General features: G+C 44.1%; 3 protein-coding genes across 6 annotated transcripts; 1 reads left to right on the forward strand and 2 right to left on the reverse strand.

Annotated features, from left to right (window-relative positions):
* The first annotated feature begins 74,507 nt into the window (after nt 1-74,507).
* FOXJ2 (forkhead box J2) lies at nt 74,508-95,549 on the forward strand. Of its 2 annotated transcripts, none has more exons than XM_088456040.1 (11): nt 74,508-74,698; nt 77,796-78,114; nt 86,500-86,574; nt 87,808-87,888; nt 88,290-88,421; nt 88,647-88,782; nt 89,650-89,859; nt 89,943-90,044; nt 90,304-90,522; nt 91,163-91,273; nt 91,715-95,549. In XM_088456040.1, the coding sequence occupies exons 1-11, from the start codon at nt 74,508-74,510 to the stop codon at nt 91,819-91,821; spliced, it is 1,683 nt and encodes a 560-aa protein (XP_088312166.1). In that variant the 3' UTR covers nt 91,822-95,549. The 2 variants fall into 2 exon arrangements, with proteins under 2 accessions (XP_088312166.1, XP_088312167.1); XM_088456041.1 differs by having other exon boundaries at nt 74,615-74,698; nt 88,647-88,773.
* Nucleotides 95,550-95,625: 76 nt separating this feature from the next.
* On the reverse strand, nt 95,626-206,163 carry LOC148477867 (uncharacterized). Of its 3 annotated transcripts, none has more exons than XM_088456037.1 (18): nt 206,076-206,163; nt 163,332-163,478; nt 162,982-163,038; nt 161,685-161,743; nt 161,409-161,574; nt 158,779-158,885; nt 151,520-152,812; nt 149,545-149,689; nt 148,922-149,068; nt 146,779-147,003; nt 142,279-142,421; nt 141,929-142,056; nt 141,719-141,822; nt 135,028-140,562; nt 132,179-132,328; nt 131,993-132,094; nt 131,644-131,709; nt 95,626-98,231 (listed from the first exon to the last, which is right to left on the reverse strand). In XM_088456037.1, the coding sequence occupies exons 2-18, from the start codon at nt 163,443-163,445 to the stop codon at nt 98,013-98,015; spliced, it is 8,760 nt and encodes a 2,919-aa protein (XP_088312163.1). In that variant the 5' UTR covers nt 163,446-163,478; nt 206,076-206,163; the 3' UTR covers nt 95,626-98,012. The 3 variants fall into 3 exon arrangements, with proteins under 3 accessions (XP_088312163.1, XP_088312162.1, XP_088312164.1); XM_088456036.1 differs by having other exon boundaries at nt 141,719-141,846; XM_088456038.1 differs by lacking the exons at nt 162,982-163,038; nt 163,332-163,478; nt 206,076-206,163 and adding an exon at nt 162,866-162,944 and having other exon boundaries at nt 141,719-141,846.
* Nucleotides 206,164-213,018: 6,855 nt separating this feature from the next.
* Nucleotides 213,019-214,005, reverse strand: LOC148477868 (C3a anaphylatoxin chemotactic receptor-like). Its single transcript, XM_088456081.1, has one exon. The coding sequence runs from the start codon at nt 214,003-214,005 to the stop codon at nt 213,019-213,021; it is 987 nt and encodes a 328-aa protein (XP_088312207.1).
* Nucleotides 214,006-288,358: the final 74,353 nt, after the last annotated feature.

Raw genomic sequence — 288,358 nt, forward strand, 5'->3', positions numbered from 1 at the left:
ATCTGGATCACGTCTTACAGCCTATGGTACAGAAGACACTCTCCTACCTAAAGGATACAGTTTCCATTATTAAAGAACTTACTGATGTAGAATTGAAAACAGGATATGTATTAGTTACTGCGGACGTTACGTCCTTATATACCATTATCAGTCATCAATTAGGTATAGAGGCAATTAAATTCTTTTTAAATAAGGAGGAGGTGTCAGAAGATCATAAGAACTTCATTACAGAGGGCGTTGAGATGATTCTTTATAATAACTTTTTTTGGTACGACCATACGTTCTATTTACAACTGGAGGGCACAGCCATGGGCACCAGGCTGGCGCCGAGCTATGCCAATTTATTTATGGCATGGTGGGAGACACACTCTGTATGGAGTGGGCACCCATTCGGAGCCAGCCTGGTGACCTGGCGACGGTATATAGATGACATTTTCTTTATTTGGATTGGAGATCAGGCATCTTTAGACTCTTTCTGTTTATATCTCAATAATAATGAATGCAACATTAAATTAATATTTAACAGCAGTCTAGAGAGGGTGGATTTCTTAGATCTTACAATATATGTCGATGGGGAACAACTTAAAACTATGAATTTTGTCAAACCCACTGACTGTAATTAATTTATTAAGTCTGATAGTAACCATCATTACAATTGGTTAAAGAGCATCCCCAACAGCCAATTTCAACATATAAGATGTAACTGTATGGATATGGAAGTGTATAAACAACAATCTGAGACACTTAAAGGACACTTTGTATCCAAAGGTTATAATGCTGAAATGGTTGATTTAGCAAGGAAAAAGGGTGAGGATCTTGATAGAAAGGAAGCCATTTTTAGAACCAAACCATACAAGAAAATTACTAAAAAGATGGGTATTCCCTTTATAACTAAATATAATAATCAGTATAAAGAGTTAGAAACCATCATTAGTAGACATTGGAAAATCCTCACCAACGATCCTTTGTTAGAGAAACATATTGAAACACGACCAAGCTTTGTGTATAGAAAGGCTCGTAACATAAGAGATAATGTAGTAAGAAGTGCCATAAATACCCCAATGAATATGTATAATGTTAAATCAAAGGGTTTTTATAGGTGTGGGGTGTGCAGCATATGTAAAGTATGCAAAAGCAATGTGAATAAGATTACTCATTATAAATCAACTCAAACGAACAAGACGTTTATTATAGATGACTTTATAACTTGTAATTCCAAATACTGTGTATATCTTTTAGAATGCTCTTGCGGGAGTCAATATGTGGGTAAAACCACCAGAACAATAAAGGAGAGACTTGCGGAGCATGTGAGGAATATCAAAAAGGGATTAGAAACACATAATGTCTCCCTTCATTTTAAAAATAAACATGCATGCAAATTAACTGAGTTAGTCTCTTTTTGTGGTATTAAATTAATTAAACCCAACTGGAGGATGAATGATAGAGACATTAGGTTGGCTAAAGTTGAGATGCAAATGATATATACACTTAAAACATTGGTACCTAGAGGCCTCAATGCCGATTTTGAAAGCAAGTGGTTTCTATGATTTTTATTCATTTACTATGACTTTTACTATATTTATTGTCCATATTTATTGTCCATATTCATTGCCCATTTTAATTTTATTTATGGATTCCATTTACTGACTGATTATTTTATTATATTTTTTATGTACTTACCACTGGGGACTGAGCGGTTATAACATATGGTAACAGACATACCCAAAATGGCCGCTACTCAACCGCTAGAGGCCGATCATGAAGTAATGAAATGAACTTACCCAAAATGGCCGCCGAGGATCACTAGAGGTCCAACCGATACTGGCACCACATCGTAACCGGAAGCGGATGTCACATGATGTACGATGTGCGTTCCAGCGGCACACATGATGGGAGATTGCGGCGAGCCACCTGGTATGCAGCGCTAATTACGATGGGAGGAATCCTAACCACTATGTGTGGTATTTATTAAAATCTGGACTGGAATACGGATGTACAAATATTATTATGTATTGTGTGTTGTTTGTTTTTTATGATAAGGTGATTACTTATGAGTGTAACACCGGCAGGCATTGATGATTATTTATAAATAGTCTGTTCATAGCTTCTTAATATTAGGAGCTATGTTTTATTAGATGCATGTTTTTCCACATTTTACTATGTGCTTTATACCTAATCTCACCCTTATGGTGTGGATAGGGTATAAATACTAATCCATGGAGTGTACCCCTTACATCCTGAGGAAGGACCCAAGAGGTCTGAAACGCGTTGGTGCTAGAAAGGGGGACACTGCAAGATCTGGAGATGGCTTTTTCTACTTTTGAACCAGTCTTTTTTTGCTACTTATTCCGGGTGAGATGCAATATTTGTGACTGAGAGCATATCTCCATATGGTGTACTGTTGTTTGGAGTAATACTCATCTGCTGTTTTTGGATTACTCGTAAATCCTTTTTAAAAAAATTTTGTCTTTTGGAATAAAATACATGGAGAATATCTACTTGCATGGTGAATTTTTCCTGGACTGAAGTCCAAAGACACCTTTTGAGGAACGCCTATATTTCTATGCAGGTGAGCGTGGTCCTAATAGGGCAGCTATCTATATTGATATTAAAAGATACCTTTCAAGGAACATATCTCTCTGTGTCTAGGTGAGCAGACAGGATTGTTTCCACCTATTCATGATCTAATACAGACTATGTGTCACTAATAGTCTCTTTCTTTATGGGGTTGGTGTAATTCGAGCCACATCCAGATGGAATCCCCACAAAAGGACAGCGCCTTTGGAATCACTCCTATTTTTGTTTCTGTAATTTTGATGGTGTGGTGCTCCAGAGTGTGAACTGGGCTGCAGTCCGGGAGCGCAGGAGACTCAAATAATTTCTATTGTTTGGTATTTCTGTATGCACTTGGTTCTTGTTTCCAGCTGCTCCATAATATGTTTACTTATAGAAATCAAAGGAAAACATACATTAATGAAGTTTTTAGAGATAATAATGAAGAAAATATTATTGATTATGACATAGAAAATTTATTGTTTAGACTTGAAAAAGCCCTTTTGCGGGAAAGTAAAATATGGTGGGAGCTTGTTTCCCTAGAGAAATATTGTTCCGAAAAAATGATACCCAGGGGCCTTAGAATAGAAAAAATCCCCTCTTTTAATTGTGAATCATTGGAATTTAGGGATGAATGGTTCAGGATCTTGGATTCCTGCTCATTTTCCCTAATGGAATTAATTATGAGTGAAAAGAAGAGGGAATTGAAAATATTAGGAGATGATATAGATATGTATAAAACTCTGATTAATCCGTTTTCAGAATCTAAAAATTATAAAGAATTGGAAGAAAAAATTATATGGAGGTTAGAGAAAAATGAAAGAGATCTAAAGATAAAGAAAAAAAGAAGTATATAAGGGATAAAAATGATTATAAAATGGGGAAACAACATTTGATCACAAAAAAGGAGATACGCTTTGGGAGAGAAACTAATATTACTGATAACAGAGAAATTTTAAATAAGATCATGATAACTATGGAACCCCCATCACTAAATATACAGGTAATATTAAAAATAATATCAAAAATCATAATAAAGATCATCAAGAGAGACCCAGGGGAGTTCCTATAACAAATAGGGTATATAGAGAGAGAGAAATACCCATGCAGGAGAAAAAAAGAAGGGAGGAATTTTGGCCTAATGGTGATTATAATCAAAGGAACTCCACTAGGAATACATTGAAAAGAGGCTTTAGAGGTGAATTTAGGTCCAATGACCGGTATAATCAGAGGAATCTCAGTGGAAATAAAAATAAAATGATATATCATAAGGATGAATGGAGGGATAAACATAGATATGGTGTCTTGGAACATGAAGACCGTTTTTTAGGACTGAGCCCAGAACCCCAATATCGACAATAACTAAGAAAAAGCAGGGAAAGAGGGGAGGGACTAAAATACCATCTAAGAAGAGGAAGAAAGTAAAAACCGGCAAACGGAAAAGTAATAGGGATCTTAATGATAATGAAAATGATCGCAAAACTAAAGATATGGATGATAAAGGTATAACTAAAATCTATAATTTGAGCCAATATCAACTAAACGAGCATGAACAAAAAATCCTAGAGAGGGGCCTTAAGTTTGCTCCATCTAGTCGCGTCAATGATTTTGAGGTGTATGTGGATTTAAATAAATTTATAAGAAAACTGACCCTAAAAAGATTTTTTAGTGATCGTTCAGAAAACGACCCAACCACTATGGAGAATAATAATTTTTCAATATATAAGAAAAAATCCACTTTTTTTCCCACCCACAAAAAGGGTTGTTTTATCAAATCATTCGAACATCTAGTAAAAGAAGACCTTGAGAAAGCCAATTTTAAACCGATTAGGAACATGAATATTACAAAGGAAGAGAGAAATGCTATAAAAACCCTTAGAGAAAATAAACAGATCATTATCAAACCCACCGATAAAGGGGGAACTGTAGTGATTTTAGATATAGAGGAGTATAATGCTGAGATTATCAGACAGTTGTCTGATAACTCTGGGCCTGATTCAGAGCTGTTCGCTATTTGCAGTCGTTCGTTCAAAAACAAGGGGTGGCTATTCAAATGATCCGTTCGCAAATTGCAGTCTGTTCACACCTCTAAGTCTGAACGAGCGAGCAAAACATACGCTCGTTTATTTGTTAAAAACGCCCCCTGGCCGCTCGCACCATACGTCATGTCCGCTATTTATTAGATTAATCGAGTACATCGACCAGCGTATGAACTGCTCGCTATTCTTGTGGTTGGTTTTTGCTACCACAATCTTGCGAGCAGTTCTGGCTATAAAATAACCCAGTGACGTGGTCAATGACGCTGCTGTATTAATTATGCACACCCATAAAACGCCCGTTTTGACCTTTAAGCACGCCTGCGTTCGGATCTCCACTCCCCATTTTCAAGCACCTTCCCCTGTTACCACCCACATACGCCTCATTCTGTCACTCAAAATAGCAGGCATTCGCTATATTGCGAGCACATGAATTTCGGCCGCACTGACTGGTTCGCGCATGCGTATAACGATCCGTACGCATGCGCAGATGTGCGAACATCGCTCAGAACGAGCGTACTGCCGCTAGCGAGTGGCTCTGAATGAGGGCCTCTGTCTATAAAAAATTAAGAGGAAATCCCACTAATACCATTACTACTAAATTAGAGGTGTTTTTAAAACTCTATACTTCTAAAAACATTATCACAGAGGCTGTCCAGGAATATATTTGGATAGACACACCTTCTATACCGGTGCTGTACATCCTACCAAAAATACATAAGGATAGAAAAAAACCTCCAGGACGACCTATTGCAGCAGGAACAAATTCAATTTTGTCAAACCTGTCCCACTATCTGGATCACGTCTTACAGCCTATGGTACAGAAGACACTCTCCTACCTAAAGGATACAGTTTCCATTATTAAAGAACTTACTGATGTAGAATTGAAAACAGGATATGTATTAGTTACTGCGGACGTTACGTCCTTATATACCATTATCAGTCATCAATTAGGTATAGAGGCAATTAAATTCTTTTTAAATAAGGAGGAGGTGTCAGAAGATCATAAGAACTTCATTACAGAGGGCGTTGAGATGATTCTTTATAATAACTTTTTTTGGTACGACCATACGTTCTATTTACAACTGGAGGGCACAGCCATGGGCACCAGGCTGGCGCCGAGCTATGCCAATTTATTTATGGCATGGTGGGAGACACACTCTGTATGGAGTGGGCACCCATTCGGAGCCAGCCTGGTGACCTGGCGACGGTATATAGATGACATTTTCTTTATTTGGATTGGAGATCAGGCATCTTTAGACTCTTTCTGTTTATATCTCAATAATAATGAATGCAACATTAAATTAATATTTAACAGCAGTCTAGAGAGGGTGGATTTCTTAGATCTTACAATATATGTCGATGGGGAACAACTTAAAACTATGAATTTTGTCAAACCCACTGACTGTAATTAATTTATTAAGTCTGATAGTAACCATCATTACAATTGGTTAAAGAGCATCCCCAACAGCCAATTTCAACATATAAGATGTAACTGTATGGATATGGAAGTGTATAAACAACAATCTGAGACACTTAAAGGACACTTTGTATCCAAAGGTTATAATGCTGAAATGGTTGATTTAGCAAGGAAAAAGGGTGAGGATCTTGATAGAAAGGAAGCCATTTTTAGAACCAAACCATACAAGAAAATTACTAAAAAGATGGGTATTCCCTTTATAACTAAATATAATAATCAGTATAAAGAGTTAGAAACCATCATTAGTAGACATTGGAAAATCCTCACCAACGATCCTTTGTTAGAGAAACATATTGAAACACGACCAAGCTTTGTGTATAGAAAGGCTCGTAACATAAGAGATAATGTAGTAAGAAGTGCCATAAATACCCCAATGAATATGTATAATGTTAAATCAAAGGGTTTTTATAGGTGTGGGGTGTGCAGCATATGTAAAGTATGCAAAAGCAATGTGAATAAGATTACTCATTATAAATCAACTCAAACGAACAAGACGTTTATTATAGATGACTTTATAACTTGTAATTCCAAATACTGTGTATATCTTTTAGAATGCTCTTGCGGGAGTCAATATGTGGGTAAAACCACCAGAACAATAAAGGAGAGACTTGCGGAGCATGTGAGGAATATCAAAAAGGGATTAGAAACACATAATGTCTCCCTTCATTTTAAAAATAAACATGCATGCAAATTAACTGAGTTAGTCTCTTTTTGTGGTATTAAATTAATTAAACCCAACTGGAGGATGAATGATAGAGACATTAGGTTGGCTAAAGTTGAGATGCAAATGATATATACACTTAAAACATTGGTACCTAGAGGCCTCAATGCCGATTTTGAAAGCAAGTGGTTTCTATGATTTTTATTCATTTACTATGACTTTTACTATATTTATTGTCCATATTTATTGTCCATATTCATTGCCCATTTTAATTTTATTTATGGATTCCATTTACTGACTGATTATTTTATTATATTTTTTATGTACTTACCACTGGGGACTGAGCGGTTATAACATATGGTAACAGACATACCCAAAATGGCCGCTACTCAACCGCTAGAGGCCGATCATGAAGTAATGAAATGAACTTACCCAAAATGGCCGCCGAGGATCACTAGAGGTCCAACCGATACTGGCACCACATCGTAACCGGAAGCGGATGTCACATGATGTACGATGTGCGTTCCAGCGGCACACATGATGGGAGATTGTGGCGAGCCACCTGGTATGCAGCGCTAATTACGATGGGAGGAATACTAACCACTATGTGTGGTATTTATTAAAATCTGGACTGGAATACGGATGTACAAATATTATTATGTATTGTGTGTTGTTTGTTTTTTATGATAAGGTGATTACTTATGAGTGTAACACCGGCAGGCATTGATGATTATTTATAAATAGTCTGTTCATAGCTTCTTAATATTAGGAGCTATGTTTTATTAGATGCATGTTTTTCCACATTTTACTATGTGCTTTATACCTAATCTCACCCTTATGGTGTGGATAGGGTATAAATACTAATCCATGGAGTGTACCCCTTACATCCTGAGGAAGGACCCAAGAGGTCTGAAACGCGTTGGTGCTAGAAAGGGGGACACTGCAAGATCTGGAGATGGCTTTTTCTACTTTTGAACCAGTCTTTTTTTGCTACTTATTCCGGGTGAGATGCAATATTTGTGACTGAGAGCATATCTCCATATGGTGTACTGTTGTTTGGAGTAATACTCATCTGCTGTTTTTGGATTACTCGTAAATCCTTTTTAAAAAAATTTTGTCTTTTGGAATAAAATACATGGAGAATATCTACTTGCATGGTGAATTTTTCCTGGACTGAAGTCCAAAGACACCTTTTGAGGAACGCCTATATTTCTATGCAGGTGAGCGTGGTCCTAATAGGGCAGCTATCTATATTGATATTAAAAGATACCTTTCAAGGAACATATCTCTCTGTGTCTAGGTGAGCAGACAGGATTGTTTCCACCTATTCATGATCTAATACAGACTATGTGTCACTAATAGTCTCTTTCTTTATGGGGTTGGTGTAATTCGAGCCACATCCAGATGGAATCCCCACAAAAGGACAGCGCCTTTGGAATCACTCCTATTTTTGTTTCTGTAATTTTGATGGTGTGGTGCTCCAGAGTGTGAACTGGGCTGCAGTCCGGGAGCGCAGGAGACTCAAATAATTTCTATTGTTTGGTATTTCTGTATGCACTTGGTTCTTGTTTCCAGCTGCTCCATAATATGTTTACTTATAGAAATCAAAGGAAAACATACATTAATGAAGTTTTTAGAGATAATAATGAAGAAAATATTATTGATTATGACATAGAAAATTTATTGTTTAGACTTGAAAAAGCCCTTTTGCGGGAAAGTAAAATATGGTGGGAGCTTGTTTCCCTAGAGAAATATTGTTCCGAAAAAATGATACCCAGGGGCCTTAGAATAGAAAAAATCCCCTCTTTTAATTGTGAATCATTGGAATTTAGGGATGAATGGTTCAGGATCTTGGATTCCTGCTCATTTTCCCTAATGGAATTAATTATGAGTGAAAAGAAGAGGGAATTGAAAATATTAGGAGATGATATAGATATGTATAAAACTCTGATTAATCCGTTTTCAGAATCTAAAAATTATAAAGAATTGGAAGAAAAAATGATATGGAGGTTAGAGAAAAATGAAAGAGATCTAAAGATAAAGAAAAAAAGAAGTATATAAGGGATAAAAATGATTATAAAATGGGGAAACAACATTTGATCACAAAAAAGGAGATACGCTTTGGGAGAGAAACTAATATTACTGATAACAGAGAAATTTTAAATAAAGATCATGATAACTATGGAACCCCCATCACTAAATATACAGGTAATATTAAAAATAATATCAAAAATCATAATAAAGATCATCAAGAGAGACCCAGGGGAGTTCCTATAACAAATAGGGTATATAGAGAGAGAGAAATACCCATGCAGGAGAAAAAAAGAAGGGAGGAATTTTGGCCTAATGGTGATTATAATCAAAGGAACTCCACTAGGAATACATTGAATAGAGGCTTTAGAGGTGAATTTAGGTCCAATGACCGGTATAATCAGAGGAATCTCAGTGGAAATAAAAATAAAATGATATATCATAAGGATGAATGGAGGGATAAACATAGATATGGTGTCTTGGAACATGAAGACCGTTTTTTAGGACTGAGCCCAGAACCCCAATATCGACAATAACTAAGAAAAAGCGGGGAAAGAGGGGAGGGACTAAAATACCATCTAAGAAGAGGAAGAAAGTAAAAACCGGCAAACGGAAAAGTAATAGGGATCTTAATGATAATGAAAATGATCGCAAAACTAAAGATATGGATGATAAAGGTATAACTAAAATCTATAATTTGAGCCAATATCAACTAAACGAACATGAACAAAAAATCCTAGAGAGGGGCCTTAAGTTTGCTCCATCTAGTCGCGTCAATGATTTTGAGGTGTATGTGGATTTAAATAAATTTATAAGAAGACTGACCCTAAAAAGATTTTTTAGTGATCGTTCAGAAAACGACCCAACCACTATGGAGAATAATAATTTTTCAATATTTAAGAACAAATCCACTTTTTTTCCCACCCACAAAAAGGGTTGTTTTATCAAATCATTCGAACATCTAGTAAAAGAAGACCTTGAGAAAGCCAATTTTAAACCGATTAGGAACATGAATATTACAAAGGAAGAGAGAAATGCTATAAAAACCCTTAGAGAAAATAAACAGATCATTATCAAACCCGCCGATAAAGGGGGAACTGTAGTGATTTTAGATATAGAGGAGTATAATGCTGAGATTATCAGACAGTTGTCTGATAACTCTGGGCCTGATTCAGAGCCGTTCGCTATTTGCAGTCGTTCGTTCAAAAACAAGGGGTGGCTATTCAAATGATCCGTTCGCAAATTGCAGTCTGTTCACACCTCTAAGTCTGAACGAGCGAGCAAAACATACGCTCGTTTATTTGTTAAAAACGCCCCCTGGCCGCTCGCACCATACGTCATGTCCGCTATTTATTAGATTAATCGAGTACATCGACCAGCGTATGAACTGCTCGCTATTCTTGTGGTTGGTTTTTGCTACCACAATCTTGCGAGCAGTTCTGGCTATAAAATAACCCAGTGACGTGGTCAATGACGCTGCTGTATTAATTATGCACACCCATAAAACGCCCGTTTTGACCTTTAAGCACGCCTGCGTTCGGATCTCCACTCCCCATTTTCAAGCACCTTCCCCTGTTACCACCCACATACGCCTCATTCTGTCACTCAAAATAGCAGGCATTCGCTATATTGCGAGCACATGAATTTCGGCCGCACTGACTGGTTCGCGCATGCGTATAACGATCCATACGCATGCGCAGATGTGCGTACATCGCTCGGAACGAGCGTACTGCCGCTAGCGAGTGGCTCTGAATGAGGGCCTCTGTCTATAAAAAATTAAGAGGAAATCCCACTAATACCATTACTACTAAATTAGAGGTGTTTTTAAAACTCTATACTTCTAAAAACATTATCACAGAGGCTGTCCAGGAATATATTTGGATAGACACACCTTCTATACCGGTGCTGTACATCCTACCAAAAATACATAAGGATAGAAAAAAACCTCCAGGACGACCTATTGCAGCAGGAACAAATTCAATTTTGTCAAACCTGTCCCACTATCTGGATCACGTCTTACAGCCTATGGTACAGAAGACACTCTCCTACCTAAAGGATACAGTTTCCATTATTAAAGAACTTACTGATGTAGAATGGAAAACAGGATATGTATTAGTTACTGCGGACGTTACGTCCTTATATACCATTATCAGTCATCAATTAGGTATAGAGGCAATTAAATTCTTTTTAAATAAGGAGGAGGTGTCAGAAGATCATAAGAACTTCATTACAGAGGGCGTTGAGATGATTCTTTATAATAACTTTTTTTGGTACGACCATACGTTCTATTTACAACTGGAGGGCACAGCCATGGGCACCAGGCTGGCGCCGAGCTATGCCAATTTATTTATGGTATGGTGGGAGACACACTCTGTATGGAGTGGGCACCCATTCGGAGCCAGCCTGGTGACCTGGCGACGGTATATAGATGACATTTTCTTTATTTGGATTGGAGATCAGGCATCTTTAGACTCTTTCTGTTTATATCTCAATAATAATGAATGCAACATTAAATTAATATTCAACAGCAGTCTAGAGAGGGTGGATTTCTTAGATCTTACAATATATGTCGATGGGGAACAACTTAAAACTATGAATTTTGTCAAACCCACTGACTGTAATTAATTTATTAAGTCTGATAGTAACCATCATTACAATTGGTTAAAGAGCATCCCCAACAGCCAATTTCAACATATAAGACATAACTGTATGGATATGGAAGTGTATAAACAACAATCTGAGACACTTAAAGGACACTTTGTATCCAAAGGTTATAATGCTGAAATGGTTGATTTAGCAAGGAAAAAGGGTGAGGATCTTGATAGAAAGGAAGCCATTTTTAGAACCAAACCATACAAGAAAATTACTAAAAAGATGGGTATTCCCTTTATAACTAAATATAATAATCAGTATAAAGAGTTAGAAACCATCATTAGTAGACATTGGAAAATCCTCACCAATGATCCTTTGTTAGAGAAACATATTGAAACACGACCAAGCTTTGTGTATAGAAAGGCTCGTAACATAAGAGATAATGTAGTAAGAAGTGCCATAAATACCCCAATGAATATGTATAATGTTAAATCAAAGGGTTTTTATAGGTGTGGGGTGTGCAGCATATGTAAAGTATGCAAAAGCAATGTGAATAAGATTACTCATTATAAATCAACTCAAACGAACAAGACGTTTATTATAGATGACTTTATAACTTGTAATTCCAAATACTGTGTATATCTTTTAGAATGCTCTTGCGGGAGTCAATATGTGGGTAAAACCACCAGAACAATAAAGGAGAGACTTGCGGAGCATGTGAGGAATATCAAAAAGGGATTAGAAACACATAATGTCTCCCTTCATTTTAAAAATAAACATGCATGCAAATTAACTGAGTTAGTCTCTTTTTGTGGTATTAAATTAATTAAACCCAACTGGAGGATGAATGATAGAGACATTAGGTTGGCTAAAGTTGAGATGCAAATGATATATACACTTAAAACATTGGTACCTAGAGGCCTCAATGCCGATTTTGAAAGCAAGTGGTTTCTATGATTTTTATTCATTTACTATGACTTTTACTATATTTATTGTCCATATTTATTGTCCATATTCATTGCCCATTTTAATTTTATTTATGGATTCCATTTACTGACTGATTATTTTATTATATTTTTTATGTACTTACCACTGGGGACTGAGCGGTTATAACATATGGTAACAGACATACCCAAAATGGCCGCTACTCAACCGCTAGAGGCCGATCATGAAGTAATGAAATGAACTTACCCAAAATGGCCGCCGAGGATCACTAGAGGTCCAACCGATACTGGCACCACATCGTAACCGGAAGCGGATGTCACATGATGTACGATGTGCGTTCCAGCGGCACACATGATGGGAGATTGCGGCGAGCCACCTGGTATGCAGCGCTAATTACGATGGGAGGAATCCTAACCACTATGTGTGGTATTTATTAAAATCTGGACTGGAATACGGATGTACAAATATTATTATGTATTGTGTGTTGTTTGTTTTTTATGATAAGGTGATTACTTATGAGTGTAACACCGGCAGGCATTGATGATTATTTATAAATAGTCTGTTCATAGCTTCTTAATATTAGGAGCTATGTTTTATTAGATGCATGTTTTTCCACATTTTACTATGTGCTTTATACCTAATCTCACCCTTATGGTGTGGATAGGGTATAAATACTAATCCATGGAGTGTACCCCTTACATCCTGAGGAAGGACCCAAGAGGTCTGAAACGCGTTGGTGCTAGAAAGGGGGACACTGCAAGATCTGGAGATGGCTTTTTCTACTTTTGAACCAGTCTTTTTTTGCTACTTATTCCGGGTGAGATGCAATATTTGTGACTGAGAGCATATCTCCATATGGTGTACTGTTGTTTGGAGTAATACTCATCTGCTGTTTTTGGATTACTCGTAAATCCTTTTTAAAAAAAATTTGTCTTTTGGAATAAAATACATGGAGAATATCTACTTGCATGGTGAATTTTTCCTGGACTGAAGTCCAAAGACACCTTTTGAGGAACGCCTATATTTCTATTCAGGTGAGCGTGGTCCTAATAGGGCAGCTATCTATATTGATATTAAAAGATACCTTTCAAGGAACATATCTCTCTGTGTCTAGGTGAGCAGACAGGATTGTTTCCACCTATTCATGATCTAATACAGACTATGTGTCACTAATAGTCTCTTTCTTTATGGGGTTGGTGTAATTCGAGCCACATCCAGATGGAATCCCCACAAAAGGACAGCGCCTTTGGAATCACTCCTATTTTTGTTTCTGTAATTTTGATGGTGTGGTGCTCCAGAGTGTGAACTGGGCTGCAGTCCGGGAGCGCAGGAGACTCAAATAATTTCTATTGTTTGGTATTTCTGTATGCACTTGGTTCTTGTTTCCAGCTGCTCCATAATATGTTTACTTATAGAAATCAAAGGAAAACATACATTAATGAAGTTTTTAGAGATAATAATGAAGAAAATATTATTGATTATGACATAGAAAATTTATTGTTTAGACTTGAAAAAGCCCTTTTGCGGGAAAGTAAAATATGGTGGGAGCTTGTTTCCCTAGAGAAATATTGTTCCGAAAAAATGATACCCAGGGGCCTTAGAATAGAAAAAATCCCCTCTTTTAATTGTGAATCATTGGAATTTAGGGATGAATGGTTCAGGATCTTGGATTCCTGCTCATTTTCCCTAATGGAATTAATTATGAGTGAAAAGAAGAGGGAATTGAAAATCTTAGGAGATGATATAGATATGTATAAAACTCTGATTAATCCGTTTTCAGAATCTAAAAATTATAAAGAATTGGAAGAAAAAATTATATGGAGGTTAGAGAAAAATGAAAGAGATCTAAAGATAAAGAAAAAAAGAAGTATATAAGGGATAAAAATGATTATAAAATGGGGAAACAACATTTGATCACAAAAAAGGAGATACGCTTTGGGAGAGAAACTAATATTACTGATAACAGAGAAATTTTAAATAAAGATCATGATAACTGTGGAACCCCCATCACTAAATATACAGGTAATATTAAAAATAATATCAAAAATCATAATAAAGATCATCAAGAGAGACCCAGGGGATTTCCTATAACAAATAGGGTATATAGAGAGAGAGAAATACCCATGCAGGAGAAAAAAAGAAGGGAGGAATTTTGGCCTAATGGTGATTATAATCAAAGGAACTCCACTAGGAATACATTGAAAAGAGGCTTTAGAGGTGAATTTAGGTCCAATGACCGGTATAATCAGAGGAATCTCAGTGGAAATAAAAATAAAATGATATATCATAAGGATGAATGGAGGGATAAACATAGATATGGTGTCTTGGAACATGAAGACCGTTTTTTAGGACTGAGCCCAGAACCCCAATATCGACAATAACTAAGAAAAAGCGGGGAAAGAGGGGAGGGACTAAAATACCATCTAAGAAGAGGAAGAAAGTAAAAACCGGCAAACGGAAAAGTAATAGGGATCTTAATGATAATGAAAATGATCGCAAAACTAAAGATATGGATGATAAAGGTATAACTAAAATCTATAATTTGAGCCAATATCAACTAAACGAGCATGAACAAAAAATCCTAGAGAGGGGCCTTAAGTTTGCTCCATCTAGTCGCGTCAATGATTTTGAGGTGTATGTGGATTTAAATAAATTTATAAGAAGACTGACCCTAAAAAGATTTTTTAGTGATCGTTCAGAAAACGACCCAACCACTATGGAGAATAATAATTTTTCAATATTTAAGAAAAAATCCACTTTTTTTCCCACCCACAAAAAGGGTTGTTTTATCGAATCATTCGAACATCTAGTAAAAGAAGACCTTGAGAAAGCCAATTTTAAACCGATTAGGAACATGAATATTACAAAGGAAGAGAGAAATGCTATAAAAACCCTTAGAGAAAATAAACAGATCATTATCAAACCCGCCGATAAAGGGGGAACTGTAGTGATTTTAGATATAGAGGAGTATAATGCTGAGATTATCAGACAGTTGTCTGATAACTCTGGGCCTGATTCAGAGCCGTTCGCTATTTGCAGTCGTTCGTTCAAAAACAAGGGGTGGCTATTCAAATGATCCGTTCGCAAATTGCAGTCTGTTCACACCTCTAAGTCTGAACGAGCGAGCAAAACATACGCTCGTTTATTTGTTAAAAACGCCCCCTGGCCGCTCGCACCATACGTCATGTCCGCTATTTATTAGATTAATCGAGTACATCGACCGGCGTATGAACTGCTCGCTATTCTTGTGGTTGGTTTTTGCTACCACAATCTTGCGAGCAGTTCTGGCTATAAAATAACCCAGTGACGTGGTCAATGACGCTGCTGTATTAATTATGCACACCCATAAAACGCCCGTTTTGACCTTTAAGCACGCCTGCGTTCGGATCTCCACTCCCCATTTTCAAGCACCTTCCCCTGTTACCACCCACATACGCCTCATTCTGTCACTCAAAATAGCAGGCATTCGCTATATTGCGAGCACATGAATTTCGGCCGCACTGACTGGTTCGCGCATGCGTATAACGATCCGTACGCATGCGCAGATGTGCGAACATCGCTCGGAACGAGCGTACTGCCGCTAGCGAGTGGCTCTGAATGAGGGCCTCTGTCTATAAAAAATTAAGAGGAAATCCCACTAATACCATTACTACTAAATTAGAGGTGTTTTTAAAACTCTATACTTCTAAAAACATTATCACAGAGGCTGTCCAGGAATATATTTGGATAGACACACCTTCTATACCGGTGCTGTACATCCTACCAAAAATACATAAGGGTAGAAAAAAACCTCCAGGACGACCTATTGCAGCAGGAACAAATTCAATTTTGTCAAACCTGTCCCACTATCTGGATCACGTCTTACAGCCTATGGTACAGAAGACACTCTCCTACCTAAAGGATACAGTTTCCATTATTAAAGAACTTACTGATGTAGAATGGAAAACAGGATATGTATTAGTTACTGCGGACGTTACGTCCTTATATACCATTATCAGTCATCAATTAGGTATAGAGGCAATTAAATTCTTTTTAAATAAGGAGGAGGTGTCAGAAGATCATAAGAACTTCATTACAGAGGGCGTTGAGATGATTCTTTATAATAACTTTTTTTGGTACGACCATACGTTCTATTTACAACTGGAGGGCACAGCCATGGGCACCAGGCTGGCGCCGAGCTATGCCAATTTATTTATGGCATGGTGGGAGACACACTCTGTATGGAGTGGGCACCCATTCGGAGCCAGCCTGGTGACCTGGCGATGGTATATAGATGACATTTTCTTTATTTGGATTGGAGATCAGGCATCTTTAGACTCTTTCTGTTTATATCTCAATAATAATGAATGCAACATTAAATTAATATTTAACAGCAGTCTAGAGAGGGTGGATTTCTTAGATCTTACAATATATGTTGATGGGGAACAACTTAAAACTATGAATTTTGTCAAACCCACTGACTGTAATTCATTTATTAAGTCTGATAGTAACCATCATTACAATTGGTTAAAGAGCATCCCCAACAGCCAATTTCAACATATAAGACATAACTGTATGGATATGGAAGTGTATAAACAACAATCTGAGACACTTAAAGGACACTTTGTATCCAAAGGTTATAATGCTGAAATGGTTGATTTAGCAAGGAAAAAGGGTGAGGATCTTGATAGAAAGGAAGCCATTTTTAGAACCAAACCATACAAGAAAATTACTAAAAAGATGGGTATTCCCTTTATAACTAAATATAATAATCAGTATAAAGAGTTAGAAACCATCATTAGTAGACATTGGAAAATCCTCACCAATGATCCTTTGTTAGAGAAACATATTGAAACACGACCAAGCTTTGTGTATAGAAAGGCTCGTAACATAAGAGATAATGTAGTAAGAAGTGCCATAAATACCCCAATGAATATGTATAATGTTAAATCAAAGGGTTTTTATAGGTGTGGGGTGTGCAGCATATGTAAAGTATGCAAAAGCAATGTGAATAAGATTACTCATTATAAATCAACTCAAACGAACAAGACGTTTATTATAGATGACTTTATAACTTGTAATTCCAAATACTGTGTATATCTTTTAGAATGCTCTTGCGGGAGTCAATATGTGGGTAAAACCACCAGAACAATAAAGGAGAGACATGCGGAGCATGTGAGGAATATCAAAAAGGGATTAGAAACACATAATGTCTCCCTTCATTTTAAAAATAAACATGCATGCAAATTAACTGAGTTAGTCTCTTTTTGTGGTATTAAATTAATTAAACCCAACTGGAGGATGAATGATAGAGACATTAGGTTGGCTAAAGTTGAGATGCAAATGATATATACACTTAAAACATTGGTACCTAGAGGCCTCAATGCCGATTTTGAAAGCAAGTGGTTTCTATGATTTTTATTCATTTACTATGACTTTTACTATATTTATTGTCCATATTTATTGTCCATATTCATTGCCCATTTTAATTTTATTTATGGATTCCATTTACTGACTGATTATTTTATTATATTTTTTATGTACTTACCACTGGGGACTGAGCGGTTATAACATATGGTAACAGACATACCAAAAATGGCCGCTACTCAACCGCTAGAGGCCGATCATGAAGTAATGAAATGAACTTACCCAAAATGGCCGCCGAGGATCACTAGAGGTCCAACCGATACTGGCACCACATCGTAACCGGAAGCGGATGTCACATGATGTACGATGTGCGTTCCAGCGGCACACATGATGGGAGATTGCGGCGAGCCACCTGGTATGCAGCGCTAATTACGATGGGAGGAATCCTAACCACTATGTGTGGTATTTATTAAAATCTGGACTGGAATACGGATGTACAAATATTATTATGTATTGTGTGTTGTTTGTTTTTTATGATAAGGTGATTACTTATGAGTGTAACACCGGCAGGCATTGATGATTATTTATAAATAGTCTGTTCATAGCTTCTTAATATTAGGAGCTATGTTTTATTAGATGCATGTTTTTCCACATTTTACTATGTGCTTTATACCTAATCTCACCCTTATGGTGTGGATAGGGTATAAATACTAATCCATGGAGTGTACCCCTTACATCCTGAGGAAGGACCCAAGAGGTCTGAAACGCATTGGTGCTAGAAAGAGGGACACTGCAAGATCTGGAGATGGCTTTTTCTACTTTTGAACCAGTCTTTTTTTGCTACTTATTCCGGGTGAGATGCAATATTTGTGACTGAGAGCATATCTCCATATGGTGTACTGTTGTTTGGAGTAATACTCATCTGCTGTTTTTGGATTACTCGTAAATCCTTTTTAAAAAAATTTTGTCTTTTGGAATAAAATACATGGAGAATATCTACTTGCATGGTGAATTTTTCCTGGACTGAAGTCCAAAGACACCTTTTGAGGAACGCCTATATTTCTATTCAGGTGAGCGTGGTCCTAATAGGGCAGCTATCTATATTGATATTAAAAGATACCTTTCAAGGAACATATCTCTCTGTGTCTAGGTGAGCAGACAGGATTGTTTCCACCTATTCATGATCTAATACAGACTATGTGTCACTAATAGTCTCTTTCTTTATGGGGTTGGTGTAATTCGAGCCACATCCAGATGGAATCCCCACAAAAGGACAGCGCCTTTGGAATCACTCCTATTTTTGTTTCTGTAATTTTGATGGTGTGGTGCTCCAGAGTGTGAACTGGGCTGCAGTCCGGGAGCGCAGGAGACTCAAATAATTTCTATTGTTTGGTATTTCTGTATGCACTTGGTTCTTGTTTCCAGCTGCTCCATAATATGTTTACTTATAGAAATCAAAGGAAAACATACATTAATGAAGTTTTTAGAGATAATAATGAAGAAAATATTATTGATTATGACATAGAAAATTTATTGTTTAGACTTGAAAAAGCCCTTTTGCGGGAAAGTAAAATATGGTGGGAGCTTGTTTCCCTAGAGAAATATTGTTCCGAAAAAATGATACCCAGGGGCCTTAGAATAGAAAAAATCCCCTCTTTTAATTGTGAATCATTGGAATTTAGGGATGAATGGTTCAGGATCTTGGATTCCTGCTCATTTTCCCTAATGGAATTAATTATGAGTGAAAAGAAGAGGGAATTGAAAATCTTAGGAGATGATATAGATATGTATAAAACTCTGATTAATCCGTTTTCAGAATCTAAAAATTATAAAGAATTGGAAGAAAAAATTATATGGAGGTTAGAGAAAAATGAAAGAGATCTAAAGATAAAGAAAAAAAGAAGTATATAAGGGATAAAAATGATTATAAAATGGGGAAACAACATTTGATCACAAAAAAGGAGATACGCTTTGGGAGAGAAACTAATATTACTGATAACAGAGAAATTTTAAATAAAGATCATGATAACTGTGGAACCCCCATCACTAAATATACAGGTAATATTAAAAATCATATCAAAAATCATAATAAAGATCATCAAGAGAGACCCAGGGGAGTTCCTATAACAAATAGGGTATATAGAGAGAGAGAAATACCCATGCAGGAGAAAAAAAGAAGGGAGGAATTTTGGCCTAATGGTGATTATAATCAAAGGAACTCCACTAGGAATACATTGAAAAGAGGCTTTAGAGGTGAATTTAGGTCCAATGACCGGTATAATCAGAGGAATCTCAGTGGAAATAAAAATAAAATGATATATCATAAGGATGAATGGAGGGATAAACATAGATATGGTGTCTTGGAACATGAAGACCGTTTTTTAGGACTGAGCCCAGAACCCCAATATCGACAATAACTAAGAAAAAGCGGGGAAAGAGGGGAGGGACTAAAATACCATCTAAGAAGAGGAAGAAAGTAAAAACCGGCAAACGGAAAAGTAATAGGGATCTTAATGATAATGAAAATGATCGCAAAACTAAAGATATGGATGATAAAGGTATAACTAAAATCTATAATTTGAGCCAATATCAACTAAACGAGCATGAACAAAAAATCCTAGAGAGGGGCCTTAAGTTTGCTCCATCTAGTCGCGTCAATGATTTTGAGGTGTATGTGGATTTAAATAAATTTATAAGAAGACTGACCCTAAAAAGATTTTTTAGTGATCGTTCAGAAAACGACCCAACCACTATGGAGAATAATAATTTTTCAATATTTAAGAAAAAATCCACTTTTTTTCCCACCCACAAAAAGGGTTGTTTTATCGAATCATTCGAACATCTAGTAAAAGAAGACCTTGAGAAAGCCAATTTTAAACCGATTAGGAACATGAATATTACAAAGGAAGAGAGAAATGCTATAAAAACCCTTAGAGAAAATAAACAGATCATTATCAAACCCGCCGATAAAGGGGGAACTGTAGTGATTTTAGATATAGAGGAGTATAATGCTGAGATTATCAGACAGTTGTCTGATAACTCTGGGCCTGATTCAGAGCCGTTCGCTATTTGCAGTCGTTCGTTCAAAAACAAGGGGTGGCTATTCAAATGATCCGTTCGCAAATTGCAGTCTGTTCACACCTCTAAGTCTGAACGAGCGAGCAAAACATACGCTCGTTTATTTGTTAAAAACGCCCCCTGGCCGCTCGCACCATACGTCATGTCCGCTATTTATTAGATTAATCGAGTACATCGACCGGCGTATGAACTGCTCGCTATTCTTGTGGTTGGTTTTTGCTACCACAATCTTGCGAGCAGTTCTGGCTATAAAATAACCCAGTGACGTGGTCAATGACGCTGCTGTATTAATTATGCACACCCATAAAACGCCCGTTTTGACCTTTAAGCACGCCTGCGTTCGGATCTCCACTCCCCATTTTCAAGCACCTTCCCCTGTTACCACCCACATACGCCTCATTCTGTCACTCAAAATAGCAGGCATTCGCTATATTGCGAGCACATGAATTTCGGCCGCACTGACTGGTTCGCGCATGCGTATAACGATCCGTACGCATGCGCAGATGTGCGAACATCGCTCGGAACGAGCGTACTGCCGCTAGCGAGTGGCTCTGAATGAGGGCCTCTGTCTATAAAAAATTAAGAGGAAATCCCACTAATACCATTACTACTAAATTAGAGGTGTTTTTAAAACTCTATACTTCTAAAAACATTATCACAGAGGCTGTCCAGGAATATATTTGGATAGACACACCTTCTATACCGGTGCTGTACATCCTACCAAAAATACATAAGGATAGAAAAAAACCTCCAGGACGACCTATTGCAGCAGGAACAAATTCAATTTTGTCAAACCTGTCCCACTATCTGGATCACGTCTTACAGCCTATGGTACAGAAGACACTCTCCTACCTAAAGGATACAGTTTCCATTATTAAAGAACTTACTGATGTAGAATGGAAAACAGGATATGTATTAGTTACTGCGGACGTTACGTCCTTATATACCATTATCAGTCATCAATTAGGTATAGAGGCAATTAAATTCTTTTTAAATAAGGAGGAGGTGTCAGAAGATCATAAGAACTTCATTACAGAGGGCGTTGAGATGATTCTTTATAATAACTTTTTTTGGTACGACCATACGTTCTATTTACAACTGGAGGGCACAGCCATGGGCACCAGGCTGGCGCCGAGCTATGCCAATTTATTTATGGCATGGTGGGAGACACACTCTGTATGGAGTGGGCACCCATTCGGAGCCAGCCTGGTGACCTGGCGATGGTATATAGATGACATTTTCTTTATTTGGATTGGAGATCAGGCATCTTTAGACTCTTTCTGTTTATATCTCAATAATAATGAATGCAACATTAAATTAATATTTAACAGCAGTCTAGAGAGGGTGGATTTCTTAGATCTTACAATATATGTCGATGGGGAACAACTTAAAACTATGAATTTTGTCAAACCCACTGACTGTAATTCATTTATTAAGTCTGATAGTAACCATCATTACAATTGGTTAAAGAGCATCCCCAACAGCCAATTTCAACATATAAGACGTAACTGTATGGATATGGAAGTGTATAAACAACAATCTGAGACACTTAAAGGACACTTTGTATCCAAAGGTTATAATGCTGAAATGGTTGATTTAGCAAGGAAAAAGGGTGAGGATCTTGATAGAAAGGAAGCCATTTTTAGAACCAAACCATACAAGAAAATTACTAAAAAGATGGGTATTCCCTTTATAACTAAATATAATAATCAGTATAAAGAGTTAGAAACCATCATTAGTAGACATTGGAAAATCCTCACCAATGATCCTTTGTTAGAGAAACATATTGAAACACGACCAAGCTTTGTGTATAGAAAGGCTCGTAACATAAGAGATAATGTAGTAAGAAGTGCCATAAATACCCCAATGAATATGTATAATGTTAAATCAAAGGGTTTTTATAGGTGTGGGGTGTGCAGCATATGTAAAGTATGCAAAAGCAATGTGAATAAGATTACTCATTATAAATCAACTCAAACGAACAAGACGTTTATTATAGATGACTTTATAACTTGTAATTCCAAATACTGTGTATATCTTTTAGAATGCTCTTGCGGGAGTCAATATGTGGGTAAAACCACCAGAACAATAAAGGAGAGACTTGCGGAGCATGTGAGGAATATCAAAAAGGGATTAGAAACACATAATGTCTCCCTTCATTTTAAAAATAAACATGCATGCAAATTAACTGAGTTAGTCTCTTTTTGTGGTATTAAATTAATTAAACCCAACTGGAGGATGAATGATAGAGACATTAGGTTGGCTAAAGTTGAGATGCAAATGATATATACACTTAAAACATTGGTACCTAGAGGCCTCAATGCCGATTTTGAAAGCAAGTGGTTTCTATGATTTTTATTCATTTACTATGACTTTTACTATATTTATTGTCCATATTTATTGTCCATATTCATTGCCCATTTTAATTTTATTTATGGATTCCATTTACTGACTGATTATTTTATTATATTTTTTATGTACTTACCACTGGGGACTGAGCGGTTATAACATATGGTAACAGACATACCCAAAATGGCTGCTACTCAACCGCTAGAGGCCGATCATGAAGTAATGAAATGGACTTACCCAAAATGGCCGCCGAGGATCACTAGAGGTCCAACCGATACTGGCACCACATCGTAACCGGAAGCGGATGTCACATGATGTACGATGTGCGTTCCAGCGGCACACATGATGGGAGATTGCAGCGAGCCACCTGGTATGCAGCGCTAATTCCGATGGGAGGAATCCTAACCACTATGTGTGGTATTTATTAAAATCTGGACTGGAATACGGATGTACAAATATTATTATGTATTGTGTGTTGTTTGTTTTTTATGATAAGGTGATTACTTATGAGTGTAACACCGGCAGGCATTGATGATTATTTATAAATAGTCTGTTCATAGCTTCTTAATATTAGGAGCTATGTTTTATTAGATGCATGTTTTTCCACATTTTACTATGTGCTTTATACCTAATCTCACCCTTATGGTGTGGATAGGGTATAAATACTAATCCATGGAGTGTACCCCTTACATCCTGAGGAAGGACCCAAGAGGTCTGAAACACGTTGGTGCTAGAAAGGGGGACACTGCAAGATCTGGAGATGGCTTTTTCTACTTTTGAACCAGTCTTTTTTTGCTACTTATTCCGGGTGAGATGCAATATTTGTGACTGAGAGCATATCTCCATATGGTGTACTGTTGTTTGGAGTAATACTCATCTGCTGTTTTTGGATTACTCGTAAATCCTTTTTAAAAAAATGTTGTCTTTTGGAATAAAATACATGGAGAATATCTACTTGCATGGTGAATTTTTCCTGGACTGAAGTCCAAAGACACCTTTTGAGGAACGCCTATATTTCTATTCAGGTGAGCGTGGTCCTAATAGGGCAGCTATCTATATTGATATTAAAAGATACCTTTCAAGGAACATATCTCTCTGTGTCTAGGTGAGCAGACAGGATTGTTTCCACCTATTCATGATCTAATACAGACTATGTGTCACTAATAGTCTCTTTCTTTATGGGGTTGGTGTAATTCGAGCCACATCCAGATGGAATCCCCACAAAAGGACAGCGCCTTTGGAATCACTCCTATTTTTGTTTCTGTAATTTTGATGGTGTGGTGCTCCAGAGTGTGAACTGGGCTGCAGTCCGGGAGCGCAGGAGACTCAAATAATTTCTATTGTTTGGTATTTCTGTATGCACTTGGTTCTTGTTTCCAGCTGCTCCATAATATGTTTACTTATAGAAATCAAAGGAAAACATACATTAATGAAGTTTTTAGAGATAATAATGAAGAAAATATTATTGATTATGACATAGAAAATTTATTGTTTAGACTTGAAAAAGCCCTTTTGCGGGAAAGTAAAATATGGTGGGAGCTTGTTTCCCTAGAGAAATATTGTTCCGAAAAAATGATACCCAGGGGCCTTAGAATAGAAAAAATCCCCTCTTTTAATTGTGAATCATTGGAATTTAGGGATGAATGGTTCAGGATCTTGGATTCCTGCTCATTTTCCCTAATGGAATTAATTATGAGTGAAAAGAAGAGGGAATTGAAAATCTTAGGAGATGATATAGATATGTATAAAACTCTGATTAATCCGTTTTCAGAATCTAAAAATTATAAAGAATTGGAAGAAAAAATTATATGGAGGTTAGAGAAAAATGAAAGAGATCTAAAGATAAAGAAAAAAAGAAGTATATAAGGGATAAAAATGATTATAAAATGGGGAAACAACATTTGATCACAAAAAAGGAGATACGCTTTGGGAGAGAAACTAATATTACTGATAACAGAGAAATTTTAAATAAAGATCATGATAACTATGGAACCCCCATCACTAAATATACAGGTAATATTAAAAATAATATCAAAAATCATAATAAAGATCATCAAGAGAGACCCAGGGGAGTTCCTATAACAAATAGGGTATATAGAGAGAGAGAAATACCCATGCAGGAGAAAAAAAGAAGGGAGGAATTTTGGCCTAATGGTGATTATAATCAAAGGAACTCCACTAGGAATACATTGAAAAGAGGCTTTAGAGGTGAATTTAGGTCCAATGACCGGTATAATCAGAGGAATCTCAGTGGAAATAAAAATAAAATGATATATCATAAGGATGAATGGAGGGATAAACATAGATATGGTGTCTTGGAACATGAAGACCGTTTTTTAGGACTGAGCCCAGAACCCCAATATCGACAATAACTAAGAAAAAGCGGGGAAAGAGGGGAGGGACTAAAATACCATCTAAGAAGAGGAAGAAAGTAAAAACCGGCAAACGGAAAAGTAATAGGGATCTTAATGATAATGAAAATGATCGCAAAACTAAAGATATGGATGATAAAGGTATAACTAAAATCTATAATTTGAGCCAATATCAACTAAACGAGCATGAACAAAAAATCCTAGAGAGGGGCCTTAAGTTTGCTCCATCTAGTCGCGTCAATGATTTTGAGGTGTATGTGGATTTAAATAAATTTATAAGAAGACTGACCCTAAAAAGATTTTTTAGTGATCGTTCAGAAAACGACCCAACCACTATGGAGAATAATAATTTTTCAATATTTAAGAAAAAATCCACTTTTTTTCCCACCCACAAAAAGGGTTGTTTTATCGAATCATTCGAACATCTAGTAAAAGAAGACCTTGAGAAAGCCAATTTTAAACCGATTAGGAACATGAATATTACAAAGGAAGAGAGAAATGCTATAAAAACCCTTAGAGAAAATAAACAGATCATTATCAAACCCGCCGATAAAGGGGGAACTGTAGTGATTTTAGATATAGAGGAGTATAATGCTGAGATTATCAGACAGTTGTCTGATAACTCTGGGCCTGATTCAGAGCCGTTCGCTATTTGCAGTCGTTCGTTCAAAAACAAGGGGTGGCTATTCAAATGATCCGTTCGCAAATTGCAGTCTGTTCACACCTCTAAGTCTGAACGAGCGAGCAAAACATACGCTCGTTTATTTGTTAAAAACGCCCCCTGGCCGCTCGCACCATACGTCATGTCCGCTATTTATTAGATTAATCGAGTACATCGACCAGCGTATGAACTGCTCGCTATTCTTGTGGTTGGTTTTTGCTACCACAATCTTGCGAGCAGTTCTGGCTATAAAATAACCCAGTGACGTGGTCAATGACGCTGCTGTATTAATTATGCACACCCATAAAACGCCCGTTTTGACCTTTAAGCACGCCTGCGTTCGGATCTCCACTCCCCATTTTCAAGCACCTTCCCCTGTTACCACCCACATACGCCTCATTCTGTCACTCAAAATAGCAGGCATTCGCTATATTGCGAGCACATGAATTTCGGCCGCACTGACTGGTTCGCGCATGCGTATAACGATCCGTACGCATGCGCAGATGTGCGAACATCGCTCGGAACGAGCGTACTGCCGCTAGCGAGTGGCTCTGAATGAGGGCCTCTGTCTATAAAAAATTAAGAGGAAATCCCACTAATACCATTACTACTAAATTAGAGGTGTTTTTAAAACTCTATACTTCTAAAAACATTATCACAGAGGCCGTCCAGGAATATATTTGGATAGACACACCTTCTATACCGGTGCTGTACATCCTACCAAAAATACATAAGGATAGAAAAAAACCTCCAGGACGACCTATTGCAGCAGGAACAAATTCAATTTTGTCAAACCTGTCCCACTATCTGGATCACGTCTTACAGCCTATGGTACAGAAGACACTCTCCTACCTAAAGGATACAGTTTCCATTATTAAAGAACTTACTGATGTAGAATGGAAAACAGGATATGTATTAGTTACTGCGGACGTTACGTCCTTATATACCATTATCAGTCATCAATTAGGTATAGAGGCAATTAAATTCTTTTTAAATAAGGAGGAGGTGTCAGAAGATCATAAGAACTTCATTACAGAGGGCGTTGAGATGATTCTTTATAATAACTTTTTTTGGTACGACCATACGTTCTATTTACAACTGGAGGGCACAGCCATGGGCACCAGGCTGGCGCCGAGCTATGCCAATTTATTTATGGCATGGTGGGAGACACACTCTGTATGGAGTGGGCACCCATTCGGAGCCAGCCTGGTGACCTGGCGACGGTATATAGATGACATTTTCTTTATTTGGATTGGAGATGAGGCATCTTTAGACTCTTTCTGTTTATATCTCAATAATAATGAATGCAACATTAAATTAATATTTAACAGCAGTCTAGAGAGGGTGGATTTCTTAGATCTTACAATATATGTCGATGGGGAACAACTTAAAACTATGAATTTTGTCAAACCCACTGACTGTAATTCATTTATTAAGTCCGATAGTAACCATCATTACAATTGGTTAAAGAGCATCCCCAACAGCCAATTTCAACATATAAGACGTAACTGTATGGATATGGAAGTGTATAAACAACAATCTGAGACACTTAAAGGACACTTTGTATCCAAAGGTTATAATGCTGAAATGGTTGATTTAGCAAGGAAAAAGGGTGAGGATCTTGATAGAAAGGAAGCCATTTTTAGAACCAAACCATACAAGAAAATTACTAAAAAGATGGGTATTCCCTTTATAACTAAATATAATAATCAGTATAAAGAGTTAGAAACCATCATTAGTAGACATTGGAAAATCCTCACCAATGATCCTTTGTTAGAGAAACATATTGAAACACGACCAAGCTTTGTGTATAGAAAGGCTCATAACATAAGAGATAATGTAGTAAGAAGTGCCATAAATACCCCAATGAATATGTATAATTTTAAATCAAAGGGTTTTTATAGGTGTGGGGTGTGCAGCATATGTAAAGTATGCAAAAGCAATGTGAATAAGATTACTCATTATAAATCAACTCAAACGAACAAGACGTTTATTATAGATGACTTTATAACTTGTAATTCCAAATACTGTGTATATCTTTTAGAATGCTCTTGCGGGAGTCAATATGTGGGTAAAACCACCAGAACAATAAAGGAGAGACTTGCGGAGCATGTGAGGAATATCAAAAAGGGATTAGAAACACATAATGTCTCCCTTCATTTTAAAAATAAACATGCATGCAAATTAACTGAGTTAGTCTCTTTTTGTGGTATTAAATTAATTAAACCCAACTGGAGGATGAATGATAGAGACATTAGGTTGGCTAAAGTTGAGATGCAAATGATATATACACTTAAAACATTGGTACCTAGAGGCCTCAATGCCGATTTTGAAAGCAAGTGGTTTCTATGATTTTTATTCATTTACTATGACTTTTACTATATTTATTGTCCATATTTATTGTCCATATTCATTGCCCATTTTAATTTTATTTATGGATTCCATTTACTGACTGATTATTTTATTATATTTTTTATGTACTTACCACTGGGGACTGAGCGGTTATAACATATGGTAACAGACATACCCAAAATGGCCACTACTCAACCGCTAGAGGCCGATCATGAAGTAATGAAATGAACTTACCCAAAATGGCTGCCGAGGATCACTAGAGGTCCAACTGATACTGGCACCACATCGTAACCGGAAGCGGATGTCACATGATGTACGATGTGCGTTCCAGCGGCACACATGATGGGAGATTGCAGCGAGCCACCTGGTATGCAGCGCTAATTCCGATGGGAGGAATCCTAACCACTATGTGTGGTATTTATTAAAATCTGGACTGGAATACGGATGTACAAATATTATTATGTATTGTGTGTTGTTTGTTTTTTATGATAAGGTGATTACTTATGAGTGTAACAACGGCAGGCATTGATGATTATTTATAAATAGTCTGTTCATAGCTTCTTAATATTAGGAGCTATGTTTTATTAGATGCATGTTTTTCCACATTTTACTATGTGCTTTATACCTAATCTCACCCTTATGGTGTGGATAGGGTATAAATACTAATCCATGGAGTGTACCCCTTACATCCTGAGGAAGGACCCAAGAGGTCTGAAACGCGTTGGTGCTAGAAAGGGGGACACTGCAAGATCTGGAGATTGCTTTTTCTACTTTTGAACCAGTCTTTTTTTGCTACTTATTCCGGGTGAGATGCAATATTTGTGACTGAGAGCATATCTCCATATGGTGTACTGTTGTTTGGAGTAATACTCATCTGCTGTTTTTGGATTACTCGTAAATCCTTTTTAAAAAAATGTTGTCTTTTGGAATAAAATACATGGAGAATATCTACTTGCATGGTGAATTTTTCCTGGACTGAAGTCCAAAGACACCTTTTGAGGAACGCCTATATTTCTATTCAGGTGAGCATGGTCCTAATAGGGCAGCTATCTATATTGATATTAAAAGATACCTTTCAAGGAACGTATCTCTCTGTGTCTAGGTGAGCAGACAGGATTGTTTCCACCTATTCATGATCTAATACAGACTATGTGTCACTAATAGTCTCTTTAATATGACAGGCACTGTGCAGTCCTGACCAGCTGTGATGGAGGGGGAAAATGTAAATTCAAAACCCCAAATAAACACACCAAGGTGGGTCCAGGAGAATCAGGGTGCAAGCCAGGGATTTCACAGTGCAGGAGAAAGAAGCAGGGAAGGCAGGAGAAGCGCCTGGCCAATTCCAAGATGGCGTCCGCTGGCAATGATGCAGCAGTGAGCACCTCAGATCTGGCAGAATCTGAGAGGTGGGGAGCCGGATAAGCCTCCCTCTTGCCCACCAGTATCTCCAGTGACTGCGGATGGCGGAGCAGGTCACGGCTCTTGATGCTGGCAGTGGTGAGAAGCACCATATGCAAGGGGGAGCGGAGAGCTCACTAAAACGAGGCCGTCAGCAAGGTCTGCCCACCGGAAGTCCTTCCACTCTTTTATTAATTAAGTGATCGCTCTCTCTTCATATCTCTCTTAGTTATTACAGGAATCTAATTTATTTTTGAAGGTGTCTATTTCTTTTTCTAATTCTCCCACTTTAGCAGTACTAAATTTCACTAGAAGGCCCATCACTTTCAAAGAGTAATCGTCTAGAGGTTTGTTCCATTCTTCCAAAAGAATGGGATCGTTTACAAAAATGGTTGGTTGGATAATCTCGGGCCTCTTTGTAACATATTATTGTCAACATATTTTTGGAGATTGATGTCGTCTAGCCAATGTCGCATTTCTGCTTTCAGCAAATCTTCCAAACGCAAAAAATCCTTTACGAGATCTAGAGGTTGTACATATGGGACAGAGAAAAAACCCTTCACAGGACATATATAATTCAAATAAATGTAAATCAACAATTTCTTATATATGTTTTAATCAATTTCCTGCATGTTGGTGGTGTTCCCCAAGGTAAACAACTGTAGTCAAGATCACAGAGGGGTTCCCGCAAGAGAGCAGAAAGAAAGAAAAAAACTTTTTTTGGGCCCTCTTCTACATTTTATTTTAAGATATTAAAATCTAACTTTTATTAGAAACACGTTAAAAAGGTCAATATTACGGAGCAAATACTAGAGGGTATGTCTCCTAAATTGACCAGGGTATGTCCTTTTTTATATAAATAAAACATTTAATATATATGTAATTAATCGTGAGCTCCAACGCATTTCAGCTGGGATGGCCTTCTTCTGGGAGTATTGTCAACACAATTAAACGCGTTGGCGCACACAATTAATCACATTCCACAACACCCTGGAGGCTGTATGTGCAGCTAGAATGAGCAACAACTACACATCCCGCTGTTGAGCCAAGTCATGGTCCCATGACACAGAGCCGGAAGTTCCAGAGAAGGAGGATGTGAACGTCCAATGACAAGCCAGCAAGGGGCAAGAGCAGACAGCTATTGGGACCTACAAGGGTACGTCTCTGTATTGGAGGGGGTGTCTGGTGGTTGGTTTCCAGGAGCCATAGCTGATACATCCCCTCCCCAGACAGTGGCCAACTTCTCTGGGGTGCAGGTCCCAATGGGCATCTGGATACACACGCACCGCTAAGCATCTGGTCCTGGAGAGGGGGCCAAGTCCAGAGTCCCCCTTTGTGCCTACCAGCAGCTCAGCCCCTGACCCAGAGTAGACCACCCCGGGCAACGACGATGACAGGATCGGGTAATTACCATCTACCACCTACAGACTGCTCAATAGCAAGACTAGTGGGACGCCACAGTCTGCTTATATAGTGAACACTTTCTACAGAACTCTTATGTGCACGAACAAACCATTTGTAGTGCACTCAGCATCACAATAGAATGATATTTAGAAACACTGGGCCTTGTACATGATAGATTTGGACAGTATCATTGCAATATGTAACAAATTGATAATAGTGCATTGTGGTGTACAAGTTTTTGTATAACATTGTTTTTATTGTGACAATTATTAAAAGTTAATTACATAATATATTGAGTATGCACATCTTTTACACTTCATCACATAATTAGAGTGAACAACACAACTAAGGCTGATCGCGAGACTATCCCCACTTTTTATGTTGTTGTGTAGATTTTTCATGAATTCAATGTCTTATATAATATGTATTATTACACAACTTTGTTTTTAAAAGTGTCTTATTAAATTCTATTTTTAAATTATTCACAAAAAGAGGAACAGACTTATAATGAGGAGGAATTAATCGAGGTATTTTTAACCTGTCTAAATATCACTTCTTAGCAAGGACCTAATATTTTCTCCAACTGCTGATGCTAATTTATTTGTGGAACCTCACTAGAACGCTCTGTTGCAAAAAAATATTTTGCAAATAAAAATATCAAAATATCTATAAAAATAAAGAAGTTGCCATGGCGAATTGTGTTAGATCAACAGGCCTCGCACACCCTAAACAATCTTAATGACCTTTTAGAAGTATCCAAACATTTGCATACTTTCCACAAAACAATCAATACCCATATATGATACTAATAAAAGTAAGAAATTCAGATACAAATCAGAATTATTTCCAATGTTTGCTAAAACAAATGGCATAAAACATTTCTACAAGGCAACAATGGAAGGCTTCAAAACAATCCACCAAAGAGACATCAAAATAAAATCTAAACAAAAGAGAAAAGAAAGCTATAAAAATATAACCAAAGATAGCTCCATTGTAATAAACGAAGCAGATAACTGTGGAGGCCTTAAAATATTAAACAGAACAGATTATATCAAAGAATCTTGAAGACAACTACAAGATAAGAACTTTTACATTGAATTGCCCTCATCCAAATAGGGACTATCTAGACATACTTCTTAAAATTCTAGATCTGGCAATTGAAAAAATGGGTCATATCTAAAGAAAATTCTAATTTAATTCTTATCCGACGATTCCTATTTTTATTATTTAACGAAACTGCACAAATCCCTCACTACACCCCCTGGTCGCACTATAATTTCAAGAGTAAATTCACTTTCTTCAATTATTTATTTTTATGTTGTTCATTTCCTACAGTCTCGTGTCTCTTATATCAATTCTTGTATCAAAGATACCACTCACTTCCTTAGTAAGATCCAAGATATAATTTTGATAGATTCATATGCATTTCTCACTTTAGGGGATAAATTTACTAAAGTGAGAGTTTTTAGAAATGAGTTTTAGAAGAGATGTTGCTATAGAAACCAATCAGATTCTAGTTATCAATTAACTAGCACATTCCAGAAGATAATAGCTAGAATCTGATTGGTTGCTATGGGCTATAGTAAATTTACCCCTGGATGTTTCTGCACTGGATACAAATATTCCTCACAATTTAGGTGTGTCCATTATAAGATCAAAACTTGACAGTGATGGTGATCTCTCCATTCCACATAGAAATTGTATTGTGCATTGTATACAATTTATCCTAAAACACAATTATTATTTATTTGAGAACACCTATTACTTATAGATTATGGTTACGGTGGTGGGCAACAGGTTTGCCTCAAATTACACCATCCTCTACATGGGAGACTTTGAGTCCTGCCCTGTGGAGGAGGAGCCAATCGCGGCGAACCTGGGCCCTCATTCAGAGCCGTACGCTCTGAGCAGAGCGCACGCTCTGAATGAGGGCCGGCCTCCATGAAAATGGAGCGTCCTCCTGGACGCTCGTATAGCTGTGGGTCACCACCCACAGGCTATACGAGCGTGCATTTTGATGGCCGCGATGGTCACGACCATCGAAACTGCGAGCCAGAGCCTGCGGTTGAGGTTTTCAACCGCAAGCTCCGGAGTGATTTTGGCTCTATCAGAGCCAAAATCACTCCCACTGACATCACTAGTGATGTCAGTGGGCCGGCTTCTGATGGGAGGCGTTCCCGTGGGAACGCCCCCATCAGGGAGGCACGCCCCTGGCACACCTACCAAAGGGGGCGTGCTGTCAATCAAAATCGACAGCACGCCCCCTTTGATCAGACACAACGAGCGAAGGACTTTCCTTCGCTCGTCGCGTCTGGCGCATGCGCACGATGGAGCTCCCTCCGTCGTGCGCACGCTCAGTCCAGAACATCGACCCACTTGCGAGCGGACAGCCGCTCGCGAGTGGGTCTGAATCAGGCCCCTGGTGCGCTATGGTCGATACATCAACAATTTATTTATTATCTGGCATGGAGCCCCTGAAACTGCACTTTCTTTTGTTCACTATTTAAACCTTAATTCTTATCATCACACATTCACCCAAACCTCCAATCACGTCATATAGAAGACAATAAAAGTTACTTAAAATTTTTGTGATCCAGTAGATTCAAACAATTCTCTACATTTCCATAGTGGACACCACAAACCATAGAAAACGAATATACCAAAAGGTCAGTAACGTAGGGTAAGAAAGAATTGTTCTACATTAGAGTTTTTTACAAACAAGCAGAAACAAATTATAGCTAATTTCAAAGATAGTTACTATCCAGAACCACTCCCGAAGAAAGCGTGGGAAGACACTAGGAAACTAAGTCAAAAAGATCTCATCACCAAGGAAGTCAGGAGAGATCCTGGTTGTGCATTCCTGGATGAAGATCCAGTCATTTCTATTTCTAAGTTCAATAAATGTTCAAACCATATTAAAAAGATTATCCGTCCAATTATTCTACTTTAATTCATAATCCTCATCTTAGAGGTCATATTCCAACCCAACCAAAAATTGTATTTAAAAAGAATAAAAATCTTAAAAACATTCAGGGGTCTATGTACTAAGCAGTGATAAGAGACAGAGTGAAAAGTGATAAGTCTGTGATAAGTGGCAGCCAATCAGCTCCCAACTGTCATCTCACAGGATGTGTTTGAAAAATGACAGTTGGGAGCTGATTGGCTGGCACCTTATCACTGACATCACTTTTCACTCTGTTTCTTATCACTGCTTAGTACATAAACCCCATAAGCTCCTAGTTATCTTAAACCTATTCCTCAGAATGAATCTACCAGTACAGCTTGGTTACTCTCACGCCCACTAGGTTTTTTATAAAGTCAGTATAAAACAATGTACTATGCATGAATATAAAATAAAAAAAAAAGCCAAATCCTTTTCTTTAATTAAACCACAACTAATTACAGATATCAAAAAATTCATTAACTTTGATACTTGATATGTGGTCTAAGGGCTTCATTCAGAGCCGCTCGTAAGCGGCCGCTCGCTCGTTCTGACCGATGTTCGCTCATCTGCGCATGCGTACGGTTTGTAATACGCATGCGCGAACCAGTCAGTGCGGCCAAAAAACGTTTGTTCGCTATATAGCGAATGCCTGCTATTTTGAGTGACAGGAGGAGGCGTATGTGGGTGGTAACAGGGGAAGGTGCTTGAAAACGGGGAGTGGAATTCAGAACGCAGGCGTGCTTAAAGGTCAAAACGGGCGTTTTAAGGGTGTGCATAATTAAAACAGCAGCGTCATTGACCACGTCACCTGGTTGTTTTATAGTCAGAACTGCTCGCAATATAGTGGTAGGAAAAACCAACCACAAGAATAGCGAGCAGTTCATACGCTGTTCGATGTACTCGATTAATCTAATAGCGGACATGACGTATGATGCGAGCGACCAGGGGGCGTTTTTATCAAAATTTCGACCGCAAGTTTTACTCGCTCGTTCAGACTTAGAGGCATGAACAGACCGCAAAGAGCGAACGGTTCATTTGAATAGCCACCCCTTTTTTTTAAATGAACGACCGCAAATAGCGAGTGGCTCTGAATCAGGCCCTAAGTTCTTTTCTGTTCTTGTCTTTGTTATTACGTAATTAGTAAGATAACTAACCATAGTGTGCCAAAGCACTTTTTAGAGCATCATGCAGGCAGATTAAACATATCCCTTCTACCATTAAGGGGGGAAGGGGGGTGACAGAAATCAAAAACTTTGTCAACAATAAATTTACTAAATGTACAAACTTAACAAGATCACTCCAGATGGCCTGAATTAACTTAATTAATTTTGTGATGTGTCTGGTGCCCTCCATGGGGATTTTAGTGGTTGTCCGGTCACATCATCTACATTTAGGTAACCACACACATCCCAATATGCTCATCTCTTCACTTTTATTTTTGTACCCCCTATATCTCCAAAAAAACATATTTATATTTATATATGTCCTTTCATTCTCTATATGGCCTCATCTTTATACATTTATTCCAACTATATAATACGCTTCACTTGGTTATATGTTGTGTTATTTATCATTTGTTATTTTGTATTATTTTTCTTCATTATTTTATATATAATTTTGATTTGATTTAATTTAATTTTATTATTTTTATTATGTGACACCTAAGATGGTTAATGCATATGTGACTTATGCATATGTTAAAAAATGTACACATTCACATTTATGTCATTATCCGAGTATTTACATTTCATATACGCAAATTCATATCTCTCCAATGAGAATTTGCGTTACTGGTAATATACCATTGAGAAGTAGACTATGTTATTATAACCCCTAACTCATAATGCTAACACCTCTATAACTTACCTTTATGTTTGAAACTTAAGACTGTCTAAATCTATTTTTATACTTCTGTATAAATATATTTCATCAAACTATAACTACTAACCTAATTACCGATCTCTTTTGAAAGAGTATGAAGATATGTTAAATTATCGACAATAGAGACCAAACCACTATTCCCCTGATGTACTATATGTCCCCCACGCCAAGGGTTGCCTAGACTACCACACTCACTACGTCATGAATAGGAGATATCTTAGATGGTGTTTGCGATAACATGACCGTGGCATCTACAATTACTCTGCGTGGTATCGTTGCAACCTTGTATCCGCGTCAATAACAATGGGATGCAATCTTATAGCCCCCATTCCCACTCACGTGACCTTATTCATCAGGGGCCCACGGCATTAAATATATCACTATGTTTTTTTTAAATAATCAAGGCATTTCTAATAAATCTATTTATAGGCTAATCTTCAATTGTCTCCAACTATATTTTACATGTTGATTCACAATCACCTATCCCAGGTGAAATGTTTTATCCTAATGAGGACTGGTATACTGGGATCGGTATGAATGACCGATGCCGGAAGACCAGCAGCAGTGAAGATCCCGACAGCTAAAAAAGGTAAGTATAACTAACTCTCTCCCCCCTAACCCTCCCTTTGGAGTGCCTAACCCTAACCTCCCCCCTAGTGCCTAACCCTCCCCGTAAGTGCCTAAACCTAATCTCCCCCATCCCCACAGCCTAAACCTAAGTCTCCCGGGGAGGGTGCCTAACCCTAACCCCCCCCCCCCTCCTTCCCCTAGCCTATCCCTCCCAGGGGGGTGCCTAACCCTAAGTCCCCCCCGGGAGCCCCTAACCTAACCCTCCCCCCCCAGCTGTTCGCGCCCGCCGCCCAGTTCACCTTGGTTAGGTATGCCGGGCATTGGGCGCATCCTGTATGCTTATTAAGTGACATCTTACCAGCTACAGAGCTTCATATTTTTAAAGCATTTTTTTCTGGTGGACTAATTTACCCCACATACAAGTGGTATATTATCACCCCTGATTTATAATGCATTCAATGCCTTACAAGACTGCGGTTTAATATATGATATTACCTAATTGTTATTCAGTCAACTTTATACTATTTAGCTTATACCACTCTGAGGTGACTCTGGACAGTGCCACCACTCCTGTTGCAATCTCTATTTATTTTACAGGTCTTTTCCTTTTCCATATCTATTTTCAAAAAGTACATACTCTCATTTCTTGTCCAGTGTCCAAGACAAACAATAAAATGTAGAAATCAGGCACCTGAGAAGTGGATCTTTTCCAAATTTACTTGAGGAGTACCTTTTCTGATTTATGTTGCTCTCTTACTGTTACTGTGTGAGGGATCAGTATGCATAGCCGCGTTTCAAATCCCGACAGCGGAAGCCCGGCAGTGAAGATCCCGACAGGTAAGTATTTTTTTCTATTTACTAACCTAACCTCCCTCCCCTAACCCTCCCATAGGGTTGCCTAACCCTAACCCCCCCCCAAGTGCCTAACCCCCCTTTAAGTGCCTAAACCTAACCCCCCCTTCCCCGCAGCCTAACCCTAAGTCTCCCGGGGGGTTCCTAACCCTAACCTCCCCCCAAAGTGCCTAACCCTAACCCCCCTCTAAGTGCCTAAACCTAACCCCCTCTTCCCCGCAGCCTATCTCTAAGTCTCCCCGGGGGTGCCTAACCCCCCCTCCTTCTAGCCTAACCCTAACCCCCCCTCCTTCTAGCCTAACCCTAAGTCCCCCTCGGGTGCCCTTAACCTAACCTTACCCACCCCCCCCCACGGCCGTCCGCGCCCGGCACCCGGCTTCACTTTCGATCGGTAAGCCAGGTTCGGGCTCCCGGCGTAGGTCTAATGACAGGCGTCGGGATTTCGACGCCTGTCACTAGACACTTGCCGGGATTAGACAGTCGGGATGCCGACGGTCGGCATTTAGACTGTTGGCATCCCGACTGCATACCCTGTGTGATAGATTTTTTTGGAATGTTACCACCAACAATTTATAATATTAAGAGGTTTAAATGTAGTCTAATGCATGTTTAGATATAATTAGCAATTGCTTATTATTGCTGTTTTATTGCTGATATTTCGCTACCTGCTGGATTGATTGCAATTTTCTGACTAATGTATTATTAATGATATTTCGCCACCTGCTGGATTAGTTATATCTAAAATATTTCACTATCCAGGAATAGCAAGGAAGTAACCGAAATATATAAGACTTGATATTTGAACTTGCTACCTGGACTTATTGATGTCACAAATAATGTGACATGGAATTATTTGACACATATATGTACAGATGTATGTGGACAGATGTGTCCACATACATCTAGCCTCTTTGCGTGTTAATTAACCTTTCTAGTTGCACCATGCTGTGGTGTGACTTGGTAGCGTCTTTTTACCTTCCAGTGCGTCTTTTCGAATGGCGCTACAAAATGGACACACAGGCAGCTTCTGCTGATTAAAATGATATGCAGCATGTATATATTCTGTGTTCAACTGCAGGCAGGGGCGTCTTTAGAGAGGAGGAGGGCTGTGGTCATCCCTTGTCACGGGCCCCCTCCTCTCACCCCGGTGGCCAGCAGCCGACTGACACGGCTGGCCGACCACTGCAGAATCAATAGACTCTGGGCACTAGAGTGTGCCCAGGGTCTATTGTGCATGCGCAGATTGCTGGGGAAATGGAGCGGCTGCCATTTTCCCAACGATCTCCTCGCAGCACATGCGCAAAACACCGGAAAAAGGGCCGTAGCGGCCGTTTTCGGGCATTTGAACAGCGCTGGGAAACCCGACGCGGGACTTCGGAGAGGTAAGTAACACCCTGCACCCATTACAGATACGCCCCTGACTGCGGGTGTATCTGCATTCAAAACGCCACGTTACAATGTCACAGCAGCTGACACTGTAGGCATGCCGCATGTCATTTTAGTCAGCAGAAGCTGATGCGAATTAGATGCACTGGAAGGTAAAAAGTCGCATGAAATGAGGCTCGGCGTTACCGTTTCACAGGAAGCTCCCTTTTTATGTGTCACGCAACTTGTAGCACACGGAGGATAGATGTATGTGGTCATCATCTGTATATGTGTTGTTTTAGTGTTTGTGGGGCAAGTTTTAGCTACTATTGAGTAAAAGTTAAGTTTTAAGCTACAGACAAGTGCCCCCACAAAGGAAGTTTATATTTCTGTCCCTTTGTCGCTAATTTCAAACTCTAGGGGAGCACCTCCAGGGAATAAAATATCTCTACCCCATACTGAGGGTCATCTACTCATAGTGTTAGTATGTTTGTATAAACCCTGGTTACATTTATCATTTTTAGCCTGTGCAGGGAAACATCTATACTTCGACGTAATTAGAAAAGGCTCTGCGCAAACAAAAAAAAGGGGTTGCTGACACTAAGTGGCAACTCCTCACTTCACCAACTCATAAATCTAGAGACCCCAACCTAATGACAGAGGGAAGCTTAAATCTCCACCCTTCCCAGACTCCAGCCAAAGGGGACTTTAGTAATCAGCAGCAGGTCTATAAAATATAGGAATAGATAAAAAAAAACACACAGCGTTCTCACTCTTCGACGCTCCTACTCCCCAGGCTTGACTTACTTTCTTTGATCCTCGATAAGCTGTAAAAGTATCCTGGGCGTGGGCAGTGGCTTTTCTCCTTGTCACACTCCCACCTCGTACTCTCCACTGGGATCTCCTGGTCTCCAGCAGGGCACACTCTGGGTCCTCAGTAGGGGTTCCTCTCCGGGTCCACCAGCTCCCCAGATCCTCTGATCTACAGCCTGCGGGTCCCTGTTCTCTGGCAGCGAAGCTCCTCAGGTTCTTTGACATTCCAGCAGTAGCAGCACTTGATCCATGGACAGCCCACATGCAGCTTGGTTCCTGACGGAGTCTTCTCTGGGTCCATTGGCTGCAGGTGAGAGCCACAAGTGTTTTTTCATGAGTGAGAGTCACAAGTACGTCAGGGTGAGTGCTGGAAGAAGCGGGCAAGTCTCGGGTGAGAGCCGAGTCCTAGAAGACATTTACCGCCCAGAAGAAATACCATCCTGGTATTACCAGGTGTCATAGGATTTCCTCTGTGAACACACACTTACCATTACAGACGAAGCTACAAACTGTTGGGTGACTACAGGTCCGGTAAGCCACCCCTTTTTTTCGTGTATAGACTTAACATCATTGGATGGCATAAAAGTGTTCTTGAGAAGATCGATATTTTAAAGGATATTTTTTAAATTTTTTGCTTTATTTAAAATTTGTTTTTATTGAAGATCATCATTTTTAGACTCTCATTGGTCTACTGCAAATATCAATACCAGACATGTCTGGTGTCTACTGTATAGACATTTTTTGGGGCCACTATCCAGTGTTCTGTCTGCAGAGTATAGACTTATTTCGCTCAGGAGGACTATTATTTTATACACTGAAGTTGCATTGTCTTTGAACAGTACAATCACAGCGCTGCAAGATCTGACACGGTGTCTATACACTATTTTTTCCTATTTTCTTATTTAAAGCATCTGGCTGTTAGGTGCAGGTGTCGGGTGCAGCAGCAGTGAGGAGCGCTCTGTAAGAAACCTACTACGTAGAAAGTGTGGACTCCACTGATCGGTGCCATCAATAGTGATAGTGGCACAAGCCATCAATGATTGTAAACTATGCTATGTGGTACCATCGGTTTTAACCATCAATGGTTCGCACATGCGCAGGAGAGACTTGGCTCGCGTTTCCTTTGCACATGCATGATAGCTGGCGCTGCCAATGCCGCTTCATTTGTTTTTGTTCAAGTTCAGTGGGTACAAGTCTGAGACTCAGCAGCCGCGCCTAGACTAGAGTGCCACAGTATCGTCACTTCTATACTCCAGCCCTGCTGCTATTGGCTGCCCTTCAGTGCTGCTTGCCCATGGTTGGTTGAGCTGATTGGTGGTCTGTTCCCCTTCCACAAGCAGCAGAGCAGCCCGGCCACAGCATAATAAAACTGTATGTCTCTGTAGGAGCTGGGGGCAGGGCTTGGTCTGTGAAGTCAGTGAGGCGGGTCATCCCAGGTGAGGTGCAGGGCTGCTGGCTGGCTGGCAGCCTAGTAGCTCTGCACATCAGTGCACTCAAATGGTGCGTACACACTGGGCGATAAAGTGGACGACTGAACGATAACGATATCGTTATCGTTCAGTCGTCCACTTTATCGTCCATTTTTAACCCCAAAACGATGAACGATAACGACGACGCGCGTTCCCGCGGGTCGTTCGTCATCATCGTTCATCGGGCTGACATGCAGGCCAACCTGACGATCTCGTCAGGTTGCTGCATGTTGGGGAATGGGGGAAAGAGCCCGGCGCTGAACAATATCGTTAATGATATCGTTCAGCGGCTGTGCTCAATGTCATGAACGACATTGAGCACAGCCTGCCGGGGACACACTACACAATATCGCTCAGGAAGCATATCGTGTAGTGTGTACGCACCAAAAGAGTGAGAATAGAAACCCATAAGTACTACGGCTGCCATCAATGGTAGAAAACTATTTGATTACCCACCATCGATGGCAAAACTACTTGACATCAGGGGGGTGACCATCGATTATTTCAAATCAGTGATAGTCAATGGCCATCACTAGTCTCAACACCGGGATCCTTGCAATTCCAGTGCTGCATACGTCCTCTGCCACGGGTCCCGCAGTGCTCCGCTTTGGCAGCAGCCATATGCCTGTAGATCCTCTCCAACTGCGGCAGCAGTTCCAGCGACAATTCCATGGTGACTTCTTTAAACAGCGGAGGCTCCAACGTAGTGATCCCCAACCGGATCCCTTCCGCGGCTCTATGCAGGGATCCACTGGCAATCTTCCTTCATGGACTACACATACACCAGCTCCCAGGGTCCTTCTCATGCGCATATTCGTAGCATGTGACACCCCTCCGCCGCTCTCCCTGCAGATACTCAAAATCTTCCTGACTGATATGGTGACTCCGTTCTTTCCTATCAGAGGGCCTGATTCAGATTCAGATAGAGTGGTATGGAGTAGAATGTCTTATAGGTGGTCCGGTGAATGCGGCGTGCTATGATACCACTCTATCATAAAAAGCGCTATAAACAGCGAGTGTGTATAGGAGGTTTATTTATGATTTTTATTTGAATCGTGGTTTATTTAATTTATTTCTGTATACACAGTACATATTCAAGCGCTCTTTTTTAACATAATTTATGGTACTAGAATTTAATTAATTCCATCCTGCAAAATGAAATCCCATGACACTCCCATGACACACCCACAACACTCCCATGACACACCTATGACACGCCCACAACACTCCCATGACACGCCCACAACATCCCTATGACACACCCATAACCCTCCCATGACACACCCACAACCCTCCCATGACACACCCACAACCCTCCCATGACACACCTATGACACACCCACGACACTCCCACAAGAGGGACAGTTCAGTGCGATCACATTGTTGCCACCTAGTTTCTGCCTCACAATGCCCATTTCACGCAAAGCCAGGTCCAGCTAAGATCCGCCTGGCTCAGAATCGGACGAAGATACACAAATATGCGTAAAATCGCTTCTGAACATGCGCTATAGGCTAAAACTATTTGTGTTCTTGCAAAAAGATCCATCTGACAGAATTATCCCCAATGTTATCAACTGGCAGGAGCAAACCACTAAATCCCTGCAGATGCCATCTTGCCCCACAATTCCATGCCCTTCTCCGAAACACCAGCAGCAATCACTTAAAATTAGGCTTGACTTATAAAAGAGCATTTGCACTGCGGTTTTGTACTATCGGGGTTTGTAAGTGACACTGATAAATATCACATGCTGCCACCATTACTGATTGCAAAATCACATTTTAGGCTACACCTAGATTAGCCAAAATCACAGTCCTTTCTGACCACGTCACACCGCTTTCAGGGGCCAGATCTCTGGATTGTCCCATATTAGCCAGGATCATTGTCAGGGTCTGAATTATAATCACTTTTATCGGTGCAATATAGCTGCAAGAAGATAAAGAAAAAAAATTGCAAAAGATTTATAAAACTATCACATGGTTCCACAAGTTGCAGGAAACATGCAGGCGGCCGTCACCCGTTCTCCCACTGTAAAAACAATGGTTAAAACACCACAAAACACACAGGGCCTGATTCAGACCTGCTCGTAAACGGCCGCTTGTTCGCACGTCTGCGCATGGGTTGTAATACGCATGCGCGAACCAGTCAGTGCGGTCGGAAATCGTGTGCTCGCAAAATAGCGAGAGCCTGCTAAGTTGAGTGACAGAATGAGGCGTTTGTGGGTGGTAACAGGGGAAGGTGCTTGAAAACGGGGAGTGGAGATCAGAACGCAGGCGTGCCAAACGGTCAAAACGGGCGTTTTAAGGGTGTGTATAATTAACAAAGCAGCGTCATCGACCACGTCACTTGGTTGTCTTTTAGCCTGAACTGCTCGCATGATTGCGGTAGGAAAATGCTACCACCAGAATAGCGAGCAGTTCATACGCCGTTCGATGTACTCGATTAATCTAATAAATAGCGGAGATGACGTATGATGCGAACGTCCAGGGGGCGTTTTTTACAAAATAGCGAGCGCATGTTTCATTCGCTCATTCAGACATAGAGGCGTCAACAGACCGCAAAGAGCGAACGGTCAATTTAAATAGCGTCCGGCTCTGAATCAGACCCACACAACATAGTAAATAAAGTTTTATTTCACACCTAAGGCCCTCATTCAGAGCAGAGCGCTCGCTCTGAATGAGGGCCGCCCTCCATAATTCTGGAGCGTCCTCCTGGACGCTCGTATAGCTGTGGGTCACCACCCACAGCCTATACGAGCGTGCAGTTTGATGGCCGCGATGGTCACGACCATCGAAACTGCGAGCCGGAGCCTGCGGTTGAGGTTTTCAACCGCAAGGCCCGGAGTGATTTTGGCTCTATCAGTGATTTTGGGCCGGCTTCTGACGGTAGGCGTTCCCTTGGGAACGCCCCCGTCAGGGAGGCACTCCCCCGGCACACCCACCAAAGGGGGCGTGCTGTCAATCAACATCGACAGCACGCCCCCTTTGATCAGACACAACGAGCGAAGGACTTTCCTTCGCTCGTCGCGTCTGGCGCATGCGCACGACGGAGCTCCCGCCGTCGTGCGCATGCGCAGTGCACAACATCGACCCACTTGCGAGCGGACAGCCGCTTGCGAGTGGGTCTGAATCAGGGCCTAAGTACTTACCACACTCACACATACTTACCTGCTGCCCGACGATCGGTCCCCTTCTCAAAGTAGAAATCCACTGAGATACCTGTGAAAAAAGATCCTATACTCCCCTCCGTCCTGGCGCTGGTCTCTGTAGCATCCCCGGGTCTTGGCAAAATAACAACCGGATTGTAGTGATGCGTGTCTGACCACATGGATCGCTACCCATCTAATGACGGGGGAGGCCCCTCGTGGCGTCTGTCATTAGCTACAATTAGCGGCCGCTGATTGGCTGGCAGGTCCAGCTTCTGACAATTCACACGTGGGGGTCTCCAGTCACTAGCCGGACTAGCCGGGTAGCGATGCATGTGGTCCGATTGTTATTTTGACAAGACCCGGGATGCTACGGAAAAGCATCAAATCACTGGAGTTTCGGCGATGCAAAGCGAGTTTAAAAAACAAACAAACTCGATCAGACTCGATTCTTAGTGAATTTACCCCTTAGTATCAGAAAACCCAGTCGTCAACGATTCCCAGGCAATGTAGAGTCCCACAGCATGACTTCACAGCTTTTAAAAGCGGTATTATCGAAAGTTAATCTATTTGATTTTTTAGAAGCATATTTATTATAAATCGCAAAAAAGGCATGTGCACTAAAATCGCCGCGTTTCATGATGAAATCGCTAAATACTTTGTCGGGATGTAGCAAAGCTAGTGAGCCGGGACAGCTCCTCCGATAACCAGCTATCCGAGCGATAACAGGGCCTAATACAGAAATGTACGTAAACCAATCACCACATCACCAATGCCGTTAGCCGCAGTGCACATGTGCAGATCTGGGGCTGCGATGTCGCCTGCAGTGCCCCAATAGTTACAGCATGAGTGACACGTTGCTGGCATTTGGGGGGCGGCAACATGGAGCATTACAGAAAACAGGGGCATGTCAGCACCGTTTGCTGATCATGCCGAAGCCCGTGGCTGTCTCCTTGGACACAGCTTCACCCAGCAATGTGGTTTTACCAGACATCCAGAGTAGCCTGAGGGTTCCACAGATGTCCGATGGTCACGCCAGTGATCCGATGCTGCATCTTCAGACGCAAAGTGGGATCAGAGAAGCCGGAAGTGGGGGCTTACAATAATATACAATAAATAGAACGTGCACAAGACAGGTAAATAAATAAATTTGCATGTCCTGAAAGGGGCTATAAATAAAAGTGAGGTGAATAAAAATGGAGCCAAAAAAAGATGGCTGATATGTGGACAAAGGAAAGATGCATCACTGTTGCTGGGTTGTGCTAATGCCATCCAAGGACGGTGGGCTAATGTGTACCCAGCTGTTATGCAAAAAATGTGGCATCTGCCGGGAAATGTATGTATGGAGACGCCCACCTGCGGCTTTGCAAACCCAAGCATCTGGTACATACAGCATCGGATGCAGATCATTCCATTGTTGAAGTCCTTAGTGAGTCGATGGTCCCGCAGAATGGCCGTGGGAATCGAGACGCCAGAGCCGTATTCCTTGCATACGGGATTGAAGTTGCGAGTTCTGACATGACCCCGAAACGGTCACAATGCGCCATTACTTCCTCCAAATGCTTCCTGACTGTCAATCACACTGCGAATAGTCGCTGCGAGGACTACAGTAATGGTTCTTGATGCATGAGCATTGCGACTTAAATGCATGCGCGATCTACTGATAATTGCTCAAATCCGTAAACATCGGAATAGAGCACGACTTTTGAATCAGGCCTGGTGTTAGCCAATGACAACCTGCAAAGATAACCTTTTTCAGAGCCGGATATATTTTACAAAATCACAGCTCCCATAGAGGGCATGGAAATGGTGATTGTGTTATGAAAAGTTCCAACCCATGCACCTGTTTACTGATTTAGGGCCTGATTCAGAGCCGCTCGTAAGCGGCCGTTCGTTCGCTCCGAGCAATGTTTGCCCAACTGCGCATGCGTACGGATCGTTATACGCATGCGCGAACCAGTCAGTGCGGTCGAAATTCATGTGCTCGCAAAATAGCGAATGCCTGATAATTTGAGTGACAGGAGTAGGCGTATGTGGGTGGTAACGGGGGAAGGTGCTTGAAAACGGGGAGTGGAGATCCGAACGCAGGCGTGCTTAAAGGTCAAAACGGGCGTTTTATGGGTATGCATAATTAAAACAGCAGCATCATTGACCACGTCACTGGGTTATTTTATAGCCAGAACTGCTCGCAAAAGGTAGCAAAAACCAACCCCAAGAATAGCGAGCAGTTCATACCCTGGTCGATGTACTCGATTAATCTAATAAATAGCGGACATGTCGTAGGATGCGAGCGGCCAGGGGGCGTATTTTTTAAAAAAACGACCGCAAGTTTTGTTCGCTCGTTCAGACCTAGAGGCGTGAACAAACCGCAAAGAGCGAACAGTTGCTTTGAATAGCCACACCTATTTTCTGGACGAGTGAGCGCTAATTGCGTCCGGCTCTGAATCAGGCCCTTAATTCATAGACAAATGCAGAATACAACTGTCCAGAAACACCTCCGTCACCACCAAGCTATACTATAGCTTAAGATCTAGTTGCACACAGGAAGTCTCGCTATGTCTACGGGAGAGTCAGGTCAACCCACTGTTGTGTGTATGGGTCCGATGGTTCTCGATGTTACCAATCTTTCCGCTGTCTTGCCAGGTATAGAGGACGCAAGTAAAGGGAAGTGGGTGGTATTATGTAGTGCTGGGCGTCTGCTTATTCTACTGCGATTGCCGTGCGTATGCATTCATTAGCATATTCTCGCAGCGGCCGGGTGCGTGCGTCTGCATCCGTGTGTTCCTTGCTGAATCAGGGTGCTCGCTCTGAATCAGGGCCCTCCTACCTAAAAATGGAGCGGCCTCTTGGACGCTCGCATAGCTGTGGGTTACCACCCACAGCTTATGCGAGCGTCCATGATGATGGTCGTGATGGTCAAGACCATCGCGACCATCGGGCTTGCGACGAGACCCTTTGGTAGGGTCTCGTGCCCGCAAGCCCTGGAGTGATTTTGGCTCTAAGAGCCAAAATCGCTCCCACTGACATCACTAGTGATGTCAGTGGGGCCGGACCCAGACGGTAGGCGTTCCCATGGGAATGCCTCCGTCTGGCAGCCACGCCCCGGCACGCCCACCAGAGGGGGCGTGCTGTCAGTCACCATCGACAGCACGCCCCCTTTGGTGCGAGACCCGAAGCGACAGCTTGGCTGTCGCTATGCGGGTCTCGCGCATGCGCACGACGGAGCTCCCTCCGTCGTGTGCATGCGCATTAGGGCACCATCGACCTGCTTGCGAGCGTCCTACGCTCGCGAGCGGGTCTGAATTAGGCCCTCAGGCCCCAAGTCCGATATCTCACAGTCATCAGTTACCTATCTAGTGCTAGCCCATGTGACCCAGTCAGGGGGCCGCGACTGGCCTGTCGGGCACAGCCGAGCCCAAATTCCCTTGCGTTATTCCCTGGTGAAGACCACCGGCTGGATAAAACTCCGCGCCCCTGATCTGGGTCTTCACCAACACCTTGGTGCTAGTTTTTGTTCCCCATTGTATCCTCTCATCATTCTCCTCCATGCTCCTCCTCTAGCTTAGGCGAAGAAACTACATTATTCCATCCTGCTTCTCACACACCTCCAGTCCAAAACCATACGACCCAAGACACAACCACAGCAAATCCTGACAATGACATAACATGATGGTCTTGGTAATGGCTCCTTCTCACACTCTTCTAGTCCAATCCCACATGACCCACCCACTGGGTTGAAGACACAATCACATCAAATCCTGACACACATGTCCCTGCGAATCCCCTCCGCAGTCTTCTCACGTATTTTTCTCAAAAAATCCAGTGAGGTGTACGGGCATATGCCGCTGACTCGCCAACATCTAAGGGAGGCCTGACACCGTGCACTCTGGATCTGATTCAGACCCGCTCGCTAAGTTGCGCTCGCTCGCTGTGAGCGATTTTCGCCCATATGTGCATACGTATAATTCGCAGTACGCGTTCACAAACCAGTCTTTGCGATCTGATTTTGGTTGCTCGTAAGCCACTATCAGGTCGCTGCTTTGAGTGACAGATAGCGCCGTTTGTAGGTGGTAACAGGGGAAGGTGCATGTGAACGGGGAAGTGGTGTTGCGAACGCAGGCGTATCAGGCCAACAAAACGCCATTTAAAGGGCGTGCATAATTAGCAAAGTAGCGTCATTGTACACGTCACCTGCATGTATTTCAGCCCGCACTGATCGCAGTGCTTGCGGCGGGGAAAGGCAACCTGAAGGGCTGCGAGCAGCTCCGATGGCTCTCGATGTTACCGAATAATCCTACATTTCCCAGAGATGACGTGTGTTGCGAGTGGCAAGGGGGCGTCTTTATACACTAGGGAGCGCTCATTGCCGTAGCTTGCTAAGACATAGAGAGCGTCCTTGTGCGAGCGCTTACTTTAAATATCCGGCCCCTTTTTACCAGCGAGCGATCGCATCTTGCGAGCGGGTCTGAATGAGCTCCTCTATGTGTAGTATCTAACTGCTAAACTAACTATAAAAATGGTGGTTAAATCAAATCTTCTATACCCTTAAAACGCCCCATAAGCCCACTCAGGGTAACTAAGGGCCTGATTCAGACCCGCTCGCTAGATGCGGCCGCTCGCTCCCAGCGTATGGAAATTTTGCAAAGTGACGTCAAGGCAGCCGCTGGCACGGCAAGGCATAAGCACGCCCACTATGTCTTGGCGAGCAATCACTTTGTGTTTACAGATGCCCACCAGCCTGTCTTTAGCCGCCCACTAGCGTACGTCATCTCCAGGAAGTATATTCAACCATCAGTACATCGGGTTACATCGGATGTGACCGCAGCACTTGCGGTTGACTGTACCCTACCGCAAGCACTGCGAGCACTTCAGTGTATTTTTCAACCAGGTGACGTGTAATATGGCACTGCCTGTTAATCATGCACAACCCAGTAACGGCGTGGAAACATTCTGTCACACCTGCGTCCACAACTCCACTCCCCCGTTACTACTGCCCTGCCCCTGTAACCACCCACAAATGGCCTCTCCTGTCACTCATTCCACTGGGCTGTCTTTGCAGGGCGAGCGAGCAAAGGGGGTCATTCAGACCCACTCGCGAGAGGCAGTACGCTCGCAAGTGGGTCGATGTTCCCCACTGCGCATGCGCACGACGGAGGGAGCTCCGTTGTGCGCATGCGCGAGACCCGGGGAGCGACGGGCTTTCCAACGCTCCGGGTCTCGCACCAAAGGGGGCGTGCTGTCGATGTTGATTGACAGCACGCCCCCTTTGGTGGGCGTGCCGGGGGCGTGCCTGCCAGACGGAGGCGTTCCCATGGGAACGCCTACCGTCTGAAGCCGCCCCACTGACATCACTAGTGATGTCAGTGGGAGTGATTTGGGCTCTGATAGAGCCAAAATCACTCCAGGGCTTGCGGCAGGGAGACCCTACCGCAGGGTCTCCGTCGCAAGTCCGATGGTCACGATGGTCAAGACCATCGCGACCATCTTTTTGGCCGCTCGCATATGCTGTGGGTGGTCACCCACAGCTATACGAGCAGCCAGGAGGCCGCTCCATTTTTATGGAGGAGGGCCCTGATTCAGAGCGAGCGCTCTGGTCAGAGCGTCCGGCTCTGAATCAGGCCCAAAATCCGATCGCTCGCACTGGTTTGCGCACGCGCACTGAGAATTACACGCATGCGCACATTAGCGAACATCGTCTGCAACGAGCGGCCGCTTGCTAGCGAGCGGGTCTGAATCAGGTCCTAAGCCCCAAAAGGCATGGGATGTGTAAAGCCCTTGAAACTCCTTCATAAACTTTTACATTGATGGGACACTCAAGGAAGAAGTGGTCCATCGTCTCCACCTCCCCAATAAACTCCTTACGTGGACAGCCACGATCATCGGTACTTCAACACTTGAGAGTATCCCGCATGTAAAGCTTCCCACGAAAGGAGAGCAAGGCAATATCTCTAAACTTAAGTGGGATCCTCTGAGAATTAATCAGAGACAACCCATCTGAGCAGACACTGCCAGGGCAGTCCTTTCGTGACAGCTGAACAAAGAACTGGGTCTGCAAAATTCTCCTCTCCAACTCCCTTCTGGAGAAGTTTTTTACTTCATCCATATCCAGACACCAAAGCCTTGTCATCTTCAAGCACAAGATGATGTAGATCGGGAGGTCATGCCAGACCTGAAAGCTTTTCACTTGGCCACCATCTAACCAGAGCCCAAGGAAGGGAAGCAATCAGGCCCTAAAGCCCTCTACCCATCAAGGGAGAGTTTCTAAAAGCAAACTCCCAAGGTTGAGTTTTATAAAGGTGGTAGCAAAAAACACCACAGGGCTAACCAAACTCAGGCCACCCTGCTCCCTCGACATGTAGGTGATCTCCCTCTTGACAGGTTTCATTCTATTTCCTCATAATAATATGAAGAATAAAGAATTCATCCTGGTCCACAAATATTGTTGGCAAAAAGCACACATAGCTGACAAAGAAAAACTGGGATCAGATAGGTTTTGCACAAGTCAACCCTCTGCCTGTAAAAGAACTGCCAATTTATCCAGGGCTGTACCTTCTTGGTAGCATCTTCCAGTTTTCTCTCACAATTTCGAGTGACATAATCACCACAGCCAAATATAATACCTAGAATTTGAATCTCTGGGTTGGTGCTGTCTGGAAGTCTACCTCCCACATCCAGAAAGCTTCACGCTTGTCCTGGTTTACTCTGGAGTAAGAAGTTTCAGAATATTCGCAGATAAGATGTTCCACACAATGTGCCTTTGCCATGGATGACAGAACAATAGTAATGTCATATGCACAGGCCACCACCCTCAAAGGAGACTCTGGGCCTCATTCAGAGGCGGTCGTTAGATGCAAGCGGTCGCTCTGAATCAGGGCGGCCGCTTGCATCCTGAACGTCTGCCTCCTTGTCAACCGTTAAGCTGTGGGTTAACACCCACAGCTCTAACGACCGACATGGGTGATGGTCGCGATGGTGAAGACCATCGCGACCATCGGGGCTTACGACCAGACCCTAGGGTCTGGGCACTCGTAAGCCCCAGGGAGCTTCCTGCTCTGTTTGAGCAGGAAGTTCCCCACTGACATCAGCAATGATGTCAGTGGGGCCGCCCCCAAATGGCAAGCGTTCCGACTGGAACACCTCCATTTGGCCGGGCATGCCCCCAGCCCGCCCTGCAAACGGGGCGAGCTGTCACTCAACATCGACAGCTCGCCCCGACTGCTACGATACCCCTAACGACGGAGCGGCCGTCGTTAGCCGGGTCTCGCACATGCGCACGACGGAGCTGGCTCCATCGTGCGCATATGCTGTGGGGCAACATTGAGTCGGTTGTGAGCTCCTCAGTTCTCAGCTGCACCCACCCCCCACAGTATTGCTCTCAATCCTCCTCAGTTGCAAATATGTATAGGAGGGGGCTTCCCTGATGGACACATGAGTCAACCGTGAAAGCAGGACCTACCCAGCCATTAACCAATGGGAAGCTCTCTGCCTGATTGTAAATGACATGCAGCCAATCTACCACCCGCTCTAGAAGACCATACCTTTCTAGCACAGCCCACAAGTGCTGATGATTCTTCCAGTCAAAAGCTTTGGACTAATCCAATGCAAGCAAATACTTCCCCCATTTTTTAGCAAATCGTTCCAAAGCCTCCCAGACACCAAGGACAATACTAAAGGTGCTGCGGCCCTTTACGGTGCAATGCTGAGATGAATAAAGTAACAGCCCAGAAACTTCCATCAGCCGATTAAAGAGTACTTTTGCAGAGTCTTTCTGTCCATATTGAGAAGAGCGATGGGGCGCCAGTTCCCAATGCGGGCTGGGTCCTTACCTTTTGTCACACGCCGGCCTGGAGACCCCAGAATCAGACCCCGTCGCTTACCTGTGCGGGCGCTGACCCGCGCTGTCTTCCGGCTCCCGCGCTGTACGCTCCTTCCTCTTCTCCCAAGGCAGTCTCCTCTGTTGTCCTCTGGAGGGTCCCGCTGCTGTGCTGCTCCCACGCCGGCTCCTGCTGACTGCTGGTCCCCGCTGACTACCTCCAGGAAGCGCTGTCCTCCGGTCCATGGGCGCGGCCATCTTGGATTGCCCATGTGACCCCACTACCACCAATGAGGAGCCTTCTCCTTCTCTCTCAGCCTGTCAGCTCCCAGTGTCCACTATAAAAGGATCCCCAATGCTCACACAAGTTGCCAGTGCAACTAGTTTCTTAGTTTAGCTAAGCAAGCCTTCCCACTGCGCTCCAGCCGCTCCACGTAGCCACTCAGCTACCAACGTCTACCCATGGCTATCCAGCCGCTCCACGTTGCCACTCAGCTACCAACGTCTACCCACGGCTAACCAGCCGCTCCACGTAGCCACTCAGCTACCAAAGTCTACCCACGGCTAACCAGCCACTCCACGTAGCCACTCAGCTACCAACGTCTACCCACGGCTAACCAGCCACTCCACGTAGCCACTCAGCTACCAACGTCTACCCACGGCTATCCAGCCGCTCCACGTAGCCACTCAGCTACCAACGTCTACCCACGGCTAACCAGCCGCTCCACGTAGCCGCTTAGCTACCAATGTCTACCCACGGCTAACCAGCCACTCCACGTAGCCACTCAGCTACCAACGTCTACCCACGGCTATCCAGCCGCTCCACGTAGCCGCTCAGCTACCAACGTCTACCCACGGCTATCCAGCCGCTCCACGTAGCCACTCAGCTACCAACGTCTACCCTCGGCTATCCAGCCGCTCCATGTAGCTTCCTAGCTACCTCGTTACTGCCGCATTCCTCAAACTCCTGTCAGTTCGCTGCACCCTCTCATGCGGAGAAACTTCATTAAGCCAAGTCTCCTCCAGCGAGCATCTGCGCCAAGTAATACAGATCCAAGGCCCAGTCCGGGAACACAGCTCCTAAATTCCACGCTTGTGACAGTTTGCACTGGCCAGATGGACTCGGCAAGTGGTCAAGGATCTGGGATAGAAGCCTCGCAGGATGTACTATCCCGTCTGGAAAGACAGGAGACCTCTCAGGCTCAGCTGATCCAATTTATCCAAGATATGTCGTCACGCCTGGACAACATTCAGTCCTTACTGGCTCATCCCGCTCCCGCTGGCTCCCAAGCCGCCTCTCCTCCTGTGGTGTCACCTGCTCCTCCGGTTCTACCTCCAGCTCGTCTTCAGCTCTCCCCTCCGAGCAAGTTCGATGGCAACCCCAAATTATGCAGGGGTTTTTTAAACCAATGCGAAATCCAATTCGAGCTACAATCCGCCAACTTTCCGATGGCCAGAACCAGGGTGGCATATATCATCTCCCTACTCTCTGGCCAAGCACTCGATTGGGTCTCGCCCCTTTGGGAGAAGTCGGATCCCCTGCTCTCCAACTACCCCGAATTTGTTGCTACATTTCGCAAAATCTTTGATGAACCCGGAAGAACCACTTCCGCATCAGCTGATATTCTACGCCTCCGTCAGGGCAGCAGGACCGTCGGCCAATACGTAGTCCAGTTCCAGACTCTGGCTTCAGAACTCAATTGGAACGAGGATGCCCTCATCGCTGCCTTCTGGAGTGGCCTTTCTGAAAGGCTCAAAGACGACCTAGCTTCCCGTGATCTTCCAACCAGTTTGGATGGGTTAATCTCTCTCTGCAACAAGGTGGATCTCCGTCACAGGGAGCGTGCCTTGGAAAGAGGCAGATTTGATCGTGGAAGGCCACGTCCAGTTTCCCGCTTACCCTCTCCTCCTCTGGGCGAAGAACCCATGCAGGTCAACCGCTCTCATTTATCGGCTGAGGAGCGGCAGAAAAGGCAGAGGCAGAACCTCTGTATGTACTGCGGATCTCCTCAACATTTAGTTAAAACTTGTCCCATTCGTCTGGGAAACGCCTCCTCCTAACTTATGAAAGAGAGGTTAAGTTAGGAGTTGCCATTGAATCACAAAGGAAGTCTGATTCCACCATCCAGGCTCATTTAAAGTGTCCTCGAGGTTCCAAAGCTGTATTAGCTCTCCTGGATTCCGGAGCGGCAGAGAACTTTGTCACTACTGAATTTGTCCAGAAGCATCAAATCCCCATGGAAGCGTTGCCTCGAGTCATCACTTTAACCGCCATCGATGGTAGTCGCATTTCTAGTGGAACCATCACCCATCGTACAACACCACTTAAACTTACCATTGGGGTGCTCCATTCCGAACAACTATCCTTCCTAGTGATTCCCAAAGCCTCTCATTCTTTAGTCCTCGGATTACCCTGGCTACAGAGACATTCACCTCAAATCGATTGGACCACCATGCAAATAATTTCCTGGGGTTCCAATTGCTTCAAAGGCTGCCTTCAGCGGTAATACCTATCAGATCTTCCGTTGTACGGGATTCTACAGACCTGCCCAAAGCCTACGATGGGTTTCAGGATGTCTTTAGCAAACAGAGCGCAGACCTGTTACCTCCCCATCGTGATTGGGACTGTCCCATAGATCTGATTCCCGGGAAGAATCCTCCTAGAGGCCGAACCTACCCTCTATCTCTCCCTGAGACTCAGGCCATGTCGGAGTACATTACGGAAAACTTAAATAAAGGCTTCATTCGACCTTCCACGTCTCCAGCAGGGGCTGGATTTTTCTTCGTAAAAAAGAAAGATGGTGGCTTGCGCCCGTGTATTGACTACCGGGGTCTTAATGAAATAACTATTAAGAATCGCTAACCTCTTCCTCTCATTACAGAGTTATTTGATAGAGTCAAGGGAGCCACAGTTTTTTCCAAACTCGACCTAAGAGGAGCCTATAATTTAATTCGTATCCGTCCAGGCGATGAATGGAAAACGGCCTTCAACACCAGGGATGGGCACTATGAGTATCTCATTATGCCCTTCAGCCTCTGTAATGCTCCGGCCGTCTTCCAGTTTTTCGTCAATGAAATCTTCCGGGACCTCTTGTACAAGTGTGTGGTCATTTACTTAGACGACATTTTGATTTTTTCTCAAGACCTCCAAACTCATCGAGACCAGGTCAAACAAGTCCTTCTGAGGTTGCGGTCCAATCAACTGTTTTGCAAATTAGAGAAGTGTCTGTTTGAGGTCTCAAGTGTACCATTCCTGGGATACATTATCTCCGGAACAGGCCTTCAAATGGATTCGTCAAAACTACAAGCCATTCTTGATTGGTCTCTTCCTTCTTCCTTAAAATCTATACAAAGATTCCTAGGATTTGCCAACTACTATCGCAAGTTTGTAAAAGGTTTCTCGACTCTGGTAGCTCCGATTACAGCCATCACCCGCAAGGGAGCAGATCCAACTATATGGCCCGTCGAAGCTACCTCTGCATTTCAACTTCTTAAGCAAGCCTTCATCTCCGCTCCCATCTTAAAGCAACCAGACTCCACCCGGCCCTTTATCCTGGAGGTGGACGCATCCTCTGAAGGTGTCGGTGCAGTGCTCTCCCAGCGATTTAAAGATGAAAAACTTCATCCCTGTGGTTTCTTTTCCCGGAAGTTTTTGCCTGCAGAGAAGAACTACACCATTGGAGATCAAGAGTTACTCGCCATGAAACTAGCCCTCGAAGAATGGCGATATCTTCTAGAAGGAGCTCATTACCCCATTACCATTTTTACTGACCATAAGAACCTCCTTTATCTTAAATCTGCAAATTGCTTGAACCCTCGTCAAGCCCGGTGGGCAATGTTTTTCTCCAGATTTAACTTCAAAGTCTCCTATCGACCCGGTTCACAAAACCTCAAAGCCGACGCACTCTCCCGTTCCATGACGAGCAACCCTGATCTACCCATGGAACAGCCCCAACCAATCTTGAATTCAGCTTTCTTCGCCTCTACCCAATTATCTTCTATACCCCCGGTTGGGAAGACTTTCGTCGCTCCGGAACTCCGCAAGAGGTTACTGCATTGGGCTCATGCTTCCCGGTTCTCTGGTCACCTGGGTATGGATAAAACCCTAGAATTTATCCAGCGGTCCTATTGGTGGTCTTCGATGAAAAAGGACGTCAGGTCTTATGTGTCTTCATGCATCAAATGTGCCCAACACAAGATACCTCGGCGGGTTCCACACGGTCAACTCCAACCTCTTGCAATTCCATCTAAGCCATGGACTCACCTATCTATGGATTTCATCTCTGATCTTCCTCCATCTCGGGCCACAACACAATTTGGGTTATCGTGGATCGTTTTTCTAAAATGGCTCATTTCGTACCACTTACTGGGCTTCCGTCTGCACCTCTACTCGCCCAGAGCTTTATAAAAGAGATCTTCAAGCTCCACGACCTTCCTCAAGAGATCATCTCCGACAGGGGAGTACAGTTCGTAGCGAAGTTCTGGAGGTCACTCTGCTCAGCCCTTCAGGTAAAACTCAAATTTTCTACCGCTTATCATCCCCAGACCAACGGTCAGACCAAAAGGGTCAATCAAGACCTGGAACAGTTCCTGCGCACTTTTGTCTCCTCCTCCCAAGATGACTGGATTGAACTTCTTCCTTGGGCCGAATTTGCCCACAATAATCATTATCACACGTCCACCAGCTCAACTCCTTTTTTTACAGTTTTTGGTCAACATCCTCGAGTGCCAGAGTTCCCTCTTCTTCCCACATTAGATGTGCCTGCGGCCAAAATGTCCCTTCAACGGTTCTCCAACATCTGGGAAAAGGTTCGTTCCTCTCTGACTAAAACGTCAGCCCGGTACAAGAGATTTGCTGACCGCCAAAGACGAGCAGTTCCAAATTTCCGACCTGGGGATATGGTCTGGCTCTCTACCCGAAACCTAAGACTCCGAGTACCCTCGATGAAATTTGCTCCGCGATTCATTGGTCCATTCCCAATCATCAAAGTCTTGAATCCTGTGGCTTACAAGTTAAAGCTTCCTCCATTTCTTCGCATTCCAAGTTCTTTCCATATTTCTCTTTTAAAACCACTAGTCTTAAAACGATTTCAGAAGGTCCTGCCTAAAGCTTCTAGTGTTCAAACACAGCAGGGAGAGGAGTTCGAAGTTGACAGAATCTTAGATTCCTGTTGTCGATACAACCGTCTTCAATACCTCATCGACTGGAAGAATTATGGTCCGGAGGAACGAATCTGGATAAATGCCTCCGATGTCCATGCACCCCGTCTGGTCAAAGCGTTCCATGTGAAATTTCCTCATAAACCAAGGAAGTGTCCGGTGGCCACTCTTGAAGAAGGGGGTACTGTCACACGCCGGCCTGGAGACCCCAAAATCAGACCCCGTCGCTTACCTGTGCGGGCGCTGACCCGCGCTGTCTTCCGGCTCCCGCGCTGTACGCTCCTTCCTCTTCTCCCAAGGCAGTCTCCTCTGTTGTCCTCTGGAGGGTCCTGCTGCTGTGCTGCTCCCACGCCGGCTCCTGCTGACCGCTGGTCCCCGCTGACTACCTCCAGGAAGCGCTGTCCTCCGGTCCATGGGCGCAGCCATCTTGGATTGCCCATGTGACCCCACTACCACCAATGAGGAGCCTTCTCCTTCTCTCTCAGCCTGTCAGCTCCCAGTGTCCACTATAAAAGGATCCCCAATGCTCACACAAGTTGCCAGTGCAACTAGTTTCTTAGTTTAGCTAAGCAAGCCTTCCCACTGCGCTCCAGCCGCTCCACGTAGCCACTCAGCTACCAACGTCTACCCACGGCTATCCAGCCACTCCATGTAGCCACTCAGCTACCAACGTCTACCCACGGCTATCCAGCCGCTCCACGTAGCCACTCAGCTACCAACGTCTACCCACGGCTAACCAGCCGCTCCACGTAGCCACTCAGCTACCAACATCTACCCACGGCTAACCAGCCGCTCCACGTAGCCACTCAGCTACCAACGTCTACCCACGGCTATCCAGCCGCTCCACGTAGCCACTCAGCTACCAATGTCTACCCACGGCTAACCAGCCGCTCCACGTAGCCGCTCAGCTACCAACGTCTACCCACGGCTAACCAGCCGCTCCACGTAGCCACTCAGCTACCAACATCTACCCACGGCTATCCAGCCGCTCCACGTAGCCGCTCAGCTACCAACATCTACCCACGGCTATCCAGCCGCTCCACGTAGCCACTCAGCTACCAACGTCTACCCACGGCTATCCAGCCGCTCCACGTAGCCGCTCAGCTACCAACGTCTACCCACGGCTATCCAGCCGCTCCACGTAGCCACTCAGCTACCAACGTCTACCCACGGCTATCCAGCCGCTCCACGTAGCCACTCAGCTACCAAGGTCTACCCTCGGCTATCCAGCCGCTCCACGTAGCTTCCTAGCTACCTCGTTACTGCCACATTCCTCAAACTCCTGTCAGTTCGCTGCACCCTCTCATGCGGAGAAACTTCATTAAGCCAAGTCTCCTCCAGCGAGCATCTGCGCCAAGTAATACAGATCCAAGGCCCAGTCCGGGAACACAGCTCCTAAATTCCACGCTTGTGACACCTTTAGACAATAATATAAGGGCAGGGGTTCTCATAGAGGGAGGGAGCGACCTCTCACCCAGGCTTTCATTAAATACCTCTACGAGATGACGAGCCAAGATGTCAGAGAAAGCTTTAAAAAACTCAGATGTTAACCCATCTGGGCCTGAGACTTTCAGAGACAAGTTGTCTATGACTTGCTTGACTTCCTCCATCACATCAACCCCCAAAGCATGAATGGAGGGATCAAGCCCTTCAGGCCCAGGTGTATCCCTTAGAAAAAGTTCCATCTTCTCTCTAATGAGTGGCTGCTCAGACAAAAGGTTGGTGTAGTAAGACTCAATGACTCCCAAAATACCCTCCCTATCCTCACGAAGAGTACCCTGGTCATCATACAGGTCCCGGACCTTATTCAAATCAACAGATCTCCTGCAATTCTGGTGAGGATCAGGTGAGTGGTACTTCCCATAATCCCTCATGGAATAGGCCCGCCCCCTATTGACAGAGCTTTTATGAGAGACTTTTTATATATTCAATTATATTGGTTATGTTTATAGCCTCATGTTTCCTGTGTACAGGAAGCTTTTATAGATGATAGGACTCACTTGAGTCCCTATTCCACTTGCAATAAAGCAGTTTAATTCAGACTAGAGTCTGTAGTTGTTTATAGCATGAGCCAGTGTACAGCAGCAATTCCTACCCACCATATCCCCTCATAAACATCCACACAAGCACCGGGACAAGGAGAACCAGCAGGAGCAAGACAGCATGTGGGGTAAGTACGATTCATTCTTACCTACCTGCAATATAGCGTTTACCAAGATCCCTGATACTGTGCTACTGTATTATGTTTGAGATGGAGAGGAGGTAAAGGCGATTCTAATACCTTGAAGCATACTGTAAGAACACCCATCCTACAGATATCACAACATTTTAATCGCTGGGACTATCTAAGGACATTCCTCTATGAGAGACAGTAGTATTTTCTGACATACCCAATCCCGGTCAGGGACAAGCATCGTACACCATCCAGCCAGTTATTTAACAACGTTTTTTTAAGAACACCCTGCCTACAGTTTGACAGTTTCACAGCTTTAAAGTCGGGACTTTGGAATTTATTTGCGGGACACTGCAATTTAATTACCAGCATAGTGGCACTTTCATTCAGTTATATCCGCATATCTATTATTGCCCCAGAGTGCACTACTAAAATTTATTAAATGTAGGACTGCATTACAACCCTGAACTAGAAGGTTCCAGCATATGATGTATAAGATTTACACATGTATGAAATGTGTTATTAAAATGTGATTTTAAAACATCTTAAATAATGTAAGTCCCTATTCCCCTTCAAGACTTCTTTTATAGGATTGGTGCATCCCCACATCTTTCCCATGATCTACCAAGGTCCGCGGTGTGCGTATAAGGATAGTTTTATGTCGCTCCCTAGAGCCACATTATTAACGGTTTAAGGACCACCCTGTGCCATCCCATAATATAACATTAAATAATATGTTATAATGTAAGCCTAAATTAAATTAATTGTAAAATCAGAGTGTGATAGCATGTTGTTTGCTATCAAAGGGTGGACTGTCGAAGCTGGATAATTGGCTGAGACAGAATCTGTTTAAAATTAAATCTGCACGACGCCATATTGCGAATGGCAAAAAGACGCCATTTTGCGACTGGCCGACCAGCGCCATTTTAGCGAATCTCACACATTATAAGTACATACGGCGATGCTATTATTTAGCGTCGTGTGATTCCCACGCAATAGAAAGATGTTAAAAGTCCCCATTTTATAAATACTGACAGTTACTAAAACATATAATATGATCAACCCTGCAAAACACGTACCATGGTGTACTTCACAAACGTAGCCGCACAACGCTAACTAGCGTCTTTTCTCAATACCCCAATACTTACACACTGCACACTTACATAAAAAGGTTCCCTAGTATAAAGGTTTATATTTAAGGTTTTATTCATTATTAGCAAGGTTGTGGAATACATGTTATTTGATATCTGAGGTTTAGTACATAATAAGCAGTGTTTGGTGTCATTCTAAACCACTGTGTCTTTGCAGATTTCCGGTTTCATCGTGAGGAGATCGCAACATGTGTCTGCAAGTTATGGAACTTAGAGAGTTAGGGATTGAAATGTTTCCTGTAATCTAGTCAGTCTAATGTATTATGCAGTGGGAAAATGGACACAAAGGGCTGTTGGAGGCTGGAATGTGACCATACGAATTGACCTATGAACTGTACTGTAACAGAAGAACCATGAAGAAGAACCAATGGAATCATGCCAAACTGTTCTTTTGTATTGCCTATCTCTGCTAGAGTATATATGTGGGCTCTCTAAACCTGGATGCCAGTCTTCTTGCTTTGCTGTTGATGGAGGTTTCATCTTTGATGCAGGGATCTGGGTCCAGAGCGCCTGCGTATGTAACAACTGTACCTTGTGTGTCTGTATAATTTGTTTGCGCTAATTGTATTTAGATCACAGCGTGTAACTATCTGCATTTATGGTGAATAATAACTTTTTGTGCTTTGGAACCACAATCAAAGTCTGAAAGCAATTATTTCTTGTGCGACTCATAACGCTAAATAGCGAAAATTTTAGAAGGTATAGATAGGTAGGAATCTATATCACCCACCCTGGTCTCCTGCGAAAATAAAAAAATCAACATAAACTGTTTTGAAGAAATCCAGAAAAGGGCCAGAAAATAAACATGGATGCCGCATTAATGGTGGCAATCATATGGGCTGGGGATCCATGGTTCTTGGATTATAGAGGTAGGACCCATTTCACTTTTTCTTTGCTTGCTTCTCACAGTCCTCATCAGAGGACCCTAACCTTCATACGCCGTCCGATGTACTCGATTAATCTAATAAATAGCGGACATGACGTATGATGCGAGCGGCCAGGGGGCGTTTTTTTCAAAATGACGTTCGCATGTTTTGTTCGCTCGTTCAGACATAGAGGCGTGAACAGACCGCAAAGAGCGAACGGTTAATTTAAATAGCCAGCCCCTTTTTCTGGACGAGCGAGCGCAAATAGCGTCCGGCTCTGAATCAAGCCCTGAGTTTGAGAACCTGTGGTCTGCAGTATAGAGAGGAAGACTTCATCTTAAAAGCTATAAACAATCATTTTTGTATGTCACTTTTATTTTCGTTTCTTGTTTCTCATATTACCTTGGTGTTTACCACAATACTCTGATATTTTCACATATGTTTGTTTTATATTTTTCATTATTTAATTTCAACAAATAGTAGCGCTCTTATCATTTTATTCAGTTTTTATCTCTCACAGAGCTGCTTTTTATTTAGCGCGATTACACCATAACTTGTTTTTATTTTCTGAAAAGTACTGATACTGTTGTTTTCATCAACATGTAGATATTACTGACTGCTTTGGGGGTCATTTACATTTGGATGTAAAATGAGAGTAATGGTAAAACTTACCTTTGTTAACTCTCTTTCTTCAAAGTCCATAGGGTCCACAGGGAGACATTGGGGGTGAAGCTGGGACCTGAAGGACCGGACACCAACAGCAAAGCTTTTCAATCCCAGGATGCTCCGGTCCTTCCCCCTATACCCCATCCACAGGCTGAGGGCAACTCAGTTTTGTTAACAAGCCCAAGGCAGGAACAAGACAGGAGAGAAGGAAGCCTGGTACACTGAAGCATCACACTCTCACACAGAGATGGAAATAAGTGACCAAGAGAAGAAACCCATAGAAGCCAGGTGCGTCAGGGCGGGTGTCCTGTGGACCCTATGGACTTCGAAGAAAGAGGGTTAACAAAGGTAAGTTTTACCATAACTCTCATTTTCTTCTTCAGGGTCCATAGGGCTCCACAGGGAGACAATGTGGATGTCTCAAAGCAGTTGTTCAAGGGCATGAACGCTCCTGAGCTGATAGGAGAACCCTACGCCCGAAGGAAGCATCCTGAGAGGCAAATGTATCAAAGACATAAAACCTAAGAAAGGTGTGGACAGAAGACAAGGTGGTCGCATTGCATAGGTGTTCAGCTACGCAGGGCTGCCCACGAGGGACCCACAGAGCGAGTAGAATAAGCAGAGACTGTAGTCGGCACAGGAAGGCCAGTCTGCGTGTAAGCATGTGAGATAGTTATGCGAATCCATCTGGCCAGAATCTGTTTGTTAGCTGGCCATCCCTTCTTGTGGAATCCATATAGGACAAAGAGGGAGTCCGATTTTCTGATGGAAGTAGTACAGTCCACGTAGATCTTTAGAGCACGGTCCACATCAAAAGAGGCCTCACCTGCCGAGAGGTCTGGTGAATTAATGGCCGGAACTACAATTTCTGCAATCAGGTGGAAGTGAGAAACTACCTTAGGAAGGAAGCCTGGGCGAGTTCGAAGAACAGCCCTATCCTGATGAAATATGAAAAAGGGGGAGTGGCATGAAAGCGCCCCTAAATCTGATACCCTACGGGCAGATGCTATAGCCAGAAGAAACAATCTTCGTAGTGAGCCATTTGATATCCACCGGTTCCAGAGGTTCAAATGGAGGTTCCTGAAGTGCTTTGAGCACCACTGACAAATTCCATGGAGCCACAGGAGGGACAAAGGGAGTTTGTATTAGTAGAACACCTTGCATGAGGTGTGAACATCCAGTGTAGAAGCAATTTTGTGTTGAAACCAGATAGACAAAGCAGAAACTTGCACTTTGAGAGATACTAGGCGGAGGCCGAGATCCAGTCCAGCCTGAAGAAAGGCAAGAATTCGAGAAACTCTAAAGACCTGAGGGTCATAGTTTTGAGTAGCACACCAATGGAAATATGAATGCCAAATTCTATAGTAAATCCTAGCTGATGCTGGTTTACGTGCTCTAAGCATGGTCTGGACAACAGAGCTAGAAAATCCCTTAGCCGTTAGGAGGGAAGTCTCAAGAGCCAAGCCGTTAAAGACAGACGGGCTAGGTCCAGATGTAGACAGGGATCCTGAGACCACAGGTCTACTTGTAGAGGAAGTTGAAGAGGAACGTCTATGTAGAGTCTTAGAAGATCCGAGTACCAATGACATGCCGGAGCTATTAACAGGACTGTGCCTCCTTCCTGTCTGAATTTCCAAAGCACTCGAGGAAGTAGGGAAATTGGAGGGAAGAGATATGCCAACTGGAAAGTCCATGTCACCGACAAGGCTTCTATGAAGGCCGTGTCGGAATCTTTTGTCCTTGCCCTGTAAACTGAAAGTTTGTTGTTGTGTCTTGAGGCCATGAGATCCACTTTTGGAAGACCCCATTTGTCCATCAAAAGCTGAAAGACTTCTGGTTGTAGAGATTATTCTCTTGCCTGCACGTGTTGACGGCTGAGGAAATACGCTTCCAAATTGAGAATCCCCAGGATGAACACTGCAGAGATGGCTGGGAGATTGCATTCGGCCCATGTGAGAATGCGGGACACCTCCGTCATTGCTGATTAACTTTGAGTGTCCCCTTGGTGATTGAGGTAGGCCACAGCCGTGGCGTTCATGGACTGTACTTGTACTGGCCTGTTTTTCAGAATATTCTGAGCCAGAGTGAGAGCTCTGTATATGGGTTGACGTTCCAAGATGTTGATTGACAACATTGCATCGATTGGGGACCATTGGCCCTGGAAGTAGTGTTGGCCGGTTACTGCCCCCCCACCCTCGGAGGCTTGTGTTCGTGGTGAGGAGAGCCCAATCTGGGATCCAAAAGGGACGACCCTGGTTCAAATGGGGACCACCAGGCTAGGGTCAGGCAAACCTCTGGGGGGAGGCTCATCGTCTGGGATCTGAGCAGATGAGGTAGTCCATTCCACCTGGAGAGGATCAGGTGTTGCATTGGCCTGGAGAGAAACTGGGCGAACTCCACCATGTCGAAGGTGGATACCATTGATCCCAAGGCCTGCATTGCAGAGTGAATGTTTGTACTGTCGCACTGAAATCTTGTCTGCCGTCAGGAAGATTCTCTGAACTCGAGAGTCCAGGAGGTCTCCCAAATGTACCATCCTTTGAGAAGGTGTCAGGGAAGACTTCTTCCAGTTGACCAGCCAACCGTGCATGTGAAGAAAGGTAATAGTTACCTGCAGATGGTGTTGAACAGTCTCTGGGGAGCTTGCCAACAGCAAAAGATCATCCAAGTATGGGAGCAGTCTGATCCCTTGACGATGAAGTGAGGCCACCATGACTATCATGATCTTGGTAAAAACCTGAAGGGCCATTGAGAGGCCAAATGGTAGAGCCTGAAATTGGTCATGTTGCTGTACAGCCATGGCCAAAGTTTTGAAAATGACACAAGTATTGGTTTTCACAAAGTATGCTGCTTCAGTTTTTATAATGGCAATTTGCATATACTCCAGAATGTCATGAAGAGTGATCAGATGCATTGCAATTAATTGCAAAGTCCCTCTTTGCCATGACAATGAACTTAGGGCCTGATTTAGACCCGTTCGCTAGATGCGTTCGCTCGCTCCCAGCGTATGCAAATTTGGCTAAGTGACGTCAAGGCAGGCAATCGCGCGGCAAGGCATGAGCACGCCCACTATGTCTTGGCATGCGATCGCGGTGTGTATGCAGATGCCCACCAGCCTGTCTTAAGACGCCCACTAGCGCATGTCATCTACAGGAAGTGTATGCAACCATCGGTACATCGGGTTCCATCGGAAGTGAATGCAGCGCTATACACTACCGCAAGCACTGCGAGCACTTCAGTGTATAATTAAACCAGGTGACGTGTACTGTGACGCTGCCTGTTAATTATGCACGCCTCTGAAACAGCGTTAAGATTCTCAGGCATGCCTACATTCGCACCTCCACTCCTCCGTTTCCAGTGGCCTGCCCCTGTTACCACACACAAACGGCTTGACCTGTCACTCATTCAGCTGGGCTGTCTATGCTGGGCGAGCGAGTGCTTCCAGATTGCTCGGACTAGTTCGCGCACTGCGATGCATACGCATGCGCACATTGCTCGCTCCGAGCGATCGCTTGCTAGCGAACAGGTCTGAATCAGGCCCTTAATCCCAAAAACAATATTTCCACTGCATTTCAGCCCTGCCACAAAAGGACCAGCTAACATCATGTCAGTGATTCTCTCGTTAACACAGGTGAGAGTGTTGACAAGGCTGGAGATCACTCTGTCATGCTGATTGAATTAGACTAACAGACTGGAAGCTTTAAAAGGAGGGTGGAGCTTGAAATCATTGTTCTTCTTCTGTTAACTATGGTTACCTGCAAGGAAACACGTGCAGTCATCACTGCTTTGCACAAAAAGGGCTTCACAGGTAAGGATATTGCTGCTAGTAAGATTGCACCTAAATCGACAATTTATCGGATCATGAAGAATGTCAAGGAGAGAGGTTCAATAGTTCTGAAGAAGGCTTCAGGGCATCCAAGAACATCCAGCAAGCACCAGGACCGTCTCCTAAAGTTAATTCAGCTGCGGGATCGGGGCACCACCAGTGCAGAGCTTGGTCAGGAATGGCAGCAGCAGGTGTGAGTGCATCTTCACGCACAGTGAGGCGAAGACTTTTGGTGGCTGGCCTGGTGTCAAGAAGGGCAGCAAAGAAGCCACTTCTCTCCAGGAAAAAACATCAGGGACAGACTGATATTCTGCTAAAAGTACAGGGATTGGACTGCTGAGGACAGGGGTCAAATTATTTTCTCTTATGAATCCCCTTTCAGATTGTTTGGGGCATCTGGAAAAACGCTTGTCCGGAGAAGGAAAGGTGAGTGCTACCATCAGTCCTGTGTCATGCCAACAGTAAAGCACCCTGAGACTATTCATGTGTGGGGTTGCTTCTCAACCAAGGGAGTGGGCTCACTCACAGCCATGAATAAAGAATGGTACCAAAACATCCTCCAAGAGCAACTTCTCCCAACCATCCAAGAACAGTTTGGTGATGAACAATGCCTTTTCCAGCATGATGGAGCACCTTGCCATAAGGCAAAAGTGATAACTAAGTGGTTCGAGGAACAAAATATCAAAATTTTGGGTCCATGGCCAGGAAACTCCCCCAGACCTTAATCCCATTGAGAACTTGTGGTCAATCCTCAAGAGGCGGGTGGACAAATAAAAACCCACAAATTCTGAAAAACTCCAAGCATTTATTAGGCAAGAATGGGCGGCCATCAGTCAGTATGTGGCCCAGAAGTTGATTGACAGCATGCCAGGGCGAATTGCAGAGATCTTGAAAAAGAAGGGTCAACATTGCAAATATAGACTCTTTGCATAAACTTAATGTAATTGTCAATAAAAGCCTTTGACACTTATGAAATGCTTGTAATTTTACTTCAGTATACCATAGTAACATCTGACAAAAATGTCTAAAAACACTGAAGCAGCAAACTTTGTGAAAACCAATAGTTGTGTCATTCTCAAAACTTTTGGCCATGGCTGTAGTATAGCAAACCGGAGATATTGTTGATGAGAAGGCGCTATAGGTACATGTTGGTAGCTCCATAGCTAGGATAATAGAACGGAGAGTTTCCATACATAACTTGGGTACCCTGATAAACATGTTCAGAGATTTGAGGTTGAGGATAGGCCGATGAGACCCATTGGGCTTCTGAACTAAGAAAAGGGTAGAATAATAGCCCTTGCCCCGTTGTGAGGAGGTGTTCCGAATTATTACTCCTGAATTCAGTAAGGACTGAATGGCTTTGTGGAGCAGCAGGGCCTTGGTTGAGTCCGATGGAGGTCCTGTGCAAAAGAACTGTTGGAGGGGTCACCTCAGGAAGGAGAGGGCGTATCCATGGGAGACCACTTCTCTTACCCAGGCATCTGACGTGGTCTGATGCCAAACCTGGGCGAATCAAAGAAGTCGGCCTCCCACCCTGGGAGACCCCAGGGAGAGGCCTGCCCCGTCAGGCTGCAGGCTTGTCCGTAGACTTAGCTGGTGGAGGTCTAGTAGCCAAGGTCTGTTTGGCCCTTGGCTTGGAGGCCTTGGCTGACATCTGGCTTTTCCTTGAGGGCGAAAGGACCAAAAGTATGATGTCTGAGGCCTTGTATTATATGCAGAGGGCAGGAACGCCATCTTGCTAGCCGCCAAGGTAGTCACAATTTTATCTAGCTCTGGACCAAATAGGATGTCCCCCGAATAGGGAAGAGACTCCACAGCCTGTTTTGAATCTGAATCTGCTTTCCAGGAACGGAGCCAAACGATACGATGGGCCACTACCGAAGTGATAGATATCCTGGAGGCCAGGAGAGCCGTATCCATACCTGCCTCACCTAAGTAGGATGCTGCATTCCTAATGTGAGATACATAGGAGAGTTGTTCCCGTGAAACATCAGAGTTAAGTGTTTCTTCTAGGGCTTCTACCCAACTCTCAATGGCTTTCGCCACCCAGGCTGTAGCCCCAGCAGGACGAGTAATAGTTCCTGTAAGAGAGTAAATAGATTTATGACAAGCATCTATACATCTATCTGTAGTCTCCTTCAAGGAGGTAGCAGTGTGGATGGGTAAAGTGGCATTATTAACCAAACAGGTTACACGAGAATCCACAAATAACAAACAATAGTCTTGCGCAGCTAGAAATAGTAATCAAAATATTTAATAATTATAAAAATAATAGATATAAAATACACAGATAGGCTTGCATATATAATGAAGCTAAGATATCGATATCATTATACTAAAAAACATATATAAAATGCAATAGCATAAAAGTTGGATATCTAATCCAAATAAAGTGTGATGAATAAAACTGAAACAATGTAGCACCTCATGTGACAATCAATATCTTTGTATCAAGAAAAGAAATGCAAAATCTTTATTTTGGGGTGCAAACGTGGGGAAACGACTCAGAACCCTTGGGACAGCCCCCCAAAGGACAAATCTGCAAAAAAAAAACAAAAAAAAACCTAAGAACACCCCAAAAAAGACATGTCATTTTTGGGGATAAACATAAAAAGTAGCGAAATAGACTTCTTGGGGGTCCCCAAGTATGGGTCAGGTGTTTTTGGGATTGCAGGTGCATGCCGCAGGTGGATTTTTCATGTTTTTAAAAAGTTCACTTTAGAGACATAATAATATGCTTACACCCATTTTCAAGTACCCCAAATTTGCCAGGAATACTTATTTTCACCAAAAAATACAGCTTTGTGCCATTCTTCACTTTTACAAAGATGCTAATAGCATCCAATTTACACAACTTAAGTACCCCAAATAGTCTTATTAGGGCTATTAGTACACATCTATAGTGATTCCCTATGTTATTAGGGCTATTAGTACACATCTATAGTGATTCCCTATGTTATTAGGGCTATTAGTACACATCTATAGTGATTCCCTATGTTATTAGGGCTATTAGTACACACCTATAGTGATTCCCTATGTTATTAGGGCTATTAGTACACACCTATAGTGATTCCCTATGTTATTAGGGCTATTAGTGCACATCTATATTGATTCCCTATGTTATCAGGGCTATTAGTACACATCTATATTGATTCCCTATGTTATCAGGGCTATTAGTACACATCTATATTGATTCCCTATGTTATCAGGGCTATTAGTACACATCTATAGTGATTCCCTATGTTATCAGGGCTATTAGTACACATCTATAGTGATTCCCTATGTTATTAGGGCTATTAGTACACATCTATAGTGATTCCCTATGTTATTAGGGCTATTAGTACACATCTATATTGATTCCCTATGTTATTAGGGCTATTAGTACACATCTATAGTGATTCCCTATGTTATTAGGGCTATTAGTACACATCTATATTGATTCCCTACGTTATTAGGGCTATTAGTACACATCTATAGTGATTCCCTATGTTATTAGGGCTATTAGTACACATCTATAGTGATTCCCTATGTTATTAGGGCTATTAGTACACATCTATAGTGATTCCCTATGTTATCAGGGCTATTAGTACACATCTATAGTGATTCCCTATGTTATCAGGGCTATTAGTACACATCTATAGTGATTCCCTATGTTATTAGGGCTATTAGTACACATCTATAGTGATTCCCTATGTTATTAGGGCTATTAGTACACATCTACAGTGATTCCCTATGTTATTAGGGCTATTAGTACAGGTCTATAGTGATTCCCTATGTTAATATATCTTTTTCTGGGGTACAGACTGATTTCCCCAATTCTTTCAGTACTTTTCCCTGTTCCGCATTCGCCTATTTCCGTTTCCGCCTGTTTTGCAATTGAATTAGGTGAAAAGCGGGGATGAGCACGGAATGAATTCGCCTCTGAAACAGGCAAATGAAGCGAAAAGTCGGACAGGCGAAAACTTCGCCTCTAATTGAATTCCCCTCTTTGTCTTAGGAGCAGGTTCATCCTCTTCAATTGTAAAATGGATTTTACAGCTCTAACAAGAGCAGGTATATCTAGCTTAGAGGCAGCTCTTCATCTCTGGAGACGGAGTCAGAAGTGAGAGAGGTCTGCGTCTTCCGCCTCCCCAGATGTTAGGTCAGAATCAGATAACTGAGTGGACTGGGAGGATAACAGAGCCCGTTTAGTGGGTTTTGTAGGTAAAGGCTTTCCCTTGTGTAGCATTTGCTGCAAGGCTGCAGAGGTATTAGCCAAACTGTGTACTGAGGTAGACAGCAAAGGATTTGCAGGGAGTACCTGCTGTGGCTATACCACAGGAACCATTAGATGGTCCGCAATTTGTTCCAGCACCTGTGAAAAGGCAGCCCAGGGAGGGTCCTGAGGGAGAGACCACCGGGACTGAGGGACCAGGGGCTGTGGCTGAGGGACCAGGGGCCGTGTAGCAATTAGTGTAAAGCCCATACAGAGTAAAGTCCCCTGGGGCCAAACCCGCTGAGCAGGGTTTACAGGACAACAGAATAGGGGCAGGATCCTGAGACTGTTTATTATTCTTTCCTCTGCCCGCCATAGTAATGATACAATGTAGTAAACAGGCTGCCGTATGTGAAATATGGCACAATGTAGTGTGCAAACACGCTATATATGACCCAATATCATATTAAACAGTGCTATCTATGGCACCATGTAGTATGCAACAGCGTTAAAAATTACAGCATGTAGTGTGCAACAACGCTATATATGGCACAAGGTAATGTGCAACAGCGCAATATATGTATATAAAGGTAGCACAATATAGTGTGCAACTGCACTGCTGGTAGCCCCCCTGGAGTGACTGCGCTTTATAAGGCACAAGTTATAGTTGCAAAAGCGCTACATATGATACCAGGGAGCGTGCAACCATGTAGTGTGCAACGCGGTGTCAAGTATGTGATAGCCCTCACAAATGTGAGGTACAATGATACCTCAGTATGACAGGGTACAGTAGAAGAAAGGGATAGTTATAACTGACAGTATAGAAAAGGAGAAGTCAGCGCTAGCACAAGTCACATACAAATCAGAAAGAAAAATCACATTTTCTGCAATGGACACTAATATCAACTCCACAGGCCACAGTGGCTGGTAAAAAATGCCCTGACCCTTGGGAGAGTTATACAGGGAGACTGGACCCAGCGATTCCCGGAGACTGCTCATCTAAAATGGTTGCCGTGTGTTCTCTGAGGGGGCAGAGGGTGAAGGAGGAGCAGTCCAGAGAACACCAGGAATGCAGTGGAACGGCACCCTGAGCTGGGGGGGGTATGCAGGGAGAGCGCCTTTTTTCCCTGGCTGAAGTTAACCACTGGCTCCCCTGGCCTTAATATATGCCTCTGCGCCAGTATGTTATTGCCCCGTGGACTAGTGGAGTAGTGGGCTGCCTCCCCAGTGTCCACATCAGCGCCTCCGCTCTGTCTCCGGAGACCGGAGGCAAGACTGCACTATTATGAGGGTCCCCACGAATGGGGTTCCGCCTTACCTGTCCCCTGGATTCCGTGCTGCAGTGTGGGGGCCGCAGAGCTTGTTAGCTAGCCCCCCTCGGATCTCCGCCGGGAGTACCTAGCACAGGCTTGTTGTCAAGGCCCCGCAGAGGGGTGATGGGGTGGCAGCACAGACAGTCTGGTGCTGCTCACCCTTCTGGTAGAAATAAATATTTTATAAATGAATATAAAAGCTTGGGCTGCATAAGGCAGCCCCCTGTTATAATGGTGGTCCAGCTCCTTGCCAGACACAAACGAAACTGAAGTGCCCTCAGGCTATGGGCGGGATATTGGGGGAAGGACCGGAGCATCCTGGGATTGAAAAGCTTTGCTGTTGATATCCGGTCCCACCTACACCCCAATGTCTCCCTGTGGAGCCCTATGGACCCTGAAGAAGAAATCAATGTTTTGACACGCCTCTCAGATGTACCGCCACGCTCATAGGTGCTGCATTCACAATCTCCCTAAAATGCTTTTTTAAAAATAGGCAAGTGTGCTATTGCGAGATTAGCAGCGAGTGCGGCTGCATAGCCAACCATCTCTGAATGAGGCCCAGTTACACACATGCACATATACAGTACAAGCAACAGGAAAGGCTTTCACATAAACACAGCACAGGTTTAACCACAACCCATCACAATATTTATTATGTTCAGTAACAATTTCACTCTGGGAGGTGACCAGGTTAATTTTTCTAGTCAGAAATAATTTCACTTGACTTGTAGTTCATGTAAATGGTCACAAGATGGTGCTGTTGAATAAGTTTTGCCACATGAAGCTATTTTTGTCATTCTGAGTCATAGAATCACATTCTACAGCAGGGGTATCCCACATACGGCATTTCCAGCTGTTGTAGAACTGCACGTCTCAGCATACCCTGCCTCAGTTTTAGCATGCACTAATAGCAAACTGTGGCAGGGCATGCTGGGATGTGTAGTTCCACAGCATCTGGAGAGCCGCATATTGAATACCCCTGTTCTACGGCCTCACCTATAACGGGTTCAATGTGTGACGGGCAATACGAGCTGGCAAGATTTTGTACACAGTGGTTATCATTCCTGCCTCACAGTGGGTTAGTATTAAACCCGGACTTTCTGTGTGGAGTTTGTATGTTCTCCTCATGTCCCCTGGGTGCTTTATTTTCCTCCCACACTCTACAGACAGACTAGCAGCTTAACTGGCTTCTAACTAACCCTAATGTGTGTGCTCACGTGGTAGGAAAAAAGATTGTAAGCTCCCCTGGCGGTAGGGAATGATGTGAATGATTAAATATTCTCTGTAATATGTATATAATGGTTACTAAATAATAATCTCCAATAAAGCGCATGTCAAACGTGCATTTCTTCCTTCCCCAATGTTATGATGTAAATACAAAAAACAGATACAAGGGGGTTTATTTACTAAAGTGAGACTTTTTAGAAGTGGATATGTTGCCCATAGCAACCAATCAGATTCTAGCTATTATCTTCTAGAACAGGCCTGGCCAACCTGTGGCTCTCCAGCTGCTGTGAAACTACAAGTCCCAGCATGCCTTGCCTTGCAACAGTTTTAGCATTCCCTAATAGCAAAACGGTAGCAGGGCATGCTGGGACTTGTAGTTTCACAACAGCTGGAGAGCCACAGGTTGGCCAGGCCTGTTCTAGAATGTGCTAGATAAATGATAAGTAGAATCTGATTAGTTGCTATGGGCAACAACTCCACTTCTATAAACTCTCACTTTAGTAAATATACTCCAAGGTATGTTTCCGAAAAGTCCAATGCAAGTAAAATGCCAATGGGAAGGGCAACAATCATTTTTACTGTTATACCCACTTCTGTGTGTTTTCTATATGGCAAAAGCACATGAATAAGTTATGTAAAACCCGCCAGTGGGTATTAGCCCTGACTACTAGCAGAGCTGGTAGCTCATGCACCAAATTGCAGGGAAAATATAATGAATTATTACCCGGTCAGCTATATGGGGATGATGTGGTCGGACTTGAGCCATCCGACAGTGCTCTGCTTTTCCCACTTACTATCTGCCAGAGAAGTGAGTGGGGAGGGGCACTGTCACACCCCCAGGTGTCCCGGACTCCACCTAGTTTCCCTGGATCACCTGTCACAATCTGGGGGAGATGTATCAAGCCTTGGAGATAGATAAAGTACCAACCAATCAGCTCCTGCCACTTTATAAATACAGTCTTGTAACATGACAGTTAGGAGCTGATTGGATGGTACTTCGGGCTATAGTTGAAACCAAAATACCAGCGGCATATTTCGTTGAGCATCACAGTGATACTAACAAATAAGTAACCGGTATTCCTCATTACTTATTCCTCCAGCGAGGTCCAGCCACGATCCCCCTCCTCAGCGCCGTCTTCTCTCGTGTTGCTGGCAGCAGATCGCTGCCAGCGACGGGCTTCTATGTCTCGCACATGCGTGACGGGCGGTCTGCACACGTGCGGGATTGTTTCACCCGGCGGGGACCCGGCAGTGCCTGGAAGACTTCACTGAAGCCGCAAAGGCTGCTGCCGGGTCCCCATTGCCGGCAATGGGGACCACATCGTTCTCGGGATCTAAAGATGGTGATAGTGATACAGTGACAAACAGCGGTACTCCCTCAGTGCTAGAGGGGTTATCTATCGTTGATAAATTTCGGCCCTTTATCGCTCACCACGGCTTAGTACATCTCCTTTATGGCAGCTCACAGAGTAAAGCACAGGAACCAGCAGCAGAGGGAAATGTCCTGATCAGAATCCTATTGGGAATAAAGCTGTGCGGGGGGCAGATGGCGGGGACCTATAGACTGTAAGCTTGTAAGCAGGGCCCTCTTACCTCTGTGTCTGTCTGTTATTACCCTGTTTTGTTCTATAAATGTTTCCAATTGTAAAGCGCAGCGGAATATGCTGCGCCATATAAGAAACTGTTAATAAATAAAATAAATGCCCCCCTATGGCTGCGGCCTCAGCTGATGTGTAGGAAGAACAGGCTGCTGCACTTTACTCTCTCTTCCTGCAATGTCTCCCTCCCCCTCATCCCCCTCTCTCCCCCTCCCCTCAGACTTATGGCCCGGAAGAAAACCCAACCCAGCAGGAAGCAGAAGGTCCTCCTCTGTCTGTCTGAGTCCCCCACCCCCCTCCAGAAGAGATCTGTCTTCCCCCCTCCCCAGCCTGTGCCGTGGAGAGGGGGCGACCCCCCGAGAAGAGAGCAGGAGAGGAGGTGCAGAGTGTCAGAGACACCGGGAGGGGAGCCAGGGTGAGGAGGAGACAGACACATACACATGACGATCATTATACACACACATATATATATACACACACACACAGGCCAGACAGGTATACAGTCTGACACATATACACACAGGTCTGACACACACACATATATATATATATACACACAGGCCAGACAGGTCTGACACACACACACACATATATATATATATATATATATATATATATACATATATATATACACACACACACAGGCCAGACAGGTATACAGTCTGACACATATACACACAGGTCTGACACACACACACACACATATATATACATATACACACACATACACAGGCAAGACAGGTATACAGTCTGACACATATACACACTGGCAGGTACATACAGTCTGACACACATACATACAGGCAGGTATACAGTCTGACACACATACACACAGGCAGGTACATACAGTCTGACACATATACACACTGGCAGGTACATACAGTCTGACACATATACACACTGGCAGGTACATACAGTCTGACACATATACACACTGGCAGGTACATACAGTCTGACACATATACACACTGGCAGGTACATACAGTCTGACACATATACACACTGGCAGGTACATACAGTCTGACACATATACACACTGGCAGGTACATACAGTCTGACACATATACACACTGGCAGGTACATACAGTCTGACACATATACACACTGGCAGGTACATACAGTCTGACACATATACACACTGGCAGGTACATACAGTCTGACACATATACACACTGGCAGGTACATACAGTCTGACACATATACATACAGGCAGGTACATACAGTCTGACACATATACACACAGGCAGGTATACAGTCTGACACATATACACACAGGCAGGTATACAGTCTGACACATATACACACTGGCAGGTACAGTCTGACACATATACACACAGGCAGGTATACAGTCTGACATATATACATACAGGCAGGTATACATATACACACAGGCAGGTACATACAGTCTGACACATATACACACAGGCAGATATACTGTCTGACACACATACACACATAGGCAGGTACACACAGTCTGACACATATACACACTGGCAGGTACATACAGTCTGACACATATACATACAGGCAGGTATACAGTCTGACACATATACACACTGGCAGGTACATACAGTCTGACACATATACATACAGGCAGGTATACAGTCTGACACATATACACACAGGCAGGTACATACAGTCTGACACATATACACACTGGCAGGTACAGTCTGACACATATACACACTGGCAGGTACATACAGTCTGACACATATACACACTGGCAGGTACATACAGTCCGACACATATACACACTGGCAGGTACATACAGTCTGACACATATACACACTGGCAGGTACATACAGTCTGACACATATACACACTGGCAGGTACATACAGTCTGACACATATACACACTGGCAGGTATACAGTCTGACACATATACACACTGGCAGGTACATACAGTCTGACACATATACATACAGGCAGGTATACAGTCTGACACATATACACACAGGCAGGTACATACAGTCTGACACATATACACACTGGCAGGTACAGTCTGACACATATACACACTGGCAGGTACATACAGTCTGACACATATACACACTGGCAGGTACATACAGTCCGACACATATACACACTGGCAGGTACATACAGTCCGACACATATACACACTGGCAGGTACATACAGTCTGACACATATACACACTGGCAGGTACATACAGTCTGACACATATACACACTGGCAGGTACATACAGTCTGACACATATACACACTGGCAGGTACATACAGTCTGACACATATACACACTGGCAGGTACATACAGTCTGACACATATACACACTGGCAGGTACATACAGTCTGACACATATACACACTGGCAGGTACATACAGTCTGACACATATACACACAGGCAGATATACTGTCTGACACACATACACACATAGGCAGGTACACACAGTCTGACACACATACACACAGGTAGGTATACAGTCTGACACATATACACACAGGCAGGTATACAGTCTGACACATACACAAAGGCAGCTATACAGCTTGACACATATACACACAGGCAGGTACATACAGTCTGACACATATACACCCAGGGATGTATACAGTCTGACACATACACACAGGGAGGTATACAGTCTGACACATACACACAGGGAGGTATACAGACTGACACATATACACAGGGAGGTATACAGACTGACACATATACACAGAGTCAGGTATACTGTCTGAAACATATACACACATGTAAGGTATACAGTCTTGACAAATATAGACACACTGGCAGGTATACAGTCTGACGCACATATACAGTACACAGGGAGGTATACAGTCTGACACATACACACAGGGAGGTATACAGACTGACACATATACACAGGGAGGTATACAGACTGACACATATACACAGAGTCAGGTATACTGTCTGAAACATATACACACATGTAAGGTATACAGTCTTGACAAATATAGACACACTGGCAGGTATACAGTCTGACGCACATATACAGTACACAGGGAGGTATACAGTTTGGGGCCTTGTAGTATTATTAAATACATTTAGTATTTTTATGTTTTATACAATACAAGAGTAATGTTGCATAAAGTAGCGCACAAATATCTGCAAATTTGTCGTGATTTTGGGGGTACTGTACTTGGCAAATATACACGCACCCCTGTATTGCACCCACTAATTGAACTGACCCCATAGATAGAATGTGACACATCCACGGAAACAGTTTGATATTACAAGTACACCTATAACTGTTAGACAATGGCTATTTTACTTTTTTTTTTTTTATAAATATATCAATGGTAAAAAATGTATTAAACAAGTACAAAGGCAAAATCTGCGTTGCCTATAGCAACCAATCAACACCTCTATGTTTTTGTAGTTTAGAAAGCGAATATCAGATGGCAGATATAATACTACCTTTTTGATTTGCACCAGTTTTCGTAAATGCCCATTCAGAGATAGGACACCAGCAACATTGTAGCCCAGTTTTGTGTTCAGTTATGGATTTTTACAGCCGCAATTTCCTTACTCAGCCCCAAGATGGCGTCAGACCTGGGCAGCAGCCTGACCTCCATAGACTGGCTCCCGCAACTGACCATTCAGGCTGCTATGAAGGGGTCTCAAGGGGGCACTGGAGGCCGAAAAGGACCCGGATCTCCGACTGACCCCAACGCCATGCTAACCAAGGAAGAGGCAGCTGCCCACCGAGATGGGAAACCCCCTTACAGCTATGCCAATCTCATCCAGTACGCCATAAACTCCGCACCTGCCAGACGCATGACCCTGAGTGAGATCTACCGCTGGATCTGCGACAACTTCCCGTATTACCGCAACGCCGGTGTGGGATGGAAGGTAACGTGATCACGGGCATATTTCTTCTGTAGACCAAAGCGTTTCTAAATGATGAGATATTTAGACAAGTAACTGACAGCTAATAGCAGTAGCACTCAATGACCCAGTGCCATGGGAGGGCGGACAGATAGGATGGGGCAGGGTGAGTTCCAAGAAGGCTGAGGGTCCTGCCTGTGAGAACTCACAATCTAAGGGAGAGAATAGGCATAATGGGGAGGTGAATTAGGAAGAGATGAGGAGGGAGGACAGAGGACCTGATTCAGAGCCGCTCGTAAGTGGCCGCTCGCTCGCTCCGAGCGATGTACGCACATCTGCGCATGCGTATGGGTTGTAATGCGCATGCGCCAACCAGTCAGTGTGGTCGGAAATCGTGTGCTCGCAAAATAGCGAATGCCTGCTAATTTGAGTGACAGAATGAGGCGTGGTGGGTGGTAACAGGGGAAGGTGCTTGAAAACGGGGAGTGGAGATCCGAACGCAGGCGTGCCAAACGGTGAAAACGGGCGTTGTAAGGGTGTGCATAATTAACAAAGCAGCGTCATCGACCACGTCACTTGGTTGTCTTTTAGCCTGAACTGCTCACATGATTGCAGTAGGAAAATGCTACCACAAGAATAGCGAGCAGTTCATACGCCTTTCGATGTACTCGATTAATCAAATAAATAGCTGAGATGACGTATGATGCGAGCGGCCAAGGGGAGTCTTTACAAAATAGCGAGCGCATTTTTCGTTCGCTCGCTCAGACATAGAGGCGTCAACACACCGCAGAGCGAGCGCTCAATTTAAATAGCCAGCCCCTTTTTCTGAACGAGCATCCGCAAATAGCGTCCGGCTCTGAATCACGCCCAGAGGGTGTGGAGTGAAGAGTGTGCTGAGGGCTGATGGGCTTTGATGAACAAGTGGAGGAAGAGATGAATGGGCTTATTAACACAACATTTCTCCATGTTCATGCCCAATATTTAAAAGGACAGTGCTTTTACTAGCCGTGTCTTGCTAGTAAAAGCACTGCCCTTTAAATATTATATATATTATAATATAAATCCCCAAGTCAGAGATGATGGCGAAGTATCCTTAGTACCCCAGCTTTCCGCAAAGTGTTCAATTCATCGGCTCAATAGATCTCTCTCAGGGCCTCATTATATCATTCACGAGTGATAAAACTCCTTGCGTATGATAATGGTGCTAAAGCCAATCAGCTCCCAACTGTCACCTATTTGAGAAGTGACAGTTGGGAGCTGATTGGCTGGAGCACCATTTATTATACGCAATAAGTTTTTTCTCACTCGTGAATGATAAAACTCATTGATACCCGAGGCCCCAAAGGAGTAGAGAGAATAAGGTGGTATACGGTAGGTCTCTGGAAGTAGGTAAAATAACACCCTGCTAGCAATCAGACAGAAAAGGGGACCACAGAAGCTCTGCACTCACCATATATATATATATATATATATATATATATATATATAGTAGACCCTCCAAGCAATATTCTGTATACTTTATAAACCGAATGTTAGTTTCAATCGTTAAGCTGACCGACCATGCCAAAGTCTTCCCCATCATGAGTGACAGAGTAGGACTGACCACATGACAGAAGACCATACTTGACCACCCTCCCGGGAAGAGTGGGCAAGTTTCCCAGCTGACACCACCTGCCCGCAGCCCCCCCCCCCTTACGGTTTCCCCCTTTGTATAAGTGGCTGGTCTGGGGGGAACTGATGGCTCGATTCGGCTGCACAATGCTGGTAATCTTGCTGTTGAGTAGCGGGGCCGCAATGATGTGATTACGCAGAGGTGGCACCCAGATTGTTGGCAAGTTTGCAGAAGACTTTGGCACAGTCGGTCAACTTAACAAATGTTGCAGCAATTGAAAACTACCATTCACTGTTTATAAAGGATGTACTAGTTGTAGCTTTAGGGTTCTTTGTGATTCCTCCGAGCATTATCTGGTCCGATCTTTGGGCACATTTGCTGGGTCACCTACTTCTGGGAAGATCTGTAACTGTCTTCAGTGTTTTCCATATGTCCATATTCTGTCTTTGCCGTAGATGGGTTTTTTTTATTAGTATTTGGAAAAGGATTTATAACTCTTTCCAGATGGATGAGCAAAAACAATTGCTCCTCTGTGACCATTGCAGATGTAGTTACTCCTCTGCATAATGCAAACACAGACCTGACTGCTACAGACCGGGCTGCCGGGGGTCCTGCTGTTATATAGAGGTGGCAGCACTTTCCAATGATCAGACAATGATGTGTAATTCATTAGCAGTGATTGGTTCCCAGTACCGTCTACATTTATGTGGAAGCAGTAAAGCTGCATACACACACAACAATTTTGTTGCCAACGATTCTATGAACGATTTTCTGTCAGATTTTTTAAAGTGTAATGAACGATTTTTTTGAACTACAAACGATTTTTGCATATTCCCTTAATGAAAATCGTTCAATTGACAAGTCTGACTGAACTACAAACTACAAACGTGAACGCACATGAACGATAATCGTTCATTGTTTGACTCAGAAAGTAAACGATTTTTTCAAACGATTATCGTTAAACGATAATCGTTCAAAAAATCGTTGTGTGTGTATGCAGCTTAAGAGTGGACTTCTGGGATATTAAACATGCGGGCCCACCAGCTGCTGTGGAACTGTACATCCCAGCATGCCCTGACACAATTTTGATATTCTGGCATGCTAAAACTGTGACAGCGCATGCTGGGATTTGTAGTTCCACAGCAGCTAGAGGGCAGCATGTTACATACCCCTGGTATTTGCTTTCTTACACATGGCTTCTTCACGTTGGCTTATTTTATTGATGTGTAGATAATGGAATAATAATGTAACATCTATCAATGGTTGTTTGTGGCCTGGGGTTAGATTTACCAAATTGTAGGACTTTGTAAGGACTAGATGCATGGGCATAGCCATAGTGGGTGCAGGGGGTGCAATAGCTATGGGGCCTAGAGGATTAGGGGGCCCCGGACTCAGGTTACTAATTGCATACCAATTTCCCAAATTTGCCTGCTAAGTAACTGGGCCCAACCTGAATGGGCTGATATTTCATTTTCAGTGAGTCTAGTGGATGTAATAATTGTAAAGGGGCACTGTAATGCGGCATAATCTTAACTGTATGGCCCTGTAATGTAGCATAATCTGACATGCACATTGTTATGTGGTATAATATGAACTGGAGGGCACTGTAATGTAGCATAATCTGAACTGGAGGGCACTGTAATATAGCATAATCTGACATGCACATTGTTATGTGGTATAATATGAACTGGAGGGCACTGTAATGTTACATAATATGAACTGTATGGCCCTATAATGTGACATGCACATTGTTATGTGGTATAATATGAACTGGAGGGCACTGTAGTGTTACATAATATGAACTGGAGGGCACTGTAATGTAGCATAATCTGACATGCACATTGTTATGTGGTATATGAACTGGAGGGCACTGTAATGTTACATAATATGAACTGGAGGGCACTGTAATGTTACATAATATGAACTGGAGGGCACTGTAGTGTTACATAATATGAATTGGAGGGCACCGTAATGTAGCATAATCTGACATGCACATTGTTATGTGGTATAATATGAACTGGAGGGCACTGTAATGTTACATAATATGAACTGAGGCACTGTGATGTTACATAATATGAACTGGAGGGAACTGTAATGTTACATAATATGAACTAGAGGGACCTGTAATTATTTATTACCAGTTATTTATATAGCGCACACATATTCCGCAGCGCTTTTACAGAGAATATTCACCCATTCACATCCGTCCCTGCCCCATTGGAGCTTACACTCTATATTCCCTACCACATGCACACACACATACACACTAGGGGTAATTTTTGTTAGGAGCCAATTAACCTACCAGTATATTTTTGGAGTGTGGGAGGAAACCGGAGCACCCGGAGGAAACCCACACAAGCACAGGGAAAATATACAAACTCCACACAGTTAGGGCCGTAGTGGGTGTCGAACCAACGACCTCAGTGCTGTGAGGCAGTAATGCTAACTATTACACCGTCTGTAATGTTACATAATATGAACTGGGACACTGCAGTGTGGCACAATATGAAGTGAAGGCACTATAGTGTGGTACAATATATACTGGGGCACTGAAATGTGGCATGATTTGACCTGGAGAGCACTATAATGTGGCACATATGAACTAGAGGAACTATAGTGTGGCATAATAAAAACCAGCCAGGCTAGTGATAGCAGATGCCCTACAGCAGCACTCTGCTGAGATCTGCTGCAAAATTGGACAGGTGTGTAGGCATATATTGGGTGCTGAATCTGCCTTCAGGTCTCCAGTAAGATTGTCTCTACAGTCTGGTCTGGAGTTTGATTTCCTGGAGTATTGGACAAGTGTGTACCCATCCTGAGTCATGCAGCGTCATATCAGATGAATAATTAGCTTTATACATTGTTTCTAAATTAAAAACTGCAGATACAATGGAGGGAGGTGCCTGAAGGGGTCAGGGTGACAGGCCAAAAACTTGTTATATAGTCCTTACCTGAAGATGTTATTCAGATCCTTTTTCCCGAAGAGGTTACTGTTCAGGACCTTATTAGAAGATGTCATCCAAAGTCCTTATCAGTAGTCATTATCCAAAGTTGCTTAAATAAAGCAGGAACTACACAAAGAGCATCAATGTAGGACATAATGTCACCACAAAATGGCTGCCAGTAGCTGGGTATCCTTTATATAGGGCTGTGACCTGCACTGTGACATCACAATGCATGCAGGCAGCAGCTAGAGATGGCTATAGCCACAAAATGGCTGTCAGTAGCTGGGCCTCCTTTATATAGGGCTGTGACCTGCACTGTGACATCACAATGCATGCAGGCAGCAGCTAGAGATGGCTGTAGCCACAAAATGGCTGCCAGTAGCTGGGCATCCTTTATATAGGGCTGTGACCTGCATAGTGACATCACAATACATGCAGGCAGCAGCTAGAGATGGCTATAGCCACAAAATGGCTGTCAGTAGCTGGGCATGCTTTATATAGGGCTGTGACCTGCACTGTGACATTACAATGCATGCAGGCAGCAGCTAGAGATGGCTGTAGCCACAAAATGGCTGCCAGTAGCTGGGCATCCTTTATATAGGGCTGTGACCTGCATAGTGACATCACAATACATGCAGGCAGCAGCTAGAGATGGCTATAGCCACAAAATGGCTGTCAGTAGCTGGGCATGCTTTATATAGGGCTGTGACCTGCACTGTGACATTACAATGCATGCAGGCAGCAGCTAGAGATGGCTGTAGCCACAAAATGGCTGCCAGTAGCTGGGCATCCTTTATATAGGGCTGTGACCTGCATAGTGACATCACAATACATGCAGGCAGCAGCTAGTGATGGCTATAGCCACAAAATGGCTGCCAGTAGCTTGGCATCCTTTATATAGGGCTGTGACCTGCACTGCGACATTACAATGCATGCAGGTAGCAGCTAGAGATGGCTGTAGCTTGGATCAGCTCTGGGCCCAGATGCCCTGCAGCAGCTCTCTGGTGAGAATAGAAAAGCCGGGTCTCAGGAGGTGGCAGTGAAACTTTGTGTGGCTTAAAATGACAGAGGTGCCTCTCTATAAGCATTGGGACAGGCGGTCCCTCTAAAATGTTGCTATGGGGCCCACCAAGTTCTGGCTACGCCCCTGACTAGATGATTAAGAGGTCTATTTACTAAGCAGTGTTACGAGACCGAGTGAAAAGTGCTAAGAAAGTGATAAGGTACCAGCCAATCAGCTCCCAACTGTCATCTCACAGGCTGTGTTTGAAAAATGACAGTTAGGAGCTGATTGGCTGGCACCTTATCACTTTTCACTCTGTCTCCTAACACTGCTTAGTAAATAGACCCCTAAGTATGTAAAAGCTGACATTTCATACATATTAGATATACACACTCTAAGTTGTACAAACAAATGTGTCACAGCTCCTCAAGCACACAACAATGTCCTTCTAACTTGCCTCCCCCCCCCCCGACTCATGTAAAGACAATCTCATCTACAGTGCACTTGCCGAAAGTAATCCCAATTACTTCCCGGCAATCATCGGTCTCAGGAATAGCAGTATGCTGTAAATTATGCTGTGTTATTACAGCGGTCAGAGGAGCAGACAGATATGTCCTCATACACATATGCTTTTTACGCCATAGGGCTTTTGACACACGGCGAGACTTTAGACGCTCAGCCAGTTAGCGCTTTCTGAACCTTCGTCCTTTTTCCCGAATTTAGAGTCGTCTTTGCATTGTAGCAGCATAATGAATTGGGCACTTAGGATTGGTATTTATGCTGCAAAGGAATTGTTATAAGGTCGCGGATTAACCATAACAATAGGCCTGATTCAGAGTCTACACTATGGCTGCAGCAGCTGTGATTTACATAGCTGTGTATGTGAGGAAATATGCACATGCAACATCGGTGGGTACTGAGTCATCACAGCTGTGTGCTACTGTGTACACATACGCAACATCGGACGCAGATCAGGCAAACCGACTCCTTGAGAGAGTTTATGGTCACACAGAATGGCCACCGCAACCGAGACGCCGGAGGAGCCATGTGTCCTGCGTACGGGATCTCGGATGCAGGATGTGACACGTCCCCGTAATGGTCGAGTCACGGCTGCGTTTTTGGCTGACACTCCCCATTACCTCCCCCAAACGCTCCCTGCCTGTCACTCACACTGCGAATAAGGACTTGCAGCGCAAGACTACGGTAATGTACCTTGACGCATGCCCAGTGCCGCTCAGATACACCAGATGCATGCGCAAAAACATTGGCATATCGTACGACCCTGAATGAGGCTTAATGTACGGGGCGAGGTATGGTTCGGCTCATATCGGCCCCGAGGCCTTCACATTCTTACCTGGGTTAGCATCTGGGTCTCACTGCAAATAAGATGCATCTTTTGTGAAAAACTGCGTGGTGGGACGCATGTCGCAGCTTAATCGCAAAGTACGCGGCACATCGGTGTACCAGAAATGACCTCTGTAATAACACGGCACTTGCCCGGTCTGATCACTGGTGATGGTCCCCGATAGATATACTGCAGAGGCGGGGGGACATTTACAGGCCACCGGCAGCTACATACAGTAGAAGTGCGTATATCCCAGTTACCTGTTAAGCTGCGCGCGCGCACACAACGATTTCATGAACGATCTGTCAGATTTTTCACAGTGTAATAAACGATTTTTTTGGAACTACAAACGATTTTTGCATATTCCCTTAATGAAAATTATTCAGTTGGTCAGTCTGACTGAACTGCAAACGTGAACGCGCCTGAACGATAATCGCTCATCGTTTTAGCTCAGAAAGTGAACGATTTTTTCAACGGTTGAACGATAAACGATAGTGTTTTCGATAATCGTTCAAAAAATCGTTGTGTGTATATGCACCACACTGTGCGCACAGACGCATTCCGGCGCTGCTGCACAGCTCACCTTGGCAGGTACATTTCTCAGTCTTCCACTTCAATTCATTAAACCCTACAGAACAGAATTGTCAGACACATTGCACATAGGGTCTCATTCGGACCCGGTTGCAAGCGCCGATGCCCTCGCAAGCGGGTCGATGGTCCCCACAGAGCATGCGCGCGACGGAGCCAGCTCCGTCGTGCGCATGCGCGAGACCCGGCTAGCGACGGGTACTCCGTCGCTAGGGGTTTCGTTGCAGATGGGGCGAGCTGTCGATGTTGAGTGACAGCTCGCCCCGTTTGCAGGGCAGGCCGGGGGCGTGCCCGGCCAAACGGAGGCGTTCCAGTCGGAACGCTTGCCGTTTGGGGGCGGCCCCACTGACATCATTGATGATGTCAGTGGGGAACTTCCTGCTCAAACAGAGCAGGAAGTTCCCTGGGGCTTACGAGAGCCCAGAGCCCAGGTCGTTAGCCCCGATGGTCGCGATGGTGATGACCATCGCGACCATCACCCTGTGATGAGTGGCCGCCCTCATTCAGAGCGATCGCTTGCAGCAAGTGATCGACTCTGAATGAGGTCCATAGGCCATTAGCAGCCATTTAAACAGACCATTGCGCAGATTCTACTACCAAACCACAATCCATGACCCCAAACGCCGCTGCACAATTACCATTGCCAGCCACATATCCCAGTATATAAGGGCGAGTGAGCTCATTTTCTGAATAATGCATTTATTTTAGAAGACGATGTGATTGGTGAAGGATCAGATTGTTTGCCATGTAATTGTTCTGTGATAGAACTGGTCACCAATTTACCCATCAAATATAAGATCTGGGAGAAAGAGATCTCCGCACCACCTCGGGACTTTGGGACCATTCCTCTGTCCTTGGAATCATTATATTCCGCTCTTCTTACACAAACTTACTGATCTCTATTTGTGTTTTCCAGAACTCGATCCGCCACAACCTGTCGCTAAACAAATGTTTCCGGAAAGTGCCGCGTCCCAGAGACGACCCTGGAAAGGTCAGCATGGGTGGGGGGTGTGTGTGTTTATTTTACAACTATAGTAAAGAAGGGAGAGACCCGGAAAACATGAGTCATGTGAAGAGTAAAAAACATCGTCAGGTCCTTTGAAGTTATTTTATTTGTGGACCGGCCCTGCGCCAATCTTATTTCTTCCTCCGACCATTAAACACTACCTGTTGGCATGAGAGTAATCCGGCAACACGCCACTCATTACTATATTACTAGCATTAGTACAGTCGCCAGCGAGCCTCGGAAGGAACATGTTGGTTGAGACTTAAGCTGGGCATCCACTATACAATTATCTGTCAGATATCTGTCCAATCTGGCTGGTTGGAATGAAAACCTGGTAATGTATGGGAGCCGATGACAATTGTCCATTTGCTCACAAACACTGGAAAATAGCCAAAAATGGTCGTTCAGACAAATTGGTTAAAACGCACAAATGTAACCAATTTGAACAATTCTTTTTGTCCTTTTTTCAGTGTTTAAAACCATATGATCGACTGTCATTGGCTCCCATACATTACCAGGTTTTCGTTCCAACCAGCCAGATTGGACAGATATCTGACAGATAATTATATAGTGTATGCCCAGCTTTACAGTTTCCTAGTTCGGGTTTGAAACCACAGAAAACGTCCCCGCACGGGGAAAAAAATTGCTAATAGCAGAAAAATATATATTTATGTCCGGTATCAGAGACTTCCACGCCAATAGCGTTTCACCCAAGCACGGTCCTCTATAAAGGCACGGAGGTGGTTACTGTATGTGTCTGTCTAAAGTGATAGTGCGCGGAAGACGGTTCTGCAGGTAACGTCTGTGCTCCTTGTAGCAGTTAAGCTGGGTACACACTGGAGCGATGTCGGGCCGATTTGCCGTTTCGTGCCGACAACTCGCCTACATGGCTCAGTGTGTACGTGCGTTTGCACGCTCCCGCGGTCGCTTAGTTTGATGTGCTGCACATCAAACCTAGCGCTATCGCTAGCGATCTGTGGTATGTTAACGAAAGACGGCATTTAAACATTACGTAGAGCTAAGTGACATTTAATGTAAGATCGGGATAGGATGTGATCATATGAAGCAATGCTCAACCCTTAAGGAGACCTGACGAGACGTAGGGCAGGGATGGGAGTGTCGGGAGAAAGCAGAAAGGTGGAGATAGAAAGATAGAATAACTGAGTGATCACTAAGAAATACTGCAGCTCATTTCGGTTCTGGCAATGTGATTTCCAGGGATCTTACTGGATGATTGACAGCTGCCCAAAAGAAGATGTCACCCTGCCCCGCAGGAAGAGGCCGCACCCCGACGATGAGGTAACTGGACCCCAATCTCACTAGCATCAATCATTAAGTTAGAGATGTACCAAACCTTCTAAAAAAAAAAAAAACAGGACATGTGGAGAAGTTTCCCATAGCAACCATAGCTTCTAGTTTCATGTATCAAGTACAAACTCTAAAATGATAGCTAGATGCTGATTGGTTGATATAGGAAACTTCTCCAACTGTCATCTAATGAAGTTTTGCTATATCTCCCCCTATGATCTTCACACACCTGCTATTATTTATAATATTCAGTTACATTTCCCAGTCATCAAACAAATCATCCACACACTTCACATGAAGAGACAAAAAGTAACAATATTGAACACGTGTATTTAGGGTTCAGCTTAGGGGGCTGTGGGAACCTGCCATAACATAATGGTTTCCACTCACAGCTCTCCCAGGACTCCACGGAGCAGGAGCTCAATAAGAGCCCACTGAGTTCCACCAGTGAGGTGTCCTTACCTACAGACAATACACAAGGACATCCAATGGAGAACAACTCCCCTCTCCCCAGCTACAGCCAGGTGAGTGACTTGGGTCTATGTGGTGGACTGCGCTCCAGTTTCTGTTGCAATATTGGGAGGGATTGGACACGCCATGTTCCCTGATCTGTACTAGCTAAAAGGTCTCTCTCCCCGAGTGTATGGATCTAGCTGTCCTCATCAGTGGTCCTGGTTGGACTTGACCTTGTTGGGGAGTTCCTGGTCCATATCGTCCTAGTAACGACTGCACTTTCTTGTGTCCCGTAGGCAGCCCCAACTCACATGGCGCCAGACTCCAGAGCTTCTTCATACAACAATGACTGCTACAAATTTTCCTTCTCGGAGATCCCAGACCTTAGCTGTTCCTTCCGCAGTCTGTACCGTACATTGCAGGGTAAACAGGGTGAGAATGGGGATGGGGTAGTGTAGGTGACCGAGGAGAGACTGCAAAAGAACCTACAATAGATTGCAGATACACTTCTCCTAGGTGAGAAGGACCAACACCCTCTATATATCTCAGCAGCCCTCCCGGCACCTGTTTTAAACAGAGGATCCCCCAACCAACTAAGGCCACAATGTCGATCGTTCTGCTGGAGGTCTCAATCTGTCCAGTCTTCTTTGTAATTTCGATCCATAGAGAGAGGACTGGACAACCTGAGATTCCCTAGTACGAGTTGCTGCAATTGCTTTCCAGTAATGGGAGAGGGTTTGGTTATTAAGAGGTGGTGGATGATTTAAAATTAGACCAATTCCTTGGGAGTAAAATCTTATAGGACTGCCCTGCGGTTTGCGAAAGTTTGATAGACTTTATAATTGTATCACGACAGAGCCCTAGACACGTATACACATATTCAATGGTACCTGATAGGGTCATCAGTTTAGATCAAGGGGTATTCAACATACAGCCTTCCAGTGGAACTGCACAGCTGGTGGGCCGCATGTTGACCACCGCTAAGTTTAGATGGTTTGTGTGTTCAAAAGACAATTTCAAATTTTGTGAAAATGGGCTTAGTGGGACTTGGCCATTTCCCCTTAACAGAAGGTATCCGTGATAAAATCAGGCCCTTACAGGGGTCAAATATGGATCAATATGTCTCCACCTGCACCCTGCTTTCGTCACACAAAGTAATAACATATCGTGGTGCCAGCCCGGTTAGTAGGCTGATGCAGCTTTGGCGGCTAGAATTGGATGAGTGCAAATTAAACAAAGCTGGTTCTCCATAAACCATGTTGAAGACTAGTATCTGATTCTCTCCATTACTTTCTCCAGGACTCTCGCCTCTCCCTACGGATGTACAGCCGCCGTCGTCATCCAGCTGCTGCATGTACCAACAAAATTCGGGGGAGTCGTCCTCGCTGCACCCACACAATATCCCCAACATAAGCAACCCCCCTTCTTCTCATCATCAAAGCCAGCAGCAGCCCTCCTATTTACCCTCCCAGCAAATGCCCAGGCCTCCCACCTCCGGGATGTCTCTAGGTAGGTGCTCTGTATTCTGCTGTGTAAAATACCTCGCCCCTGACCCTTATGACGGCAGAGCTTACACTCTTAATCTCGTCCAGGGCTCCCGAGCGACTGGTGCTCCAACATAGACTCTCTAAAGGAGAGCTTCAAGATCGTCAGTAGTCTGGACTGGTCAACCGTGGATCTGTCCCAATTCTCAGGTGAATGATAGATGGGATGAGGATATGTTGCATTGCAAAGGAGGAAGAGGGTAATGCTTATGTACTAAGTAGTGAGAGTCTGTGGTGATTACTGGGACAAAGGTGCGAGAGGTCTATGCACGTTGATTGCATGTAGAAAACTAAATGAGTGTAGGAAAAGATATTTGTTTTCGCTATTTATACAAAAAGAGTGAATGTATTTTAGAGAGAGGAGTGTGAACATACAGCGTGACCTCAGGCTGTTGTCCTCTCCCACCAGACCTCATGGAGAGCCTACGTCAGGCGGAGCTGAAGAACTGGAGCCTGGATCAGCATCACATCGCCAGCCTCTGTGACTCCTTAAGCCACCTGCTAAGTCACACGGGACTCCTGCCGCCCACGCATGGGCAATCTTCTTCCTGCCAGGCTCCGTGTCTGCCGCCCACCACCAGCAGTGCCTGCGCACTCCAAGGAGGGAAGCCTGGGCACACCATGGCAGGTGAGAGAGGGACAATTTGGGGTAGGTGACAGACGATGGTGTAGGAGGATAGAGGATATAAAGGGCCTGATTTTCAGTTGGTTGCAATGTCAAAGTCCAATTCCCATTGAGACGCAAGAGTCTCAGGAGTGTGTCTGGCCGGTGGCTGTGCGGACGCCTGGAGAAGGTCCGTCTTATGAGTGTGTCGCTGCAGTAGTTACAACTCGGATACATAATTGCTGACCTTGGAGACCGTACTCCAAAGGACAATCTGTAGCTACCATGGTGCTGGCACAAGTTTTCATGGTTTGTCCGATGGCAGAGTCTAAAGATGCGCCAGGTGGTATTACAGCACCTAATGATGCACAAAGTGGGCACCTTAGTCCTTGCACGTACAGACGCACGGCTGTACGCCAGGGAGGTGCTTCGTAAACCGTATTTGCATAAAGTCGCAGGCGCAATACGGGCAAAAGACGCAGGAGCGGACGCCGCAGCATCCGACTCGGAATCAAGCCCTAAATGAGGAAGAATAAGTGAATCTAGCAGAGTAATGTAAATTAACTTATATGATAAAATATTAAAAGGATAGAAACAAAAATGTTGGGCAATGGGTGATTAGCGTATTAACCAAATTCATTCAAATTTCCTTTTCCACCTCCAGTAACCTCCTATGGGCAGAACCAGCCAACGCCATCTTCCTGTGGTCACAATTTCACTGCTCCCCCTGGATATCCAATCCAAAGCCAGGCACCCCCAACGTACAGTCAGCAAGGTGAGACTTCGGCAACATGGAGAGGGCATAAAACTGCGGAAGTCGCCCGAATATCAGATGGAAACTGCACTTTTTGATGGCCCTTAAAGCAATAACATAATTTGATAATGTTTGTAAACTTCTCTGCTGGCTTCTGACAGATTATGTACAGTAAATAGGCATATAGTAATGTTATATATAACCTATTTGTGAGCTGAATATTTCTTTCTGCAACCATGTATTAATTGAATCTAGTGAGTTGACAGGCTGCATTCCCAGGCCTATTGGATCAGCCCGCTAACTGGCTGCGTCCTCTGTCTATAGTCCAGCGTTTCTCCTCATTAATTTAAAAAAGAATCTCGTCCCGTGCAAAATGGCCCCAATGTAATGAAGAAAACGTCACCGTTCTCTGTCGCTCAGCGTCAATGGTTTCCTGAAATCTTTTTTTTTTTCTCACAACAGGTCGCCACCCCCAACGCCCTTTGTACCCTCCCGCCCGCCCGGCGCTCCGTTATCCGCACAGCAGCGACGAAATACAAGATGACTTTGACTGGGACTCTATTGCTTAGAAACTCTGCACACCGTCCCCCCCTAGAGGACATGTAAAGAAATATAGGAGGATACAAAAATCCCTCCAAGTGTATAGATATATATAAATATATAAATGTATATCTTCGCCTGACAATCAGAGACAACATGCCCCTCTCACTGGACAGGAGGAGACAAAGACGACAAGCCCCCCTCCCCATACACAGCCTTTCCTCCTCTCCCTGTGGCACTAATGAAGGAAAGCGGACAGTGATTTCTCTGCCTATAAGGAAGCGCTATTTCCCAGTGCCAAGGATACCAGTGCTAGCACGGGCGAGGACTTTCGGTGTATGTGGGGAGAGAAGGCCTGGCTAACATGAAGCCAAAATGATTTATTTATAAGGCGTACACTTATTGCACAGCACAAAGTGTTAACGGACGTTTGCAGCCACCTTGGATTTGTGATATTAGTGAGATCCCACACAGACCCCCCCCCCCCCCCCCTCCTTTCTTCTCCTCCCAACTTCTGAACAGACCTCGAGATCCAGAAACAGCTCTTTTCAGCCCAGCTTCATTGTTCATCCTCTCTGCGTTGCTGGAACTTCACATTTGGATGTTGTTTTATGCGGACACATTTTGTTGTATTTCCATCACTGTACTGGTCTCTGGTGCATACAACGAAGGGGTTCCACAGCGCCAGGAGTGGGGTAATGGCGTGCAGAGCATGCAACGTTACTGTGTCCTACATACAGCTGGTATGGTAAAAGATTTGTACGATAATGGTAGAGCACCCCTCAGTCAGTAGTCTGGTGACAGAGGTGCACTCAGTCAGAATGGGTCTCATGTTGTTGATATGAGAAAGGTGTAGACTACAGTCAGTATCCTGATGATAGAGAGGTGTAGGCCACCAGTTAGTCTGTATCCTGATGATAGAGATTCAAGCCATCAGTCAGTTGATATCCTGATGATAGAGGTGCAAGGCATCAGTCAGTCTGTGTCCTGATGACAGAGAGGTGTAGGCCATCAGTCAGTCTGTGTCCTGATAATAGAACGGTGTAGGCCACCAGTCAGTCTGTATCCTGATGATAGAGAGGTGTAGGCCATCAGTCAGTCTGTGTCCTGATAATAGAACGGTGTAGGCCACCAGTCAGTCTGTGTCCTGATGATAGAACGGTGTAGGCCACCAGTCAGTCTGTGTCCTGATGATAGAGCGGTGTAGACCACCAGTCAGTCAGTCTGTATCCTGATGATAGAGCGGTGTAGACCACCAGTCAGTCTGTATCCTGATGATAGAGTGGTGTAGGGCATCAGTCAGTCTGTATCCTGATGATAGAGCGGTGTAGGCCACCAGTCAGTCTGTATCCTGATGACAGAGAGGTGTAGGCCATCAGTCAGTCTGTATCCTGATGACAGAGAGGTGTAGGCCATCAGTCAGTCTGTATCCTGATGATAGAACGGTGTAGGCCACCAGTCAGTCTGTGTCCTGATGATAGAGCGGTGGAGGCCACCAGTCAGTCAGTCTGTATCCTGATGATAGAGCGGTGTAGACCACCAGTCAGTCTGTATCCTGATGATAGAGGGGTGTAGGGCATCAGTCAGTCTGTATCCTGATGATAGAGCGGTGTAGGCCATCAGTCAGTCTGTATCCTGATGACAGAGAGGTGTAGGCCATCAGTCAGTCTGTATCCTGATGACAGAGAGGTGTAGGCCATCAGTCAGTCTGTATCCTGACGACAGAGAGGTGTAGGCCATCAGTCAGTCTGTATCCTGACGACAGAAGTGTAGGCCATCAGTCAGTCAGTATCCTGATGACAGAGAAGTGTAGGCCAGTCAGTCTGTATCCTGATGACAGAGGTACAGGCCACCAGTCAGTCAGTATCCTGATGACAGAGGTGTAAGCTACCAGTCAGTCAGTATATGATTACAGACGTGTAGACAACCTGTCCGTCATCATTCTGGTAATCGTTGGAGTAGATCAGACAATATCATAGTAAAGACTACGCTAGGAGGCAGTAAATACCCTAGTGATTGAGACAGGTGGTGAAACATCCGGCCAATGTGCATGTTTTAAAAGTTTTGTATGCAAGTAAAGTGCAGTATATGCAGCAACAAGTCAGTACTTCGCTTCCGTGAACTAGTTTCCGGTGGTAAAGAGATGCACGTCACCAATATCCAGGTTACGGAGAATTCTATCCTGTCCATTAATCAGTGTCCTGGTGCTAGATACATAGACAGTACCAGACAGCTAATGTCCTGGGGCTAGATACAGACAGTACCAGACAGCTAATGTCCTGGGGCTAGATACAGACAGTACCAGACAGCTAACGTCCTGGGGCTAGATACAGACAGTACCAGACAGCTAACGTCCTGGGGCTAGATACAGACAGCACCAGACAGCTAACGTCCTGGGGCTAGATACAGACAGCTAACGTCCTGGGGCTAGATACAGACAGTACCAGAAAGCTAACGTCCTGGGGCTAGATACAGACAGTACCAGACAGCTAACGTCCTGGGGCTAGATACAGACAGTACCAGACAGCTAACGTCCTGGGGCTAGATACAGACAGTGCCAGACAGCTAACGTCCCGGGGCTAGATACAGACAGTACCAGACAGCTAACGTCCCGGGGCTAGATACTGACAGTACCAGACAGCTAATGTCCTGGGGCTAGATACAGACAGTACCAGACAGCTAATGTCCTGGGGCTAGATACGTGCAGTACTGGTCAGTCTGAGTCCTGGTGTTATAGGTACACCACAGTGGTCAGAAGGTGTCCGATGTTTACAGTCCTGGTCTCCTATGGGCCTAGTATCTTCAATATAGAAAAATTTATAGTATTGGTTAGTTAATTTCCTGGCGCCCTTTGATGGAGAGTACTAGTAAATCAGTGTTCTGGATAGAGGGGGTTGGCCAACCAGCGTCCAGGTGCTACAGGAATGTATTGTACGGGTGAGTGGCTTCCCGGAGAGAAGGGGGTGTATTGTGCCAGTGGGTCTGTGCAGATTTGTGATAGATGTACGTATTGGTTAGTGTGTGCTGGTGAAACAGTGGTCGGTGTGTATACTTATCAGTCCGTACACTGGTATGTCATTGCTGGACAGTCAATGTTCTTGTGTGAGTTGTATGGGGGTGTGCTAGTCTGGTGACGCAAGGTGCACATTGCTCATTGATAAAGTTGTGTTCAATACCCGTCAGTCGATTTCCCTGTAATGGGGAATATAAAGGTTTGGTCAGTCAGTGTTACAGAGACATCAGGTAGAACGGTGTATGTCAGTGGGTGTGTTCCGGTGATCTTAGATGTTAAGTGTTGTCCAGTGCCATGTCCTCTGCCAGCTGTTCGGCATCACCAGGAGTACAGGAACGGTTCTGTACAAGTCTCCGTTTTCTAGTCAGAAACCCTTTCCAGCCATTAGCAAACACATTAACACTGCATAGACCACCGCACTTCATTTACGTAGCCTGTTTAGATCTCCTGGCCGCCAAACCCGTGTTGTTGGATGATCTGACCGTGTTTGTACACCCCATGTGTTGGCCCCCGCGAAATCGTATGCCATCTGTTACCTCTGTCGGTACGTAAAGCCCGGCGGAAATCGAAGAGGAGGAGGAGCGCCACATGGAAAATGTGGTTAAGAAGCTGGTTGCCCTGGGAACGTTAAAACATGGCTGCTGTTGTCAGCAGCGGAAGCCATCTTTACTGTGTAACTCCCTCTTATATGTCTGTTCAGAGTGAGGCTCATTGGACGCTTATTAAACATATCAGCAGAACGTGGCTATGTGGGTGATGCTTCACATTATTTCATTGGCTCGGTGAGTAAGAACACAAAATGGCAGCACACGTGTATATAAATCCATATATTCCATCATACAAAAACATATGTACACAGATACATAGACAGTTTCAGCCACGTTTACTGTGGTCTCTCTGGTAGGAGGTTATCGTACTGCTTGTGTCACTGTTAAATACAATATAAAATTATGTACATAATACTGTTTTTGTTAAAATATATAAATAAATATCTATATATAAAATAACTGTATAAAATAAACTTAATGTAACATACCGGTAAAAGCAACCTGACCGTGTACCACAAGGTGATACCACCCCATAGAGGCGGTACGCTTTTACCCCCTGAATGGTTTTATAAATATAACCTGTACCGCAGCGTCACCTGCAGGTTACATACACTCTGTAGCAAAGTGTATCTCACAGGTATCGTATATCTGACCTCAGTGGGTATGAAATCACTAGGATAGATATGGTACAGGTTATATTTACCCAATGCCCCATACAAGTGTGATTGTATCCTTTATGTCTATACCACAAACTCACTCATCCTTCAGCCGACCCTGCGCCACTCACTGATTTGCCATCTAATGCTTTATCACAGCCCAGCTTGTTAGTTGTATTTAACCCTGTAGCAGACACTGAGCTCAAGAAACAACCTAACCTTGTATCACACGATACACTAATCTGACACTACAGCCTAAACCTGTCACACCCATACACTAATCTGACACTACAGCCTGACCCTGTGCCACCCATACACTAATCTGACACTACAGCCGGACCCTGTGCCACCCATACACTAATCTGACACTACAGCCTGACCCTGAGCCACCCCATACACTAATCTGACACTACAGCCTGACCCTGTGCCACCCATACACTAATCTGACACTACAGCCTGACCCTGTGCCACCCCATACACTAATCTGACACTACAGCCTGACCCTGTGCCACCCATACACTAATCTGACACTACAGCCTGACCCTGTGCCACCCATACACTAATCTGACACTACAGCCTGACCCTGTGCCACCCATACACTAATCTGACACTACAGCCTGACCCTGTGCCACCCATACACTAATCTGATACCACAGCCTGACCCTGTGCCACCCATACACTAATCTGATACCACAGCCTGACCCTGTGCCACCCATACAATAATCTGACACTACAGCCTGACCCTGTGCCACCCATACACTAATCTGACACTACAGCCTGACCCTGTGCCACCCATACACTAATCTGACACTACAGCCTGACCCTGTGCCACCCATACACTAATCTGACACTACAGCCTGACCCTGTGCCACCCACACACTAATCTGACACTACAGCCGGACCCTGTGCCACCCATACACTAATCTGACACTACAGCCTGACCCTGTGCCACCCCATACACTAATCTGACACTACAGCCTGACCCTGTGCCACCCATACACTAATCTGACACTACAGCCTGACCCTGTGCCACCCCATACACTAATCTGACACTACAGCCTGACCCTGTGCCACCCATACACTAATCTGACACTACAGCCTGACCCTGTGCCACCCATACACTAATCTGACACTACAGCCTGACCCTGTGCCACCCATACACTAATCTGACACTACAGCCTGACCCTGTGCCACCCCATACACTAATCTGACACTACAGCCTGACCCTGTGCCACCCATACACTAATCTGACACCACAGTCTGACCCTGTGCCACCCCATACACTAATCTGATACCACAGCCTGACACTGTGTGAAACATACACTAATCTGATACCACAGCCTGACACTGTGTGATGCATACACTAATCTGACACTACAGCCTGACCCTGTGCCGACCCATACACTAATCTGACACCACAGCCTGACCCTGTGCCACCCATACACTAATCTGACACCACAGCCTGACCCTGTGCCACCCATACACTAATCTGACACCACAGCCTGACCCTGTGCCACCCATACACTAATCTGACACTACAGCCTGACCCTGTGTCACCCATACACTAATCTGATACCACAGCCTGACCCTGTGCCACCCATACACTAATCTGACACCACAGCCTAACCCTGTCACACCCATATACTAATCTGACACCAGGGCTAAACCCTGTGCCAACCAAATGCTAACCTGCAACCTCACCGGGAGCTGGTAGAGCGCACACTCTCTTACTGAAACCTGACCCTGTAACGGACACTCCATCCTGCTACTACAGCTGAAACTAGGAACACACACTGATGTCATTCTAAAGCGCAACCATGTAACAGACATCATGCTTTTGAACCCTGATTGGTCATCGCAAATGTCCCCTTTACTTTCATCGGTCCCTGCAGCTGGACCTCATACCCCACGGTGATCTCTCAGTACAACAGGTCCAGGTGCATGTACAGTACGTGTAAGGAAAAAGGAGACCGTGTAGCATCCTGCCCCTCCCGGGTGCACAGTCAGACAGCGGGAAGCCCAAGGCTGCGGTTCAGCGTGTCATCCAGTCGAATGGTTTCTCTTTCTAGTACCTGAGGTCGAGTGTCAGAGGTCACAGCGTCCAGAGAACGAGTCAGATTGTGTCTTAGGCTCATAAGGTCATCAGTGGTGCGTGAACAACGCTGTATGTAGCGTAGGCGGTGAACGCGCTCGGCTTCAAGCTGTGATTTTAGGAGAGAGACCTGTGGGGGGCAAACACCAGATCACTGCATTAATGTGCATGCATCTCCCTAATGCCTGGTGCTACCTCTCCCAGCCACTGCGTGTGCCACCGGCTGTCATGTCTCTGATGCCGCGTATCCACTAGCAGACCGTGAAACGACAGCACGATGACGACATTGTGATCGTACAGTCGTTTCACAGTCTGTGCTGTGCCCACACTAAGCGATCAGTCGTTCAGTGTAGGGTCATCCATCATCCCCCAACATGTTCGGGCGATGATAGATGTCAAAATACGACCAGCAGGAGCGCGCATCGCTGGTCGTTTTTGACATTAAATTGCCGTTTAACAATGTCTTTATCGTTCTATTGCTCTGTTTAATCGCGTAGTGGATACGAGGCATAACACATCAACCCTTTAGCATCTCACCTTGCTCTTTCCTCATTCCAAAGCAATGCTGACCATATACAACATTCCTATCCTCGTACTGCACTATTGTACTTCTCCATCTCAGAACATCATTACCATCATACTTCCTGGTTATTCCTCTATCTGTACTCTACAACATACTGCTTCCTCCATAGTGTTCTATTATACCTTTCCCTATACACCCCCAACACCCCCCATCATCATTACTACCATACTGCCTTGTTATACCTCTCTCTGTACATTACAACATACTGCTTCCCTCATAGTGTTCTATTATACCTTTCTCTGTACACCCCAACACCCCCCATCATCATTACCACCATACTGCCTTGTTATACCTCTCTCTGTAAACTACAACATACTGCTTCCCTCATAGTGTTCTATTATACCTTTCTCTATACACCCCAACACCCTCCATCATCATTACCACCATACTGCCTGGTTATACCTCTCTCTGAACACCGCAACATACTGCTTCCCTCATAGTGTTCTATTATACCTTTCTCTATACACCCCAACACCCCCCCATCATCATTACCACCATACTGCCTTGTTATACCTCTCTCTGTACACTACAACATACTGCTTCCCTCATAGTGTTCTATTATACCTTTCGCTATCCACCCCAACACCCCCCCATCATCATTACCACCATACTGCCTTGTTATACCTCTCTCTGTACACTACAACATACTGCTTCCCTCATAGTGTTCTATTATACCTTTCTCTATACACCCCAACACCCCCCATCATCATTACCATGATACTGCCTTGTTATACCTCTCTCTGTAAACTACAACATACTGCTTCCCTCATAGTGTTCTATTATACCTTTCTCTATACACCCCAACACCCCTCCATCATCATTACCACCATACTGCCTGGTTATACCTCTCTCTGAACACCGCAACATACTGCTTCCCTCATAGTGTTCTATTATACCTTTCCCTATACACCCCAACACCCCTCCATCATCATTACCACCATACTGCCTTGTTATACCTCTCTCTGTACACTACAACATACTGCTTCCCTCATAGTGTTCTATTATACCTTTCTCTGTACACCCCAACACCCCCCATCATCATTACCACCATACTGCCTGGTTATACCTCTCTCTGAACACCGCAACATACTGCTTCCCTCATAGTGCTCTATTATACCTTTCTCTGTACACCCCAACACCCCCCATCATCATTACCACCATACTGCCTTGTTATACCTCTCTCTGTAAACTACAACATACTGCTTCCCTCATAGTGTTCTATTATACCTTTCTCTATACACCCCAACACCCTCCATCATCATTACCACCATACTGCCTGGTTATACCTCTCTCTGAACACCGCAACATACTGCTTCCCTCATAGTGTTCTATTATACCTTTCTCTATACACCCCAACACCCCCCCATCATCATTACCACCATACTGCCTTGTTATACCTCTCTCTGTACACTACAACATACTGCTTCCCTCATAGTGTTCTATTATACCTTTCGCTATCCACCCCAACACCCCCCATCATCATTACCACCATACTGCCTTGTTATACCTCTCTCTGTACACTACAACATACTGCTTCCCTCATAGTGTTCTATTATACCTTTCTCTATACACCCCAACACCCCCCATCATCATTACCATGATACTGCCTTGTTATACCTCTCTCTGTAAACTACAACATACTGCTTCCCTCATAGTGTTCTATTATACCTTTCTCTATACACCCCAACACCCCTCCATCATCATTACCACCATACTGCCTGGTTATACCTCTCTCTGAACACCGCAACATACTGCTTCCCTCATAGTGTTCTATTATACCTTTCCCTATACACCCCAACACCCCTCCATCATCATTACCACCATACTGCCTTGTTATACCTCTCTCTGTACACTACAACATACTGCTTCCCTCATAGTGTTCTATTATACCTTTCGCTATACACCCCAACACCCTCCATCATCATTACCACCATACTGCCTGGTTATACCTCTCTGTACACTACAACATACTGCTTCCCTCATAGTGTTCTATTATACCTTTCTCTGTACACGCCAACACCCCCCCATCATCATTACCACCATACTGCCTTGTTATACCTCTCTCTGTACACTACAACATACTGCTTCCCTCATAGTGTTCTATTATACCTTTCTCTGTACACCCCAACACCCTCCAACATCATTACCACCATACTGCCTTGTTATACCTCTCTCTGTACACTACAACATACTGCTTCCCTCATAGAGTTCTATTATACCTTTCTCTGTACACCCCAACACCCCCCATCATCATTACCACCATACTGCCTTGTTATACCTCTCTCTGTACACTACAACATACTGCTTCCCTCATAGTGTTCTATTATACCTTTCCCTATACACCCCAACACCCCCATCATCATTACCACCATACTGCCTTGTTATCTGTACACTACAACATACTGCTTCCCTCATAGTGATCTATTATACCTTTCTCTATACACCCCAACACCCCCATCATCATTACCACCATACTGCCTTGTTATACCTCTGTCTGTACACTACAACATACTGCTTCCCTCATAGTGTTCTATTATACCTTTCGCTATACACCCCAACACCCTCCATCATCATTACCACCATACTGCCTTGTTATACCTCTCTCTGTACACTACAACATACTGCTTCCCTCATAGTGTTCTATTATACCTTTCTCTGTACACCCCAAAACCCTCCAACATCATTACCACCATACTGCCTTGTTATCCCTCTCTCTGTACACTACAACATACTGCTTCCCTCATAGTGTTCTATTATACCTTTCTCTGTACACCCCAACACCCCCCATCATCATTACCACCATACTGCCTTGTTATACCTCTCTCTGTACACTACAACATACTGCTTCCCTCATAGTGTTCTATTATACCTTTCCCTATACACCCCAACACCCCCCCATCATCATTACCACCATACTGCCTGGTTATACCTCTCTCTGTACACTACAACATACTGCTTCCCTCATAGTGTTCTATTATACCTTTCTCTACACACCCCAACACCCCCTATGATCATTACCACCATACTGCCTTGTTATACCTCTCTGTACACTACAACATACTGCTTCCCTCATAGTGTTCTATTATACCTCTCTCTATACACCCCAAAACCCCCCCATCATCATTGCCACCATACTGCCTTGTTATCTGTACACTACAACATACTGCTTCCCTCATAGTGTTCTATTATACCTTTCTCTATACACCCCAACACCCCCCCATCATCATTACCACCATACTGCCTTGTTATCTGTACACAACATACTGCTTCCCTCATAGTGTTCTATTATACCTTTCCCTATACACCCCAACACCCCCCCATCATCATTGCCACCATACTGCCTTGTTATACCTCTCTCTGTACACAACATACTGCTTCCCTCATAGTATTCTATTATACCTTTCTCTATACACCCCAACACCCCCCATCATCATTACCACCATACTGCCTTGTTATACCTCTCTCTGTACACTACAACATACTGCTTCCTTTATAGTGTTCAATTATACCTCTCTGTACACACCAACACCCCCCATCATCGTTACCACCATACTGCCTTGTTATACCTCTCTCTGTACACTACAACATACTGCTTCCCTCATAGTGTTCTATTATACCTTTCTCTATACTCCCCAACACCCTCCATCATCATTACCACCATACTGCCTTGTTATACCTCTCTCTGTACACTACAACATACTGCTTCCCTCATAGTGTTCTATTATACCTTTCTCTATACACCCCAACACCCCCCATCATCATTACCATGATACTGCCCTGTTATACCTCTCTCTGTAAACTACAACATACTGCTTCCCTCATAGTGTTCTATTATACCTTTCTCTATACACCCCAACACCCCTCCATCATCATTACCACCATACTGCCTGGTTATACCTCTCTCTGAACACCGCAACATACTGCTTCCCTCATAGTGTTCTATTATACCTTTCCCTATACACCCCAACACCCCTCCATCATCATTACCACCATACTGCCTTGTTATACCTCTCTCTGTACACTACAACATACTGCTTCCCTCATAGTGTTCTATTATACCTTTCGCTATACACCCCAACACCCTCCATCATCATTACCACCATACTGCCTGGTTATACCTCTCTGTACACTACAACATACTGCTTCCCTCATAGTGTTCTATTATACCTTTCTCTGTACACGCCAACACCCCCCCATCATCATTACCACCATACTGCCTTGTTATACCTCTCTCTGTACACTACAACATACTGCTTCCCTCATAGTGTTCTATTATACCTTTCTCTGTACACCCCAACACCCTCCAACATCATTACCACCATACTGCCTTGTTATACCTCTCTCTGTACACTACAACATACTGCTTCCCTCATAGAGTTCTATTATACCTTTCTCTGTACACCCCAACACCCTCCATCATCATTACCACCATACTGCCTTGTTATACCTCTCTCTGTACACTACAACATACTGCTTCCCTCATAGTGTTCTATTATACCTTTCCCTATACACCCCAACACCCCCATCATCATTACCACCATACTGCCTTGTTATCTGTACACTACAACATACTGCTTCCCTCATAGTGATCTATTATACCTTTCTCTATACACCCCAACACCCCCATCATCATTACCACCATACTGCCTTGTTATACCTCTCTCTGTACACTACAACATACTGCTTCCCTCATAGTGTTCTATTATACCTTTCGCTATACACCCCAACACCCTCCATCATCATTACCACCATACTGCCTTGTTATACCTCTCTGTACACTACAACATACTGCTTCCTTCATAGTGCTCTATTATACCTTTCTCTGTACACCCCAACACCCCCCCATCATCATTACCACCATACTGCCTTGTTATACCTCTCTCTGTACACTACAACATACTGCTTCCCTCATAGTGTTCTATTATACCTTTCTCTGTACACCCCAACACCCCCCCATCATCATTACCACCATACTGCCTTGTTATACCTCTCTCTGTACACTACAACATACTGCTTCCCTCATAGTGTTCTATTATACCTTTCTCTGTACACCCCAACACCCTCCAACATCATTACCACCATACTGCCTTGTTATACCTCTCTCTCTACACTACAACATACTGCTTCCCTCATAGTGTTCTATTATACCTTTCTCTGTACACCCCAATACCCCCCATCATCATTACCACCATACTGCCTGGTTATACCTCTCTCTGTACACTACAACATACTGCTTCCTCCATAGTGTTCTATTATACCTTTCTCTATACACCCCAACACCCCCCATCATCATTACCACCATACTGCCTTGTTATCCCTCTCTCTGTACACTACAACATACTGCTTCCCTCATAGTGTTCTATTATACCTTTCTCTGTACACCCCAACACCCTCCAACATCATTACCACCATACTGCCTTCTTATACCTCTCTCTGTACACTACAACATACTGCTTCCCTCATAGTGTTCTATTATACCTTTCTCTACACACCCCAACACCCCCTATGATCATTACCACCATACAGCCTTGTTATACCTCTCTGTACACTACAACATACTGCTTCCCTCATAGTGTTCTATTATACCTCTCTCTATACACCCCAAAACCCCCCCATCATCATTGCCACCATACTGCCTTGTTATCTGTACACTACAACATACTGCTTCCCTCATAGTGTTCTATTATACCTTTCTCTATACACCCCAACACCCCCCCATCATCATTACCACCATACTGCCTTGTTATCTGTACACAACATACTGCTTCCCTCATAGTGTTCTATTATACCTTTCCCTATACACCCCAACACCCCCCATCATCATTGCCACCATACTGCCTTGTTATACCTCTCTCTGTACACAACATACTGCTTCCATCATAGTATTCTATTATACCTTTCTCTATACACCCCAACACCCCCCATCATCATTACCACCATACTGCCTTGTTATACCTCTCTCTGTACACTACAACATACTGCTTCCTTTATAGTGTTCAATTATACCTCTCTGTACACACCAACACCCCCCATCATCGTTACCACCATACTGCCTTGTTATACCTCTCTCTGTATACTACAACATACTGCTTCCCTCATAGTGTTCTATTATACCTTTCTCTATACTCCCCAACACCCTCCATCATCATTACCACCATACTGCCTTGTTATACCTCTCTCTGTACACTACAACATACTGCTTCCCTCATAGTGTTCTATTATACCTTTCTCTATACACCCCAACACCCCCCATCATCATTACCATGATACTGCCTTGTTATACCTCTCTCTGTAAACTACAACATACTGCTTCCCTCATAGTGTTCTATTATACCTTTCTCTATACACCCCAACACCCCTCCATCATCATTACCACCATACTGCCTGGTTATACCTCTCTCTGAACACCGCAACATACTGCTTCCCTCATAGTGTTCTATTATACCTTTCCCTATACACCCCAACACCCCTCCATCATCATTACCACCATACTGCCTTGTTATACCTCTCTCTGTACACTACAACATACTGCTTCCCTCATAGTGTTCTATTATACCTTTCGCTATATACCCCAACACCCTCCATCATCATTACCACCATACTGCCTGGTTATACCTCTCTGTACACTACAACATACTGCTTCCCTCATAGTGTTCTATTATACCTTTCTCTGTACACGCCAACACCCCCCCATCATCATTACCACCATACTGCCTTGTTATACCTCTCTCTGTACACTACAACATACTGCTTCCCTCATAGTGTTCTATTATACCTTTCTCTGTACACCCCAACACCCTCCAACATCATTACCACCATACTGCCTTGTTATACCTCTCTCTGTACACTACAACATACTGCTTCCCTCATAGAGTTCTATTATACCTTTCTCTATACACCCCAACACCCCCCCATCATCATTACCACCATACTGCCTGGTTATACCTCTCTCTGTACACTACAACATACTGCTTCCCTCATAGTGTTCTATTATACCTTTCTCTACACACCCCAACACCCCCATCATCATTGCCACCATACTGCCTTGTTATCTGTACACTACAACATACTGCTTCCCTCATAGTGTTCTATTATACCTTTCTCTATACACCCCAACACCCCCCCATCATCATTACCACCATACTGCCTTGTTATCTGTACACAACATACTGCTTCCCTCATAGTGTTCTATTATACCTTTCCCTATACACCCCAACACCCCCCATCCTCATTACCACCATACTGCCTTGTTATACCTCTCTCTGTACACAACATACTGCTTCCCTCATAGTATTCTATTATACCTTTCTCTATACACCCCAACACCCCCCATCATCATTACCACCATACTGCCTTGTTATACCTCTCTCTGTACACTACAACATACTGCTTCCTTTATAGTGTTCAATTATACCTCTCTGTACACACCAACACCCTCCATCATCATTACCACCATACTGCCTTGTTATACCTCTCTCTGTATACTACAATCCCTCATAGTGTTCTATTATACCTTTCTCTATACACCCCAACACCCTCCATCATCATTACCACCATACTGCCTTGTTATACCTCTCTATGTAAACTACAACATACTGCTTCCCTCATAGTGTTCTATTATACCTTTCTCTGTACACCCCAACACCCCCCATCATCATTACCACCATACTGCCTGGTTATACCTCTCTCTGAACACCGCAACATACTGCTTCCCTCATAGTGCTCTATTATACCTTTCTCTGTACACCCCAACACCCCCCATCATCATTACCACCATACTGCCTTGTTATACCTCTCTCTGTAAACTACAACATACTGCTTCCCTCATAGTGTTCTATTATACCTATCTCTATACACCCCAACACCCTCCATCATCATTACCACCATACTGCCTGGTTATACCTCTCTCTGAACACCGCAACATACTGCTTCCCTCATAGTGTTCTATTATACCTTTCTCTATACACCCCAACACCCCCCCATCATCATTACCACCATACTGCCTTGTTATACCTCTCTCTGTACACTACAACATACTGCTTCCCTCATAGTGTTCTATTATACCTTTCGCTATCCACCCCAACACCCCCCCATCATCATTACCACCATACTGCCTTGTTATACCTCTCTCTGTACACTACAATATACTGCTTCCCTCATAGTGTTCTATTATACCTTTCTCTATACACCCCAACACCCCCCATCATCATTTGCATGATACTGCCTTGTTATACCTCTCTCTGTAAACTACAACATACTGCTTCCCTCATAGTGTTCTATTATACCTTTCTCTATACACCCCAACACCCCTCCATCATCATTACCACCATACTGCCTGGTTATACCTCTCTCTGAACACCGCAACATACTGCTTCCCTCATAGTGTTCTATTATACCTTTCCCTATACACCCCAACACCCCTCCATCATCATTACCACCATACTGCCTTGTTATACCTCTCTCTGTACACTACAACATACTGCTTCCCTCATAGTGTTCTATTATACCTTTCTCTGTACACCCCAACACCCCCCATCATCATTACCATCATACTGCCTGGTTATACCTCTCTCTGAACACCGCAACATACTGCTTCCCTCATTGTGCTCTATTATACCTTTCTCTGTACACCCCAACACCCCCCATCATCATTACCACCATACTGCCTTGTTATACCTCTCTCTGTAAACTACAACATACTGCTTCCCTCATAGTGTTCTATTATACCTTTCTCTATACACCCCAACACCCTCCATCATCATTACCACCATACTGCCTGGTTATACCTCTCTCTGAACACCGCAACATACTGCTTCCCTCATAGTGTTCTATTATACCTTTCTCTATACACCCCAACACCCCCCCATCATCATTACCACCATACTGCCTTGTTATACCTCTCTCTGTACACTACAACATACTGCTTCCCTCATAGTGTTCTATTATACCTTTCGCTATCCACCCCAACACCCCCCCATCATCATTACCACCATACTGCCTTGTTATACCTCTCTCTGTACACTACAACATACTGATTCCCTCATAGTGTTCTATTATACCTTTCTCTATACACCCCAACACCCCCATCATCATTACCATGATACTGCCTTGTTATACCTCTCTCTGTAAACTACAACATACTGCTTCCCTCAGAGTGTTCTATTATACCTTTCTCTATACACCCCAACACCCCTCCATCATCATTACCACCATACTGCCTGGTTATACCTCTCTCTGAACACCGCAACATACTGCTTCCCTCATAGTGTTCTATTATACCTTTCCCTATACACCCCAACACCCCTCCATCATCATTACCACTATACTGCCTTGTTATACCTCTCTCTGTACACTACAACATACTGCTTCCCTCATAGTGTTCTATTATACCTTTCGCTATACACCCCAACACCCTCCATCATCATTACCACCATACTGCCTGGTTATACCTCTCTGTACACTACAACATACTGCTTCCCTCATAGTGTTCTATTATACCTTTCTCTGTACACGCCAACACCCCCCCATCATCATTACCACCATACTGCCTTGTTATACCTCTCTCTGTACACTACAACATACTGCTTCCCTCATAGTGTTCTATTATACCTTTCTCTGTACACCCCAACACCCTCCAACATCATTACCACCATACTGCCTTGTTATACCTCTCTCTGTACACTACAACATACTGCTTCCCTCATAGAGTTCTATTATACCTTTCTCTGTACACCCCAACACCCCCCATCATCATTACCACCATACTGCCTTGTTATACCTCTCTCTGTACACTACAACATACTGCTTCCCTCATAGTGTTCTATTATACCTTTCCCTATACACCCCAACACCCCCATCATCATTACCACCATACTGCCTTGTTATCTGTACACTACAACATACTGCTTCCCTCATAGTGATCTATTATACCTTTCTCTACACACCCCAACACCCCCATCATCATTACCACCATACTGCCTTGTTATACCTCTCTCTGTACACTACAACATACTGCTTCCCTCATAGTGTTCTATTATACCTTTCGCTATACACCCCAACACCCTCCATCATCATTACCACCATACTGCCTTGTTATACCTCTCTCTGTACACTACAACATACTGCTTCCCTCATAGTGTTCTATTATACCTTTCTCTATACACCCCAACACCCCCCCATCATCATTACCACCATACTGCCTTGTTATCTGTACACAACATACTGCTTCCCTCATAGTGTTCTATTATACCTTTCCCTATACACCCCAACACCCCCCATCCTCATTACCACCATACTGCCTTGTTATACCTCTCTCTGTACACAACATACTGCTTCCCTCATAGTATTCTATTATACCTTTCTCTATACACCCCAACACCCCCCATCATCATTACCACCATACTGCCTTGTTATACCTCTCTCTGTACACTACAACATACTGCTTCCTTTATAGTGTTCAATTATACCTCTCTGTACACACCAACACCCTCCATCATCATTACCACCATACTGCCTTGTTATACCTCTCTCTGTATACTACAACATACTGCTTCCCTCATAGTGTTCTATTATACCTTTCTCTATACACCCCAACACCCTCCATCATCATTACCACCATACTGCCTTGTTATACCTCTCTATGTAAACTACAACATACTGCTTCCCTCATAGTGTTCTATTATACCTTTCTCTATACACTCCAACACCCCCCCATCATCATTACCACCATACTGCCTGGTTATACCTCTCTCTGAACACCGCAACATACTGCTTCCCTCATAGTGCTCTATTATACCTTTCTCTGTACACCCCAACACCCCCCATCATCATTACCACCATACTGCCTGGTTATACCTCTCTCTGAACACCGCAACATACTGCTTCCCTCATAGTGCTCTATTATACCTTTCTCTGTACACCCCAACACCCCCCATCATCATTACCACCATACTGCCTTGTTATACCTCTCTCTGTAAACTACAACATACTGCTTCCCTCATAGTGTTCTATTATACCTTTCTCTATACACCCCAACACCCTCCATCATCATTACCACCATACTGCCTGGTTATACCTCTCTCTGAACACCGCAACATACTGCTTCCCTCATAGTGTTCTATTATACCTTTCTCTATACACCCCAACACCCCCCCATCATCATTACCACCATACTGCCTTGTTATACCTCTCTCTGTACACTACAACATACTGCTTCCCTCATAGTGTTCTATTATACCTTTCGCTATCCACCCCAACACCCCCCCATCATCATTACCACCATACTGCCTTGTTATACCTCTCTCTGTACACTACAACATACTGCTTCCCTCATAGTGTTCTATTATACCTTTCTCTATACACCCCAACACCCCCCATCATCATTACCATGATACTGCCTTGTTATACCTCTCTCTGTAAACTACAACATACTGCTTCCCACATAGTGTTCTATTATACCTTTCTCTATACACCCCAACACCCCTCCATCATCATTACCACCATACTGCCTGGTTAGACCTCTCTCTGAACACCGCAACATACTGCTTCCCTCATAGTGTTCTATTATACCTTTCCCTATACACCCCAACACCCCTCCATCATCATTACCACCATACTGCCTTGTTATACCTCTCTCTGTACACTACAACATACTGCTTCCCTCATAGTGTTCTATTATACCTTTCTCTGTACACCCCAACACCCCCCATCATCATTACCACCATACTGCCTGGTTATACCTCTCTCTGAACACCGCAACATACTGCTTCCCTCATAGTGCTCTATTATACCTTTCTCTGTACACCCCAACACCCCCCATCATCATTACCACCATACTGCCTTGTTATACCTCTCTCTGTAAACTACAACATACTGCTTCCCTCATAGTGTTCTATTATACCTTTCTCTATACACCCCAACACCCTCCATCATCATTACCACCATACTGCCTGGTTATACCTCTCTCTGAACACCGCAACATACTGCTTCCCTCATAGTGTTCTATTATACCTTTCTCTATACACCCCAACACCCCCCCATCATCATTACCACCATACTGCCTTGTTATACCTCTCTCTGTACACTACAACATACTGCTTCCCTCATAGTGTTCTATTATACCTTTCTCTATACACCCCAACACCCCCCATCATCATTACCATGATACTGCCTTGTTATACCTCTCTCTGTAAACTACAACATACTGCTTCCCTCATAGTGTTCTATTATACCTTTCTCTATACACCCCAACACCCCTCCATCATCATTACCACCATACTGCCTGGTTATACCTCTCTCTGAACACCGCAACATACTGCTTCCCTCATAGTGTTCTATTATACCTTTCCCTATACACCCCAACACCCCTCCATCATCATTACCACTATACTGCCTTGTTATACCTCTCTCTGTACACTACAACATACTGCTTCCCTCATAGTGTTCTATTATACCTTTCGCTATACACCCCAACACCCTCCATCATCATTACCACCATACTGCCTGGTTATACCTCTCTGTACACTACAACATACTGCTTCCCTCATAGTGTTCTATTATACCTTTCTCTGTACACGCCAACACCCCCCCATCATCATTACCACCATACTGCCTTGTTATACCTCTCTCTGTACACTACAACATACTGCTTCCCTCATAGTGTTCTATTATACCTTTCTCTGTACACCCCAACACCCTCCAACATCATTACCACCATACTGCCTTGTTATACCTCTCTCTGTACACTACAACATACTGCTTCCCTCATAGAGTTCTATTATACCTTTCTCTGTACACCCCAACACCCCCCATCATCATTACCACCATACTGCCTTGTTATACCTCTCTCTGTACACTACAACATACTGCTTCCCTCATAGTGTTCTATTATACCTTTCCCTATACACCCCAACACCCCCATCATCATTACCACCATACTGCCTTGTTATCTGTACACTACAACATACTGCTTCCCTCATAGTGATCTATAATACCTTTCTCTACACACCCCAACACCCCCATCATCATTACCACCATACTGCCTTGTTATACCTCTCTCTGTACACTACAACATACTGCTTCCCTCATAGTGTTCTATTATACCTTTCGCTATACACCCCAACACCCTCCATCATCATTACCACCATACTGCCTTGTTATACCTCTCTGTACACTACAACATACTGCTTCCTTCATAGTGCTCTATTATACCTTTCTCTGTACACCCCAACACCCCCCCATCATCATTACCACCATACTGCCTTGTTATACCTCTCTCTGTACACTACAACATACTGCTTCCCTCATAGTGTTCTATTATACCTTTCTCTGTACACCCCAACACCCCCCCATCATCATTACCACCATACTGCCTTGTTATACCTCTCTCTGTACACTACAACATACTGCTTCCCTCATAGTGTTCTATTATACCTCTCTCTGTACACCCCAACACCCTCCAACATCATTACCACCATACTGCCTTGTTATACCTCTCTCTGTACACTACAACATACTGCTTCCCTCATAGTGTTCTATTATACCTTTCTCTGTACACCCCAACACCCCCCATCATCATTACCACCATACTGCCTGGTTATACCTCTCTCTGTACACTACAACATACTGCTTCCTCCATAGTGTTCTATTATACCTTTCTCTATACACCCCAACACCCCCCATCATCATTACCACCATACTGCCTTGTTATACCTCTCTCTGTACACTACAACATACTGCTTCCCTCATAGTGTTCTATTATACCTTTCCCTATACACCCCAACACCCCCCCATCATCATTACCACCATACTGCCTGGTTATACCTCTCTCTGTACACTACAACATACTGCTTCCCTCATAGTGTTCTATTATACCTTTCTCTACACACCCCAACACCCCCCCATCATCATTGCCACCATACTGCCTTGTTATCTGTACACTACAACATACTGCTTCCCTCATAGTGTTCTATTATACCTTTCTCTATACACCCCAACACCCCCCCATCATCATTGCCACCATACTGCCTTGTTATCTGTACACTACAACATACTGCTTCCCTCATAGTGTTCTATTATACCTTTCTCTATACACCCCAACACCCCCCATCCTCATTACCACCATACTGCCTTGTTATACCTCTCTCTGTACACAACATACTGCTTCCCTCATAGTATTCTATTATACCTTTCTCTATACACCCCAACACCCCCCATCATCATTACCACCATACTGCCTTGTTATACCTCTCTCTGTACACTACAACATACTGCTTCCTTTATAGTGTTCAATTATACCTCTCTGTACACACCAACACCCTCCATCATCGTTACCACCATACTGCCTTGTTATACCTCTCTCTGTATACTACAACATACTGCTTCCCTCATAGTGTTCTATTATACCTTTCTCTATACTCCCCAACACCCTCCATCATCATTACCACCATACTGCCTGGTTATACCTCTCTCTGAACACCGCAACATACTGCTTCCCTCATAGTGTTCTATTATACCTTTCTCTGTACACCCCAACACCCCCCATCATCATTACCACCATACTGCATTTTTATACCTCTCTCTGTACACTACAACATACTGCTTCCCTCATAGTGTTCTATTATACCTTTCGCTATACACCCCAACACCCTCCATCATCGTTACCACCATACTGCCTTTTTATACCTCTCTGTACACTACAACATACTGCTTCCTTCATAGTGCTCTATTATACCTTTCTCTATACACCCCAACACCCCCCATCCGCATTACCACCATACTGCCTTGTTATACCGCTCTCTGTACACTACAACATACTGCTTCCTTTATAGTGTTCAATTATACCTCTCTGTACACACCAACACCCCCCATCATCGTTACCACCATACTGCCTTTATTATACCTCTCTGTACACTACAACATACTGCTTCCTTCATAGTGTTCTATTATACCTTTCTCTGTACACCCCAACACCCCCCATCATCGTTACCACCATACTGCCTTTATTATACCTCTCTCTGTACACTACAACATACTGCTTCCCTCATAGTGTTCTATTATACCTTTCTCTGTACACGCCAACACCCCCCCATCATCATTACCACCATACTGCCTTGTTATACCTCTCTCTGTACACTACAACATACTGCTTCCCTCATAGTGTTCTATTATACCTTTCTCTGTACACCCCAACACCCTCCAACATCATTACCACCATACTGCCTTGTTATACCTCTCTCTGTACACTACAACATACTGCTTCCCTCATAGAGTTCTATTATACCTTTCTCTGTACACCCCAACACCCCCCATCATCATTACCACCATACTGCCTTGTTATACCTCTCTCTGTACACTACAACATACTGCTTCCCTCATAGTGTTCTATTATACCTTTCCCTATACACCCCAACACCCCCATCACCATTACCACCATACTGCCTTGTTATCTGTACACTACAACATACTGCTTCCCTCATAGTGATCTATTATACCTTTCTCTATACACCCCAACACCCCCATCATCATTACCACCATACTGCCTTGTTATACCTCTCTCTGTACACTACAACATACTGCTTCCCTCATAGTGTTCTATTATACCTTTCGCTATACACCCCAACACCCTCCATCATCATTACCACCATACTGCCTTGTTATACCTCTCTCTGTACACTACAACATACTGCTTCCCTCATAGTGTTCTATTATACCTTTCTCTGTACACCCCAACACCCTCCAACATCATTACCACCATACTGCCTTGTTATCCCTCTCTCTGTACACTACAACATACTGCTTCCCTCATAGTGTTCTATTATACCTTTCTCTGTACACCCCAACACCCCCCATCATCATTACCACCATACTGCCTTGTTATACCTCTCTCTGTACACTACAACATACTGCTTCCCTCATAGTGTTCTATTATACCTTTCCCTATACACCCCAACACCCCCCCATCATCATTACCACCATACTGCCTGGCTATACCTCTCTCTGTACACTACAACATACTGCTTCCCTCATAGTGTTCTATTATACCTTTCTCTACACACCCCAACACCCCCTATGATCATTACCACCATACTGCCTTGTTATACCTCTCTGTACACTACAACATACTGCTTCCCTCATAGTGTTCTATTATACCTCTCTCTATACACCCCAAAACCCCCCCATCATTATTGCCACCATACTGCCTTGTTATCTGTACACTACAACATACTGCTTCCCTCATAGTGTTCTATTATACCTTTCTCTATACACCCCAACACCCCCCCATCATCATTACCACCATACTGCCTTGTTATCTGTACACAACATACTGCTTCCCTCATAGTGTTCTATTATACCTTTCCCTATACACCCCAACACCCCCCCATCATCATTGCCACCATACTGCCTTGTTATACCTCTCTCTGTACACAACATACTGCTTCCCTCATAGTATTCTATTATACCTTTCTCTATACACCCCAACACCCCCCATCATCATTACCACCATACTGCCTTGTTATACCTCTCTCTGTACACTACAACATACTGCTTCCTTTATAGTGTTCAATTATACCTCTCTGTACACACCAACACCCCCCATCATCGTTACCACCATACTGCCTTGTTATACCTCTCTCTGTACACTACAACATACTGCTTCCCTCATAGTGTTCTATTATACCTTTCTCTATACTCCCCAACACCCTCCATCATCATTACCACCATACTGCCTTGTTATACCTCTCTCTGTACACTACAACATACTGCTTCCCTCATAGTGTTCTATTATACCTTTCTCTATACACCCCAACACCCCCCATCATCATTACCATGATACTGCCCTGTTATACCTCTCTCTGTAAACTACAACATACTGCTTCACTCATAGTGTTCTATTATACCTTTCTCTATACACCCCAACACCCCTCCATCATCATTACCACCATACTGCCTGGTTATACCTCTCTCTGAACACCGCAACATACTGCTTCCCTCATAGTGTTCTATTATACCTTTCCCTATACACCCCAACACCCCTCCATCATCATTACCACCATACTGCCTTGTTATACCTCTCTCTGTACACTACAACATACTGCTTCCCTCATAGTGTTCTATTATACCTTTCGCTATACACCCCAACACCCTCCATCATCATTACCACCATACTGCCTGGTTATACCTCTCTGTACACTACAACATACTGCTTCCCTCATAGTGTTCTATTATACCTTTCTCTGTACACGCCAACACCCCCCCATCATCATTACCACCATACTGCCTTGTTATACCTCTCTCTGTACACTACAACATACTGCTTCCCTCATAGTGTTCTATTATACCTTTCTCTGTACACCCCAACACCCTCCAACATCATTACCACCATACTGCCTTGTTATACCTCTCTCTGTACACTACAACATACTGCTTCCCTCATAGAGTTCTATTATACCTTTCTCTGTACACCCCAACACCCTCCATCATCATTACCACCATACTGCCTTGTTATACCTCTCTCTGTACACTACAACATACTGCTTCCCTCATAGTGTTCTATTATACCTTTCCCTATACACCCCAACACCCCCATCATCAATACCACCATACTGCCTTGTTATCTGTACACTACAACATACTGCTTCCCTCATAGTGATCTATTATACCTTTCTCTATACACCCCAACACCCCCATCATCATTACCACCATACTGCCTTGTTATACCTCTCTCTGTACACTACAACATACTGCTTCCCTCATAGTGTTCTATTATACCTTTCGCTATACACCCCAACACCCTCCATCATCATTACCACCATACTGCCTTGTTATACCTCTCTGTACACTACAACATACTGCTTCCTTCATAGTGCTCTATTATACCTTTCTCTGTACACCCCAACACCCCCCCATCATCATTACCATCATACTGCCTTGTTATACCTCTCTCTGTACACTACAACATACTGTTTCCCTCATAGTGTTCTATTATACCTTTCTCTGTACACCCCAACACCCCCCCATCATCATTACCACCATACTGCCTTGTTATACCTCTCTCTGTACACTACAACATACTGCTTCCCTCATAGTGTTCTATTATACCTTTCTCTGTACACCCCAACACCCTCCAACATCATTACCACCATACTGCCTTGTTATACCTCTCTCTGTACACAACATACTGCTTCCATCATAGTATTCTATTATACCTTTCTCTATACACCCCAACACCCCCCATCATCATTACCACCATACTGCTTGTTATCTGTACACTACAACATACTGCTTCCCTCATAGTGTTCTATTATACCTTTCTCTATACACCCCAACACCCCCCCATCATCATTACCACCATACTGCCTTGTTATCTGTACACAACATACTGCTTCCCTCATAGTGTTCTATTATACCTTTCCCTATACACCCCAACACCCCCCATCATCATTGCCACCATACTGCCTTGTTATACCTCTCTCTGTACACAACATACTGCTTCCATCATAGTATTCTATTATACCTTTCTCTATACACCCCAACACCCCCATCATCATTACCACCATACTGCCTTGTTATACCTCTCTCTGTACACTACAACATACTGCTTCCTTTATAGTGTTCAATTATACCTCTCTGTACACACCAACACCCCCCATCATCGTTACCACCATACTGCCTTGTTATACCTCTCTCTGTATACTACAACATACTGCTTCCCTCATAGTGTTCTATTATACCTTTCTCTATACTCCCCAACACCCTCCATCATCATTACCACCATACTGCCTTGTTATACCTCTCTCTGTACACTACAACATACTGCTTCCCTCATAGTGTTCTATTATACCTTTCTCTATACACCCCAACACCCCCCATCATCATTACCATGGTACTGCCTTGTTATACCTCTCTCTGTAAACTACAACATACTGCTTCCCTCATAGTGTTCTATTATACCTTTCTCTATACACCCCAACACCCCTCCATCATCATTACCACCATACTGCCTGGTTATACCTCTCTCTGAACACAGCAACATACTGCTTCCCTCATAGTGTTCTATTATACCTTTCCCTATACACCCCAACACCCCTCCATCATCATTACCACCATACTGCCTTGTTATACCTCTCTCTGTACACTACAACATACTGCTTCCCTCATAGTGTTCTATTATACCTTTCGCTATATACCCCAACACCCTCCATCATCATTACCACCATACTGCCTGGTTATACCTCTCTGTACACTACAACATACTGCTTCCCTCATAGTGTTCTATTATACCTTTCTCCGTACACGCCAACACCCCCCCATCATCATTACCACCATACTGCCTTGTTATACCTCTCTCTGTACACTACAACATACTGCTTCCCTCATAGTGTTCTATTATACCTTTCTCTGTACACCCCAACACCCTCCAACATCATTACCACCATACTGCCTTGTTATACCTCTCTCTGTACACTACAACATACTGCTTCCCTCATAGAGTTCTATTATACCTTTCTCTATACACCCCAACACCCCCCCATCATCATTACCACCATACTGCCTGGTTATACCTCTCTCTGTACACTACAACATACTGCTTCCCTCATAGTGTTCTATTATACCTTTCTCTACATACCCCAACACCCCCATCATCATTGCCACCATACTGCCTTGTTATCTGTACACTACAACATACTGCTTCCCTCATAGTGTTCTATTATACCTTTCTCTATACACCCCAACACCCCCCATCATCATTACCACCATACTGCCTTGTTATCTGTACACAACATACTGCTTCCCTCATAGTGTTCTATTATACCTTTCCCTATCCACCCCAACACCCCCCCATCATCATTACCACCATACTGCCTTGTTATACCTCTCTCTGTACACTACAACATACTGCTTCCCTCATAGTGTTCTATTATACCTTTCTCTATACACCCCAACACCCCCCATCATCATTACCATGATACTGCCTTGTTATACCTCTCTCTGTAAACTACAACATACTGCTTCCCTCATAGTGTTCTATTATACCTTTCTCTATACACCCCAACACCCCCCATCCTCATTACCACCATACTGCCTTGTTATACCTCTCTCTGTACACAACATACTGCTTCCCTCATAGTATTCTATTATACCTTTCTCTATACACCCCAACACCCCCCATCATCATTACCACCATACTGCCTTGTTATACCTCTCTCTGTACACTACAACATACTGCTTCCTTTATAGTGTTCAATTATACCTCTCTGTACACACCAACACCCTCCATCATCGTTACCACCATACTGCCTTGTTATACCTCTCTCTGTATACTACAACATACTGCTTCCCTCATAGTGTTCTATTATACCTTTCTCTATACTCCCCAACACCCTCCATCATCATTACCACCATACTGCCTGGTTATACCTCTCTCTGAACACCGCAACATACTGCTTCCCTCATAGTGTTCTATTATACCTTTCTCTGTACACCCCAACACCCCCCATCATCATTACCACCATACTGCATTTTTATACCTCTCTCTGTACACTACAACATACTGCTTCCCTCATAGTGTTCTATTATACCTTTCGCTATACACCCCAACACCCTCCATCATCGTTACCACCATACTGCCTTTTTATACCTCTCTGTACACTACAACATACTGCTTCCTTCATAGTGCTCTATTATACCTTTCTCTATACACCCCAACACCCCCCATCCGCATTACCACCATACTGCCTTGTTATACCGCTCTCTGTACACTACAACATACTGCTTCCTTTATAGTGTTCAATTATACCTCTCTGTACACACCAACACCCCCCATCATCGTTAACACCATACTGCCTTTATTATACCTCTCTGTACACTACAACATACTGCTTCCTTCATAGTGTTCTATTATACCTTTCTCTGTACACCCCAACACCCCCCATCATCGTTACCACCATACTGCCTTTATTATACCTCTCTCTGTACACTACAACATACTGCTTCCCTCATAGTGTTCTATTATACCTTTCTCTACACACCCCAACACCCCCCCATCATCATTACCACCATACTGCCTTGTTATACCTCTCTGTACACTACAACATACTGCTTCCTTTATAGTGTTCAATTATACCTCTCTGTAGACACCAACACCCTCCATCATCGTTACCACCATACTGCCTGGTTATACCTCTCTCTGTACACCACAACATACTGTTTCCCTCATAGTGTTCTATTATACCTTTCGCTATCCACCCCAACACCCCCCCATCATCATTACCACCATACTGCCTTGTTATACCTCTCTCTGTACACTGCAACATACTGCTTCCCTCATAGTGTTCTATTATACCTTTCGCTATACACCCCAACACCCTCCATCATCATTACCACCATACTGCCTGGTTATACCTCTCTGTACACTACAACATACTGCTTCCTTCATAGTGCTCTATTATACCTTTCTCTGTACACCCCAACACCCCCCCATCATCATTACCACCATACTGCCTTGTTATACCTCTCTCTGTACACTACAACATACTGCTTCCCTCATAGTGTTCTATTATACCTTTCTCTGTACACCCCAACACCCTCCAACATCATTACCACCATACTGCCTTGTTATACCTCTCTCTGTACACTACAACATACTGCTTCCCTCATAGTGTTCTATTATACCTTTCTCTGTACACCCCAACACCCCCCATCATCATTACCACCATACTGCCTGGTTATACCTCTCTCTGTACACTACAACATACTGCTTCCCTCATAGTGTTCTATTATACCTTTCCCTATACACCCCAACACCCCCCCATCATCATTACCACCATACTGCCTGGTTATACCTCTCTCTGTACACTACAACATACTGCTTCCCTCATAGTGTTCTATTATACCTTTCTCTACACACCCCAACACCCCCTATGATCATTACCACCATACTGCCTTGTTATACCTCTCTGTACACTACAACATACTGCTTCCCTCATAGTGTTCTATTATACCTTTCTCTATACACCCCAACACCCCCCCATCATCATTGCCACCATACTGCCTTGTTATCTGTACACTACAACATACTGCTTCCCTCATAGTGTTCTATTATACCTTTCTCTATACACCCCAACACCCCCCCATCATCATTGCCACCATACTGCCTTGTTATCTGTACACTACAACATACTGCTTCCCTCATAGTGTTCTATTATACCTTTCTCTATACACCCCAACACCCCCCCATCATCATTACCACCATACTGCCTTGTTATCTGTACACAACATACTGCTTCCCTCATAGTGTTCTATTATACCTTTCCCTATACACCCCAACACCCCCCATCCTCATTACCACCATACTGCCTTGTTATACCTCTCTCTGTGCACAACAACATACTGCTTCCCTCATAGTATTCTATTATACCTTTCTCTATACACCCCAACACCCCCCATCATCATTACCACCATACTGCCTTGTTATACCTCTCTCTGTACACTACAACATACTGCTTCCTTTATAGTGTTCAATTATACCTCTCTGTACACACCAACACCCTCCATCATCGTTACCACCATACTGCCTTGTTATACCTCTCTCTGTATACTGCAACATACTGCTTCCCTCATAGTGTTCTATTATACCTTTCTCTATACTCCCCAACACCCTCCATCATCATTACCACCATACTGCCTGGTTATACCACTCTCTGAACACCGCAACATACTGCTTCCCTCATAGTGTTCTATTATACCTTTCTCTGTACACCCCAACACCCCCCATCATCATTACCACCATACTGCATTGTTTTACCTCTCTCTGTACACTACAACATACTGCTTCCCTCATAGTGTTCTATTATACCTTTCGCTATACACCCCAACACCCTCCATCATCGTTACCACCATACTGCCTTTTTATACCTCTCTGTACACTACAACATACTGCTTCCTTCATAGTGCTCTATTATACCTTTCTCTATACACCCCAACACCCCCCATCCGCATTACCACCATACTGCCTTGTTATACCGCTCTCTGTACACTACAACATACTGCTTCCTTTATAGTGTTCTATTATACCTTTCTCTGTACACCCCAACACCCCCCCATCATCGTTACCACCATACTGCCTTTATTATACCTCTCTGTACACTACAACATACTGCTTCCCTCATAGTGTTCTATTATACCTTTCTCTACACACCCCAACACCCCCCCATCATCATTACCACCATACTGCCTTGTTATACCTCTCTGTACACTACAACATACTGCTTCCTTTATAGTGTTCAATTATACCTCTCTGTACACACCAACACCCCCCATCATCGTTACCACCATACTGCCTTTATTATACCTCTCTGTACACTACAACATACTGCTTCCTTCATAGTGTTCTATTATACCTTTCTCTGTACACCCCAACACCCCCCCATCATCGTTACCACCATACTGCCTTTATTATACCTCTCTGTACACTACAACATACTGCTTCCCTCATAGTGTTCTATTATACCTTTCTCTACACACCCCAACACCCCCCCATCATCATTACCACCATACTGCCTTGTTATACCTCTCTGTACACTACAACATACTGCTTCCTTTATAGTGTTCAATTATACCTCTCTGTAGACACCAACACCCTCCATCATCGTTACCACCATACTGCCTGGTTATACCTCTCTCTGTACACCACAACATACTGTTTCCCTCATAGTGTTCTATTATACCTTTCGCTATCCACCCCAACACCCCCCCATCATCATTACCACCATACTGCGTTTTTATACCTCTCTGTACACTACAACATACTGCTTCCTTCATAGTGTTCTATTATACCTTTCGCTATACACCCCAACACCCTCCATCATCATTACCACCATACTGCCTGGTTATACCTCTCTGTACACTACAACATACTGCTTCCTTCATAGTGCTCTATTATACCTTTCTCTGTACACCCCAACACCCCCCCATCATCATTACCACCATACTGCCTTGTTATACCTCTCTCTGTACACTACAACATACTGCTTCCCTCATAGTGTTCTATTATACCTTTCTCTACACACCCCAACACCCCCTATGATCATTACCACCATACTGCCTTGTTATACCTCTCTGTACACTACAACATACTGCTTCCCTCATAGTGTTCTATTATACCTTTCTCTATACACCCCAACACCCCCCCATCATCATTGCCACCATACTGCCTTGTTATCTGTACACAACATACTGCTTCCCTCATAGTGTTCTATTATACCTTTCCCTATACACCCCAACACCCCCCATCCTCATTACCACCATACTGCCTTGTTATACCTCTCTCTGTACACAACATACTGCTTCCCTCATAGTATTCTATTATACCTTTCTCTATACACCCCAACATCCCCCATCATCATTACCACCATACTGCCTTGTTATACCTCTCTCTGTACACTACAACATACTGCTTCCTTTATAGTGTTCAATTATACCTCTCTGTACACACCAACACCCTCCATCATCGTTACCACCATACTGCCTTGTTATACCTCTCTCTGTATACTGCAACATACTGCTTCCCTCATAGTGTTCTATTATACCTTTCTCTATACTCCCCAACACCCTCCATCATCATTACCACCATACTGCCTGGTTATACCTCTCTCTGAACACCGCAACATACTGCTTCCCTCATAGTGTTCTATTATACCTTTCGCTATACACCCCAACACCCTCCATCATCGTTACCACCATACTGCGTTTTTATACCTCTCTGTACACTACAACATACTGCTTCCTTCATAGTGCTCTATTATACCTTTCTCTATACACCCCAACACCCCCCATCATCATTACCACCATACTGCATTGTTATACCTCTCTCTGTACACTACAACATACTGCTTCCTTTATAGTGTTCAATTATACCTCTCTGTACACACCAACACCCCCCATCATCGTTACCACCTTACTGCCTTTATTATACCTCTCTGTACACTACAACATACTGCTTCCTTCATAGTGTTCTATTATACCTTTCTCTGTACACCCCAACACCCCCCATCATCGTTACCACCATACTGCCTTTATTATACCTCTCTGTACACTACAACATACTGCTTCCTTTATAGTGTTCAATTATACCTCTCTGTAGACACCAACACCCTCCATCATCGTTACCACCATACTGCCTGGTTATACCTCTCTCTGTACACCACAACATACTGTTTCCCTCATAGTGTTCTATTATACCTTTCGCTATCCACCCCAACACCCCCCCATCATCATTACCACCATACTGCCTTTTTATACCACTCTGTATAATACAACATACTGCTTCCTTCATAGTGTTATATTATACCTTTCTCTATACACCCCAACACCCCCCCCATCATCATTACCACCATACTGCCTGGTTATACCTCTCTCTGAACACCGCAACATACTGCTTCCCTCATAGTGTTCTATTATACCTTTCGCTATACACCCCAACACCCCCCCCATCATCATTACCACCATACTGCCTTGTTATACGTCTCTCTGTACACTACAACATACTGCTTCCTTCATAGCTTCAATGTATTATATTATACCTCTCTGTACACACCAACACCCCCCATCATTGTTACCACCATACTGCCTTGTTATACCTCTCTGTACACTACAACATACTGCTTCCTTCATAGTGTTCTATTATACCTTTCTCTATACACCCCTACACCCCCCATCCGCATTACCACCATACTGCCTTGTTATACCTCTCTCTGTACACTACAACATACTACTTCCTTTATAGTGTTCTATTATACCTCTCTGTACACCCCAACACCCTCCATCATTGTTACCACCATACTGCCTTGTTATACCTCTCTCTGTACACTGCAACATACTGCTTCCCTCATAGTGTTCTATTATACCTTTCCCTATACACCCCAACACCCCCATCATTGTTACCACCATACTGCCTGGTTATACCTCTCTGTACACTACAACATACTGCTTCCCTCATAGTGTTCTATTATACCTTTCTCTATACACCCCAACACCCCCCATCATCATTACCACCATACTGCCTTGTTATACCTCTCTCTGTACACTACAACATACTACTTCCTTCATAGTATTCTATTATACCTTTCTCTATACACACCAACACCCCCATCATCGTTACCACCATACTGCCTTGTTATACCTCTCTCTGTACACTACAACATACTGCTTCCCTCATAGTGTTCTATTATACCTTTCCCTATACACCCAACACCCTCCATCATTACCACCATACTGCCTTGTTATACCTCTCTCTGTACACTACAACATACTGCTTCCTCCATAGTGTTCCATTATACCTTTCTCTGTACACCCCAACACCCTCCATCATCATTACCACCATACTGCATTGTTATACCTCTCTCTGTACACTACAACATACTGCTTCCCTCATAGTGTTCTATTATACCTTTCCCTATACACCCAACACCCTCCATCATTACCACCATACTGCCTTGTTATACCTCTCTGTACACTACAACATACTGCTTCCTCCATAGTGTTCCATTATACCTTTCTCTGTACACCCCAACTCCCCCCATCATCATTACCACCATACTGCATTGTTATACCTCTCTCTGTACACTACAACATACTGCTTCCTTCATAGTGTTCCATTATACCTTTCTCTATACACCCCAACACCCTCCATCATCATTACCACCATACTGCCTGGTTATACCTCTCTCTGTACACTACAACACACTGCTTCCCTCATAGTGTGCTATTATACCTTTCTCTATACACCCCCACACCCCCATCCGCATTACCACCATACTGCATTGTTATACCGCTCTCTGTACACTACAACATACTACTTCCTTTATAGTGTTCTATTATACCTTTCTCTATACACCCCAACACCCCCCATCCGCATTACCACCATACTGCGTTTTTATACCTCTCTGTACACTACAACATACTGCTTCCTTCATAGTGTTCTATTATACCTTTCGCTATACACCCCAACACCCTCCATCATCATTACCACCATACTGCCTGGTTATACCTCTCTGTACACTACAACATACTGCTTCCTTCATAGTGCTCTATTATACCTTTCTCTGTACACCCCAACACCCCCCCATCATCATTACCACCATACTGCCTTGTTATACCTCTCTCTGTACACTACAACATACTGCTTCCCTCATAGTGTTCTATTATACCTTTCTCTACACACCCCAACACCCCCTATGATCATTACCACCATACTGCCTTGTTATACCTCTCTGTACACTACAACATACTGCTTCCCTCATAGTGTTCTATTATACCTTTCTCTATACACCCCAACACCCCCCCATCATCATTGCCACCATACTGCCTTGTTATCTGTACACAACATACTGCTTCCCTCATAGTGTTCTATTATACCTTTCCCTATACACCCCAACACCCCCCATCCTCATTACCACCATACTGCCTTGTTATACCTCTCTCTGTACACAACATACTGCTTCCCTCATAGTATTCTATTATACCTTTCTCTATACACCCCAACATCCCCATCATCATTACCACCATACTGCCTTGTTATACCTCTCTCTGTACACTACAACATACTGCTTCCTTTATAGTGTTCAATTATACCTCTCTGTACACACCAACACCCTCCATCATCGTTACCACCATACTGCCTTGTTATACCTCTCTCTGTATACTGCAACATACTGCTTCCCTCATAGTGTTCTATTATACCTTTCTCTATACTCCCCAACACCCTCCATCATCATTACCACCATACTGCCTGGTTATACCTCTCTCTGAACACCGCAACATACTGCTTCCCTCATAGTGTTCTATTATACCTTTCGCTATACACCCCAACACCCTCCATCATCGTTACCACCATACTGCGTTTTTATACCTCTCTGTACACTACAACATACTGCTTCCTTCATAGTGCTCTATTATACCTTTCTCTATACACCCCAACACCCCCCATCATCATTACCACCATACTGCATTGTTATACCTCTCTCTGTACACTACAACATACTGCTTCCTTTATAGTGTTCAATTATACCTCTCTGTACACACCAACACCCCCCATCATCGTTACCACCTTACTGCCTTTATTATACCTCTCTGTACACTACAACATACTGCTTCCTTCATAGTGTTCTATTATACCTTTCTCTGTACACCCCAACACCCCCCATCATCGTTACCACCATACTGCCTTTATTATACCTCTCTGTACACTACAACATACTGCTTCCCTCATAGTGTTCTATTATACCTTTCTCTACACACCCCAACACCCCCCCATCATAATTACCACCATACTGCCTTGTTATACCTCTCTGTACACTACAACATACTGCTTCCTTTATAGTGTTCAATTATACCTCTCTGTAGACACCAACACCCTCCATCATCGTTACCACCATACTGCCTGGTTATACCTCTCTCTGTACACCACAACATACTGTTTCCCTCATAGTGTTCTATTATACCTTTCGCTATCCACCCCAACACCCCCCATCATCATTACCACCATACTGCCTTTTTATACCACTCTGTATAATACAACATACTGCTTCCTTCATAGTGTTATATTATACCTTTCTCTATACACCCCAACACCCCCCCCATCATCATTACCACCATACTGCCTTGTTATACGTCTCTCTGTACACTACAACATACTGCTTCCCTCATAGTGTTCTATTATACCTTTCCCTATACACCCCAACACCCCCCATCATTGTTACCACCATACTGCCTTGTTATACCTCTCTCTGTACACTACAACATACTGCTTCCCTCATAGTGTTCTATAATACCTTTCTCTGTACACCCCAACACCCTCCGTCATCATTACCACCATACTGCCTGGTTATACCTCTCTCTGAACACCGCAACATACTGCTTCCCTCATAGTGTTCTATTATACCTTTCGCTATACACCCCAACACCCCCCCCATCATCATTACCACCATACTGCCTTGTTATACGTCTCTCTGTACACTACAACATACTGCTTCCTTCATAGCTTCAATGTATTATATTATACCTCTCTGTACACACCAACACCCCCCATCATTGTTACCACCATACTGCCTTGTTATACCTCTCTGTACACTACAACATACTGCTTCCTTCATAGTGTTCTATTATACCTTTCTCTATACACCCCAACACCCCCCATCCGCATTACCACCATACTGCCTTGTTATACCTCTCTCTGTACACTACAACATACTACTTCCTTTATAGTGTTCTATTATACCTCTCTGTACACCCCAACACCCTCCATCATTGTTACCACCATACTGCCTTGTTATACCTCTCTCTGTACACTGCAACATACTGCTTCCCTCATAGTGTTCTATTATACCTTTCCCTATACACCCCAACACCCCCATCATTGTTACCACCATACTGCCTGGTTATACCTCTCTGTACACTACAACATACTGCTTCCCTCATAGTGTTCTATTATACCTTTCTCTATACACCCCAACACCCCCCATCATCATTACCACCATACTGCCTTGTTATACCTCTCTCTGTACACTACAACATACTACTTCCTTCATAGTATTCTATTATACCTTTCTCTATACACACCAACACCCCCATCATCGTTACCACCATACTGCCTTGTTATACCTCTCTCTGTACACTACAACATACTGCTTCCCTCATAGTGTTCTATTATACCTTTCCCTATACACCCAACACCCTCCATCATTACCACCATACTGCCTTGTTATACCTCTCTCTGTACACTACAACATACTGCTTCCTCCATAGTGTTCCATTATACCTTTCTCTGTACACCCCAACACCCTCCATCATCATTACCACCATACTGCATTGTTATACCTCTCTCTGTACACTACAACATACTGCTTCCCTCATAGTGTTCTATTATACCTTTCCCTATACACCCAACACCCTCCATCATTACCACCATACTGCCTTGTTATACCTCTCTGTACACTACAACATACTGCTTCCTCCATAGTGTTCCATTATACCTTTCTCTGTACACCCCAACTCCCCCCATCATCATTACCACCATACTGCATTGTTATACCTCTCTCTGTACACTACAACATACTGCTTCCTTCATAGTGTTCCATTATACCTTTCTCTATACACCCCAACACCCTCCATCATCATTACCACCATACTGCCTGGTTATACCTCTCTCTGTACACTACAACACACTGCTTCCCTCATAGTGTGCTATTATACCTTTCTCTATACACCCCCACACCCCCATCCGCATTACCACCATACTGCATTGTTATACCGCTCTCTGTACACTACAACATACTACTTCCTTTATAGTGTTCTATTATACCTTTCTCTATACACCCCAACACCCCCCATCCGCATTACCACCATACTGCATTGTTATACCGCTCTCTGTACACTACAACATACTACTTCCTTTATAGTGTTCTATTATACCTCTCTGTACACCCCAACACCGTCCATCATTGTTTCCACCATACTGCCTTGTTATACCTCTCTGTACACTACAACATACTGCTTCCCTCATAGTATTCTATTATACCTTTCTCTACACACCCCAACACCCCCCATCCTTGTTACCACCATACTGCTATGTTATACCTCTCTCTGTACACTACAACATACTGCTTCCCTCATAGTGTTCTATTATACCTTTCTCTGTACACCCCAACACCCCATCATTGTTACCACCATACTGCCTGGTTATACCTCTCTGTACACTACAACATACTGCTTCCCTCATAGTATTCTATTATACCTTTCTCTATACACCCCAACACCGTCCATCAATGTTACCACCATACTGCCTTGTTATACCTCTCTGTACACTACAACATACTGCTTCCTCCATAGTGTTCTATTATACCTTTCTCTATACACCCCAACACTCCCCATCATCATTACCATGATACTGCCTTGTTATACCTCTCTCTGTACACTACAACATACTGCTTCCCTCATAGTGTTCTATTATACCTTTCTCTGTACACTCCAAAACCCCCCATCATCGTTACCACCATACTGCCTTGTTATACCTCTCTCTGTACACTACAACATACTGCTTCCTCCATAGTGTTCTATTATACCTTTCTCTATACACCCCAAAACCCTCCATCATCATTACCACCATACTGCCTTGTTATACCTCTCTCTGTACACTACAACATACTGCTTCCTTTATAGTGTTCAATTATACCTCTCTGTAGACACCAACACCCCCCATCATCGTTACCACCATACTGCCTTGTTATACCTCTCTCTGTACACTACAACATACTGCTTCCCTCATAGTGTTCTATTATACCTTTCTCTATACACCCCAACACCCCCCCATCATCATTACCACCATACTGCCTTGTTATACCTCTCTCTGTACACTACAACATACTGCTTCCTTCATAGTGTTCTATTATACCTTTCTCTATACACCCCAACACCCCCATCATCATTACCATGATACTGCCTTGTTATACCTCTCTCTGTACACTACAACATACTGCTTCCCTCATAGTGTTCTATTATACCTTTCGCTATACACCCCAACACCCCCCCCATCATCATTACCACCATACTGCCTCGTTATACCTCTCTGTACACTACAACATACTGCTTCCTCCATAGTGTTCCATTATACCTTTCTCTGTACACCCCAACACCCTCCATCATCATTACCACCATACTGCATTGTTATACCGCTCTCTGTACACTACAACATACTGCTTCCTCCATAGTGCTCTATTATACCTTTCTCTGTACACACCAACACCGTCCATCATTGTTACCACCATACTGCCTTGTTATACCTCTCTCTGTACACTACAACATACTGCTTCCCTCATAGTGTTCTATTATACCTTTCTCTATACACCCCAACACCCCCCCATCATCATTACCACCATACTGCATTGTTATACCTCTCTCTGTACACTACAACATACTGCTTCCTTCATAGCTTTATAGTATTCTATTATACCTCTCTGTAAACACCAACACCCCCCATCATCATTACCACCATACTGTCTTATTGTATCTCCCTATACACAGCAGCACACTGCTACTGCCTTGTTGTAACTCTCTATACACAGCAGCACACTACCACCATACTGCCTTGTTGTAACTCCCTATACACAGAAGCACACTGCTACCACCATACTGCCTTGTTGTAGCTTCCTATACACAGCAGCACACTGCTACCACCATACTGCCTTGTTGTAGCTCCCTATACACAGCAGCACACTGCTACCACCATACTGCCTTGATGTAGCTTCCTATACACAGTAGCACACTGCTACCACCATACTGCCTTGTTGTAGCTCCCTATACACAGCAGCACACTGCTACCACCATACTGCCTTGTTGTAGCTCCCTATACACAGTAGCACACTGCTACCACCATACTGCCTTGTTGTACCTTCCTATACACAGCAGCACACTGCTACCACCATACTGCCTTGTTGTACCTTCCTATACACAGCAGCACACTGCTACCACCATACTGCCTTGTTGTAGCGCTCTATACACAGCAGCACACTGCTACCACCATACTGCCTTGTTGTAGCTCCCTATACACAGCAGCACACTGCTACCACCATACTGCCTTGTTGTATCTCCCTATACACAGCAGCACACTGCTACCACCATACTGCCTTGTTGTAGCTCCCTATACACAGCAGCACACTGCTACCACCATACTGCCTTGTTGTAGCTCCCTATACACAGCAGCACACTGCTACCACCATACTGCCTTGTTGTAACTCTCTATACACAGCAGCACACTGCTGCCACCATACTGCCTTGTTGTAACTCTCTATACACAGCAGCACACTGCTGCCACCATACTGCCTTGTTGTAACTCTCTATACACAGCAGCACACTGCTCAGTTCCCTCCTGTAGATAGATACCTCCGTGTCCTCCGGTGTCACTCACCTGTGTCTGTAGCTCTCTCACATGTAGCTGAGATGTAGAGTAATCGCTGTCTCCCTGCATGTGTTGCTGGTCAGAAGAGAAAAGGAAAATTATTAAAGACTCCATTTCACCCCTCTCTTGTCAAGACATGCTGGGACCTGTAGTTCTTAAACAGCTGGAGAATGACAAGCTGCCTATCTTTGTTATGCAATGCAGGATACGTAGGTCTTACCATTATTTACTGCTAGTTATAAGAACAGCAACAACACTGTCACAAAGGGCAATGGATCTAGTTATGTCAGTAGGCACTGCCATGAAACAGGGGTATGGGGGGGTCATGCATCATGCGACGTGCACAGATCTGACTTACCCTGTTATGACTAGCCTCTTGTGTCTTGCCCTGCGAGCGATGTGATGACGCAGCAGTTAGTCTGCGCAGTTCTCTCCGGAGGCTCCTCCTGTCGCTCTCCACCTGCATTAGATCGCAAATGGAGTTTTATTCAGATATCTGCAGACACCCATCCCATCCCCTGCATGGGGGGGGGGGGTCACTCACTTCCTGTAACGTCTCGCTCAGATGCAGCTTCTGATTGTCCAGCAAAGAATTGTCATTCTCCAGCCTCGCCACAGCCTCTTGCAGGTCCTCCAGCCTCCGCTGTATGTTGTCACCGTTCTTTGTGCCCGCAGAGTCTGCAGGCGTATAGCCCTGCACAACAAAACCAAGTCCTTCATTCTCACAAAGGTCTAAAATGTCCTATCGATTAATGTTTACCCGATATCACCATATAAATCCAGGCTGGTGTCTTCCGTGAAATGATTTGTTGCCTTTAGAGAACGGAGACATGAATGGACGATAAGGGGTAGATTTTTAATAAAGCTTCTTAAACAGACAAGTCCACAGCAACCAATCAGATTATGGCTATCATTTTCTATAATGCAATAGAGAAATGACATCTAGGATCTGACTTGTTACTATGAGTAACGCCTCCACTTTTTATTTTCAGAAGCTTTAGTAAATCTACCCCCTAAGTATTCTGTTCTTATTAACATACTTGCCTAATTTCCCTGGAAGCTGCGGAAGACACCCAGATTTGCAGGCAATCACCTGCAACCCCGGGGGAGTAGGCAGTCCTCCCGCATCCCGCCCACTTCCTAACGAACTGGGCACTATAGGGAGGATAATGCTACAAACTGCGGGAAAACGAGGAGGCGGAGTCAACATAGATCATATTGGTCCCGTCCCCTCACAATCCACCTGCGTATCGCAGTAAGACAGCTATAGGCCCGTATTCAATTTGAGGCGAAAAGCCGTTTTTGGCGGAAACATTTTGCCGATGGCGTCATTTCGCCAGGCGGAAAGGTATTGCCGTATTCAGTTTGGAAGACTTTTCGCCTAGGTGGAAAGTCAATGCAATGTAATAGGTGAAAAGTTTCACCTATGAATAGCAGGCGGAAAAAAGTGCAGAATTGGGATTTTGGGGTGCAACGTTGCGGGAACCCCCGTGCAGCCTTCAGACAGTCCCCCAAAGGTAAACTGTGTCAAAACATTTAAAAAAAAAAACACTTAAGGACACCCCAAAATATCACTTTGAATTTGGGGGCGGAAAAAAAAAAATGTTGGGGGACAAAGTTAAAAACTGGCGAACTTGACTCTGGGGGGGTCCCCAAGTATGCCCCAGGTGTTTTTTTCATTGCAGGGGATTGCGGCAGGTGGATTTTTCAAGTTTTTTTAAGGTTAACTTTAGCAACTTTAAAATATGCTGACCCCCATTTTCAAGTACCCCAAATTTGCTGGGATAAGTTATTTTCTGCAAAAAAAACCTCCTTAATACTATTCTGCACCACGTATACAAAAACGTTATTTAGCAGCTATTGAGCTCGTTTAAAAACACCAAATGCCTTCAGCAAGCCAAATTGGGGGTACCATAGGGAACCCCATGTCAGAGCATCTTTTGGGGGGTGTCAGACTGATTTCCGCAAATCTGACAGTACTTTTTCCGCCTGTTCAAGTTTCGCCGGGTCCCGTTTTCGCGTACTTTCATATTGAACACGGCGATTCGCGGGCACGCGCGCGATACTCTTCCGCCTGCAAAACAGGCGAAAAGTCCTGGGTGGTGAAAAAGTATCGCGGGTCCGCTCAAATTGAATAGGGCTCTAAGGTGGAAACTTGTAGTGCGGTGTCATCAGAATGTCGACAGCCAATTTTAGGGTTAGCTTGAGGCTGTGGCAGGGACGGACTGAGGCTGCTCAGCACATTCCGCAGGCACGTGCGCCCACAAAAGGGGTGTGGCCTCGCCGCAAAGGGGTGTGCCACGGGTGACGTGGTGTGGCCTCACTGCTCTCCCCCTTCTTTCAGTGTCCCGGGCCAAACAGAGTGCCAGGAAGGCGGAGCTGCTCGCCCGGTGTTTGCAGCCACACCAGCCCATCTGGCATTTGCCAGAAGTGCCAGATAGGCAGTCCGGCCCTGGACTGCGATTAGGTTCATTTAAGGCGTCTATAGAAAACCACACTGTCGACATTATGTCAATGGGCCTGATTCAGAGATGAACACAGTAGCTGCATCTGTGGACGCAGCAGCGATGCTGAATTATGCTGATGCCGCAAGAGGCGTCTTGTGTAAACAGCTGCCGGCTTCTGTGATCCACTGCTGCTTCTGAAGACACAGCCATCGGATCACTCTGCGTGACCATCGGTCGTCTGAGTAACCTTCAGGTCACTCAGGATGGCCAGTGTTTTCACACAGCTGAAGGCAGCCACTGGCCTCAGCACACCCAGAAAGCATGGGCAACACATCCCCGTTTTCTAGGACACTGCCTGACGCCGCCCCCAAACGGCCGCAGCCTATTATGCGAGCTCGCAGACACTGACCAGCACATGCACAGTACAGATTTGCCCTGTGATCTGAAGCAAAGTGCCCAACCTGTGCTTTGGGGAACAACAACATTTGGACACTGTCACTCTAGCACAGAACTCGATCCTCAGGACCCCACACAGTTCACGTTTTGCAGGTCACCCAGCAGGTGCACTCTTTACTCACTGACACATTCTAAAGATCTACAGGTGGAGCTAATTATTTCACTTGCGATTCTGTGAGGAGACCTGGAAAACATGCACTGTTTGGGGTCCTGAGGACCGAGTTTGAGAACTTGTAATAGAGATAACACAAGTACACAAATAGTGGCAACCTCTTGCAAAATTACGAGTATGGAAAAAAAATATAATGGAACTATGTATTTAGTACAATAAGAGCAAAAAAGAATATTTGTATTGAAGTCCCTGCCCCAAGGAGCTTACACTCTAAATGACACTCCATTATAGCTTTGTGCTTTGCTTAATTAGTTCTTAGCCTTTTCCTAAGGAGGCTGCTAGAGCACAAGTCACCTTTTGCACTCACGGTCATCTTACCTTGTTAGCCTCTTTTCCGGACTCCAGTTCATGAGACTGCTGCCTCCAAGAGATTTCCTCAGCCTCCATCTGTCTCAGTGCAGTTTCTGCTTTGTCGAGCCTCCTCTTCAAGATCTCCTCCCTCTTCTTAGCTTCATCTCTCTCGTTATAAAGAGCTTTCAATTCTTTCCAAAGCTCCTGTACTCTTGCCTCCTGTTCCGTGTGCTGAATATTGCTGTTTTGGAAGGTGAGGTTCTCGTACCGGTCTTCCAGTTCCTTTTTGTCCCAACTCGCTAAGTGTGTGCCTCCACTGGCCTCTTCCTGTCCCCTCTCCAGTCCGATCTCTGCAAATTTTCTTGGGACTCTTTGCTCAATATCGAGGCTTCCTCGTTCTCTCATAACTTCTTCATTATTTAAGGTTATCTTCCCAACCACCAGATCTTCTACATGTTTCTGCATCACCCAGCCAGAAGCTTTAACCTCAGCCTCTATTATAACGTTCTCCTTCAACTCCAGAGTCCGGGAAAGCTCAGCCACTCGTTTCCTCAGAGATATGTTTTCCTCATCCACATTCTGTCTTTGCTCCTCAGTCTTTTTCTCCTCATGTGCCAGAGCTTGCCTAAGGTCTCCTATCATATTTCTCAGAGATTGTATCTGCCTACCAGCATCATCTGCTTCCCTTTCTCTTCCTTCTAGAGCAAGTGAAAGTTCTGTCACCCTCTGGATTAAGATTGTTTTTTCTTCCTTGCCATCACGGTCTTTCCCCTTTCCCACTCCATCCTTGTCTATCAGAACTAGTCTCAGTTCTCTGATCTGCTCTCTAAGAAATCCCATCTCTAACTTTGTGCTCTCTGCTTCTTGTTCCTTTTCTAGTAAAGCATGGGAAAGGTCCTTCACTCTATCGCTTATAGACATCTTCTCTTCCTCATTACGGCTCTTCTCCTCTATTTCCTGCTGTTTATCCAATAGGGCTTGTCTAAGTTCTCCTATGGTCTTTCTTAGAGATTTCACTTTTTGCTGCAGAGATTTATTATATTCCTCGCTCTGTCTCTTTTCTGCTTTTCCCTCTTCCTCCTTATCAGCCAGCACTTGTCTAAGTTCTCCTAACTCTTCTCTCAAGGAATTCGCCTCAAACTTTGTCTCATCTGCTTCTCTCTCCTTCTGCGTTAGAGACCAAGAAAGTTCTGCCACTCTCTTCCTCAGCGCTTCCTTTTCTTCCTCATCCTGTCTTTCCTTCTCCTTCATTTCCCGTTCCTTATCTTGAAGAACTTGTCTCAGTTCTCCGATCTTCTCTCTAAGAGATCCCACTTCTAATTTTGTCTTTTCTTCCTCCTGTTCCTTTTTTAGTAAAGCCTGGGAAAGATCTATCACTCTATCACTCATAGACTTCTCTTTTTCATTACGGCTCTTCTCCTCCTCTATTTCCTGCTGTTTATCCAATAGGGCTTGTCTAAGTTCTTCTATGGTCTCTCTTAGAGATTTCACCTCTTGATTGGTCCCATCAGCTTCTTTCTCTTTCTCTAAGAGAGCCTGGGAAACATATTTCACTTTTTGCTGCAGAGATTTATTATATTCCTCGCTCTGTCTCTTTTCTGCTTTTCCCTCTTCCTCCTTATCAGCCAGCACTTGTCTAAGTTCTCCTAACTCTTCTCTCAAGGAATTCACCTCAAACTTTGTCTCAACTGCTTCTGTCTCCTTCTGCGTTAGAGACCAAGAAAGTTCTGCCACTCTTTTCCTCAGGGCTTCCTTTTCTTTCTCATCCTGTCTTTCCTCCTCCTTCATTTCCCGTTCCTTGTCTTGAAGAACTTGTCTCAGTTCTCCGATCTTCTCTCTAAGAAATCCCATTTCTAATTTTGTCTTCTCTGCTTCTCGTTCCTTTTCTAGTAAAGCCTGGGAAGGTTCCTTCACTCTATCGCTCATAGATGTTTTCTGTTTTCTACTGTCCTGTTGTTTATCTACTAGGGCTTGTCCAAGTTGTTCTATTGTCTCTCTAAGTGATTTTCTCTCCAGATTTGACTCAGCAGCTTCTCTCTCTTTCTCTACAAGAGACTGGGAAACATCTGTCAGTCTTTGCTGAAGAAATTTCTTCTCATCCTCTCTATGCCTGCTCTCTCTTAATTCTTCCTTCTTGTCTATGATGACTTTCCTAAGTATTTCTACCTTCTCTGCTAGAGATTTCATCTCTCGTTTTGTCTCATCAGCTTCTCGTTCCTTTTCTACAAGAGTCAGGGAAACGTCAGTAGCTCTTTGTTGTAGATATTTCTTCACTTCCTCACTCTGTCTCTTTTCCGCTTTTCTCTCTTCCTCCTTATCAACCAGCACTTGTCTAAGTCCTCTTAACTTTTCTCTCAGGGATTTCATCTCTAACTGTGTCTCATTAACTTCTCTCTCCTTCTCCGTTAGAGACCAAGAAATCTCTGCCACTCTCTTTGTCATGGCTTCCTTTTCTTCCACATTACGTCTCTCCTCCTCCTTCATTTCCTGTTCCTTGTCTATCAGGACTTGTCTAAGTTCTCGTATAATTTTGTCTTCCTCATCCACCTCTCTCTTTGTTTCCATTAAAGACTGGGTAAGTTCTGTAAATCTCTGTCTTTGAGATGCTGCATCTTCTGTAATCTCTTGCTCCCTCTTTTCCATCTCTTTTTCCTTCTCAATAAGATTTTCTTGAAGTTCTTCTACCTTCTCTTTCGATATCTTCATCTCAGTTTTGGCCACCTCTGCTTCTTGCTTCGTCTCCGATAGAGCTTGGGAACATTTTATCATCTGTTGCCTCAGGGCATTTATTTCTGCTTCGCTTCGCCTCACAACCTCCTCGGTCTCTTGCGCCTTATTTAGCAGCACTTGACCAAGTTCTGCTATCTTGTCTCTCAAGGATTTAATTTCTAGTTGTTTGTCCTCCAACTCTCGCTTATTTTCTCTTACAGCTTGAGAAAATTCAGATTCTCTCTGTTGCTGGTATTTTTTCTCTCTCTCAATAAGATTTTCCTTTTCTGTTATCCCTCGCTCCTTGTCCATCAAAACTTGCCTAAGTTCTCCTATCTTCTCCCTCAGGTATTTAATTTCCACTTCCTTCTCCTCTGTTTCTGTCTTCTTCTCTGAGAGTGTGTGGGAAAGCTGAGATACGTTCTGCCTCAGAAATTCCGTTTCTTCTTCACTCTGTGTCTCCTTATTCTTTAGCTCATCTTCTTTCGTTATGAGGACTTCTTGGAGTTTGCCTATTTTTTCTGTTAGAGATCTCATCTGACCTTTTGCCTCATCCAACTCACTTTCTTTCTCCATAAAAGCCTGAGAAAGTTTCAATACTCTTTCCTTCAGACTGTTTTTATCCATTGTCTCCTCTTCACACTGCCTCTTCTTTTCTTCCAAAGCTCCTATGAGCAGTTCCAATCTCTCATTCAGGGTGGCCTCATTTTCAATTAAATCCTGGCTGATCTCCTCTATTCTCCTCTGCAGATCTTTCGCGTGTCTGTCTCTCTCATCATACTGGTTATCTCGGTGTATGAGTGTTTGGGAAAGATCTGCTATGTTCTGCTTCAAAGTCCAAACTTCCCTATCATTCTGGTTCTGCTTGTCCTCTGCCTCCCTCTCCTTAACTAGTAAGAGATGTCGAAGCTCCGCTATTTCTCTCTTCAGTTCTTGTATTTTAGTGACGCTCTCCCGCTCCTGTATGTCTCTCTCTTTCAGAATTTGCAAAAGTTCTGTGACTCGATCACTTAAAGCCCTGTTCTGTCTATCAAACTGCATTCTCGCATCCCCTACCTCGACCTCTTTCTCAAGTAATGCCTGGGAGACCACTTGTAATCTATCTTTCAAAATTCTAGTGTCCCTATCCCTTTGCTCCTCTTCCAACTGTCTGTCTTTCAGGACCTCAGAAAGTCTCTTTTCTAGATCTCTATTTCTCCTCTGAAATTCCCTGTTCTCTGTTAATTCTCTCTCATTCTCTTTTACAGTGCGTGAGAGCTCTTGTAGTTTCTCATTCAGAGAATAGCGCTCTCTCTCAAACTTTTTCTCCAAGAGTTCGACATCTTTCTCTTTTTGGTTTAATGCCTGAGAATATTCCGATAGTCTTTCCCTCAGGAGAGTTTTTTCCAATTTTGCCTGTCTTTCCGTGGATTCTCTCTGAGACTCTAGCGTGGCTTCTGCAAGAGACCTCTCTCCTTGGCATTTCTCCAGGTTCTCTTCGAGAGCCGTAATCTCTTTCTTCTGCTGCTCTGCAATCAGCAGCTGTTGCTCCTTTTCTTGCTGGCAGTCTCGGGCAGTTTCTTGCAGCAAGACATAAGCTTCATCCCTCTCCTTTAAAGCTTTTTTGTGGAACTCTAATTCATTGAAAACTGTTTCTTTTTCATCTTTAAGTGTATATAAATGGTCTTTGAAATTTTTTATCTCATCGTCTCTCTCTCTTAACCATTCAGTCTGAGACTGCACTAAACTGAGAGATTTCTCTTTTTCCTCCATACACTGTCGGAGGGTCTCATTTAATTTTACAACATTTTGTTCACACTCTTTTTGTTTGAAGATCAGGTGGTCTTTCTCTAACTCGCATTCCATAAGTCTCACTCGCAAAGACTCGATCAGAGTGTCTCTTTCTTTTGACATCAGCGTTTGATGGGACACTTCTTTCAGTGTGCTCTCCGTTTCGGTCTTGTAGTACTTTAGGGATGCTCTTAAGGTCTCTATTTCTTTATCCCGATCTCCCACCAGCTGTTGCAGTGCATTAACTGTGGCCTCTAGGTCTACTTGGCATTGCCTGAGACTCTGTTGCAGAGCTGACTCTTCCTGCTCCGCCTTTGCAGTTGCAAGAGACAGCTGTTCCAAGATGGTCTCTTTTTCTTGCTGGATTGCGATTATTTTTTCGTTTAAAACATCAATTTCACGCTCTTGTTCTGCCACCACCAGACTGATTTTGTGTTCTCCTTTCAGTGCATTCTCTTTCAGTATTTCACTCTCTTCAAGATGCTTAGCCGTGACAGCCAGCTGCAGGTCTGTCTCCGTACATTTCTGGATCTGACCCTGCAAAGCAGCAGCGGCTGTCTCTTGCTCCTGCTGGCACTTTAGAACGCTCTCTCTAAGAGTTTTGATTTCACGCTCTCTTTCTTGTACATTCAAGCTGATTTGTGCGACGGAGGTTAAAGCGCTCTCCTTGTCCCTGCTGCACTCTTGGATATTCCGTCTGAGCTCCGTAATCTGCCTCTCGCTCTCTTCTAAGGTAAGAGCGTGGTTTGACAGAGCAGCAAGAGCGCTTTCTTGGTCTTCCATGCACTCTTTTAAGGACTGCTTTAAAATCTCCATTTGACGGTCCTGTTCACTCTTCATAAGAGTTTGGCGTTCTAAGTTTTCTAGAGCAGTCTCTTTCTCACACTGGCTGTTCTTCAGGCCGCCTCTAAGCTCAGACATTTCTCTCTCTAGTTGTCCCAAAGAGAGGGTTACTACTTCCAGTTCAGACTGAAGTTGCTCTGTCTGCTGCCTCTCTTTTTCCAGTTCCTTCACTCGAGTCCCGGCGACCTGTCTCAGGGACTTTTCTTCCTGGAGATGTTCTCTCAGAGTGTCCAATTCTTTCTGGGAGAGGGAAAGAAAGAGAGAAAGAGAGTGAAGTAGAGGTTCAGCAAAAGTAAAAACAATTCTGTGCGATCACCATCCTACTGTATATGCCTGTATGGCAGGGGTATTCAACATTCAGCACTCCAGCTGATGTGGAACTACACATCCCAGCATGCCCTGTCACAGTTTTAGCTTGCCCTAATAGAAAAAATGTGGCAGGGCATGCTAGGATGTGCAGTTCCACAGCAGCTGAAGGTTCTCATGTTGAATATCCCTGCTGTATGGGATTCCTTTTTGCCTTAATTTGATATTTACCCCTTCAACGCCATATGCTCTATGTGTACAACTTCCTAGCACGTAACTTAAATGACCTAAAAAAAAAAAAAAAGTTTCACCCGATGACACTGCCCATTGTTACCTTAGAACCGCTATCCGCTGGTAACGGTGACTGGGGTAGGGTCTGCACTGCTGACAAGTCCTTATTGTAAGTGGTAACCGCTGCCGGGTTCAGGTTCCCGCTCCTTACATGGACCCCCATGCTGTCTTGAATGTGCTACACTATGATAGCAAACTGCATAAAGGTTTACACTATAAGGTGCTATCAGTATGTTCTGCAGAGTGGGTAAAATAAAAACACATCACGTCAACCAGATGTGCCCTTGTCGTGCCAGTTCCTTGGCGACTCGGCCATGCAGAGCGTCTTTCCCGTGTCTTATTCTCATGGATAAAACAACTGGGAGCGACAAAACTACTGTTAGATTTCACTGATCAATCTGATGTGCGAATCTGTATAGGTAGCGCTGCGAAGCAGCGGACGCGGCTTTTTCTCACGCCAAGTGCTGTTGTGCTTCATCTGCGACGACCTTGTACGTGCTTTGAACCAATTCCTGTGCCGATATAGTCACAGCCCAGCGTCTCTAGTACACCGTGAGTGGTATTTTGCTACATCTGTGATGCAAATAGGATGCAAAATTTAAATACGGTATGCCGCACCTCTCATAGCGCCTCGGTCGCACCGTATGGCATATAGACGCTAGGGGTATGAAGGCACAGCTGTATAACACGCAGTTGCATAATCTGCAACACTAATCTGTCACCAGCTTCAGATCTACAGAGCATCAAACTGTTAATCTGTAGCTGCCCTGTTGCCTTTACTCTTCAGCTGTCTGGTTACCGAATTCAGCTCCTCTCTCCGCAATGTCTCTTCTGCATGCTCCTCTTCCAGGTCAGACAGTCTCTGAGATTGGGCAAGAAATCTCTTCTGTGAGGACTCTTGTTCTGCATAGAGGAGAGAAACCTCATCTACAAACAGATCAGAAATATCTGTAAGCTACCGTCCCATTCTCCCCCAGTACAGAGCGGCACAAGGGACTGTCGGTCTCACCTTGGACAGTGTCCCTGGACTGGGTGACTGTTACAAGTTGCATCTCTAGCTGACTACACGTGATCTCCAGCTGAGACGATCTCTCCTGAGATGCAAAGAGAGAGTCTTCAAGAGACTGTTTCATGGACCTACGAGACACCAAAGAGAAATGCAGGTGATACACAACGAGCCTAGAACTAAGGCAGAAGGTTGGAGAGAAATAATAAAATGACCAAATCCACAACAAATTTGTAGAGCTCCAATCCAGCATTAGCTCAATGCACAAGCAACAGACACCAGGACTGTCTGACACAACACGTGACAACAGAAGCTCCGTCACAGGAAAGAGGTTAAAGGGGACTGTTCCTTACTGAATGTCGTTCAGCTTGTCCCTCAGGTCTTGGCACTCTCTTTCAGCAACTCCAAGCTGTACACTGAGCGTAGACGTCTCCCGACTCAGCACTACGGAATCCTGAGCCAGCCTGTCCTGCTCGTTCTCCAGGCGACCGCTCTCCTATCAGACAGGATAGATAGTACCGGAGATGAGACTAGACACAGCAATGGGAAGAGGGAAAGGCTCTTGGGGTTATTTACAAACCATCAATAATGAACATTGCTCCTTTCACCTCACTCCCCTATAGGGACGCGCAGTAAAAGGACTGATGTCGCTCACATAGCGGATAGCCCTGTACATTGTCTATGGTGGTATTATGAATACAAAGTCGGACGTTAGTAGAACATGTCAGAGGAAGGACATACAGTACAGGCAGGTTACGCCAAATCCAATAAACACCATATAATTGATATCAGAAAATGAACATAATTAAAACATAACTTTTAATCGGATCCTTCTTTAACCACTTAACTGACGTGGTCGTATGGGATGCGAATACAGCCCGCAGTGCTTCAGTTGACAAGGTGCGACCGCACCGCCCCCGTTCTGTTTTTGAAGAGGAAATTTGTTTTGTACATGTGCAGAACGGGTCTCCTCGGACTCCCCAGACACTCCTGCGGGCCCGGCAATATCTGACCAGTTTTAATGGAAAAATTGTCAGTTAAGTGGTTAAAATAAATTGGGAATTATTATGATGACTCTGATTATGAAAAAATAAGCACACTTAAATATGATATCCATCAATAAGCACACAAATATATTAGACATTCTGCTACTGTGCATGAAATAATTGCCAGCAATTCAGTATTAGAAACAAATAATAGAAAATAATAAATGACACATCCGCAGCAGGGGAAGTGTCAGAGAGACAGTACGTACGTTTCACCACAGTCGGGATTGTTAACCTGTCAGCGCTGCAGGGGGAGAGTGTTTGCGGCAGGCTCCTCTGAGACGGATTCTCTTCAAGTCAGGTATTTCTCTTTCAGGTGGGTCACGACTTACCCCGATGGCACATCTGACTACTGCAATGCTTTAAGTAACAGGGCCCGCCTAACACCATATACGGGCGCACTGTCCCCCACGACTCCCTTTTTGTTTCAAACGGTGCTGCCGTGTGTTCCTCTCTCATCCCAGGTCCACTCAATTTGAAGACCTGGGAAAGCAGAAGGAACCGGACCCTCACACCGTACCTAACCATTTATCTGTCCTTTTTGAACCTCTTTGGTTCTTGCTGCCAGCTCATTTATGAATAGCAGTGTTCATGTATTTTCCCCAATTGATTTTCCATGATGTATAAATAATAATCACAGGAGACAGGGGCTGCAACATTGTATACATGACTAGATGTGTCATTTATTTATTCTCTATTTGTTTCTAACACACGATACTGAATTGCTGGCATATATGGTTGAGAGAAAGACAGAGATAAAACAAACTATCTCTCATATAACAAAAGTATAATCGAGACTATATCTGTCCTGTATGTATATACTATATCTGCAACATTTATCAAAACCGTTTTTAGAAGCATTATAGTGTTTAAATTCTAATTTATGTGTATGTTGGTTGCATATACACTACATAAATGTATTAATGAAGAAAGGGAGTGAATGTACTAACTGCTAAACCTGCCTATTTTACCCATTAGGGGATATATGGTTAATGATTAAATATGATCACAAGGTAATTATTTCATACACAATTACAGAATGTCTAATATATTTATGTGTGCTTAGTGATGGATAGGAGGTGTGTGTGTGCTTAGCGATGGATAGGATATGTATGTGTGCTTAGTGATGGATATGATATGTATGTGCGCTTAGTGATGGATAGGATATGTATGTGTGCTTAGCGATGGATAGGATATGTATGTGTGATTAGTGATGGATAGGATATGTATGTGTGTGCTTAGTGATGGATAGGACATGTATGTGCGCTTAGTGATGGATAGGATGTGTATGTGGGCTTAGTGATGGATAGGATATGTATGTGTGCTTAGCGATGGATAGGATATGTATGTGTGATTAGTGATGGATATATGTATGTGTGCTTAGTGATGGATAGGATATGTATGTGTGCTTAGTGATGGATAGGATGTGTATGTGTGCTTAGTGATGGATAGGATATGTATGTGCGCTTAGTGATGGATAGGATATGTATGTGTGCTTAGTGATGGATAGGATATGTGTGTGTGCTTAGCGATGGATAGGATATGTATGTGTGCTTAGCGATGGATAGGATATGTATGTGTGCTTAGCGATGGATAGGATATGTATGTGTGCTTAGCGATGGATAGGATATGTATGTGTGCTTAGCGATGGATAGGATATGTATGTGTGCTTAGTGATGGATAGGATATGTATGTGCGCTTAGTGATGGATAGGATGTGTATGTGTGCTTAGTGATGGATAGGATGTGTATGTGTGCTTAGTGATGGATAGGATATGTATGTGTGATTAGTGATGGATATATGTATGTGTGCTTAGTGATGGATAGGATGTGTATGTGTGCTTAGTGATGGATAGGATATGTATGTGTGCTTAGTGATGGATAGGATATGTATGTGTGCTTAGTGATGGATAGGATATGTATGTGCGCTTAGTGATGGATAGGATATGTATGTGTGCTTAGTGATGGATAGGATATGTATGTGTGCTTAGTGATGGATAGGATATGTATGTGTGCTTAGTGATGGATAGGATATGTATGTGCGCTTAGTGATGGATAGGATATGTATGTGTGCTTAGTGATGGATAGGATATGTATGTGTGCTTAGTGATGGATAGGATATGTATGTGTGCTTAGTGATGGATAGGATATGTATGTGTGCTTAGTGATGGATAGGATGTGTATGTGTGCTTAGTGATGGATAGGATATGTATGTGTGCTTAGTGATGGATAGGATATGTATGTGTGCTTAGCGATGGATAGGATATGTATGTGTGATTAGTGATGGATATATGTATGTGTGCTTAGTGATGGATAGGATATGTATGTGTGCTTAGTGATGGATAGGATGTGTATGTGTGCTTAGTGATGGATAGGATATGTATGTGCGCTTAGTGATGGATAGGATATGTATGTGTGCTTAGTGATGGATAGGATATGTGTGTGTGCTTAGCGATGGATAGGATATGTATGTGTGCTTAGCGATGGATAGGATATGTATGTGTGCTTAGCGATGGATAGGATATGTATGTGTGCTTAGCGATGGATAGGATATGTATGTGTGCTTAGCGATGGATAGGATATGTATGTGTGCTTAGTGATGGATAGGATATGTATGTGCGCTTAGTGATGGATAGGATGTGTATGTGTGCTTAGTGATGGATAGGATGTGTATGTGTGCTTAGTGATGGATAGGATATGTATGTGTGATTAGTGATGGATATATGTATGTGTGCTTAGTGATGGATAGGATGTGTATGTGTGCTTAGTGATGGATAGGATATGTATGTGTGCTTAGTGATGGATAGGATATGTATGTGTGCTTAGTGATGGATAGGATATGTATGTGCGCTTAGTGATGGATAGGATATGTATGTGTGCTTAGTGATGGATAGGATATGTATGTGTGCTTAGTGATGGATAGGATATGTATGTGTGCTTAGTGATGGATAGGATATGTATGTGCGCTTAGTGATGGATAGGATATGTATGTGTGCTTAGTGATGGATAGGATATGTATGTGTGCTTAGTGATGGATAGGATATGTATGTGTGCTTAGTGATGGATAGGATATGTATGTGTGCTTAGTGATGGATAGGATGTGTATGTGTGCTTAGTGATGGATAGGATATGTATGTGTGCTTAGTGATGGATAGGATATGTATGTGTGCTTAGTGATGGATATGATATGTATGTGTGCTTAGTGATGGGTGACTCTATCATCTTTTCATAATCAGAGTCATAATAATTCCCAATTTATTTTAAAGAAGGATCCGATTAAAAGTTATGTTTTAATTATGTTTATTTTCTGATATCAGCTATATGGTATATATGATGTTTATTGATGGGTGACTCAGTCATATTTTCACATTCAGAGTCAAAATAATCCCCAATCTCTTTAAAGAGGGAACCAATTAAAAGTTATATATTGTAATTATGTATATTTCCTGATATCAATTAATTTATTATAAAAGAGCGCCCCACACAGGAATCATTTGCTGCACATTGAAGAGGTCAATGGAAGGTTTTTTTCGGAGTACTTGATATTCGATTCCAGGGAGCACCTCCAGCTATATACAAAATTTGGTAACTAATTATTAGAATGTACTAAATTGCTGGTCTATAAATTGAATTCATTTTTGTCCTGTGCAGGATATTATTTGTGTTTCTTGGAAAATAAAGACAGACCTGAAATGACTTTAATTCCTCACAAAGTCTACAAAACCTTCTGAGCATGTACAGAGCTGCAATCTCACACACACACACACTCACACACAGCAAGAAGGAACACGACTGTCTCTCCAGTCACCTGTCTCCTCAGCTCGACCTGCAGTCTGTCTCTATCTCCCCGGACGTATCTCAGCTCAGTTTCCACGCTCTCTCTTGCCGCCTCGCTATCTTGCAGTAAGCGTTGTCCCTTGGCGATCGCTGCTTTCTGCTCGGCCTCACACTGCTGCAGGTGCTGACGGGCTGTAATCAGCTGTCTCTCTAAGGCTCCATGAATCTCTCTAATAGACTCCACTTCTATTTCCTTCTGCAGCAACAGAGAGAAAAAAAAAAAAAGACTTTTAGAAAGATTTTATACTGTTCCCTGTAAGCGGCTGTACCCCCACCAACCACACATTATAATTATTATTACCAGTTATTTATATAGCACACACATATTCCGCAGCGCTTTACAGAGAATATTTGGCCATTCACATTAGTCCCTGTCCCAGTGGAGCTTACACTCTATGGCCCTCATTCAGAGCCGTACGCTCTGAGCAGAGCGCACGCTCTGAATGAGGGCCGGCCTCCATGAAAATGGAGCGTCCTCCTGGACGCTCGTATAGCTGTGGGTCACCACCCACAGGCTATACGAGCGTGCATTTTGATGGCCGCGATGGTCGTGACCATCGCGACCATCGAAACTGCGAGCCGGAGCCTGCGGTTGAGGTTTTCAACCGCAAGCTCCGGAGTGATTTTGGCTCAATCAGAGTGGGGCCGGCTTCTGACGGGAGGCGTTCCCATGGGAACGCCCCCCTCAGGGAGGCACGCCCCCGGCACGCCTACCAAAGGGGGCGTGCTGTCAATCAACATCGACAGCACGCCCCCTTTGATCAGACACAACGAGCGAAGGACTTTCCTTCGCTCGTCGCGTCTGGCGCATGCGCACGACGGAGCTCCCTCCGTCGTGCGCATGCTCAGTCCAGAACATCGACCCACTTGCGAGCGGACAGCCGCTCGCGAGTGGGTCTGAATCAGGCCCTATATTCCCTATCACATGCGCACATACATACACACATAGGGTTAATTTATGTTTGGAGCCAGTTAACCTACCAGTATATTTTTGGAGTGTGGGAGGAAACCGGAGTACCCGAAGGAAACCCACGCAAGCACAGGGAGAATATACAAACTCCATACAGGTAGGGCCGTGGTGGGAATCAAACCCACGACCTCAGTGCTGTGAGGCAGTAACGCTAACCATTACACCGTCTGTGCACATCCGGGTTACTAACACTTCTGCCTGTTGTAACACAGGACACCAGGATCTGGCACTAAAAGTTAGAATTTGATTGTACTGTACATCAAACAAATTATATTATTTCATTGCAATCTGGATGAATCTGTGTATAATGTGACCACATACTTCTCTACAACTTAATGGTCGGCCTTGTTGACGTCCCCAGGCTAAACTTGGGTATTACCCACCCTACTTTTTAAATGTTTAGACAGGGGCTTGCATTCTACAAAAGTGGTCTAGTCTGGTCAAATAGGACTGACTGAATCTGTATGCATGTGGCCAGCAATAGGTTACTCATTTATGTGGTTTGTACTTATATTGCTGGCACCAAGTGCAATCGATGTGTAATTGATGTGTCCACATACACTGTGGTTTCAGTCGCGCCAAACAGCCACTCTGGGAAGCCAGGGTCCCGTGCAACTTGACCTCGCCGCGCGACTTTTTCCCCCCCATAATGTGCGCCTGGAAGCGACAAAACTACTCTGCTAGAATACACTGATCAATGTGATGTGTGACATATGCTCAGCTGTGTGCGATTGAGTCGGAATCTGTAAATGAAAAGCAGTGATACAGCAGCTTTATCTTCCACCAAGTTCCGTTGTGCTACATCAGATCTATATAAACTTCTGAGACGAGATCTTTGCAAGTACTGTAATTTTTAAATTAGGAGAACTTGTGCTAAGCTGGCCCTATAACAAACTGTAACAGATATATTATAAACCATATGCAGAGAATGTTAGATGGATGCTATAGCTGGAAATAGTTATTATTGATGAACGCCCCTTAAAAAGCTGTACTACCATTTAGGGAGGGGGGGGAGCAGTGCATAATAGCTATACCCTCTCCCAGGAGCAAGGGGGCTGTTCCGGGACGCAATTTTCCTCCAGGTTCCCTGGTCAGTCTCTCATTTATTTACATGCTAAATGTTAGAGGACTGGTCTGCCCTCACCTGCTGCAACAGACTATTCAGTTCTACTTTATCCAGAGACAAGGCCCTGTTCAAGTTCCCCATCTTGGCCGCCGCATCTTGCAGATCATCTACATCTGCCCTGTGCCGGCTCCGCTCTAACCGCAGCTCCGCGATCTGCTTCTCTGCCTGTAAGGACATCACTAGTTTTAATTGTAAAAAAAAAAAAAAAAACATTTTCCAGTAATTTTCTAGTGATTACAACAGTTTAGAATGATCCCCACAGGGGTTTAGTATAAAAGATAGACATGAATTTTAGATATACAATGTCTAGATCGACAGGAGAAAAAGTTTGACACAGATGAATGTCGACAGGTTCAAAAGGTGGTCAAAAAATGGTTGATATAGAAAAAGTCAATGTGGGTGAAGATCGACAGGTACAAAAGGTCGACACAAAGATGGTCGTTGGTTTTATGGTTAGGCAATTACCGAAGGGTTAGACACTAGAAGGGCCAGTTATGGTTAGGCACCAAGGGGAGGGTCTATTTTTTGTCCCTGTCGGTCTATTGCTTGTCTAACATCTGCTGTCTATCTAAACATTGTCAACCTTTTTACGGTCTACTATCTACTGAGTGGAACCCCCTTCCCCCTCCCACAGAGGATACCTTGTATAAAGCACTTTGCAAACCAGAGTTTTCATCCCGAGATAAGTCGGCCTCCAGACGCGAGCTCAGCAACTCCTCCCTTAGTAGCGTTATATCATGGAGCAGGACAGATCGCTCGGCTTCGACAGTATTAAGCGATCGCTGGCTGGGGACAAAAAAAAGTGAAAGAAAATAGATGTGAAGACTGTGAAAAGGTATAAATATGAGCAATGACAATTACATTCAGATTCAATTATCTGAGGTTCCATGCGATGTTCAGGTTAATACGTCACCAGTATGGGGAGTAAGCAAGAGCGAGCGAGGTTTTCCTACCCGAATGTCCTGCGCAGCGCTAGGGCACAATGTTCCGACTTTGCTGCCAACAGTCAGAAGTCTGCGCTAAGCTGTATTCTTAGGGCTGCACAAGGAACCTCTCCAGCAACTTAATCCTTCTCATCATAAGCTGCCCACATCTGACCCTGTCTGCAGCTGCCTACAACTCCGACTGACATTTCAATGTAGACAGAACCAGGGCTGTGCTCGTAAAACTGTGATAACTAATATGGGGAGAAGATCTCTGTCACGTTATAATCTCTGATAACATAGCACAACGGACAAAGGTTCTGGATACAGGAATTCCCAGATCACATAAGTTATCATCCGAACGTTCACCAATGCTGCATTCAGCTACCAGGTCCTGCACTCTGGGCCTGATTCAGACCCGGTCGCAAGCGCTGTGCGCTCGCAACCGGGTCGATGGTGGGCCAGTGCACATGCGCACGACGGAGCCAGCTCCGTCGTGCGCATGCGCGAGACCCGGCTAGCGATGGGCAATCCGTCGCTGCGGGTCTCGCACCAATGGGGGCGAGCTGTCGATGTTGAGTGACAGCTCGCCCCCTTTGGTGGGTGGGCCAGGGGAGCGGCTGCCCAAACGAAGGCGTTCCCATGTGAACGCCTACCGTTTGGGGACGGCCCCACTGACATCACGAGTGATATCAGTGGATAGATTTCGGCTCTGTTAAGAGCTGAAATCTCTCTGGGGCTTGCGGCCACGAGACCCTACAAGGGTCTCGTCGCAAGCCCGATGGTCGCGATGGTCTTGACCTTCGCAACCATCATGGCCGCTCGCTATAGCTGTGGGTGGTCACCCACAGCTATGCGAGCGGCCAGGAGGCCGTTAAAAAAACAAAACAAAAGCCCGGCCCTGATTCAGAGCGAGTGCTCTGTCAGAGCGTCCGGCTCTGAATCGGGGCCTCTGTCCTATGTGGTGTCCTTACAGGGATCGGGGTGGGAACATACACTCTTCTCTATTTCCTAACCATTAGGCAGACAGGTCCTATTTCCCACAGCATCCAATGTATTACCAACTAATATTTTCTAACTTATTCAGGCCTATTTAACTAAATAAGACCCAGTTCCTCATTGTGATAGAGACACAGATAATGATAAGCAGCATCATGAATGATGCCTATTGGGTTATGCAACGGTCGCAAGATGGCTACTCTCTAAGTAGTAATTGCAACCAAACATTTACGCAACAAATAGCTCCTCCCTGCGCGCCAGGTCCTGAGCCCCTCGGCCACGCCGTCTTTCTTGCTCAAAATGTGCTTCTTATTCTCATAAATAAAACAACTGGAAGCGACAAAACGACTCCGCTAGATTACACCGATCAGTGGGATGTGCGACATTTGTACATCTGTGTGCGACAGTCTAAATCTGTGTAAGAAGGGCTATGATGCCGCAGCTTTTTCTCCAGCACTGTGAGTGGCGTTCCCAGCGTCCTGGACGCAAATAAGATGAATAAAAAATCTACGGTACGTTGCACCTCCCGGAGTGGCTAAGTTGCACCAGCGCTCTGGCGTATAGATGCTTGGTTTATGAGGACGCATCTGTACTTCACATGCCCATTATATCATTTAGATGTGGGAAGGATGAATGGTCTAGCCAAGGATTAAAATGGAAACAAATGAAAATAATAGTAAACCATTGTACTCACTGGCTGTCTCGCAGTTCATGCTCCATTTTATGAAATCGAGACTCTCCCTCCTTTTCGGAAGTCTTCAGATGCGCCCTTAGAGTCTCCACCTCCAGAAAACTCCCTTTCAGCTGTGAGCTCACCGTACACACTTCCTGTCCTAGCTCCTCAATGTGACGTCTACGGGATTCTATTTCCTGTTCTGATGACGCTACTTTCAACTTCAGTGAGGTTACTTCCTGCTGGGATGCCTCCAATTGCGATGTCAATGAACTCACTTCCTGCCCTAATGCTTCTACCAGAGAGGTCATGGACTTCACTTCTAGCTTTGATAACTCAAGTTGTGACTTCATTAGGCATTCATCTTTGTTAACGGTGACTATTTGTAACTGTGACGTGTCTTCTTCTAAAATCTCCTTCTGTGAAAGCTCCTTCAAATTTGATTCCAGCCCTGATGTCTTCACTTGGACCCTCATCAATCCTGCTTCCTGTCCAGATATCTCCAGTTCAGACCGCATGAAGCCTGCTTCCTGTTCAGATATCTCTAGCTGAGACCTCACCAAGCCTGCTTCCTGTCCCGGTTTGTCCAGGTGGGACCTCATCCAGCCTGCTTCCTGTTCTGCCGACTGAGGCTGTAATCTCATCCCGCTTGCTTCCTGTTCTGCCGACTGAAGCTGTAATCTCATCCCGCTTGCTTCCTGTTCTGCCGACTGAAGCTGTGACCTCATTTCACTTGCTTCCTGTTCTGCCGACTGAAGCTGTGACCTCATCACGCTTGCTCCCTGTTCTGCCGACTGAAGCTGTGACCTAATCCCGCTTGCTTCCTCTTCTGCTGACAGAAGCTGTGACCTCATCCCGCTTGCTTCCTGTTCTGCCGACTGAAGCTGTGACCTCATCACGCTTGATTGCTGTTCGGTCGATAGAAGCTGTGACCTCATCACGCTTGCTTCCTGTTCTGCGGTCTCTAGTTGTGACTTGAGTGCCCTAAGCTCCAATTCTAACATCTGTACATGAGAACTTTTAGATTCTACCTCCTGTCGCAGTGCCTCAACTTGTGATCTCATTGATTCTTCTGTGTGCCTCAACGTCTCAAGCAATGGGTCTACTTCCTTCATTTCCGGCTCCATCTTTGCCCTGTCCTCCTGGCCAGTCACGTCCATTGACTCTAGACCATGATCCCAAGTAACGATCAGATAGTTTGGGGGCTTTGTAACTCTCTCTGGACCCTGCAGCCTCCATGAGATGAGAGAGGAACATGAGGTTTGAAGAAGGCGGATGCATCTTGTCCAATCAGCCCGAACCGCAGATAAATCCCTGACAGAGTAAAGAAAAACACAATTGTACGGTAATCTTGCCCCAGCTAATAATGTATAATAATAGTAATGTATTTTCACTTTAAAATGTAAAACAAATAAGTAATTCAGACTCTAAGACCAAGCCTTATGGACACTGCACTTTTTCCATTGTACGCATGTATTTTGGATAAACTGTTGTAGGACAGACCTGCTTAACTTGGCAATAGGTAGTTATAGAAGACAAATATACATAATTAAACATGTAAACTATAAGGATATGAGAAGTCATGAGTTTAATGACTATAAAGCACAAGGCTGCAAGCCAAGCAGCATGCAGTCACCATCTCTGCAATCAAGATGTCGACAATCATAGGGCTCAATCCAATTAACTCGCGCCCGCACTCTGGGCCTGATTCAGACCCGCCTGCAAGCGCTATGCGCTCGCAAGTGGGTCGATGGCCGGGCAATGCGCACGAATCACTCGCTCCGGGGCTCGCAACAAAACGGGGCGGCTGTCGATGTTGATCGACAGCTTGCCCCGTTTTGTAGGCTGGGAGGGGGGGTGGCTGGCCAAACTGAGGCGTTCCTGCTGTTTGAGGGCGGCCCTACTCGTGATGTCAGTAGTTGAGCTTCCTGCTCTATTAGAGCAGGAAGCTCACTGAGGCTTGCGGGAACGAGACAAGGGTCTCGTCGTAAGCCCGATGGTCGCGACCATCACCTGGCCGCTCGCAAAAGCTGTGGGTGGTGACCCACAGCTTAGCGAGCGGCCAGGAGGCCGGCTCCAATAAAAAAAAAAAAAAAAAAACACCCTGATTCAGAGCGAGCGCTCTGAAAGAGTGTCCGGCTCTGAATTAGGGCCTCTGTCCTATAATGCCCCAGATTTTGGCTTTTTTGTACACAGCTCTAAGTCCACGAATCCGGCGATACCAAATGTGCGGCAAATAGCCACACTTACTCGCGGAGCCGAGAACATCAAACCCAATTGGATTGAGCCCATAATGTCGACATTCTGCAGGGACCGGATGGTATTACGGCTACAGCATATGAAGGTAAGGGTTAGGCTGTGGGAAGGGAGGACTAGGGTTAGGTTGTGGGAGGGGAGGGTTAGGCTGTGGGAAGGGAGGACTAGGGTTAGGCTGTGGGAAGGGAGGACTAGGGTTAGGCTGTGGGAAGGGAGGACTAGGGTTAGGATGTGGGAGGGGAGGGAATTAGGCTGTGGGAGGGGAGGGTTAGGCTGTGGGAGGGGAGGGTTAGGGTTAGGCTGTGGGAAGGGAGGACTAGGGTTAGGCTGTGGGAAGGGAGGACTAGGGTTAGGCTGTGGGAAGGGAGGGTTAGGCTGTGGGAGGGGAGGGTTAGGCTGTGGGAGGGGAGGGTTAGGGTTAGGCTGTGGGAAGGGAGGACTAGGGTTAGGCTGTGGGAGGGGAGGACTAGGGTTAGGCTGTGGGAGGGGAGGGTTAGGCTGTGGGAGGGGAGAACTAGGATTAGGCTGTGGGAGGGGAGAACTAGGATTAGGGTTAGGCTGTGGGAGGGGAGGACTACAGTTAGGCTATGGGAGGGGAGGACTAGGGTTAGGCTGTGAGAGGGGAGGATTAGAGTTAGGCTGTGGGAGAGGAGGATTAGGGTTACGCATAATGGATATGGTTAGGGCTAGGGAATACAGGGAGGGTTAGGCTGTTGGAGAGGAGGTTTAGGGTTAGACAGTATGGAGAGAGTTAGGCTGTGGGTTGGGAGGATTAGGCCTTACAAAGAGGGTTAGGGCTAGGCTGTGGGAGAGGAAGATTAGGGTTAGGCAGTATGGAAAGGGTTAGGCAGTACAAAGGAGGTTAGAGTTAGGTTGTGGAAGGGTTAGTGTTTGGCAGTACAGGGAGGGTTAGGCTGTTGGAGGGGAGGGTTAGGGTTAAACTGTGGAAGGGGAGGATTAGCATTAGGCAGTACGGGGAGGGTTAGGCAGTACGAAGGAGGTTAGAGTTAGGCTGTGGGAGGGTTATGGTTAGGCAATACGGGGAGGGTTAGGCTGTGGGAGAGGAGGATTAGGATTAGGCATTATGGAGAGGGTTAGGGCTAGGCAGTACAGGTAGGGTTAGGCTGTGGGAGAGGAGTATTAGGGATAGACCTTACAGAGAGGGTTAGGGCTAAAAGAAACAAAATTAATGGAGTGAAAACCACTCCATTAAGGGTGCGCGTTTAAGTAGATGAATCAGGACACAGGTATACATCAAAATATTAATTTTATTCCACACTAAAAAAGGATATCTAAACCCTCATTAAAATGTGTGCATATAAATACATCCAATAAAAGAAAAAACTCTCCTCCTCTTAAATACAATACTTGAAGACAGGAATCAATGTATAAATAAAGTCCTGCCCCAATTAATAGCATTTGATTAGTGGAAAACAGGATGGAATAAACCACTAATCAAATGCTATTAATTGGGGCAGGACTTTATTTATACATTGATTCCTGTCTTCAAGTATTGTATTTAAGAGGAGGAGAGTTTTTTCTTTTATTGGATGTATTTATATGCACACATTTTAATGAGGGTTTAGATATCCTTTTTTAGTGTGGAATAAAATTAATATTTTGATGTATACCTGTGTCCTGATTCATCTACTTAAATGCGCACCCTTAATGGAGTGGTTTTCACTCCATTAATTTTGTTCCTTTTGTTTAATATTTGGGGTTACTACAGAAGTACCCATGGGGAGCAGCGTTTTTCTTACTAATCTATGTGATTAATATTGCACTTTGTTTAAGGAGCGCCTGGTAATTGAGTTATTTTGATAATTCAATATTTGTTGTAATAGGGTTAGGGCTAGGTTGTGGGAGAGAAGGATTAGGGTTAGAGAGTAAGGAGAGAGTTAGGCTGTGGGTGGGGAGGATTAGGGTTAAGCCTTACAGAGAGGGTTAGGGCTAAGTTGTGGGAGAGAAGGATTAGGGTTAGACAGTAAGGAGAGAGTTAAGGTGCCTACACACTTACCGATTTTTTACACGATCTGGCCGATTCCTACACATGGGAACGAAAGATTGTGTAAAATACGTCCTAATCGTGAGTCTCCACTCACGATGACGATGCAGATGTGCGTCCCCGCTGGTCGTACATCGCATCTTCAGATCTGCCGTGCTGTAGGGCAGATCTGACAATCTCGGTCACATTGCACTGGAAAAAGAAGGATGCACGATAGATCGCTTGTCACATTGGACACATTTTTACACCAAATCGTGTGCAGGACTGCCAGGGAGCTGCCGGGGAGTTTCAAGGGAAATCGTACACGATGTCAGATCGTGAGCAAATCGGTAAGTGTGTAGGCACCTTTAGGCTATGGGTGGGGAGGATTAGGGTTAGGCCTTACAGAGAGGGTTAGGGCTAGGCTGTGGGAGAGGAGGATTAGGGTTAGGCAGTATGGAGAGGGTTAGGCAGTACGGGGAGGGTAAGGCTGTGGAAGAAGAGGATTAGCGTTAGACAGTATGGGGAGGGTTAGGCTGTTGGAGGAGAAGGTTTGGGTTAGGATGTGGAAGGGGAGGATTAGCATTAGGCAGTACGGGGAGGGTTAGGCTGTTGGAGGGGAAGGTTTGGATTAGGATGTGGAAGGGGAGGATTAGCATTAGGCAGTACGGGGAGGGTTAGGCTGTTGGAGGGGAAGGTTTGGGTTAGGATGTGGAAGGGGAGGATTAGCATTAGGCAGTACGGGGTGGGTTAGGCTGTTGGAGGGGAAGGTTTGGGTTAGGATGTGGAAGGGGAGGATTAGCATTAGGCAGTACGGGGAGGGTTACGGTTAAGCTGTGGAAGGGGAGGATTCGTGTTAGGCAGTACGGGGAGGGTTAGGCTGTCGGGGAGAAGGGGTTAGGCAGTACGGGGAGGGTTAGGCTGTGAGAGGGGAGGATTAGCGTTAGGCAGTACAGGGAGGGTTAGGCTGTTGGAGAGGAGAGTTAGGCTGTGGGATGGGAGGCATAGCGTCAAGCAGTACGGGGTGGTTTGTGCGGGCTAAAGTTAGGCAGTACGGGGAGGGTTAGGCTGTGGAGGGAGGAGGGTTAGGTACTAGGGGGAGAAAGACATCACTGGAGCAGTCGAAAAAGGTAAGGCACCGCTGGACCACCAGGAACTGTCTACATGAAGAATGTCGATATTACGAATGTCGACAAAAATATTGCACACCCAACTAAGCACCACTAACTCTGAGGTGACTTCAGAGTAGGAGCGCTTTATAGATTAATATTATAGTAGTTATTGAATAAAATAAATGAAAACATTAAAATTACCATTGTATTAAATTATGTTTTGTTATAATCTCTCTCTTTAAATATGCATTTTCTTTTTTTTTTTTCTTATTGAGAGCTGCCACACAGCCGTGCTTCCTTAGCAGGTTCCGTGACCGACTGCTGCATGGGGAAGGGTCAACACGTGCCCACTTGTGGATGCTATGTAATGGGGAAGGGCCAACGTGTGCCCACTTGTGGATGCGGTGTAGTGTGGAAGGGCCAATGCGTGCCCACTTGTGATGCTGTGTAATGGGGAAGGACCAACGCGTGCCCACTAGGCGATGCTGTGTAATGGGGAAGGGCCAATGCGTGCCCACTTGTGGATGCTGTGCAGTGGGGAAGGGCCAATGCGTGCCCACTTGTGGATGCTGTGCAGTGGGGAAGGGCCAACGCGTGCCCACTTGTGGATGCTGTGTAGTGGGGAAGGGCCAACGCGTGCCCACTTCTGGATGCTGTGTAGTGGGGAAGGGCCAATGCGTGCCCACTTGTGGATGCTGTGTAGTGGGGAAGGGCCAATGTGTGCCCACTTCTAGATGCTGTGTAGTGGGGAAGGGCCAGCGCGTGCCCACTTCTGGATGCTATGAAGTGGGGAAGGGCCAACGCGTGCCCACTTCTGGATGCTATGAAGTGGGGAAGGGCCAACGCGTGCCCACTTCTGGATGCTGTGTAGTACATGGCAGGGGCTGTGTGGCAGCTCTTTATTGACAGCTGCCACACAGCCGTGCTTCCTTAGCAGGTTCCGTGACCGATTGCTGCATGGGGAAGGGTCAACACGTGCCCACTTGTGGATGCTATGTAATGGGGAAGGGCCAATGTGTGCCCACTTGTGGATGCGGTGTAGTGGGGAAGGGCCAATGCGTGCCCACTTGTGATGCTGTGTAATGGGGAAGGACCAACGTGTGCCCACTAGGCGATGCTGTGTAATGGGGAAGGACCAATGTGTGCCCACTTGTGGATGCTGTGCAGTGGGGAAGGGCCAATGCGTGCCCACTTGTGGATGCTGTGCAGTGGGGAAGGGCCAATGCGTACCCACTTCTGGATGCTGTGTAGTGGGGAAGGGCCAATGCGTGCCCACTTCTGGATGCTGTGTAGTGGGGAATAGCCAGCGCGTGCCCACTTCTGGATGCTGTGTAGTGGGGAAGGGCCAATGCGTGCCCACTTCTGGATGCTGTGTAGTGGGGAAGGGCCAGCGCGTGCCCACTTCTGGATGCTGTGTAGTGGGGAAGGGCCAATGCGTGCCCACTTCTGGATGCTGTGTAGTGGGGAAGGGCCAGCGCGTGCCCACTTCTGGATGCTGTGTAGTACATGGCAGGGGAACATGTCAGAAGAGAGGAAGGAACCAGAGAAGCTCTAAGTATTGATAGCATATGTATATTGTATAAACAAGCGTGTGGTACGTTATTATTTGGCATGGATGATGCAAGACCTAAAATGGCCGCCTTAAGGAAAGGGATTGTCTGTGCTGATTACCGAGGTCAGGGAGTAACATCACCTTTCACAATGGTTTATATAAGTATTTACATAGCTCATGAATTATAAGCAGAAAATCCATATCAGTCATACGTACGCGCAGGAGGAGGCAGAATAATGCAAATACTTTACCACTGATACTAGTTTAGCTGATAACCAGTCTTATATACGTGTAACAATCCTATCAGATCAACTCTTCAGTACTGAACAGATCCTATAGAAAGGCCACGATTCGCTCTCTGTAGTTCCCTCTTTACCTCTCTGTGGCGGTCTTCAGCTCCTGAAAATGGCGGTGAAACGTTACCACCTCTGTCCACAGACGCAGGAGACGAGTCTGCTCGCCCTGTATGCGGCTGTTGTACAGCTGTATTGGAGAGGAAACAACGTACGGTCACAGCATGATCACCCCATAAACGCAGAGAGAGCACACTCATCTTTACAATAGCATTAACGTTAAGTAATTAATAGTTTGAGATTTATCTGTGGCGCCATTAAAAATCCATCTACGTTTCATCTTGTAATCCAATAAGTGGAGTTTACCTGCAACAATCCAGGACAAAGCAGCACATTCACAATGAGGTGAGCGGGGCCCCTGGCGCAGTGACGCAGCTCGTGGTTTTTCTTTTAAGGACATTTTGGACAGCATTCTCAGTTGGACGCTAGAGGTACCGTGTATCTGAATCATTGTAGGTACTCTGTGTCTGGATGTACACAGCCATAATTATTACCAGTATTATGTAGCGTCTACAAATATTATGTTCAGTACAGATGTGTTTTTCTGGCTGTCTATTGAAGGAATGCAGACCTAGGGCATGATTCAGACCTGCTCGCTAGGATGCGGCCGTTCGCACAGACCGATAGTCGCCCGCCTGCGTATAATTCGCAGTGCGCATGGGTGAACTGCTCGCAGTGCTTGCGGGTGGGTAGAGTCTACCACAAGCGCCTCGATCCCTTCCGATGGTCCTCGATGTACCAATGTTTACACACACCTCCTGGAGATGACGTGCGCTAGTGGGCGTCTCTAGATACGCTAATGGACGTATATATACACAAAGTGATCGCTCGCCATAGTGAGCGTGCTTATTCCTTTTGGAGCGAGCACCTGTCTTGACGTCACAACTGAATTTGCATACGCGGGGAGCGAGCGGCCGCATCTAGCGATCGGGTCTGAATCAGGCCCATAATGTGGACATTCTGCACGAACTACCAGCGGTGGGTTATGGTTAGGCTGCGGCAGATGAGGTTACGGTCAGGTACTAGGGGAGGGTTAGGGGTTAGTATTAAGCAAGGTATTTTGAACGATTGAACAATATCGTTATCGTTCAGTATATCGGCCAGTGTGTATGCCATCAACAAGCAGCGATGCGTGCATCCGCTGGTCGTTGACGACATCTGTCATCGGCCGTCCTTACAGGGCAACCTGATGATTTAGTCAGGTTCTGCAAGTACGAGAATGAGGGAGGGGGGGGGCGGCGCCGTCACTGAACGATATCATTCATGATATCGTTCAGTGTGTGTGCTCAATGTCAATGATGCCATTGAGCACACCACTGCCGGGGACACACTGGGCCTGATTTAGACCTGGACGCTACGAAGCGTTTGCTCGTAGCTGCCAATGGTTTGCACGTGCGCAAACCACTGTGAGATATTGGGAAGTGTTCGCTCACCCAGCATAGACAGCCCAGCTGAATGGGTGACAGGAGAAGCCGTTTATGGGTGGTAACAGGGGAAGGCCACTAGAAACGGGGGAGTGGAGGTGCGAACGCAGGCGTGTCTGAGCGTCTTAACGCTATTACAGAGGCGTGCATAATTAGCAGGCAGCGTCATAGTACACGTCACCTGGCTGCACTTCACTTTTTTATTTTCATTCTTTATATGCAGTTGTGGCTGCTCTTAACAATCTCTTTACACTGCACTTTTCTTACTATGGTGGTGCCCTGGGGCGGCTTAGCTGGGCTAGTTTGGGGGTGTCCTGCGCTCTGGATTTGAACCCTAGTATGTTAGGGACCTACCCTACAGAGGTTACCTGGATATGGTGGGTAGGCCCATAACCTTGGCCATGATTATGCTAAAAACCTCTATAGATTGCAAAATGTTATTGCATTTATACATCATCAGTAATTTGGAGTTGTGCACCTGAGATTTGTCTGTTTCTGTGCCAGGATCTCATCAGTGCAAGCTATATACCAATTATTTCTGCAGGCTAGGGCTTGAGGAGAACATCACAGAGGCCAATCATCCATATATTGCACTAAAGACAACCTGTTAAAGGCTGGTTCACTTTTGGACAAGGCCCTAATAAAAACTTGCCCCATCTGCATAGCAATAGGAGACCCATCTGGGTTACCCGAAGCCGGACAGCACAGTGCTTGCTCCACAATCCGTTCAGTCCTCTTATATAGTGCTCTATGGGGCTGTATAATGCAGTGGCGGGATGGCCCCTGTAACACTTCTCTCCTGTACACTACCGCTGGCCGCTATACAGCAGCGCAGCGACACAGCAGGCAGGGAGAGAGCTGCTCACCGGCTGCAACCTCCCCGGGCCCTCCCCAGCCTATGACACAGCAGATGTGCTGAGCTGGGGAGGGAGGCTGTGCTACTATAATGCAGCCAGGAGAGAAGTGATACAGTGGGGGGGCCGCACTAAAACCTGCCCATAAGCCCCTGGTATTAAGTAGACTGAACAGATAAAGTCATGAGTCACCGTCAGCTGCAGAACTACCCGGCTCCCAGATACAGATAAATGGATAGCCAGCAGGGAACACTATTTGCAAGACAGGAGAGAGAGGTTTCACTAAGGGGCAACCGCTTTAAATTAGTATCAAACTATTAATGCCTCCCCCTCCATTACTGGGCAGTCTTCATCATATTACGCTACGCCACTTACGCCTCTCTCAGACTCCCAATCGATCTCCTTTCTCTTTAGTTCCTGTAGGGCGCTAGACCAGTCTGCTGTCAGTTTGTGGATATCTTCCCCCAGAATGGTATTGGCTTCCTGTGCGCGTTCCAAGTCTTCCCTGAGCAACGAGTTCACTGCAGCCAGACTCTCAGACCTGCACAAGAGGACGCTCTCTTATTATCAACATACCCGTCCCATCATCAGTCTGATCAGTCCCTTATTATACTACGTCAGACACCGTATATTACATTTCCCTTAACTCACCTCTGCTGCTCCTCTTCCAACCTCTGCAGAGTGTTCTCCAACTCCGATTCTCCGCGGCTCTGTGGCAGAAATACGAGACCTCACTATGTAGATATCTGCTGTGTATGTATCAGAAACTATGGGCCTGATTCAGACCCGCTCGCAAATAGCAGCCGCTCGCTGTCAAAAAGGGTCCGGATATTTAAATTAAGCGCTCACACTGCGTCTCGTAAGGACGCACTCTATGTCTTAGCGAGCCTTGGCAATAAGCGCTCGCTAGTGTATAAAGATGCCCCCTTGCCACTCGCAACACACGTCATCTCCGGTATTTGAAGGATTAATCGGTAACATTCAGAGCCATCGGAGCTGCTCACTGCACTTGAGGTAGACCGTACCCTCCCGCAAGCACTGCGAGCAGTTCAGGGTAATAAACAACCAAGTGACGTGTTCAATGACGCTACTTTGCTAATTATGCACACCCATTAAACTCCATTCTGACGGACAGACACGCCTGCGTTAGCAGCACCACTCCCCCATTCACAAGCACCTTCCTCTGTTACCACCCACAAATGGCGCTGTCACTCATTCAACTGGGCAGTCTTTTCAGGGCGAGCTAGCAAAATCCGATTGCTCGTACTAGTTTGCGCATGCGCACTGCGACTTGTACACATGCGCAGACGGGCGACCATCGCTCAGAACGAGTGAGCGCAACGTAGCGTCCGGGTCTGAATCATGCCCTACGTCAGGAATAATCACACCGACATGAAGCAGAGCGGTCATCGGGTCCACTAGTGCACACACATTTCTGCTCGCTACAAGGCAGAAATAAATAATGCTCGAGAACCATGTGACTGGTCCACTACAAGTCAATGTGGTTACTCCATACTGGCTCTCCTGGACATCAAAAGCTCATCCAGAATCATCAACCACCCTGCTGCAATGATATCCGTCCAATGATTTGTGATGGAACCGCAATCTGGTTTACATCCTCACCCAACCCGTTGTCTACTAACTCTCCATTATCACACAGATTATTAGATAGACCACGAACTACCTGTGTAACCTGATGCTGAGCCCCTAGCATCTCATCTCATTCTAATAATGCTATGGATACACAAACATTTATCCAAGACCAACATCCACATCACTGTGTCTTTTCCTGTCTCCTGGAAATCCTTGACTGCCAGCCCCATGCTCCTCACCCACATTCCCTGTCTCCCCCACAATGTCCGTCACTCATGAGCTGCTATTCTAGACGTCTAAAGCTTTCCAGGAATCACGTCTTTGTGACTGTCCACCTCCGTCCATTGGTCAGTACCAGGTTCCATTGCTGAGTCTGCTGCAGCTCCTGATAACGGTTTCTGTACTGTACAACCTGAGAGGGGGGAAACAAACACAGAAATACTTAGAACCAAAGTACACGACAACCCTGGATTTACTCATATTACTAAAGCGGAACGGCCAATCACAGGTGGACAATTTGTTGGTTGGACCAATAATCAGCCTATCAATGCCCTAGGAACCACACAATGAGTATTATCTTTTATTGATAAGGCAGCATCAGAGGTCCACAGCACTGTACATAGGGGATAGAGCATACAATAGGTGTAACCGTTGTGTCACACTGTTATGTCACTATACAGTGCGAGTATGTTCCAGGCATGTCACCTTGGCCTGCAGCTTCTCCACCAGCACCGCCTGCCGCTTCTGAGCTTCTAAAGAGTTCTGCAACTCCCTCTGCAGAGCCAGCCAATCCCGGGCAAGCTCCACCCCCTGCGTCATTGCTACGCGAGCATGGTCTGCATCCGCCTAAACCTGGGCAGAGATACATACAGTACTTATTAGCAACACCAATGTACCCAACCATTGCATTTTATAAACTCAGCACAAGAACAGTACTGACTAAAGCAGAGTAGGAGTCACACACACTTCAACGCCAGATATGACAGATAATATATTTTTTTATTTTATTTTTTTTTTCAATTTCACATTATCCTTGTAATGTCAATATAATGATGGAGGTAGCGCCGATGGAATGTTCTGTGTACAATCTCCTCTCTCTCTCCTGTATAACACTGTGTATAATCTCCTCTCTCTCTCCTGTGTAACACTGTGTATAATCTCCTCTCTCTCTATCCTGTATAACACTGTGTATAATCTCCTCTCTCTCTCCTGTGTAACACTGTGTATAATCTCCTCTCTCTCTCTCCTGTATAACACTGTGTATAATCTCCTCTCTCTCTCCAGTGTAACACTGTGTATAATCTCCTCTTTCTCTCTCCTGTATAACACTGTGTATAATCTCCTCTCTCTCCTGTATAACACTGTGTATAATCTCCTCTCTCTCTCCAGTGTAACACTGTGTATAATCTCCTCTCTCTCTCTCCTGTATAACACTGTGTATAATCTCCTCTCTCTCCTGTATAACACTGTGTACAATCTCCTCTCTCTCTCCTGTGTAACACTGTGTACAATCTCCTCTCTCTCTCTCTCCAGTATAACACTGTGTATAATCTCCTCTCTCTCTCCTGTGTAACACTGTGTATAATCTCCTCTCTCTCCTGTGTAACACTGTGTACAATCTCCTCTCTCTCTCCAGTATAACACTGTGTATAATCTCCTCTCTCTCTCCTGTGTAACACTGTGTATAATCTCCTCTCTCTCTCCTGTATAACACTGTGTATAATCTCCTCTCTCTCTCCTGTATAACACTGTGTACAATCTCCTCTCTCTCCTGTATAACACTGTGTATAATCTCCTCTCTCTCTCCTGTATAACACTGTGTACAATCTCCTCTCTCTCCTGTATAACACTGTGTATAATCTCCTCTCTCTCTCCTGTGTAACACTGTGTATAATCTCCTCTCTCTCTCTCTCCTGTATAACACTGTGTATAATCTCCTCTCTCTCTCCAGTGTAACACTGTGTACAATCTCCTCTCTCTCTCCAGTGTAACACTGTGTATAATCTCCTCTTTCTCTCTCCTGTATAACACTGTGTACAATCTCCTCTCTCTCTCCAGTGTAACACTGTGTATAATCTCCTCTCTCTCCTGTATAACACTGTGTATAATCTCCTCTCTCTCTCCAGTGTAACACTGTGTATAATCTCCTCTCTCTCTCTCCTGTATAACACTGTGTATAATCTCCTCTCTCTCCTGTATAACACTGTGTACAATCTCCTCTCTCTCTCCAGTGTAACACTGTGTAAAATCTCCTCTCTCTCTCCAGTGTAACACTGTGTAAAATCTCCTCTCTCTCTCCTGTGTAACACTGTGTACAATCTCCTCCCTCTCCTGTATAACACTGTGTACAATCTCCTCTCTCTCTCTCCAGTATAACACTGTGCATAATCTCCTCTCTCTCTCCAGTGTAACACTGTGTACAATCTCCTCCCTCTCCTGTATAACACTGTGTACAATCTCCTCTCTCTCTCCAGTGTAACACTGTGTACAATCTCCTCTCTCTCCTGTGTAACACTGTGTACAATCTCCTCTCTCTCTCCAGTGTAACACTGTGTACAATCTCCTCTCTCCTGTGTAACACTGTGTACAATCTCCTCTCTCTCTACTGTAGAACACTGTGTACAATCTCCTCTCTCTCTCCAGTGTAACACTGTGTACAATCTCCTCTCTCTCTCCTGTATAACACTGTGTACAATCTCCTCTCTCTCTCTCCTGTGTAACACTGTGTACAATCTCCTCTCTCTCTCCTGTGTAACACTGTGTACAATCTCCTCTCTCTCTCCAGTATAACACTGTGTACAATCTCCTCCCTCTCCTGTATAACACTGTGTACAATCTCCTCTCTCCCTCCAGTGTAACACTGTGTACAATCTCCTCTCTCTCCAGTGTAACACTGTGTATAATCTCCTCTCTCTCTCTCCTGTGTAACACTGTGTACAATCTCCTCTCTCTCTCCTGTGTAACACTGTGTACAATCTCCTCTCTCTCTCCAGTGTAACACTGTGTACAATCTCCTCTCTCTCTCCAGTGTAACACTGTGTACAATCTCCTCTCTCTCTCCAGTGTAACACTGTGTACAATCTCCTCTCTCTATCCAGTGTAACACTGTGTACAATCTCCTCTCTCTCTCCAGTGTAACACTGTGTACAATCTCCTCTCTCTCTCCTGTGTACAATCTCCTCTCTCTCTCTCCTGTGTACAATCTCCTATCTCTCTCCAGTGTATAATCTCCTCTCTCTCTCCTGTATAACACTGTGTACAATCTCCTCTCTCTCCACAGTGTAACACTGTGTACAATCTCCTCTCTCTCTCTCCTGTGTAACACTGTGTACAATCTCCTCTCTCTCTCCTGTGTAACACTGTGTACAATCTCCTCTCTCTCTCCTGTGTACAATCTCCTATCTCTCTCCTGTGTATAATCTCCTCTCTCTCTCCTGTATAACACTGTGTACAATCTCCTCTCTCTCTCCAGTGTAACACTGTGTATAATCTCCTCTCTCTCTCCTGTGTAACACTGTGTACAATCTCCTCTCTCTCTCTCCTGTATAACACTGTGTACAATCTCCTCTCTCTCTCCTGTATAACACTGTGTATAATCTCCTCTCTCTCCAGTGTAACACTGTGTACAATCTCCTCTCTCTCCTGTGTAACACTGTGTACAATCTCCTCTCTCTCCTGTGTAACACTGTGTACAATCTCCTCTCTCTCTCCTGTATAACACTGTGTACAATCTCCTCTCTCTCTCTCCTGTATAACACTGTGTATAATCTCCTCTCTCCTGTATAACACTGTGTACAATCTCCTCTCTCTCTCCTGTATAACACTGTGTATAATCTCCTCTCTCTCCAGTGTAACACTGTGTACAATCTCCTATCTCTACTGTGTCACACTGTGTATAATCTCCTCTCTCTCTCCTGTGTAACACTGTGTACAATCTCCTCTCTCTCTCCTGTGTAACACTGTGTATAATCTCCTCTCTCTCTCTCCTGTATAACACTGTGTATAACCTCCTCTCTCTCTCCTGTATAACACTGTGTATAATCTCCTCTCTCACTCCAGTATAATACGGTGTATAATCTCCTCTCTCTCTCTCTCCTGTATAACACTGTGTATAATCTCCTCTCTCTCTCTCTCCTGTATAACACTGTGTATAATTTCCTCTCTCTCTCTCTCCTGTATAACACTGTGTATAATATCCTCTCTCCTGTATAACACTGTGTATAATCTCCTCTCTCTCCCGTATAACACTGTGTATAATCTCCTCTCTCTCTCCTGTATAACACTGTGTATAATCTCCTCTCTCTCTCTCCTGTATAACACTGTGTATAATCTCCTCTCTCTCCTGTATGACACTGTGTATAATCTCCTCTCTCTCCTGTATGACACTGTGTGTAATCTCCTCTCTCTCTCCTGTATGACACTGTGTATAATCTCCTCTCTCTCTCCTGTATAACACTGTGTATAATCTTCTCTCTCTCTCCTGTATAAAACTGTGTATAATCTCCTCTCTATCTCCTGTATAACACTGTGTATAATCTCCTCTCTCTCTTCTGTATAACACTGTGTATAATCTCCTCTCTCGCCTGTATAACACTGTGTATAATCTCCTCTCTCTCCTGTATGACACTGTGTATAATCTCCTATCTCTCTCCTGTATAACACTGTGTATAATCTCCTCTCTCTCTCCTGTATAACACTGTGTATAATCTCCTCTCTCTCCTGTGTAACACTGTGTATAATCTCCTCTCTCCTGTATAACACTGTGTATAATCTCCTCTCTCTCTCCTGTATGACACTGTGTATAATCTCCTCTTTCTCTCCTGTATGACACTGTGTATAATCTCCTCTCTCTCTCCTGTGTAACACTGTGTATAATCTCCTCTCTCTCTCTCCTGTGTAACACTGTGTATAATCTCCTCTCTCTCTCCTGTGTAACACTGTGTGTAATCTCCTCTCTCTCTCCTGTGTAACACTGTGTATAATCTCCTCTCTCTCTCCTGTATAACACTGTGTATAATCTCCTCTCTCTCCTGTATAACACTGTGTATAATCTCCTCTCTCTCTCCTGTATAACACTGTGTATAATCTCCTCTCTCTCTCTCCTGTATGACACTGTGTATAATCTCCTCTCTCTCTCCAGTGTAACACTGTGTACAATCTCCTCTCTCTCTCCTGTGTAACACTGTGTACAATCTCCTCTCTCTCTCCTGTGTACAATCTCCTCTCTCTCTCCTGTGTACAATCTCCTCTCTCTCTCCTGTGTACAATCTCCTATCTCTCTCCAGTGTATAATCTCCTCTCTCTCTCCTGTATAACACTGTGTACAATCTCCTCTCTCTCCACAGTGTAACACTGTGTACAATCTCCTCTCTCTCTCTCCTGTGTAACACTGTGTACAATCTCCTCTCTCTCTCCTGTGTAACACTGTGTACAATCTCCTCTCTCTCTCCTGTGTACAATCTCCTCTCTCTCTCCTGTGTACAATCTCCTATCTCTCTCCTGTGTACAATCTCCTATCTCTCTCCTGTGTATAATCTCCTCTCTCTCTCCTGTATAACACTGTGTACAATCTCCTCTCTCTCTCCAGTGTAACACTGTGTATAATCTCCTCTCTCTCTCCTGTGTAACACTGTGTACAATCTCCTCTCTCTCTCTCCTGTATAACACTGTGTACAATCTCCTCTCTCTCTCCTGTATAACACTGTGTATAATCTCCTCTCTCTCCAGTGTAACACTGTGTACAATCTCCTCTCTCTCTCCTGTATAAAACTGTGTATAATCTCCTCTCTATCTCCTGTATAACACTGTGTATAATCTCCTCTCTCTCTTCTGTATAACACTGTGTATAATCTCCTCTCTCGCCTGTATAACACTGTGTATAATCTCCTCTCTCTCCTGTATGACACTGTGTATAATCTCCTATCTCTCTCCTGTATAACACTGTGTATAATCTCCTCTCTCTCTCCTGTATAACACTGTGTATAATCTCCTCTCTCTCCTGTGTAACACTGTGTATAATCTCCTCTCTCCTGTATAACACTGTGTATAATCTCCTCTCTCTCTCCTGTATGACACTGTGTATAATCTCCTCTTTCTCTCCTGTATGACACTGTGTATAATCTCCTCTCTCTCTCCTGTGTAACACTGTGTATAATCTCCTCTCTCTCTCTCCTGTGTAACACTGTGTATAATCTCCTCTCTCTCTCCTGTGTAACACTGTGTATAATCTCCTCTCTCTCTCCTGTATAACACTGTGTATAATCTCCTCTCTCTCTCTCCTGTATGACACTGTGTATAATCTCCTCTCTCTCTCCAGTGTAACACTGTGTACAATCTCCTCTCTCTCTCCTGTGTAACACTGTGTACAATCTCCTCTCTCTCTCCTGTGTACAATCTCCTCTCTCTCTCCTGTGTACAATCTCCTCTCTCTCTCCTGTGTACAATCTCCTATCTCTCTCCAGTGTATAATCTCCTCTCTCTCTCCTGTATAACACTGTGTACAATCTCCTCTCTCTCCACAGTGTAACACTGTGTACAATCTCCTCTCTCTCTCTCCTGTGTAACACTGTGTACAATCTCCTCTCTCTCTCCTGTGTAACACTGTGTACAATCTCCTCTCTCTCTCCTGTGTACAATCTCCTCTCTCTCTCCTGTGTACAATCTCCTATCTCTCTCCTGTGTACAATCTCCTATCTCTCTCCTGTGTATAATCTCCTCTCTCTCTCCTGTATAACACTGTGTACAATCTCCTCTCTCTCTCCAGTGTAACACTGTGTATAATCTCCTCTCTCTCTCCTGTGTATAATCTCCTCTCTCTCTTCTGTATAACACTGTGTATAATCTCCTCTCTCGCCTGTATAACACTGTGTATAATCTCCTCTCTCTCCTGTATGACACTGTGTATAATCTCCTATCTCTCTCCTGTATAACACTGTGTATAATCTCCTCTCTCTCTCCTGTATAACACTGTGTATAATCTCCTCTCTCTCCTGTGTAACACTGTGTATAATCTCCTCTCTCCTGTATAACACTGTGTATAATCTCCTCTCTCTCTCCTGTATGACACTGTGTATAATCTCCTCTTTCTCTCCTGTATGACACTGTGTATAATCTCCTCTCTCTCTCCTGTGTAACACTGTGTATAATCTCCTCTCTCTCTCTCCTGTGTAACACTGTGTATAATCTCCTCTCTCTCTCCTGTGTAACACTGTGTGTAATCTCCTCTCTCTCTCCTGTGTAACACTGTGTATAATCTCCTCTCTCTCTCCTGTATAACACTGTGTATAATCTCCTCTCTCTCCTGTATAACACTGTGTATAATCTCCTCTCTCTCTCCTGTATAACACTGTGTATAATCTCCTCTCTCTCTCTCCTGTATGACACTGTGTATAATCTCCTCTCTCTCTCCAGTGTAACACTGTGTACAATCTCCTCTCTCTCTCCTGTGTAACACTGTGTACAATCTCCTCTCTCTCTCCTGTGTACAATCTCCTCTCTCTCTCCTGTGTACAATCTCCTATCTCTCTCCAGTGTATAATCTCCTCTCTCTCTCCTGTATAACACTGTGTACAATCTCCTCTCTCTCCACAGTGTAACACTGTGTACAATCTCCTCTCTCTCTCTCCTGTGTAACACTGTGTACAATCTCCTCTCTCTCTCCTGTGTAACACTGTGTACAATCTCCTCTCTCTCTCCTGTGTACAATCTCCTCTCTCTCTCCTGTGTACAATCTCCTATCTCTCTCCTGTGTACAATCTCCTATCTCTCTCCTGTGTATAATCTCCTCTCTCTCTCCTGTATAACACTGTGTACAATCTCCTCTCTCTCTCCAGTGTAACACTGTGTATAATCTCCTCTCTCTCTCCTGTGTAACACTGTGTACAATCTCCTCTCTCTCTCTCCTGTATAACACTGTGTACAATCTCCTCTCTCTCTCCTGTATAACACTGTGTATAATCTCCTCTCTCTCCAGTGTAACACTGTGTACAATCTCCTCTCTCTCTCCTGTATAACACTGTGTACAATCTCCTCTCTCTCTCTCCTGTATAACACTGTGTATAATCTCCTCTCTCCTGTATAACACTGTGTATAATCTCCTCTCTCCTGTATAACACTGTGTACAATCTCCTCTCTCTCTCCTGTATAACACTGTGTATAATCTCCTCTCTCTCCAGTGTAACACTGTGTACAATCTCCTATCTCTACTGTGTCACACTGTGTATAATCTCCTCTCTCTCTCCTGTGTAACACTGTGTACAATCTCCTCTCTCTCTCCTGTGTAACACTGTGTATAATCTCCTCTCTCTCTCTCCTGTATAACACTGTGTATAACCTCCTCTCTCTCCTGTATAACACTGTGTATAATCTCCTCTCTCACTCCAGTATAATACTGTGTATAATCTCCTCTCTCTCTCTCTCCTGTATAACACTGTGTATAATCTCCTCTCTCTCTCTCTCCTGTATAACACTGTGTATAATTTCCTCTCTCACTCCAGTATAATACTGTGTATAATCTCCTCTCTCTCTCTCTCCTGTATAACACTGTGTATAATCTCCTCTCTCTCTCTCTCCTGTATAACACTGTGTATAATTTCCTCTCTCTCTCTCCTGTATAACACTGTGTATAATATCCTCTCTCCTGTATAACACTGTGTATAATCTCCTCTCTCTCCCGTATAACACTGTGTATAATCTCCTCTCTCTCTCCTGTATAACACTGTGTATAATCTCCTCTCTCTCTCTCCTGTATAACACTGTGTATAATCTCCTCTCTCTCCTGTATGACACTGTGTATAATCTCCTCTCTCTCCTGTATGACACTGTGTGTAATCTCCTCTCTCTCTCCTGTATGACACTGTGTATAATCTCCTCTCTCTCTCCTGTATAACACTGTGTATAATCTTCTCTCTCTCTCCTGTATAAAACTGTGTATAATCTCCTCTCTATCTCCTGTATAACACTGTGTATAATCTCCTCTCTCTCTTCTGTATAACACTGTGTATAATCTCCTCTCTCGCCTGTATAACACTGTGTATAATCTCCTCTCTCTCTCCTGTATAACACTGTGTATAATCTCCTCTCTCTCTCCTGTATAACACTGTGTATAATCTCCTCTCTCTCCTGTGTAACACTGTGTATAATCTCCTCTCTCCTGTATAACACTGTGTATAATCTCCTCTCTCTCTCCTGTATGACACTGTGTATAAACTCCTCTCTCTCTCCTGTGTAACACTGTGTATAATCTCCTCTTTCTCTCTCCTGTATAACACTGTGTATAATCTCCTCTCTCTCCTGTATAACACTGTGTATAATCTCCTCTCTCTCTCCAGTGTAACACTGTGTATAATCTCCTCTCTCTCTCTCCTGTATAACACTGTGTATAATCTCCTCTCTCTCCTGTATAACACTGTGTACAATCTCCTCCCTCTCCTGTATAACACTGTGTACAATCTCCTCTCTCTCTCCAGTGTAACACTGTGTACAATCTCCTCTCTCCTGTGTAACACTGTGTACAATCTCCTCTCTCTCTCCAGTGTAACACTGTGTACAATCTCCTCTCTCTCTCCTGTATAACACTGTGTACAATCTCCTCTCTCTCTCCAGTGTAACACTGTGTACAATCTCCTCTCTCTCTCCAGTGTAACACTGTGTACAATCTCCTCTCTCTCTCCTGTATAACACTGTGTATAATCTCCTCTCTCTCTCCAGTGTAACACTGTGTACAATCTCCTCTCTCTCTCCTGTATAACACTGTGTACAATCTCCTCTCTCTCTCTCCTGTGTAACACTGTGTACAATCTCCTCTCTCTCTCCTGTGTAACACTGTGTACAATCTCCTCTCTCTATCCAGTATAACACTGTGTACAATCTCCTCCCTCTCCTGTATAACACTGTGTACAATCTCCTCCCTCTCTCCAGTGTAACACTGTGTACAATCTCCTCTCTCTCTCCTGTGTAACACTGTGTACAATCTCCTCTCTCTCTCCAGTGTAACACTGTGTACAATCTCCTCTCTCTCCTGTGTAACACTGTGTACAATCTCCTCTCTCTCTACTGTAGAACACTGTGTACAATCTCCTCTCTCTCTCCAGTGTAACACTGTGTACAATCTCCTCTCTCTCTCCTGTATAACACTGTGTACAATCTCCTCTCTCTCTCTCCTGTATAACACTGTGTACAATCTCCTCTCTCTCTCTCCTGTGTAACACTGTGTACATCTCCTCTCTCTCTCCTGTGTAACACTGTGTAAAATCTCCTCTCTCTCTCCTGTGTAACACTGTGTACAATCTCCTCCCTCTCCTGTATAACACTGTGTACAATCTCCTCTCTCTCTCTCCAGTATAACACTGTGCATAATCTCCTCTCTCTCTCCAGTGTAACACTGTGTACAATCTCCTCCCTCTCCTGTATAACACTGTGTACAATCTCCTCTCTCTCTCCAGTGTAACACTGTGTACAATCTCCTCTCTCTCCTGTGTAACACTGTGTACAATCTCCTCTCTCTCTCCAGTGTAACACTGTGTACAATCTCCTCTCTCCTGTGTAACACTGTGTACAATCTCCTCTCTCTCTACTGTAGAACACTGTGTACAATCTCCTCTCTCTCTCCAGTGTAACACTGTGTACAATCTCCTCTCTCTCTCCTGTATAACACTGTGTACAATCTCCTCTCTCTCTCTCCTGTATAACACTGTGTACAATCTCCTCTCTCTCTCTCCTGTGTAACACTGTGTACAATCTCCTCTCTCTCTCCTGTGTAACACTGTGTACAATCTCCTCTCTCTCTCCAGTATAACACTGTGTACAATCTCCTCCCTCTCCTGTATAACACTGTGTACAATCTCCTCTCTCCCTCCAGTGTAACACTGTGTACAATCTCCTCTCTCTCCAGTGTAACACTGTGTATAATCTCCTCTCTCTCTCTCCTGTGTAACACTGTGTACAATCTCCTCTCTCTCTCCTGTGTAACACTGTGTACAATCTCCTCTCTCTCTCCAGTGTAACACTGTGTACAATCTCCTCTCTCTCTCCAGTGTAACACTGTGTACAATCTCCTCTCTCTCTCCAGTGTAACACTGTGTACAATCTCCTCTCTCTATCCAGTGTAACACTGTGTACAATCTCCTCTCTCTCTCCAGTGTAACACTGTGTACAATCTCCTCTCTCTCTCCTGTGTACAATCTCCTCTCTCTCTCTCCTGTGTACAATCTCCTATCTCTCTCCAGTGTATAATCTCCTCTCTCTCTCCTGTATAACACTGTGTACAATCTCCTCTCTCTCCACAGTGTAACACTGTGTACAATCTCCTCTCTCTCTCTCCTGTGTAACACTGTGTACAATCTCATCTCTCTCTCCTGTGTAACACTGTGTACAATCTCCTCTCTCTCTCCTGTGTACAATCTCCTATCTCTCTCCTGTGTATAATCTCCTCTCTCTCTCCTGTATAACACTGTGTACAATCTCCTCTCTCTCTCCAGTGTAACACTGTGTATAATCTCCTCTCTCTCTCCTGTGTAACACTGTGTACAATCTCCTCTCTCTCTCTCCTGTATAACACTGTGTACAATCTCCTCTCTCTCTCCTGTATAACACTGTGTATAATCTCCTCTCTCTCCAGTGTAACACTGTGTACAATCTCCTCTCTCTCTCCTGTATAACACTGTGTACAATCTCCTCTCTCTCTCTCCTGTATAACACTGTGTATAATCTCCTCTCTCCTGTATAACACTGTGTACAATCTCCTCTCTCTCTCCTGTATAACACTGTGTATAATCTCCTCTCTCTCCAGTGTAACACTGTGTACAATCTCCTATCTCTACTGTGTCACACTGTGTATAATCTCCTCTCTCTCTCCTGTGTAACACTGTGTACAATCTCCTCTCTCTCTCCTGTGTAACACTGTGTATAATCTCCTCTCTCTCTCTCCTGTATAACACTGTGTATAACCTCCTCTCTCTCTCCTGTATAACACTGTGTATAATCTCCTCTCTCACTCCAGTATAATACGGTGTATAATCTCCTCTCTCTCTCTCTCCTGTATAACACTGTGTATAATCTCCTCTCTCTCTCTCTCCTGTATAACACTGTGTATAATTTCCTCTCTCTCTCTCTCTCCTGTATAACACTGTGTATAATATCCTCTCTCCTGTATAACACTGTGTATAATCTCCTCTCTCTCCCGTATAACACTGTGTATAATCTCCTCTCTCTCTCCTGTATAACACTGTGTATAATCTCCTCTCTCTCTCTCCTGTATAACACTGTGTATAATCTCCTCTCTCTCCTGTATGACACTGTGTATAATCTCCTCTCTCTCCTGTATGACACTGTGTGTAATCTCCTCTCTCTCTCCTGTATGACACTGTGTATAATCTCCTCTCTCTCTCCTGTATAACACTGTGTATAATCTTCTCTCTCTCTCCTGTATAAAACTGTGTATAATCTCCTCTCTATCTCCTGTATAACACTGTGTATAATCTCCTCTCTCTCTTCTGTATAACACTGTGTATAATCTCCTCTCTCGCCTGTATAACACTGTGTATAATCTCCTCTCTCTCCTGTATGACACTGTGTATAATCTCCTATCTCTCTCCTGTATAACACTGTGTATAATCTCCTCTCTCTCTCCTGTATAACACTGTGTATAATCTCCTCTCTCTCCTGTGTAACACTGTGTATAATCTCCTCTCTCCTGTATAACACTGTGTATAATCTCCTCTCTCTCTCCTGTATGACACTGTGTATAATCTCCTCTTTCTCTCCTGTATGACACTGTGTATAATCTCCTCTCTCTCTCCTGTGTAACACTGTGTATAATCTCCTCTCTCTCTCTCCTGTGTAACACTGTGTATAATCTCCTCTCTCTCTCCTGTGTAACACTGTGTGTAATCTCCTCTCTCTCTCCTGTGTAACACTGTGTATAATCTCCTCTCTCTCTCCTGTATAACACTGTGTATAATCTCCTCTCTCTCCTGTATAACACTGTGTATAATCTCCTCTCTCTCTCCTGTATAACACTGTGTATAATCTCCTCTCTCTCTCTCCTGTATGACACTGTGTATAATCTCCTCTCTCTCTCCAGTGTAACACTGTGTACAATCTCCTCTCTCTCTCCTGTGTAACACTGTGTACAATCTCCTCTCTCTCTCCTGTGTACAATCTCCTCTCTCTCTCCTGTGTACAATCTCCTCTCTCTCTCCTGTGTACAATCTCCTATCTCTCTCCAGTGTATAATCTCCTCTCTCTCTCCTGTATAACACTGTGTACAATCTCCTCTCTCTCCACAGTGTAACACTGTGTACAATCTCCTCTCTCTCTCTCCTGTGTAACACTGTGTACAATCTCCTCTCTCTCTCCTGTGTAACACTGTGTACAATCTCCTCTCTCTCTCCTGTGTACAATCTCCTCTCTCTCTCCTGTGTACAATCTCCTATCTCTCTCCTGTGTACAATCTCCTATCTCTCTCCTGTGTATAATCTCCTCTCTCTCTCCTGTATAACACTGTGTACAATCTCCTCTCTCTCTCCAGTGTAACACTGTGTATAATCTCCTCTCTCTCTCCTGTGTAACACTGTGTACAATCTCCTCTCTCTCTCTCCTGTATAACACTGTGTACAATCTCCTCTCTCTCTCCTGTATAACACTGTGTATAATCTCCTCTCTCTCCAGTGTAACACTGTGTACAATCTCCTCTCTCTCTCCTGTATAACACTGTGTACAATCTCCTCTCTCTCTCTCCTGTATAACACTGTGTATAATCTCCTCTCTCCTGTATAACACTGTGTATAATCTCCTCTCTCCTGTATAACACTGTGTACAATCTCCTCTCTCTCTCCTGTATAACACTGTGTATAATCTCCTCTCTCTCCAGTGTAACACTGTGTACAATCTCCTATCTCTACTGTGTCACACTGTGTATAATCTCCTCTCTCTCTCCTGTGTAACACTGTGTACAATCTCCTCTCTCTCTCCTGTGTAACACTGTGTATAATCTCCTCTCTCTCTCTCCTGTATAACACTGTGTATAACCTCCTCTCTCTCCTGTATAACACTGTGTATAATCTCCTCTCTCACTCCAGTATAATACTGTGTATAATCTCCTCTCTCTCTCTCTCCTGTATAACACTGTGTATAATCTCCTCTCTCTCTCTCTCCTGTATAACACTGTGTATAATTTCCTCTCTCTCTCTCCTGTATAACACTGTGTATAATATCCTCTCTCCTGTATAACACTGTGTATAATCTCCTCTCTCTCCCGTATAACACTGTGTATAATCTCCTCTCTCTCTCCTGTATAACACTGTGTATAATCTCCTCTCTCTCTCTCCTGTATAACACTGTGTATAATCTCCTCTCTCTCCTGTATGACACTGTGTATAATCTCCTCTCTCTCCTGTATGACACTGTGTGTAATCTCCTCTCTCTCTCCTGTATGACACTGTGTATAATCTCCTCTCTCTCTCCTGTATAACACTGTGTATAATCTTCTCTCTCTCTCCTGTATAAAACTGTGTATAATCTCCTCTCTATCTCCTGTATAACACTGTGTATAATCTCCTCTCTCTCTTCTGTATAACACTGTGTATAATCTCCTCTCTCGCCTGTATAACACTGTGTATAATCTCCTCTCTCTCTCCTGTATAACACTGTGTATAATCTCCTCTCTCTCTCCTGTATAACACTGTGTATAATCTCCTCTCTCTCCTGTGTAACACTGTGTATAATCTCCTCTCTCCTGTATAACACTGTGTATAATCTCCTCTCTCTCTCCTGTATGACACTGTGTATAATCTCCTCTCTCTCTCCTGTATGACACTGTGTATAATCTCCTCTCTCTCTCCTGTATGACACTGTGTATAAACTCCTCTCTCTCTCCTGTGTAACACTGTGTATAATCTCCTCTTTCTCTCTCCTGTATAACACTGTGTATAATCTCCTCTCTCTCCTGTATAACACTGTGTATAATCTCCTCTCTCTCTCCAGTGTAACACTGTGTATAATCTCCTCTCTCTCTCTCCTGTATAACACTGTGTATAATCTCCTCTCTCTCCTGTATAACACTGTGTACAATCTCCTCCCTCTCCTGTATAACACTGTGTACAATCTCCTCTCTCTCTCCAGTGTAACACTGTGTACAATCTCCTCTCTCCTGTGTAACACTGTGTACAATCTCCTCTCTCTCTCCAGTGTAACACTGTGTACAATCTCCTCTCTCTCTCCTGTATAACACTGTGTACAATCTCCTCTCTCTCTCCAGTGTAACACTGTGTACAATCTCCTCTCTCTCTCCAGTGTAACACTGTGTACAATCTCCTCTCTCTCTCCTGTATAACACTGTGTATAATCTCCTCTCTCTCTCCAGTGTAACACTGTGTACAATCTCCTCTCTCTCTCCTGTATAACACTGTGTACAATCTCCTCTCTCTCTCTCCTGTGTAACACTGTGTACAATCTCCTCTCTCTCTCCTGTGTAACACTGTGTACAATCTCCTCTCTCTATCCAGTATAACACTGTGTACAATCTCCTCCCTCTCCTGTATAACACTGTGTACAATCTCCTCCCTCTCTCCAGTGTAACACTGTGTACAATCTCCTCTCTCTCTCCTGTGTAACACTGTGTACAATCTCCTCTCTCTCTCCAGTGTAACACTGTGTACAATCTCCTCTCTCTCCTGTGTAACACTGTGTACAATCTCCTCTCTCTCTACTGTAGAACACTGTGTACAATCTCCTCTCTCTCTCCAGTGTAACACTGTGTACAATCTCCTCTCTCTCTCCTGTATAACACTGTGTACAATCTCCTCTCTCTCTCTCCTGTATAACACTGTGTACAATCTCCTCTCTCTCTCTCCTGTGTAACACTGTGTACAATCTCCTCTCTCTCTCCTGTGTAACACTGTGTACAATCTCCTCTCTCTCTCCAGTATAACACTGTGTACAATCTCCTCTCTCCCTCCAGTGTAACACTGTGTACAATCTCCTCTCTCCCTCCAGTGTAACACTGTGTACAATCTCCTCTCTCTCCAGTGTAACACTGTGTATAATCTCCTCTCTCTCTCTCCTGTGTAACACTGTGTACAATCTCCTCTCTCTCTCCTGTGTAACACTGTGTACAATCTCCTCTCTCTCTCCAGTGTAACACTGTGTACAATCTCCTCTCTCTCTCCAGTGTAACACTGTGTACAATCTCCTCTCTCTCTCCAGTGTAACACTGTGTACAATCTCCTCTCTCTATCCAGTGTAACACTGTGTACAATCTCCTCTCTCTCTCCAGTGTAACACTGTGTACAATCTCCTCTCTCTCTCCTGTGTACAATCTCCTCTCTCTCTCTCCTGTGTACAATCTCCTATCTCTCTCCAGTGTATAATCTCCTCTCTCTCTCCTGTATAACACTGTGTACAATCTCCTCTCTCTCCACAGTGTAACACTGTGTACAATCTCCTCTCTCTCTCTCCTGTGTAACACTGTGTACAATCTCCTCTCTCTCTCCTGTGTAACACTGTGTACAATCTCCTCTCTCTCTCCTGTGTACAATCTCCTATCTCTCTCCTGTGTATAATCTCCTCTCTCTCTCCTGTATAACACTGTGTACAATCTCCTCTCTCTCTCCAGTGTAACACTGTGTATAATCTCCTCTCTCTCTCCTGTGTAACACTGTGTACAATCTCCTCTCTCTCTCTCCTGTATAACACTGTGTACAATCTCCTCTCTCTCTCCTGTATAACACTGTGTATAATCTCCTCTCTCTCCAGTGTAACACTGTGTACAATCTCCTCTCTCTCCTGTGTAACACTGTGTACAATCTCCTCTCTCTCTCCTGTATAACACTGTGTACAATCTCCTCTCTCTCTCTCCTGTATAACACTGTGTATAATCTCCTCTCTCCTGTATAACACTGTGTATAATCTCCTCTCTCCTGTATAACACTGTGTACAATCTCCTCTCTCTCTCTCCTGTATAACACTGTGTATAATCTCCTCTCTCTCCAGTGTAACACTGTGTACAATCTCCTATCTCTACTGTGTCACACTGTGTATAATCTCCTCTCTCTCTCCTGTGTAACACTGTGTACAATCTCCTCTCTCTCTCCTGTGTAACACTGTGTATAATCTCCTCTCTCTCTCTCCTGTATAACACTGTGTATAACCTCCTCTCTCTCTCCTGTATAACACTGTGTATAATCTCCTCTCTCACTCCAGTATAATACTGTGTATAATCTCCTCTCTCTCTCTCTCCTGTATAACACTGTGTATAATCTCCTCTCTCTCTCTCTCCTGTAAACTGTGTATAATTTCCTCTCTCTCTCTCTCTCCTGTATAACACTGTGTATAATATCCTCTCTCCTGTATAACACTGTGTATAATCTCCTCTCTCTCCCGTATAACACTGTGTATAATCTCCTCTCTCTCTCCTGTATAACACTGTGTATAATCTCCTCTCTCTCTCTCCTGTATAACACTGTGTATAATCTCCTCTCTCTCCTGTATGACACTGTGTATAATCTCCTCTCTCTCCTGTATGACACTGTGTGTAATCTCCTCTCTCTCTCCTGTATGACACTGTGTATAATCTCCTCTCTCTCTCCTGTATAACACTGTGTATAATCTTCTCTCTCTCTCCTGTATAAAACTGTGTATAATCTCCTCTCTATCTCCTGTATAACACTGTGTATAATCTCCTCTCTCTCTTCTGTATAACACTGTGTATAATCTCCTCTCTCGCCTGTATAACACTGTGTATAATCTCCTCTCTCTCCTGTATGACACTGTGTATAATCTCCTCTCTCTCTCCTGTATAACACTGTGTATAATCTCCTCTCTCTCTCCTGTATAACACTGTGTATAATCTCCTCTCTCTCCTGTGTAACACTGTGTATAATCTCCTCTCTCTCCTGTGTAACACTGTGTACAATCTCCTCTCTCTCTCCTGTGTACAATCTCCTCTCTCTCTCTCCTGTGTACAATCTCCTATCTCTCTCCAGTGTATAATCTCCTCTCTCTCTCCTGTATAACACTGTGTACAATCTCCTCTCTCTCCACAGTGTAACACTGTGTACAATCTCCTCTCTCTCTCTCCTGTGTAACACTGTGTACAATCTCCTCTCTCTCTCCTGTGTAACACTGTGTACAATCTCCTCTCTCTCTCCTGTGTACAATCTCCTATCTCTCTCCTGTGTATAATCTCCTCTCTCTCTCCTGTATAACACTGTGTACAATCTCCTCTCTCTCTCCAGTGTAACACTGTGTATAATCTCCTCTCTCTCTCCTGTGTAACACTGTGTACAATCTCCTCTCTCTCTCTCTCCTGTATAACACTGTGTACAATCTCCTCTCTCTCTCCTGTATAACACTGTGTATAATCTCCTCTCTCTCCAGTGTAACACTGTGTACAATCTCCTCTCTCTCCTGTGTAACACTGTGTACAATCTCCTCTCTCTCTCCTGTATAACACTGTGTACAATCTCCTCTCTCTCCTGTATAACACTGTGTATAATCTCCTCTCTCCTGTATAACACTGTGTATAATCTCCTCTCTCCTGTATAACACTGTGTACAATCTCCTCTCTCTCTCCTGTATAACACTGTGTATAATCTCCTCTCTCTCCAGTGTAACACTGTGTACAATCTCCTATCTCTACTGTGTCACACTGTGTATAATCTCCTCTCTCTCTCCTGTGTAACACTGTGTACAATCTCCTCTCTCTCTCCTGTGTAACACTGTGTATAATCTCCTCTCTCTCTCTCCTGTATAACACTGTGTATAACCTCCTCTCTCTCTCCTGTATAACACTGTGTATAATCTCCTCTCTCACTCCAGTATAATACTGTGTATAATCTCCTCTCTCTCTCTCTCCTGTATAACACTGTGTATAATCTCCTCTCTCTCTCTCTCCTGTATAACACTGTGTATAATTTCCTCTCTCTCTCTCTCTCCTGTATAACACTGTGTATAATATCCTCTCTCCTGTATAACACTGTGTATAATCTCCTCTCTCTCCCGTATAACACTGTGTATAATCTCCTCTCTCTCTCCTGTATAACACTGTGTATAATCTCCTCTCTCTCTCTCCTGTATAACACTGTGTATAATCTCCTCTCTCTCCTGTATGACACTGTGTATAATCTCCTCTCTCTCCTGTATGACACTGTGTGTAATCTCCTCTCTCTCTCCTGTATGACACTGTGTATAATCTCCTCTCTCTCTCCTGTATAACACTGTGTATAATCTTCTCTCTCTCTCCTGTATAAAACTGTGTATAATCTCCTCTCTATCTCCTGTATAACACTGTGTATAATCTCCTCTCTCTCTTCTGTATAACACTGTGTATAATCTCCTCTCTCGCCTGTATAACACTGTGTATAATCTCCTCTCTCTCCTGTATGACACTGTGTATAATCTCCTATCTCTCTCCTGTATAACACTGTGTATAATCTCCTCTCTCTCTCCTGTATAACACTGTGTATAATCTCCTCTCTCTCCTGTGTAACACTGTGTATAATCTCCTCTCTCCTGTATAACACTGTGTATAATCTCCTCTCTCTCTCCTGTATGACACTGTGTATAATCTCCTCTCTCTCTCCTGTATGACACTGTGTATAAACTCCTCTCTCTCTCCTGTGTAACACTGTGTATAATCTCCTCTCTCTCCTGTGTAACACTGTGTATAATCTCCTCTCTCTCTCCTGTGTAACACTGTGTGTAATCTCCTCTCTCTCTCCTGTGTAACACTGTGTATAATCTCCTCTCTCTCTCCTGTATAACACTGTGTATAATCTCCTCTCTCTCCTGTATAACACTGTGTATAATCTCCTCTCTCTCTCTCCTGTATAACACTGTGTATAATCTCCTCTCTCTCTCTCCTGTATGACACTGTGTATAATCTCCTCTCTCTCTCCAGTGTAACACTGTGTACAATCTCCTCTCTCTCTCCTGTGTAACACTGTGTACAATCTCCTCTCTCTCTCCTGTGTACAATCTCCTCTCTCTCTCCTGTGTACAATCTCCTCTCTCTCTCCTGTGTACAATCTCCTATCTCTCTCCAGTGTATAATCTCCTCTCTCTCTCCTGTATAACACTGTGTACAATCTCCTCTCTCTCCACAGTGTAACACTGTGTACAATCTCCTCTCTCTCTCTCCTGTGTAACACTGTGTACAATCTCCTCTCTCTCTCCTGTGTAACACTGTGTACAATCTCCTCTCTCTCTCCTGTGTACAATCTCCTCTCTCTCTCCTGTGTACAATCTCCTATCTCTCTCCTGTGTATAATCTCCTCTCTCTCTCCTGTATAACACTGTGTACAATCTCCTCTCTCTCTCCAGTGTAACACTGTGTATAATCTCCTCTCTCTCTCCTGTGTAACACTGTGTACAATCTCCTCTCTCTCTCTCCTGTATAACACTGTGTACAATCTCCTCTCTCTCTCCTGTATAACACTGTGTATAATCTCCTCTCTCTCCAGTGTAACACTGTGTACAATCTCCTCTCTCTCTCCTGTATAACACTGTGTACAATCTCCTCTCTCTCTCTCCTGTATAACACTGTGTATAATCTCCTCTCTCCTGTATAACACTGTGTATAATCTCCTCTCTCCTGTATAACACTGTGTACAATCTCCTCTCTCTCTCCTGTATAACACTGTGTATAATCTCCTCTCTCTCCAGTGTAACACTGTGTACAATCTCCTATCTCTACTGTGTCACACTGTGTATAATCTCCTCTCTCTCTCCTGTGTAACACTGTGTACAATCTCCTCTCTCTCTCCTGTGTAACACTGTGTATAATCTCCTCTCTCTCTCTCCTGTATAACACTGTGTATAACCTCCTCTCTCTCTCCTGTATAACACTGTGTATAATCTCCTCTCTCACTCCAGTATAATACTGTGTATAATCTCCTCTCTCTCTCTCTCCTGTATAACACTGTGTATAATCTCCTCTCTCTCTCTCTCCTGTATAACACTGTGTATAATTTCCTCTCTCTCTCTCTCTCCTGTATAACACTGTGTATAATATCCTCTCTCCTGTATAACACTGTGTATAATCTCCTCTCTCTCCCGTATAACACTGTGTATAATCTCCTCTCTCTCTCCTGTATAACACTGTGTATAATCTCCTCTCTCTCTCTCCTGTATAACACTGTGTATAATCTCCTCTCTCTCCTGTATGACACTGTGTATAATCTCCTCTCTCTCCTGTATGACACTGTGTGTAATCTCCTCTCTCTCTCCTGTATGACACTGTGTATAATCTCCTCTCTCTCTCCTGTATAACACTGTGTATAATCTTCTCTCTCTCTCCTGTATAAAACTGTGTATAATCTCCTCTCTATCTCCTGTATAACACTGTGTATAATCTCCTCTCTCTCTTCTGTATAACACTGTGTATAATCTCCTCTCTCGCCTGTATAACACTGTGTATAATCTCCTCTCTCTCCTGTATGACACTGTGTATAATCTCCTCTCTCTCTCCTGTATAACACTGTGTATAATCTCCTCTCTCTCTCCTGTATAACACTGTGTATAATCTCCTCTCTCTCCTGTGTAACACTGTGTATAATCTCCTCTCTCCTGTATAACACTGTGTATAATCTCCTCTCTCTCTCCTGTATGACACTGTGTATAATCTCCTCTCTCTCTCCTGTATGACACTGTGTATAATCTCCTCTCTCTCTCCTGTATGATACTGTGTATAAACTCCTCTCTCTCTCCTGTGTAACACTGTGTATAATCTCCTCTTTCTCTCTCCTGTATAACACTGTGTATAATCTCCTCTCTCTCCTGTATAACACTGTGTATAATCTCCTCTCTCTCTCCAGTGTAACACTGTGTATAATCTCCTCTCTCTCTCTCCTGTATAACACTGTGTATAATCTCCTCTCTCTCCTGTATAACACTGTGTACAATCTCCTCCCTCTCCTGTATAACACTGTGTACAATCTCCTCTCTCTCTCCAGTGTAACACTGTGTACAATCTCCTCTCTCTCCTGTGTAACACTGTGTACAATCTCCTCTCTCTCTCCAGTGTAACACTGTGTACAATCTCCTCTCTCCTGTGTAACACTGTGTACAATCTCCTCTCTCTCTCCAGTGTAACACTGTGTACAATCTCCTCTCTCTCTCCTGTATAACACTGTGTACAATCTCCTCTCTCTCCAGTGTAACACTGTGTACAATCTCCTCTCTCTCTCCAGTGTAACACTGTGTACAATCTCCTCTCTCTCTCCTGTATAACACTGTGTATAATCTCCTCTCTCTCTCCAGTGTAACACTGTGTACAATCTCCTCTCTCTCTCCTGTATAACACTGTGTACAATCTCCTCTCTCTCTCTCCTGTGTAACACTGTGTACAATCTCCTCTCTCTCTCCTGTGTAACACTGTGTACAATCTCCTCTCTCTATCCAGTATAACACTGTGTACAATCTCCTCCCTCTCCTGTATAACACTGTGTACAATCTCCTCCCTCTCTCCAGTGTAACACTGTGTACAATCTCCTCTCTCTCTCCTGTGTAACACTGTGTACAATCTCCTCTCTCTCTCCAGTGTAACACTGTGTACAATCTCCTCTCTCTCCTGTGTAACACTGTGTACAATCTCCTCTCTCTCTACTGTAGAACACTGTGTACAATCTCCTCTCTCTCTCCAGTGTAACACTGTGTACAATCTCCTCTCTCTCTCCTGTATAACACTGTGTACAATCTCCTCTCTCTCTCTCCTGTATAACACTGTGTACAATCTCCTCTCTCTCTCTCCTGTGTAACACTGTGTACAATCTCCTCTCTCTCTCCTGTGTAACACTGTGTACAATCTCCTCTCTCTCTCCAGTATAACACTGTGTACAATCTCCTCCCTCTCCTGTATAACACTGTGTACAATCTCCTCTCTCCCTCCAGTGTAACACTGTGTACAATCTCCTCTCTCTCCAGTGTAACACTGTGTATAATCTCCTCTCTCTCTCTCCTGTGTAACACTGTGTACAATCTCCTCTCTCTCTCCTGTGTAACACTGTGTACAATCTCCTCTCTCTCTCCAGTGTAACACTGTGTACAATCTCCTCTCTCTCTCCAGTGTAACACTGTGTACAATCTCCTCTCTCTCTCCAGTGTAACACTGTGTACAATCTCCTCTCTCTATCCAGTGTAACACTGTGTACAATCTCCTCTCTCTCTCCAGTGTAACACTGTGTACAATCTCCTCTCTCTCTCCTGTGTACAATCTCCTCTCTCTCTCTCCTGTGTACAATCTCCTATCTCTCTCCAGTGTATAATCTCCTCTCTCTCTCCTGTATAACACTGTGTACAATCTCCTCTCTCTCCACAGTGTAACACTGTGTACAATCTCCTCTCTCTCTCTCTCCTGTGTAACACTGTGTACAATCTCCTCTCTCTCTCCTGTGTAACACTGTGTACAATCTCCTCTCTCTCTCCTGTGTACAATCTCCTATCTCTCTCCTGTGTATAATCTCCTCTCTCTCTCCTGTATAACACTGTGTAAAATCTCCTCTCTCTCTCCAGTGTAACACTGTGTATAATCTCCTCTCTCTCTCCTGTGTAACACTGTGTACAATCTCCTCTCTCTCTCTCCTGTATAACACTGTGTACAATCTCCTCTCTCTCTCCTGTATAACACTGTGTATAATCTCCTCTCTCTCTCTCCCGTATAACACTGTGTATAATCTCCTCTCTCTCTCCTGTGTAACACTGTGTACAATCTCCTCTCTCTCCTGTATAACACTGTGTACAATCTCCTCTCTCTCTCCTGTATAACACTGTGTATAATCTCCTCTCTCTCCAGTGTAACACTGTGTACAATCTCCTCTCTCTCCTGTGTAACACTGTGTACAATCTCCTCTCTCTCTCCTGTATAACACTGTGTACAATCTCCTCTCTCTCTCTCCTGTATAACACTGTGTATAATCTCCTCTCTCCTGTATAACACTGTGTATAATCTCCTCTCTCCTGTATAACACTGTGTACAATCTCCTCTCTCTCTCTCCTGTATAACACTGTGTATAATCTCCTCTCTCTCCAGTGTAACACTGTGTACAATCTCCTATCTCTACTGTGTCACACTGTGTATAATCTCCTCTCTCTCTCCTGTGTAACACTGTGTACAATCGCCTCTCTCTCTCCTGTGTAACACTGTGTATAATCTCCTCTCTCTCTCTCCTGTATAACACTGTGTATAACCTCCTCTCTCTCTCCTGTATAACACTGTGTATAATCTCCTCTCTCACTCCAGTATAATACTGTGTATAATCTCCTCTCTCTCTCTCTCCTGTATAACACTGTGTATAATCTCCTCTCTCTCTCTCTCCTGTATAACTGTGTATAATTTCCTCTCTCTCTCTCTCTCCTGTATAACACTGTGTATAATCTCCTCTCTCTCCCGTATAACACTGTGTATAATCTCCTCTCTCTCTCCTGTATAAGACTGTGTATAATCTCCTCTCTCTCTCTCCTGTATAACACTGTGTATAATCTCCTCTCTCTCTCTCCTGTATAACACTGTGTATAATCTCCTCTCTCTCCTGTATGACACTGTGTATAATCTCCTCTCTCTCCTGTATGACACTGTGTGTAATCTCCTCTCTCTCTCCTGTATGACACTGTGTATAATCTCCTCTCTCTCTCCTGTATAACACTGTGTATAATCTTCTCTCTCTCTCCTGTATAAAACTGTGTATAATCTCCTCTCTATCTCCTGTATAACACTGTGTATAATCTCCTCTCTCTCTTCTGTATAACACTGTGTATAATCTCCTCTCTCGCCTGTATAACACTGTGTATAATCTCCTCTCTCTCCTGTATGACACTGTGTATAATCTCCTCTCTCTCTCCTGTATAACACTGTGTATAATCTCCTCTCTCTCTCCTGTATAACACTGTGTATAATCTCCTCTCTCTCCTGTGTAACACTGTGTATAATCTCCTCTCTCTCCTGTGTAACACTGTGTATAATCTCCTCTCTCCTGTATAACACTGTGTATAATCTCCTCTCTCTCTCCTGTATGACACTGTGTATAATCTCCTCTCTCTCTCCTGTATGACACTGTGTATAATCTCCTCTCTCTCTCCTGTATGACACTGTGTATAAACTCCTCTCTCTCTCCTGTGTAACACTGTGTATAATCTCCTCTCTCTCTCTCCTGTGTAACACTGTGTATAATCTCCTCTCTCTCTCCTGTGTAACACTGTGTGTAATCTCCTCTCTCTCTCCTGTGTAACACTGTGTATAATCTCCTCTCTCTCTCCTGTATAACACTGTGTATAATCTCCTCTCTCTCCTGTATAACACTGTGTATAATCTCCTCTCTCTCTCCTGTATAACACTGTGTATAATCTCCTCTCTCTCTCTCCTGTATGACACTGTGTATAATCTCCTCTCTCTCTCCAGTGTAACACTGTGTACAATCTCCTCTCTCTCTCCTGTGTAACACTGTGTACAATCTCCTCTCTCTCTCCTGTGTACAATCTCCTCTCTCTCTCCTGTGTACAATCTCCTCTCTCTCTCCTGTGTACAATCTCCTATCTCTCTCCAGTGTATAATCTCCTCTCTCTCTCCTGTATAACACTGTGTACAATCTCCTCTCTCTCTCCTGTGTAACACTGTGTACAATCTCCTCTCTCTCTCCTGTGTACAATCTCCTCTCTCTCTCCTGTGTACAATCTCCTATCTCTCTCCTGTGTATAATCTCCTCTCTCTCTCCTGTATAACACTGTGTACAATCTCCTCTCTCTCTCCAGTGTAACACTGTGTATAATCTCCTCTCTCTCTCCTGTGTAACACTGTGTACAATCTCCTCTCTCTCTCTCCTGTATAACACTGTGTACAATCTCCTCTCTCTCTCCTGTATAACACTGTGTATAATCTCCTCTCTCTCCAGTGTAACACTGTGTACAATCTCCTCTCTCTCTCCTGTATAACACTGTGTACAATCTCCTCTCTCTCTCTCCTGTATAACACTGTGTATAATCTCCTCTCTCCTGTATAACACTGTGTATAATCTCCTCTCTCCTGTATAACACTGTGTACAATCTCCTCTCTCTCTCCTGTATAACACTGTGTATAATCTCCTCTCTCTCCAGTGTAACACTGTGTACAATCTCCTATCTCTACTGTGTCACACTGTGTATAATCTCCTCTCTCTCTCCTGTGTAACACTGTGTACAATCTCCTCTCTCTCTCCTGTGTAACACTGTGTATAATCTCCTCTCTCTCTCTCCTGTATAACACTGTGTATAACCTCCTCTCTCTCTCCTGTATAACACTGTGTATAATCTCCTCTCTCACTCCAGTATAATACTGTGTATAATCTCCTCTCTCTCTCTCTCCTGTATAACACTGTGTATAATCTCCTCTCTCTCTCTCTCCTGTATAACACTGTGTATAATTTCCTCTCTCTCTCTCTCTCCTGTATAACACTGTGTATAATATCCTCTCTCCTGTATAACACTGTGTATAATCTCCTCTCTCTCCCGTATAACACTGTGTATAATCTCCTCTCTCTCTCCTGTATAACACTGTGTATAATCTCCTCTCTCTCTCTCCTGTATAACACTGTGTATAGTCTCCTCTCTCTCCTGTATGACACTGTGTATAATCTCCTCTCTCTCCTGTATGACACTGTGTGTAATCTCCTCTCTCTCTCCTGTATGACACTGTGTATAATCTCCTCTCTCTCTCCTGTATAACACTGTGTATAATCTTCTCTCTCTCTCCTGTATAAAACTGTGTATAATCTCCTCTCTATCTCCTGTATAACACTGTGTATAATCTCCTCTCTCTCTTCTGTATAACACTGTGTATAATCTCCTCTCTCGCCTGTATAACACTGTGTATAATCTCCTCTCTCTCCTGTATGACACTGTGTATAATCTCCTCTCTCCTGTATAACACTGTGTATAATCTCCTCTCTCTCTCCTGTATAACACTGTGTATAATCTCCTCTCTCTCCTGTGTAACACTGTGTATAATCTCCTCTCTCCTGTATAACACTGTGTATAATCTCCTCTCTCTCTCCTGTATGACACTGTGTATAATCTCCTCTCTCTCTCCTGTATGACACTGTGTATAATCTCCTCTCTCTCTCCTGTATGACACTGTGTATAAACTCCTCTCTCTCCTGTGTAACACTGTGTATAATCTCCTCTTTCTCTCTCCTGTATAACACTGTGTATAATCTCCTCTCTCTCCTGTATAACACTGTGTATAATCTTCTCTCTCTCTCCAGTGTAACACTGTGTATAATCTCCTCTCTCTCTCTCCTGTATAACACTGTGTATAATCTCCTCTCTCTCCTGTATAACACTATGTACAATCTCCTCCCTCTCCTGTATAACACTGTGTACAATCTCCTCTCTCTCTCCAGTGTAACACTGTGTACAATCTCCTCTCTCTCCTGTGTAACACTGTGTACAATCTCCTCTCTCTCTCCAGTGTAACACTGTGTACAATCTCCTCTCTCCTGTGTAACACTGTGTACAATCTCCTCTCTCTCTCCAGTGTAACACTGTGTACAATCTCCTCTCTCTCTCCTGTATAACACTGTGTACAATCTCCTCTCTCTCTCCAGTGTAACACTGTGTACAATCTCCTCTCTCTCTCCAGTGTAACACTGTGTACAATCTCCTCTCTCTCTCCTGTATAACACTGTGTATAATCTCCTCTCTCTCTCCAGTGTAACACTGTGTACAATCTCCTCTCTCTCTCCTGTATAACACTGTGTACAATCTCCTCTCTCTCTCTCCTGTGTAACACTGTGTACAATCTCCTCTCTCTCTCCTGTGTAACACTGTGTACAATCTCCTCTCTCTATCCAGTATAACACTGTGTACAATCTCCTCCCTCTCCTGTATAACACTGTGTACAATCTCCTCCCTCTCTCCAGTGTAACACTGTGTACAATCTCCTCTCTCTCTCCTGTGTAACACTGTGTACAATCTCCTCTCTCTCTCCAGTGTAACACTGTGTACAATCTCCTCTCTCTCCTGTGTAACACTGTGTACAATCTCCTCTCTCTCTACTGTAGAACACTGTGTACAATCTCCTCTCTCTCTCCAGTGTAACACTGTGTACAATCTCCTCTCTCTCTCCTGTATAACACTGTGTACAATCTCCTCTCTCTCTCTCCTGTATAACACTGTGTACAATCTCCTCTCTCTCTCTCCTGTGTAACACTGTGTACAATCTCCTCTCTCTCTCCAGTATAACACTGTGTACAATCTCCTCCCTCTCCTGTATAACACTGTGTACAATCTCCTCTCTCCCTCCAGTGTAACACTGTGTACAATCTCCTCTCTCTCCAGTGTAACACTGTGTATAATCTCCTCTCTCTCTCTCCTGTGTAACACTGTGTACAATCTCCTCTCTCTCTCCTGTGTAACACTGTGTACAATCTCCTCTCTCTCTCCAGTGTAACACTGTGTACAATCTCCTCTCTCTCTCCAGTGTAACACTGTGTACAATCTCCTCTCTCTCTCCAGTGTAACACTGTGTACAATCTCCTCTCTCTATCCAGTGTAACACTGTGTACAATCTCCTCTCTCTCTCCAGTGTAACACTGTGTACAATCTCCTCTCTCTCTCCTGTGTACAATCTCCTCTCTCTCTCTCCTGTGTACAATCTCCTATCTCTCTCCAGTGTATAATCTCCTCTCTCTCTCCTGTATAACACTGTGTACAATCTCCTCTCTCTCCACAGTGTAACACTGTGTACAATCTCCTCTCTCTCTCTCCTGTGTAACACTGTGTACAATCTCCTCTCTCTCTCCTGTGTAACACTGTGTACAATCTCCTCTCTCTCTCCTGTGTACAATCTCCTATCTCTCTCCTGTGTATAATCTCCTCTCTCTCTCCTGTATAACACTGTGTACAATCTCCTCTCTCTCTCCAGTGTAACACTGTGTATAATCTCCTCTCTCTCTCCTGTGTAACACTGTGTACAATCTCCTCTCTCTCTCTCCTGTATAACACTGTGTACAATCTCCTCTCTCTCTCCTGTATAACACTGTGTATAATCTCATCTCTCTCCAGTGTAACACTGTGTACAATCTCCTCTCTCTCCTGTGTAACACTGTGTACAATCTCCTCTCTCTCTCCTGTATAACACTGTGTACAATCTCCTCTCTCTCTCTCCTGTATAACACTGTGTATAATCTCCTCTCTCCTGTATAACACTGTGTATAATCTCCTCTCTCCTGTATAACACTGTGTACAATCTCCTCTCTCTCTCTCCTGTATAACACTGTGTATAATCTCCTCTCTCTCCAGTGTAACACTGTGTACAATCTCCTATCTCTACTGTGTCACACTGTGTATAATCTCCTCTCTCTCTCCTGTGTAACACTGTGTACAATCTCCTCTCTCTCTCCTGTGTAACACTGTGTATAATCTCCTCTCTCTCTCTCCTGTATAACACTGTGTATAACCTCCTCTCTCTCTCCTGTATAACACTGTGTATAATCTCCTCTCTCACTCCAGTATAATACTGTGTATAATCTCCTCTCTCTCTCTCTCCTGTATAACACTGTGTATAATCTCCTCTCTCTCTCTCTCCTGTATAACTGTGTATAATTTCCTCTCTCTCTCTCTCTCCTGTATAACACTGTGTATAATATCCTCTCTCCTGTATAACACTGTGTATAATCTCCTCTCTCTCCCGTATAACACTGTGTATAATCTCCTCTCTCTCTCCTGTATAACACTGTGTATAATCTCCTCTCTCTCTCTCCTGTATAACACTGTGTATAATCTCCTCTCTCTCCTGTATGACACTGTGTATAATCTCCTCTCTCTCCTGTATGACACTGTGTGTAATCTCCTCTCTCTCTCCTGTATGACACTGTGTATAATCTCCTCTCTCTCTCCTGTATAACACTGTGTATAATCTTCTCTCTCTCTCCTGTATAAAACTGTGTATAATCTCCTCTCTATCTCCTGTATAACACTGTGTATAATCTCCTCTCTCTCTTCTGTATAACACTGTGTATAATCTCCTCTCTCGCCTGTATAACACTGTGTATAATCTCCTCTCTCTCCTGTATGACACTGTGTATAATCTCCTCTCTCTCTCCTGTATAACACTGTGTATAATCTCCTCTCTCTCTCCTGTATAACACTGTGTATAATCTCCTCTCTCTCCTGTGTAACACTGTGTATAATCTCCTCTCTCTCCTGAGTAACACTGTGTATAATCTCCTCTCTCCTGTATAACACTGTGTATAATCTCCTCTCTCTCTCCTGTATGACACTGTGTATAATCTCCTCTCTCTCTCCTGTATGACACTGTGTATAATCTCCTCTCTCTCTCCTGTATGACACTGTGTATAAACTCCTCTCTCTCTCCTGTGTAACACTGTGTATAATCTCCTCTCTCTCTCTCCTGTGTAACACTGTGTATAATCTCCTCTCTCTCTCCTGTGTAACACTGTGTGTAATCTCCTCTCTCTCTCCTGTGTAACACTGTGTATAATCTCCTCTCTCTCTCCTGTATAACACTGTGTATAATCTCCTCTCTCTCCTGTATAACACTGTGTATAATCTCCTCTCTCTCTCCTGTATAACACTGTGTATAATCTCCTCTCTCTCTCTCCTGTATGACACTGTGTATAATCTCCTCTCTCTCTCCAGTGTAACACTGTGTACAATCTCCTCTCTCTCTCCTGTGTAACACTGTGTACAATCTCCTCTCTCTCTCCTGTGTACAATCTCCTCTCTCTCTCCTGTGTACAATCTCCTCTCTCTCTCGTGTACAATCTCCTATCTCTCTCCAGTGTATAATCTCCTCTCTCTCTCCTGTATAACACTGTGTACAATCTCCTCTCTCTCCACAGTGTAACACTGTGTACAATCTCCTCTCTCTCTCTCCTGTGTAACACTGTGTACAATCTCCTCTCTCTCTCCTGTGTAACACTGTGTACAATCTCCTCTCTCTCTCCTGTATACAATCTCCTATTTCTCTCCTGTGTATAATCTCCTCTCTCTCTCCTGTATAACACTGTGTACAATCTCCTCTCTCTCTCCAGTGTAACACTGTGTATAATCTCCTCTCTCTCTCCTGTGTAACACTGTGTACAATCTCCTCTCTCTCTCTCCTGTATAACACTGTGTACAATCTCCTCTCTCTCTCCTGTATAACACTGTGTATAATCTCCTCTCTCTCCAGTGTAACACTGTGTACAATCTCCTCTCTCTCCTGTGTAACACTGTGTACAATCTCCTCTCTCTCTCCTGTATAACACTGTGTACAATCTCCTCTCTCTCTCTCTCCTGTATAACACTGTGTATAATCTCCTCTCTCCTGTATAACACTGTGTATAATCTCCTCTCTCCTGTATAACACTGTGTATAATCTCCTCTCTCCTGTATAACACGGTGTATAATCTCCTCTCTCTCCAGTGTAACACTGTGTACAATCTCCTATCTCTACTGTGTCACACTGTGTATAATCTCCTCTCTCTCTCCTGTGTAACACTGTGTACAATCTCCTCTCTCTCTCCTGTGTAACACTGTGTATAATCTCCTCTCTCTCTCCTGTGTAACACTGTGTATAATCTCCTCTCTCTCTCTCCTGTATAACACTGTGTATAAACTCCTCTCTCTCTCCTGTATAACACTGTGTATAATCTCCTCTCTCACTCCTGTATAATACGGTGTATAATCTCCTCTCTCTCTCCTGTATAACACTGTGTATAATCTCCTCTCTTCTGTATAACACTGTGTATAATCTCCTCTCTCTCCTGTATAACACTGTGTATAATCTCCTCTCTCTCTCCTGTATAACACTGTGTATAATCTCCTCTCTTCTGTATAACACTGTTTATAATCTCCTCTCTCTCTCTCCTGTATAACACTGTGTATAATCTCCTCTCTCTCCTGTATAACACTGTGTATAATCTCCTCTCTCGTGTATAACACTGTGTATAATCTCCTCTCTCTCTCCTGTATAACACTGTGTATAATCTCCTCTCTCTCTCTCCTGTATAACACTGTGTATAATCTCCTCTCTCTCTCTCTCCTGTATAACACTGTGTATAATCTCCTCTCTCTCCTGTGTAACACTGTGTATAATCTCCTCTCTCTCTCCTGTATAACACTGTGTATAATCTCCTCTCTCTCTCCTGTATGACACTGTGTATAATCTCCTCTCTCTCTCCTGTATGACACTGTGTATAATCTCCTCTCTCTCTCCTGTATGACACTGTGTATAAACTCCTCTCTCTCTCCTGTGTAACACTGTGTATAATCTCCTCTCTCTCTCTCCTGTGTAACACTGTGTATAATCTCCTCTCTCTCTCTCCTGTGTAACACTGTGTATAATCTCCTCTCTCTCTCCTGTGTAACACTGTGTGTAATCTCCTCTCTCTCTCCTGTGTAACACTGTGTATAATCTCCTCTCTCTCTCCTGTGTAACACTGTGTATAATCTCCTCTCTCTCCTGTGTAACACTGTGTATAATCTCCTCTCTCTCTCCTGTATAACACTGTGTATAATCTCCTCTCTCTCTCTCCTGTATGACACTGTGTAAAATCTCCTCTCTCTCTCCTGTATAACACTGTGTATAATCTCCTCTCTCTCCTGTATGACACTGTGTATAATCTCCTCTCTCTCTCCTGTATAACACTGTGTATAATCTCCTCTCTCTCTCCTGTATAACACTGTGTATAATCTCCTCTCTATCTCCTGTATAAAACTGTGCATAATCTCCTCTCTATCTCCTGTATAACACTGTGTATAATCTCCTCTCTCTCTCCTGTATAACACTGTGTATAAACTCCTCTCTCTCTCCTGTATAACACTGTGTATAATCTCCTCTCTCTCTCTCCTGTATAACACTGTGTATAATCTCCTCTCTCCTGTATAACACTGTGTATAATCTCCTCTCTCTCTCTCCTGTATAACACTGTGTATAATCTCCTCTCTCTCCTGTATAACACTGTGTATAATCTCCTCTCTCGTGTATAACACTGTGTATAATCTCCTCTCTCTCTCCTGTATAACACTGTGTATAATCTCCTCTCTCTCTATCCTGCATAACACTGTGTATAATCTCCTCTCTCTCCTGTATAACACTGTGCACAATCTCCTCTCTCTCTCCTGTGTAACACTGTGTATAATCTCCTCTCTCGTGTATAATCTCCTCTCTCTCTCTCCAGTATAACAATGTGTACAATCTCCTCTCTCTCTCTCCTGTATAACACTGTGTATAATCTCCTCTCTCTCTCTCTCCTGTATAACACTGTGTATAATCTCCTCTCTCTCTCCCCTGTATAACACTGTGTATAATCTCCTCTCTCTCTCTCCTGTATAACACTGTGTATAATCTCCTCTCTCTCCTGTATAACACTGTGTATAATCTCCTCTCTCTCCTGTATAACACTGTGTATAATCTCCTCTCTCTCCTGTATGACACTGTGTATAATCTCCTCTCTCTCTCCTGTATAACACTGTGTATAATCTCCTCTCTCTCTCCTGTATAACACTGTGTATAATCTCCTCTCTATCTCCTGTATAACACTGTGTATAATCTCCTCTCTCTCTCTCCTGTATAACACTGTGTATAATCTCCTCTCACTCTCTCCTGTATAACACTGTGTATAATCTCCTCTCTCTCTCTCTCTCCTGTATAACACTGTGTATAATCTCCTCTCTCTCTCTCCTGTATAACACTGTGTATGATCTCCTCTCTCTCTCCTGTATAACACTGTGTATAATCTCCTCTCTCTCTCTCCTGTATAATACTGTGTATAATCTCCTCTCTCTCCTGTATAACACTGTGTATAATCTCCTCTCTCTCCTGTATAACACTGTGTATAATCTCTCTCTCTCTCTCCTGTATAACACTGTGTATAATCTCCTCTCTCTTTCTCTCCTGTATAACACTGTGTATAATCTCTCTCTCTCTCCTGTATAACACTGTGTATTATCTCCTCTCTCTCTCCTGTATAACACTGTGTATAATCTCCTCTCTCTCTCCTGTATAACACTGTGTATAATCTCCTCTCTCCTGTATAACACTGTGTATAATCTCCTCTCTCTCTCTCCTGTATAACACTGTGTATAATCTCCTCTCTCTCTCCTGTATAACACTGTGTATAATCTCCTCTCTCTCTCTCCTGTATAACACTGTGTATAATCTCTCTCTCTCTCCTGTATAACACTGTGTATAATCTCCTCTCTCTCCTGTATAACACTGTGTATAATCTCCTCTCTCCTGTATAACACTGTGTATAATCTCCTCTATCTCTCTCCTGTATAACACTGTGTATAATCTCCTCTCTCTCTCCTGTATAACACTGTGTATAATCTCCTCTCTCTCTCCTGTATAACACTGTGTATAATCTCCCCTTTCTCTCTCTCTCTCTCTCTCTCTCTCCTGTATAACACTGTGTATAATCTCCTCTCTCCTGTATAACACTGTGTATAATCTCCTCTCTCTCTCCTGTATAACACTGTGTATAATCTCCTCTCTCTCCTGTATAACACTGTGTATAATCTCCTCTCTCTCTCCTGTATAACACTGTGTATAATCTCCTCTCTCTCTCTCCTGTATAACACTGTGTATAATCTCCTCTCACTCTCTCCTGTATAACACTGTGTATAATCTCCTCTCTCTCTCTCTCTCTCTCTCCTGTATAACACTGTGTATAATCTCCTCTCTCTCCTGTATAACACTGTGTATAATCTCCTCTCTCTCTCCTGTATAACACTGTGTATAATCTCCTCTCTCTCTCTCCTGTATAATACTGTGTATAATCTCCTCTCTCTCTCTCCTGTATAACACTGTGTATAATCTCCTCTCTCTCCTGTATAACACTGTGTATAATCTCTCTCTCTCTCTCCTGTATAACACTGTGTATAATCTCCTCTCTCTTTCTCTCCTGTATAACACTGTGTATAATCTCTCTCTCTCTCCTGTATAACACTGTGTATTATCTCCTCTCTCTCTCCTGTATAACACTGTGTATAATCTCTCTCTCTCTCCTGTATAACACTGTGTATTATCTCCTCTCTCTCTCCTGTATAACACTGTGTATAATCTCCTCTCTCTCTCCTGTATAACACTGTGTATAATCTCCTCTCTCCTGTATAACACTGTGTATAATCTCCTCTCTCTCTCTCCTGTATAACACTGTGTATAATCTCCTCTCTCTCTCCTGTATAACACTGTGTATAATCTCCTCTCTCTCTCTCCTGTATAACACTGTGTATAATCTCCCCTCTCTCTCTCTCTCTCTCTCTCTCGTATAACACTGTGTATAATCTCCTCTCTCTCTCCTGTATAACACTGTGTATAATCTCCTCTCTCTCTCCTGTATAACACTGTGTATAATCTCCTCTCTCCTGTATAACACTGTGTATAATCTCCTCTCTCTCTCCTGTATAACACTGTGTATAATCTCCTCTCTCTCTCCTGTATAACACTGTGTATAATCTCCTCTCTCTCCAGTATAACACTGTGTATAATCTCCTCTCTCTCTCTCCTGTATAACACTGTGTATAATCTCCTCTCTCTCTCCTGTATAACACTGTGTATAATCTCCTCTCTCCTGTATAACACTGTGTATAATCTCCTCTCTCTCTCCTGTATAACACTGTGTATAATCTCCTCTCTCTCTTTCCTGTATAACACTGTGTATAATCTCCTCTCTCTCTCCTGTATAACACTGTGTATAATCTCCTCTCTCTCGCCTGTATAACACTGTGTATAATCTCCTCTCTCTCTCCTGTATAACACTGTGTATAATCTCCTCTCTCTCCTGTATGACACTGTGTGTAATCTCCTCTCTCTCTCCTGTATAACACTGTGTATAATATCCTCTCTCTCTCCTGTATAACACTGTGTATAAACTCCTCTCTCTCCTGTATAACACTGTGTATAAACTCCTCTCTCTCTCCTGTGTAACACTGTGTATAATCTCCTCTCTCTCTCCTGTATAACACTGTGTATAATCTCCTCTCTCTCTCCTGTATAACACTGTGTATAATCTCCTCTCTCTCTCTCTCTCCTGTATAACACTGTGTATAATCTCCTCTCTCTCTCTCCTGTATAACACTGTGTATAAACTCCTCTCTCTCTCCTGTATAACACTGTGTATAATCTCCTCTCTCCTGTATAACACTGTGTATAATCTCCTCTCTCTCTCCTGTATGACACTGTGTATAATCTCCTCTCTCCTGTATAACACTGTGTATAATCTCCTCTCTCTCTCCTGTATAACACTGTGTATAATCTCCTCTCTCTCCTGTATAACACTGTGTATAATCTCCTCTCTCTCTCCTGTATAACACTGTGTATAATCTCCTCTCTCTCTCTCCTGTATAACACTGTGTATAATCTCCTCTCACTCTCTCCTGTATAACACTGTGTATAATCTCCTCTCTCTCTCTCTCTCCTGTATAACACTGTGTATAATCTCCTCTCTCTCCTGTATAACACTGTGTATAATCTCCTCTCTCTCTCCTGTATAACACTGTGTATAATCTCCTCTCTCTCTCTCCTGTATAATACTGTGTATAATCTCCTCTCTCTCCTGTATAACACTGTGTATAATCTCCTCTCTCTCCTGTATAACACTGTGTATAATCTCTCTCTCTCTCTCCTGTATAACACTGTGTATAATCTCCTCTCTCTTTCTCTCCTGTATAACACTGTGTATAATCTCTCTCTCTCTCCTGTATAACACTGTGTATTATCTCCTCTCTCTCTCCTGTATAACACTGTGTATAATCTCTCTCTCTCTCCTGTATAACACTGTGTATTATCTCCTCTCTCTCTCCTGTATAACACTGTGTATAATCTCCTCTCTCTCTCCTGTATAACACTGTGTATAATCTCCTCTCTCCTGTATAACACTGTGTATAATCTCCTCTCTCTCTCTCCTGTATAACACTGTGTATAATCTCCTCTCTCTCTCCTGTATAACACTGTGTATAATCTCCTCTCTCTCTCTCCTGTATAACACTGTGTATAATCTCCCCTCTCTCTCTCTCTCTCTCTCTCTCTCGTATAACACTGTGTATAATCTCCTCTCTCTCTCCTGTATAACACTGTGTATAATCTCCTCTCTCTCTCCTGTATAACACTGTGTATAATCTCCTCTCTCCTGTATAACACTGTGTATAATCTCCTCTCTCTCTCCTGTATAACACTGTGTATAATCTCCTCTCTCTCTCCTGTATAACACTGTGTATAATCTCCTCTCTCTCCAGTATAACACTGTGTATAATCTCCTCTCTCTCTCTCCTGTATAACACTGTGTATAATCTCCTCTCTCTCTCCTGTATAACACTGTGTATAATCTCCTCTCTCCTGTATAACACTGTGTATAATCTCCTCTCTCTCTCCTGTATAACACTGTGTATAATCTCCTCTCTCTCTTTCCTGTATAACACTGTGTATAATCTCCTCTCTCTCTCCTGTATAACACTGTGTATAATCTCCTCTCTCTCGCCTGTATAACACTGTGTATAATCTCCTCTCTCTCTCCTGTATAACACTGTGTATAATCTCCTCTCTCTCCTGTATGACACTGTGTGTAATCTCCTCTCTCTCTCCTGTATAACACTGTGTATAATATCCTCTCTCTCTCCTGTATAACACTGTGTATAAACTCCTCTCTCTCCTGTATAACACTGTGTATAAACTCCTCTCTCTCTCCTGTGTAACACTGTGTATAATCTCCTCTCTCTCTCCTGTATAACACTGTGTATAATCTCCTCTCTCTCTCCTGTATAACACTGTGTATAATCTCCTCTCTCTCTCTCTCTCCTGTATAACACTGTGTATAATCTCCTCTCTCTCTCTCCTGTATAACACTGTGTATAAACTCCTCTCTCTCTCCTGTATAACACTGTGTATAATCTCCTCTCTCCTGTATAACACTGTGTATAATCTCCTCTCTCTCTCCTGTATGACACTGTGTATAATCTCCTCTCTCTTCTGTATAACACTGTGTATAATCTTCTCTCTCTCCTGTATAACACTGTGTATAATCTCCTCTCTCTCTCCTGTATAACACTGTGTATAATCTCCTCTCTCTCTCCTGTATAACACTGTGTACAATCTCCTCTCTCTCCTGTGTAACACTGTGTATAATCTTCTCTCTCTCTCCTGTATAACACTGTGTATAATCTCCTCTCTCTCTCCTGTATAACACTGTGTATAATCTCCTCTCTCTCTCCTGTATAACACTGTGTATAATCTCCTCTCTCTCTCCTGTATAACACTGTGTATAATCTCCTCTCTCTCCTGTATAACACTGTGTATAATCTCCTCTCTCTCCTGTATAACACTGTGTATAATCTCCTCTCTCTCCTGTATGACACTGTGTATAATCTCCTCTCTCTCCTGTATGACACTGTGTATAATCTCCTCTCTCTCCTGTATAACACTGTGTATAATCTCCTCTCTCTCCTGTATAACACTGTGTATAATCTCCTCTCTCTCCTGTATAACACTGTGTATAATCTCCTCTCTATCTCCTGTATAACACTGTGTATAATCTCCTCTCTATCTCCTGTATAACACTGTGTATAATCTCCTCTCTCTCTCCTGTGTAACACTGTGTATAATCTCCTCTATATCTCCTGTATAACACTGTGTATAATCTCCTCTCTCTCTCCTGTATAACACTGTGTATAATCTCCTCTCTCTCTCCTGTGTAACACTGTGTATAATCTCCTCTCTCTCTCCTGTGTAACACTGTGTGTAATCTCCTCTCTCTCTCCTGTATAACACTGTGTATAATCTCCTCTCTCTCTCCTGTGTAACACTGTGTATAATATCCTCTCTCTCTCCTGTATAACACTTTGTATAATCTCCTCTCTATCTCCTGTATAACACTGTGTATAATCTCCTCTCTATCTCCTGTGTAACACTGTGTATAATCTCCTCTCTATCTCCTGTATAACACTGTGTATAATCTCCTCTCTCTCTCCTGTGTAACACTGTGTATAATCTCCTCTCTCTCCTGTATAACACTGTGTATAATCTCCTCTCTCTCTCCTGTGTAACACTGTGTATAATCTCCTCTCTCTCCTGTATAACACTGTGTATAATCTCCTCTCTCTCCTGTATAACACTGTGTATAATCTCCTCTCTCTCCTGTATAACACTGTGTATAATCTCCTCTCTCTCCTGTATAACACTGTGTATAATCTCCTCTCTCTCCTGTATAACACTGTGTATAATCTCCTCTCTATCTCCTGTGTAACACTGTGTATAATCTCCTCTCTCTCCTGTATAACACTGTGTATAATCTCCTCTCTCTCTCCTGTATAACACTGTGTATAATCTCCTCTCTATCTCCTGTATAACACTGTGTATAATCTCCTCTCTCTCTCCTGTATAACACTGTGTATAATCTCCTCTCTCTCCTGTATAACACTGTGTATAATCTCCTCTCTCTCCTGTATAACACTGTGTATAATCTCCTCTCTCTCTCCTGTATAACACTGTGTATAATCTCCTCTCTATCTCCTGTATAACACTGTGTATAATCTCCTCTCTCTCTCCTGTATAACACTGTGTATAATCTCCTCTCTCTCCTGTATAACACTGTGTATAATCTCCTCTCTCTCTCCTGTATAACACTGTGTATAATCTCCTCTCTCTCCTGTATAACACTGTGTATAATCTCCTCTCTCTCCTGTATAACACTGTGTATAATCTCCTCTCTCTCTCCTGTATAACACTGTGTATAATCTCCTCTCTCTCCTGTATAACACTGTGTATAATCTCCTCTCTCCTGTATAACACTGTGTATAATCTCCTCTCTATCTCCTGTGTAACACTGTGTATAATCTCCTCTCTATCTCCTGTATAACACTGTGTATAATCTCCTCTCTCTCTCCTGTATAACACTGTGTATAATCTCCTCTCTCTCTCCTGTATAACACTGTGTATAATCTCCTCTCTCTCTCCTGTATAACACTGTGTATAATCTCCTCTCTCCTGTATAACACTGTGTATAATCTCCTCTCTATCTCCTGTGTAACACTGTGTATAATCTCCTCTCTATCTCCTGTATAACACTGTGTATAATCTCCTCTCTCTCTCCTGTATAACACTGTGTATAATCTCCTCTCTCTCCTGTATAACACTGTGTATAATCTCCTCTCTCTCTCCTGTATAACACTGTGTATAATCTCCTCTCTCCTGTATAACACTGTGTATAATCTCCTCTCTATCTCCTGTGTAACACTGTGTATAATCTCCTCTCTATCTCCTGTATAACACTGTGTATAATCTCCTCTCTCTCTCCTGTATAACACTGTGTATAATCTCCTCTCTCTCTCCTGTATAACACTGTGTATAATCTCCTCTCTCTCTCCTGTATAACACTGTGTATAATCTCCTCTCTCTCCTGTATAACACTGTGTATAATCTCCTCTCTCTCTCCTGTATAACACTGTGTATAATCTCCTCTCTCCTGTATAACACTGTGTATAATCTCCTCTCTATCTCCTGTGTAACACTGTGTATAATCTCCTCTCTATCTCCTGTATAACACTGTGTATAATCTCCTCTCTCTCTCCTGTATAACACTGTGTATAATCTCCTCTCTCTCTCCTGTATAACACTGTGTATAATCTCCTCTCTCTCTCCTGTATAACACTGTGTATAATCTCCTCTCTCTCTCCTGTATAACACTGTGTATAATCTCCTCTCTCTCCTGTATAACACTGTGTATAATCTCCTCTCTCTCTCCTGTATAACACTGTGTATAATCTCCTCTCTCCTGTATAACACTGTGTATAATCTCCTCTCTATCTCCTGTGTAACACTGTGTATAATCTCCTCTCTATCTCCTGTATAACACTGTGTATAATCTCCTCTCTCTCTCCTGTATAACACTGTGTATAATCTCCTCTCTCTCTCCTGTATAACACTGTGTATAATCTCCTCTCTCTCTCCTGTATAACACTGTGTATAATCTCCTCTCTCTCTCCTGTATAACACTGTGTATAATCTCCTCTCTCTCTCCTGTATAACACTGTGTATAATCTCCTCTCTCTCCTGTATAACACTGTGTATAATCTCCTCTCTCTCCTGTATAACACTGTGTATAATCTCCTCTCTCTCCTGTATAACACTGTGTATAATCTCCTCTCTCTCCTGTATGACACTGTGTATAATCTCCTCTCTCTCCTGTATGACACTGTGTATAATCTCCTCTCTCTCCTGTATAACACTGTGTATAATCTCCTCTCTCTCCTGTATAACACTGTGTATAATCTCCTCTCTCTCCTGTATAACACTGTGTATAATCTCCTCTCTATCTCCTGTATAACACTGTGTATAATCTCCTCTCTATCTCCTGTATAACACTGTGTATAATCTCCTCTCTCTCTCCTGTGTAACACTGTGTATAATCTCCTCTATATCTCCTGTATAACACTGTGTATAATCTCCTCTCTCTCTCCTGTATAACACTGTGTATAATCTCCTCTCTCTCTCCTGTGTAACACTGTGTATAATCTCCTCTCTCTCTCCTGTGTAACACTGTGTGTAATCTCCTCTCTCTCTCCTGTATAACACTGTGTATAATCTCCTCTCTCTCTCCTGTGTAACACTGTGTATAATATCCTCTCTCTCTCCTGTATAACACTTTGTATAATCTCCTCTCTATCTCCTGTATAACACTGTGTATAATCTCCTCTCTATCTCCTGTGTAACACTGTGTATAATCTCCTCTCTATCTCCTGTATAACACTGTGTATAATCTCCTCTCTCTCTCCTGTGTAACACTGTGTATAATCTCCTCTCTCTCCTGTATAACACTGTGTATAATCTCCTCTCTCTCTCCTGTGTAACACTGTGTATAATCTCCTCTCTCTCCTGTATAACACTGTGTATAATCTCCTCTCTCTCCTGTATAACACTGTGTATAATCTCCTCTCTCTCCTGTATAACACTGTGTATAATCTCCTCTCTCTCCTGTATAACACTGTGTATAATCTCCTCTCTATCTCCTGTGTAACACTGTGTATAATCTCCTCTCTCTCCTGTATAACACTGTGTATAATCTCCTCTCTCTCTCCTGTATAACACTGTGTATAATCTCCTCTCTATCTCCTGTATAACACTGTGTATAATCTCCTCTCTCTCTCCTGTATAACACTGTGTATAATCTCCTCTCTCCTGTATAACACTGTGTATAATCTCCTCTCTATCTCCTGTGTAACACTGTGTATAATCTCCTCTCTATCTCCTGTATAACACTGTGTATAATCTCCTCTCTCTCTCCTGTATAACACTGTGTATAATCTCCTCTCTCTCTCCTGTATAACACTGTGTATAATCTCCTCTCTCTCTCCTGTATAACACTGTGTATAATCTCCTCTCTCTCTCCTGTATAACACTGTGTATAATCTCCTCTCTCTCCTGTATAACACTGTGTATAATCTCCTCTCTCTCTCCTGTATAACACTGTGTATAATCTCCTCTCTCCTGTATAACACTGTGTATAATCTCCTCTCTATCTCCTGTGTAACACTGTGTATAATCTCCTCTCTATCTCCTGTATAACACTGTGTATAATCTCCTCTCTCTCTCCTGTATAACACTGTGTATAATCTCCTCTCTCTCTCCTGTATAACACTGTGTATAATCTCCTCTCTCTCTCCTGTATAACACTGTGTATAATCTCCTCTCTCTCTCCTGTATAACACTGTGTATAATCTCCTCTCTCTCTCCTGTATAACACTGTGTATAATCTCCTCTCTCCTGTATAACACTGTGTATAATCTCCTCTCTATCTCCTGTGTAACACTGTGTATAATCTCCTCTCTCTCTCCTGTATAACACTGTGTATAATCTCCTCTCTCTCTCCTGTATAACACTGTGTATAATCTCCTCTCTCTCTCCTGTATAACACTGTGTATAATCTCCTCTCTCTCTTGTATAACACTGTGTATAATATATATCTCTCTCTCCTGTATAACACTGTGTATAATCTCCTCTCTCTCTCCTGTATAACACTGTGTATAATCTCCTCTCTCTCTCCTGTATAACACTGTGTATAATCTCCTCTCTCCTGTATAACACTGTGTATAATCTCCTCTCTATCTCCTGTGTAACACTGTGTATAATCTCCTCTCTATCTCCTGTGTAACACTGTGTATAATCTCCTCTCTATCTCCTGTATAACACTGTGTATAATCTCCTCTCTCTCTCCTGTATAACACTGTGTATAATCTCCTCTCTCTCTCCTGTATAACACTGTGTATAATCTCCTCTCTCTCTTGTATAACACTGTGTATAATATATATCTCTCTCTCCTGTATAACACTGTGTATAATCTCCTCTCTCTCTCCTGTATAACACTGTGTATAATCTCCTCTCTCTCCTGTATAACACTGTGTATAATATATATCTCTCTCTCCTGTATTATTACACTGTGCATTATCCCCGGGTGTTCCACGTCCTCCCCTCATCCCGATCAGTCTCACCTCATTTTAAATCTCCCGGCTCCTCCAGTGTCTCCCGGTTTGGAGTATGTGACCTCTGACCTTTCTCAGGCGGACACTGACCAACCACTTCCTGCCCTGCGATCATGTGACCAGGTACAGACTCTCCTAGCAACCAATCCGCCCGTCCCCAGCATCCCGGAGCTGTCAGTCAGTCTCTTGCCCCTCCCACAGCACTGAGCTAGAGTCACCCCGCCCAGCCCTGCCTGCAGTGCACTCTGGGAGTCGTAGTCCCCTGTTCTTTACTCTATAGATTAAGTATATTAATTAACGCTACACTGAAAGAAGCTGCAGCCGCAGCGCTATGCCAGTGTGCCTGTGTGTATGCTGTAAGTTGTTTTCCTCGCCCTAGTTACCACAGGTGCCAGCTGTCATTACCTGGCACAGGTCCTGGACATGAAGTGCTTTCCCCTGTGTATTGTCCCTATGTTCTGTATTTGCATTGGAACTTGCTCATTGTAGGGTGTCTATATATGTTGCTACCTATTGTCATGTGAAGATCTCACAGTCTGTTCCTATTTATCCTTTTGACTCTTTAATTAAATATTTATTATTGAGTAATACTGAATTTGCTCAAAATGCACAATAGCTCCATTCAGCGGACAGGACGCGTTGGCGATGGTAATATTCCGATGACCACTGAGACCGTGTCATGGATGACGGCATACTTGCCATCCCTCCCTGACTGACAGTACACGACACGTCCACTTTACCGACGCCGCGCTCATAGGTGCCACTTTCACAATCTGCTGGAAATACTTTTACCAAAGTTGGCGAGCGTGGGCGACGGACATCGATGCTTCGGATCTGCAGCAACATGTGCCTGGAAAGCATTTTGAAACGAGGCGTACTTACAGAGCGCGGTACTGCCGGGGCGCACGGCTTCCTTATGTGTTCGGATCTCGCCGTTCTCGCCATCTTCCCGGCCCTTCAGAATCCGTTCTACCGCCCGGTTAGGAATTCTTTGTAGTGAAAGTTTGGTTTCTAAAATACTGCTCAGTTTATCGTCATTCATGTCTTCAAATTTTATTATGAGACTCAGAAACATCGGGGCTTTTGTGTATGCGAAACTTTCACCTTGCTGGAAATGGGCTGTGGTTGTCAAGAAATAATGTAGCAGATGCAAGTGTTTGTGTCAGGGGAACCTCACATCTACGGGAGGGTGATACCAGGGATAGGGATGGTCATCAATGTGCAATGGAGACATGAGGGCAGATTGTAAGTCGCACGCAGTTGAGCGATTTTTTTCCACCCCACATGTGCCCAGAGTCACAGTAACATCTGAGGCACACAGTCTCAGAAATGTCTTGAAAATGTGCTGGGCGGTGACAGAAGGGTGGCTGTGCGAACGCAGAGAGGCGGTTTGTGTTATGGGAGTGTCGGAGGCGTCGCTGAGGTGGTTGCAAACTCAGGCACTTCATTGCTCACAATGGAGGACATTATCTGATGGAGAATCTGCACCTAGCATGGGGCTGATACAAGTTTTAATGGTGCGACCGATGTCTCCGTCCCTGGGCATTCAGACGCACGGCTGTACACTAGGGAAGGGCTTGTAGCGATATTTGCAGATGCAAGACAGGCAACAGATTCTCATATGGATGCTGCTGCAGCAGCGGATACAGAATGAGGCCCATGATGTACAGATGTGTCCTCTTACATCTTTTCTCCGAGCGCGGCATTCAGGCACCCTAATGGTGGCATGTAAATAAATACGCACGTTGGCGTGCTAATACGCAAGAAAACCCATGCCATGCAATACACAGTTTAACCACTGGGGGGCGAATGCTCCACTGATGAAAACTACAGTACTGAATACAATACTGTAGCAGCGGATGGGGATCCATGACAGGCGGGCCAATCACATATTGTACTACTGTACTACAGTGTAAACAGTCGCAACAGGGCTTTTATTATGTTACGTGTTCTCACAACCAATTTTTTTATTAATAATATTGCACAAGGGGTGTTCCCGTCTGGTACTGTATAGTAAACAGTATACTGTAGCCTGATGGCTTTGTCACTAATCACTACAGACATTGTCGCTAGCAGCTTGCTCAATATGACGCTAATTGGTACACATACTGTATAACACGGACCTGGCGGTGGTGTAAAGACGCACTTTAATCTTTCAAATAAAAGGAGAGTCTGACACTTGTAGTGTTGTGTATCCCTGCCTGTTAAAACTGCTACTACAGCCACTGAAGAGCAAGTCATAGACAACGGGGTATATAAACTAAAGTGTGGGTTTTTAGAAGCTTGGATACTGTTGCCCATAGCAACCAATCAGCCTGGGCTTACATCTGCCTTTTCCACTGAGCCGTGAGCCGGGTTGACACGGCAATAACCCGGGTTTTACCGGCAGTGGAAAAGGGGTATTAGGGTTGCTGTTTACTGGGGTAAATGGCAGCACCTTGCACGAAGCAGACAGTCCAGGGCCTTGGTACAGGTAAACGCAGCTAGTTTTATTTGAGAGTACAAAATAATCAAACCAAAAAAATAAGTCCTAGCCTGTCCTGCTCTAATTAACATACAGGGTCTGGTTCAGCTTGGATTGCAGTTGCTAATGTGTACGCTATCGGTCGATTGTTGCGTACTGCGCATGCGTATGCATCGCTGTGCGCATGTGTGAACTCGCCATTGCGTACGCACGGACTACACGTAGGGCATTAGTATATTTATTGACCGCCAGAAAGCGTTTAAGAAAGTTTAAGGGTGGTGACGGGGGGTTGCTGGGAAAACGCAGGCGTGCATAAATTAACCTGAGCTTTCCACGTGACCTGGAAAGTTAACAATTTGTGAGTAAGGTCTGACTTTCCGCAATCCTGGGTGCGGGTTCGATGTGTCCGATGTTTAGGCGGTGTTATGAATGTGAGCGTAGGCAGAGGGCGTGTGTATGTAAGCCGTGCGACGGCATTGCTAATGCAGCATTTGCATATATTTTCGCCTAAGACCTGCCTACAAAATTGCATACAAGGTAGCAACTGCGATCCAAGCTGAATCAGGCCCACTCTCTTAGGTTGGAAGGACATAATGTCCAACTCACAAAACAGCATTTAGCACAGCATTTACAATCACAAGCAATGCTCTCCCTCTCTCACTTGGCCTCAACCTGCTCCCTAGGCAGTGAGAGACTGACTAGAGAAACTTACAACCTTTTATCAGCCTCTCACAGGTGGTGTGGCAATCAAGGTTTCTAATTAGCTAACCATCTACCAGACGGAAGCTAAGACCTGTGGCATTTGACAACTTCCCAGTGTTTATATCACACTGCATATGCAATTTTTCCCTATCTCCAATTACAGCACAGGTGTCAACCACAGGACAACACTGGGGTAACGTGAACAGGCTGCAATGTAACCTGATATGTCTTGCATCGGTGTGTAGCAGGAATGGCTAGTCTTTAGGGACATTGTTGTGTTACCTTCTTTCTTAGTATTACCTATATGCAGGATAATGTTACATGTGAGAGACGGATATTGCTGCCGATGGGATTAGAGATTTATTGTCACGATACCATCTAGTTCCTCCCATTCTACTGGGGACCAGTCCTTTTAATGCCCCTTGTTTAAATTCTGGGTCCAGAAGAGGAACCAGAGGCCTGATTCAGTACCAATCGCAAGTACTGAATTGGGCCCCAGGATTGGGAGGAGGGCATTGGACTCTTTGGCCTATTTCAGAGCTGCACACAATGCCGATCCCAAGCTGCTCCGTAGTGTTTGGAATCTATCCTAAATTGACATGTAAATGTCGCTTTCTGGGAATTTAGATTTTAAATCTGGAAGTGTAACATATTATTATTTTCATTCATTATATATCAGTGATGTGCTGTGACATCACTTCCTGTCAGAAAGCCAAGAATGCTATTTTAAAGAGAAGACAAACACCAGCCAAGACCCTTCCGCCTACTCAGGAAGATGCAGGCTAGCAATATAATACATTTCAATGACCTTCTATTACTTTTTCAGGTTCAAAATTGAAAAGTGATCTGCAATTATCAGAATCTGATTCACCCACAAGTACAACAGGAATATCATCAATGGATTGGCAACTCAAAGCCTATCAAATCAATTTCACATATATCATGGTTTTGAACCCTGGAACCTCAAATATATAGAAAGCAAAAGAGTAACAACAACAAAAGTGGAGAGCCGGCAACTTTGTGCACTAACCCCCAATGGTTTAATTAATGACTTTGAATTCAACTCCCTTATAAAATAAATAATAATTATCGTTGTTTTACTAATGTGGTTGATGCATTACACTCTGACACTTATTCATAATTCAAATACAAATAGTCCCAAGAGATGGATATAAGTGTCGCCGTTATAGGTGTTGACAGAACATTGCCACCTGACATCCATATCCGATATTGCGGCAGATCCTCATACTTTCTTATGAATATGTCTGCCAAACCTAATATAATTTACAACCTTACTATAAAAATGACCATTATTGCACATTTTATGCAATACATGTCAACATCTTATTTAATTTTTATCTGTAATTAGAATTCCCTAAACATCTGTATTTTGAATCTGTATGGACTTTTGTTTATAACTGTCATGTACTGACGCTAAACATGTGAGTAATATTCTATCCATCTACAGACCACAACTATTTCAGTAAGTCTGTCCATCACAGAACAGCAGAGAGAGAATCACAACAGAAAAACAGGCAGGAGCAGAACAACAGAGACAGAAGCAGGAGCAGAACAGAAAAGCAGAGACAGAAGCAGGAGCAGAACAGAAAAACAGGCAGGAGCAGAACAACAGAGTCAAAAGCAGGAGTTGAACAGAAAAGCAGAGGCAGGAGCAGAACAACAGAAGCAGGAGCAGAACAGAAAAGCAGAGGCAGAACAACAGAGACAGAAACATGTGAGCAATATTCTATCCATCTACAGACCACAACAATTTCAGTAAGTCTGTCCATCACAGAACAGCAGAGAGAGAATCACAACAGAAAAACAGAGGCAGGAGCAGAACAACAGAGACAGGAGCAGAACAGAAAAGCAGAGGCAGGAGCAGAACATCAGAGATAGAAGCAGGAGCAGAACAGAAAAGCAGAGGCAGGAGCAGAACATCAGAGATAGAAGCAGGAGCAGAATAGAAAAGCAGAGGCAGGAGCAGAACATCAGAGATAGAAGCAGGAGCAGAACAGAAAAGCAGAGGTAGGAGCTGAACAGAAAAGCAGAGGCAGGAGCAGAACAACAGAGACAGATGCAGGAGCAGAACAACAGAGACAGATGCAGGAGCAGAACAGATATAGATGCAGGAGCAGAACAGAAAAGCAGAGGCAGGAGCTGAACAGAAAAGCAGAGGCAGGAGCAGAACAACAGAGACAGATGCAGGAGCAGAACAACAGAGACAGATGCAGGAGCAGAACAGATATAGATGCAGGAGTAGAACAGAAAAGCAGAGGCAGGAGCAGAACAGAAAAGCAGAGGCAGGAGCAGAACAGATATAGATGCAGGAGCAGAACAGAAAAGCAGAGGCAGAAGCTGAACAGAAAAGCAGAGGCAGGAGCAGAACAGATATAGATGCAGGAGTAGATCAGAAAAGCAGAGGCAGGAGCAGAACAGAAAAGCAGAGGCAGGAGCAGAACAGATATAGATGCAGGAGCAGAACAGAAAAGCAGAGACGGGAGCAGAACAGAAAAGCAGAGGCAGAAGCTGAACAGAAAAGCAGAGGCAGGAGCAGAACAGATATAGATGCAGGAGCAGAACAGAAAAGCAGAGGCAGGAGCAGAACAGAAAAGCAGAGGCAGGAGCAGAACAGATATAGATGCAGAACAGAAAAGCAGAGACGGGAGCAGAACAGAAAAGCAGAGGCAGGAGCAGAACAGAAAAGCAGAGGCAGGAGCTGAACAGATATAGATGCAGGAGCAGAACAGAAAAGCAGAGGCAGGAGCAGAACAGATATAGATGCAGAAGCAGAACAGAAAAGCAGAAGCAGAACAGAAAAGCAGAGGCAGGAGCAGAACAGAAAAGCAGAGGCAGGAGCAGAACAGAAAAGCAGAGGCAGGAGCAGAACAGATATAGATGCAGGAGCAGAACAGAAAAGCAGAGGCAGGAGCAGAACAGATATAGATGCAGGAGCAGAACAGAAAAGCAGAGGCAGGAGCAGAACAGATATAGATGCAGGAGCAGAACAGAAAAGCAGAGGCAGGAGCAGAACAGAAAAGCAGAGGCAGGAGCAGAACAGATATAGATGCAGGAGCAGAACAGAAAAGCAGAGGCAGGAGCAGAACAGATATAGATGCAGGAGCAGAACAGATATAGATGCAGGAGCAGAACAGAAAAGCAGAGGTGGGAGCAGAACAGAGATAGATGCAGGAGCAGAACAGAAAAGCAGAGGCAGGAGCAGAACAACAAAGACAGATGCAGGAGCAGAACAGCAGAGACCAGAAGCAGAAGTAGGAGCAGAATAGAAAAGAAGAGGCAGGGACAGAACAACAGAGGCATTGGCGTGGACATTATTGGAAGACTGTATTACACGTTATGTTTGTAACAGTTGCTGTACTGCAAAAGTCCCAGGTTCAGAGGATCATTCAGACAAAGGACCTGAGTGGCTGGAAGCCAGTCCAGACAGTGCCCGGGGCGCCAAGAGGGAGGTGGGTAACAGACTGCCTCTGTAGGGGCCCAGTGGTGATCCATTTTGGCGTTACTTGCAGGAAACTTTCTTATTAACATTGTAACAAATTGCGATGTTACTATAGGTAGACTTTAGGTGAGTTTGATTGAGAAGTCTACCATTGAGTGATATTTGAGATGCCCACCAATTATTTCATCTTTGCCCCTAGATTCAGAATTGTTTATGTGGGCAAATGTGATCTGTTTATTTAAAGCGAGGTCCTTACGCTTACTGAGACAGCCCAAGTGATCCCTTTTCATTAACATTGCCGGTCATGTCACAAGTTACAACACTTGCTACCCCACACCCTCCAGGATGGTGATTTTATTCCTGCAGAGGTCAGTGGCTTTTGTATTTCTTTCTTCCCTAAATGCAGTTTCCATGAGTCTGTAAAGGGATTGCCGCAGCTTGCACTTGAAGCATTTGCCCATGAAGAAATATAGTATTGGGTTGATACAACTGTTGAAGTAAGCCAAGGCCTGAGAGATCCCATCCAGGCTACTGATTACTGTGCTGTCAGTGTAAAGTAAGGTTATGCCAATGATGTGGTAGGGAGCCCAGGTCACAAAAAATGCTACGATGATGCTGAATATCACCCTGGTAGTTCTTCTGCCTTCCTTTACAAACCTGGCATTTTGTACTTTAAGAGTCAAACGTAGGTAACAGGCAGAAATTATGAAAAATGGAAATAGGAACCCAAATATCGTACGTGTGAAAGTAATGGTGCAAATCATGGACGAGTATTCAGCGTTACTAAAGAAATGATATTGATAGCTGCATACAGTGGTATTTTCGATTAGGAAGTTCTCTCTGTAAATAAAGGCAGGGAGACACATCAGGAATGACAGCATCCAAATGACTAAGCAGGCCAGCCACGCCATCCGTAGGCTACGGTGGTTCTGCGCCCACACAGGCAGTGCAATTCGGATGCAACGGTCAATGCTAATAGCCACGAGGGTGAAGATGCTGGCAAACATATTAAGGATTACGATGGAAGGTAAAATCTTGCATAGAGTGGAACCATACAGCCATTCCCTATAGAAGGACTGTGCGATGGAGAACGGGATACTCAGGCAGCAGGTTACATCGGCCAGAGCCAGGTTCCAAAACCAAATGGTATTCACTGTCCATTTCATCTTCACGCCAGTGACCCATAGCACCAGGATATTGCTGGGGACACCCACCAGAAAGGTGACAACCAAAACCAGCATGGTGAACAGATGTTCATGGCTATAACTGGGAGGAGTTGCTCGGTCACTGTCCCAATGGCTTTCATTCAACATCCTGATTCCCTGTAAGCACATTGAGATCAAAAATTAATTCTGCAAACGTCTTCCAATTTGCATGGCCCACAATAATCCACAGTGTAACTGTGTGTGTCCCAATTGTGTAGTGTCACAATCCTCCAAAAACAAATAATTTATCATCTTTTTATTTTTTCCAAATGCAAATATTATGGAGCATATTTATCAAAGCTTGGAAAGTGGAGAAAGATAAAGTACCAACTTATCAGCTCCTAACTTTCGTGTTTCAGACAGCCTGTAACGTGACTGTTAGGAGCTGATTGGTTGGTACTTTATCTCTCTTCACTTTAATCTCTCTCCAAGCTTTGATAAATCTAGCCCCCTATTTTAGTAATATTCTTTGCTCACATATTTTAGCATCACTTCTTCTCATATCTGTAAACCTCCTGCATATGCCCGATAGTCACAAATTGTAAGCTGTTCGTGGCAATAAGGAATTAACATTCACCTGAATGTATCAAAAAACACATGCAGAGATAAGGAACCCATCCCTGGGATGTGCAAGTTATTACATTCACAGACACTTCTGTTCTGGGCCTCTGCATCGCTACTGGACATGTGCGGCCTGCTGACCATGAATGCCCGGCGACCTTTGTCCCCTGACCACTAATGCCTGGGGACCCAAGTGTTTTTGGGGGACATGCCGTAAATATTGCACGATAAATATTGAATGCAAATAGTGAATGATAAACAGGCCCCTTAGTATCATCCTCGGTCTCCTTGTACACATGCCCTAACTTCTTCCACCCCAATGCATACTGAAGGGTGTTGTTGTCAACAGCAGCAGGGCCGTAACTAGGGGTGCACGAGCGGTGCAGCCGCACAGAGCACCGCTCTTTGGACGCCACCGCCGCTTACCCACGGCTCCCTCATCTGGTTAGCAGGGAGCCTAAAATGACACCCTGCAGCCAGAATCTGTGCGGGCAGTACCCTAACCATCCCCCCTTAGATGCCAAACCTCCCCCACTAGTGCCTGAACCTAACCTCCCCCTCCCCGCATCCTAACACTAACCCTCCCCCCTTAGTGCCTAACCCTCCCCCCTTAGTGCCTAACCCTCTCCCCTTAGTGCCTAACCCTCGCCCTCCCCCCTTAGTGCCTAACCCAACCCTCCCCCCTTAGTGCCTAACCCTCGCTCTCCCTCCTTAGATGCCTAACCCTCCTCCCTTAGTGCCTAACCCTCCCCCTTAGTGCCTAACCCTAATGCTCCCCCCTTAGTGCCTAACTCTACCCCTCCCCCTTTAGTGCCTAACCCTCCCCCCTTAGTGCCTAACCCTAATGCTCCCCCCTTAGTGCCTAACTCTCGCCCTAGTGCCTAACCCCTAGCCCTAACCCCGCTACTTACCGTCGGGATGCCAGCTCCGGGATTCTGACAGATGTCGGGATACCAGCACAGGCATTCTAAGTGCCGACTTCCTGACTGTCGGGATTTTAACCACATCCCCCTACCCCCTATCATTTAGGTTCCAGCCCATTCATTGCTAAAGAGGCCTCCTCTCCTAGTCACACCCATCCAGGATAGACATCTGTTGTTTGGTATCATGTAGAATTGCTCCCTCTCTGGCTCCCTCCCTGGCTAGGTTGTAATCTAGGAGAGAGATAACGTGGAAAGAGATCAAGTACCAACCAATAAGCTCCTGTAATTTTTCAAGCACAACCTGTAACGTGACAGTTAGGAGCTTATTGTGTTTTCAGTGTAGCACCCCATCAGGTAAATATAAGATTGGGATGGGATGTAGTTAGGATGCCGGCCGTCGAAATCCCGATGTCGGAAGCCCGACCTGGAACTAAAGATAGGTGTCGAAATCCCGGCGCCAGTCTATATCCCGGCGCCGGTATCTCAACAGCCGCCATCTTGAACGAAGGTGCACCGGGGCTTCTTAGCTGTTAGCCGCGGTGGGGGAGGATTAGGTTTAGGCACTATGGGGGGGTTAGGATTAGGCACCACTGGGGGGGTTAGGGTTAGGCACTAAGGGGGGACGGTTAGGTTTAGGCACCAAGGGGGAGGGTTAGGTTTAGGCACTAATGGGGAAGGGTAGGGTGCAAGAAGGGAGTGTTAGGGAGATTAGGGGGGAGTGTTAGTATACTTACCCGACCCTTGTCAGGGTATCGAGCATCAGGATGCTGCTGTTGGCATTTTGACAGTAGGCATCCCGACAGCCGGTATTTAATTCCCAACCCGATTGACATGATTCACGTTGACTATACCTGTGGATTTCTGGTCCAGAAGTTGATCTCTCTTCTCCCAGGTGGAATTTAGGCCCTGATTCAGAGCCGGACGCTCTGACCAGAGCGCTCGCTCTGAATCAGGGCCCACCTCCATTAAAATGGAGCGTCCTCCTGGACGCTCGTATAGCTGTGGGTCACCACCCACAGCATATACGAGCGTCCAACAAGATGTTCGCGATGGTCTTGACCATCGTGACCATCGGACTTGCGAGTGAAACCCTGTGGTCGGGTTTCTCAACCGCAAGGCCAGGAGTGATTTTGGCTCTATCAGAGCCAAAATCACTCCCACTGACATCACTAGTGATGTCAGTGAGGCCGGCTTCAGACGGTAGGCGTTCCCATAGGAACGCCTCCGTCTGGCAGGCACGCCCACCAAAAGGGGCGTGCTGTCAATCAACATCGACAGCACGCCCCCTTTGATGAGACACTCCGAGCGAAGGAAAGTCCTTCGCTCCCCGGGTCTCGCGCATGCGCACGACGGAGCTCCCTCCATCGTGCACATGCGCAGTGGGGAACATCGACCTACTTGCGAGCATACTGCCGCTCGCGAGTGGCTCTGAATGACCCCCTTAGTCTTGAATAGCACTGATGGGTTTTTTTTTTGTCCTAGCCAGAGAGGTACTGTAAGGACATCCCTTCCTGAGACACAGTAAATGGCACAGCCAGTGACGCAAAGATTCACTTTTACTTTACTGGAGATGACCAGCGAGAGCATTAGAGTATGGTCAATCATTTCTAATATTGTTCCCTCTCTGTACGTATAGAGGGCCTGATTCAGACCCGGACGCTAAGCCGCGCTGCCAAAAGGGGCCGGGTATACAAATTCCGCGATAGCAGTGTGTGGCGTAAGGACGCCCTCTATGTCTTAGAGAGCGATGGCAGTGAGTGGACGCAGGTGTATAAAGACGCCCACTTTTCTTTCTTAGCACACGCCATCTCCAGGAAGTGTATGATTAATCGGTAACATCGAGAGCCATCGGAGCTGCACTTGAGGTAGCCCCTACCCCACCGCAAGCACTGCGATCAGTGCTGACTGAAATACAACCAGGTGACGTGTACAAAGACGCCTCCATGCTAATTATGCACACCCTTTAAACGCCGTTTTGACGCCCAGACACGCCTGCGTTCGCAGCACCATTCCTCCGTTCACAAGCACCTTCCCCTGTTACCACCCACAAACGGCGCTATCTGTCACTCAGAGTAGCGCTCAGTCTTTGTGCTACGAGCGCACGATTCCCGATCGCAGTGACTGGCTCGCGCATGCGCTCTGCGATGCATACGCATGCTCACAATGCGAATCATCGGCAGCTACGAGCGAACGCTTCTTAGCGTCCGGGTCTGAATCAGGCCCAGAGATCTAAGCAAGAAAGGTTGTATACTTTCAGCTGCATTCAACTATCATGAACAGTATCACTCACAACACAATAAAAGAATGAAATATGTTATTTCTAAAACTTAGCTCTAATTGCACTTTCTAGTATCTTATTATTCTTCTACAGTAAGAATCATTACAATAGGGATATACATTTTTAGTTATTGAAAAGGTACATATAAATTCCAACTATTTAATTGTGCAAGTTTTTGTTCACACTGAGGGCCTGATTCAGACCCGGACGCAAATCTGTTTTCGCCCGCAGTACGTACGAGCGGAAATATGGTAAACAAAGCGCTCGCACGTGTGGACGCTCGTAGCTAGGCTTCCGCCCCATATTCACCCAACCCCTCCTCTAGCTTGTGAGCGTCCAAAATAGCGAGCGATCAACTCGTCTTTTGATGATGGTTGCGCTCGCACAAGTAAATTCCGGAAGTAGCCCTGTCATTTTTCGATTGCCTTGTTCCTCGTTTGGCAAACATACGTCAATCGATTGTTGCCAATCATTAAATTAATTTACTTAATTGTTGTTGATTTGTTTTCATTCATTGTTTATTTTTTGAATGTCAATAAACTTTATTGTTTGTTTGGTTTGCCATTTTCTCCGCTGATTCTGTACGGTTTTATTGAAAAAGCAGTTTTTTAGTTTAAGCATAAGGATTGTTTCTTTGCTATTAATGTTTTGGTTTTTTATTTTGTTTTAACTGAATATATGTTTTTTTGTTTGGTCTGAACTTTGCTTACGCACCTAAATGCATCAAGCCAATCATAACTCCCATTATTTTTTTTTTGGTTTGTTCACATGACTCAAACATTAACCAATAGAATTTATCCTATGTTATTTACATTAGCCAATCAGATTTTTTTGGTACCTGTAATAAAACTGTTTGTTTTTTTTAAAAATCATTGCCATCATGAGAGCAAGTGCGTTCACACGGCGGGAGTTGCTGGTCCTCACTGAAGTGATGGACCAGCGCCTTACGAATCGCCAGCCACCCGTCACGAACCTCATCAAGCGAAGGGCGTACGCGGAGGTGCGGCAGCGTCTGCGTACACTGGGATTTCGCAGGACCATCGGCCAGCTCTAAAGACGTTGGTCGGATCTGGCCTGCTGGATTTACTGCGGCTGCGGATCCGTCAGCGTAAGCGTATATGTGCAAGGTTTCAAGTCTATGCCAATGTTAGTTGCATAATTTGTTTTGCTAATGTAAATTAGCCTTACTGTGTGTGCAAATGTAAATAAGCCTTAATGCATGTGCCCTAAATGCGTGTGCATGTGTGCAGTCTGTCCTTGTTTTTTGTCAAATTACCGTTTTATTTTTTTGATTTTTGATTTTTTTTTAAAGGGATTAAAAGTATGTGTTTTTTTTTTTTTTAAATGTTTTCTAACTCAAAATTATGTATTAATTAAAACTATGCCTCATTTAGGGCAAGAGCGGATACTGAGATGCCGCAGAAGGCCGGCACGACCCCTATCCTCGACTCCACCAATGCCTTCCCCTGCCCACTCCTCCCAAAATTCACCACCCTCCACTGACCTGGCCATCTCTATTTCCCCTCCCTCTCCTGGACCCCAATTCCAAATAACCCCTCCCTCCCCTGACCTACCCATCCAAATTTCCTCTCCCTCCCCTGATCAACCCTCCCTATTGTCTACTCCGTCCCCTTTGTCGGCATCAGAAATGACCCCTCCTTCTTCCCACCTGCACTGGCCAACTTCCCCCTCAGAGGAAGATTTGGACCACTCTGCCCATGTTCCAGAATCCGCAGGTATTTGTTTTTCCTTTTGTGCAAGTAATTACAGTAAATGTGCCCTATATGCAAAAAATGTGGAAACCAGTATTCAAATGTAAGGACTTTTTAAAAATATATATATTTTTTTTTATTTTATTTTATTTTTGTTTAAAATACATTGGTCACATGGAGGCACTCACAATGGTTTTTTTTTTTATAAATGTCACCTTTTTAAATCATAAATTATGTTCCTTAATTTGATTGCAAAATTAACTTTTGGCTGTGTACATCCAAATGACATTGTTTCAAAAATCAGCTAAATTTAATATTTAAAAATTTTAATTTAAAAAAAAAACATTTTTGCATTGTGCATATGACACAGGCCAATACATGACTTGTGTGGCCTGGGAAAATTGAAAAAAAAAAATCCTTCAAAATAAAATATACAAAATGTACAATTTGTATGAATGTTCATTGACAACTGGGTAAAAGTTACTCTATCAAACATACTTAAAAACATAATAAAGGTAACATAAAAATATTATTCTTTAATAAAATAAAATGTGACTGTAAGTTAACAGGTAAGTTAAAATTAACACAAGCTAAGAAATTATTAGGTGATTGGAATTGTGCTTAAACCAAATTCTCAAAATTAAAAACAAAAACATTTATTAGGTGTTTGGTTTTGTGCAGAAACAAAAATTAGAAAAAAAAAACGTGATCGGAAATTAGAAAATATAACAGGCACATTTCAAATAACATCATAACAAGTTATCCATTTATTAGGTGATTGGATTTGTGCTTTAACAAAAATTAGAAAAAAACAAAACAACATGCGATCGGAAGTAAGAAAACATAACAGTCACATTTCAAGTAACATCATAACAAGCTATCCAATTAGTAAGTGATTGGATTTGTGCCTTTGAAAAAAGTAAAACAAAAACATTGATTCGCTTAGGTAGCTACGAAGACACTATCGTCTTTGCGAGATCCCATACCCTACCACAAGCTGAATGAGCAGTCAGAAGGGAAACCGGATCACATAGTGACGTATCAGTACTTCGGCTCAAATTTTCCGCTCGCAGCGGAAAATAAATATATGCCCAGAAAACGCCATGACACGCCTGCGTTTTCACATCTCCACCCCCGTCACCACCCATAAACGGAACATTCTGTCAATCAAATTACACAGGTCACTTCCTGCTCACTGTGTATACGAGCGAGAGAAAAATTACCGCAAAGATACGGCCGGACATGCGCAGTGATAGCCGGACGCATGCGTGGTTTAAAAAAGTCGAATGCGTACGAGCGAACGGACGTTTGCGTCCGGCTCTGAATCAGGCCCTGAAGCTGCATACACACACACACACAACACACACACAACGATTTTTTGAACGATTATCGTTAAACGATATCATTTAACGATAATCGTTTGAAAAAATCGTTCACTTTCTGAGTCAAACGATGAACGATTATCGTTCATGCGCGTTCACGTTTGTAGTTTGTAGTTCGGTCAGACTTGTCAACTGAACGATTTTCATTAAGGGAATATGCAAAAATTGTTTTGTAGTTCAAAAAAATCATTCATTACACTTTAAAAAATCTGACAGATAATCTGACAGAAAATCATTCATAAAATCGTTCATAAAATTGTTGGTAACAAAATCGTTGTGTGTGTGTATGCAGCTTCAGGGGTAAATTTACTAAGATTCGAGATTTGGCCGAGTTACTTTGAGATTAATCTCGCTGGACCTCGCCAGAACTCGGGTGTTTTTTTTCATTATTTAACACTCAAATTTACCAACAGGCGATTTGTGCCAAATCGAGTTGGCCGATGGTGAATCAGAACGAGATATCTCCCCCGAGTAACACATTTTGAAGGAGATTACTCACCCGAGATTGCAGAGTTTCCTCTCTGCCTAACTCTCCCGAGCTAGCAGCCTGCACATATCAGTGACATATGTGAAGGCTACTTGTGTGTTGTACCTGTAAAAAACGGGTTCAATTATTCTTAAAAAATGACATAGGGCCCCCCTTCGCCCCCAAAAGCATAACCAGTCCCGGTCTTGTCAGCCAGTCCTGGTTCCAAAAATTACTGGGAACAAAATGAGTAGGGTTCCACCGTAATTTAGGAACCAGCACCAGGCTGCAGGGCCAATCCTGGTTTTAAATATAGGGGGGAAAATAATGCGTAGGGGTCCCCCTATATTTAAAACTAACAACAGGCCCAAACCGACCGGGATGTAATGTCACAGCCAGGAGACCCTATGCCCGGGGCTCCATGGCCAAAGCATTCGCACCCCAAGCCGGTCAGCCCAAGCCAGGGATCTCAGGGGAGGTGGTGTTGTTTATTGCAAAAGGATGTGCCCTTTTTTATTTATTTTTTGCATATACAATATATGCGTGTGATTTTGAAGCTTTCCCCTTATGTAAAAATCTGATGCTCTTAGTTTATTTATTAAACTGTTAGTTGTGAGGGGATGCAGTCGGGAAGCCGACTGTGGAAATGCCGACCGCCGGCTTCCCGACTGTCTAATCCCGATGCCTATCATTATCCCTACGCCGGGAGCCCGACACCCAGCATACTGAATGAAGGTAAGCCGGGCAGCGGGCGCGGACAGCCACGAAGGGGATGGTTAGGTTAGGGGCTCCGGGGGGGGACTTAGGGTTAGGCATCCCCCCCCGGGAGGGTTAGGCTAGGGGAAGGTGGGGTTAGGCAGCCCTGGGGGGAGGTTATGGTTAGGTACCCCCCAGGGAGACTTAGGTTTAGGCTGCTGGGATGGGGGGTTAGGTTTATGCACTTGGGGGGGGTTAGGGTTAGGCACTAGGGTGGGAGGTTAAAGTTAGGCACCCCTAAGGGAGGGTTAGGGGGGGACAGGTTTAGTTTTACTTACCTAAATCCCCTGTCGGGATCCTCATTGCTGCCGGTCTTCCGGTGTCGGGATTTGAACCGCCATGCGGCCAGCGGTCATACATACTGATTCTGTTGTGAGGGACACTTGTGGGACTGCTGCAGGGGGTTTGGGTAGGCGGTTGGTCCGGCAGTAGGTTTGGCGAGGCAATTGGTAATAGTGCAGGAGGGGCCGCTGGCGAGGTCTGACAAGCAGCATCCCGCAGGTGTAAAAACAGACAAGTGAGTGCACATGAGAGGTGGACCCAAGGAAGCGCTGACCTGTGAAGTCACAGCAACTGCCTCACTGAGGGATGGTGAGCTCTTCATCATGAAGGCAGGTGGAGCAGCCCCTGGAGGCTGCACCTAGGCCCTGAGGGGCAGCTCAGTGTATCGGAGGCTGGCCAACTGAAGAGAGAATGAGGAGGCAGCAAGTAGCACCTAGGACAGTGCTCTGGACCAATGAAAAGTGTCTGTAACCATTTCACTACAAACTAGTCCTTAGGCTGGTTACACACCTAAAGATTTTCTGTCCAACCATCCAACTAGTTGATTGGTTGGAATGAAAATCTGGTAAGGTATGAAAGCAAATGACAATCAGCAATTTGCTCCCAAACGCCGGAAAACGGACAAAAACTGTTGTTTGAACAAATTGTTTAGATCAAACATTTAACAAACTTGTCTGAACGACCATTTTCATCTGTTTTCTGGCATTTAAGAGCAAATTGCTGATCATCATTTACTTCCATACGTTACCAGATTTTCATTCCAACCAATCAACTAGTTGGATGGTTGGACAGAAAATCTTTACGTGTGTATGCACCTTTACACCTACCATAAAGGATAACAGATCAGTGAGGGCTGAAAAAGACATTAGACGAAGTCTTACATAACATTATCATTGGGGTGATCTCTGTAACGGGAAGTCTGAGCTTATCCAGAATTACATCTGGATATTATGACATGAGAGGGTTCAGTTGCTAAGCCGACCAGTCAGGCAGCGGATGTGAGTGACAGACCTGTTAGCCGTTACTGAAAACAACAGTGATTGGACGGCAGATGGGAGGACAGCAGCAGCAGATAAGGATGAGGAGATTACAGCGGCATGTGTATTACAGCCAATCAGTATCAACTGAAATTAAACGTGTCTACCGTATAATCTTCAGAGAGAAGCTCAAATAAACAGAGTTCAATAATTAGACCAGGACAGCGGCAAGCAGGTACAGCCCCTTTAAAACATAAAACAAAACAAAGAGATTCAACTCTAAAGCGGCCCATACGCGGTGCGATTTTTTTGCACGATAAGGCCGATATAGATCAATTGTAACGATCAATCGTGTGCGTTATTTGTACGATGACGATGCGCGTCCCCGCCGTCGTAAATCTGCATCGTAGATCTTATGGAAAAAACGGTATGATTACGACCTATATAGGAGACCAGCTAATAATTCCTTACAGTTTAATTAACACCCAGACATAAATATATGTGCACCAGTGATAACAACTGACCATAGGACACTTTTCTTTGTAAAAAGTTATAATTGTCTATGTAGTTACTAGTTTAACTATAGTGGGAAGATTTATTAACTGAATGCCAACCTTATTTATTTGAGCACCTTTGAAAACTAAAAGTTAAAGTTCATTTTCGTTCTTAATATTAGTCCCTACCAGCAGCGGCTCCTACCCTCTTAGATGAGGGGGACTGCCACTCCCACTGCCTGCACTGCAGGTCGGAGGAGAGAGACCGTAGTCCTGGACAGCCAGGTCCCTGCACATACAGTGGTGGGATCGTGCATGAATACAGGGCCGCAACTAGGGGGGGGCTAGAGGTGCACGTGCACCGGGTGCCAGAATGCAGGGGGTGATAAAGGGCTGACTCAACCCCTGCACACCCCACGTAGTCTTGTAGTGCGCGGTGATTTGGGGGCTGCAGATTCCATGCGGACTAGCCGTCCGCATGGGCTCTGCTGAAAACGGCCAAAAATGGCCGCTGCCAAGGAGGAGACAGATGCTAGAGGTCCAGTCTGTTAGGACAGTGCAGCTGCCGGGAGAAGATGCAGAAAGCTGCATCTTCTTCTCCCGTGAAACCCCTGGCAACGAGCATGAAACCCCCTGGCAACAAGCATGGAACCTCTGGTAATGAGCATAAAACCCCTGACAACAACCTTGGAACCCCTGGTGACAACGAGCAGGTAATTTTGAAGTAATTAGAAGCCTTACTGTGGGGCATAAAATGGTGTCAGGGGCAAATGTTAGTGGCACTTTGGTAATAGGCATTACAGTGTGTTGCATAATGTGTAATGGGCATTACGGTGTGTAAGTCACTATACCAGTGACGAGTGACTAGTGCACTGCCTTATGGATGAGCAAGGACAAAATCCAGGTATGGGAAGGGAGGGGGCGCAAAATTACTGCCTTGCACCGGGTGACAGATATCCTAGTTTCGGCCCTGATGAATAAAACACAGGCGTCTTGGGACTGCATTGGCTGTTTAGTCATGATATTAACCAAAATAGAAATGAATATGGGTCGCTGTTGATAGCAGTGCCTGATAGATCTATAGGAGACTGTAGTTTTGTAGCTCTGGATCTTAGTACAATATATATACTGTAGGTAATTAGAGTTAAATTCCTGTTCCTTATTAATACAACCGTGTATACTGGGCCTGATTCATTACGGATCGCTATTGCTAAAGCGTACGCAGACGGGCGATTGTTGCGTACTGTGCCTACGTATGCATCACGGCGCGTGCGCGAAAGCACCACTGCGATCACGGTGACCACAGAAAGCTATTGCAGAGTGATTGACAGGCAGTGAGCAAATTTGGGCGGTGACGGGGGAGTGGTCGGAGAAATGCAGGCGTGTCTGGCCGTTTGAACGCCGTTGCGTGGGCATGCATAAATTAGCCACTGCGATTGTATATGCAGCTTGAGTACTTACTGTGTGCAACGAGGTGAGCAATTTCTAATCAAGGTCAGGGCTGCTGTAATTCTGCGTAAGGGGCCGATGGTACTCCATGTTACCGATGTTTATGGAGGTGTGCAAGGTATTAGGGATGTGAGATAGCGGTAGGGGAAAGCAGTGGGCGTCTCAATGCTGGCGGTACAATGGCATGCATTAGCATATTTTCGCAGCAGACCTGCGTGCGATCACGGAGCTGCGATCCTTAATGAATCAGGCCCAGTGTATGTAGTATTATGAAGACAATTACCATCAATGTTTTCCTGCACTAGAGGGTATTGGACGAAGGGCAGGGAATGGATTTAAGGGTATTCTGCCCTCATCCGACTCTTGCTGAGAAGTGTTTCCTGCAAAATAAAAATACAGATATTTGTTTTCTTTAATTGTGTCAGTTACTAGTTGGGTTGGAGAGACCATTCGCCTCTCTGTTGTACAAAATAAAGAAAATTCCACTTAACAGACGTTGGAGATCGAAGAGATTTCAGCTAACCACGTCCTAAAGATTGCTGTGAGTAGCCATAACCGCGTGATAGATTGCTGCAGGATAATGTCTATAGCGGGCTGGTAATGATGGTACCGGTTTAAGCAGCATCAAATGACATTCGCAAACAAAACCTCTAATAGCTCTTTGCTTGTCTGGACAAGCGAGGGAATAATTTGTCTTTGGCATTATCCTGATTCCCAAGATATGTTGCTAAGTGCTGCTTTACTACTCTAAAGAACACTGGGCCTGATTCAGACCCGCTCGCAAGCAGGTCTATGGCCGGGCAGTGCGCACGCAAGCCCCGGAGCGAGCGAGAAATCGCTCGCATCCAAAAGGGGCGGCTGTCAATGTTGATCGACAGCTCGCTCCATTTGGTAGGCGGGTGGCTGGCCAAACGGAGGCATTCCCGAAGGAACGCCTGCCATATGGTGGCGGCCCCACTGACATCATGAGTGATGTCACGAGTGATGTCAGTGGTGAGCTTCCGGCTCTATTAGAGCCAGAAGCTCACTGGGGCTTGTGGGAACGAGACCATACCACAAGGGTCTCGTCGCAAGCCCGATGGTCGCGACCATCACCTGGCCGCTCGCAAAAGATGTGGGTGGTCACCCACAGCTATGCGAGCGGCCAGGAGGCCGGTTCTAAACAAAAAGCGGCTGCCCTGATTCAGAGCGAGCGCTTGCTTTTTGCGAGCGGCTCTGAATCAGGCCCACTATGGGGCATATACACTTGGCAGCGAGGTTTCTCCGCAAAAAAATCAGGCAGACCTTGCGCCAAATTGTGGAATACCACGGGTATGTGCGCTCCCGATACCTGCTGTATTCAATTAAAAAAAAAAATGCATGCTGGGTATTCAGCACAGAAAACCCAGCGGTGCAAGAGAAAACAAAAAACCTCCTTACCGGTCCATTGGTCTCCTGTGGTCTCCATGGCTCCCGGTCATCTCCCCTTCATATTTACACTGGGGAGGGGGCTGCTGGGAGTCGAGGGAGCTCCTGGGAGGCCAGGGGGCTGCTGGGAGATGTAGTTCTCCCTGCAGCTGCCTCCAGGGGGGCTTGCACACATACAGGGGTGACACGATCACTCACATACACACACTCACACATACTTACACACACTCTCACATTACTACACACACACACAACATACTTACATACCGCTGCTGCAGGAGACCGGGTGCCGACGTTGGATGGAGAATACAGCTCTAAGTAAGCTAATTGGAAACTTCCAATTAGAAAGGTCTGTGTGACCTACAAAGACTCTATTATGGAGCACTCTTATAGCTAAATAATGTTGCATAAAACATAACCTTTATTTACTAACAAAGGAAAATATTAAATTGACTTACAGAACAAACATCTGAGACAAAAAGGCAAGAAGGTGTGAATGATACATAAAAGGGGTATGAGGGGGTCGGTCATTCCTTATGGGGCAGCGAAATATGACAGACAGTTATTTCATAAAGCATGTAAACAATTACTGACAAAGATACATATAACAAAAAATCAATTTCTAAAATACACCCAGGATTAATAACAAATGAGTTATCACTATGAGGCCTATTCATCATGAAATAGTTTTCACTTGAGATAATTTAGTTTTAAATTGTAAGCGAATTAATTGTAAAAAAAAAAAATCTAATTCATTATTCCCTCCTTACAAAATATTCACTTTCGAAAAACTGCTACTTTTCGGAAGTGAGATAGTTTTCACCTTCAGCTGTGCCTCCTGAGAGTCTCTGCTTTTTTTCAAACAGAAACAATAAAATATTGTATAAGCGGGCATGTGCAGTCAGCCCCTATTGTATAAGCGGGCATGTGCAGTCAGCCCCTATTTTATGACAGTGGGGCTTTCCTGGATTCCTTCCCCCTTGGCAGCCGGTGTAGCCTCCTCCCACTGCAGCCGCCAGTGTCATTGCCGGTCCCCTCTCCCTCCACGGCCTCTGGTGAAAGTGCAGCCCCCTCCCTCTGCCGGTCCCCACGGCTGCTGGTGCCAGTGCAGCCCCCAGCCATCTGCGGCCGTCAGTCATTGCCTGTACCCCCTCCCCCCGCCGATGTCAGTGCAGCCCCCTGCGGCCGCCAGTGTCTGTAACCAGCCGCCCCTTCCTCTATATCCCGGCCAGGAGTCTGATTCCCCGATTCCCCTGTGTCCCTGCAGCACAAGCTCCCACCGGCAGAGGAGCACAGGAGGAAGCCAGTGACAGCCAGAGACGCCGGAGGTAAGTAGACACAGCAGGAGGGATGTGAATAGATCCCTCTGCTGCACAAGCTGACGTGTAAACGGCAGCTTGCGCATGTTATCGGATGCTGTGCGCCACCTCAGAGTGGCGAATAGTATCACTCTCAAGTTCTGAAAAAAAATGCTCTTTAGGAACTTGATGACTTACACAATTTCCACATCCCCATACTAAAGTATGGGGACTGTGGAAATTATCAAGGCACAATTGTAACCAGGAGATATCTGTGTTATCTCCTGTATTACATTAATGATGAATGGGGCTGACAATTCAATTATACAAAATTAGGTGAAAATGTTATTTTTCACCTGCTTTTGTATAAATTAAGTGATGATGAATAGGCCCCCTATATCAGGAGAGGCTGTTGCTAGTCCTCCATGTAGTTGAAGAAATATCAATTGCACCAAGTATTACCATGTAGTATAGCAGGATGAAAGTCAGGGTATTAAACACCTGTGTGACATTAGGTTCTGCTGCTCCCCATCTTACCTAGGGATGGGGAATGAGAGACCAGTGTCCCCAGTGGCGTAAGTTCATCCCAGATGCCTGGAGGCAAGTTATAATTGGGTGCCCCCCGTCACAGTCACTGACACTGTAATGTAGCAATTCACATGCAGACAGGCTATAGATAGATGAAGGCAGCAGCTGATGGTCTGACATGGAGCTCTCCACTAGTGTATGGTGGCTTCTCAGGTGCCGGGAAGGGGTGCCATGTATTGGGCGTTCGTGACAGTACACTCCGGGTACATAGTTACAGCCCTAAGTGTGGTGAATATTTTGTGGACAATGGAGGAGGTGCCCCTTCAGAGCTGGAGCCCGGCGGCAGGCACCTCCATTGTCTCCCATAGTTCTGCCCCTGAGTGTCCCACAGTAACCCTTGCAAACAACAATCAGTATTATCTTCCTGTAGCAGCCGTTTGTTTCTACTGTTTATTGTCCGCCTACAAAAGCATAGGACAATGAAAGGGGGACAACTGGTCTGCAGATGGTTGGCAATAGGAGTATATAGATAAGGGGAACCATAGAGCACATAATAACACTTAACGATACTGGAATTAAACCTTTATACAATCCTGCCTATACCTTCTAAACCTCTATATGATCCTGCCTATACCTTCTAAATCTTGCCTATACCTTCTAGAGTTATCGCTATTAGCGTAATGAGTCATACAGTAAATAAATGCCTTCAGACTTTGAAATGTGTTTCCAACGCACAATAGGTTATTATTCAACATAAAACAGTAGGTTACACGCTGTGATCTAAAGACAATTTAGCGCAAATACATTATACAGACCCATGGTACAGTTGTTTACATACGCACGCGCTCTGGGACCAGATACCGGCATCAACAAGAAACCTCCGTCAACAGCATCAGTAAGAAGACTCCCGTTTGGGGTCTGAGAGCACATATATACCCTTACAGGGATAGGCAATACAATATGCAAGTTTGGCATGATTCCATTGGTTCTCCGTCATGGTGCTTCCGTTACAGGACATTTAACAGGTCGATTCAAATGGAAACAGGTCAGCCTCCAACAGCCTTTTGTCTCCTTTTTCCCGCTGCATGCAAATCTAAGCTGCTAATATTACATAGTACATTTTAGTGGTTTAACTCTCTACAGTCCATAAGTTGCGAACGCATGTTGCGATCTTCTCACCGATGACACCGGAAAGCTGAAGAGACAGAGTAGATCAGTACAACACCAAACACGATTTGCTTATCATGTACTAAACCTTAGATATCAAATAATCTTTATTTCACAACATTAATAACAAATGAATAAACCTTAGATATTACACTTTGGAGCTATGGAACCTTTTATGTAAGTGTGCAGTGTGTGAGTATTAGGGGTTTGGGAAAGGATGCTAATTAAAGTTCACCATGGTACCTGTTTTGCAGGGTTGATCCCTTTGTATGTTTTAGTGACTGTCTGTATTTATGTAGTGAGGACTTTTAACTGGGGAAGATGCGTACGCATGAAGCTAATAAACAGCGTTCCTATGCGGGGTATTATGCATTCATTAATGTGCGTATTTAATGTGTGTATGGGGTATGGTGAGATATGCGATCGCATGATGCTAATTATATGTGATCGCATGATGCTAATAATAGCATCGCCGTATGTACTTAGGTGTGAGTTTCGCTAAAATGCCGCTGGGCAGCCATTCGCAAAATGACGTTGTGCAGATCTAATTGTTTTTAAGATGGTGTCTTGTGACTTCCGGTGGGCGGACCAAACGACCTGGCCGCACTTTTAATGGGCTCCCAAGCCGGCTCCATATAGCCGAGACATAGCGCCGCCGGAGAGACTCACTGCCTCACCTAAAGCCACCCTGAGGTCTCTAGGATAACGCGGGTAAGAGTGGCGCATGCCCCAGCCCCCCGCACTGCCCCACAACACCGGAGTACAGCCGCATTGGAAAAGCGGCACTGCCCGCGGCCGCCATCTTGGATCGCGGCCGGGCATAATTTCTCCCCTCCACACTTTCAGCAACAGCCACCGGAGCTATCATTGGACCCATAGGAACAAGCGGGATGCCTGGACACCGTTTCAGGGACGCCCCTCAGTTACAAGCTCCCCGCTGGCCACACATCACCCGCGGCCGCCATTTTTTTGAGACCTGACTAAGCTGCTGCAGCAAGCGCTTACCTCCTTTCACAATCCTCTCTGTTTGCTGCTCACACCAGGGAGCAGGGTGGTGTAGCTGGGTCCTCATACTGTGATCTTGTCTTGTCTGGTCCAAAGATAGTGCTCACAAGCCATACTATAAGTTTTAATTTACAGACCCAGTGTCATATATATCCTGAACACCTGGGGCTCCCCCTAGTGGCTCCTGATTAAATCGCACATCACATCCCTATACCATGGAGAAGTTTGTGGCCAGACCACAGCGTGCACCTAAAGGTCAAACTACTAAAGGGAAAGACAAAAATGTAGCTCCATCATCATCTCCTGACTCTCCTACTTCACCTCCAGCTGACAATATTCTGGACGGAACCTCTAAATCGACTCAATTTAGTACCGCCTCAATAGCTAAAGCCCAAGAAATATCTGAGCTTCTTTCTCCCTTGCTTGACAAAAAACTGTCCGGCCTCAAAGAAGCTATAGAATCAGCAGTTTCGCAACTTAAGGAACATGGTCGACGCTTTACGGAAGCAGAACAACGTATCTCCAATGTTGAAGATGAGCTAACAGAGGCACAAAGCGTAATACGTACACAGGAATCAGCGATCTCTGCTATGCAGGAAAAATTGGAAGACTTAGAGAATAGGAATCGCCGCAACAATTTAAGGTTAATAGGCCTACCGGAATCTGTTAAGCAAAGAGATCTCATGGATTTCGTCTCTAAATGGTTACCCTCTGAGCTCAATTGCTCGGCTTCTTCCAATACCCTCATCATAGAACGAGTTCACCGCATAGGCCCTGACCGTGCTTCTGACCAGAGAAGACCTAGGCCTGTCATAATGAAAATGTTGAACTACCTAGACAAAACTCGCATACTGGACGCCTACCGCAAATCAGAAGGCCTCACCTATCAGGGACACAAATTGTTGTTGTTTCAGGACTTCTCGTATCAAGTAGCAATGAAAAGAAGGGAATACTCTACTATTTGTAAAGCATTATTTGATCTGGGACTGAGATTTGCATTAATGTACCCTGCGAAGCTGAAAGTCCTACATAACGGCAAACAACACTTTTTCGATTCTCCATCGTCTGCAAAGACTTTCCTGGACTCTCTAACTGACCAAATCACTCCTCAAAATGATATCGTGACTTAAGAAGATACATTTAATTGTACAAATCCGTCTCCTATCGCAAACATGGAGAGTTTGTTATTGGAAATATATATCTTATGCTTGTTTTCAAGATTTCTGGTTATTTTAACAACTGCTAAACGTCAACGGCAGAATTGTCAAGATAATCTCTGGTTTGTTGTTTTCTCCCCTTCCTTTTACACATTTACCATTCCTCCTCTTTTATATCCCCTTTTTTATTTTCTTTTATTTCTTTTTTTCAATTATCGATACTTTTATACCTCACTGGGTTTAAATAGGCCCGTAGAGCCTTATTTTTTGGTTCTTAAAATTTTCAAAAATTGTAAGACTGCATTATGTTTGTTATATTCCATACATTATGGCAGGTCATGTTTTTGTTTTTGTTTTTGTGTTATGTGTATTTTTGTAATGGCACTTTCAAGGTTTTACTGCAGGCGCTCTCTGCATGCTGGGACTGAGAGCGTGATGGTCTATTTACGATGGTTAATTTTTTTGATCTACAGAACAGGTATAGGATAATACAATGTCTCACTCTATTGCTGATCTCACTAAAACACAAAAAAACATAAGATTTTTAACTTGGAACGTAGAGGGTTTAAACACCCCGATTAAACGGCGTAAAATACTACAACAACTTAAAAAATTTAAACCTGACATAGCAGTGCTACAGGAGACCCATTGGAGACAGGGTGACCCTAATACTCTTAGAGACTCATGGATAAAAGATTATACAGCTGCATCTTTCACATCTAAAAAAAGAGGGGTGCTGGTGATTTTCCATAAATCTTTAAAATACACAGTTGTAGACTCGATCCTGGACACCGAGGGCAGATTTCTTTTTCTTAAACTGAATTTAGAAGGTGAATTAATCACGCTTGTCACTTTGTACGCTCCCACAGGTCACAACAATGCATTCTTCTCCGATCTCTACGCCCGACTCCAGAATTGGGCAGAAGGCGCCCTCGTCATAGGAGGAGACTTCAACACTACTCTTTCTCCTAGTCTGGACAGAACGGGAGCATCCGGTGAGTGGCGGGGCAGCACATCTCCAACGCTACAACTACTAATTGAATCCCTCGCCCTAGTAGACCCATGGAGACACCTCCACCCCTTAGCACGTGATTACACGTTTTACTCCCACCCCCACCACTCCTCAGCTAGATTGGACTTCTGGCTGGTCTCAAGCTCATTAATTAATAGGATTCAAACATCTCATATAGAAAACATAGTCATCTCCGATCATGCGCCTACATGGTTCACGTTACAACTATCTACCCCCAAAACATCTTCCTTCAATTGGAGATTCCCCTCATACTTATTCACTTCTCCAGACTTCAAAAAATACTTAGAACAACAATTTCTTAATTATAATAATGATAATGCTTCTCATATTGGCGACATATCATTGTTCTGGGCCGCATCTAAACCAGTAGTGAGAGGGCATATTATGGGATATGTTTCCCATAAACGCCGTAAACTTAACACACGTTTCACGGAATTGAGTAACGCCCTATCACAATCGTATGCCATTATGCTGCAAAATAACAACACAGAGACACGGCGGAATTATTTGAATAACAAAAATTTATATGACACATTGTGCACTGAAAGAGCCCAATATTATCTAGATTTCCAGAAACATCGCTATTTCCGTTGGGGAAATAAAGCGGGCAAACTGCTAGCTAATATAGTGAGAAATCAGAAAACATCCTCTCCCATTCTTTCTCTTAAAGGTCCCCTAGGATCATTACATACCAACGAGGACATTGCGGCCTCTTTCTTACAATATTACACAGACTTATACTCCGCACAGGATGATAACCCTGTTCTGGGGATGAACTTTTTGAAAGAGGCTAATCTACCTTCCCTCTCTGAAGAGGCCCGCGACTCCCTAACAACTCCTGTTTCGGAGTTGGAGGTTGCTCTAACTATCAAGTCCCTGGCCAACGGAAAGACACCCGGCCCAGATGGCCTTAGTGCCGAGTACTACAAAATATTAAATCCACTTGTAACCCCTCATTTAGTTTCCTTATTTAATTCAATATTGAAGGGAACCTCAACACCACCAGACTTTAACCAGGCCCGAATTATCCTTCTCTTGAAACCTGAGAAAGACCCTACGCTGACCCAATCATATAGGCCAATATCTCTGCTCAACCAGGACTTCAAAATCCTCACTGGTATTATCGCTCAACGTTTACAATTAGTATTGCCACATCTCATACACACCGCACAAACTGGGTTTATGAAAGGACGACACTCAGTGATCAACGTCCGACATTTGATTGCAGGATTAACTAAATCTCACCAAATGAGAAATAACCAAACGCTCCTTGTCAGCTGCGACGCTGACAAGGCCTTTGATAGGGTGTCGTGGAACCACCTACTGCGCATCTTCCAGCTACAAAATTTTGGTCCCGAATTTATTACATTATTCAAAACAATATACCACACCCCTATAGCATTCCTAACAGTTAACGGCCTGAATACTCCATCCCTTAGACTACATAGGGGAACCCGACAGGGTTGTCCCCTATCTCCTTTATTATTTAACCTGGCTATAGATCCTCTTATCCGCACCTTTTTGCTATGTCAACAATGGCAGGGAATAAATATCGGAAATAATACTTTGAAAGTCTCCGCGTATGCGGATGACTTATTACTGTATTTTGAGAACCCACATTCTGCCATACCTAAACTCCTTCATATCCTGAAAGACTTCCATATTATCTCTGGTTTTTTGATAAATTATAACAAAACAGAGGCCTTGGCCCTACACTCGGACGTCACAAAAAACTGGAAAAATTCTTTCCCATTTAAATGGGCCAAAACAACTCTAAAATACCTAGGCCTTAATATCCCGGCACATCCCTCCGCCCTATACTCAGTCAATTTCCCTGCTTTAATACAACGTACACTTTTAGATTTTAAAAAATGGAAACATCTCCCACTCTCATATCTCGGTAGATGTCAATTAATTAAAATGATATCTTTTCCTAGGATTTTATATCTTTTTCAGATGCTCCCCTTGCTTCCTTTAGAATCTGATTTAAAATTGATTAACAAAGCGATCAGCAAGTTCATTTGGGCGAACAAAAAACCCAGGATTTCATTATTCAAACTCAGACAACCACCTGCTTTAGGCGGAATTAATCTCCCTTGCTTAAAATCTTATGCTATTGCGTCAAATTACCGATACGCAATTGACTGGATTAGAGGAACAAATGGATTTGCTGACACGCTAATAGAGCAATCTTTTAGTGTTGAAATGCCATTAGCTAGTTTGCTACACACACGACCCTTGTCCTTTCCACCTCACGTAGCACAAAATCTACTACTACATACTACATGCTTGGCTTGGCGCCGAGCCAGAACTCAAATGAGAGTCCCTCCCAATGTCTCCTTGTTCCTTCCTATCGGCCATAACCCAGGGTTTGATGCTGGTTTTCTAACACAAACTTTCAAAACCTGGAACACACAGGGATTGCGTTACATATATCAATTATTGGATCTCTCCACAATGACTATTTACTCTCATAACCAAATACAGGAAAAATTTCCCTGTATCCAAATCCCTTTATTTATATATTTCCAAATACGTAGTTATGTCAATACTTTACTCCCTAAAATTCCCATTATACCTGGGAAAAATGGTTTGGATGATGTGCTGTCTCGCTGCCTCTCTATGTCATTTTCCACTTCTATGCTATACACCTATATACGCCGGGAAATAAATTTGGAAGTGGAGACGGTGGGATTTGCCAAGTGGCATTCCACATTCCCTAACATACCCCTATCCACCATTTTGAAATCTTTTGTTAGACTCAATAAGCAATTAATTTCGGCTTCATACGCGGAAATGCAGTATAAATTATTGCATCGTGCCTATTTCACCCCCAAATTAAGACTCATCACAGGTACTTCCACAGACTCAAATTGTTTTAAATGTGGTCAACCTGATGCAGATCTAATGCATTGTATGTGGCACTGTGCGGAGGTACAGAGGTTCTGGTCCTTGGTACACACCTATATTTCCACCAAGTTGGGAATTGCCTTTGAACTAACACCGAGTGGGCTATGTGGGATATTGTACCATCATCTGGATCATCCTGTGCCCCTGGAGGTGCCCGTCTATTACTAGCAAAGATTGCAGCAGCTGCAAAAAAAACAATATTATCTCAATGGATATCCACTGACACTTTAACACTCAGTCTTTTACAACCTAGAATTACGCACCTATTTAATATGGATTGGTTAGAACTATCCCTTAATAAAGACAAGGAAGCAGAGAAGTTCTTTAATATTTGGCTCCCATATGTTCACACATTAACACCTCAGGTTAAAGACACGCTTCGAGCTGCAGTTCAACTTACAGCCTGGTATAATGAAGAAACCTTGTCTTCAGGTGAACCACCATTTTAATTCCTGTATTGTTACGTTCCTCATGGATACATTGTATTGCACATCACTGTTGTGGTCCTGTTGATGTCTTGCCATTTTCTGATCAATATGTTATATTGTTTATTGCGGTTTTACAATAAAAATATGTTTTAAAAAAAGATGGTGTCTTGTCACCATTCGCAAGATGGCGTCATTCCAGTCTAATTTTAAACTGATTCTGTCTCAGCCAATTATCCAGCTTCGACAGTCCACCCTTTGATAGCAACCAACATGCTATCATACACTGATCTTAATTTAATTTTTAGGCCTACATTATGACATATTATTTAATGTTATTATGGGATGGCACAAGGTGGTTCTTAATCCATCAATAATGGGTCTCTAGGAGGGGGCATAAAACTACCATTATACGCATACCACGGATCTTGGGAGATCACGGGAAAGATGTGGGGATGCACCTATCCTATAAAGGAAGTCTTGAGGGGGAATAGGGACTTACATTATTTAAGGTGTTTAAAAATAACATTCTAATAATACATTTTGTGCATGTCTAAATATAATACATTATACAATGGTATTTCCTAGTTCAGGGTTGTAATGTAATGCAGTTCTACATTTACCTCAGTATTCATATTGTCACTATTAACCACCATCATAATTTCGTTCTTCCGGTTTACCTTATTTTTACATTTTCCACACTTCAACACAGTAGGAACACACCTGACACACATGCCAATTACTATGATGACAACCATTATAAGTAGTGGGAGTTTACCTATGCTTGCGATCATTTCCTGGACCCATTCCCCTAGATTTGAGAACCATTTCCCTGGGTTCAACCATGAGACCCATTCCTCTACCTTCTCCTCTACTTCAGCCACTGAAGCATTATGGTTCTTTCGAAATTCCCATTTTAGCTGCAGAATTTCATCCATCTTCCGGTCTATCACCTCCTTGGGGTCGCTGGTATCATTTGTGACATAAGTGCAACACTTCACTCCAAATTGGGTGGCCAAAGTTACGCAATACCCTCCGGTGACAGCTGTTAAGTAATTTAGCACTAGTCTGTATTGCACCAGTTCTTTCTTGTACGTTTGCAATTCCTTACCTGTATACCTGAATGTGTCATCATACATCTCGGTGATATTATCTATCAATTTAGCAAGATCTTGGATATATCTAAAATTCAGTGTACCCCGAGCGATCCTGGTGGGATCCAGTGCTACTAAAACTTGGAAGCCAGTTGTCTCACTGATTAACTGAGTTGCTTTATGCACCTCACCAGGTTTCATATTTCTTTTGTCTCTGTGTTCATACTGTGTGTGAAGATATGGTGATGGTGTGTTTTTATGAATACCAAGCATTTCAACATGTGTGAGGGTCATAACCTCTGGGACTACTCTTCCCAGGTAACACAAACCTTTCAGAACTCGGGGAGAGCCACTTATATGCTTTCCTTCCACATATAAAACATACATCATCAGGGAGAACATAAGGGATGGTAAACATCAATAACCCACACACTTCCCTAGCAAGTGATCCTACTTCAGGTTCTCCCATTTGACTCATACAAGTTTCTCATTGTAATATCTTGACACAATACCCTTCTGGTACTTTACCAATCATTTCTTTGGTGTTACTCAGTGTATATTTATATCAGAAGTGTCTTCCACCTGACCTAATTGTACGTAACAATTCATAATTCATAGGCTCACGGTCAGCTCTTTGTGAGAAGGTCATCGTCTGATTATTCCCAGTCACCTCCCAACTTCCTGGTTCATTGGAATTGGTGATGTTTGAACATAAAAGTGATTTATCTACTCGGTACTGGTGGAGTTTAAAATGAGGTGGTTTGGACTTAAGAAATTTTCCATCTAGTGCATGCCCTCTTTGTGATTTCAGAGACATTTAATGGGAATGGCACTAATCCTACATTATGCTGTCCTTGGGGCACGTGAGAGCACACCCAACAGTCAGTTTGGTTAAAAATTTTGCGCACCATGGTGTGATAATCCTCTAAAGGATACCCACCACAATACTGATTATACTTAGGTTGACAATGTTGGATGTATCTCTCATCAATTACAAACCCACAGAACTCACACATACAATAATCTTCAGACGATAAACCTTCACACTGTCCCCGAGTATCCAAAACAGCAGATCTCTTAACAATTACAGTACTAAGATTGGTCAGACACTCCACTGATTGGCATAGCACTCCTCCTCTTGACTCCACTCCGTCAGCACTGCCATCAGCTCCCATCTCCTCTATCGGTCCCCTGTCACAGAAACCAGATATCCCCGAACAAACCAGGATGATGGAAACTCTGGAAGAGAATATAAAAATGAACACAGTCCATCACCGCAGCAAGGACCTGCAAATTTCTTTAGCTCAGGTATCTCACTACAACCTTTTAATCCTCCCGGAACAAGCTTGTGATTGACAGGTCCACGTTGGCTGCAATTTGTCCTTAGCAACCTTGTGTCCTGTGTGTGAGAAATGAAGCACAACAGTTTAGTATCATTTAAACATGGCATAAATTAAACAGGACACAAAAATAAATCATCCACATATTGTATCAGAACAGATCCATTGGCAGGTTGAAAAGATTGTAAACAGTCGTATAAGGCCTGGGAGAAGATACTGGGGTTGTCTATGAACCCATGGGACACTCGTGTCCATGTGTAGTGTACACCTCCCCCTATATGAAAGCAAAGAGGTACTGACAGTCAGGGTGTTAGGACACAGGGAAGAAAGCAGAACAGAGATTGGGTATCTGTTACATCAATTACCATTACCGTTTTTTTCCTAGTACTTCCCATCAACCTGTCTATCTGTAGACCACAGGTATGACCTGATCCCTAGCGTTGGCTCCCACTCTCCAATAAAGCATTAATGGCTACAATTGGAGCTGGTGCCTGTTGGACATTTGCTGGTCTCTGTGTATATCCTTTATGGGGATATCCAGGTACTCCCTGGTTAGGGGGTCCTACCCTCTTTGCCGTACAGTTCTTACTTACATGTCCTGGCTGGCTGCAATTAAAACACTTTCGTGGGTGAGGTGGATGAAAGGATTGTTGTGTGGGTTGAGCAGGAGGGAAAGGTGCTGGGTATGGGTAAGGATATTGAGGGAGAGGATATTGTGGAAGATATGGGTTTGTAGATAGTACGGGAATTGTGATTGTGTGTGATAAGTGGGGTAGGGCTGTGTTTGCGGTGGTGTAGGATTAGTGAGGACGTGTAACTGTTCAGGTGCAGGTGTAGATGCAGGTGTGTCTGCTGGCTGTGATGTTACCGTCATTCCTTCTAGAGCTTGAATACTGACAGCCATTAGTTTCTCGCTCTAGGTCTCTCTCTTTTTAGAGATGTTCTTGTCATGTTCAATAGCGGATTCTATGAGGGTGTCTACAGTGACTCCCCTCCAGCTAGGCTGTGAGGTCTGAACCCGGGTGTTAAGGTTCTCTTTAAGACCATCCATGAGTACAGTGACAATCATTCCCCTGTGGTGAGTGCTATCTTTAATATCTTCTAACCCAGTGTACTGGGTGATAGCCTGCAGATCCCGGTTACAATAATCTTCTGCAGATTCACTCTCTTTTTGTTTTATGGTAAAAATTTTGCTCCAGTTAACTACTACTGGAAAATATACACCCAATTGAGTTACAACACGGGAAATGTTACCTTGATTAATTTTGTCTGTTAAGGAAACATCTCCATCCAATACACAATCTGTGATAAATTTTGTCACGTCGGTATTGCGTGGTAGACAGGCCCTTAACACCACTCGCCAATCTTTATTGGTTGGCTCGTGAGAACTACCCAAATTTTTCACAAATCTTTGACATTTGGCTAATTCCTTTTTGGGATTGGGGAAATCATTCATTATGGAATTTAGCTCCGCTCTTGTCCAAATACAATGTATTACTACTTCCCTTGTGGGCACTACTCCGTTCGCATCCGCATTCCCATTCCGAACAGTTATTGTCCGGATGGGATGCAGACCGGCTGCACTGCTACTTTTGACCTTATTACCTGGCTGGGGGTTTAGTCTACTACTGCTACATATAGGGTTAACAACTTCCTCTATGGGTGCAGTGGATGTTAACACTTCCTGTACTATCACTGATGAAGATGGCAGCACCACTTGTGATTGTCGTGGTGGAGCACCTAACATGTGTACAGTATGGGAAATGGCAGACATAACAATAGGCTCATTATCCACATCATAAACATTTTCTTTATGGTTACTTAAGACAGGGTACAAATTACTTGTTACATTTTTATTGTTTTTTTCAACAACTGTACCTGCACCCCCGTCCGCATAGGGCAGCGGTGGTGCGCGTGAACCACTGGCAATACCTTCCACAACACTACCTTGTTGCATGTGCGCGCCATTTTGCGACTCGCACGCATTGCAATTTAGCGCTGCGGGTGTACTTTCTGTTAATGCGTTCGCAACGCTAGTTTGCGTCGCTTGCACACATTTAAGCCACGCATCCCCTTCATGCTGCCACAATATTAAACATTCGTTATATTTTACCTTTTTCACTCGAGAACGCACCAGACTGATGTGATCTCGGACATTGTTCAATACATCCTTATCAAAACTACCAATTCTGGGAAATGGTCTTACACTCTTTATCGTCATCTTAAAACCATACCTCACAGTACCTAATTGCATAAGCACCATACTTAGTATGCATAATACGGCGTGCCGATCCAAGCGCCACTTCCATTAGCAGCACACCATTGTCTAACATCTCTACAGTTTGCGTGGCTCCCATCCTGGGACAACTCCTACGTTTTTCAATAAAGATTTAAACTGGTGAAAGACAGTCAAGATACTTTCACTTACCTGTGGACGTCTTGAAAAAAGGGCATATCCACAAACCCTATGGAAGACCTCTAGACGCCTCCACTCACCTATGGAAGAAAAGCTGTTCCCACGCAGAAATCCCTTTTTGACTACTTTCAACCACTAGGGGGCAATAAATACTCTTTGTTTTCCAGTTGATTTCGTCCACCTTCTCACCAGTTCACAATCACAGTTTAGCCCAAAACTATGCGGTTCAATTACAGTGCTCAAATAAGCCTAACCGATTACTGAATACTGTAATCGCACTGAGAGCCGAACCCTAACAAAAATAACAATCCATAAACCTGCCCTGTGTAAAGTAAATGGTAAGCTGCTACCGAGTTACTGGGCCGCTCGTTACGCCTAGCACCTAAGGGTCCTACGATACCCTTAACATTTAGGACCCGTGTTACACCCTAAACAAATACTCACTGTTACACACTTTCTTACTGCGCAGAAAAATACATGTTAACCCAGTTATTGATAATGTAATCTCAATGGCTTTGTTTAAAACATGTGGCAGCAAGACCGGAAATATGTATACGCTATTGTGCGACTAGTTGCATACACAATAATGCAACTACTACACAACCGTATTATGACTCTTACGCTATATTGCAAATTAGTTGCATACGCAATAATGCGTCTCAGCTGCGTACGCAATAATGCGTCTCAGCTGAGTACGCAATAATGCGACTCCCACTTTTTAACACACAAAACAAAAAACGGAAAAAAAAACTATCGACGAAGGAAAACAAACTTTTTCCTCCCCCGTCCCTGGATTCTCAATCAGCGCTCCTAAAGTCACAGTAACAGGTAGCGCACTCTCAGCAACAACGGTAGTAACAGATTCCGAACGCACAATGCGTTCTCCTGCCACGCGCCTCCACCCTTTTGCTGAGAGTTCGATACCGAGTGTTACAGAACGGTTGCGTGATTAGCACTGCGAGCCCCCAACTAACGATACTGGAATTAAACCTTTATACAATCCTGCCTATACCTTATAAACCTCTATATGATCCTGCCTATACCTTCTAAATCCTGCCTATACCTTCTAGAGTTATCGCTATTAGCGTAATGAGTCATACAGTAAATAAATGCCTTCAGACTTTGAAATGTGTTTCAACGCACAAAAGGTTATTATTCAACATAAAACAGTAGGTTACACGCTGTGATCTAAAGACAATTTAGCGCAAATACATCATACAGACCCAAGGTACAGTTGTTTACATACGCACACGCTCTGGGACCAGATAACGGCATCAACAAGAAACCTCCGTCAACAGCATCAGCAAGAAGACTCCCGTTTGGGGTCTGAGAGCACATATATACCCTTACAGGGATAGGCAATACAATAGGCAAGTTTGGCATGAAGCCATTGGTTCTCCGTCACGGTGCTTCTGTAACAGGACATTTAACAGGTCAATTCAAACAGACACAGGTCAGCCTCCAACAGCCTTTTGTCTCCTTTTTCCCGCTGCATGCAAATCTAAGCTGCTAATATTACATAGTACATTTTAGTGTTTTAACTCTCTACAGTCCATAAGTTGCGAACGCATGTTGCGATCTTCTCACCGATTACACCGGAAAGCTGTTGAGACAGAGTAGATCAGTACAACACCAAACACAATTTGCTTATCATGTACTAAACCTTAGATATCAAATAATCTTTATTTCACAACATTAATAACAAATGAATAAACCTTAGATATTACACTTTGGAGCTATGGAAACTTTTATGTAAGTGTGCAGTGTGTGAGTATTAGCGGTTTGGGAACGGACGCTAATGAAAGTTCACCATGGTACCTGTTTTGCAGGGTTGATCCCTTTGTATGTTTTAGTGACTGTCTGTATTTATGTAGTGAGGACTTTTAACTGGGGAAGATGCGTACGCATGAAGCTAATAAACAGCGTTCATACGCGGGGTATTATGCATTCGCTAATGTGCGTATTTAATGTGTGTATGGTGAGATATGCAATCGCATGATGTTAATTACATGCGATGGCATTATGCTAATAATAGCATCACCGTATGTACTTAAGTATGAGTTTCGCTAAAATGCCGCTGGGCGGCCATTCACAAAATGGCGTCGTGCAGATCTAATTTTTTTTTTAAGATGGTGTCTTGTCGCCATTCGCAAGATGGCGTCGTTCCAATCTAATTTTAAACTGATTCCGTCTCAGCCAATTATCCAACTTCGACACAGTTATTTCAATATTGGGTACTTCTGTTTGGTTGGTATTTTGCTGTTCCAAAGTTAGAAAATCCCATTAGAGATATCTGTAGGATATACTATTTTCTATAGTTAATGACATAGTAAACATTTGTCGTTGGTAAGGTGCAAAGAGTATATAGATTATAGCAGCAGACATCAGTCGAAAAAGGGCAATATTCAGTTATTTAGCAGCAAGAGTTCATAAAGTCCAACCGTATTTTGAGTTTACCTCAGCGACAGCATATCCACCATTATAGTAATAAACATGGGAAAAAGGGGGACAGCATTCATGAGTGTGGGTCTTATAATTATGAAAAACCACACACACGGTGGAATAACATACAGTATAGGAATCCAATTCAAACCTATGAATAGAAAGTGTATAGTACTGAGAGTAATAATCTCATGCAAATCAGCCCTTAATCAGATGGTTAATCAATATCAAGTGAAAACAGCAGTTTATAAGCACATATGTAAATGCTGTGATAGCCATGCCTCTTCCGAATTAGAGGAATCTCCTATCATGTACAGTCCCAGCACTGCCTTTTGTTCTGTCCTATCATGTACAGTCCCAGTGCTACCATTTGTTCTGTCCTATCATGTACAGTCCCAGCGCTGCCATTTGTTCTGTCCTATCATGTACAGTCCTAGTGCTACCATTTGTTCTGTCCTATCATGTACAGTCCCAGCGCTGCCATTTGTTCTGTCCTATCATATACAGTCCTAGTGCTGCCATTTGTTCTGTCCTATCATGTACAGTCCTAGTGCTGACATTTGTTCTGTCCTATCATGTACAGTCCTAGTGCTGACATTTGTTCTGTCCTATCATGTACAGTCCCAGCGCTGCAATTTGTCCTGTCCTATCAAATACTATCCCAGCGCTGCCATTTGTTTTGTCCTATCATGTACAGTCCTAGCGCTGCCTTTTGTTCTGTCCTATCATGTACAGTCCTAGCGCTGCCATTTGTTCTGTCCTATCATGTACAGTCCTAGTGCTGCCATTTGTTCTGTCCTATCATGTACAGTCCCAGCGCTGCCATTTGTTCTGTCCTATCATGTACAGTCCTAGTGCTGACATTTGTTCTGTCCTATCATGTACAGTCCCAGCGCTGCCATTTATTCTGTCCTATCATGTACAGTCCTAGTGCTGCCATTTGTTCTGTCCTATCATATACAGTCCTAGTGCTGCCATTTGTTCTGTCCTATCATGTACAGTCCTAGTGCTGACATTTGTTCTGTCCTATCATGTACAGTCCTAGTGCTGACATTTGTTCTGTCCTATCATATACAGTCCTAGTGCTGCCATTTGTTCTGTCCTATCATGTACAGTCCTAGTGCTGACATTTGTTCTGTCCTATCACGTACAGTCCTAGTGCTGCCATTTGCTCTGTCCTATCATGTACAGTCCTAGTGCTGCCATTTGTTCTGTCCTATCATATACAGTCCTAGTGCTGCCATTTGTTCTGTCCTATCATATACAGTCCTAGTACTGCCATTTGTTCTGTCCTATCATGTACAAACCTAGTATTGCCATTTGTTCTGTCCTATCATATACAGTCCTAGTACTGCCATTTGTTCTGTCCTATCATATACAGTCCTAGTATTGCCATTTGTTCTGTCCTATCATATACAGTCCTAGTGCTGCCATTTGTTCTGTCCTATCATATACAGTCCTAGTGCTGCAATTTGCTCTGTCCTATCATATAAAGTCCTAGTGCTGCCATTTGTTCTGTCCTATCATATACAGTCCTAGTCAGGGGCAGAACTATGGGAGACAATGGAGGCGCCTGCCGCCGGGCTCCAGCTCTGAAGGGGGCACCTCCTTTATGGTCCACAACATATTCACCCCACTTAGGGCTGTAACTATGTACCCAGAGTGTACCCTCACTGCCGCCCAATACATGGCACCCCTTCCTGGCACCTGAGAAGCCACCTTACACTAATGTAGAGCTCCATGTCAGACCATCAGCTGCTGCCTTCATCTATCTATAGCCTGTCTGCATGCGAATTGCCACATTACAGTATCAGCGGCTGTGATGGGGGGGGCACCAAATTATAAATTGCCTCCGGGCATCTGGGGTGAATTTACGCCACTGGTCCTAGTGCTGCCATTTGTTCTATCCTGTCATATACAGTCCTAGTGCTGCCATTTGTTCTGTCCTGTCATATACAGTCCCAGTGCTGCCATTTGTTCTGTCCAGTCATATACAGTCCCAGTGCTGCCATTTGTTCTGTCCTGTCATATACAGTCCCAGTGCTACCATTTGTTCTGTCCTGTCATATACAGTCCTAGTGCTGACATTTGTTCTGTCCTATCATATACAGTCCTAGTACTGACATTTGCTCTGCCCTGTCATATACAGTCCCAGCACTGCCATTTGTTCTGTGCTATCATGTACAGTCCTAGTGCTGCCATGTGTTCTGTCCTATCATGTACAGTCCTAGTGCTGCAATTTGTTCTATCCTATCATGTACAGTCCTAGTGCTGCCATTTGTTCTATCCTATCATGTACAGTCCCAGTGCTGCCATTTGTTCTGTCCTGTCATATACAGACCTAGTGCTGACATTTGCTCTGTCCTATCATCTACAGTCCTAGTGCTGCAATTTATTCTGTCCTATCATATATAGTCCCAGCGCTGCCATTTGATCTGTCCTATCATATACAGTCCTAGTGCTGCCATTTGTTCTGTCCTATCATGTACAGTCCTAGTGCTGCCATTTGTTCTATCCTGTCATATACAGTCCTAGTGCTGCCATTTGTTCTGTCCTATCATGTACAGTCCTAGCGCTGCCATTTGTTCTGTCCTATCATGTACAGTCCCAGCGCTGCCATTTGTTCTATCCTGTCATATACAGTCCTAGTTCTGCCATTTGTTCTGTCCTATCATGTACAGTCCTAGTGCTGCCATTTGTTCTATCCTGTCATATACAGTCCTAGTGCTGCCATTTGTTCTGTTCTGTCATATACAGTCCTAGTGCTGCCATTTGTTCTGTCCTATCATGTACAGTGCCAGCGCTGCCATTTGTTCTGTCCTGTCATATACAGTCCCAGAGCTGCCATTTGTTCTGTCCTGTCATATACAGTCCTAGTGCTGCCATTTGTTCTGTCCTGTCATATACAGTCCCAGTGCTGACATTTGTTCTGTCCTGTCATATACAGTCCTAGTGCTGACATTTGTTCAGTCCTGTCATATACAGTCCTAGTGCTGCCATTTGTTCTGTCCTGTCATATACAGTCCTAGTGCTGCCATTTGTTCTGTCCTTTCATATACAGTCCTAGTGCTGACATTTGTTCTGTCCTGTCATATACAGTCCTAGTGCTGCCATTTGTTCTGTCCTGTCATATACAGTCCCAGCGCTGCCATTTGTTCTGTCCTATCATATACAGCCCTAGTGCTGCCATTTGTTCTATCCTGTCATATACAGTCCCAGTGCTGCCATTTGCTCTGTCCTGTCATATACAGTCCCAGTGCTGCCATATGTTCTGTCCTGTCATATACAGTCCTTGTGCTGACATTTGTTCTGTCCTATCATGTACAGTCCTAGTGCTGCCATTTGTTCTGTCCTGTCATATACAGTCCTAGTGCTGCCATTTGTTCTGTCCTATCATATACAGTCCCAGTGCTGCAATTTCTTCTGTCCTATCATATACAGTCCCAGCGCTGCCATTTATTCTGTCCTATCATATATAGTCCCAGCGCTGCCATTTGATCTATCCTATCATGTACAGTCCTAGTGCTGACATTTCTTCTGACCTATCATGTACAGTCCTAGTGCTGACATTTGATCTGTCCTATCATGTACAGTCCCAGCGCTGCCATTTCTTCTGACCTATCTTGTACAGTCCCAGAGCCGCAATTTGTTCTGTCCTATCATATACAGTCCCAGCATCGCAATTTGTTCTGTCCTATCATATACAGTCCCAGCGCCGCAATTTGTTCTGTCCTATCATATACAGTCCCAGCGCTGCAATTTGTTCTGTCCTATCATGTACAGTCCCAGCACTGCCATTTGTTATGTCCTATCATGTACAGTCCCAGCGCTGTCATTGTTCTGTCCTATCATGTACAATCCCAGCGCTGCAATTTGTTCTGTCCTATCATGTACAGTCCCAGCGCTGCAATTTGTTCTGTCCTATCATGTACAGTCCTAGCGCTGCAATTTGTTCTGTCCTATCATGTACAGTCCTAGTACTGCCATTTGTTCTGTCCTATCATATACAGTCCTAGTGCTGCCATTTGTTATGTCCTATCATGTACAGTCCCAGCGCTGTCTTTGTTCTGTCCTATCATGTACAATCCCAGCGCTGCAATTTGTTCTGTCCTATCATGTACAGTCCCAGCGCTGCAATTTGTTCTGTCCTATCATGTACAGTCCCAGTGCTGCAATTTGTTCTGTCCTATCATGTACAGTCCTAGTGCTGCCATTTGTTCTATCCTATCATATACAGTCCTAGTGCTGCCATTTGTTCTGTCCTATCATGTACTGTCCTAGTGCTGCCATTTGTTCTATCCTATTATATACAGTCCTAGTGCTACCATTTGTTCTGTCCTATCATGTACAGTCCCAGCGCTGCAATTTTTTCTGTCCTATCATGTACAGTCCCAGCGCTGTCATTGTTCTGTCCTATCATGTACAATCCCAGTGCTGCAATTTGTTCTGTCCTATCATGTACAGTCCCAGCGCTGCAATTTGTTCTGTCCTATCATGTACAGTCCTAGCGCTGCAATTTGTTCTGTCCTATCATGTACAGTCCTAGTGCTGCCATTTGTTCTGTCCTATCATATACAATCCCAGCGCTGCAATTTGTTCTGTCCTATCATGTACAGTCCCAGCGCTGTAATTAGTTCTGTCCTATCACGTACAGTCCGAGCACTGCCATTTGTTCTGTCCTATCATGTACAGTCCCAGCGCTGCAATTTGTTCTGTCCTATCATGTACAGTTCCAGCACTGCCATTTGTTCTGTCCTATCATGTACAGTCCCAGCGCTGCCATTTGTTATGTCCTATCATGTACAGTCCCAGCGCTGTCATTGTTCTGTCCTATCATGTACAATCCCAGCGCTGCAATTTGTTCTGTCCTATCATGTACAGTACCAGCACTGCCATTTGTTATGTCCTATCATGTACAGTCCCAGCGCTGTCATTGTTCTGTCCTATCATGTACAATCCCAGCGCTGCAATTTGTTCTGTCCTTTCATGTACAGTCCCAGCGCTGCAATTTGTTCTGTCCTATCATGTACAGTCCTAGCGCTGCAATTTGTTCTGTCCTATCATGTACAGTCCTAGTGCTGCCATTTGTTCTGTCCTATCATGTACAGTCCTAGTGCTGCCATTTGTTATGTCCTATCGTGTACAGTCCCAGCGCTGTCATTGTTCTGTCCTATCATGTACAATCCCAGGGCTGCAATTTGTTCTGTCCTATCATGTACAGTCCCAGCGCTGCAATTTGTTCTGTCCTATCATGTACAGTCCTAGTGCTGCCATTTGTTCTATCCTATCATATACAGTCCTAGTGCTGCCATTTGTTCTGTCCTATCATGTACTGTCCTAGTGCTGCCATTTGTTCTATCCTATCATATACAGTCCTAGTGCTGCCATTTGTTCTGTCCTATCATGTACAGTCCCAGCGCTGCAATTTTTTCTGTCCTATCATGTACAGTCCCAGCACTGCCATTTGTTAAGTCCTATCATGTACAGTCCCAGCGCTGTCATTGTTCTGTCCTATCATGTACAGTCCTAGCGCTGCAATTTGTTCTGTCCTATCATGTACAGTCCTAGTGCTGCCATTTGTTCTGTCCTATCATATACAGTCCTAGTGCTGCCATTTGTTATGTCCTATCATGTTCAGTCCCAGCGCTGTCATTGTTCTGTCCTATCATGTACAGTCCCAGCGCTGTCATTGTTCTGTCCTATCATATACAATCCCAGCGCTGCAATTTGTTCTGTCCTATCATGTACAGTTCCAGCGCTGTAATTAGTTCTGTCCTATCATGTACAGTCCGAGCACTGCCATTTTTTCTGTCCTATCATGAACAGTCCCAGCGCTTCAATTTGTTCTGTCCTATCATGTACAGTTCCAGCACTGCCATTTGTTCTGTCCTATCATGTACAGTCTCAGCGCTGCCATTTGTTATGTCCTATCATGTACAGTCCCAGCGCTGTCATTGCTCTGTCCTATCATATACAATCCCAGCGCTGCAATTTGTTATGTCCTATCATGTACAGTCCCAGCGCTGCAATTTGTTCTGTCCTATCATGTACAGTCCGAGCGCTGTAATTTGTTCTGTCCTATCATGTACGTTGCCAGCGCTGCAATTTGTTCTGTCCTATCATGTACGTTGCCAGCGCTGCAATTTGTTCTGTCCTATCATGTACAGTCCCAGCGCTGCAATTTGTTCTGTCCTATCATGTACAGTCCCAGCGCTGCAATTTGTTCTGTCCTATCATGTACAGTCCCAGCGCTGCCATTTGTTATGTCCTATCATGTACAGTCCCAGCGCTGTCATTGTTCTGTCCTATCATGTACAATCCCAGCGCTGCAATTTGTTCTGTCCTATCATGTACAGTCCCAGCGCTGCAATTTGTTCTGTCCTATCATGTACAGTCCTATTGCTGCCATTTGTTCTGTCCTATCATGTACGTTGCCAGCGCTGCAATTTGTTCTGTCCTATCATGTACAGTTCCAGCACTGCCATTTGTTCTGTCCTATCATGTACAGTCCCAGCGCTGCAATTTGTTCTGTCCTATCATGTACAGTTCCAGCACTGCAATTTGTTCTGTCCTATCATGTACAGTCCCAATGCTGCCATTTGTTCTGTCCTATCATGTACAGTCCCAGCGCTGCAATTTGTCCTATCCTATCAAATACAGTCCCAGCACTGCCATTTGTTCTGTCCTATCATGTACAGTCCCAGCACTGCAATTTGTTCTGTCCTATCATGTACAGTCCCAGCGCTTCAATTTGTTCTGTCCTATCATGTACAGTCCCAGCACTGCAATTTGTTCTGTCCTATCATGTACAGTCCCAGCGCTGCAATTTGTTCTGTCCTATCATCTACAGACCTATTGCTGCCATTTGTTCTGTCCTATCATGTACGTTGCCAGCGCTGCAATTTGTTCTGTCCTATCATGTACAGTTCCAGCACTGCCATTTGTTCTGTCCTATCATGTACAGTCCCAGCGCTGCAATTTGTTCTGTCCTATCATGTACAGTTCCAGCACTGCAAATTGTTCTGTCCTATCATGTACAGTCCCAGTGCTGCCATTTGTTCTGTCCTATCATGTACAGTCCCAGCGCTGCAATTTGTCCTGTCCTATCAAATACAGTCCCAGCACTGCCTTTTGTTCTGTCCTATCATGTACAGTCCCAGCGCTGCAATTTGTTCTGTCCTATCATGTACAGTCCCAGTGCTGCCATTTGTTCTGTCCTATCATGTACAGTCCCAGTGTTGAAATTTGTTCTGTCCTATCATGTACAGTCCCAGCACTGCAATTTTTTCTGTCCTATCATGTACTGTTCCAGCACTGCCATTTGTTCTGTCCTATCATGTACAGTCCCAGCACTGCAATTTGCTCTATCCTGTCATATAGAGTCCCAGCACCACAATTTGTTCTATCCTATCATGTACAGTCCTAGTGCTGCAATTTGTCCTGTCCTATCAAATACAGTCCCAGCACTGCCATTTGTTCTGTCCTATCATGTACAGTCCGAGCGCTGCAATTTGTTCTGTCCTATCATGTACAGTCCCAGTGCTGCATTTGTTTTGTCCTATCATGTACAGTCCCAGTGCTGCCATTTGTTCTGTCCTATCATGTACAGTCCCAGCACTGCAATTTATTCTGTCCTATCATGTACAGTTCCAGCACTGCCGTTTGTTCTGTCCTATCATGTACAGTCCCAGCGCTGCCATTTGTTCTGTCCTATCATGTACAGTCCCAGCAAAGCAATTTGTTCTGTCCTGTCATATACAGTCCTAGTGCTGCAATTTGTTCTATCCTATCATGTACAGTCCTAGTGCTGCCATTTGTTCTATCCTATCATGTACAGACCCAGTGCTGCCATTTGTTCTGTCCTGTCATATACAGTCCTAGTGCTGACATTTGCTCTGTCCTATCATGTACAGTTCTAGTGCTGCCATTTGTTCTGTCCTATCATATACAGTCCTAGTGCTGCAATTTATTCTGTCCTATCATATATAGTCCCAGCACTGCCATTTGATCTGTCCTATCATATACAGTCCTAGTGCTGCCATTTGTTCTGTCCTATCATGTACAGTCCTAGTGCTGCAATTTATTCTGTCCTATCATATATAGTCCCAGCGCTGCCATTTGTTCTATCCTGTCATATACAGTCCTAGTTCTGCCATTTGTTCTGTCCTGTCATATACAGTCCTAGTGCTGCCATTTGTTCTGTCCTATCATGTACAGTCCTAGTGCTGCCATTTGTTCTATCCTGTCATATTCAGTCCTAGTGCTGCCATTTGTTATATTCTGTCATGTACAGTCCTAGTGCTGCCATTTGTTCTGTCCTGTCATATACAGTCCTAGTGCTGCCATTTGTTCTGTCCTATCATGTACAGTGCCAGTGCTACCATTTGTTCTGTCCTGTCATGTACAGTCCCAGCGCTGCCATTTGTTCTGTCCTGTCATATACAGTCCTAGTGCTGACATTTGATCTGTCCTGTCATATACAGTCCTAGTGCTGACATTTGTTCTGTCCTGTCATATACAGTCCCAGTGCTGCCATTTGTTCAGTCCTGTCATATACAGTCCTAGTGCTGCCATTTGTTCTGTCCTGTCATATACAGTCCTAGTGCTGCCATTTGTTCTGTCCTGTCATATACAGTCCTAGTGCTGACATTTGTTCTGTCCTGTCATATACATTCCTAGTGCTGCCATTTCTTCTGTCCTGTCATATACAGTCCCAGCGCTGCCATTTGTTCTGTCCTATCATATACAGTCCCAGCGCTGCCATTTGTTCTAACCTGTCATATACAGTCTTACTGCTGACATTTGTTCTGTCCTGTCATATACAGTCCCAGTGCTGCCATTTGCTCTGTCCTGTCATATACAGTCCCAGTGCTGCCATATGTTCTGTCCTGTCATATACAGTTATAGTGCTGACATTTATTCTGTCCTATCATGTACAGTCCTAGTGCTGCCATTTGTTCTGTCCTGTCATATACAGTCCTAGTGCTGCCATTTGTTCTGTCCTATCATATACAGACCCAGTGCTGCCATTTCTTCTGTCCTATCATATACAGTCCCAGCGCTGCCATTCATTCTGTCCTATCATATATAGTCCCAGCGCTGCCATTTGATCTGTCCTATCATGTACAGTCCTTGTGCTGACATTTCTTCTGACCTATCATGTACAGTCCTAGTGCTGACATTTGATCTGTCCTATCATGTACAGTCCCAGCGCTGCCATTTCTTCTGACCTATCTTGTACAGTCCCAGAGCCGCAATTTGTTCTGTCCTATCATATACAGTCCCAGCATCGCAATTTGTTCTGTCCTATCATATACAGTCCCAGCGCCGCAATTTGTTCTGTCCTATCATATGCAGTCCCAGCACTGCAATTTGTTCTGTCCTATCATGTACAGTCCCAGCACTGCCATTTGTTATGTCCTATCATGTACAGTCCCAGCGCTGTCATTGTTCTGTCCTATCATGTACAATCCCAGCGCTGCAATTTGTTCTGTCCTTTCATGTACAGTCCCAGCGCTGCAATTTGTTCTGTCCTATCATGTACAGTCCTAGCGCTGCAATTTGTTCTGTCCTATCATGTACAGTCCTAGTGCTGCCATTTGTTCTGTCCTATCATGTACAGTCCTAGTGCTGCCATTTGTTATGTCCTATCGTGTACAGTCCCAGCGCTGTCATTGTTCTGTCCTATCATGTACAATCCCAGCGCTGCAATTTGTTCTGTCCTATCATGTACAGTCCCAGCGCTGCAATTTGTTCTGTCCTATCATGTACAGTCCTAGTGCTGCCATTTGTTATGTCCTATCATGTTCAGTTCCAGCGCTGTCATTGTTCTGTCCTATCATGTACAGTCCCAGCGCTGTCATTGTTCTGTCATATCATGTACAATCCCAGCGCTGCAATTTGTTCTGTCCTATCATGTACAGTCCCAGCGCTGTAATTAGTTCTGTCCTATCATGTACAGTCCGAGCACTGCCATTTGTTCTGTCCTATCATGAACAGTCCCAGCGCTTCAATTTGTTCTGTCCTATCATGTACAGTTCCAGCACTGCCATTTGTTCTGTCCTATCATGTACAGTCTCAGCGCTGCCATTTGTTATGTCCTATCATGTACAGTCCCAGCGCTGTCATTGCTCTGTCCTATCATGTACAATCCCAGCGCTGCAATTTGTTCTGTCCTATCATGTACAGTCCCAGAGCTGCAATTTGTTCTGTCCTATCATGTACAGTCCGAGCGCTGTAATTTGTTCTGTCCTATCATGTACGTTGCCAGCGCTGCAATTTGTTCTGTCCTATCATGTACGTTGCCAGCGCTGCAATTTGTTCTGTCCTATCATGTACAGTCCCAGCGCTGCAATTTGTTCTGTCCTATCATGTACAGTCCCAGCGCTGCCATTTGTTATGTCCTATCATGTACAGTCCCAGCGCTGTCATTGTTCTGTCCTATCATGTACAATCCCAGCGCTGCAATTTGTTCTGTCCTATCATGTACAGTCCCAGCGCTGCAATTTGTTCTGTCCTATCATGTACAGTCCCAGCGCTGCAATTTGTTCTGTCCTATCATGTATAGTCCTATTGCTGCCATTTGTTCTGTCCTATCATGTACGTTGCCAGCGCTGCAATTTGTTCTGTCCTATCATGTACAGTTCCAGCACTGCCATTTGTTCTGTCCTATCATGTACAGTCCCAGCGCTGCAATTTGTTCTGTCCTATCATGTACAGTTCCAGCACTGCAATTTGTTCTGTCCTATCATGTACAGTCCCAATGCTGCCATTTGTTCTGTCCTATCATGTACAGTCCCAGCGCTGCAATTTGTCCTATCCTATCAAATACAGTCCCAGCACTGCCATTTGTTCTGTCCTATCATGTACAGTCCCAGCACTGCAATTTGTTCTGTCCTATCATGTACAGTCCCAGTGCTGCCATTTGTTCTGTCCTATCATGAACAGTCCCAGTGCTGCCATTTGTTCTGTCCTATCATGTACAGTCCCAGCACTGCAATTTTTTCTGTCCTATCATGTACTGTTCCAGCACTGCCATTTGTTCAGTCCTATCATGTACAGTCCCAGCACTGCAATTTGCTCTGTCCTATCATGTACAGTCCGAGCGCTGCAATTTGTTCTGTCCTATCATATACAGTCCCAGTGCTGCATTTGTTTTGTCCTATCATGTACAGTCCCAGTGTTGCCATTTGTTCTGTCCTATCATGTACAGTCCCAGCACTGCAATTTTTTCTGTCCGATCATGTACAGTTCCAGCACTGCCATTTGTTCTGTCCTATCATATACAGTCCCAGCAAAGCAATTTGTTATGTCCTATCATGTACAGTCCGAGCGCTGCAATTTGTTCTGTCCTATCATGTACAGTCCCAGCGCTGCCATTTGTTCTGTTCTATCATGTACAGTCCCAGCGCTGCAATTTGTTCTGTCCTATCATGTACAGTTCCTGCACTGCAATTTGTTCTGTCCTATCAAGTACAGTCCCACCGCTGCAATTTGTTCTGTCCTATCATATGCAGTCCCAGCACTGCAATTTGTTCTGTCCTATCATGTACAGTCCCAGCACTGCCATTTGTTATGTCCTATCATGTACAGTCCCAGCGCTGTCATTGTTCTGTCCTATCATGTACAATCCCAGCGCTGCAATTTGTTCTGTCCTTTCATGTACAGTCCCAGCGCTGCAATTTGTTCTGTCCTATCATGTACAGTCCTAGCGCTGCAATTTGTTCTGTCCTATCATGTACTGTCCTAGTGCTGCCATTTGTTCTGTCCTATCATGTACAGTCCTTGTGCTGCCGTTTGTTATGTCCTATCGTGTACAGTCCCAGCGCTGTCATTGTTCTGTCCTATCATGTACAATCCCAGCGCTGCAATTTGTTCTGTCCTATCATGTACAGTCCCAGCGCTGCCATTTGTTCTGTCCTATCATGTACAGTCCTAGTGCTGCCATTTGTTCTATCCTATCTTATACAGTCCTAGTGCTGCCATTTGTTCTGTCCTATCATGTACTGTCCTAGTGCTGCCATTTGTTCTATCCTATCATATACAGTCCTAGTGCTGCCATTTGTTCTGTCCTATCATGTACAGTCCCAGCGCTGCAATTTTTTCTGTCCTATCATGTACAGTCCCAGCACTGCCATTTGTTATGTCCTATCATGTACAGTCCCAGCGCTGTCATTGTTCTGTCCTATCATGTACAGTCCTAGCGCTGCAATTTGTTCTGTCCAATCATGTACAGTCCTAGTGCTGCCATTTGTTCTGTCCTATCATATACAGTCCTAGTGCTGCCATTTGTTATGTCCTATCATGTACAGTCCCAGCGCTGTCATTGTTCTGTCCTATCTTGTACAGTCCCAGCGCTGTCATTGTTCTGTCCTATCATGTACAATCCCAGCGCTACAATTTGTTCTGTCCTATCATGTACAGTCCCAGCGCTGTAATTAGTTCTGTCCTATCATGTACAGTCCGAGCACTGCCATTTGTTCTGTCCTATCATGTACAGTCCCAGCGCTGCAATTTGTTCTGTCCTATCATGTACAGTCCCAGCGCTGCCATTTGTTATGTCCTATCATGTACAGTCCCAGCGCTGTCATTGTTCTGTCCTATCATGTACAATCCCAGCGCTGCAATTTGTTCTGTCCTATCATGTACAGTCCCAGCGCTGCAATTTGTTCTGTCCTATCATGTACAGTCCCAGCGCTGCAATTTGTTCTGTCCTATCATGTACAGTCCTATTGGTGCCATTTGTTCTGTCCTATCATGTACGTTGCCAGCGCTGCAATTTGTTCTGTCCTATCATGTACAGTTCCAGCACTGCCATTTGTTCTGTCCTATCATGTACAGTCCCAGCGCTGCAATTTGTTCTGTCCTATCATGTACAGTTCCAGCACTGCAATTTGTTCTGTCCTATCATGTACAGTCCCAATGCTGCCATTTGTTCTGTCCTATCATGTACAGTCCCAGCGCTGCAATTTGTCCTGTCCTATCAAATACAGTCCCAGCACTGCCATTTGTTCTGTCCTATCATGTACAGTCCCAGCACTGCAATTTGTTCTGTCCTATCATGTACAGTCCCAGTGCTGCCATTTGTTCTGTCCTATCATGAACAGTCCCAGTGCTGCCATTTGTTCTGTCCTATCATGTACAGTCCCAGCACTGCAATTTTTTCTGTCCTATCATGTACTGTTCCAGCACTGCCATTTGTTCAGTCCTATCATGTACAGTCCCAGCACTGCAATTTGCTCTGTCCTATCATGTACAGTCCGAGCGCTGCAATTTGTTCTTTCCTATCATGTACAGTCCCAGTGCTGCATTTGTTTTGTCCTATCATGTACAGTCCCAGTGTTGCCATTTGTTCTGTCCTATCATGTACAGTCCCAGCACTGCAATTTTTTCTGTCCTATCATGTACAGTTCCAGCACTGCCATTTGTTCTGTCCTATCATATACAGTCCCAGCAAAGCAATTTGTTATGTCCTATCATGTACAGTCCGAGCGCTGCAATTTGTTCTGTCCTATCATGTACAGTCCCAGCGCTGCCATTTGTTCTGTTCTATCATGTACAGTCCCAGCGTTGCAATTTGTTCTGTCCTATCATGTACAGTTCCAGCACTGCAATTTGTTCTGTCCTATCAAGTACAGTCCCAGCGCTGCAATTTGTTCTGTCCTATCATATGCAGTCCCTGCACTGCAATTTGTTCTGTCCTATCATGTACAGTCCCAGCACTGCCATTTGTTATGTCCTATCATGTACAGTCCCAGCGCTGTCATTGTTCTGTCCTATCATGTACAATCCCAGCGCAGCAATTTGTTCTGTCCTTTCATGTACAGTCCCAGCGCTGCAATTTGTTCTGTCCTATCATGTACAGTCCTAGCGCTGCAATTTGTTCTGTCCTATCATGTACTGTCCTAGTGCTGCCATTTGTTCTGTCCTATCATGTACAGTCCTAGTGCTGCCGTTTGTTATGTCCTATCGTGTACAGTCCCAGCGCTGTCATTGTTCTGTCCTATCATGTACAATCCCAGCGCTGCAATTTGTTCTGTCCTATCATGTACAGTCCCAGCGCTGCCATTTGTTCTGTCCTATCATGTACAGTCCTAGTGCTGCCATTTGTTCTATCCTATCTTATACAGTCCTAGTGCTGCCATTTGTTCTGTCCTATCATGTACTGTCCTAGTGCTGCCATTTGTTCTATCCTATCATATACAGTCCTAGTGCTGCCATTTGTTCTGTCCTATCATGTACAGTCCCAGCGCTGCAATTTTTTCTGTCCTATCATGTACAGTCCCAGCACTGCCATTTGTTATATCCTATCATGTACAGTCCCAGCGCTGTCATTGTTCTGTCCTATCATGTACAGTCCTAGCGCTGCAATTTGTTCTGTCCTATCATGTACAGTCCTAGTGCTGCCATTTGTTCTGTCCTATCATATACAGTCCTAGTGCTGCCATTTGTTATGTCCTATCATGTACAGTCCCAGCGCTGTCATTGTTCTGTCCTATCTTGTACAGTCCCAGCGCTGTCATTGTTCTGTCCTATCATGTACAATCCCAGCGCTACAATTTGTTCTGTCCTATCATGTACAGTCCCAGCGCTGTAATTAGTTCTGTCCTATCATATACAGTCCGAGCACTGCCATTTGTTCTGTCCTATCATGTACAGTCCCAGCGCTTCAATTTGTTCTGTCCTATCATGTACAGTTCCAGCACTGCCATTTGTTCTGTCCTATCATGTACAGTTCCAGCGCTGCCATTTGTTCTGTCCTATCATGTACAGTCCCAGCGCTGCAATTTGTTCTGTCCTATCATGTACAGTTCCAGCACTGCAATTTGTTCTGTCCTATCATGTACAGTCCCAGTGCTGCCATTTGTTCTGTCCTATCATGTACAGTCCCAGCGCTGCAATTTGTCCTATCCTGTCAAATACAGTCCCAGCACTGCCATTTGTTCTGTCCTATCATGTACAGTCCCAGCACTGCAATTTGTTCTGTCCTATCATGTACAGTCCCAGTGCTGCCATTTGTTCTGTCCTATCATGAACAGTCCCAGTGCTGCCATTTGTTCTGTCCTATCATGAACAGTCCCAGCACTGCAATTTTTTCTGTCCTATCATGTACTGTTCCAGCACTGCCATTTGTTCAGTCCTATCATGTACAGTCCCACCACTGCAATTTGCTCTATCCTGTCATATAGAGTCCCAGCACCACAATTTGTTCTGTCCTATCATGTACTGTCCCAGCAAAGCAATTTGTTATGTCCTATCATGTACAGTCCGAGCACTGCAATTTGTTCTGTCCTATCATGTACAGTCCCAGCGCTGCCATTTGTTCTGTCCTATCATGTACAGTCCCAGCGCTGCAATTTGTTCTGTCCTATCATGTACAGTTCCAGCACTGCAATTTGTTCTGTCCTATCAAGTACAGTCCCAGCGCTGCCCTTTTTCTATCCTATCATGTACAGTCCTAGTGCTGCAATTTGTGCTGTCCTATCATGTACAGTCCCAGCGCTGCCATTTGTTCTGTCCTATCATGTACAGTCCCAGCGCTGCAAATTGTCCTGTCCTATCAAATACTGTCCCAGCACTGCCATGTGTTCTATCCTATCATATACAGTCCCAGCATCACAATTTGTTCTGTCCTATCATATACAGTCCCAGCGCTGCCATTTGTTCTGTCCTATCATGTACAGTTCCAGCACTGTCATTTGTTCTGTCCTTTCATGGACAGTCCCAGTGCTGCTATTTGTTCTGTCCTATCATGTACAGTCCCAGCAAAGCAATTTGTTATGTCCTATCATGTACAGTCCCAGCAAAGCAATTTGTTATATCCTATCATGTACAGTCCGAGCGCTGCAATTTGTTATGTCCTATCATGTACAGTTCCAGCACAGCAATTTGTTCTGTCCTATCATGTACAGTCCCAGTGCTGCCCTTTGTTCTATCCTATCATGTACAGTCCCAGTGCTGCCATGTGTTCTGTCCTATCATGTACAGTCCCATCGCTGCAATTTGTTCTGTCCTATCATGTACAGTTCCATCGCTGCAATTTGTCCTGTCCTATCATGTACAGTCCCAGCACTGCCATTTGTTCTGTCCTATCATGTACAGTCCCAGCGCTGCAATTTGTCCTGTCCTATCAAATAAAGTCCCAGCACTGCCATGTGTTCTATCCTATCATGTACAGTCCCAGTGCTGCCATTTGTTCTGTCCTGTCATGTACAGTCCCAGCACTGTAATTTGTTCTGTCCTATCATGTACAGTTCCAGCACAGCAATTTGTTCTGGCCTCTCATATACAGTCCCAGCATCGCAATTTGTTCTGTCCTATCATATACAGTCCCAGCATCGCAATTTGTTCTGTCCTATCATATACAGTCCCAGCGCCGCAATATGTTCTGTCCTATCACATACAGTCCCAGCACTGCAATTTGTTCTGTCCTATCATATACAGTCCCAGCGCTGCAATTTGTTCTGTCCTATCATGTACAGTCCCAGCACTGCCATTTGTTCTGTCCTATCATTTACTGTTCTAGCGCTACAATTTGTTCTGTCCTATCATATACAGTCCCAGCGATGCAATTTGTTCTGTCCTATCATGTACAGTCCCAGCGCTGCAATTTGTTCTATCCTGTCATATACAGTCCCAGTGCTGCCATTTGTTCTGTCCTATCATGTACAGTCCCAGCACTGCAATTTGCTCTATCCTGTCAAATAGAGTCCCAGCACCACAATTTGTTCTGTCCTATCATGTACAGTCCTAGTGCTGCAATTTGTTCTGTCCTATCATGTACAGTCCCAGTGCTGCCATTTGTTCTGTCCTATCATATACAGTCCCAGCAAAGCAATTTGTTCTGTCCTATCATGTACAGTCCCAGCTCTGCCATTTGTTCTGTCCTATCATGTACAGTCCCAGCGCTGCAATTTGTCCTGTCCTATCAAATACAGTCCCAGCACTGCCATTTGTTCTGTCCTATCATGTACAGTCCGAGCGCTGCAATTTGTTCTGTCCTATCATGTACAGTCCCAGTGCTGCATTTGTTTTGTCCTATCATGTACAGTCCCAGTGCTGCCGTTTGTTATGTCCTATCATGTACAGTCCCAGCACTGCAATTTTTTCTGTCCTATCATGTACAGTTCCAGCACTGCCGTTTGTTCTGTCCTATCATGTACAGTCCCAGTGCTGCCATTTGTTCTGTCCTATCATGTACAGTCCCAGCAAAGCAATTTGTTCTGTCCTGTCATATACAGTCCTAGTGCTGACATTTGTTCTGTCCTATCATATACAGTCCTAGTGCTGACATTTGCTCTGTCTTGTCATATACAGTCCCAGCACTGCCATTTGTTCTGTGCTATCATGTACAGTCGTAGTGCTGCCATGTGTTCTGTCCTATCATGTACAGTCCTAGTTCTGCAATTTGTTCTATCCTATCATGTACAGTCCTAGTGCTGACATTTGCTCTGTCCTATCATGTACAGTCCTAGTGCTGACATTTGTTCTGTTCTATCATATACAGTCCTAGTGCTGCAATTTATTCTGTCCTATCATATATAGTCCCAGCGCTGCCATTTGATCTGTCCTATCATATACAGTCCTAGTGCTGCCATTTGTTCTGTCCTATCATGTACAGTCCTAGTGCTGCAATTTATTCTGTCCTATCATATATAGTCCCAGCGCTGCCATTTGATCTGTCCTATCATATACAGTCCTAGTGCTGCCATTTGTTCTTTCCTGTCATGTACAGTCCTAGTGCTGCCATTTGTTCTGTCCTATCATGTACAGTCCTAGTGCTGCCATTTGTTCTATCCTGTCATATACAGTCCTAGTGCTGCCATTTGTTCTGTTCTATCATGTATAGTCCGAATGCTGCCATTTGTTCTGTCCTATCATGTACAGTCCCAGCGCTGCCATTTGTTCTATCCTGTCATATACTGTCCTAGTTCTGCCATTTGTTCTGTCCTGTCATATACAGTCCTAGTGCTGCCATTTGTTCTGTCCTATCATGTACAGTCCTAGTGCTGCCATTTGTTCTATCCTGTCATATACAGTCCTAGTGCTGCCATTTGTTCTGTCCTGTCATATACAGTCCTAGTGCTGCCATTTGTTCTGTCCTATCATGTACAGTGCCAGTGCTGCAATTTGTTCTGTCCTGTCATATACAGTCCCAGCGCTGCCATTTGCTCTGTACTGTCATATACAGTCCCAGTGCTGCCATATGTTCTGTCCTGTCATATACAGTCCTAGTGCTGACATTTATTCTGTCCTATCATGTACAGTCCTAGTGCTGCCATTTGTTCTGTCCTGTCATGTACAGTCCTAGTCCTCCCGTTTGTTCTGTCCAATCATATACAGTCCCAGTGCTGCAATTTCTTCTGTTCTATCATATACAGTCCCAGCGCTGACATTTATTCTGTCCTATCATATATAGTCCCAGCGCTGCCATTTGTTCTGACCTATCATGTACAGTCCTAGTGCTGACATTTGATCTGTCCTATCACGTACAGTCCCAGCGCTGCCATTTGATCTGTCCTATCATGTACAGTCCCAGTGCTGCCGTATGTTCTGTCCTATCATGTACAGTCCTAGTGCTGCCATTTGTTCTGTCCTGTCATATACAGTCCTAGTGCTGCCATTTGTTCTGTCCTATCATATACAGTCCCAGTGCTGCCATTTCTTCTGTCCTATCATATACAGTCCCAGCGCTGCCATTTATTCTGTCCTATCATATATAGTCCCAGCGCTGCCATTTGATCTGTCCTATCATGTACAGTCCTAGTGCTGACATTTCTTCTGACCTATCATGTACAATCCTAGTGCTGACATTTGATCTGTCCTATCATGTACAATCCCAGCGCCGCCATTTCTTCTGACCTATCTTGTACAGTCCCAGAGCCGCAATTTGTTCTGTCCTATCATATACAGTCCCAGCATCGCAATTTGTTCTGTCCTATCATATACTGTCCCAGCACTGCGATTTGTTCTGTCCTATCATATACAGTCCCAGCGCTGCGATTTGTTCTGTCCTATCATGTACAGTCCCAGCGCTGCCATTTGTTATGTCCTATCATGTACAGTCCCAGCGCTGTCATTGTTCTGTCCTATCATGTACAATCCCAGCGCTGCAATTTGTTCTGTCCTATCATGTACAGTCCCAGCGCTGCAATTTGTTCTGTCCTATCATGTACAGTCCTAGCGCTGCAATTTGTTCTGTCCTATCATGTACAGTCCTAGTGTTGCCATTTGTTCTGTCCTATCATATACAGTCCTAGTGCTGCCATTTGTTATGTCCTATCATGTACAGTCCCAGCGCTGTCATTGTTCTGTCCTATCATGTACAATCCCAGCACTGCAATTTGTTCTGTCCTATCATGTACAGTCCCAGCGCTGCAATTTGTTCTGTCCTATCATGTACAGTCCCAGCGCTGCAATTTGTTCTGTCCTATCATGTACAGTCCTAGTCCTGCCATTTGTTCTATCCTATCATATACAGTCCTAGTGCTGCCATTTGTTCTGTCCTATCATGTACTGTCCTAGTGCTGCTATTTGTTCTATCCTATCATATACAGTCCTAGTGCTGCCATTTGTTCTGTCCTATCATGTACAGTCCCAGTGCTCCAATTTTTTCTGTCCTATCATGTACAGTCCCAGCACTGCCATTTGTTATGTCCTATCATGTACAGTCCCAGCGCTGTCATTGTTCTGTCCTATCATGTACAGTCCTAGCGCTGCAATTTGTTCTGTCCTATCATGTACAGTCCTAGTGCTGCCATTTGTTCTGTCCTATCTTGTACAGTCCCAGCGCTGCAATTTGTTCTGTCCTATCATGTACAGTCCCAGCGCTGCAATTTGTTCTGTCCTATCATGTACAGTCCTAGTGCTGCCATTTGTTCTATCCTATCATATACAGTCCTAGTGCTGCCATTTGTTCTGTCCTATCATGTACTGTCCTAGTGCTGCTATTTGTTCTATCCTATCATACACAGTCCTAGTGCTGCCATTTGTTCTGTCCTATCATGTACAGTCCCAGTGCTCCAATTTTTTCTGTCCTATCATGTACAGTCCCAGCACTGCCATTTGTTATGTCCTATCATGTACAGTCCCAGCGCTGTCATTGTTCTGTCCTATCATGTACAGTCCTAGCGCTGCAATTTGTTCTTTCCTATCATGTACAGTCCTAGTGCTGCCATTTGTTCTGTCCTATCATATACAGTCCTAGTGCTGCCATTTGTTATGTCCTATCATGTACAGTCCCAGCGCTGTCATTGTTCTGTCCTATCATGTACAATCCCAGCGCTGCAATTTGTTCTGTCCTATCATGTACAGTCCCAGCACTGTAATTAGTTCTGTCCTATCATGTACAGTCCGAGCACTGCCATTTGTTCTGTCCTGTCATGTACAGTCCCAGGGCTGCAATTTGTTCTGTCCTATCATGTACAGTTCCAGCACTGCCATTTGTTCTGTCCTATCATGTACAGTCCCAGCGCTGCAATTTGTTCTGTCCTATCATGTACAGTCCGAGCGCTGCAATTTGTTCTGTCGTATCATATACAGTCCCAGCGCCAGAATTTGTTCTGTCCTATCATGTACAGTCACAGCGCCGCAATTTGTTCTGTCCTATCATGTACAGTCCCAGAGCTGCAACTTGTTCTGTCCTATCAAGTACAGTCCCAGCACCGCAATTTGTTCTGTCCTATCATATACAGTCCCAGCGCCGCAATTTATTCTGTCCTATCATGTACAGTTCCAGCGAAGCAATTTATTCTGTCCTATCATGTACAGTTTCAGCACTGCAATTTGTTCTGTCCTATCATGTACAGTCCCAGCGCTGCAATTTGTTCTGTCCTATCATGTACAGTCCCAGCGCTGAAATTTGTTCTGTCCTATCATGTACAGTCCTATTGCTGCCATTTGTTCTGTCCTATCATGTACAGTCCCAGCGCTGCAATTTATTCTGTCCTATCATATACAGTCCTAGTGCTGTCATTGTTCTGTCCTGTCATGTACAGTTCCAGCACTGCCATTTGTTCTGTCCTATCATGTACAGTCCCAGCGCTGCAATTTGTTCTGTCCTATCATGTACAGTTCCAGCACTGCAATTTGTTCTGTCCTATCATGTACAGTCCCAGTGCTGCCATTTGTTCTGTCCTATCATGTACAGTCCCAGCGCTGCAATTTGTCCTATCCTATCAAATACAGTCCCAGCACTGCCATTTGTTCTGTCCCATCATGTACAGTCCCAGCGCTGCTATTTGTTCTGTCCTATCATGTACAGTCCCAGTGCTGCCATTTGTTCTGTCCTATCATGTACTGTTCCATCACTGCCATTTCTTCTGTCCTATCATGTACAGTCCCAGCACTGCAATTTGCTCTATCCTGTCATATAGAGTCCCAGCACCACAATTTGTTCTGTCCTATCATGTACAGTCCTAGTGCTGCAATTTGTTCTGTCCTATCATGTACAGTCCCAGTGCTGCCATTTGTTCTGTCCTATCATATACAGTCCCAGCAAAGCAATTTGTTCTGTCCTATCATGTACAGTCCCAGCTCTGCCATTTGTTCTGTCCTATCTTGTACAGTCCCAGCACTGCCATTTGTTCTGTCCTATCATGTACAGTCCGAGCGCTGCAATTTGTTCTGTCCTATCATGTACAGTCCCAGTGCTGCATTTGTTTTGTCCTATCATGTACAGTCCCAGTGCTGCCATTTGTTCTGTCCTATCATGTACAGTCCCAGCACTGCATTTTTTTCTGTCCTATCATGTACAGTTCCAGCACTGCCATTTGTTCTGTCCTATCATGTACAGTCCCAGCACTGCCATTTGTTCTGTCCTATCATGTACATTCCCAGCAAAGCAATTTGTTATGTCCTATCATGTACAGTCCGAGCGCTGCAATTTGTTCTGTCCTATCATGTACAGTCCCAGCGCTGCAATTTGTTCAGTCCTATCATGTACAGTCCTAGTGCTGCAATTTGTTCTGTCCTATCATGTACAGTCCCAGCACTGCAATTTGTTCTGTCCTATCATGTACAGTCCCAGCGCTGCCCTTTGTTCTAACTAGGGGTGAGCGGGTTCGGATTTCTGAAATCCGAACCCCCCCGAGCCCCCCCGATCCGAGTCCGATCCGAATCAGGCTCGACTTTTCCCGCCTGACTCGGATCTGAAATCGAGGCAAAACGTCATCATCCCGCCTTCCGAGTCTCGCGGGTTTTGGATCCTATATAAGGTACCCACGTCGGCGCCATTTTCTCACTCGGCTGTGGACAGTGAAGAGGGAGGGTGGGAGTTAGGGCTGTGTAGTGTAGTGTAGTGTAGTGCTGCTGTTGTCCACTACTTCAAAGTCCATAGGGGCTGGCTGTGTTGTGCTGTGCTGCTGTTGTTAATAGGGGCTGTGTCCACTACTTCAAAGTCCATAGGGGCTGGCTGGACTGTGTTGTGCAGTCAGTTCTCCATAGGGGCTGTGTCCACTCCAAAGTCCTGTGCAGTGTCCCAGTCCTAAAGGAGCGCTGCAGTGTTGTCCAGGGGGTGCTCTGTCCATCAGGGGTGCTCCCCCCAAGTGCTAAAAAAATAATATATTTTCTGTGTTTGTGAATTGTGTGCGCAGTAGCCGCACGTGCATCAACAAAGTAGTGCCAAGCGTGCGCCTGTGTCATAAGTAAAGGGCCGGCTGGCTTGACCGTTAAGGGTGCTGTAACCCCCGAAAGTACACTCCAGTCCAAACCAAAAAAAAAATTATTTTCTGTGTTTGTGAATTGTGTGCGCAGTAGCCGCACATGCATCAACAAAGTAGTGCCAAGCGTGCGCCTGTGTCATAAGTAAAGGGCCGGCTGGCTTGACCGTTAAGGGTGCTGTAACCCCCGAAAGTACACTCCAGTCCAAACCAAAAAAAAAATTATTTTCTGTGTTTGTGAATTGTGTGCGCAGTAGCCGCACGTGCATCAACAAAGTAGTGCCAAGCGTGCGCCTGTGTCATAAGTAAAGGGCCGGCTGGCTTGACCGTTAAGGGTGCTGTAACCCCCGAAAGTACACTCCAGTCCAAACCAAAAAAAAAATTATTTTCTGTGTTTGTGAATTGTGTGCGCAGTAGCCGCACGTGCATCAACAAAGTAGTGCCAAGCGTGCGCCTGTGTCATAAGTAAAGGGCCAGCTGGCTTGACCGTTAAGGGTGCTGTAACCCCCGAAAGTACACTCCAGTCCAAACCAAAAAAAAAATTATTTTCTGTGTTTGTGAATTGTGTGCGCAGTAGCCGCACGTGCATCAACAAAGTAGTGCCAAGCGTGCGCCTGTGTCATAAGTAAAGGGCCGGCTGGCTTGACCGTTAAGGGTGCTGTAACCCCCGAAAGTACACTCCAGTCCAAACCAAAAAAAAAATTATTTTCTGTGTTTGTGAATTGTGTGCGCAGTAGCCGCACGTGCATCAACAAAGTAGTGCCAAGCGTGCGCCTGTGTCATAAGTAAAGGGCCGGCTGGCTTGACCGTTAAGGGTGCTGTAACCCCCGAAAGTACACTCCAGTCCAAACCAAAAAAAAAATTATTTTCTGTGTTTGTGAATTGTGTGCGCAGTAGCCGCACGTGCATCAACAAAGTAGTGCCAAGCGTGCGCCTGTGTCATAAGTAAAGGGCCGGCTGGCTTGACCGTTAAGGGTGCTGTAACCCCCGAAAGTACACTCCAGTCCAAACCAAAAAAAAAATTATTTTCTGTGTTTGTGAATTGTGTGCGCAGTAGCCGCACGTGCATCAACAAAGTAGTGCCAAGCGTGCGCCTGTGTCATAAGTAAAGGGCCGGCTGGCTTGACCGTTAAGGGTGCTGTAACCCCCGAAAGTACACTCCAGTCCAAACCAAAAAAAAAATTATTTTCTGTGTTTGTGAATTGTGTGCGCAGTAGCCGCACGTGCATCAACAAAGTAGTGCCAAGCGTGCGCCTGTGTCATAAGTAAAGGGCCGGCTGGCTTGACCGTTAAGGGTGCTGTAACCCCCGAAAGTACACTCCAGTCCAAACCAAAAAAAAAATTATTTTCTGTGTTTGTGAATTGTGTGCGCAGTAGCCGCACGTGCATCAACAAAGTAGTGCCAAGCGTGCGCCTGTGTCATAAGTAAAGGGCCGGCTGGCTTGACCGTTAAGGGTGCTGTAACCCCCGAAAGTACACTCCAGTCCAAACCAAAAAAAAAATTATTTTCTGTGTTTGTGAATTGTGTGCGCAGTAGCCGCACGTGCATCAACAAAGTAGTGCCAAGCGTGCGCCTGTGTCATAAGTAAAGGGCCGGCTGGCTTGACCGTTAAGGGTGCTGTAACCCCCGAAAGTACACTCCAGTCCAAACCAAAAAAAAAATTATTTTCTGTGTTTGTGAATTGTGTGCGCAGTAGCCGCACGTGCATCAACAAAGTAGTGCCAAGCGTGCGCCTGTGTCATAAGTAAAGGGCCGGCTGGCTTGACCGTTAAGGGTGCTGTAACCCCCGAAAGTACACTCCAGTCCAAACCAAAAAAAAAATTATTTTCTGTGTTTGTGAATTGTGTGCGCAGTAGCCGCACGTGCATCAACAAAGTAGTGCCAAGCGTGCGCCTGTGTCATAAGTAAAGGGCCGGCTGGCTTGACCGTTAAGGGTGCTGTAACCCCCGAAAGTACACTCCAGTCCAAACCAAAAAAAAAATTATTTTCTGTGTTTGTGAATTGTGTGCACTGTGGCTGCACGTGCATCAACAAAGGAGCAGCGCCAAGCGTGCGCCTGTGTCCCATAAGTAAAGAGCCGGCTGGCTCATTTCTTAAAGGGTGGTGTAACCCACAAAGTGCACTACTCTCCAGCAAAAATAAAATAATATTTTCTGTGTTTGTGTGCGCTTTAGCCGCACGTATATATATCAATATAACATAAATGGAGGACCAAACTTTCTCCGATAAAAATAAAATAGGGAAAGATCAAGAACCACTTCCTCCTAGTGCTGTTGCTGCTGCTGGGAGTTGTTCATCATCCCAGAGAGGAAGTAGGAACATCACTACTTTTACTAAACAATTGACCCTCCAACAGTCCCTAGCGATGAGGATGAAGTACGACAGCAGTCATCCTGAAGCAAAACGTATAACTGAGGCCTTGACTGCTATGTTGGTGTTAGACGTGCGTCCGGTATCCGACATTAGTGCAGTGGGATTTAGACAATTGATGGAGGTAGTGTGTCCTCGGTTCCAAATCCCGTCTAGATTCCACCTGCATCCTCAAAGCAGCAGCGACAAGCGTGCGTCTGTCTGTTAAAGGGTGGTGACACCCTCAAAGTGTGCTACACAAACAATTAAAATATTGTTCTTTTTTTTTCTGTCTTTATGAATTGTGTGGGCTGTAGCCGCACCTGCATCCTTAAAGCAGCAGTGACAAGCGTGCGTCTGTCTGTTAAAGGGTGGTGACACCCTCAAAGTGTGCTACACAAACAATTAAAATATTGTTCTTTTTTTTTCTGTCTTTGTGAATTGTGTGGGCTGTAGCCGCACCTGCATCCTTAAAGCAGCAGCGACAAGCGTGCGTCTGTCTGTTAAAGGGTGGTGACACCCTCAAAGTGTGCTACACAAACAATTAAAATATTGTTCTTTTTTTTTTGGTCTTTGTGAAATGTGTGGGCTGTAGCCGCACCTGCATCCTTAAAGCAGCAGCGACAAGCGTGCGTCTGTCTGTTAAAGGGTGGTGACACCCTCAAAGTGTGCTACACAAACAATTAAAATATTGTTCTTTTTTTTTCTGTCTTTGTGAATTGTGTGGGCTGTAGCCGCACCTGCATCCTTAAAGCAGCAGCGACAAGCGTGCGTCTGTCTGTTAAAGGGTGGTGACACCCTCAAAGTGTGCTACACAAACAATTAAAATATTGTTCTTTTTTTTTTGGTCTTTGTGAATTGTGTGGGCTGTAGCCGCACTTGCATCCTCAAAGCAGCAGCGACAAGTGTGCGTCTGTCTGTTAAAGGGTGGTGTAACCCTCAAAGTGCTCCAAAAAATAAAACATTTTTTTTAAGGTGTTTGTGATTTGTGTGCGATGTAGCCGCACTTGCATCCTCAAAGCAGCAGCAACAAGCGTGCGTCTGACTGTTAAAGGGTGGTGACACCCTCAAAGTGTGCTACACAAACAATAAAAATATTCTTCTTCTTTTTTCTGTCTTTGTGAATTGTGTGGGCTGTAGCCGCACCTGCTTACTTAAAGCAGCAGCGACAAGCGTGCGTCTGTCTGTTAAAGGGTGGTGACACCCTCAAAGTGTGCTACACAAACAATTAAAATATTGTTCTTTTTTTTCGGTCTTTGTGAAATGTGTGGGCTGTAGCCGCACCTGCATCCTTAAAGCAGCAGCGACAAGCGTGCGTCTGTCTGTTAAAGGGTGGTGTAACTCTCAAAGTGCTCCAAAAAATAAAAAACTATTTTTTTAATGTGTTTGTGACTTGTGTGCGATGTAGCCGCACTTGCATCCTCAAAGCAGCAGCGACAAGCGTGCGTCTGTCTGTTAAAGGGTGGTGACACCCTCAAAGTGTGCTACACAAACAATAAAAATATTCTTCTTTTTTCTGTCTTTGTGAATTGTGTGGGCTGTAGCCGCACCTGCATCCTTAAAGCAGCAGCGACAAGCGTGCGTCTGTCTGTTAAAGGGTGGTGACACCCTCAAAGTGTGCTACACAAACAATAAAAATATTCTTCTTCTTTTTTCTGTCTTTGTGAATTGTGTGGGCTGTAGCCGCACTTGCATCCTCAAAGCAGCAGCGACAAGCGTGCGTCTGTCTGTTAAAGGATTACATCGGTGACAGCATCCAAGTAGGCATGTCAGACAGTCCGTACCTGTACTGGCAGGAAAAAGAAGCACTTTGGAGGTCCCTGTACAAACTGGCTCTATTTTACCTGAGTTGCCCCCCCTCCAGTGTGTACTCCGAAAGAGTGTTTAGTGCAGCCGGGAACCTTGTCAGCGAAAGGCGTAGGAGGTTGCTTCCACAAAATGTGGAGAAGATGATGTTCATAAAATGAATTATCAACTCTTCCAGGGAGACCAGCCTCCTGAACATACAGAGGGACCTGTGGTTCCAGCAGGGACGAATTAATACTCTGTGAGGATGAGGATGTACACACTGAAGAGGGTGAGGAATCGGTGGATGAGGAGGATGAGGATGACATCTTGCCTCCGTAGAGCCAGTTTGTGCAGGGACAGATTAATTGCCAGCATGTTTTGTGGGGGCCCAAACGAACCAATCATTTCAGCCACAGTTGTGTGGCAGACCCTGGCGCTGAAATGATTGGTTTGTTAAAGTGTGCATGTCCTGTTTATACAACATAAGGGTGGGTGGGAGGGCCCAAGGACAATTCCATCTTGCACCTCTTTTTTTTCTTTGCATTATGTACAGTTTGGGGCCTAGTTTTTCAAACTGCCATCCTGTCTGCCACTGCAGTTTCACGCCTAGATGGGTCACGTGTTTGTGCCACCCACTCGTGTCGCTTAGCATAGTCATCCAGCTACCTCGGTGCAACCTTTTGGACATAAAAACACTATTGTGAGGTGTGAGGTGTTCAGAATAGACTGGAAATGAGTGGAAATTAAGGTTATTGAGGTTAATAATAGCATAGGAGCAGAAAAACCTACAAATTCTGTGATTTTAGCTGTTTTTATGCTTTTTTTCAAAAAAATACAGATCCAAAACACAAAACCCAGAACCCAAAACACGGAAGGGTGGTTTTGGCAAAACCAATCCAGATCCAAAACACGAAGAAAGATCCAGATCCAAAACCAAAACACAAAACACGAAAAGTGGCCGGTGCACACCCCTAGTTCTAACCTATCATGTACAGTCCCAGCGCTGCCATTTGTTCTGTCCTATCATGTACAGTCCCAGCACTGCATTTTTTTCTGTCCTATCATGTACAGTTCCAGCACTGCCATTTGTTCTGTCCTATCATGTACAGTTCCAGCACTGCCATTTGTTCTGTCCTATCATGTACAGTCCCAGCACTGCCATTTGTTCTGTCCTATCATGTACAGTCCCAGCAAAGCAATTTGTTATGTCCTATCATGTACAGTCCGAGCGCTGCAATTTGTTCTGTCCTATCATGTACAGTCCCAGCGCTGCAATTTGTTCTATCCTATCATGTACAGTCCCAGCAAAGCAATTTGTTATGTCCTATCATGTACAGTCCGAGCGCTGCAATTTGTTCTGTCCTATCATGTACAGTCCCAACGCTGCAATTTGTTCTATCCTATCATGTACAGTTCCAGCACTGCAATTTGTTCTGTCCTATCATGTACAGTCCCAGCGCTGCCCTTTGTTCTATCCTATCATGTACAGTCCTAGTGCTGCAATTTGTCCTGTCCTATCATGTACAGTCCCAGCGCTGCCATTTGTTCTGTCCTATCATGTACAGTCCCAGCGCTGCAATTTGTCCTGTCCTATCAAATACTGTCCCAGCACTGCCATGTGTTCTATCCTATCATATACAGTCCCAGCATCGCAATTTGCTCTGTCCTATCATATACAGTCCCAGCGCTGCCATTTGTTCTGTCCTATCATGTACAGTTCCAGCACTGTCATTTGTTCTGTCCTATCATGTACAGTCCCAGTGCTGCCATTTGTTCTGTCCTATCATGTACAGTCCCAGCACAGCAATTTGTTATGTCCTATCATGTACAGTCCCAGCAAAGCAATTTGTTATATCCTATCATGTACAGTCCGAGCGCTGCAATTTGTTATGTCCTATCATGTACAGTTCCAGCACAGCAATTTGTTCAGTCCTATCATGTACAGTCCCAGCGCTGCCCTTTGTTCTATCCTATCATGTACTGTCCCAGTGCTGCCATTTGTTCTGTCCTATCATGTACAGTCCCATCGCTGCAATTTGTCCTGTCCTATCATGTACAGTCCCAGCACTGCCATTTGTTCTGTCCTATCATGTACAGTCCCAGCGCTGCAATTTGTCCTGTCCTATCAAATAAAGTCCCAGCACTGCCATGTGTTCTATCCTATCATGTACAGTCCCAGTGCTGCCATTTGTTCTGTCCTGTCATGTACAGTCCCAGCACTGTAATTTGTTCTGTCCTATCATGTACAGTTCCAGCACAGCATTTTGTTCTGTCCTATCATATACAGTCCCAGCATCGCAATTTGTTCTGTCCTATCATATACAGTCCCAGCATCGCAATTTGTTCTGTCCTATCATATACAGTCCCAACGCCGCAATATGTTCTGTCCTATCATATACAGTCCCAGCACTGCAATTTGTTCTGTCCTATCATATACAGTCCCAGCGCTGCAATTTGTTCTGTCCTATCATGTACAGTCCCAGCACTGCCATTTGTTCTGTCCTATCATTTACTGTTCTAGCGCTACAATTTGTTCTGTCCTATCATGTACAGTCCCAGCACTGCTATTTGTTCTGTCCTATCATTTACAGTTCTAGCGCTACAATTTGTTCTGTCCTATCATGTACAGTCCCAGCGCTGCAATTTTTTCTGTCCTATCATGTACAGTCCCAGAGCTGCAATTTGTTCTGTCCTATCATATACAGTCCCAGCGCTGCCATTTGTTCTGTCCTATCATGTACAGTCCCAGCACTGCAATTTGTTCTGTCCTATCATGTACAGTCCCAGCACCGCAATTTGTTCTGTCCTATCATATACAGTCCCAGCGCTGCCATTTGTTCTGTCCTATCATGTACTGTCCCAGCGCTGCAATTTGTTCTGACCTATCATATACAGTCCCAGCGCCGCAATTTATTCTGACCTATCATGTACAGTTCCAGCGCCGCAATTTATTCTGTCCTATCATGTACAGTTCCAGCACTGCCATTTGTTCTGTCCTATCATGTACGATGCCAGCACTGCCATTTGTTCTGTCCTATCATGTACAGTCCCAGCGCTGCAATTTGTTCTGTCCTATCATGTACAGTCCTATTGCTGCCATTTGTTCTGTCCTATCATGTACGATGCCAGCGCTGCAATTTGTTCTGTCCTATCATGTACAGTTCCAGCACTGCCATTTGTTCTGTCCTATCATGTACAGTCCCAGCGCAGCCATTTGTTCTGTCCTATCATGTACCGTCCCAGCGCTGCCATTTTTTCTGTCCTATCATGTACAGTCCCAGTGCTGCAATTTGATCTGTCCTATCATATACATTCCTAGTGCTGCCATTTGTTCTGTCCTATCATGTACAGTCCCAGCGCTGCCATTTGTTCTGTCCTATCATGTACAGTCCTAGTGCTGCCATTTGTTCTGTCCTATCATGTACAGTCCCAGCGCTGTCATTTGTTTCTTTCCTATTATATTATATACTGTCCCAGGGCTGCAATTTGTTCTGTCATGTACTGTCCCAGGACATTTGTCCTATAATTTTCTATTAGGCAGTATTCAAATACATAAACTATTTTTTTTTTACTTTTTTAGAAAACATTTTAAAATGTATGGATTAGTTAGATCAAGGTTACGCTGACCTGCAATCTTCGCTGCAACTGTACTAATATTTAATTCTTACCTGTTCTGGTTAGATGTGCAGGATATAAGGGGTCCGTCACTGATTTGGCATATCTGAGGGATCCAGAAAGTCCCTTAAGTTTTAAACATATGTTTTATCTAATCTTCCACTACTTCCTTCCTTTACAATTTATGTTTTACCATTGTTCTAAAGATATGTTCTAAAGAGACAAGATCTCTCACGTGTGTAATATTCTCTATTTCATTCTAATTTCCCGCCAGGCCAGAGTAGGTAGACCACTGCATTCCCTCACGGCCATTAGCCTCATATCAGTCACGCTGTCCCAGCATCAGGTGTAAGATGGGGGGGCTGGCAGAACCATGGTCACACATCGGGCTGCGTAGTGTAATGAGATTTCTGCGTCTTAAGGGCACATCAGCAGCTGAAACTCATCGCGAACTTGTCGAGGTGTACGGTGATAATAACGCATACTTGCCTACCCTCCCGGAAGGGGTAGCCAGATAGTCGGCATGTATGTAATAGCGTCATGTCACAGGTTTGGGTTTGGAGTACGGCCTTTGACAGGACAGACGTTCAAGATGAGCAGAGATCCGGCCAGCAAAGCACGTCCACCACAGATGACAATTTGTGCCGCATTGAAGGTCTGACACAGGAGGACAGACACATTTAAACTAGGGATGTGCAGGCTCGGATAGGTTCGAGTTTGCACGTGGAGTTCGGATTTTTCCCTCCAAAAAAACGGAACTCAGAACGAGGCAAAACGTCATCTTACATGGACGAACATCATCATTCCTGGTCTTTTGTCCAGGAATGATGATGTTCGTCCATGTAAGATGACGTTTTGCCTCGTTCTGAGTTCCGTTTTTTTGGAGGGAAAAATCCGAACTCCACGTGCAAACTCGAACCTATACGAGCCTGCACATCCCTAATTTAAACACCTGCGATTCACAGCCAACAGTGAAGTTCAGCAAGCCGTCATGTCCTGGCTTCAGGCACTTGAAACTGATTTCTTCTCTGCCGGGATAGATGCCTTCCGAGGATGAACGTAGGTCTCCGATTGTTAGAGGTCTGGCTGTGGGAGGCTTACGATCTCACAGCCTGACCAAAGATGCAACCATTGCGGGTCGCAATGGTGATCCCAGCCTATGTCGTCGGTCGCAGTGCTGGGATCTCAAATGCAGCAAGGAGGTGCCTGACATCTGCATTTGCATCTGAGATGGACGGATTTGCACAGCGGATTGTGTGCATCTCTGCAAATCCGTCCATCTCTGAATCAGGCCCTCTGCTTCTAGTCTGCAGGATTTGCCGGGTGTGCAAGCCCACGTTTCTATGCAGTATTCCTGACTCCCAGATACACCATAATACAACTGACACAATGTGTGTGTTGTGTTTTTTTAAAAGTATTTCTTTGGCGGTGGAACTACAGGTACCAGCGTGCCCATAATGCCATACATGCTGGTACTTGTGGTTCTCCAAGTACCAGAATGCGAGGGAGGCTTGCTGGGACATGTAGTACCACAATATTTTAACTTCTAATTTTTACACAACACTACACTATCAGCCCGGCACCCAGCGGCCAGGAGTGCGGGGATAGTCTAGGCCTGGGGTGCCCTGGAGAGGGGGACCCCTTTATTGGGGGGGTCCCCACCTCCCCAGGGATCTCCGGCCTGGGCTGACTAGCGGTCAGGCGTAAAGCTTTGGCCATGGAACCCGGCGAAAGGGTTTCCATTGCTGTGGCATTATCCCCCGCTAGAAAGAGTCCGGTGCTGGTTATGAAAATTACAGGGGACCCCTACTCCTTTTGTCCCCTATTTTTCCACAAACAGGACCGTCTCAGAAAAGCCCTGTGCTAGTACTTAATATACAGGGGCCCCCTACACATTTTGGCCCCTGTATTTTTAGAACCAGGACAGGCTTTATATAGCCCGGTGTTGGGTATGCTTCTGGGCAGGGGGTGCACGTCTTTTTTTTTTTATTTTCAAAAGTGTTTTTACATGTACACACAGTAACATACATGTATCTCATGGATATGTGCATGTTTCTGTGTCACTCTGACCTGCTCAGGATAATCTCGCTATGCTGAAGCTGGTCTGTTGTTTCTGCGAGTTCTCAGGCAGTAATATGTGCGAGTGAAGCTATTACATTGCCAGAATTCCATCTAGAGAATGGGAAAAGAGTTTTACTATAGTCGCGCCCTATTTCATTTGCGAGTGAGTAAAAAATTTGAGTTTAGTGCAAAACTCGCATTTGTAACAAATTTGCAACCTATTACATTTACCCCTTGGTGTGGCTACGTCGCAAAGTGCCTGGATCCCCAAACTGAGCTATTTGCCGCGATTTGAGCACAAGTCCATGTGGACGCCTCTGTAAGAATGGAGCAGAGAAGACAGGAGGCCTCCAATTGAACAGGTAAAACCTTTTAATGCTTAAGGACAAATACAAATGGTAGATACATTCCGTGACATGTACATGGCTGCACCATCATTAATTGGATCTGGGCCGGGTAAAGCTGGTTACACACTGTGCATTAATGGAGCCGAACCGCTGGAGAAACCGGAAGTGCGTACGGAGCCCCCCCGGGATGCTGGTCGCTCGGATCGGCTCATCTGATCTGGCCTGCATACATGACATTTTGCAAAACATTGAGATGATTTCTACAGCAACATATCTGCTATTATCCCGTGATCGCTTCGAGCGGAACGATAATTGACTAGTAAGCACAGTGGATTTTAAGTCTTATTATATGCAGGTATATGCTTCTTTATTATGCTGCATATTATTTGCTCTGATAATGTTTCTTATGTTTCTTAAGCCAATAAAATCAAAATTGTTGTTGAAAAAAAAAAAAAGCAGTAGTTTTAAACTGACAGATATATAATTGGATCGTGGTAAATCACTGAGGCGTGTACCTAGTTTTAATCTGTCCACGTGATCAGTGCCACAACAACACTGCGCCCTTTGCTGGCCCCGCCCCCTGAGCGCATGATGATCTGGAATACATTGCAGCAGCAATACTGGCACCTTGCTAGATATAGGTGACATGGAGCAGCGACTGTGTCACCCACAGGGGTTCTGCACCCTGGGAGATGTCACCACTCTCACTCCCCTAGTTTCGGCCCTGCACGTGATCCTTTACTACACATTTTGTGAAACTCCTTCCCATATGTAGCTGCACCTATTGTAGCTACGTCATTGGATCTGATGGTACTAACCTACACAGGAGGAGATGTAACAAGCCTTGGAGAGGCATAGGGGTAAATTAACTAAGATTCGTGTTGGTCCCGATTTGTCCAGTTTTTGAATTCGGATAGGATCGATCAAAAACGGACGTTTTTTTCACTTAAAAAATCGGGAATTTACCAAGCTCCCAGCTTTGACAGGATCATTTTGATTGATGGTGTATTTGGTCGATCCTCTCCGTTTTGAAGACCCGATTTCACCGCCTGAATTTCTCTCCTGAACAAGCAGCCTGCACATATCAGTGAAATATGTGCAGACTGCTTGTTTATATTTTTATATTTTAAGGGTTAATTTTAAGAAAAAAATTGACATGGGGTCCCCCCCAAAAGGCTAAAAACCAGCCCCGGACTGGTCAGCCAGTCCTGGTTCCTAAAATTATGGGGAACAAAATGAGTAGGGTTCCACTGTAATTTAAGAACCAGCACCTGGCTGCAGGGCCAGTGCTGGTTTTAAATATAGGGGGGAAAAATTGCGTAGGGGTCCCATTATATTTAAAACCAGCACCGGACTCAAACCGACCGGGGTGTAATGCCACAGCCCGGAGACCCTATTACCGGGTCTCCAGAGCCAAAGCATTCTCACCCCAAGCCGGTCAGGCAAAACTGGGGATCTCAGGGGAGGTGGGGACCCCCACAAGAAGGGGTCCCCCCACTCCCGAACCCCAGGCTTGGTCTGAAGCCGGGGCTCTTCCCTGCACCCCTGGAGCGGTGGGTATGGGGGTAATAAAGTGTAAAATAGTATGAAACTATTTTACAGTGTAACTACAGATGCCAGCATGCCTGCCCTTTGGCACTTGTGGAACTACAAGTGACAACAGGCGGCCAGCACCCGTACCCCCACTGTAAAATAAATAGTTAAACAAAGACAATACACACACCGTATTTAATAAAAGTTTATTACATACCTCAATCACACATACTTACCTTCTACCAGATGTTTCTGTCCCAGGAGATTCCAATGGGAGTACCTGCAACAAAAATCCTATACTCATCTGATCCTCGTGCTGGTCTCCGTAGGATCCCGGGGGGTCTTTGCAAAACAGTAACACGCTTACCCGATACCAAATGGACTAGTATTGGTATGTATCTTGTCACACATACCAATACTATGTGATTGCCAGCTGCCAGGACATCACAGGGTTTCCCACGTCCCGCCAGCTAATCAGAGGCTGTTTCACATTTAGCGGCCTCTCATTGGATGGGGTACATGTGGATTCCAGCCAATGACTATGCATTTTTTCCCCCTATATTTAAAACCAGGACTGGCCCTGCAGCCTGGTACTGGTTCTTAAATTATGGTGGAACCCTACTCATTTAGTTCCCCATAATTTTAGGAACCAGGACTGGCTGACAATCCAGGGCTGGTTATGCTTTTGGGGGGGGACCCTACATCATTTTTTTTTAAAAATTAACCCTTACAACACACTTTACATTCATAAACATACACAAATCACACTGATTTGTGTATGTTGGATTGAAACTCGCAGCTCTGGAGGTGGTGCATTTAAAACTTCTATTGACTGCCCGATTTGAGTGTAAAACGGATGAATTTAGCAAAACGAATAATGGTAAATTCCAGATTTGGGCAGAAATGAATGAAAAGTACTTCCGATTTGAGCCGATGGTGAATTCATTTGCGACATTAGATCACCCGATTTTAACCCCAAAAGATGAACAAATCACCCGACTTTAATGATAGTAAATTCCCGATTTGCAAAAAAGTGATATTATCACCCGAGAATGCAAATCGGGACCAACACGATTCTTAGTAAATTTACCCCATAAAGTGGAGAGTGATAAAGTACCAACCAATCAGCTTCTAAGTGTAATTTTTCAACCATTGTAAAATGACAGGAGCTGATTGGTTGGTACTTTATCCTCTCTAAGGTTCGATACATCTCCCCCAAAGTTAGATAGGAACAAACAGGGCCGGCTCCAGGGGTCGGAGCACCCTGTGCCAGCTCTTTACAGTGCGCCCCAACATCGCACGCGGCAAAGCCGTGAGCAACCGAAAATGGGGACGTGGCCTAATCACCATAGGTCACGTCCCCTATGTGACGTTATTTGGAGGCGTGCCCACATGGCACGCCTCCAAATAACATCAGGCTGGGGGGAGCCTCACTAGCTGGGCTTCTCCCAGCCCCTCTCCCGTCACTGAATAGATGACGCAGCATCCATTCAGACTCCGGGGTCCGGCACCGCCGCTTAGCTGCGGCGGTGGGGGTCCCCAACCTCCCGATTTGACCACCCGCGGGCCACTGTCCCGCTGAAATCGGGATGTTGAGGAGGGGTGCACCCTCTATAGGTGGCCCCCTGTTCGACCGCACTGGTCGAAAACCCCCAGAGCCGGCTCTGGGCACAATCAATGGGATCAAATGTTGTATAAATTCGAACTGTGTTAATCCAGATGACAGTTAACACAAAAGACAAAACTAAAGGAACAGATGATAAAGGGCTGGGAGCACCCAATACAAAAAAATACAAAGTTAATACCAATCGTAAACAAGACAGTCTGATACAGTACCTGCAGCAGAGTTAGGGCGGTTTCCAATTAGCCCCAACTTGTTCGGGCACTAATGGATCCCCCAGGACTATCCAGTTAGCCCCGGTCCTCCCGATAACTGCGCTTATCAGGGCTTTTTTTCAGGACCTTATGTGTCCCAAAAAATAAACCACGAAAAGTGCCATTTTTTTACCCCTGAAGTGGTGAAGACACATAGGATCCGTAAGCTTATCATGGATCCTATGTGTTTTCGGGAGAAGTAACCTATTATTTCATCCAAAACAATAGGATAGGGGGGAACAAAACATTGACGAAACAACTGGGATAATCGGCGAAAAATTACCCATTTTCCGCAGATCGCGGCTAATTGGATACCCCTCTATAATCATCTAGAAAGACTTACACAGGGTGAATAGACAATTGACAGAAACAGAAGAAGGGAACGCTCGTTTTTTGGGGCCACTCCTTATATATCCATTTAAAACTTCACTTTTATTATTTAATCTAAAATACTTAAACCGACACAATATAAATAGAAAACATAGAGCTCAATTAAATTAAAATAGATGAGAAGCAGGCGAAAATATTGCTTAGCAGTCTGGGTTATATTAGTAGTATCAATACTTCATTCAATGTTGCAGCAATTACAGTGAAATAAATGGCAATATCTATTGTAGCATATACAGTATAATCTGATTATCACGCGCTCCGAGTGCTAACGTTCGAGAAGAACATACGTACACTGTTGTAGAGAATATTTCAATAGATTGAAAAGGTTGCCACAGTTAAGCATCATACGTCATAGAGTCTTGGCCTCCAATAGGGATCTATGTACTAATAATCACGGTACTGACGCCATTATTATGTACCTAACTTGCCGGGGATATTTTCATTTTTATAAAAAATATCCCAGCCATGTACTACAGGGAACTCGCAGGGACAGCGATAGCGGTAACCGTTGTCCCCGCAAGTTATATCCCCGGCATTTAGGAGAAGTCTTTCACAGAAGTGACACTATGCATGAGCGCAGCGTGAGCTTCCGGAACTGGCCGGGGGCTGCAGGGGGAGAGATCGGAAGATCTCCCTCCTGCCCCTGGACCCCCATAGGCTTAAGGCGTTTACACCATCTGAAGATATCGGTGCTAAACCCGAAAAGCTTTGCTTTTTGGAGTTTAGTACATAGGGTCAGATCGTAGTCCCCATTGATAATAATGGGCACTGCGATCTGAAGTGGTAATTAGCACTTTGCCGGATATTTCTGTGAAATCTCCTGCACTGTGCCATTAGTAGTACATTGGATCGATACATAAAATTATACAGAAACTGCAGTTTCTGTATAATTTTATGTCAAAAACGGATTGATACATAGGCTCCCATAGTGTCAGACCACCAGATACAATATAACAAAACACTGATTACTGGATATATGCAGTTTAAAACATAGATTGATTTGTTGATACACAAACCTCAGATCTATGTGAAGCTATAAGGAGTGAATATAAGATATCACAGTTGTGTGGAATTGTACTGCAGTGCCAAACGCAGGATTTCCAGAGGGGGGTTTCCAAAGTCTTCATTTTAGAGTGAGTGTGGTCAGTCAATGAGGGCAGAATTAGTACTTAACCAGCTTTAATAAGCATCATACAAAGTGTTATGTGTGTAATAATTCCAGCACAGGGGAGTATCTACCCATTGGCCAGGATGGCACTCGCCAGGGGCGCCACCCAAAGGTGGGGCGCCGCCCGGCAGTGCCACCAGTAGCCAAGGGGTGGACAAGTCCCCCGGCCCTACAAGTGTAGGGCAGACCGCAGTGAGAACGGTCTGCCCTACACTAACAAGCCAGCTAATGAGAGTCAGACAGACTCTCATTTGCTGCTGCGTCGTCCGCGGAGGGAGCCGGCTGGAGCTCACTAATGAGCTCCGTGTGCCGGCTCCCCCCGCAGCATGTGATCGGAGAGACGTCATACGTCATGACGTCTCTCCCATCCAGGAGAAGAGCGTCCGGGACTCAGAGCGGACAGCAGTGGTCGCGTCAGGAGCGGGGATCAGGTAAGTTTAATTTTTGTTTGTTCTTTGTGTGTGTGTTTGTGTGTGTAAGCCTGGCACTACAGGGGGGGGGCACTGAAATAGGGGGTGGCCACTACTGGGGGCACTATATGGGGGGGTGCCCTCTACTGGGGGGCACTGTATAGGAGTGGCCACTACTGGGGGCAATTTATGGGGGTGTCCACTCCTGGGAGCACTGTATAGGGGTGGCCACTACTGTGGGCAATTTAGGGGGTGGGTGGCCACTACTTGGGGCACTGTATAGGGGTGGCCAATACTGGGGGCAATTTAGGGGGGTGGCCACTACTGGGGGGACTGTATAGAGGGGACTACTACTGGAGGCACTGTATAGGGGGGACTACTACTGGGGGCACTGTATAGGGGGGGCTACTACTGGGGGCACTGTATAGGGGGGCTACTACTGGGGGCAGTGCAGCATAGGGGGGATTACTACTGGGGGATTACTATTGGGGGCACTGCATGGGGGGGCGCCAGTCCACTACATTGCCAGGGGCGCTTGGATCACTAGATACACCCCTGTTCCAACATATACAGGACCAGCGATCACAGTAAGCCATTAGATGTGGCAGTAGGGCCATCCTGCCTGAGCTGAACGTATTTATTTTAGATGTGGGCACCGTTCCAGACTATTGGAGCAAGTCCAGGAGCCTGGAGGAGCAGCAGAAGAACCTAGCACTGCCCTGGACATACTATATATGTACATATTGGGCTCTATAGCAGTGCATCTCTAACAGTGCATGTTTTCCAGATCTTCTAATTGGTGCACAGGTTATTTATTACTGGCTGATACATGTTAAAAGATCCACAAGTGGTGATAATTATTTCATTTGTGACACTGAGAAGAACATGCAGCACAAGTAACAATCTATTATATTACTATTTCTGTTGTGGTCATGGTGTGGGCTGGGGAGGGGGGTTTCCAGGCAGACAGAAACCCTCCCTGCGTTTGCCTATGTCCTGAGTAGAGTATCTCAGGATAACACAAATCACAGATGCATATTCTCTTAGAAGATGGTGTATAGATATAAATAACAATATCTAGAAAAAGAATAGAAAATGACAACTCCCTCTCACGGCATGCTATAGGGCAGCTGCTGCTCTCTGTGTGACAGGCATTATACAAAGAGTGAGTGTACCCCCTAGTCTGCTCCAGGATGTGAATGAGTGTAACGGGTATCTGCTGTTGCACCCTCAGTTGGGTGGACCTTGTTAAATCAGCGTAAGGACCTCCAATACTGATGGTACAATGAGAGTACCCCGAGATGGAAAAATAGGAGGGAGTAACGGCAAATAGATTAGTATCACCAAACCGCAGCAGTGTGCATTCTGCTCCCCATATGCTTAGAAGCCGTGATGGGGATTGAGCGATGTTATGCCGGTAGCGGCACTGGAAAGAAGTGTAGTATAGTGGAGTGTATTTGTCCTAAGATGGTGGGGAGACCCTGATATCATCAGACATTGCAGGGTCCCGTACAACCCCCCCCCCCAGTCAAGAAAACACAGTCCACAGAAAAAGGAAAAGTTTATCTGCTACTGTAGTGACCCGCTTCCTCACTGGGCCTCACAGGGTGCATTAAACAAGATGAAGGAATAACTGATGCAAATGAAGCAGAAAATTTTTTATAGATAGATATACAGGACTGAGGGGCCTATTCATTAAACCTAAAAATTCTCTAGAGATAATTAGGTTTAGAACTCGCATGGAGTTCTACCTAATTATAGGTGGAATTCATCATTACACCTCTCCATAAGTATCTATTCCGAAAACCTGTCATTTTTGCGATGACAGCTTTTCGGGAAATAGATACTTTTCCCTGCCTACACTACCTTATCGCATCTGGAAACAGTGCTGCGCATGCGCTGTTACATCTGTAAAACCAGCGCATGCGCAGCACTGCCTACAGATGCGTTAAGTTTGAGTACCCCCCCTCCCCCCTCCGCTCACCTCCCCCCCCCCCCCGACTTACCTGTCCGCGCAGCAGCCTCCGGCTCCGTCCTGCTGGTCTGTCATGTGGTTCCCTGCAGACCACATGACAGATTAGAAGAAAAAAAAAACTTTTTTTTTTTTTCTAAACTTTCTTGTGCTCTGCTGGGGAGCACACATGTCCGACCAGCCTCCGGAGCTTGAGGACGGAGCAGAGCGCCGGAGGGACTCGTCGGGGGACCTGCACACGCTGATACAGGTAAGTGGATTCTGCTATTCTCCACCTCACAGTGGCGAATAGTAACTGCATCAAATTCCGAAAATTGATAATTTTCGGAATTTGATGAATACCACAATTTCCACATCCCCATACTAATGTACTAATGTACTAATGTACTAATGTATGGGGAGTGTGGAAATTAACGCAGGGGAACTTAGCAAGGAGATATCTGTGATATCTCCTGTGCTAAGTCTGTTCATGAATACCAAAATAACGTTATTTAAGGAAAATGTCCTTAAAAATGTTATTTTAGTGTTGATGAATAGGCCCCTATGACAGGCACAAAAAAGAGAACTGAAATCACCAAAACGGGGAACACAGAGGAAAATATAACCACAAACACATAACCATAGCCGGTAGGCGCAATTAGCAAGAAGATGAAAACCGCCACAACACTCCAGATCTGATTACACTGGGAAACCACCCAACCTTCAATTAAACAAATCCATTTTCAAAGAGAATATACAAAACTCTAAACATCACAAAGGCAGATAAGAGCACAATCCAAAGCTGCACTGAGGCAGCCCGAGAGTGTTACACAAACCACAAAAGCCACCAATGAATCATCACTCAGGCAAGAAAACCAGAAAACATATCTATTCTAAACTACTTCCTAGAACACCACCAAACCCACCGCCACACACAAATCCCAGAGACACTGACTACAATCAGTCCTAAAACAAAATAAGGAACTGGAAAGAACTGTCAGATCTAGGGCCTTATTCAGTAGTGGGTGGGCTGCGACGGTCCCCGTTTGACAAAATGGAGGCGTGTCTTCGCCGTTTGGGGGAGGGGAGAGGCCAGGAACTCCGTTGGCTGACAGAGATTTCCTGGCCACTTTCCCTTATCAGCGATGGCCGGTCTGCATGACCCCATGGTGACTCAGCTGGCCAGGGATGACGCAGGGATCATCAATGCATGCGTGACGCCTCCTGCTGCATTAACATAATTGCAAGGATGAAATTGCAAAGCTGCAGGTGTGCTGCTTTGTAATTCTATCCACTACTGAATCACCCCCCCCTAGAGCGCAGAGTTCAGCGCTCCAGCAAATCGCTCGTGCACGCTCAGACCAGAGGTGCCCGGTATGTTAGGTCGACAGTCACCATGTCAACATTCATAATGTCAACATGTGGATGTCAGCATGGTGCAAAAATCGACAGACAGCATGTCGACACTGATGAAATGATGACACAGCCTACTGGGTACTTTTCAGGTAACCCTGATGCTAACCCTATCGGTAATGTCGACATGTCATATGTTGAGATTTTGTCCTTTTAGTCATGTTAGATGTCAACATATCCATCATTATAAAGCATAAAGGTAATGTACCTGCACCAAATCTCATCCAACCTGAGCTTTATAGATACTCTAATGAATGGTTACCCAGTATTCAAGATGAAATCCTATGTTATATATAGGCGTTCTACTGATGACCCCAAATTTATCATATAAAAAAGGAGAATATCATAACATTTGACTTTGTGTTGTGGACACTACAACTGAGGATATTATGACTGCATACCAGCTGGAGAATGGAGGTGAGGAGTCCCCCAGTCTTAGTGGGAGATTCAGTTCCCTGTGATGACTGTGAAGTGACTCTTGAGAAATCTGTTCCACTGCTCTGTGTGGGGAAAAATAAAAATAATCATATAATTGACAAGTGGAGGAGTCTGATGGCAAATAAGGGGCATGTAGAGGGGAATCAGTATGAAATACCGCCGGCCGTATGTTCGATTCCCGGCAGTGACAGCCTGACAAATGCAGAGATCCCGGCAGCGGAAGCCCAACAGCGCTGGAAATCCCGATCGTCCCTAAGGTAAGTATATACTAACCTAACCCCCTAACCCTAACCCTCCTTAGGGGTGCCTAACCCTAACCTCCTCCCCAAGTGCCTAACCCTAATCCCCCCTCTAAGTGCCTAACCCTAACCCCCCCTTCCCCGCTGCCTAAACCTAAGTCCCCCTGGGGGGTGCCTAACCCTAAATTCCCCCTGGGGGTGCCTAACCCTAACCCTCCCTCCCCCTAGCCTAACCCTAACCCTCCCAGGGGGGGTGCTTAACCCTAAGTCACCCCCGGGTGCCCTAAACCTAACCCTCCCCCCCACGGCTGTCCGCACTCGGCGCCCGGCATCCCTTCGATCGAGATGCCGGGGGCGCCGGTCTCCAGGTGTCGGGAAAATGACAGGCATCTAGATATAGACGCTGGTCATTTATCCCACGCCGGGATACAGCAGTCGGGAAGCCGGTTGTTGGGATTATGTCAGCCGGCTTCCCGACTGCATACCTGTAGAGGAGTCTGGTGGCATATGGGGGGCATGTAGAGGAGTCTGGTGGCATATAAGGGGCATGTGGAGGATTCTGAAGGCATATAAGGGGCATGTGGAGGATTCTGATGGCATATAAGGGGCATGTGGAGGAATCGGATGGCATATAAGGGGCATGTGGAAGAATCTGATGGCAAATAAGGGGCATGTGGAGGATTCTGAAGGCATATAAGGAGCATGTGGGGGATTCTGATGGCATATAAGGGGCATGTGGAGGATTCTGATAGTATATAAGGGGCATGTGGAGGATTCTGATGGCATATAAGCAGCATGTGGAGTCTGATGGCATATAAGAGACATGTGAAGGAGTCTGATGGCATATAAGGGGCATGTGGAGGAGTCTGAATGCATATTAGGGGCATGTGGAATAGTTTGATCGCATATAAGTGGCATGTGGAGGAGACTGATGACATATAAAGGGCATGTGGAGGAGTCTGATGGCATATAAGCAGCATGTGGAGGGGACTGATGACATATAAAGGGCATGTGGCAGAGTCTGATGGCATATAAGCAGCATGTGGAGGAGTCTGATGGCATATAAGCAGCATGTGGAGGAGTCTGATGGCATATAAGGGACGTGTGGAGGAATCTGATGACATATAAGGGGCATGTGGAGGAGGCTGATGGCATATAAGGACATATAAGGGGCATGTGGAGGAGTCTGATTACATATAATTGGCATGTGAAGGAGTCTGATGACATATAAGGGGCATGTGAAGGAGTCTGATGATATATAAGGGGCATGTGGAGGAGTCTGATGACATATAAAGGGCATGTGGAAAAGTCTCATGACACATAAGAGGCATGTGGAGGAGTCTGATGGCATATAAGGGGCATGTGGAGGAGACTGATGACATATAAAGGCACGTGGCAGAGTCTGATGGCATATAAGCAGCATGTGGAGGAGTCTGATGGCATATAAGCAGCATGTGGAGGAGTCTGATGGCATATAAGGGGCATGTGGATGAGTCTGATGGCATATAAGGGACTTGTGACGGAATCTGATGATATATAAGGGGCATGTTGAGGAGTCTGATTACATATAATTGGCATGTGAAGGAGTCTGATGACTTATAAGGAGCATGTGAAGGAGTCTGATGATATATAAGGGGCATGTGGAGGAGTCTGATGACATGTAAAGAGCATGTGGAAAAGTCTCATGACATATAGGGGGCATGTAGAGGAGTCTGATTACATCTAATTGACATGTGGAGGAGTCTGATGATATATAAGGGGCATGTGGAGAAGTCTGATGACATATAACGGGCATGTGGAGGAGTCTGACGACCCATAAGGGGCATGTGGAGGGGTCTGATGGCATATAAGGGGCATGTGGAGGAGTCTGATGGCTTATAAGTGGCATGTGAAGGAGTCTGGTAACATATAAGGGGCATGTGGAGAGGTTTGATTACATTTAAGCACTCCAATGGCAAATAAGGGGCATGTGGTGGATTTTGGTGGCAAATAAGTTACATGTGTTGGTATCTGATGGCATATAAGGGCAGTATGGAGGGGCATAATGGCATTTAAGGGGCATAATGGCATTTAAGGGGCATGTGGATGTGTCTTATGGCATATAAGGTGTATGTCTAGGGGTCTAATGGCAATAAGGGGCATGTGTATGTGTCTGATGGCATAAGGGGTATGTCTTGGGGTCTGATGGCAATAAGGGGGCATGTGGTTGAGTCTGATGAAATAAAAGGGGCCTATGGAGAAGACTGAGAAACATTTAAGAGCCATGAGGTACATTTTGATGGATTCCAGAAAAAGTGAGGTAGGCCCCTACATTTTTTAAATGAAAGGTCAGTGGGACCCACATAGATATAAAGTTGATGAGATCACTAAAACTCCTTTGCCTTGTGTATATTTTTACTTTAGAATTTGATGCCATTTTATTGGGTCTTTTATCTCATGCACCCACCCCTCAATAGATATTTTCATATTATGTTGGTAAATGAATGCCGTTATCTTTTTTCTCTCTACTCACCCCACTATATATATTTATTTCTTTATTGATGTTGTGCCCCATTATCTTAAGGTTAGGGTTAGGGGGTAAATAGGACAGGGGAACATTGCTTACTATTCCCGTTGGGAGTTGAACCATTGGGGTGCTGCTGTCAGTGTACTGACAGCCGGCATCCCGTGCAATGGGATTCCATACCAATTCCCTATCAACAGGAGGCTTTCCTAATAGAATG

This window comes from Taudactylus pleione, unplaced genomic scaffold (genome assembly GCF_031769625.1).
Source record: "Taudactylus pleione unplaced genomic scaffold, aTauple2 ptg000685l, whole genome shotgun sequence".
NCBI lineage: Eukaryota > Metazoa > Chordata > Amphibia > Anura > Myobatrachidae > Taudactylus > Taudactylus pleione.

What these genes read in the sequence shown, in the direction of transcription:
- FOXJ2 (XM_088456040.1), top strand. Translation starts at nt 74,508, where the DNA reads ATGGCCCGGAAGAAAACCCAACCCAGCAGGAAGCAGAAGGTCCTCCTC. An exon ending in GGCCGCACCCCGACGATGAG is followed by an intron (nt 87,889 to 88,289) that starts GTAACTGGACCC and finishes TTCCACTCACAG; the next exon opens with CTCTCCCAGGACTCCACGGA. An exon ending in GGATCTGTCCCAATTCTCAG is followed by an intron (nt 90,045 to 90,303) that starts GTGAATGATAGA and finishes CTCTCCCACCAG; the next exon opens with ACCTCATGGAGAGCCTACGT.
- LOC148477867 (XM_088456036.1), bottom strand. Translation starts at nt 163,445, where the DNA reads ATGACGCAGGGGGTGGAGCTTGCCCGGGATTGGCTGGCTCTGCAGAGG. An exon ending in AGACTCAGCAATGGAACCTG is followed by an intron (nt 161,744 to 162,981) that starts GTACTGACCAAT and finishes TTTCTGCCACAG; the next exon opens with AGCCGCGGAGAATCGGAGTT. An exon ending in TTGGAAGAGGAGCAGCAGAG is followed by an intron (nt 161,575 to 161,684) that starts GTGAGTTAAGGG and finishes CCTCTTGTGCAG; the next exon opens with GTCTGAGAGTCTGGCTGCAG.
- LOC148477868 (XM_088456081.1), bottom strand. Translation starts at nt 214,005, where the DNA reads ATGTTGAATGAAAGCCATTGGGACAGTGACCGAGCAACTCCTCCCAGT.